This window comes from Pongo pygmaeus, chromosome 18, assembly GCF_028885625.2.
Source record: "Pongo pygmaeus isolate AG05252 chromosome 18, NHGRI_mPonPyg2-v2.0_pri, whole genome shotgun sequence".
Taxonomy (NCBI): Eukaryota; Metazoa; Chordata; class Mammalia; order Primates; family Hominidae; genus Pongo; species Pongo pygmaeus.
The window spans coordinates 13344967-13606944 of NC_072391.2; the positions used below are offsets into that span (position 1 = coordinate 13344967).

Genomic DNA, 261978 nt, shown 5'->3' on the forward strand with positions numbered 1-261978 from the left:
AAAACAACCAGTACATAAATAGATTTTTAAGGTCAAGATCATTACCACATCACCCTGTGGCTGATGATTACCAACCCACCTGGTTAACAGATCTTCCCTTCAAAGAAGAGGCTGCGAACACAGGGAGTGGCACACAGCAGGAATTCATGTGCATTTGCTAAATTGCACCCAGGTATTTGATTCCAAAGCAACTGAGGTGAGTTGCTTCGCTTCCTAGGGAGGTAGACATTTGGGATGAAGGAGCTAACAAGCTTCTAAAAATGGCCTTGAAAGAGAAATTACTTTGGCCCCTGGGGGGATTGGAATCAGGCATCTAGATTTACAGTATTTACTCTGCTGCCATTTCTATTATCTAAAAATAAAGCAAAGCAGCTTGGAGTTGGCTAGTGAGTCTAAACCCCTTGGTGTTCGATTATTTACTAGCTTGGCATACGCTGTTCTCTGTATAAAGATCTGGTGACTCCACTTACCAGAGGCAGGATTTAAAGATAGAAATCCCAAGTAGCAATTTGCCTTTTTGCCACATTTATAAAATCAGCCATCTGGGTGCTCATTGTCCAAATAAAATGATTTCTCTCATGACTGTGGGCTTTTTCTCGAAGGCAGCATTTTCTAAACTATGTTTGGAGGCATAGCAGCTGTTATTAGGTTTTCTAAGAAAAAGAGGCAAGAGTGTGTGGTCAACAAGTTTGGAAATTGCTGGGTGAAATTGAGTGATGTAGGTTTCTTGGTTGTTGGAATCTTTAATAGGCTGAGCATAGCGTGACACTCCCATGAAACCTATATAGGATGCCTCCTGCCTTCAGCTCTGTTGACCAGTATTTTTTTTTTTTTTTTTGGGGGGGACGGAGTCTTGCTCTGTCACCCAGGCTGGAGTGCAGCGGTGCGATCTTGGCTCATTGCAAGCTCTGCCTCCCGGGTTCACACCATTCTCCTGCCTCAGCCTCCCAAGTAGCTGGGACTACAGGCGGCTGCCACCACGCCCGGCTAATTTTTTTTTGTAGTTTTAGTAGAGACAGGGTTTCACCATGTTAGCCAGGATGGCCTTGATCTCCTGACATCGTGATCCACCTGCCTCAGCCTCCCAAAGTGCTTGGATTACAGACATGAGCCACGGCGCTTGGCCTGACCAGTATTTTAATGACTCTTATTTCAGCCCATGTTCCTCTGGCTCAAAAGCTTCCTTTTGCCTCTGATGCCAATCCCAAGCTCTTCTACCGTATTATCTTATTTTTACTTTTTTTTGAGACAAGGTCTTGCTCTGTTGTCCAGGCCAGAGTGCAATGGTGCAGTCATAGCTCACTGCAGCTTTGAACTCAGCTCAAGCAATCCTCCTGCCTCAGCCTCCTGAGTACCTGGAACTACAGGTGCGCCACCATGCCTGGCTTGTTTTTACTTTTTAATTGGATTAAAGACACTGCCTGGACTTCCCCATCTTCTGTAATCCGCATCTTTCCTCTCTCCCACCCTAACCTTATTTCCTGCTGCTCTAAAATACATCTCTGATCCTGTTAGACTGATCTCCTCTTCTTTGTACACAGTGCCCTCACGTACTCACCTGTAAAATGGAGATAATGTGTAGCTACCTTGCAACAGTTATGGAGACCATTCAACACGATGATGTATGTAGGGCTTTGATCACAGTGCCCAGCACATGAGAAGGACCTGATAAATGTTAGCTGCTTTTATTATTGGTGTTGTTATTGTCATCATTCCCTGCTTTGTGCTGTTCTGCCTTCCTTTTTTCTTCCTTTCTGCTTAAACTGGATACTACCTTTTTTTTTTCTTTTTGAGACAGTGCCTTGCTCTGTCACCTAGGCTGGAGTGCGGTGGCGCAGTCACAGGTCACTGCAGCCTTGACCTCCTGAGCTCGAGCATCCTTCACCTCCTGAGCTCAAGCATCCTTCCTCCTCAGCCTCCCAAGTAGCTGGGGCTGCAGGCATGTACCACCATGCTCAGTTAATTTTTTTTTGTATTTTTGGTAGAGATGGGGTCTCACCATGTTGGTCTCAAACAGCTGGTCTCAAACTCCTGGGATCAAATGATCCTCCTGCCTCGACCTCCCACAGTGCTGGGATTACAGGAGTGAGCCACCACACCTGGCCTGGATACTATATTCTCTTTGTGGCAGTTCCATTTGTCTCCATTTCCCCCACTTCTTTTATTTGATATGCACAGTTGATTCCATCAGTCCTCTTAAGTAAAGGGAAATGAAAATCCCCATTCAAATTACTGTTTCTGAGCCCCTTTCATGTAGAAATTCAGGAATCAACAAAGATTCCAGCCTCAGCTCCTCCAGAAGCCCTCACCCCTTCCACGTCACCTTTTCCTTTGAGGGATTTCTTCCATTTCTGGCTTTCTGACACAACCTCTCCATCACATAGAGTTAAATGCTTAGTTGTTCTTGATTTGCTTCAGTTGCTTTGGGACTATTTCACCCATTTGGATTATAAGCTCCTTTAGAGCAGGGACCAAGCTTTAACATTATTTTTATTTTTTATTTTTATTTTTTTGAGACGGAGTCTCGCTCTGTCACCCAGGCTGGAGTGCAGTGGCGTGATATTGGCTCACAGCAACCTCCGCCTCCCAAGTTCAAGCGATTCTCCTCCCTCAGCCTCCTGAGTAGCTGGGATTACAGGCACCCACCACCGCACCCAGCTAATTTTTTGTATTTTTAGTAGAGACGAGGTTTCACCATATTGTCGCCATACTGGCCAGGCTGGTTTCGAACTCCTGACCTCAGGTGATCCACTCGCCTCGGCCTCCCAAATTGCTGGGATTACAGGCATGAACCACTGCGCCCGGCCTACTTTATTTTTAATCTCCATCTAGTATTTAGACCAGAGATGGGCAAATTTTTCTTTTTTGTTGTTTTCTTTAAATTTTTTTTTTTTTTTGGTAGAGATGGGGTCTCACTATGTTGCCCAGGCTGGTCTTGAACTCCTGGCCTCAAGTGATCTTCTTGCCTTGGCCTCCCAAAGGGCTGGGATTACAGGTGTTTGTCATCACACCCAGCCCTGATACACTTTTTCTGTACAAGGCTAGATACTATTTTAGGGTGTGCAGGTCTTATGGCCCCTGTTGCAACCACTCAGCTCTACCACCATACTCCAAAGCTGTAGCCTAAAGCTGCCATAGACAGGCACCTAAATGAATGGATGTGGCTATGTTTTATTTCAACTTGATTGGTGAGCACTGAAATTTGAATTTTATATAAGTTTCCCATGTCATAAAATATCATTATTCTTTTGATGTTTTCCCATAGCCATTTGAAAATGTAGAGGTAGTCTCAAAAAAAAAAAAAAAAAAAAAAAAGGAAAGAAAAGAAAATGCAGAGGTCATCCTTAGCTCAGGGGCCATAGAGAAACTGGCATTGGTCTGGGTTTGGTCTGAAGGCTCATGGATCCCTAGCCTAGACAAATAATAGGCATGTAAAAGGTAGTCACATCACAGCTGGGGCTTTTTTTTTTTTTTAAAAACAGAGTCTTGCTCTATTGTCCAGGCTGGAGTGCAGTGGCGTGATCTTGGCTCACTGCAGCCTCCACCTCCTGGGCTCAAGCAATCCTCCTGCCTCAGCCTCCCGAGTAGCTGGCATTACAGGCACAAGCCACCATGCTTGGCTAATTGTTGTATTTTTAGTAGAGACGCGGTTTCACCGTGTTGTTGAGGCTGATCTCGAACTCCTGGGTTCAAGGGATTCATCTGCCTCAGCCTCCCAAAGTGCTAGGATTACAGGCATGACCCACCACGCCCAACCACAGCTGGCTTTTTGCTTGCTGTGGGAGGAGAAAGTTCTGGCTGCTTGGCTTCAATGCTATGCTTGGCTCTTCCCAGCCAACATTTGTGGCTTTTTGTTGCCAGAGCTTATCCTGCTGCTGCATTGCCCAAGAGAAAAAGTTTGTGAGGTTCCATGTTCCATTACATCAATGATCATTTTGGGGTTTTCACACACAAGAGACAGGATTATTGCAAGCAACAGCAATGAACTTTGGAAAACTCAGAGGTTTTCCAAGTGTGAGATTTAAAGCCTCATGCATGAAACTTTAAATTAGTTTAAGGGGGTGTAACCAGCATAAAAAAAAATGAAATGGAAATAGGAAATAGAAAGCTGTATCTATGCTGCTAAAGGTAAGTCTTATTTCGTGCAACCTTTTGTTTGTTTGTTTTGTTTGTTTTCTGAGACAGAGTCTCCCTCTCTGGAGCAAGTCTCACCCAGGCTGGAGTACAGTGGTGTGATCTCGGCTCACTGCAGTCCCTACCTCCCGTGTTCAAATGATTCTCCTGCCTCAGCCTCTTGAGTAGCTGGGACCACAGGCGCATGCCACTATGCCCAGCTAATTTTTAGTAGAGATGGGGTTTCACTGTACTGACCAAGCTGGTCTCAAACTCCTCACCTCAAGTGATCCACCCATCTCAGCCTCCCAAAGTGCTGGGATGACAGGCATGAGCCACCATGCCCGGCCTATTTTGTCCAACTTTTGTTTTACTTATGCCTATGCCTATGTGTGTATGTACATACTGGGTCACTCTTAGTATTTCTTTTTTTTTTTTTGAGACACGAGCTCACTCTGTTACCAAGGCCAAAGTGCAGTGGTGCAATCATGGCTCACTGAAGCCTTGAATTCCTGGGCTTAAGTGATTCTCCCACCTCAGTCTCCTGAGAAGCTGGGGCTACAGGTGGGTGCCACCACACCCAGCTAACTAATTAATTAATTTTTTTTTTTTTTGTAGAGACAGGGTCTTGCTTTATTGCCCAGACTGGTCTTGGACTCCTGGGCTCAAGTGAGCCTCCTGCCTCAGCCTACCAAAGTGCTGGGATTAGAGGCATAAGCCACTCCATCTGGCTCTCTGAGTATTTCTTACTGTGATCCGCAGTAAGTAAACTTATTTAAATAAGTTTGCAAAGTACAGGAACTTAAGGAAAAAGAATGTATCTGGAAATCCTTCCAGAATTTAAAACAAAAAATAGCTCTAGGCACAATGGCTTACGCCTGAAATCCTAGCACTTTGGGAGGCTGAGGTGGGAGGATTGCTAGAGGCAAGAGTTTGAGACCAGCCTGGGCAACACAGGGAGATCGCATCTCTACAAAACAGTTCTAAAAATTATTCAGTCATGGGGCGTGCACCTGTAGTCCTAGCTACTTGAGAGGCTGAGGCAGGAGGATTGCTTGAACCCAGGAGTTTGAGGTTACAATGAGCCATGATTGGGCCACTGCACTCCAGCCTGGGAGACAGAGTGAGACCCTGCCTCTTAAAAAAAAAAAAGAAAGAAAGAAAAAAAGAAAAAGCTAAACAGCCAGACCTTAGAGAGAAGAGGAACCTTGGTGACTAGGAAGTTCCAGATGGCAGAAAATTCCGGGTACTGTCATCTGGCTGAATCAGTCCTGCTCTTTTGCATCTCTGAGCCACTGTCCCCAAGATTCAAGTACCTGCGGGAGAACACAGAGAAGATCTCTGTATTAACCAGAGTCCATTTCTGTTGCTTGCAAATCATCCCATCTTCTGTGTGTGCAAACTCCTAAAATAAGCACTTTTAGAAGGAACGCTGACTCTTGCAAACTTTCCCTGTGTCCTAAGGCCTCCTGCCAGCTTTGCAACTGCTGCTCGCAGGCAAGGAAACCTCTCCAGTCTCAGGACAATGGTGGTTGGAAGAAGCTAAGCTAAGGTCAAAGCCAAACACAGCAAGAACTTAGCCTAAGTGTATCGGCCCAGCTAGGATCAAGACCCAACCCTTGGCTAGGAAGGAGAGCATCTTGAATGCCAGTTCCCTAAGACAGCATTTCACAGGTGAGGTGCATTCTCCCATGGCAAGACATTGGAGGTGCTGTCATGAGAAAAAGAACAATGGATGCTTGCAGAACAGAACCCACAGATGACCACTAAGGAATGACACTGGTTTTCCTCCTCTAATAAAAATAACAACAACAACAACAACAAAAATAGCTGGGCGTGGTGACAGGTGCCTGGAATCCCAGCTACTAGGGAGGCTGGGGCAGGAGAATCACTTGAATCCAGGAGGCAGAGGTTGCAGTGAGCTGAGATCGCACCACTGCACAACATCCTGGGCAACAGCGCGAGACTCCGTCTCAAAAACAACAACAACAACAAAAAACCCAAAACACCATTGCTTTTATTCTGATAATAAAACAGGGTTAATGCTCGAAATTTTAAAACTAAAAAAATACCAAAAGTTATAAAAGAGGGCACATGTCATTTAAAAGAATGCTGCAGTGAGGTAGTGTCTCACACCTGTAATCTGAGGCAGAAGGCAGGAGCTTGAGCCCAGGAGTTCAAGGCCAGCTTGGCTAACACAGCAAGACCCTGTCTCTACAAAAATAAAAATAATTACCTGGGTGCGGTAGTGTGCCTCTAATTCTATTATTAGCTACTTGGGAGGCCGAGGCAGGAGGATCGCCTGACTCCAGGAGTATGAGGCTGCAGTGAGCCAAGATTGTGCCACTGCACTCCAGCCTGGGCAATAGAGTGAGACCCTGTTTCTAAAGCTAACCAGCTGGGCGAGGTGGCTCACCTGTAATCCTAGCATTTTGGGAGGCCAAGGCGGGTGGATCACTTGAGGTCAGGAGTTCGAGACCAGCCTGGCCAACGTGGTGAAACCCTGTCTCTACTAAAAATACAAAAAAATTAGCTAGGTATGGTGGTACGTGCCTGTACACCCAGCTACACGGGAGGCTGAAGAATCGCTTGAACCTGGGAGGTGGAGGTTGCAGTGAGTCGAGATTTCGCCACTGCACTCCAGCTTGGGCAACAGAGCTACTCTGTCTCAAAAATAAAATAAAATAAATAAAATAATAAAATAAAATAAAATAAAATAAAATAAAAAAAATATATATAAAATCAGAACGCTGCCAACCTCGGATAACCACTGACAGCATCCCTTCAGATGTCCCTTCCTCCCTTCCCCTTTCCTTTCTCTCCTCTTCTTCCTGTTCTGAATCATGCGTCTCAAAGAGAGACAAATTGCACTTTGGGATCTGGTCTCTTTTCTCACACATCTCTGCTCTCTAGGGGGGCACCTCCCTCCCTATGGATATCAGAGGGAGTTTTTTTCCTTTTAGAGTTTGAATGGAGGAAGACTTCAGACAGAACTGTACACAGCACAGAGCTGGAGAGAAGTGGAAGATTAAGAGAAAATAATGTTGGACAAATTAGATGTAGCTTGTATAATCTGGAGCTACAGTCACGAGAATAGGATGTAACATAAAGTCTAATGTGATTCAGCAAACACACGTTTTCATTCCTTTTGTGCAGATGGCTCTGCTAGGTGACTTGGAAGGGAAGGAAACCGAGGCAGGGTTGCTTCCTTCAAGGAAGACAGAGTTGCTTCCTTTCCCCCCATCCACTGGGGACAGAATTTCAAAGAGATTACAGCACAGACCAGCCTGTGGCAAATGCCTGAGCCAAGTGCGATGGGGACACAGAGGCGATTAAAATGCAAACATTAGGGCTGGGCATGGTGGCTCATGACTGTAATCGCAGCACTTTGGGAGGCCAAGGCGGGTGGATCACTTGAGGTCAGTAGTTCGAGACCAGCCTGGCCAACATGGTGAAACCCCGTCTCTACTAAAAATACAAAAAGTAGCCGGTGTGATGGCACATGCTTTTAGTCACAGCTACTCAGGAGGCTGAGGCAGGAGAATCGCTTGAACCCATAAGGTGGAGGTTGCAGTGAGCCAAGATTGTGCCACTGCACTCCAGCCTGGATGACAGAGTGAGACTCAGTCTAAAAAAAAAAAAAGATTGCTGTTCTATTTATGCTGTGAACATTGCTGAAAGATTGAGCAGGAAAAATGGAGATCAATGCTCAGTAAGTTCCACCTGAAAGACCTCCTTTGAACATAGCAAGTGTTCACTTGGTGGAATTTGGCTATACAGGTAATGAGTACTTTGTGAGAAATCACACTCCGTGGTCTCCGAGTAGCAATAACAATCTCTTCCAACAGAGAAAGCTGAAATGAAGAGGGGAAGTGTAAAAAATGTCATCTGAGGGCGCGCGTGGTGGCTCATGCCTGTAATCCCAGCACTTTGGAAGGCAGAGGCAGGTGGATCACCTGAGGTCAGGAGTTTGAGACCAGCCTGGCTAACATGGTGAAACCGTCTCTACTAAAGATACAGACATTAGCCGGGCGTGGTGGCGTGCGCCTATAATCCCAGCTACTCAGGAGGCTGAGGCAGGAGAATCACTTGAACCCGGGAGATGGAGGTTGCAGTGAGTCGAGATGGCGCAACTGCACTCCAGCCTGGGCAACAAATGGAGACTCTGTCTCAAAAAAAAAAGAAAGACAAGAAAATGCCATACCCAACAGTGGCCACTATTAGTGTGTTCAGCCATACTGGTTTGCCTGGGACTATCCTATTTTTAGCTCTGAAAAGTCTTTTTTAAATTTTATTTATTTATTTATTTTTGAGACGGAGCCTCGCTCTGTTGCCCAGGCTGGAGTGCAGTGGTGCAATCTCGGCTCGCTGCAAGCTCCGCCTCCCGGGTTCACGCCATTCTCCTGCCTCAGCCTCCCAAGTAGCTGGGACTACAGGCGCCCGCCACCACGCCCGGATAATTTTTTTTTAATTTTTAGTAGAGACGGGTTTTTACCGTGTTAGCCAGGATGGCCTCGATATCCTGACCTTGTGATCCGCCTGCCTAAGCCTCCCAAAGTGCTGGGATTACAGGTGTGAGCCACCACGCCTGGCAGCACTGAAAAGTCTTGCATCCCAGGAGACCATTGGTCCTGGGCAAAAAGGTGTTTTTTGTTTTGTTTTTACCTTGCCACTACCTTGCTTTATGGAGAGTGCAAGGTTTGAGAGGGCATTTGCTGTTCAGTGGTAAACAATAGAACTGGTCTCTCCTTATCTGTAGTGTTAAAAGCCAGATACTGAAGAGTGACGGTACAAGAACATGACCCACTTGGAGAAAAATATCTGTATAGAGTAAGCTGGTGTATTGGATGCATAATTACCAAATCAACAAAGCAATGCTAATGTTAACTGTATATGTATGTGTGTATATATATATATATACACACACACACACATATATATATATATTTTTTTTTGAGATAAAGTTTCACTCTTGTTGCCTAGGCTGGAGTGCAATGGCATAATCTCGGCTCATCACAACCTCCACCTCCCAGGTTCAAGGGATTCTCCTGCCTCAGCCTCCCAAGTAGATGGGATTACAGGCATGTGCCACCACACCTGTCTAATTTTGTATTTTTTTAGTAGAGACAGGGTTTCTCCATGTTGGTCAGGCTGATCTCAAACTCCCAACCTCAGGCAATCCACCTGCCTTGGCCTCCCAAAGTGCTGGGATTACTGGCATGAGCCACCGCGCCTGGCCATGTTAACTATATATTAAGATAGGAAACAGCTTTCTTTCAAGGAGTGTAGCTTTAAAACAGTCTTCAGCAGCAAGGCATTTAACCTGTACTCTGAAGCCAGGAAACCTTGGCCTGACCTGCCACTGTGTTCTTTGGAAGGTTCGTCGTTAATGTTTGACTATTCTTAATGACAATTTGTGGCTTATCAAGTTGACGTTTTCCTTTCTTTTCAGGTGGCTGAGACTTAAGGGAGTGAAGTAATTTGTTGGTATTCATTGCAGGGGCCGCATAGATACTGTCAGTATGCTTTAAAAAATCTTTTTAAAGTAATAGATGCTCATTATAAAAATCCAAACAATACAAAAGTATAGAAAGTAGAAAGTACTTTCTACTTTAGGAAGAAAATTTCCCACCCTCAAATTGTCATTCCATCACAAGTTTGATGTGTATCTTCTCAGTGTTTTATTGGACATATGTTAACACATAGATTTTAAAAAATAACTTGGATGATATGTGTACTAATCATAGTCTTCTTTTTTTCATTCAAACCATATATCATGACCATCTTTCTAAGTCAGTAATACAGCATTATCTTTTACTTTTTTTTTTTTTTTTTTGAGACAAAGTCTTGTTCTGTCACCCAGGCTGGAGTGCAGTGGTATAATCATAGCTCACTGCAACCTCTGCCTCCCAGGTTCAAGTGATTCTCATGCCTCAGCCACAGGAGTAGCTGGTACTACAGGCACATGCCACCACACCCGGCTACTTTTTGTATTTTTTAGTAGAGACTGGGTTTTGCCATGTTATCCAGGCTGGTTTCAAACTACTGGCCTCAAGTGATCTGCCTGCCTCAGCCTCCCAAAATGCTGGGAAGACACTGCATCCGGCCAAAAAAAGTATCTTGTGTTTAATTTGGCCTGTCTCTTCCTTTTCTGATCACTGCATAATTTTTCAGTGTCTGGTTATACCTTATTTTTTCTTAATTAATTCTTTATTGATGGACAGCTAGGTGATTTAACAATTTTATAAAGGATGCTGCAATAAATATCTTTTGTCATTTTGCACATTGTCCAATTATTTCTTCTATATAAATTCACTTTTTTTTTTTATATGGAATCTCACTCTTTTGCCCAGGTTGGAGTGCAATGGCGCAATCTCGGCTCACTACAACCTCCACCTCCTGGGTTCAAGCAATTCTCGTGTCTCAGCCTCCCGAGTACCTGGGATTACAGGCACGCGCCACTATGCCTGGCTAATTTTTGTATTTTTAGTAGAGACAGGGTTTCACCATGTTGGCCAGGCTGGTCTCAAACTCCTGACCTCAAGTTATCCACCCACCTTGGCCTCCCAAAATGCTGGGATTATAGGTGTGAGGCACTGCACCCAGCCTCCTCTATATAAATAATGAAAAGTAGAATTGCTGAGTTAAAAACTTTCAACTAGGTTTAGAATGTGGAAGATACACAAATCTGAATTCACTTTACGGGGTACATATTTGAGACTAAATTAAAACTAATTAACTTGAGGAAGAAAGAAAATATCATAATTCAAATGATACTGTGGAAAAAGTAGCAGAGTAGAATACTTTGGTTCTAGAGCTTGTTCACCTCCCAGCTAACTGGTTGACCTTTGACAAGCTTCTTAACATTTTTGCACGTCTGACTCTTGCCTCCAGTTGTATCTGGTCTCATGGATCTTCCAAATAATTGACAGAGTCATTTTCTACAATGCGAATAGGACCTCTGCTTAAGTCCATCAGGAGCTCAGCATTGCCTTCGGGATGAAGCTAAAACTCCTAGCTAACCATGCAGCAGTCTGTGTTTGTAGCTTCCTCTCCCTCCACGTGACCAGCCAGGACCTTTGATCCAGCTGTTCTCACCTTCTTTCATTGCCTTCAATGCTCACAGTTTGCTAAGCCTCCAGATGTTGGTTCAGGTTGTTCCCTCCTTCTGGAATGCCTGGTCCCTTCTCTGACCAGCTGACTTCTACTCATTCTTCAAGAAATAGCTTGGACTTTGTATTAGTCCATTCTCACACTGCTTATAAAGAAATACCCAAGACTGGGTAATTTATAAAGGAAAGAGGTTTAATTGAGGTCACAGTTCCGCATGGCTGGAGAGGCCTCAGGAAACTTACAATCATGGTGGAAGGGAAAGCAAACATATCCTTCTTCACAGGGCAGTAGAAGAGAAAGAATGAGCAAGAACAGGGAAAACTGCCTTAATTAACCATCAGATCTCTTGAGAATTCACTCACTATCACAAGAACAGCATAGGGAAAACCACCTCCATGATCCAATCACTTCCCACCAGGTCTCTCTCTCAACACCTGGGGATTACAATTCAAGATGAGATTTGAGTGGGGACACAAAGCCTAACCATATCAGACTTCTTACCTTCTCAGAAGACTTTCCTGACACCTACAGGTTGAACTGATGCCTCTTCTCTTGGCTCTTGTGAATGCAGCATATTGCTTCACACATCCTCTGTAAATAGCACATACTGTATTACAATGGCTGACTTTCTTATCTGGGACACTTCATTCTTTTGAGGGCAGAAACCATGTCCTGTTCATCTTTGAATTTACAGCATCTACCACAGTATCTGACACATATAGATGTTTGCTGAATCTTTGTGGAATAAAACAACTGATCTATAAAATAAGTGATTGGATTCAGTAATACAAAATTGTAGCCAAGTATGGTGGTTCACACCTGTAATCCCAGCACTTTGGGAGGCTGAGGTGGGTGGATCACCTGAGCTCAGGAGTTTGAGACCAGCCTGGGCAACACGGTGAAACCCCATCTCTATAAACAATACGAAAAAATTAGCTGAGTATGGTGATGCACACCCGTAGTTCCAGCTACTTGGGGGGGCTGATGCAGGAGGATTGTTTGAGCCCAAAACGTCAAGACTGCAGTGAGCTGTGTTGGCACCACTGCACTCCAGCCTGGGCGACAAAGTGAGACCCTGTGTCCAAAAAAAAAAAAAAAAAGTAGAAGTTTATGAGAATTAAAAGTTGAAGGAAACCTCAGAACAGCTACTAAGGAAACATCTCAAAATAATACAGTTAAAAAAAACAAAACACAAACAAGGCCAGGCACGGTGTCTCACACCTGTAATCCCAGCACTTTGGGAGGCTGAGGCGGGTGGATCACGAGGTCAAGAGTTCGAGACCAGCCTGGCCAGCGTAGTGAAACCCCATCTCTACTAAAAATACAAAAAAATTAGCCTGGCGTGGTGGCGGGTGCCTATAATCCCAGCTACTCGGGAGGCTGAGGCAAGGAGAATCACTTGAACCTGGGAGGTGGAGGTTGTAGTGAGCTGAGATCACGCCACTGCACTCCAGCCCAGGTAACAGTGAGAGATTCTGTCTCAAAAAACAAACAAACAAAACACACACACACACACACACACACACACACACACACACAAAGGAATTAAAATGGCACACTGGAAAATAACATAAAAGAAAGCCATTAAAAAGGAACAGAGTAACAAAAAAGACACGAGGGATATGAAAAACAAATAGCAAAATGTCAGGTGTAAATCCAACCACATCAATAATTACATAGATGCAAATGGGTTAAATACTCCAATCAACAGGCAAAGATTGTCAGACTGGATTAAAAAAAAAACACCAGGATCCAACTATATGTTGTCTATAAGAGACACACTTCAGATTCAAAGACACAAATAGGTTGAAAAGAAAAGGATGGAAAAATGTATAGTTTGCAAGCATAAGAGAGCAAGAGTGGCTATATTAATATCAGACAGAAGAGAATTTAGACAAAAAATGTTACTAGAGACAAAGAGGGACATTTTATAGTGATAAAAACATCAATACAACAATTATATATGTGTCCAATAACAAAAGTAGAAGGGAATTGTAGAATGAATTGTAGAACCTTTACAGTGTGGATATTGTAACTTACAGTGTGTAAATTACAGTGTGTTTTCAGAACCATCCCTTGGAACCTCTCCAGATTCTTTACCTTGCGGCCTCCTGTCCACTCCATTCTAAGGTGTTATCATACTCAAGTGCACCATAGTGGTGATCTTGATGGGGAAAAGAAATCACAGTAGCACTAACAGGAAACATCCTGAGGGAAGAGGCACTGTCATTTTAGGTGGAGGGAAGATGTTTAAGAGCCCGTTTTAAACATCTGAGCTTCTGGTCTTTGGAAATTTGTCAGCCCAGAGTCAGTTTCTTCTCTTCTCAATTCTCTTTTCCTTTAATTGGTCTTCTTGCCACACCTCATTTCTCAGTCATCCTGGTCTTGATCTCAGAAATCTCACATTCTCCTCATTGATTTAGCATGGTTTTCTACTCTAGTGCCAATTCTACTGTTGGATGGAAAGAACCATCTTCTGATGTGACAGGAAGCCTTAATTATTAATTTAAAATTCCCATACCCTTCTCCAACTCAACTTCTATGGAAGTTAACTCAAGAATTATTGGAGTAGGTTGAAGATTCTCTGAGTGGGAGGATGGGTGAAATTCAAATTAGAGAAGTACTACGAGGACTAAATGACCCTACCTAAGAAAGACAGTTTCCAAACTAAAGGTATGGGAGTTGGGTATGTAGGTAGGGACTCTGGAACTATCTTGGCTAGAGAAGGGTCAGAGCTAAAATACAGAGACAATTCATGGGAGAGAATATCAGGGTGGATATATATGGAACAGATGCACACTTCAAGAGGTCATTTAGACATTTTGCTCTGACACATAGAGATGTTTGCTGAATCTTTGTGGAATGAAACAATTGATCTATAAAATAAGTGATTGGATTCAGTAATACAAAATTGTAGCCAAGTATGGTAGCTCACACCTGTAACCCCAACACTTTGAGAGATTGAGGTGGGTGGATCACTTGAGCTCAGGAGTTTGAGACCAGCCTGGGCAACATGGTGAAACCCCATCTCTATAAACAATATGAAAAAATTAGCTGAGTATGGTGGTGCACACCTGTAGTTCCAGCTACTTGGGGGGCTGATGCAGGAGGATTGTTTGAGCCCAGAAGGTCGAGACTGCAGAGAGCTGTGTCTCTGTGATGAGACACAGAGCTGTGAGCTCTGGGATGAGCAAAATGTCTAAATGTCCTCTTGAAGTGTGCATCTGTTCATCTCTCTCTCTTTCATCTCCCAACAAACCGTTTAATAAAAAGTAAGACATTACTCATTACTGGAGCAGGATCTGTTGATTTCGTGTTTTAATTTTTTTAATTCACTTGTGTTTGATGTGATGATGTGCCAAGACCAGGCTGAAGGTGGCCAAGGGCAAAAGCAGAGGTTGTTACTTGCAGGCTACATTAACACTAGGCAGTCAACTTCACAGCTCAACACATCCACACATATTGGCTGAACGTTAATTAGTTCTGCCTAGTTACAGGGTTTCCAAAATGGATGAGACATTGTGCCTCCCCTCAAGGAATTTGTGGGCTGGAAAGGAGACAGACGCAGTAACAGATAATTATGTAATATGCTAAGTGCTTTATCAGAGGAAAAAAGCTGGGTGCAGGCTGGGTGCAGTGGCTCATGCCTGTAATCCCAGCACTTTGGGAGGCCAAGGAGGGCACCTGAGGTCAGGAATTTGACAACAGCCTGGCCAACATGGTGAAGCCCCTTCTCTACTAAAAATACAAAAAATTAACCAGGAGTTGTGGCACACACTGGTAGTCCCAGCTACTCAGGAGGCTAAGGCAGGAGGATCGCTTGAACCTGGGAGGCGGAGGTTGCAGTGAGCCAAGATTGTGCCAGGGCACTCCAGCCTGGGCGATACAGCAAGACTCTGTCTCAAAAAAAAAGCTAGGTGCGTCAGGGGCTTTGAGCCTTCTGACCCAGCCCAGGAACAGGGAGAAGCACAATTCAAGGGGACATTTAGACATTTTGCTCTGGGAGGAGTAAAATCACTCTCTGGCAGGAGTGACCCCTGGGTTTAGTTCACCAGGTGAAAGGAACAGGCAAAGTCACGTAAGTACGAAGCAGTGTGGTGCTTCCTGGGACCAAAAAGCAATTCGTTATCAATAAAACATACCCTGCGTTGGTTCCCATCTTATCTAACCTTCTTTCGTTTCTTCTTTCTTCCCTGCTTCCTTCTCACAAGCCCTCCACTCACCTCTCAGAATTCATTCTATGTCATCTCTGCCCAAAGTACAGTGCTAAGAGCCAGGAATAAAATGGGCAAAACCAACCTAGCCATTGTCCTCAAGGAATTAATCACAAAAATAAAAACATAATTTTAACCTGTGGCAAGTGCTCAGACAGAAAAAATCCAGTTAGGGCTGCCAGTAAAAATACTAGATGTGGCCAGATATGGTGGCTCATGCCTGTAATCCCAGCACTTTGGGAGGACAAGGCAGGTGGATTGCTTGAGCCCAGGAGTTTGAGACCAGCCTGGGCAACACGGCAAACCCCATCTCTATTAAAAAAAAAAATTAGCCAGGTGTGGTTGTGTGCACCTGTAGTCCCAGCTACTTGGGAGGTTGAGGCAGGAGGATCACCTGAGCCCAGGAGATTGAGGCTATAGTGAGCTGTGATTGGGCCACTGCACTCCAGCCTGGATAAGAGAGGAAGACCCTGTCTCACCAAAAACAACAACAACAACAACAGCAACAACAAACAAAAACTCCCCCAAACAGGTGCCCAGTTAACTTTGAATGTCAGATAAACAACATATACAATTTTTTAGCATAAGCATGTCCCATGCAATATTTGGGACATACTTATCCTACAAAAAAAAATTTTTTTATGTGAAATTCAAAGTTAACTGGGTGTCCTGCATTTTTTTTTCTTTCTTTTTTTTTTTTTGAGATGGAGTGTCGCACTGTTGCCCCGGCTGGAGTGCAATGGCACCATCTTGGCTCATTGCAACCTCCGCCTCCCAGATTCACTAGATTCTCCTGCCTCAGCCTCCCGAGTATCTGGGATTACAGGCACACACCACCACGCCCGGCTCATTTTTTTGTATTTTTAGTAGAGCGAGGGTTTCACTATGTTGGCCAGGCTGTTCTCAAACTCCTGATCTCGTGATCTGCCCCCCTTGGCCTCTCAAAGTGCTGGGATTACAGGTGTGAGCCATCACACCCGGCCTGCATTTTTATTTGTAAACCTGGCAGCCTTAAGTCCAAGATCCCATGAGCTCACATGACTAGGGGACCTGGGCTGCAATGGGAGAAGGTGATTGGAGAAAGCCCGACATCTGCAGAACAGGGAGCTGCACCTGGGAGAGGAGGCCAGAGAGGGGAGTGACCTGGAGGAGGGAACAGCCTGAATGCAAACAGAAATCGGCCCCAACAGAGCATTCGAGAGTCTGAGAGAAGGCTCCTGGGGCTTGAACACAGACATTTAGTTTACTGGGATATGGAGAGAGGAGAAGCAATTGGAAAATGAATAAATATATCATGCTTTTAAGGAGGCATGCTGTACAAGTAAATGTCAGGTACAGTGACTCAGGTTATTGATTTGAAAGATTAGTCAGTGGAGACATGTGCTGGACTTACTCAGTCCTTCTGTTGTCAAGGAAGTCCAACGTGACCAGCACTAGATCCTTCAACAATGCAGAGTCCTCCCCCAAATGAATCTGACTTTGCCTGTAAACCGCGGAGAGTTTCAAAAACTGGAAAGCATTACAGGTGGCCAGTTTGTTTCAGTTTATGTAAAATGCAGCATAAATGATCTGTCAGGGAGAAAACACTGGGATAAATTTCTTTTTTTTTTTTCTTCTGGAGACAAGGTCTTGCTCTGTTGCCCAGGCTGGAGTGCAGTGGTGCGACCATGACTCCCTGCAGCCTTCAACTCCTCATCTTAAGGGATCCTCTCACCTCAGCCTTCTGAGTAGCTAGAGCCACAGGTGTGCATCAGTATGCCGACTAAATCAATTAAATATATATATATATATATATATATATATATATATATATATATATTTTTTTTTTTTTTTTTTGTAGAGGCGGGGATCTCACTATGTTACTCAGGTTGGTCTTGAACTCCTGGTCCCAAGCAATCCTCCTGCTCTGGCCTCCCAAAGCCCTGGGATTGCAGGTGTAAGCTACATCACCTGGCCTGAAGTACCCTTGAAGGCATCCTTTGAACCACCGTTACCACAGAAGTGTGGCCAGGTTCAGGGTGGAGAGAGAATGAGAAGCTGGGCAGGAGCCTGTGTGAGTTGGGGTTTGTGGAGACACACAGAAAGATGGTCCCTCACTTTAACCACCTTCCCTTGCCTCGTCCTTTGACCAATGAGGTCTTATTCACACTCTGAGACTTTAGCTTTCACATGGCTTCCTCTAATATATTTTCAGTGTCGCCTTAACAATGAATCATAGTAACTTCTCACCTTACATGCTCCCTAAAAGATGTCACTTTGGGAGAACATATTCAAGGAACCCTCCCCAATCCTGACCCCTATCCCTACCCCAGCTCCTGCTGCTGTTGACACAACTGCCTCAGCTATGAGGCCGTGCCATCCATTGGAAACTGGGACTTTCCAATGTTGGGATGCCTCAGCATCATCAAGCAAAATTGGGGTTCTTTTTGTGTGTGCTTTTTTAAAAAAAAAAAACTTGAAGCATAAAACTGTTACCGGAAAGGGGTCCTGATCCAGACCACAAGAGAGGACTCTCGGATCTTGTACAAGAAGAAATTTGGGGCGACTCCATAGAGTAAAGTGAAAGTAGTTTATTAAAGAAGTAAAGAATCAAGGCCGGGCACGGTGGCTCACACCTGTAATCTCAGCAGTTTGGGAGGCCGAGGCAGGCAGATCACCTGAGGTCAGGAGTTTAAGACCAGCCTAGCCAACATGGCAAAACCCCATCTCTACTAAAAATACAAAAATTAGCCAGGTGTGGTGGTGGGCAACTGTAATCTCAGCTACTCAGGAGACTGAGGCAGGAGAATCACTTGAACCTAGGAGGCTGAGTTTGCAGTGAGCTGAGATTGGGCCACTGCACTTCAGTCTGGGCGACAGAGTGAGACTTCATCTCAAAAAAAAAAAAAAAAGATTCCAAAGAATGCCAGGCATGATGGCTCATACCTCCCAGCACTTTGGGAGGCCAAGGCGGGAGGATTGGTTGAGGCCAGGAGTTCAAGGCTACGCGGGCCAACCTAGAGAGACCCTGTCTCTAATTTTTTAAAAAAGAAGAAACAAAAAAAAATGACTTCTTTGTAGGCGGAGCAGTCCTGAGGGCTGCTGGTTGATAATTCTTGTGGTTATATCTTGATTGTATGGTAAACAAGGGGTGGATTATTCATGAATTTTCCAGAAATGGCACAGGGAATTCCTGAAACTGAGGATTCCTCTTCCTTTTAGACTATATTGGGTAACTTCCAGAAGTTGCCATGGCACTTGTAAACTGTCATAGTGCTGGTGGGAGTGTCTTTTAGCATGCTAATGCATTATAATTAGCGTATAATGAGCAGTGAGGATGACCACTGGTCACTTTTGGCACCATCTTGGATTGGGAAGGTTTTGGCCAGCTTCTTTATTGCACCCTGTTTTATCAGTGGGGTCTTTGTGACCTGTATCTTGTGACCTCCTGTCTCATCCTGGGACTAAGAATGCCTAACTTCCTGGGGATGCAGCCTAGTAGGTCTCAGCCTTATTTTACCCTTATTCAAGATGGAGTCACTCTGGTTCAAATGCCTCTGACAAAGTCAGCATAGATGAAGACGTAACACCCTTGAGCAAATGAGAGATCTGTGTGATGGAACAGTTACGTGTCTTGACTGGGGTGGTTGGTTACCTGAATCTGTACATGTGATAAAATTGCACAGAACTACACACACACACACACACACACACACACACCAATGAATTGGATGTAAAACTGGTGAAATCTGAATAAGGTCAGTTATGCAAAATGTCATCACTGGGGAACATTGGGTGAAGGTTTTTTAGGACCTCTCTGAATTATTTCATACAAACGGATATAAATCAGCAATTCTCTCCAAATAAAAAGCTAAAAGCTAAACAACAAAACCAATCCCAAACACTAACACCTTGTATCCACCATCCAAATTTGGTCAATGCTAAGATCTCTTTTTTTTTTTTTTTTGAGCCAGGGTCGGTCTCAATATGTCACCCAGGCTGGAGTGCAGTGGTATGAGCTCGGCTTACTGCAAACTCTGACTCCTGGGTTCAAGCGATTCTCATGCCTCAGCCTCCCGAGTAGCTGCGATTACAGGCGCCCGCCACCATGCCGGGCTAATTTTTGTATTTTTAGTAGAGACAGGGTTTCACCACTTTGGCCAGGCTGGTCTCAAACTCCTGACCTCAGGTGATCCACCTGCCTCGGCCTCCCAAAGTGTTGGTATTACAGCTGAGACCCACCGCACCCAGCCCTAAGATCTTTGTGTTAGTCCTTTTTAGAAAAATAAAACAAAACCTTTAAGATTCAGCTGGAGACTCCTACTCAGTCTTTCTTTCCAGAAGTGACCCTTGTTATGGAATTACTATGTATTTATCTTTTCCACATTTGCTTTTACTGTATTATGTGCATATTAATAAACAGTCTGTGATATCCTGTTATACATTGCCTTTGATAGCTTATTTTGCCACTAAACATTATGTTTTCAGGATTTATACATGTTGAAACATGTAGACCAATTCTTTTAATTTTTTAACAGCTCAAAGTATTTCTAATAGGTGAATATACCACAAATTCTTCAACCAATCTTCCACTGATAATAGGTTGTTTTCCATTTTTCACTATTACCAGACATTGCTATCTTGGCCATCCAGGTATAAATGCCTTTTTGGGTCAAGAGTTTCTGCAGGGTTTTTATCTAGAATTGGAAGTGCTAAGCAGACAGTATGCACATACTCTATTTCAGTAAACATTGAGAAATTGCTATCCAGCTGTGACTCTATAAATTTATGGCTGTCCCAGCAGGTGGTAATAATCACCATTTCCTTATATTTTCACCCACCAACCCCGATCTTTCCAGACTGTTAAAAGTTTGCCAGTCTGATGGATGTAAAATAGTATTTCATTGTTATTTTATTATTGTGTTTTCCTGATTTCCAATGAGGTTAGACATCTCTTCATAGATTTATTAGCTGGAGTTTCCTCTTCTGTGAATCCTGAGGTCATACCCATTTGCCCTTTTTTTCTATTGTGTTGTCATTGTCATAGGTATTTTTTGTATTTTGTTCCCGATTGTTTTGTATGTTTGTCTATTATAAATTTCAGCTTGTGGCCTTTTAAAAAAAGACTTTTTATTTTGAGATTATTGTAGTTTGCATGCAGTTGCAAGAAATAATACAGAGATCTATGTATGCCTTTCACCCATTTTACCCCAATGGTGACATTTTGGACAACTAAGTACAGTATCAAAGACAGGAAATTGACATTGATACAATCCGTTCATCCTATTCAGATTTCACCAGATTTATGTGTGTGTGTGTGTGTGTGTGTGTATTTAGTTCTATACAATTTTATCATATATTTAGATTTGTGTGACTATCAACGAAGTCAAGATACAGAACAGTTCCATCACAAAGGTTCCTCCTGCTACTTTTGTGTAGTTACAGTTACCTTGCCCCATTCAACCCCTAGCAACAACAATTAGTTTTCTATTTCCATAATTTTGTCATTTCAAGAATATTAAAGAAATGGAATCATGCAGTATATAACCTTTTTGAGACTGGCTTTTTCACTCACCATAATTCTCTCAAGATCCATCCAAGTTGCTGTGTGTATCAGCCATTCATTCCTTTTCATTGCCAAGTAATATTCCATTGTATGGATGTAGCATGGTTTGTTTTACCCATTGAAGGACATCTGGATTATTTCCAGTTACAGGCTATTATGCTATTAATGCTGCTATGAATACTCTTATACAAATTGTTTTGTGAACATAAGTTTTCATTTCTCTGAGATAAATGCTCAGGAGTACAGTTACTGAGTTGCATCAAATGCATATTTAGCCTTATAAGAAATTGCCAAACTATTTTCTAGAGTGGTTGTACCATTTTACATTCCCATTGGCAATGCACAAGGGATTCAGTTTCTTCCCATCCTCACCAGCATTTAGTGTTATCATTATTTTTTATTTTAGCTAGTCTGATAGGTGTGTAGTGACATCTTGTGGTTTTAATTTGCATTTTCTTTATAGCTAATGCTGTTGCACAGCTTTTTATGGGCTTATTTGTATGTCCATCTGTATATTCTCTTCAGTGAAATGCCTGTTCATGTTTTTTGTCCACTTACTAATTGGTTTATTTGGGGTTTTTCTGCTGTTGACTTTTAAGAGTTCTTTATGTATTCTAAATACAGGTCCTTGTTGGATATGTTGTTTGCAAATATTTCCTCCTGGTCTGTAGCTTGTTTTTTCACTCTCTTGTCAATGAAGAGTCAAACTCTGTAAAATATTTGAAGAGACTTATTCTGAGCCAAATGGGAGTGACTAATGGCCTGTGACACAGCCCTCAGGAGATCCTGAGAACATATGCTCAAGGTGGCTGGGCCACAACTTGGTTTTAAACATTTTAGGTAGATACAAGGCATCAACCTATATATGTAAGATGTATATTGGTTTGGTCCAGAAAGGCAGGACAACTGGAAGCAGAAACTTTCAAGTCGTAGGTGGATTCAAAGATTTTCTGACTGGCAATTGATTGAAAGAGTTAAGTTATTGTCTAAAGACTGAGAATCAATAGAAAGGAATGTCTGGGTTAAGATAAGGTTTTGTGGGTACCAAGGTTTCATTCTGCAGTCAAAGCCTCTGTGTAGCAGGATTCAGAGATAACAGATTGTAAATGTTTCTTTTCTTTTTTTTACTTTTTCTTTGCTTTCTTTCTTTTCTTTTTTTTTTTTTTTTTTTTTTTGAGGCAGGGTCTCAGTCTGTCACCCAGTCTGGAGTGCAGTGGCATGATCACAGCTCACTACAACCTTTGTCTCTTGGGCTCAAGTGATCCTCCCACCTCAACCTTCCAAGTAACTGGGACTATAGGTGTGCACCTCCCCACCTGGCTAATTTTTGTATTTTTTGTAGAGATGGGGTTTGGTTATGCTGGCCAGACTGGTCTCAAACTCCTGGCCTCAAGTGATCCACCTGCTTGGCCTCCCAAAGTGCTGGGATTACAGGCATGAGCCACCACACCTGGCCTGATTGTAAATGTTTCAATCAGACTTAAATAGTCTTTTTATTAATAACTCCAAAAGGAAGGCAGGTATAATGAGGCATGTCTGCTCTCCCTTCCAATCATGGTCTGAATGACTTTTTCAGGTTAACTTTGACATGCCCTTGGCAGAGAGGAGGGCTCCATTCAGATGGTTGGGGGGCCTTAGAATTTTATTTTTGGTTTATACTCTTCACAGACTCTTTTGCAGAGCAAAGGTTTTTAATTTTGATGAGGTCTAATTTATCAATTTTCCATTCTATAGAGTATGCTTTGGTGTCAAATCTGGGAACTCTTTGCCCCCTTTTAGGTTCTAAAGATTTTCCCCTGTTTCGTTCTGAAAGTATTATAGTTTTACATTTTACACTAAGTCTGTGAATCATTTTATTTTTTGTGTAAAGCATGATAATTAGGTAGAGATTTATTTTTTTGGCCTGTGGATATCCAATTTGTCCAGCATTGTTTGTTGAAAAGGCTTACCTTCCTCCAATAAATTGTCTTCACACTTTTTTTTTTTTTTTCAGACAGATCCTTGTTCTGTTGCCCAGGCTGGAGTCCAGTGGTGCAATCACAGCTCACTGCAAACTCCACCTCCTGGGTTCAAGTGATTCTTGTGTCTCAGCTAAGTAGCTGGGACTACAAGTGCGTGCCACCACACCTGGCTAATTTTTGTATTTTTTTGGTAGAGACAGGATTTCACCACGTTGGCCAGGCTGGTCTTGAACTCCTGGACTCAAGCAATCCTCCCACTTCAGCATCCCAAAGTGCTGGGATTACAGGCGTTAGCCACCGCACCCAGCCTTCACACCTTTGTGAAAAATAATATGGGCATATTTGTTTGGGGCTATTTCTGGATTCTCTATTCTGTTCCCTTGATCTGTATGTGTATTCTTCCACCAGTAACACAGTCTTGTTATAGTAAGCTGTAGGTATATGTAATCATTTGTGATTCCTTCCAGTTTATTCACATTTTTCAAATTATTTTAGCTCTTATACGTCCTATGCCTTTATATATAAAATTTAGAGTAACATCGTTTCTGTCTTCAAAAATTACCTTGCAGGGGTATTGATAGGAATAGCATTAAACCTGCAGGTCATTTTGAGGGTAACTGACATCTTTACTATGTGGAGTTTGCCAATCCATGAACACAATATGTCTCCCGATTTATTGAGATATTCTTAATTCTTTCTTCAGAATTTTGTAAATTTCAGCATACATATCCTCTACATATTTGATACATTTATATTTAAGTATTTCATTTTCTTTGGAGTAATTATAAATGGTAATATGTGTTTAATTTTGGTTTCCACATGTTAATTATTAGTATATATAGATGCAGTTCATATTTGTCTCTTGACATCGGATCTTGCAAACTTTCTAAACTCTTTTATTAGCTCTAATAGTTTTTTGGTAAGTTATTGGAGATCTATGTAGACACTTATGTCATCTGCAAATAGGGACAGTTTTATTTCTTCCTTCCTAATCTGTATGCCTTTTATTTCTTTTTCTTGTTTTATTGCACTGGCTAGAACTTCAGTACTATATTGAATGACAGTAGTGAGAGCAGACATTCTTGCCTTGTTCCCAGTTTTAGGGAGAAAAAATTCAGGTTCTCACCATTAGGATGTTAGCTGTAGTTTTGTGTAGATGCCCTTTATTATGTTGAGGATGTTCTCCCTTATTCCTACTTTCTGAGACTTTTTGTACTACATGAGTGTTGGATTTTATCAAATGCTTTTTCTGCATCAATTGATACGATTGTATGATTTTTTTATCTTTACCTTGTTAATATAGTGGATCACACATTGATTGATTTTCAGACTAGCTTTGCATACCTGGATTGTCCCACTTAGTTGTGGTGTATAATTCTTTTCATCCATCATTGGGTTTGATTTGCTAGCATTTTTAGTATTTTGTTGAAAATTTTTGCTCTAAGTTCATGAGGAATATATTGGTCTGTAGTTTTCCTCTTTTGTACTGTCTGTCTCTGGTTGTGGTATGACGGTAATACGAGATTCATAAAATGAGTGATGGAGTGTTTCTTTTCCTTTCTTTCTTTTTTTTTTTTTTTTAGACAGAGTCTTTCTCTGTCACAAGCCTGGAGTGCAGTGGCGCAATCTCGGCTCACTGCAACCTCCACCTCTTGGGTTCAATCGATTCCCCTGCCTCAGCCTCCCAGGTAGCTGGGATTACAGGCACATGCCACCACACCCAGCTAATTTTTTGTATTTTAGTAGAGACCGGGTTTCACCATGTTGGCCAAGATGGTCTCAATCTCTTGACCTCATGATCTGGCCACCTTGGCCTCCCAAAGCGCTGGGATTATAGACGTGAGCCACCGCACCCAGCCTCTTTTTTTTTTTTGGAGAGGGAGTCTTGCTTTGTCACTTAGGCTGGAGTGCAGTGGTGCAATCTCGGCTCACTGCAACCTCTGCCTCCCACGTTCAAGTGATTCTCCTGCCTCAGCCTCCCGAGAAGCTGGGACTACAGGCTCCTGCTGCCACGCCCAGCTAATTTTTTGTACTTTAGCAGAGATGGGGTTTCACGATATTGCCCAAGCCAGTCTTGAACTCCTGACCTCAAGTCATCCTCCTGCCTCGGCCTCCCAAAGTGCTAGGATTACAAGCGTGAGCCACCGTGGCTGGCCAAGTGTTCCCTTTTCTATTTTCCACAAAAGATTGTGTAAAATATGTGTTAATTCTTTAAAGATTTGATAGAATTCTTCAATGAAGAATTGATAGAGATTCATTTTTTTTTCGCCTATGGATGTCCAATTTGTCCAGCGTTGTTTGTTAAAAAGGCATAATTTGAAAGCTCACAAAAGAGAAATATCCAGGCAATTTCTTGAGATTTCTCCTGGAGATTTCTCTTTTGGGAGCTTTTAAATTATGCACTCATTTTCCTTAATGGTTTTAGAACTATGCAGATTTTCTAATTCGTCTTGGTTGAGTTTGGTAGGGTGTTGTTTTTGAGGAATTGGTCCGTTTCTATTAAGTTGTCAAGTTTCTGAGTAAAAAGTTGTTTGCAGTATTCCCTTATTATCTGTTCAGTGGCTATAAAATCTGTAGAGATTATCACCTGTTTCATTTCTGATATTAGTGCTTTGTGTCATCTCTCTCTCTCTGTCTCTTTTTAGAGATAGGGGTCTTGCTGCATTATGTAGGTGAGACTTGACCTCCTGGGCTCAACAGATCCTCCTGTCTCAGCCTCCAAAGTAGCTGGAACTACAAGCATACACCACCACGCCTGGCTAATTTTTTGCAGAGATGGGGTCTTGCTATGTTGCCCTGGCTGGTCTCAAACTTCTGGACTCAAGCAATTCTCCCACCTCAGCCTCTCAAAGTGCTAGGATTAAAGTCATGAGCTGCTGCACCCAGCCCTCTTTCTTAATATAAGCATTTAGTGCTATTAATTTTACACTGAGTACAGTCTCTGTATCACATATGTTTTGATATGTTGTATTTTTATTTTCATTTGGTTCTATTCTTTAAGTTTCCTTTCAGACTTCTTCTTTGACCTAGAGATTATTTAGAAGTATGTTGTTTAATTTCCAAGTGTCAGGAGATTTTCAGTTATATTTCTGTTATTGATTTCTGGTTTGGTTCCATTATGGTCAGGGAATATAACACATGATTTTAATTCTTTTGAATTTGTTAGGGATTGTTTTTTGGCCCGGGCATGGTCTATCTTGGTAAATGCTCTGTGAACACTTGGAAAAAAATATGTATTCCACTGTTGTTGGGTGAAGCGTTCCCAACTTAAATATCAATTAAGTTGAATTCATTGACAGTGTTATGCAGTTATTCTATATCCTTGCTGATTTTCTGTCTAGTAAGTCTACCAGTTGCTCACAGTGGAATGTTGAAGTGATCAATTGTAATTGTAGATTTGTGTACTTCTCCTTTCGGCTCTATGAATCTTTGTTTCATGCATCTTCAAACTCTCTGTTATTTGGTGCATACACAGGATTGCTATGTCTTCTTGATAGGCTGACCTTTTTATCATGATGTAATGTCTCTCTGGTAATTTTCTTTGCTTTAAAGTCTACTTTATCTGGAATTAGTAGAGCCATCCTGGCTTTCTTTTGATTAACATTTGTGTATCTTTTTCTATAATTTTACTTTGAATCTGCCTATATCATTATATTTGAAGTGAGTTTCTTGTGGATAACATATTGCTGGATAATGTTTTCATGTTCATTTTGCCAATCTGTCTTTTAACTGATATATTTAGACCATTTACATTTAAGGCAATTATTGATGTGTTACTGTTTAAGTCTGCCATTTTATTGTTTGTTTCTCCTGTTTTTCCTTCTCTGTTTCTCTTTTCCTGCTTTCCTATAGGTTACTTGACATTTTTTTAGGATTCCATCTTTTTTTCTTTTTGACATGGTCTCGCTCTGTTGCCCAGGCTGGAGTGCAGTGGCACGATGGCTTGGCTCACTGCAGCCTTCACTTTCCGGGTTCAAGCAATTCTCATGCCTCAGCCTCCCAAGTAGCTGAGATCACGGGCATGCACCACTATGCCCAGCTAATTTTTGTATTTTCAGTAGAGATGAGGTTTCACCATGTTGGCCAGACTGGTCTCAAACTCCTGACCTCAGGTGATCCACCTGCCTCAGCCTCCCAAAGTGTTGGGATTACAAAGTGTTGGGAGCCACTGAGGCCAGCCAGATTTCATCTTTAAAAAGAAATTATTATTGATTTTTGTGGGTACATAAGTACCCAAATAAGATAAAACTAAAGTTCCAAGCCTTCTTCTGTTATCATTTCTTTTCTGTTTGGAGAACTTCCTTTAGCCACTTTTGTTGTTGTTGTTGTTGTTGAGTTGGAGCTTTGCTCTTGTTGCCCAGGCTGGAGTGGAGTGCAGTGGCGCCACCTCAGCTCACTGCAGCCTCGACCTCCCAGGTTCAAGTGTTTCTCATGCCTCAGCCTCCTTAGTAGCTGGGATTATAGGCGCCTGCCACCATGCCCAGCTAATTTTTGTATTTTTAGTAGCGAAGGGGTTTCATTATGTTGGCCAGGCTGGTCTCGAATGCCCGACCTCAGGTGATCCACCCGCCTTGGCCTCACAAAGTGCTGGGATTACAGGTGTGAGCCACCATGCCTGGCCCCTTTAGCCATTCTTTAAGGGCAGGTTTACTAACAACAAATTCTCTTAGTGTTTTCTCACCTGAGAATGTCTTTGTTTCCTCTTCATTCCTGACATCTATTTTTGCCAGATATAGAATTCACAATTCGTAATTCTTTTCTTTTAGTTCTTGAAAAATATTGAGTCACTTCCTTCTAGTTGCCATGGTTTCAAAGGAGAACTCCACTGTCATTTAAATTGATGTTCCCTTTCAAATAATGTTTTATGGCCGGGTGCGGTGGCTCACACCTGTAATCCCAGCACTTTGGGAGGCTGAGGCAGGTGGATCATGAGGTCAGGAGATTGAGACCATCCTGGCTAACATGGTGAAACCCCGTCTCTACTGAAAATACAAAAAAATTAGCCAGACGTGGTGGCAGGCACCTGTAGTCCCAGCTCCTCGGGAGGCTGAGGCAGGAGAATGGCGTGAACCCGGGAGGTGGAGCTTGCAGTGAGCAGAGATGGCACCACTGCATTCCAGCCTGGGCGACAGAGCGAGACTCTGTCTCAAAAAAAAAAAAAGTTTTATTTCTTTCTAAATCCATTCAAGATTTTTCTTTTTTTTGTCAGAGTTGAAGGACATGTCTTGGTATGGATTTCTTTAGTTTTATCTTATTTGGGATTTTCTCAGCTTCTTGAATCCATAGGTTATCTTTCTTCAAATTTGGGAAGTTTTCAGCTATTGATTCTTCAAATAACTTTTCAGTACCATATTCATTCTCTTCTCCTTCTAGGAATACAAATTTATTTTTATTTTTATTTATTTATTTTGAGACAGGGTCTCACTCTGTTGCCCAGGGTGGAGTGCAGTGGCACAATCATAGCTCACTGCAGCCTCAACCTCCTGGGCTCAAGTGATCTGCCTGCCTCAGCCTCCTGAATTGAGTTGCTAGAACTACAGGCATGTGCCACCACACTCTGCTAAATTTTTGTGTGTGTGTGTGCTTTTTGTAGAGACAGGGTCTCACTATGTTGCTGTGCTGATCTTGAACTCCTGGCCTCAAAATTTCCTCCTGCCTCAGCCTCCTAAGGCACTGGGATTTCAGGCATGAGCCACTATGCCTGGCCTTTCTCTTTTTTATTTTTATTTTTTTTGAGATGGAGTCTTGCTCTATTGCCCAGGCTGGAGTGCAATGGTGTGATCTCGGCTCACTGCAACCTCTGCCTCCTGGGTTCAAGCGATTCTCCTGCCTCAGCCTCCCTAGTAGCTGGGATACAGGCATGAACCACCACGTCCAGCTAATTTTTGGGTTTTAAGTAGAGATGGGGTTTCAACATGTTGGCCAGCCTGGTCTTGAACTCCTGACCTCAAGTGATCCATCCGCTTGGCCTCCCAAGCACTGGGATTTCAGGTGTGAGCCACCGCACCCAGCCTTTTTCTTTTCTTTTCAAGCAGGTAGCCTTCCGGTTGAGCTATAGTATGAGGGGTGGTTGGGATGTATATTCACTTTCCCCCTTGGTGCTGGGGCCACTTTCTTAGAAAATATGAGGAACAAACCTAACAGTGCTGCATTGCTTCCTGGTAGGGGGTGTACGTTTAGTTCCTTACTGGGCTCTACTGCTGCTGGGGAGTGAGAAATGATGAGTTGACTCATACCACTTTGTTGATGTAGGGTGAGGGCAGAAGCTTAGCTCCCCAATGGGTCCCACTGACACCAGCAGGTGGGGGAGTGAGACAGGAGTACAGACTAACCTTGCACAAAGTCAGAGGACAGTACAAAAAACCACTCTCACTTCTGACACCAGCTACGAGTTTGGGGGTCCCCAAAACTATCCTCAACTTTCATGATTTGCTAGAGGGACTCACAGAACTCCCTGAAAGCTGTTGTACTCACAGTTACAGTTTATTACAGGGAAAGAGTACAGATTAAAATCAGGCAAAGGAAGAAGCCTGGGGGGCAGAGTACAGGTAAGTTCCAAACACAGAGATGACAGTGGAGTAATGGGCAGCTTTAATGACCTGGCAATAACATGTGACAGAATGAATGGAGTATGCCAACCAGGGAAGCTCACTCAAGCCTTGGTGTCACTGCTAGACTTTCCTGATACTTCTATGGTAAAGAAATCAGAGTGCCACCTCCTTCTACTGGGTGGGGGATGGAGAATCAGCTCTCAATTTGTTCCCACCCACGCTACCCCAGCAGGGGAATCAGACTGTTACCACCTGCTTCTGCCACGTGGGAGTTGGAAAATCAACTTTAATCTCCTGTCAGTGATGTGTGAAAATACACACAAAGTATTGCCAAGCAGGGAAGCTCTCCCAAGCCTTGGTGTCCAGAGTTTTTATTGGGGCTCAGTCATGTAGACCTGGTTGGCTGCCCACATTGCTGACCTCATTCTCCAGCCCCTCTGAAGGTGGAGCTGATGCCATGTGACCCAAAGCTCCCATCCTAAATCACATCACTTGACTTTCTGATGTGGCCTAAAGCCCCCCCTCCCCCCGTGAACAAACACACTTTTATTAAGCAGGACATTCCAAAGGCTGAGAGATGACCTCCCAGGAGCTGAAGTTTAAATTCATTACTGCATACCCTACTTCGTAACATCTCATTCACTTTTTTTTTTTTTTTGAGATGGAGTCTCGCTCTGTTGCCCAAGCTGGAGTGCAGTGGCGTGATCTTGGCTTATTGCAGCCTCCACCTCCTGGGTTCAAGCGATTCTCCTGCCTCAGCCTTCTGAGTAGCTGGTATTACTGGTGCCCACCACCATGCCCGGCTAATTTTTGTAGTTTTAGTAGAGACAGGGTTTCACCATGTTGGCCAGGCTGGTCTCGAACTCCTGATCTCAGGCAATTCACCCGCCTCAGCCTCCCAAAGTGCTGGGATTACAGGCGTGAGCCCCTGTGCCCAGCCCACATCTCATTCACTTTTATTGCTGCCAGGTGGGTGTGGAGGTTCAGCTTCACAATGAGCTTTGTTGACAGCAGTGTAGGTGGAAAATGCAGGGCTGGCTGGCCATGACTTGCGCCACTTGTCCAATCTTGGTGATGCTGATTGGGGTGGAGACTCAGGCTCTGCCGGGCTCTGCCAACACCAGGGTGAGAAGGAAAGAAGAGTCATGGTGAGTAGGCTCACCTTGCACCAGCTCATTAAGTCTGCTGAAGGGGAGGGGAGAGAGACAGGGGAGCACATCACCAGACCCTGATGACAGGGCTGTGGCAGGAAAATCAGGGTACCACCTTCTTCCACTGGGTGGGGGATAGAGGATAAGCTTCCCACTCATTCCCATCTATGTACCCCAGCAGGGGAATCAGAGCATCACCACCTGCTTCTGCCATGTGGAAGCTACAAGACTAGATCCCCAGTTGGCCCTGCTGAAATGACAGGGAAGGGGCTGCAGTTTTTCTATCAGTCTTTGGCTGGCAGGACAGACATGGTTAAAAAAAATTTCTCTATAATCTCAGCATTTTGAGAGTCCAGCATGGGAGGATTGCTTGAGGCTAGTAGTTCAAGACCAGCCTGGGCAACTGTATTAGTCTGTTCTCATGCTGCTATGAAGAAATACCTGAGACTGGGTAATTTATAAAGAAAAGAGGTTCAATTGAGTCACACTTCTGCATGTCTGGGGAGGCTTCGGGAAACTTAGAATTGTGGTGGAAGTCACCTCTTCATAGGGTGGCAGGAGAGAGAATGAGTGCAAGCAGGGGAAATGCCAGACGTTTATAAAACCATCAGATCTCATGATACTCACTCATTATCACGAGAACAGCATGGGGGAAACCACCTCCATGATTCAGTTACCTCCACCTGGTCCTGCCCTTGACACATGCGGATTATGGGAATTACAATTCAAGGTGAGATTTGGGTGGGGACACAGAGCCAAACCATATCAGCAACATAGTGAGACCTCCTGCTCTACAGAAAATACAATAATTAGCCAGTTGTGTTGATGCACACCTGTAGTCCCAGCTGCTCAGGAGGCTGAGGCAAGAGGATTACTTGAGCCTGGGAGGTTGAGGCTGCAGTGAGCCATGATTGTGTCACTCCCCTCCAGCCTAGGCAACAGAGTGAGACCATGGCTTAAAAATAAAAATGAATAAAAAATCCTGTTGTTGGTTTTCTTTCTTTTCTTTTGATTCAGGGGAACTGGCTTTTCTTAGAGCGTTTTTTTTTTTTTCTGAGGTTGGTAGTGGTTCCAGGTCAGAGGCTTTTCCTATACTGTGCCTGGGATGTTGGGGTATATGGAAGACAATAAGAAAACTCAGGCTGCTCACTGCCACAAGTGACTAAAGTTCCAGGATTCAGAGGTAGTATGTCTTCTCCTTTTTACCTTTGAGAATCTCCTTATGCTTGTCTGCTGTGTTATGTCTGTGAGTTATCAGTTGTAAGGGAGAGGACCTGGGAAGAATGACACTACTGCATCTTGGCCGGAACCAGAAGTCCTGTAGCTTGACTTTCACTTTGCTTATGATACTGTATTTAGTTTTGACTTTTAATGAGTCAAATGCATTGACCTTTTCCTCTAAGGTTTGTGTGTGTGTGTCTGTTTAAGAAATCCTTCTGTACATTCAAATAATAAAGATAGCTCAGACTTTTTCTCTAGTTTTTTTTTTTTTTTTTTGGATGGTGTCTCACTCTGTTGCCCAGGCTGGAGTGCAGTGGCTCGATCTCAGCTCACTGCAACCTCTGCCTCTCCCAGGTTCAAGCACTTCTCCTGCCTCAGCCACCCACATAGCTGGGATTACAGGGGTGCATCATTACGCCTGGCTGATTTTTGTGTATTTATTAGAGCCGGATTTCACCATGTTGTCTAGGCTGGTCTTGAACTCCTGACCTCCAGTGATCCACCCACCTCAGCCTCCCAAAATGCTGGGATTACAGGCGTGAGCCACCGTGCCTGGCCTGGAACTACCCTCTTGACATCTTTCCATAGCTGGAACCAGAACTGGAGTGGATGCTGGCCCAAACAAGGGGTCTCTTCCGCTGAGTGATGATTCTAGCAGTGCCATAAACTTGCACCAAGGAGAAAAAATGAACCAACCAGTCTTGAGGTTTGGAGACTGTGGCAGTTCTTCTTTCTGACTTCATTTTGTCCATGTGCACACGCCCCCACACTTCCCTTTCAACCTCTGTCCACCCATGTTTTTGTTGTTGTTGTTGTTTTGTTTTGTTTTGTTTTTTTCAAGCCTGTTGCCCAGGCTGGAGTGCAGTGGCACGATCTCAGCTCACTGCAATCTCCGTCTCCTGGGCTCAAGCAGTTTTCCTGCCTCAGCCTCCTGAGTAGCTAGGATTACAGGCGTGTGCCACCACGTCCGGCTAATTTTTGTACTTTTAGTAGAGACGAGGTTTTGCCATGTTGGCCAGGCTGGTCTCAAACTCCTGACCTCAGGTAATCCGCCTGCCTCAGCCTCCCAAAGTGCTGGGATTACAGGCATGAGCCACTGCGCCCAGCCTGTCCACCCCTGTTTTATCCCGACTTGGTCTCCTCCTGCCTGGACATCCTAGGGTGCCCTGTTGAGAAACAATACACTGCCCCCAGGAATCCTGGAGGAAATGAAGGACTCCAGGCTCAATTCAGGGATTCCAGTTCTTGAGCATATTTGGTGATGTGCTGGCATCTGCATCGTAAATCCTCATGTTACCTTGAGCTGAACTGTGAGACCATGTATATGGAGGCTTGTCATTACATAAACATCTTCCTTTACAAACGTCGTTTTCTCAGATTCTATGTTAGGGCTATTGGAGTAAGCCCTTCCTGCTTTTTCATGTCTACTCCTAAATCTTTTTTTTTTTTTTTTAACCCAAGGTAGAGTCTTCCTCTGTCCATGCCCCCCTCCACCAGGCTGAATTGCAGTGGCACTATTGTAGCTTACTGCAGCCTCAACCTCCTGGGCTCAAGTGATCGAGGGATCCTCCTATCTCAGCTTCCTGAGTAGCTGGGACTATAGACATGTGCCATCATGCCCAGCTAATTTGTTTGATTGTTAGTAGAGATGGGGTCTCACTATGTTGCCCGGGCCTGTCTCGAACTTCTAAGCTCAAGCGATCCTTCTGCCTTGGCCTCCCAAAGTGTTGGGATTTCAGGCATGAGCCACCACGTCTGGCCTGCTCCCAAATCATCATGCCTTTCCAGATGGATCTTGGTGTCCTTTTTTCATACCTAGGTATTGCTTTCTACAAACTGTTGAAGTACCAGAGTGACCAACTTGTCCCAGTTTGCCTGAGACTTTCCTAGATTTAGCACCAAAAGTCCTGCATCCAGGGAAAAACCCCTCTGTCCAGGGGAGACTGGGACAGTGGGTCACCCTATGAAGCACCCATAACGTTTTGGCCCTCTTTCTAGGTGCTGGGATGCAGATTTTAGTGCCAGTTCCTGCTCTTATGGGGTCTATGAGCAGATACGAAGACAGACAAGTGAAGAAAACTGCCTTATGACAAATACAGCAAACAAACATGAGTTAATAACAGCTGACGCGTACCGAGTGCTTGTGTATTCCACGTTGCTCTGGGTCCTTTTTGCAAGTGCATTCATTTCATCCTCTCAAGAGCCTTATGAGGAAGAAACTATCAGCGTGCCCATTTTACAGATGGGAAACCTGAGGCACTAAAGTCATGCCCTGGGGCATGGGGGCGCCTGGAGTAACCCAGGGGGTCTAGCTCCAGAGTCTGTGCCCTTGACCTCTGCACCATATAGAGAGGCTCCAGGAGTAATGAATTCTCCCGGGGGCAAGCCAGAGAGGGCTTCTTGGAGGAGGTGACACGCAAGCTGGGATATGATAAGCGGAATTTGCCAGACCCATCAGGAAGGAGGCAGACGGAAGAAAGAGCATGCCCGTGACGTGTTTGGGAACATCCAAGCAAGGCAGGTGTGGCGGGAGATGCCACGAGAGACTGTGCAGTTGGTAGGGGCACCAGTGCATCCTGGGAATCTTCTCAGTCCCCACAAACCGGGAGCAGGGAGTTGCGCTAGTCAAGAGCACAATGAGGGATGTCAGAAAGACCCACGTGGCTTGATTTTAGACAAACAGGGGCCCAGGATGGACTGAACCAAGACCAGCGGCCAACTTAGAGGCTCAGTTTTAAGGCCTTGGCTTGGGATAGTAAGATTAGGGATTTCCAGCAATGTCTCCTCCCTGCCCCCCCCCCCCCCGCTTTTTATTGAAGAGAAAGTCACATAAAGATAAACATTTAAAAGTGAGTAATTCAAGGCCAGGCGCGGTGGCCCATGCCTGTAATCCCAGCACTTTGGGAGGCTGAGGCAGGTGGATCACTTGAGGTTAGGAGTTCGAGCCCAGCCTGGTCAACATGGTGAAACCCTGTCTCTACTAAAAATATAAAAATCAGCTGGGTGTGGTGGCAGGCACCTATAATCCCAGCTATTAGGGAGGCTGAGGCAGGAGAATTGCTTGAGCCTGGGAGGCAGAGGTTGCAGCGAGCCAAGATTGTGCCACTGTACTCCAGCCTGAGCGACGGAGCGAGAATCTGTCTCAAAAAAAAAAAAAGATAATTCAGTGGCATTTAGTAAGTTCTGTACTCCAGCCTGGGCAACAGAGTGAGACTCTGTCTCAAAAAAAAAAAAAAAATGATAATTCAGTGCATTTAGTAAGTTCATAGCATTGTGCAACCATTAACTTCCATCTGGTTCCAGAACATTTTCATCATCCCCAAAAGAACCCCATACCCATTTCCTCCCACTGCTGTACACCCATCCCTGGCCACCACTGATGTGCTTTGTATCTCTGTGAATTCACCTATTCTGGGCATTTCATCTCAGTGGAATCATTTGATCTGTAGCCTTTTGTGCTTTCGATGTTCGTTCCAGGGCTGTCTGGGAGCCCGAATGATCAGTGATAAAACTGCTAGGCTGGCCACCCCGGGCTTCCTGAAGTCTGATCTTTTCCTTTGCATTTAGGATTCAAGGTCATACTTAGCTAGCAGGAGCGATACCACAGTCATGAACGTGGTTTTCCCAGGATGAGGCTTATCCATTGCACTCCCCTGCAATCTCCCCATTAAAAAAGAAAAAAAAATTCAAGATTCGAGGCAGAACACTGTACCTTTTGACCTGCAGGTTTGATTCTGCAAACATTGAATGAACCCGTGTTTTGGGCGCACAAGAAGTAAGATGACACCCAGGACCTTGTGAGCGCCTGAAGTAGCAGCTTGCACTGGCCTATTCCAGAGAATTCTGAGGCTGTTGAGGCTGAATTGTTTAGAAGCTGATCTGTTGCTGAAAGTGAGGTCCCTCGTGGAGTTTATTTCCATGTCCCGAGGATTCCAGATCAGTGCATTAATATCAGTTCAGGGCATGGATGATCGCTGGGTCTGACACTGTGGCTTCTCCCTGCGGGTTCCGGGGTTTTTGCCTCCACTTTTAACAGAACCGAGGCCGGGCGTGGTGGCTCACACCTGTAACCGTAGCATTTTGGGAGGCTGAGGTGAGTGGATCACTTGAGGTCAGGAGTTCGAGAGCAGCCTGGCCAACATGGTGAAACCCCTGTCTGTAGTAAAAATACAAAAAATTAGCTGGGTGTAGTGGCGCATGCCTGTAATCCCAGCTTCTCTGGAGGCTGAGGCAGGAGAATCGTTTGAACCTGGGAGGCAGAGGCTGCAGTGAGCTGAAATCATGCCACTGCATTCCAGCCTGGGTAACAGAGTGAGACTCTGTCTCAAACAAAAACACAAACAAAAATGAGATGGAGATGCTTTCTGGGTTGACAAGCATGCCCCCCACCCCAACCCTTTGTCTTTTGCTAAGGGCTTGAAGCAGTAAATATGCAGCTTGGGGCACCCTGCCTCCAAATTCTGAGCTCTCTCAGAATTTCATTGTTTTTCTTCCCAATATGAGAGGGCTGAGCTTTGTGACTTTCCACCCTCGGCTGATCATTAACGTTCTGTTGCCTGTTTACTAAGAAGCAGGACACTTTGAATTGCAAAGTGCCCAGTGACAAAATGAGTTGGAACCCATCATTGGCAGGTATTTTTTGCATGGCATCAAGTGTGTGGTGTGAAAGTGCACAGTAAACGCACTTTCATGTATTAGGGAGGCAGAAAGAGAGGTGATCCCTCCAGAGTTCACATGTGTTGCTTCCACTGAGGGTGTATTTTCTTTTCATGATTTTTCTGTTTTTTAAAAATTTCTGGCCAGGCGTGGTGACTCACGCTTGTAATCCCAGCACTCTGGGAGGCCAAGGTGGGCTGATCACCTGAGGTCGGCAGTTTGAGACCAGCCTGGCCAACATGGTGAAACCCTGTCTCCACTAAAAAATACAAAAATTAGCTGGGCGTGTTGGCAGGCGCCTGTCATCCCAGCTTCTCGGCAGGCTGAGGCATGAGAATTGCTTGAGCCTGGGAAGTGGAGGTTGCCATGAGCCGAGATCACGCCACTGCGTTCCAGCCTAGGCGACAGAGTGAGACTCTGACTCAAAAAAAAAATTATTATTATTATAATTTTTTGTGTAGAGATATGGTCTCACTCTGTCAGCCAGGCTGGAGTGCAGTGGTGTGATCACAGCTCACTGTAACCTCGAGCTCCCAGGCTCGAGCAAATCCTCCCACCTCATGTTCCTGAATAGCTGGGACCACAAGTTTGTGCAACCATGTCTGGCTAATATATATTTTTTAATTAAAAAAAAATTTTTAAAGATTATCTTTATATATGATTTTGTGACCCTACTTTTTTTTTTCTTCTTTTTGTTTTGAGACAAGGTCTTGCTCTGTCACCCAGGCTGGAGAGCAGTGGCGTGATCCTAGCTTATTGCAGTCTCGAACTCCTGGGCTCAAGTGATCCTCCTACCTTAGCCTCCAGAGCAGCCAGGACCACAGGCACCTGCCACAACGCCTGGCTAATTTTTGTACCATTTGTAGAGACATGGTCTGAATTTGTTTCCCAGACTGGTCTCAAACTCTTGGGCTCAAGTGATCTGCCCATCTCGGCTCCCAAAGTGCTGGGATTACAGACGTGATCTAACATGCCTGGGCAAGAATACCTTTCGTTGAGCAAATTGTTGAGAGTTAGAATGAGGAAAACTTTTGGCTAAAAGGGACCCCAAGATATCCCAAGTGGCATATTTATAGATGTGAAAGTGATTCCACAGCTGGGCATGTCAGATCCAAATTCTCCATGGATCAGGAATGCCTCCTTTTCCTTTTCTGTCACCACCGGTCACATTTGGCTACTTAATTTCTGAGCTCCAGTGCAGCATGGAAACGCGAGGCCCTTTGTTCCAAAAGTGTTCGAATTTCTTTTCTTTCTTCTTTTTTTTTTTTTTGAGATGGAGTCTCGCTCAGTCGCCCATGCTAGAGCACAGTGACACGATCTCGGCTCACTGCAGCCTCCATCTCTCAGGTTCACAGTGTGGAGAGGCTGGGCACGGTGGCTCATGCCTATAATCCCAGCACTTTGAGAGGCTGAGGCAGGAGGATCACTTGAGCGCAGGAGTTTGTGACCATCCTGGGCAGCATAGCAAGACCCTGTCTCTAAGAAAAATTAAAAAGTTATAGCCAAGCATGGTGACACACACCTGTAGTCCCAGCTACTCCAGAGGCTGAGTCAGGAGGATTGTTTGAGTCTATGAGTTTCAGGCTGTGGTGAGCTATGATCGTGCCACTGTACTCCAGCCTGGGCAATAGAGCGAGACCCTGTTTCTCCCTTTCTTTCTCTCTTTCTCTCTCTCTTTTTTAAAAAAAGACATTGTGCAGAGTGTGTGTGTGAGTTTAGGGTGAGGGGGACTAATTGCTGTTCTAAGAGTTTCGTAGTTGGGGAGGTGATAAGGAGGGGATGGGGGGTGATGAGGAGAGGGATGGTTGGTGGGTGGGCCTCTTATCCCAGGAGATAAGCCAAATTGAAATGAAGGCGCAAAACAAGGAAAACAAAATGGGACTAACCGTGGTGGCATTTCCTGGCCTGGGGCCTGAGGGAGGGAAGACTGTGGAATTTATTTAGAAAACTTCCAAACCAGCGGTTATGAGTCTTTTTTACTATTCTGGCCTGTTGCTCTTGTTCTTTTCAGAATTATAAATGTGTTTGTGTGGCTGTTTGATCTCAAAGCAATGCTCAAAAGAGGCAGTGTCTCGAAATCCCGGAAGATAAGATGTGACCACATGAAAGATGGTCTCAATAAGGGGGGAGAGGTGGTGGCCAAGGCCTCAATTTCCAGAACGAGAAACTGGGGTCCACCCATGTTTTAAAGGTCATCAGAAGAAAGCTCCCGTCCTCCCATCCCCCACACCTGTATGTTGACTCTGTAAAGATGCAGTTTCCTCACTTTGGGAGGAGATGCCGTGGTTTTTGCAGAAATTGCTCTGCTGCTGTATTCAGCCATTGCCTCTTGGAGGTTTAGGATGCCCCAGGCCTTGTTTTCCCTCAAAGCATTCCATTGGCAGTCACGACCAACCATGCTCCTTGAGGATTTCTGTACACACTGGCTTTTTCTGGTCTTGTAAGTTTTTATACGAGTCAGTTTTCACCATAAATTTTGGAGGTGGGTCCAGGGCTGTGATGGCGAGTCCTCGACGTTCAACCCGGATGTAGGTCTCTCCAGACCCCCAGGGTGCCCTGTCGTTCCCTTTGCTGGAAGTTTCAACAAGGCCAGAAGCAGATGTCAGGGTTTCCTGGGGTCATCTGGGAGGGATGTCAGCGGACTTTAGGGGCAAGCTGGGACTTCTGCCATTTCTGTTCCTGTATGTCAGAGGAAACTAGCAACACGCCTCAAACCACTTTACACCGTCAGTCTCAGTGTTAAACCCAAGCCTGTTTTCACAAACACCTCCTGTGATCTCATTACACCCTCACCCTGCCCTCCTGCTTCTGGTGGCCTTCTCTACTTTGCTTCTTGCTCCTCTTACAGACCTTCTGTCTCATCTGTCTTTTCTGGGGTTGGGCCTTTCCGCTTCTCTGTAACCTTCTGTGACTCCGATGGCTCATAGCTTTGCTGTGTATTAGGAGCAGAAAGCAAGCTTCATTATATCATTTACAATTTTTTAGTAGCTACATTTTTTTTTTTTTTTTTTGTGATGGAATCTCCCTCTGTGGCCCAGGCTGGACTGCAGTGGCGTGATCTCAGCTCGCTGCAACCTCTGCCTCCCAGGTTAAGCACTGGGATTACAGGCGCACGCTACCATACCTGGCTAATTTTTGTATTTTTAGTAGAGATGGGGTTTCACCATGTTGGCCAGGCTGGTCTCGAACTCCTTACCTCAAACGATCCACCCGTCTCAGCCTCCCAAAGTGCTGGGATTACAGGCATGAGCCACCGTGCCTGGCCACCACATTTTATTTATTTATTTATTTATTTTTGAGACAGAGTCTCACTCTGTTGCCCAGGCTAGAGTGCAATGGCACAATCTTAGCTCCCTGCAACCTCCACCTCCCGCGTTCAAGTGATTATCCTGTCTCAGCCTCCTGAGTAGCTGGGATTACAGGCGCCAAATACCACACCTGGCTAATTTTTGTATTTTTAGTAGAGACGGGGTTTCACCGTGTTGGCCAGGCTGGTCTCAAACTCCTGACCTCAGGCGATCCGCCTGCCTTGGCCTCCCAAAGTACTGGGATTATAGTCGTGAGCCACCATGTCTGGCCTCTTTTTTATTTATTTTGTTTTTATTTATTTATTTTTGAGACAGTCTCGCCAAAGCTGGAGTGCAGTGGCGCAGTCATGGCTTACTTGAACTCCTGGGTTTAAGTGATTCTCCCACCTCAGCCTCCCAATAGCTGGGACCACAGGGGTGCACCACCATGTCTGGCTAATTCTTAATTTTTTTGTAGAGACAGTGTCTCCCTATGTTGCTCAGGCTGATCTAGAATGCCTGGGCTCAAGCCATCCTCCTGCCTCAGCCTCTCAAAGTGCTGGGATGACAGGTGTAAGCCACCATACCCGGCCTAGTGGCCACATTTTGAAAGGTACAAAGAAACAGGTGAAATTAACAATACATTTTACTTAACTTCATATATCTAAGCTGTGGTCATTTTAATATATCAATATAAGAAATTATTAATGAGATATTTTACGTTCATTTTTTCCTGCTAAGTTTTGAAATTCAGGGTGTATTTTTACATTGACATTCTATCCCAAATTGAATGCTAAATTTTTATCAAAAAACATTTTGATCTATATTCAGTGTTCATCAAATTTACCATTGAAAAAGTGATTCACATACTCAAGTTGTCCCAGACTTACATGAAAGCTTCCCAATAATTGATTTGTTAGTTTTCACATTTAAATTGCTTAAACTTAAATACAAGTAAAAATTCATTGGCAAGTAAAAAGATGAAAAAAAGCTAAAAAAAAAAAAAAATTCAGTTCTTCACTCACACTAACTAATTTCTTTTTTTCTTTTAGAGATAGAGTGTTGCTCTGTCGCCCAGGCTAGAGTGCAGTGGCATGATCATGGCTCACTGTAGCCTCCACCTCCTAGGCTCAAGTGATCCTCCTACCTCAGCCTCCTGGGTAGCTGGGACCACAATTGTGCACCACCATGCCTGGCTAATTTTTTTAATTTTTAAAATTTTGTAGAGACAGGGTCTCACTATGTTGTCTAGGCTGGTCTTGAACTCCTGGGCTCAAGTAATCCAATTGCCTCGACCTCCCAAAGTGCTGGGATTGCCGTCATGAGCCCCTGTGCCTGGCCAGAAGCCACATTTTAGATGTCCAACAGCCTTACGTGACTGGTGGCTGCTATATTGGGCAGCAGATACAGAGCATTTCCATCATCACAGAAGGTTCTGTTAGACAGCACTCTGATAGAATGAAGTCTTGAACATGTGTTCTCCAAGGGACTTTCAAAGTTTTCTAGAATGCAGCCCCAACCTGTCTTTACTTACTGACTTTCTTTTTATCATGTTCATTCCCCCACCTCTATTCCACTTTGTTTTGTTTGTTTGTCTTTGAGACAGAGTCTCGCTCTGTTGCCCAGGCTGGAGTGCAGTGGCACGATCATGGCTCACTGTGGCCTCAACCTCCCAGGATTAAGCAATCCTCCTGCCTCAGCCTCCTAAGTAGCTGGGATTACAGGTGTGTGCCACTACATCTGATGACTTTTTTTTCATTGTAGAGACAGGGTCTCACTATGTTGCCCAGGCCGGTCGTGAATTCCTGGGCTCAAGTGATCCTCCTGCCTCAACCTCCCAAAGTACTGGGATTACAGGCATGAGCCACTGCACCCAGCCCTTTTGTTTTGTTTTGTTTTGGAGATGGGAGTCTCACCATGTTGCCCAGGTTAGTCTTGAGATCCTGGGCTCAGGCTATCCTGCCACCTCGGCTCCACAGAGTGCTGGGATTACAGGTGTGAGCCACCGCATCTGGTCTCTGTTTCCACTTTGAGGTGAATACCCTTTCTTTGGTTCCTCCAGAGAAGTCTCCTCTTTGGGGCTTGGTTTAGAGGCAGGGCTTCCGAGAAGGACTCTACCCTTCTCCCTGCAGTGGGATTAATTGCTGCCTTGGCTTCCCACGAGTTCTAGAAAATGAGGCAGACAGTGTCGGGAGAGGGGAGCGGTGGCTGTGGCTCGCTGCCCCGGAGCCTCGTTTCCCATTTCTCCCGAGACAGGTTTGAATGGCTCTTCTAAGGCAGCCTGAACCCTGCCCAGTTAGAAAAACAGCCACACAAAGAACAGCACTGTGTCTGCTTCCAGCTGCCCCATGGCTGCTGGATCATGGAACATCAGACAGGAGCACACTCTGGGTGCAGGGTGTAATTCTAGGCGAGCAGCAGCTCTGCCAGGGCTGGAGGGAAATCCTTTCTTTGCCCTCACAAAAGAAAATGTGTGCCTGGCTGCTCTGGTGCTCATTTTTCAAAATGAGAACTGAAGTCTATGTGTATTTCCTTCTTAAAAAGCTATAACACACAGGCTGGGCACGGTGGCTCATGCCTTTAATCCCAGCACATTGGGAAGCCAAGGCGGGAGGTTCACTTGCCCCCAGGAGTACAAGACCAGCCTAGACAGCAAAGTGAGACCCCCATCTCTACAAAAAATGAAAACATTAGCCGGGCGTGGGGGCACATGCCTGTAGTCCCAGCTACCTGGGAGGCTGAGGCAGGAAGATCACCTGGGCCTGGGTGGTGGAGGCTGCAGTGAGCTGAGATCGCACCACTGCAGTCTAGCCTGGGTGACAGATCTTGTCTCAAAAAAATAAAACAAAACAAAAAACAAAACTATAACACATATACAAAAAAGTATATACGTTTTAATTGTACAACTCAGATTTTTACAGACTGAACATACCTCTGTAACCAGCCCCCAGGTGAAGAAAGAGAACAGGACCCGCCCCCTGCAAAGGCCCCCTCATACCCCTTTCCAGATTCTTCTTCCTCTCCCAAGAGTAACCGCTCCATGGATTCATTTTGCCTATTTCTGACCTTTATTTAAATAGCATCATACAGTGTGCATTTTGTGGCATCTGGCCCCTTTGCTATTTGTGATAATTTGTGGTTGGTTTTTGAATGCCTTTATCTTTTCCGTTACCTGAAACAGTTAGTGAAAACCACAGTGGTTTAAAAACCAAAAAACAAAAAAACAAAAAAACAAACAAAAAAAAAACAAAGAAGAAACACCAGATATGGAAGGTACAGAGGTCATTGTCCGGTAATGGTTTATGATGTGAAGAAGAAATGACTCGTATTTGGTTGATGTTTCCACTTTGGATTTTCCAGGTTTTGGTGATTTTTGGTAGTAATTATTTACTTTTTGATTAATTCTGGGGTCTTGAAGGGACATTAACCCTCTTCCTAGCTTTTGCACAAAGCTGGATGGAAGTCATTTTCTCAGAATTTCTGTTTGCCAGAAAGAAAATTGAAGCCTTAGGTAAAAAAGAGAGGGAGAGATAACTGAATTTCTTATCTGGTATGTTCTGTTTCTGTTTTAGGTAAAATGTCGGTTCCAGGACCTTACCAGGCGGCCACCGGGCCTTCCTCAGCACCATCCGCCCCTCCATCCTAGGAAGAGACAGTGGCTGTTAACAGTTATTACCCCACACCTCCAGCTCCCATGCCTGGGCCAACTACGGGGCTTGTGACAGGGCCTGATGGGAAGGGCATGAATCCTCCTTCGTATTATACCCAGCCAGTGCCCATCCCCAATAACAATCCAAGTACGTGTGGCCTCCCAGGCCCCCCTTACCATTTCCTTGGCCCTCCACACTGGGAATCAGGAGAGTGACCAAAGTGACTCTACCAAAGAGTCTAAGTAAAGTGCCAGTACGTTCCAGTTTTACCCCCTTACCTTGAAATTCCACACACGGTCTTTTAGATTCCATGTTGGTGAGGCTCACAGCTTTTCCATAATAAAGTATGGTTTAGGATCTTTCCCATGATCATCATATATGAATCTTTTGGCACATCTCATGGAGGCACAACCAACTTTCTTCTGAGAATGGGAGTTTGTGTCTTAAGGGCCCGCACCCTTCCTCCTGAGGGCTGATGCAGAACTTCTGCCCTGAGGCCAGGGCCGAGGTAGGAATAGGGAGGAGAAGAAACCATCCTGAGCAATGTGTGATTGTGTTTTCATACCAGCTCACCCTCAATGCAAGTTGCTCTTCTGCTTTTGAGCAACTAGATGGTCCCTGTCCTTTGGTGCTTCCTTCCGCCTGAGGGTGACCTGGTATGTCACTGCTTCAGTATCACAGGTAGTTCTGAAAGAAATCTTTAGCTCAGAGAGGGGGCCCGTGAATCAGACTGCCTGGGTTCACATAACCTCCTTGTGCCTCAGCTTCCCCATTTGTAAAACAGGTTTCATCAAGTACCTATTTACAAATATCAGTGAGTTGTTAACATGAGAGGAAGTACTGTGTGCCAAATACAGAGTACTCATTTGATAAAAGTGAACTCTTATTGTTGTGTTCAAGTTATTTTGAGCTGGAAGAGGATGAGATAATGACTTTAGATTCTTAGACCATCCTGTGATCAATAAATAGTTTCTTCTTCTTCTTTGGTTTTTTTTTTTTTTTTTTTTTTTGAGACAGGGGTCTCACCGTGTTGCCCAGGCTGGAGTGCAGTGGTGCAGTCATGGCTCGCTACAGCCTGAACCTCCTGGGCTCAAGTGATCCTACCATCTCAGTCTCTGGAATAGCTGAGACTATAGGCATCCACCACCTCACCTGGCTAATTTTTAAATTTTTGTAGAAATGCAGTCTCACTATTTTTCCAGGCTGATCTTTAACTCCTGAGCTCAAACGATCTTCCCACCTCCCTTGGTCTCCCAAAGTGTTAGAATTACCAGCATAAGTCACAGAGCCTGGCCCAAATAACTTATTCTTGAACCCCAAAAACACTTAATAAAATGTATGAACTGGGTATGGTGGCTTGCGCCTGTAATCCTAGCTACTGAGGAGGCTGAGGCAGGAGGATCACCTGAGGCCAGGAGTTCCAAACCAGCCTGAGTGACATAGTGAGATATTGTCTCTATGGAAATAAAATTAGCCGAGTGTGATGGCTTGCACCTGTAGTCCCAGCTACTTGGGAGGCTGAGGTGGGAGGATTGCTTAAGCCCAAGAGGTTGAGGCTGCAGTGAGCTATGATTGTACCCCTGAGCTCCAGCCTGGGCAACACAAGACCCTGTCCCCCCTGCCAAAAAAAAATTACACATAAGTGCTAAAGTATGATTCAATACTACTTTTCTGGAAGGAAGGTCTTTCTATGAGTATTACTAAGTTCAGTTAACTCTAGGCAGTAATTTTCCCCTAATTCATTTGTTATATAAATGGCATTCTAACAACGTAAAAAGGAACAGAAGGAAGTTGCTTTGACAGAAATATGAGCTTAACAACTGAAGTGCTTGATGATTTTCATCACCCCGGATTCTCTCTTTTTTTTTTCTTTTTTTTTTTTTTTTTTGAGGTAGAGTCTTGTTCTGTTGCCCAAGCTGGAGTGCAGTGGCACGATCTTGGCTCACTGCAACCTCTGCCTCCCGAGTTCAAGCGATTCTCCTGCCTCAGCCTCCCAAGTAGCTGGGACTACAGGCACGCGCCACCATGCCCGGCTAATTTTTGTCTTTTGAAACAGGGTTTCACCATGTTGGCCAGGCTGGTCTTGAACTCCTGACCTCTGGTGATCCACCCACCTCGGCCTCCCAGAGCCAAGGGATTTGCTGGGATTACAGATGTGAGCCACCGTGCCCGGCCTGGAATCTTTTCTGATTCTTGCGAATGTTCAAACATGTTTTCACATAGCTTTTTCTTCCTAGCATTATTTTATATTTTCATTTCTTGTATCAACACAGTTCACGAGCTTGTTGTCTTACAGAGTTGGCCTGCATTTCCTGGCTTGGTAAACTCTACCCTTATCATTGGCTGTCAGAGTTTATCAAAGGGTCTGTGTAAAGAGAGTGGATTGTTTATCAAGAGCTGCTGGGCACGGTGTGAGGCTGTTTAAAATTTATTTATTTGTTTTTGGGACTGAGCGTTGCTCTGTTGTCCAGGCTGGAGAGCAGTGGCGCAATCATAATTCACTGCATCCTCAATCTCTCAGACTCAAGTGATCCTCCCACCTCAGCCTCCTGAGTAGCTGGGTCTACAGGCATGTACCACCACGCTGGGCTAATTTTTATAGTTTTTTGTAGAGATGAGGTCTTGTCATGTTGCCTAGGCTGATCTCAAACTCCTAGGCTCAAGCAATCCTCCCACCTCGGCCTCCCAAAGTGTTGGGATCAGAGGCATGAGCTACCGCGCCCGGTCCTCCTTTCTTTTTGAGGCTGAATCATATTCTGGTGGATGGATAAACTTTGCTGTGTTAATTTATTGGTCCATCGATGGACACATGTGTTCCTTCCCCTTTTGGCTCTCATAGATAGCCAAACGATGAACGCGTGCTATGAACATGGATGTACAAATATAATATTTGCTCGCATCCCTGCGTTCCTCTCTTTGTCCTGTAGTGAATGCTATTGGCCTTGTTTCCTGAGCAGCCTGTGTTTGTCCCTCTCCCTTTCATCAGTTACCGTGCAGACGGTCTATGTGCAGCACCCCATCACCTTTTTGGACCGCCCTGTCCAAATGTGTTGTCCTTCCTGCAACAAGATGATCGTGAGTCAGCTGTCCTATAACGCTGGTGCTCTGACCTGGCTGTCCTGCGGGAGCCTGTGCCTGCTGGGGTGAGTCTACCTCCCACTTGGCCCCAAGCCCTCCTGCCCTTCTCTCTGGGTGCTGGCAAGGGTGGGTTTGCAACTGCACCATGCTTGACATTCAGGGCCAGACGTTTGTGTTGTTTTTTTTTGAGATGGAATCTGGTTCTGTCGCCCAGGCTGGAGTACAGTGGGGCGATCTCGGCTCACTGTAATCCCCACTGCTCAGGTTCAAACGATTCTCCTGCCTCAGCGTCCTGTGTAGCTGGGATTATAGGGGTGCACAACCACGCCCAGCTTATTTTTAGTAGAGTTGGCATTTCACCATCTTGGCCAGGCTGGTCTCAAACTCCTGACCTCAGGTGATCTGCCCGCCTCGGCCTCCCAAACTGCTGGGATTACAGGTGTGAGCCACTGTGCCTGGCCTAAGACATTTCTTTCTTTTTTTGTGATGGATTCTCACTCTGTTGCCCAGGCTGGAGTGCAGTAGCACGATCCTGGCTCACTGCAACCTCCACCTCCCAGGTTCAAGCTATTCTCCTGCCTGAGCCTCCTGAGTAGCTGGGATTACAGGTGTGCACCGCCAGGCCCGGCTAATATTTTGTACTTTTAGTAGAGATAGGGTCTCACCATGTTGGCCAGGCTGGTCTCGAACTCCTGACCTCAGGTGGCCCGCCCGCCTCAGCCTCCCAAAGTGCTGGGATTACAGGTGTGGGCCATCATGCCTGGCCCAAGACATTTCTTTATTGTAGGAGGTGTCCTGTGCATTGTAGGATATTGAATAGCATCCCTGGCCCCCACCCGCTTGATGCTAGGAGCACCACACTCCCCAGTGTTCTGAACAAAAATGCCCCCTGGGAGGCCAAGTCATCCCTGCTGGTCTAAAGCATATCAGTCCCCAGAAATTGGTCTTCCGTCTTTTCTTCTTGCTTATCTGCTGAAACCACGCCCTGTGTGTAGGGACAAGCTTCACAGCTGCTTCCAGCTGTGTACAGGGCAATACCCTTAGGGATTCCTTTTTCTTCTAGAATTTCATGACCTAAATAATAATGTTTTGCTCGAGCCCGAGGGAAGCTTTAAACAATCTGTACATTAAAATTCTTCATAGGAATCGCTTCAAAACTTCTTATCCTTTTATGACCCGAAGTATTTTTCCCATTACTCATGCAGGGAAATTATATAAATATTTATGTCTGCACCAAGGGTATTATGTTTAAAGAGATAATAGTTTCTGTCCTGGGAGAAAAATCTGAGGAAACACAATCAATTTTTTGTTTCCCACCAAGCAGGTAAAAGTAGCTTCCTTATTCCTGGCCATGTGAGCCACTCAGAAAACCCCAAGGGGCTCCATTCTTTTCCTTGAAGGAAACAATGTTTGTGAGTTTCAGGAGCCTCATGCAACCGGCACATTCCTCTACATTGTCCTTTGGTGACTTGAGGTTGAGAAGGAACAATATTTCTCTTCCTAAGTTCAATAAGAGGCTCAGAGTCCCGGAGAGTTTAGTTAACTTCCTTGAGGTCATGTGTTAAATAAGGAAGGAAGGAGACAAAACAGCTTTCTGGGCACCTGATTCCCCCTCTTGCCCATAGGACTCTGCTGTTGTCTTCATTCCGTGGGCAGAAAATGCTTAAAAAAAAAAAAAGTCCATTGCCTCTGGATATTTGTATTAAAACAAATTTTTATCTTTGAAATCGGGGAAAGACGGAATAGAAACTTACTTGTTTTGTTTTGTTTGAGACTGAGTCTTGCTCTATTGTCCAGGCAGGAGCGCAGTGGTACGATCGTAGCTCTCTGCAGCTTTGATCTCCTGGGCTCCTGCAATGCTCCCAGCTCAACCTCCTGAGTACCTGGGACCACAGGTGTGTGCCACCATACCTAGCTAATTTTTAAATTTTTTTTTTTTGTGGAAGCAGAGGTTTTACTCTGTTGCCCAGGCTGGTCTTGAACTCCTGGACTCAAGCAGTCCTCCTGCCTTGACCTCCCAAAGTGCTGGGATTATAGAGGAATAGAAACTTACATTGAGAATCGGCCTATGCCAGTCTGGCTTTAGAAATTGAGGCAACCTTTCTTTTCCTCCCTTTGTTCCTTCCTTAAACATGGTAGAGTGGGTTCAAATCCTGCTTCTCACTAGCTATGTGGCCATGGGCAAGTGACTTTACCTCTCTGTGCTTCAGTTTCCCCATCTATAGATGGGGGTATGGGGCAATAACACCCACCTCAGGGGCTGCTGAGGATAAAATATGTGTGTATGCTGCCTGGAGCCGCGCCTGTACCTATAAGCCGTAGGTTAAGATTCCTGCTGAATGGACTGACTGTCCTTATTTGAGCTCTGGAAAGCTTAGGCAATAGGAGGAAATTTCTTTCATGAGATAATTTCCTCATCAGAATATTTCCAAATTCTGCTTTATGTAAACTAGCGTCTTTCTGTAAAAGGTTGAGTTTTAACTCCGTTTTTGGCAAACATTGGTTGTCAGGCTGTCTGAGATTCCTGCCTGTGTGTGCCAATGGTGGATTATGTAGGTTAAGAGGCGTTATTTGGGGAACTCTACTTGGTTGCTGTAAGAAGCAGCCTGTCTATATGGAAAAGAGATCAGTAAGACGGGGGTTGGCAAAACAACCCTGGAGCCAGGCGCCTGTTTTAAGTTTTACGGGAACACAGCCACGCCTGTTGGTTTTTGGATTCTCTGTGGCTGTCTTCTCATTCCTAGGGCAGAGTTGAGCAGCGGCAACAGAGACTCGATGGCTCATCAGGATGAAAGTATGTGGCCGGGTGTGTGGTGGCTTCCACCTGTAATCCCAGCACTTTGGGAGGCGGAGGTGGAAGGATCACTTGAGGTCAGCAGTTCAAGACCAGCCTGTGCAACATAGCAAGACCCCATCTCTACAAAAACAAACAAAACACAGCAACAAAAAGACTAAAAGATCTACTATCTGTACCTTTGCAAAAAAAGTTCACCAAGCCCATCTAACACTTTGAAAGACTCCCAAATGACCCCAGATTTGAAAATAATGCTCGAAGAAGGGGCTCTGTCCGTAGGAGGAGCCTTAGCATTGGCTGGCATGTTGATTTCCTAGGGGTGTCATCACAAATTACAACACACCTAGTGTTTAAAACAACAGATATTAACTCTCACAATTCTAGAGGCCAGAAGTGCAAAATCAAAATGTCAGCAGGGGCCGGGTGTGGTGGCTCTCACCTGTAATCCCAGCACTTGGGGAGGCCAAGGCAGGTGGATCACTTGAGGTCAGGAGTTTGAGACCAGCCTGGCCAACACGGTGAACCCCCATCTCTCCTAAAAATACAAAAATTAGCTGGGCCTGGTGGCATGCACCTGCAATCCCAGCTACTCAGGAGGCTGAGGCAGGAGAATTGCTTGAACCCAGGAGGAGGGAGAACTGCTTGAACCCTGGGCGACAGAGTGAGACTCCATCTCAAAAAAAAACAAAAACAAAAAACAAACCAAAAACTAAAATGTCAGCAGGGCTCAGCAGGGCCACACTCCCTCCTAAGGCTTTAGGGTGAATCATTTTTTGCCTTCTCCAGCTTCTGGTAGCTGCAGGTGTTCCTTGGCTTATGGCCTCATCACTCCAGCCTCTGCCTCTGTCTTCACATACCCTTCTGCCCACTCTGTATCTCTGTGTGTCTTCTCCTCTTCTTCTGAGGTCATTGGGTTTTAGGGGTCCACCTGGATAATCCAAGATGATCCCATCTCAAAATTCCTAATTATACTGGCAAAGACCCTTTTTACAAAGAAGGACACGAACATGTTTTTGGCAGCCAGTGTCCATCCTGTTGTGGTCAGTAATGTGCTCCGTGTGTCTCTCTCTCCTCCCAGGTGCATAGCGGGCTGCTGCTTCATCCCCTTCTGCGTGGATGCCCTGCAGGACGTGGACCATTACTGTCCCAACTGCAGAGCTCTCCTGGGCACCTACAAGCGTTTGTAGGACTCAGCCAGACGTGGAGGGAGCCGGGTGCCACAGGAAGTCCTTTCCACCTCTCATCCAGCTTCACGCCTGGTGGAGGTTCTGCCCTGGTGGTCTCACCTCTCCAGGGGGCCCACCTTCATGTCTTCTTTTGGGGGGAATACGTCGCTAAACTAACAAATCTCCAAACCCCAGAAATCGCTGCTTGGAGTCGTGCATAGGACTTGCAAAGACATTCCCCTTGAGTGTCAGTTCCACGGTTTCCTGCCTCCCTGTGACCCTGAGTCCTGCCATCTAACTGTGATCATTGCCCTATCTGAATATCTTCCTGTGATCTGCCGTCCGTGGCTCTTTTTTCCTGCTCCGTGGGCCTTTCTGGTGGCAGTCTCAAACTGAGAAGCCACAGTTGCCTTATTTTTGTGGTTGTTCTGCCCAGAGCTCGGCTGAACCAGCCTTTAGTGCCTACCATTATCTGATCCGTCTCTTTCCGTCCCTTATGACAAAGATCTTGCCTTACAGACTTTACAGGCTTGGCTTTGAGATTCTGTAACTGCAGACTTCATTAGCACACAGATTCACTTTAATTTCTTAATTTTTTTTTTTAAGTACAAAGAGGGGCTATTAACACCCAGTACAGACATATCCACGAGGACATAAATGCATGCTAGAAAAATAGGGCTGGATCTTATCACTGCCCTGTCTCCCCTTGTTTCTCTGTGCCCGATCTTCAGCGCCCCTTTCCATACAGGGATTTTTTTCTCATAGACTAATTATATGAACAGTTTTTATGACCTCCTTTTGGTCTGAAATACTTTTGAACAGAATTTCTTTTTTTTTTTTTTTTTAAACAGAGGTGAGGTCTTACTATGTTGCCCAGGCTGGTCTTGAACTCCTGGGCTCAAGAGATCCTTCTGCCTTGGCCTCCCGAAGTGCTGGGATTGCAGGCATGAGCTACCGTGCTGGGCCTGAACATAATTTCAAGAGGAGGATTTATAAAACCGTTTTCTGTAATCATATGATTGGTGTCATTTTTCCATTTGCCAATGTAGTCTCACTTTAAAAAAAAAGGAAGAAAAAGAAATGGATAATTTCATCTACTGCCTTTACTTGGGGTTGATGTGGTTCTTAAACACCTTCATCATGGAACTCTCAAAGTGGGGTCCATTTTGGGTTCCTGGTGGTGGGTTTTGAAAGATAAGGGAAAGCACATTTTGAGCATGTCTGGGTACCATGGTGCGGATGCTTGGGAACCAGAACTGTTTCAGAGGAATCTAAAGTCTGATTTTAGTTTTCAGAGACACGGCTTGTTGTAAAACATGAGAAGACATGATTTCTAGGACTCAGGCAGCAAGCCAGGATTCTAGGTTGGCTGCTGTGTCATCTTTGAAGTCAAGACAAAGCTGGGCTCGACCTTCAAGAGTCCTCGTTTTGATAATAATTCAGCATAGGGAACTCATGGGAATATTACTATGTAGAAATAAAACCTAGACCTTGAGCGAACGTCTGTATATTGGTTGAAAACGATAGTGGTAACCATTGATCCCCCTTCATTTGATGTTTGGAAAATTCCAGTAATTATCATTTTTGCAACGAATATGGATACCACATAGTACTTTGGTGTTACCTGCTTTTGAGAAATAAAGTCTTTGGTTCACCCGGTGAACTATTTATGAGTTCTTTTGGTGTGATGAAAGGGCTCATGTTGCATTTCCAGCCATTGCTACAAAGAACCTTTATTTGCTCAGTAACGGTAGAAAATCCTTCCCGATTAAAAACTTCAGACTTGCTGAATATCCTGCGATGTCAAGATGACCGATGTTGAGTTGGGTGGATTTGCTAACGAGTCAGATTTGAACATGAGGCTATTGGAACCCAATAGGCGTCATTGATGGTGGCGAGCCACAGCTTTCAAGTTTTAATAAAATGCACAGAAGAGAACTGTCCCCATTCATTCTCTGAACAAAACATGCTTTGTGAGATGCTAAAAGGAGAGTATTGTAACATGTCAGGAATATGGATGCCGCCTTCCCCCATCCTTTGCTACCTGATGATACAGCTTCATTTTGCTAGATGCAAGGAAATAATGTCATCTTGGTGTGGCTTACATTGTCATTTAAACCCTAAATTACAGTCTTGAAAAATTGCTGCTTTCCAGATCTTGATTGTGTAGTTTCGGGGCCATGCATATTTAGCAGTTTGGCTCAGATGGTGGCATATACATGATCTCAAGCTATTATTAATTACATATGCAAAGTCTTCAAAACAAGAGCCTATTTCAGGATCGTAAAAACATGTATTACGCGGAACTTTCATGTCAGATGCCTGGAGTACGAAGCGTTCATTGGACATTCCATTTTACTGTTCGAAGTATGGACTTACATATCAAATTAAAAGGCTCTTTTGTTCTGCCACTGTTTGGTGGGGACTTGAGAGTCTCTTGCAAACACTGGTTCACATTCAATTAATGAAAGGGCTTTATACCTACCTACTTGGACCGCAAAGAGGAATTTTACCAATCTGAAACCAAAAGTGGCTATATATCTTATATTCTGTTATGTCCATCTAGGCGAGTTGGCCTTCTAAGAAGTGTTGGTTTGTGGCTTAACAAAATCATTCAGCTACTGCATCTCTTGAAGCCAGACTTAAGCATATGATGGATTCTTTGCTGACCACAGCGTTACCCGTGAAAATGTTTTCTCTGGGACAACTGGCTTCCCAGTTGCTAACGAGAACCCTTCTGTTGAATACTGAACTATTTATAAACGTGGCTTCATATACTCACACCATTTGGCCTCAGTTTTCTCCCCAGTGAGAGCCTGTCGTGTTTGGGATGGTAAAAATCCTCCTCTGACTTTCTGGGCTCAAGATTTCTGTTAGGAGTAAATCTAGACGTTGGAATTTTACGCAGAATTCTGATTTGCCTTTTGGTTCCTTGGTCCTCTCCTCCCTGTATGACTCAAATGTTTACAATGAGTCGCCTGTTTTTTTGCAGGCACTTGAGTGAATTGGAAGTAGATCTAGCAAGGGCCATGAAAAAGACATCAAGAATAGTTTCGCTTTTTATTTTTTTGAGAGGGAGCCTCGCTATGTTGCCCAGACTAGAGTGCAATGGCATGATCTCAGCTCACTGCAGCTTCCACCTCCTGGGTTCAAGCGATTCTCCTGCCTCAGCCTCCCGAACAGCTGGGATTACAGGCACCTGCCACCGTGCCCAGCTAATTTTTGTACATTTAGTAGAGTTGGGGTTTCGCCATGTTAACCAGGCTGGTCTCGAACTCCTGACCTGCCCACTTCGGCCTCCCAAAGTCCTGGGATTACTACAGGCATGAGCCACTGTGCCCGGCCTTTTTTTTTTTTTTTTTTTTTTTTAATCTAAGAATTTTAAATAAGATTCTGGAGCTCAGATTAAAATGAATAAATAAATAAATAAATAGCTCACCACCAAGTATAGAGTCTAGTGCATGTAACTAACCACCTTGTAACTGCTCTCTGCAGTATTAAAAAGATGTTCTCCCAATTAAATACCTTTTCTCCTTTTCTTTCCCTTTCTGTTCCTTTTTTTTTTTTTTTTTTTTTTGAGATGGAGTCTCGCTCTGTTGCCCAGGCTGGAGTGCAGTGGCACAATCTCGGCTCACTACAACCTCCTCCTCCAGGGCTCAAGTGATTCTCCTGCCTCAGCCTCCTGAGTAGCTGGGAGTACAGGTGCGCTCCCTCACGCCAGGCTAATTTTTGTATTTTTAGTAGAGACAGGGTTTCGCCATGTTGGCCAGGCTGGTCTCAAGCCTCTGACCTCAAGTGATCCGCCTGCCTCAGCCTCCCAAAGTGCTAGGATTACAGGCGTGAGTCACTGTGCCTGGCCTCAGCATTTAAGTATTCTTAAAGCTCTTAGTACTGCAGTGCCTCTTAAGTGATCTTGGCCGGTTTCCCAAATGGGCAAAATCAATTTAATGGGTTCATCAAAAGTCACAGTGCATTACTCATAATAGATCTGACTATTATTTGTAAAACTTGGATATATAGATGTGTGTGTTTGGGGGAGGGGTCACGGTGTAAAGTTAAGTGTGAAGGGTAACATCTGGAAGCCTCTGGTTGGTGTCTGTGGATTTCACATTGTATATCATTGATTAACTCCTGCTCTTTTGCAGGCATTGTACAATCGGTGTAGAAAACACGACCCTGCCTAGGAAGAGTGAACAGTGGGCTTAGCGCTGCCCTGCCAACATTTCTGCCCCCTTCCTCTTCCCTCCTTCCTTCTTTCCATCTAAAATTCACCTAATGTTAAAGTACATAATTAGGTGGCTTTTAGTACATTCACAATGCTATGTAACCATCACTTCTGCCTAGTTCCGAAACATTTTCATCAGCCCAAAATAATACCCCAAACCCATTAGCAGTCACTCCCCATTCCCTTCTCTCCACAACCCCTGGCACCCATCAGTCTGCATTCTGTCTATGGATTTACCTATAGTGGGTATACTATATCAATGGAATCATAGAGTATGTGATCTTTGCGTCTGGCATCTTTTGCTGAGCATCACATTTTCAAGATTCATCCACATGGTAGCGTGGACCAGTGGTTCATTCCTTTTTGTAGGTGAATGATACTCCATCGTGTGGATAGACCACAGCTGGTTAATCCACTCATCCTTTGATGAATGTCTGTGTTATTTCTACCTTTTGGCTGTTGTTAATAATGCCACTGAGAACATTTGTTTACAGGCTTCTGTGTGGACATATGTTTTCAGTTCCCTTGGGTGTATACCTAGGAATGCAATTGCTGGGTAATTCTACCTGTACGGTCCATTCATTCATTCATTCATTCATTCATTCATTTATTGAGACCAAGTCTCACTCTGTCACTCAGGCTGGAGCGCAGTGGCGTGATCTCGGCTCACTACAACCTCCACCTCTCGGGTTCAAGCGATTCTCCTGCCACAGCCTCCTGAGTAGCTGGGACTACAAGTGCATGTCACCACGCCTGGCTTATTTTTTGTAGAGACGATGTCTTACTGTGTTGCCCAGGCTGGTCTCGGAAGTCCTGGGTTCAAGTCATCTGCTTGCCTCAGCCTCCTGAGTAGCTGCGATTACAGGCACATGCCACTACACTCAGCTAATTTTTAAAATTTTTGTAGAGTTGGGGTCTTCTATATTGCCCAGACTGGTTTCAAACTCCTGGGCTTAAGTGATCCTCCTGCCTTGGCCTCCCAAAGTGCTGGGATTACAGGCGTGAGCCACTGTGCTTGGCCTTCCCATTTTCACTGAAGGTCTTTCTTTGTGGTTGCATTGGTTTGCCTTTCCCTGCATTAGTTGTTTGTCTAACTTAATGGCCTCCTCATTTTATGTTCTGCCTGCCTTCTGTCTTAAAGTCTTAAATTCGTTCAGGCCTTTATCAGTGACCAGATAGTGTCCACATGTGTATATGTGCGAGGGGGTGGTCTGGGTGTCTATAGGTGTGTGTGTGCATTGGGGGCTTTGTATGGGGGAATATGTAGGAGTGTGTCTGTGTATGTGTGGGTGTGTCTGTGGGTGTTTGTTGGAGGGCCTAGGTGTCTGTCATGTGTGTGAGCTGGGCTCCGGGTGTCTCCGTAGCTGTCTATGAGTGTCTGGCCCCGTGTGAGTGTGCATCCATACATGTATGTGTCTCTGGGTGCATGGAGCATAAGGGGAAGGGGCCAAGCTGCCCGGAGCTGCACTGGCCTGGAAGCCTTCAGTCCTCCAGGAGCCCTGCAAGGACTGTCAGGCCAACCACCCCCAGGGGGAAGATAAATGAATGTTGCCTCACTGATCTCAGGGACTAAAGGGCAGGAATGATTGTTCTTTCCATTGTTATGCAGTGTGGAGGGGACCATGCCTGGCCTCCCGACTTTGTCAATCATGGCTGTGTCCGGCTGCTGGTGGATGATTCCAGATGGGAAAGATTCTTACTGAATCCTGTACGACAGGGCCAGGGCCACTGTCCTCAGACTCCATGCTGTACATTAGAATCCCCTGGAGGAGGCTGGGTGCAGTGGCTCATTCCTGTAATCCCAGCACTTTGGGGAGGCTAAGGCAGGAGGATTGCTGGAGCCTAGGAATTAAAGACCAGCCTGGGCAACACAGTGAGACCTCGTCTCTATAAAAATAAAAATTAAGTTTGAGCGTGGTGGCTCACGCCTGTAATCCCAACATTTTGGGAGGCCAAGGCAGGCAGATCACCTGCGGTCGGGAGTTCGAGATCAGCCTGAGCAACATGGAGAAACCCCGTCTCTACTAAAAGACAAAATTAACCGGGCATGGTGGCGCATGCCTGTAATCCCAGCTACTTGGGAGGCTGAGGCAGGAGAATCGCTTGAACCCAGGAGGCGGAGGTTGCGGTAAGCTACGATCATGACATTGCACTCCAGCCTGGGCAACGAGAGCAAAACTCTGTCTCAAAATAAATAAATAAATAAATAAATAAATAAATAAATAAAATTAGTTGGGCGTGGTGGTGTGTGCCTGTGGTCCCAGCTGCTCTGGAGGCTGAGGCAGGGGCATGGCTTGAGCCCAGGAGTTCAAGGCTGCACTGAGCCGTGATCGCACCACTGCACTCTAGTCTGAGCAACAGAGTGAGGCCCTTGCTCTAAAAAAAAGCAACGAAAAACAATTCCCCGGGGGAGCATTTAAAAGGTTCCATGCCCAGGCCATGCACCAGATCAATTGGATTAGGAACTCTCAAGATGCCACCAGGCATCATTGCTGACCTATCCCTGGGCACAGCCATACTGGGGCCACAGAAAGTCTTTAGTTGTATCATTTTTTTCCATAAGAGGGAAAAATGCCTGCATATAATAATGAATCCAGCCTGGATTATATTTCTCTTTATACCAACACAGTCATAAAATACATGTTTAAATATATTTTTATGGAGGAAGTGGCCCACTGAAGTGCTAAGGCTGCCCCGATCAGCCTGCAGCTGCACCGTGGCCCCGGGTCGCTGGCCTGGCCTGGGGGTTGGTGTGAGTGTGTGAGGCTCCATCACTGATGCTGTGGTCCCCAGGGCCTCTGTTCATTCAGTAAGTGCGTATTGGGTGTGTAACATGTTCCCAGGATACAGCAGCAAATGGGAGAGTCAGGCTCCTTGCTCTTGGGAATCTAAACTAGAACATCATTATGTTATGCTTGCTTTGCATATTATGATAACGTGATCTTGCATATAAACGCTTCCTCAAATATTGTCTCCACCAATCCTGCCAAGAACTCTTCCAGATAAAAAGGAAAAACATGATCATTTTACAAGTAAAAGAAAGGAGGCATGGAATAAGTGTGATTTACACAGTTGCCAAGCAATTCATAACAGAGTAACTTCTGGTCCTAAAATTCACCTTGGGCTTGTTAAAAATACAGATTCCCAAGCTACATGCCTGGAGATTCAGATTCGAAAGGCTTGGGAGGGGGCCCAGAAATCTTCATTTTTAAGAAAAGGCAGGGTGTGGTGGTGCCCGTTGTAGTCCCAACTACTTGGGAGGCTGAGGTGGGAGGATTGTTTGAGCCTAGGAGTTAGAGGCTGTAGTGAGCTATTACTGTGCCACTGTACTCCTGCATGGGCAACATAGGGAGACCCCATCTCTTCAAAAAGAGTGACAGAAAGAGCAAGAAAGAGAATGAGAAAGAAGGAGTGCCTGGGTGTTTCCTAAGGGCTGGCAATGTTGAGAAATGTTGTTCCATGTGGCCTGGGGATCAGATCGGCCAGACAGAAGGAACTGAAATCAGGGTTCTTGACCTTGGCACTGTTGACACCTTGGGCTAGATCATTCCTTGTTCTGAGTCCATCCTGGGCATTGGAGGATGTTTAGCAGCATCCCTGGCCACTACCCAGAGATAGATGCCAGTAGCAGTCGCCAGTTGTGACAATCAAAAATATTAATACTCTAGGCCAGGCAGAGTGGCTCACACCTGTAATCCTAGCACTCTGGGAGGCCAAGACAGGTGGATCACCTGAGGTCAGGAGTTCGAGACTAGCCTGGGCAACATGGTGAAATCCCATCTCTACTAAAAATACAAAAATTAGCTGGGTGTAGTGGCAGGCGCCTGTAATCCCAGCTACTCGGGAGGCTGAGCCAAGGAGAATCGCTTGGACCCAGGGGCAGAGGTTGCAATGAGCCGAGATCTCACCACTGCACTCCAGCCTGGGCGAAAGAGTGGAATTCTGTCTCAAAAAAAAAAAAAAAAAAAAAAAATACTCCAGACATCACTAAACGTCTCTGAGGAACAAAATCAAATCACCCCATTGAGAACACCTGGGCAAAGTGCATGGTTCAAAGGAAACATTTCCCAAGTTTGGGGATCGGGTGTCTGTCACTGACTGAAACATGGTTAAAATACACCAATTTCCATAACAAGGAATGCAGCACTAACACATACTACAGTATGGATGAGCCTTGGAAACGTTATGCCACGTGAAAGAAGCCAGACAGCAAAGGTCACCTGTTGTATGATTCCATTTATGTGAAATATGCAGAATAGGTGATCCATAGATAAAGATGACAAATTGGTGGTTGTCAGGGGCTGGGAAGAGGGGAGAATGGGAAGTGACTGCTTCACAGATCTGGGGTCTCCTTTGGGGGTGAGGAAAATGTTTTGCAGGCCAGGCGTGGTGACTCATGCCTGTAATCCCAACACTTTGGGAGGTCGAGGCAGGAGGGTCGCTTGAGCCCAGGAGTTTGAGACCAGCCCGGGCCACATGGTGAAACTCTATCTCTACAAAGACATGCAAAAAAAAAAAAAAAATAGATTGGTGTAATGGCAGGCACCTGTAGTCCCCGCTACTAGGGAGGCTGAGGTGGGAGGATCACTTGAGCCTGGGAAGTCAAGGCTGCAGTGAGCCATGATTGCACCCCTGCACTCCAGCCTGGACGACAGAGTGACACCCTGTCTCAAAAAAAAAAAAAAAAGAAAAGAAAAGAAAAAGAAAATGTTTTGCAACTAGATAGAGGTGGCAGTTGTACAACAATCTGGATGTACTGATGCCACTGAATTGGTCACTGTAAAATTGTTTAATTGTACTAGGGGAATCTTACCTCAATCAAAGAAAATACACCAATTTGTATAGTTTCATGTGACAATTGGTAAAATGAGGATGGAGTGAACTGTGAATACAGCATAAATCAGAATGGAGGTTTCAATGAGATAGTAACCACTAACAAGTGTGTTAAGACTATAATATAATACGGGTGCGGTGGCTCACACCTGTAATCCCAGCACTTTGGGAGGCCAAGGCAGGCGGATCAACTGAGGTTGAGAGATCTGCGAGGCCAAGGCAGGTGGATCAACTGAGGTCGGGAGATCGAGACCAGCCTGGCCAGCATGGAGAAACTCCATCTCTACTAAAAATACAAAATTAGCCAGGCATGGTGGCACATGCTTGTAATCCCAGCTACTTGGGAGGCTGAGGCAGGAGAATCGCTTGAACCCGGGAGGTGGAGGTTGCGGTGAGCTGAGATCACACCATTGCATTCCAGCCTAGGCAACAAGAGCGAGACTCCTTCTCAAAAAAAAAAAGACTATAATATATAATTAAATAATACTTATAAAGCAAATGGTAGAATCTGAGGACAGGACCTCAGTATCGACATCTTTGGAACCAGTACAATGTTGGGTTAAAATGTACAGTACATGCTTGTTGAATTAGGGAAGACAGTAAAGTGAAAGCATTTGATTCATCAAGAACCATGACTGAGCCACTTGCAACCTGCTGCGGGGCTGGGACAAGTCATTTGAGCTTCCCACGCCGAGTTCCTCTCCTTTCGAAGAAGAGGTACGCTGATTCTTCCAGCGCTAAATGTCTGTGTTGGGAAATGGACAGGTCTAGGGGAGATGACAGTACCTGCTGGAACATTCCAGAACATGCTGGAATATGCTAGGGGCTTGCTGTTTTGGCCTATGTTGTGCTGAAACCCTGTTAGTTTCACTAGGGAGGTAACAAATTCAAGAGGCTGAAGAAGAAATGCAGAGCCAGCAAAGGAGACATTGGGTTTGATTAGGGACTTAGACACAGGGGAGAGAGTGCAGGTGGTGGTGGGCTGGAGAGGAAAACTGCAGCCACTTGCAAACATCATGCAGTTTATTCAGCATTTTCACTTAGTACCCTCCCCTTAACGACCTCCACCTGGCAACCTTCATGTACCCTAAAACTCAGAGCCTGCATCCCTTGGAGGGCCTGTGTTTCATGGGACAGGCCAGGGGCTCAGATGTTTGTCATAGACAAGAAACAAATCTCCAGGTTGGCCATTCCTGGATTCCGTAGCTGGGACACACATTCAGGTGAGTCTGCCATCCAGGTCATCCTAAGGATGTGTGCAGGTTATTGCGTTCAGGTGCATTTGCCCTACAGCCCACCGGAGCAAACTCGTGGGTAAACTAGGAAACCCTTGAGACACAGGTCTCAATGAGCACCAGGCTGTGGTCAGCTTTGATATGCAGGAGCAGAACAAGCCAAGAAGCGACACTCAACTTTGCAATAATCAGCCCCTGTGTCTCCTTCCCACCGTCTGCTGCCAGGGGTGGGCGTCTGTATTCACACATCTGGCTCAGGTGAGGATGGGGCCGGGAGCCACCTTTGCAGGTCATTCGAAAGCCCCCAGATTCCTTCCATCTGTGGGCCCTGGGGGCTGCCTCCCTCCCTCCTTGAGCTGAGAATCCCATTTTTGGAGTGAGTCTTGCGTCTACAGATCTAGGGCTGCACGTGTGTCCTGCTCAGGGCATGGCTAACAGGGCCCATTCCCTGGAAACAAGGGCAGGAAGGGGACTGGGCATGAGGCTGTCATCTTCAAATAAGGGCTCATTACCACGGAGGCCCTAGCAGCTGGGGCACCTGTGATCCTGGGCAGGTGTTTTTCTGTTTGGAGGACGTGGGGATTGGAAGCAGGGGTCGATTATAGAGCTGAGCCCCAGCTGAGCACCAGCTGAAGTGGCTGGTGTATCTCTGAGTAGACAAGAAATGGGGGGAAAAGTGCCGGGAGAGGCAGGCCTCCTAACGCAGGGAGAAGGTTTCAGACCCCACCGTAGACTGCTGTATAACAGCCACTCACACAGGGCTTTGCGGTAAGAACTTTTTGGCTTCTTCGGCAGTAGCTTTATTGAGATGTTATCTACATATCACATGTAGATGTTATCTACATATCACACAATTCACCCATTTAAAGTGTACAATTCAGCTGGGTGTGGTGGCTCATACCTGTAATCCAGCACTTTGGGAGTCCAAGATGGGAGGGTTGGTGTAGGCCAGAAGTTGAAGACCAACCTGGACAACAAGGTGAGACCCGGTCTCTTAAAAAAAAAAAAAAAAAAAAAAAAAAAAAAAAAAAAAAAAAAAGGGCTGGGCACGGTGGCTCACGCCTGTAATCCCAGCACTTTGGGAGGTCGAGGCAGGCAGATCACGAGGTCAGGAGATCCAGACCATCCTGGCTAACACGATGAAACCCCATCTCTACTAAAAATACAAAAAATTAGCCGGGCGTGGTGGCGGGAGCCTGTAGTCCCAGCTACTCGGGAGGCTGAGGCAGGAGAATGGTGTGAACCTGGGAGGTGGAGCTTGCAGTGAGCCGAGATCGCGCCACTGCACTCCAGCCTGGGTGACAGAGCGAGATTCCGTCTTAAAAATGTTGTTGGGCATGGTGGTGCATGCCTGCAGTCCCAGCTGCTGAGGAAGCTGAGGCAGGAGGATTGTTTGAGCCGTGCCGAGGTCAAGGCTGCGGTGAGCTGTGATTGCACTGCTGCACTCCAGCCTGGGCAACAGGAGCAAGACCCTGTCTCTAAAACATAAAGTTTTAAAGCATATGATTTAATCGGTTTTAAGTATATTCACAAAGTTGTGAAACCATTACCACAATCAACTTTAGCATTTTCATCAGCTCAAAAAGAAACCCCGGGCCAAGTGTGGCGGTTCACGCCTATAATCCCAGCACTTTGGGAGGCTGAGCTGGGCGGATCACCTGAGATCAGGAGTTCTAGACCAGCCTGGCCAACATGGTGACTTGTCTCTACAAAAATACAAAAATTGGCCAGGCATGATGGCAGGTGCCTGTAATCCCAGCTACTCAGGAGGTTGAGGCAGGAGAATTGCTTGAACCTGGGAGGCAGAGATTGCAGTGAGCTGAGATCATACCACTGCTCGCCAGCCTGGGTGACAGAGTGAGATATGGTCTCAAAACAAAACCAAAAATCCTGTACCCTTTAGTTGTCGACTCTCAATCTCCCCTCCCTGCCACTCCCAGCCCCTGGCAATCAACTGATTTACTCTCCAGCTCTATAGATTTGCCCATTCTGTACATATCATATAAATGGAGTCATAGTATATGTGGTCTTTTGTGCCTGGCTTTTTTTTTTTTTTTTTGAGATGGAATCTTGCTCTGTTGCCCAGGCTGGAGTGCACTGGGGTAGTCTTGGCTCACTGCAACCTCCGCCTCCCAGGTTCAAGCAATACTCCTACCTCAGTCTTCCGAGTAGCTGGGATTATAGGTGTGCACCACCACGGCCAGCTAATTTTTTTTGTACTTTTAGTAGAGACAGGGTTTCACCATGTTGGCCAGGCTGGTCTCAAACTCCCGAACTCGTTATCTGCCTGCCTCAGCCTCCCAAAGTGCTGGGATTACAGGTGTGAGCCACGGGGTCCGGCCGATGCCTGGCTTCTTTTACATGGCATAGTGTTTTCAAGGGCCACCCACGCTGTGGCAGGTGTCATTGCTCCATTGCTTTTTATAGCCAGATTGTAGTCCATTGTATGCATAGACCACATTTTATCTGTTGAAGGTTATCTTTTTATCTTTAAAAAGTCTGTGGCTCTATCATTGCTACTCATTGTGCCAGCTATTAAAAAAAAAAAAGAAAAACCACTGTGCCATTTTTCAGTAAAATGATTTAGACAATCTTCTTCTATATTAAAAATTATAAGGGTAAGCCTAGATAGGACATGTCAAAGACAAAAGGGCAGCTGTTAATGAGTAGGCCAGGCAGCAGAATTGGGGCTGTCCTGGGCACGCCCAATGTGTGGACGCCCCATTCCTGGGCCAGGTAATAGCAACGCACTGTCTCAATGCTTCAGGCCCTGGATAACACAGCAGAGGAGCGTGGCCCCTGGTTAAAAACCCACATGTGGCCAGGTGTGGTGGCTCACACCTGTAATTCCAGCACTTTGGGAGGCTGAGGCGGGTGAATCACAAGGTCAGGAGTTCGAAACCCCATCTCCACTAAAAAGTACAAAAATTAGCTGGGCGTGGTGTCACGCACCTGTAGTCCCAGCTACTTGGGAGGCTGAGGCAGGAGAATCGCTGGAACCTGAGAGGCGGAGGTTGTGGTGAGCCGAGATCAAGCCACTGCACTCTAGCCTGAGTGACAGAGTGAGACTCCATCTCAAAAAACCAAAAAACCCACATGTGATTTTTTTTTTTTTTTAAGGCCTGACCATAGGCAATTCCAAAAGCTTTACCTGGCAGGCCTTAGGGGAAGCTGCCCTCCCCACACCAGACTTGGGGTGCAGCCAGTGCCCTGTCATCTCCAGAGGGGGTTGCATCGTGGTCTCAGGCCCCGCAGCTCTTCTCTGATGCATGTCTGCATTTTTAGCCCTGCTGCCTGCCTTCCTACGTCTCCTTATCTGAGGCCTTGGGCAGGAATCTTCTTCAGGGGCCTCTTAGGACCAGAAGGAGGAAAAAGACCCTTTTCCCCACCCTGGCTTGTTACTCAGTACTTTTCTACTCCTAGCCCCCTCTCTTGCCCCCTACCCAGGTCCATAAAACTGCCAGGAGCCTTTTGCCCGGTTCCCCCACATCTGGATGATATACCAGATCCTCAACTGATGCCCTGTTCCGTGGGGAAATGGGAGAAGGTCAGTTGGCACTTTCTCCAGTTTTAGCTTCCTGCTTGTACCATCACGGTGAGTGATCATGGGCGTACTGCTGTCATTTTTGGCTTGTTGCTTTGACATCTGACAGCTCAGCCCGCCCTCTTCCAGCTCAGCTGAGCTCCTGACAGCTATAGGAATTGGGACTCGATCTTTGACTGCGAAACGATGTCAACCTGTAAACAGTAAAGGTAAATTAGTGAGTAGGTTTCTGGATGCCAGGAAGATAATGACCAATGACTGTAGATCACCCCATCACGGAGCAGCAGTGAGTATCTGTTGAGTGCCTGCCATGGGCGGGGAACATTCTGTCATTGAATTTCACAACAGTTCTGTAAGATGAACATCCCCTCTCCATTTTACAGACAAACTGAAATTCTGACAGGTGAAGTTACCGGTCCCAGGTTCCAAGCTGGGATTCCTCAGCTAACATGTCAACCCTCCCAGAGGCATTTTGTATTGTTTTTGTGCTTGAACTTTTTCCTTGTTTGCACTCATAAACTACATGTTTTATTTCCTGGGCGGGAGGCAGCCCCTATGGTCTGCCTGTGAAAGAAACGTGGGGGCTTTCAAATGACAAAGAGGTGGCCACCAGCTCATCCTCACCCAAGCCAGGTGTGCTGATGCTGATGCCCACACCTGGCAGTCCATGATGAGAAGGGGACACAGGTGGCTGCTGCTTGCAAAATTGAGTGTCACTTGCTTGGCTTGTTCCACTCTTGCTTATCAAAGCTGAACATGACCTGGTCCTAATGGAGACTGGCTCATAGGTGCCAAGCCTGTGTCTCGAGGCGTTTCCTGGCCCCCTATAAGTCTGCTCCTGAAAGACAAGCTTATTTGTCATCTTTTCTTTTTTCTTATTCATAGAGACGGGGTCTCACTGCGTTGCCCAGGCTGGTCTCAAACTCTTCATCCTCTCACCTCGGCCTCTCAAATTGCTGAGCTACCACACTCAGCCTATTTGTCTTGCTTCTGATCTGTCTCCCTGCACTAGAAAGTCAGCTCCTTGAGGGCAGGGGCTTTCATCTGCCTGGTGCTGTATCCCCAGTGAACAGTGACTGGCACACAGTAGATGTTTGCATTTCGGGAGGGGCCCGAGATCACTCTCGGCCTCTATGGTTTTCTAGAAGGACTCACAGAGCTCAGAAAAGCCATTGCACTCATGGCTGCTGTTGATTACAGGGAAAGATAGAGAGTAAAATCAGTAAAGGGAAAAGGTGCATAAGGCAGGGAAGCCAGGCACAAGCTCCCAGATGTCCTCTCCCTGTGGACTCGTGGACAGTACTTATTTCTCCCAGTCACAGTGTGTGGCAATGTGCATAGGGCATTGCCAATCAATGAAGCTCACCAGAGCCTTGTGTGCAAAGTTTTTATTGGCAACCAGTCATGGCCAATGGCCCATAGTTGACCTCAGTCTCCAGCCCCTCCAGAGGTCATGCTGGTATCACCTGGCCCAAACCCCCCACCCGAAATCATGTCATTAGCAGAGACTGGCTGGCGTGGTCCCAGGCCCCCACGTAAACAAAGACACTGACGTTACTATCAGGCAGCACATTCCAAGGGCCTGGAGTTTCATTCCAGGAGCAGGACAAGGTTAACTTTTTTTTTTTGAGACGGAGTCTCCCTCTGTCGCCCAGGCTAGAGTACAGTGGTGCAATCTCGGCTCTTTGCAACCTCCGCCTCCCAGGTTCAGGCAATTCTCCTGCCTCAGCCTCCGGAGCAGCTGGGATTACAGGTGCATGCCACCACGCCCGGCTAATTTTTGTATTTTTAGTAGAGACACGGTTTCACCATGTTAGCCAGGCTGGTCTGGAACTCGAGACCTTGGGTGTTCTGCCTGCCTTCGCCTCCTAAAGTGCTGGGATTACAGGTGGGAGCCACTGTGCCCGGCCTGGGTTAATTTCTAGAAGGGGAATTGCTAGGACAGAGAAAATGTGCCTCCCCTTCCCCACCCAGCCAGCGTTTTTATGGCCACAATGTGAAGGTGTTATGAGCAATACAAAAGGGAGGATAGTCTTTGTCCTTGAAAAGATTAAATTGCTTGAGTTTCACGTACTCCAAATATGAAGTGATCTGCCATTCACCTTTAACCTGCAAAACGTCAACATGCTGTTTCCTCTTTCTTTTCCCTGAGAGCCCATGTCCTCTTTTTCCACTAGTCGCCAATTATTTCATCCAGGCTTCATGGCCTTTTCACTTAATTTTTAAAATTTCTTCTTCTTCTTTTTTTGAGATGGGGTCTTGCTCTGTCTCCAGGTTTAAGTGCTGTGGTGCGATCTCAGCTCACTGCAACCTCCGCCTCCCAGGTTCAAGCAATTCTCCTGCCTCAATCTCCCAAGTAGTGATCCGCCTGCCACGGCCTCCCAAAGTGCTGGGATTACAGGTGTGAGCCACTGCACCCAGCCTGAGTTTTGTAGCTTTAATTTGCATTTCTTTTTTAGTGGCGTGATCTTGGCTCATGGCAAGCTCCACCTCCTGGGTTCAAGTGATTCTTCTGCCTCAGCCTCCTGAGTAGCTGGGATTACAGGCATGTGCCAACATACCCGGCTAATTTTTGTATTTTTAGCAGAGACAGGGTTTCACCATGTTGGCCAGGCTGGTGTCGAACTCCGGACCTCAGATGATCTGCCCGCCTCAGCCTCCCAAAGTGCTGGGGCTACAGGCGCCAGCCAATGCACCCAGCCTAATTTGCATTTCTTTTAGGTCTAAGGTTGAACCTCTTTGCTGAAACTCTATTTGTGTCTTTTTTGTGTGTCCTTTTCTGTGAACGGGGTGCTCGTATACTTTGTCCATCTTTGAATCTGTTGTTCTCCCCAACTAGATGCAGTGCTATTTTTATCATGTGCGTGCTCCTGCGTGTACTTAGTTTCTTTCTGAACTCTGTTCTTCACTTGAACACGACATGGAGCCAGAAGATACTGTGCCAGGAATTTCTAGCCCCTTTATTTTGCTAATGAGTAAAGGAGTCCAGAGAGGTTAAGTAACTTTTCTAAGTAAGAAGCAAAGGGATGAACCATCCCTCCCTCCTCTCTCCCATCCACTCCCCACCTTCTTCCATCCACCTGACTTTTCCAACCTTACTAGTAATCAACAGGGAGCTAATTTCTCTGTTAATCTTTTTTGTTTGTTTGTTTGTTTGTTCGTTTTTTTGTTACAGGGTCTCACTCTGTTGCCCACGCTGGAGTACAGTGGCGTGATCTTGGCTCATTGCAACCTCCCCTTCCTGGGTTCCAGCAATTCTCTTGCCTCAGCCTCCCGAGTAGCTGGGACTATACAGGTGTACGCCACCATGCCTGGCTAATTTTTGTATTTTCTGGTAAAGGCAGGGTTTCACATGTTGGCCAGGCTAGTCTCGAACTCTTGACTTCAAGTGATCCGCTTGCCTCAGCCTCCCAAAGTGCTGGGATTACATGCGTGAGCCACCTAGCCCAGCCTCTTGTTCATCTTTTATCTTGAAGATAAGGTGGCAGTAGTGAGTGCTTCACGAAGGCCAGGCGAGAGGAGCTCACTGCCCCCTGCTGGTTACTTCTTCTCTATCATGGGGTATCTGTGGCTCTCTCACCCGCTTACCCTAGCTCTGCAAAATATCTTTTGGTGGTTTAAAAAGAAAGCTTCTTCAGGCCAGGTGTAGTGGCTCACACCTGTAATCCCAGCACTTTGGGAGGCTGAGGCAGGTAGGTCACTTGAGATCAGGAGTTCGAGACCAGCCTGGCCAACATGGTGAAACCCCTATCTCTACTAAAAATACAAAAATTAGCCATGCATGGTGGTGGGCACTTGTAATCCCAGGTATTTGGGAGGCTGAGGCAGGAGAATTGCTTGAACCTGGGAGGCGGAAGTTGCAGTGAGCTGAGATGGCGCCGTTGCACTCCAGCCTGGGTGACAGAGTGAGACCCTGTCTCAAAAAAAACAAAAAAACCAAAAAAACCCTGCTTCATTCTGAAAAGAATTGAAGAAACACTGTAGGATTCCAACTCTGTGACATTCTGGAAAAGGCAAAACTGGAGACAGTAAAAAGATCAGTGGTTTTGGGGTTGGCGGTGGGGGGTGGTAAGGGAAAGGGAAGGATTTATAGGCAGAGCAGAGGGATCTGGTTGTTTAAGAGTGTGGTGCCTCTGCCATGCCTCTCTCTTGGTCCCGCGCCTGCCATGTAAGACGCATGTTCCCGCTTTGCCCTCTGCCATGAGTGAAAGCTCCCTGAGGCCTCCCCAGAGGCAGATGCTACCATGTTTCCTGTACACCTTCCAGAACCGTGAACCAATTAACCCACTTTCCTTTATAAATTACCCAGTCTCAGGTCTTTCTTTATAGCAGTATGAGAACAAGCTAATACACAAATGAAAAGGGTGCCTTTTTTTTTTTTTTAAACAGATTCTTGCTCTGTCACCCAGGCTGCAGTGCAGTGGCATGATCACAGCTCACTGCAGCTTCAACCTCCTGGGCTCAAGAAATCCTCCTGCCTCAGCCTCCTGAGTAGCTGGGACTACAGGTGTGCACTACCACACCTGGCTTTTATTTTTGTAGAGACGAGGTCTCCTTGTGTTCCTCAGGCTGGTCTCAAACTCCTGAGCTCAAACAATCCTTCTGCCTCAGCCTCCCAAAGTGCTGAGAGTAAAGGCGTGAGCCACTGCACCCACCAAAAGGGCTTCTGAACTCTGGTGACTCTGACCTGAGCCTGATGGGCTTCAATCTATACTCCGGCTGAACTCACACTGACTGGAAGCTCGATCCCCAGTCACTGGCAAACCCAACCCCAACCCTGTAAATTTCCTCCAGGTAGAAGCAGGACTTTTTTTGGTGGGAGAAAGAGGAGGTGGGAGGCTGGATCTATGGTGGATGGCTTGTACAGGAGGCTCTGAGTCTTTGTGAATCGAATCCTGTGTCCCCATGCTCTATCAAACCAGCTTACTGGGTTTTGGGCCTGTGACAACGTAGATACAAAGTGAGGCCAGAGGTACAGAGACCCTTCCCAGGCAGACTTGGGTAGGCTGGCGCAGTGCAAACACAGCTGGTCATCAGAATGGCCTGGAGGGAGGGCCCAACCCTAGGGAGTCTGATTGTCCTGGTCTGGAATGGGCCTGGGAATCTGCATTTGTAGCCAGTACCCGCTGTGATTGATGTTGCTGCATTGATGAGAAACCATCGCATTGAGGACTGCAAGGTTTCTGCTCAGGCTCCTGGCTTTGAATGGGGGAGGAATTCAGGCCTGTGGTCAGAGACTTGAGTCTCCTGGGGGAGAAGATGGAGAAAGAAAGTGATGGACCAAAGCTGCCAGAGCTAACAGAGCAGGGACTCTGGAGCCAGATGGGGTTAAAATCCTCCTGAGCTGTGTGACTTAGGGCAAGTGTCTTAACCTGTCTGTATCAGTTTTCTCATCTGTACCATGGGATGATCTAGTTCACCTTGCAGGGGTTTTGCAGGAGGAGTTGATTGAATGAGTTAATATACAAGGAATGCTTTGCCTAGTCTGATAGTTTCCTAACAACAATGCCATCTATTCTTTGAGATCCAGGGAAATGTCTCCTTTGTAAACTGCTTCCACGATTTCCTGCCGCAATAACTGTTCCTTTCTCTGAGTGAGGTCTCTCCGTGGTGTGCTGAAAATCTTCTGCCTGGGTATCTCATTTCCCCACTGGCCTCCAAGCCAGCACCCGCCCCTGCCTGCCGGGATGCTTTTCCTCACAGCATTTAGCAGCCACACCAGAACTCATCGTAGTTCCCAAGCAGCTGTGAGCTGAAGGGTCTTTTAGGTCTCTATCCTTGTGGGTCAGGGGCTCCTGAACCCTGCTAGAGAAAATGCTTGAGCTGGGGGCCAGGCACTGTGGCTCATGCCTGTAACCCCAGCACTTTGGGAGGCCGAGGCGGGTGGATCACCTGAGGCCAGGAGTTCGAGACCAGCCTGGTCAACACAGTGAAACCCCGTCTCTACTAAAAATACAAAAAATTAGCCAGACGTGGTGGCACATGCCTGTAGTCCCAGCTACTTGGGAGGCTGAGGCAGGAAAATCGCTTTGAACTTGAGAGGTGGTGGTTGCAGTGAGCCGAGGTTGCACCATTGCACTCTAGCCTGGGCAACAAGAGTGAAACTCCGTCTCAAAAAAAGAAAATAAAGGAAAATGCTTGAGCTTGGGAAAAGGGAGGTGGAATCATTGATTTCAAAATATGAAAAGAAAATGGGCCAAGTCTAAAAGCATACATGATTAAGTTTTCATAAAACACGGTGTGCCAACCAGTCAACTGTGTCTTAATTTGACTCTAAGAAAATTCCATTAAAAGTACATTTAACTGTCCATCAAGAGATAAATGGCCACACAGAAAGTGGTCTGTCCTTTCAGTGCATTATTCAGCCACAGAAAGGAATGACATACTATTTCACGTTACGTGGCTAAGCCCCAAAACTGTCATGCTGAGTGAAAGAAGCCAGACAAAGGCCACCTACTAAACCATTCCATTTATGTGAAATATCCAGAATAGACAAATCCATAAGGACAGAAAGCAGATCAGTGGTGGCCAAGGACTGGGGTCAGAGGCACCAGAAGTGATTGTTTACTAGGTATGGGATTTCTTTTTGCAGTGAGGACATTATGAAATTGGTTGTGGTAATGATTGCCAAACTGCCTGACTATCTTAAAAACCATTATTTTTTTTGAAATGGAGTCTCACTCTGTTGCCCAGGCTGGAGTGCAATGGCACAATCTCGGCTCACTGCAACCTCTGCCTCCCGGGTTCAAGCAATTCTCCCGCCTCAGCTTCCCAAGTAGCTGGGATTACAGATGCCCGCCACCATGCCCAGCTAATTTTTTGTACTTTTAGTAGAGACGGGTTTTCACCACGTTGGCCAGGCTGGTCTCGAACTCCTGGCCTCAAGTGATCCACTCGCCTCACCCTCCCAAAGTGCTGGGATTATAGGCACATGCCACCATGCCCGGCTAATTTTTGTATTTTTAGTAGAGACAAGGTTTCACCATGTTGGCCAGGCTGGTCTTAAACTCCTGGTCTTGTGATCCACCCACCTCGGCCTCCCAAAGTGCTGGGATTACAGGCGTGAGCCACCGCGCCAGTTGAGTTTTGTGCTTTAAATGGGAGAATTGAGCCAAGTAGACCCAGCTACTTGGGAGGCTGAGGTGGGAGGATCACTTAGAGCCCAGGAGGTTGAGGCTGCAGTGAGCTATGATCACACCACTGCACTCTAGCGTGGGCAACAGAGTGAGATCCTGTCTTTAAAAACAAAACAAAACAAAAACAAAAACAAAAACACACCTTGAAAACCAAAAGTTGTGGGTGGAGGTGAGTTTGAGGGAGAGAGGCAGAGATGTGGGAACTAGAATGAACGCTGAGCAGGTGTGAGCAGACCCCTGGCCTCCCGAATTACTTCCTTGTCTTCTTGGGAGGCCTTGAACCTGGAGCTTTGAAAAACCCACTGCTGCTGGGATAAGAGCCATTTCCAAAGGTCTTGCTAAGCCAGGCCTCCCACTGGCTTTTCCTAACCTGAGTACTGGGAAAGACAAATTCAATGTCAGACTACACAACTAGGCAGTAGTGATGGTTGTACAATGTCATGAGTGGACACGACGCCACTCAACCGAATACTTTAAAGTGGTTAAAATGGGCCGGGTGCCATGGCTCATGCCTATAATTTTAGCACTTTGGGAGGCTGAGGTGGGTGAATCGCTCGAGCCCAGGAGTTTGAGACCAGCCTGGGTAACATAGTGAAACTCCGTCTCTACAAAAAATACAAGAATTAGGTGGGCGTGGTGGCACAGTGCCTGTAGTCCCAGCTACTTGGGAGGCTGAGGCGAGAGGATTGCTTGAGTCCGGGAGGTGGAGGCTGCAGTGAGCCACGACCACACCACTGTACTCCAGCCTTGGTGATAGATTGAGACCTTGTTGTTGTTGTTATTGTCTGTTGAGACGGAATCTAGCTCTGTTGCCCAGGCTGGAGTGCAGTGGCGTGATCTTGGCTCACTGCGACCTCTGCCTCCCGGGTTCAAGTGATTCTCCTGCCTCAGCCTCCTGAGTAGCTGGGATTATAGGTGCTCGCCACCATGCCCAGATAATTTTTAAATTTTTAGTAGAGATGGGGTCTCACTGTGTTGGCCAGGCTGGTCTCAAACTCCTGACCTCGTGATCTGCCCGCCTCGACCTCCCAAAGTGCTGGGATTACAAGCGTGAGCCACCGTGCCCAACTGAGACCCTGTCTTTTAAAGTAAATGAAATGGTTAAAATGGTCAATTTTATGTTTTTAAAATATAATTATACTGCAATTAAAAAGCAACAACCACTACACCGTCTTGCATTCTGCCCTGAGATCTCTGTTTACAAGGCTAGAAGAGTAGTCAAGCTCCTTTTTTTTTCCCTTCTAGGCCTTTTTTCCCCTCATTGGTCAGGAGCCCCCTCCCCTCCTCTCTGTCGGGTGGGGTGCTAATAACTTTATTGGAGGTTTCTGATTGGCTGGATCTCTGTTCTGAATGCCCCCCCACCTCCCCTTCTACCCTCCTTGGCTGGGAGAGTGGGTTAAAGCTGAGCCCTCCTCTTTGGGGAAAAAGATTCCTTTCAGGACCACGCTGAGCTGCTCTGGAGCCTGAGGCTGGTGGCACGGGGCTGGCCCAGGAAGTGATGCCGGCCCCCGTGGGACTCCTCGGTCTGGTCCTGCTCTGGCCGCTGATGGCAGTGACTGCGGAGAGTAAGTAAAACTGCTGCGCATTCCTGGTCCTGTCTGCAGTGAAGCAAGGGGCAGCCCAGATGCACCTGGGACTGCACTTTTGTAGCCAGATGCCTGTTGACCTGCCTTTCCACTGCCACCTTTTGTTTTGCTTTTCATGGGGAAGAGGAGGGAGAGGTGACAGGTGAATCCTCATCTCTCACTCACATGCTCCACTAGCATCCTCTGGAAACTCAGACAAGGCAGGGGTTGGGGAGCTGCAGAGACCAGATCTGAAGCCCTGAGTGAGAAAATGCTGCCTTCTGGACCCACTGAGCTTGAGCCCAGGAGGTCGAGGCTACAGTGAGCCGAGATCACGCCACTGCGCTCCAACCTGGGCGACAGAGTGAGATCTTGTCTCAGCAACCAAAAAAAGCAAGTAATCTTAATTTTCCTAGTACCCACACATACAAATTTTTAAAAAGGCAGGTGAAATTAATAACATTTTGCTTAACCCAATATATCCAATATATAATTAGAAAATGTAATCAATAGGAAGTATTAATGAGATTTATTTCCCATTCAACATTCAACGTGTATTTTATACTTATGACATATTTCATTTCGGATGCTAAATTTTCATTGCAAATACTTGATCTGTCTAGAGTTCTTAAAACATAGAGATGAGAAAGTAGGTTTATTTACTGTGCTAAGTTGTTTCAAACATATTTGAAACTTTTCTTTCTTTAAAAAATATTTTTTGTAGAGACGGGGTTTTACCATATTGCCCAGGCTCGTCTCAAACTCAAGTGATCCTCCCAAAGTGCTGGGATTACAGGCATGAGCAACTGCACCCTGCTGAAAGTCTTCTAATAAGTGAATTGAGTATTGGTTTTTTGTTTAATTAAAATTAAATGAAAAGTTTCTCTGTAACCAGTAACATTTCAGATGCTTCATAGCCACATACTGGACAGCACAGGCCAGATTGTGGGGTCTTCTATTTGTTGTAAATGATGTAATTGTTCTGATATTTGGACTTTTTTTCAGCATATAACACTGCCTGGCATGCTATAGGTACTTGGTAAATTGTGTTGGTTTCGTGAAAGAATGCACACTGATCAGAACTGACAGCTGAGAAAGCTGAAATGGGACTTGATTTCATTTGCTGGCTAGAGATGACACTCATTTCAGTCCAATTTCAGATCTCTTCCTAGAAGTGAGTAGGATCTGATTGAAGAATTTATTACTTCCAGTGTGCAGCATTTTCCCATCCTTGGTTAATCTGTTATGAATTTATCATGACATGAACTTGATTTTTCTGAAATTTAAAAAATATTTTAAATGTGTTTAAGCGTTCAGGAAATGGAAGGGGTACAGGCTTAATTCAAGCACAATGCTCTCAGAGCTCAGCTCACTTCTGCAGGTCATGGTGGATGGAGGCTGGTGGGCCAGGCTGCTTTGTAGCCTAGCTGAGCAGTAAAGCAGATGCAGGGATTGTCTGTTGAGCAAACAAGCAGGATGCTGGGCTTGTGCACAATCGAGAATGTAATGATTATGCACACATATGTTTAATTTGGCGCCCAGTGTCCAAGTGATCAAAGAGTTGAAGGAAAGTTGGAAGGGAAATTGATTGGGTTGAATGTCTTTGAAATGTGGTTTTATCTGTTGATATTCTACTTGAATGCTAAGAGGGTTTTGTTAGATGTGCCAAAATATTTAGGGGAGAAAAACCCTGCCAGATATCCTACCATGTCCCATTGTTTTAAAGGGTGTAAACAAAATAGTATATAATGCACCCTGCCCCCACCCCTCCCCATTTTGGGGAAATGATTTGTTTTTCTTTTTCTTTTTTCTTTTTTTTTTTTTTTTTGAGACAAGGTCTTACTCTGCTACCCAGGCTGGAGTACAGTGGTGCGATCTCGGCTCACTGCAATCTCCACCTGTTGGCTCAAGCAATTCTCCCACCTCCCACGAGTAGCTGGGACCACAGGTGTGCACCACCACGCCCGGCTAATTTTTGTATTTTTTATAGAAAGGGGGTTTCGCCATACTGGCCAGGCTGGTCTCGAACTCCTGAGCTCAAGTCATCTACCCACCTCAGCTTCCCAAAGTACTGGGATTACAGGCATGAGCCACTGCACCCAGGCACAGTGTGTTTTTTGAGGGATTAAACAGGTCAGCAAGTGTAGCAATGACCAGTCGAGGTGCAGCAGGGTGGTTTTGAGGATGGAAGTGGTATTATTGAAATGCCATCCTATGGAAATGGCTGCAGATGAATGTCTGCTTAATGCACCGGAGGGCACGAGTGATGCCTGGGAAAGATCCTGCAAGTGGCTGGCAGGAAGGGGAAACAAGGCTTGAAAGTAGGTGGCAGTGGAAGGGCTGGGTGGCTGGAGGGAGGGAGGGAGGGGTGCCGGCCTTCCCAGGGAGGGAGCTCCGGGAATCCCTGGCAGTTTCCTTAGCAGCCTGAGCTGGGGGCCGAGGGGCCACCTCACCACATCGGCTCATGCCCTGGTTGTCCTCTGCCCCTTTGATGGTGGGAGAAGGGAGACACTCAACAGGGAGCGGCACCAGCTCCTGCTATTTCCTGCAGCAGACTCTTGGTCTTGCTGGTGTTCCATTCATTACTCATTTGCTCACTTACTCTCTGATTCATTCAGGATGAGGGTATGGCTGGGGACTCTGCAGCCAGAGTGCCTGGGTTCAAACCCTGAGTGTCTACCGTTAACCAGCTGTGTGCACCTGGGCAAGTCACTTGGATGGATAGGAGACAGGAGAGGGTGGGTGGGTGGATGGATGGATAGGAGGGAGAGTGGGTGAGTGGGTGGATGGATGGATAACAGCGGGGAGTGGGTGGGTGGGTGGATGGATGGATAGGAGGGGGAGAGAGTGAGTGGGTAGATGGATAGGAGGGGGAATGGGTGAGTAGGTGGATGGATGGATAGGAGAGGGTAGTGGGTGGGTGGATGGATGGATTGGGGGGTTAGGGGGTGGATGGATGGATAGGAGGTGGGAGTGATGGGTGAATGGATGGATAGGAGGGGGGCTGGGGGTGGGTGGATGGATGGATAGGAGGGGGAGTGGGTGAATGGATGCGTAGGAGGGGGGTTGGGGGTGGGTGTATGGGAGGGGTGTGGGCAGTGGGTAGATAGATGGATAGGAGAGGGGAGCGGGTGGGTGGATGGATAGGAGGGGAATTGGGGGTGGGTGGATAGGAGTGGGGGTGGGGGTGGTTGGATGGATGGATGGATGGATAGGAGCAGGGAGCAGGTGGATGGATGGATGGATAGGAGCAGGGAGCAGGTGGGTGGAAGGATGGGAGTGGGGATGGGTAGATGGATTGATGGATGGGAGGAATGGAGACCTGCATTTGTTGATGGAATTGGCAGAGCTTGCTGACATATTGGACTCAGGTAGTGATGAGGGATGTGGAAGCACGAATGATTGGCAGCTTGAGCTATCAGGGATGATGGTACCAGTACCCAAGATGGACAAGAGCAAATTGGACAAAGGGTAGGGCAATCACTTCCAGTCTTTGTGGCTCTCCCTCCCCTGAGGACATTTTGCAAAGTCTGGGGAGAGCTGGCATTATCATTTCTCATCTTCTTCCTGGAGTAAGGTCAGTGGCCCATAGCGTGGGGCTATCGTATGCCTCTTTCTGGCCTCACCCTGGTTCCATCTGATTTGCGATTTCAGAAATTCCAGATTCGCAGGTGGGGCAGGCGGCCTCCTGCATGACTGCGTGCACAGGTGAGTGATTCTCTCAGGACGCCTGATCACACCTCTGGTGACCAGGAGCCTGAGCCCAGTACAGGGCCTGATGGTGGTGAAGCTGTAAGATGGGATTAGAGACAGCCCCAGAGGGCCCTGGCTATGCTCCCAAAGATACCAGTTGGGAGGACCAAGGCCAGTTCTGCAAAGGTCACCCACAGAGTTAGAGAAACGAATAGCAAGCTCAGAGTAAAATGCCTTAAGCCATCCCAGCCCCCAAGGCTTCCTCCTCATACCTGTGGGCCCCAGGTGGAATAAATGTCTTTGGCCAGGTGATGCCATTTGCATTTTGGAGGGGAGCAGATGAAAGAGCCTTGGGAACAAATTCTTTGGAAAGAGAGAAGGATCTTAGGAATATGAGGTGTGGTTCTGTCTCAAGGAAATTGACGTGAAAATGTCAGTTCAATCACAAGCCATGGGGAGGGGTGAGATGTTATAATTAGGTTTCATGCTTGATTCCCTGGCCTCAATAGAAGGTTAGAGATTTGGCTCGATAATTATAGACCTCTCTGTTCCCTAAATTGGCTCTTCCCCAGAGCAGTTACTCTCCTCACCCCCAGATTCCCCAAGGCTGGCCAGCTTTACAGCTTTGTCTTCTATAAAGATCAGAATAACAACACACCCTACCCGCCCCACCCCCCCACCCCACTGCCAGCCCCACTTGATATCCATCAAGGTGATAGGTGAGTAGTCAGACTCCCAAGGGTGGAATCCCAGCTGGGGATTGCCTAAGTTAGTTAACCTCTCTGAGCCTCAGTTTCTTCCTCTGTAAAATGGAGAAAAAAGAGTACTCACCTCAAAGTTGGTTATGAAGCTTAACTGAGTTACTGTAGATGAATGCTTCTCAACTGGGGTGATTGTGGCCCTCCCTCCCCTGGGGACATTTTGCAAAGTCTGGGGATATTTTTGGTTGTCACAACTGGGCTGTGTTACTGGCATCTTGTGGGTAAAGGTCAGGGATGCTGCTAAATTTCCTGACAACACACAGGACAGCCCTCACAGACAGAATTCTCTGGCCCCAACTATTAATAGCACCCAGGCAGAGAAACCTTGATATTAGAAGAAGGCCTGGCCCATGATGACACTGGCTAGCACTTATTGAGCACTTACTGTTATTATCTTTATTTTCTTTTTCACCCTTATGAAGGTATGCAGCTACCCAACCTTTCCCCAAGCTGGGGACAGGCAGCTCAGGGCCCAGATGGGGAGAGAGAGGTGTGAGCAAGGATGCCTGGAGGTGGAGTTGGGATCCCAGAGGGCTGCAGGTTCAAGGTGACATCGCTCTCTCTCTCTGCCCTCCAGGGTCAGCTGGGCCCCACCTCCCTGTGGGCACCAGATACACCTATCACTTTTCCACCAACACCAGCACCAGTCTGCAGGACATCCCGGTGGAGGGGAGTGGTCTTGGCTTCCAAGGCTTGGCTGTCCTTGATGTGCTTGGCCCCTGCCAGATGGCTTTATGGGTGAGTGTCTTTGGGTAACCGGGAGATCACGTTGATGCTGGGAAGGACTATGAGGAAGCCACAGCCCCTCACCTCCATTTTCCAATTTGTTTAATCAACAGAGGAGCTTTCTGAGGAATCTTATATTTGGCAAGTGAGGACCCTTGAGAGGAATGTGGGAAAATGGTGCAATTTTGGTTGTAAGAGGTGCCACAGAGGGCCCAATGGAGGAATAGCAGAGGTTAAGGAAGGAATATTTTTAGGGCAGGTTGGGGGAGTTCCTTGGAGTGAGAAGAGCCATAGAACGGAGACATACTGTGCCCTAGGGGTGGACTGAGAGCCTAGGTCTCAGTCTGCAAGTCCAAGGGTGTGTGCAAAGTCAAACCAAGTCAAGTCTTTAGACAAAGGAATAGACTGGGTGGAAGTCTATTCCCAGGAAGGCCTGCCCTGTGGACACTGGCCTTGCAGTGCCTGGGTCCACAGGCTCAGGTTATAGGCAAACACTAAGGGTCAGTGGTGTTAGTCCTGGGTTAAGGCAGAATTATGAGCTAGGCCCACTTGGTGGTTGCAGATTTCTTTTCATTGAGATTTTCTGGAAACTCCTCAATGTTCTTGCAAGCAGAAGTGCTTGCTCATTTGCCTCTGTCCCATTTCTGATAACCCTCATATTTTTCCTGGATAAACCCTCTCAACCCACATAAAAGGCCTTTTAGTTTCTGTTGGAGTCTCATCTCATATTGGGATGCATTTTTGTACTGGCTGGAGCGCTTGCTAACAAGAGTTTCTCAAAACTGTTTTGTTGTATTTTCATGTAGACCACAGGATGAGGTCTTTCATGGAGTGGCCCTGAGGTGCCTCTGAATTCTTAAAGTGTCCAATATGTCAGAGCTGCTGCTTTATTAGTCTTCGTCATCCTTTCACACCCTTCAAAACACTTGTGGTTGTTTTTATCTGCAGGGTCAGTTTTCATAAAGCAAATTGTGTTCTGTTGCAGTTTTATTTATTTGTTTGCTTTAAGCACTTAAGAAAAGCTGCCAATGTCAAATGTTGGCTAGGATATAAAGAACTGGTGTATTTCAAAGATTCTAGGTGAAAATGGAAATTTTCTCGCCCCTTGGGAGGTTAATTAATATATTTTTAGAGAAAAAAGTGTAAAAATCACAAGTCTTCAGAACAAGGAATTTTCATAAACCAAACACCTATGTAGTGATCACCAGAGCCTCCTTCATACTTCCTCTTGGTCACTTCTCCCAAGGGTACAACTTTTTTTTTTTTGAGATGGAATCTCACTCTGTCGTCCAGGCTGGAGTTGCAATAGCACAATCTCAGCTCACTGGAACCTCCGCCTCCCCAGTTTAAGCAATTCTCCTGCGTGAGCCTCCTGAGTAGCTGAGATTACTGGTGGTGCGTGGTGTGCTCCATCACGCCTGGCTAATTTTTGTACTTTTAGTAGAGGTGGGATTTTACCATGTTGGCCAGGCTGGACTTGAACTCCTGACTTCAAGTGATTTGCCCACCTCGGCCTACCAAAGTGCTGGGATTACAGGCGTGAACCACTGTGCCCAGCCTTCCTTTTTCATTTCTACCACCATAGATGAGTTTTGCCTGTCTTTCAACTTCTCTCTAATGGAATTGTACAGGATGTTTTCCTTTGTGTCTGGTTTATTTTTATTTTTATTTTTTTACTGTGATTAAAATATAATATGGAATACACCATTTCAACCATCTTAAGTTTATAATTCAGTGGCATTAAGTACTTTCACATCGTTGCACAACCATCACCACCCTCCATCTCTAGAACTTTTTCATCATCCTAAACAGAAGCTCTGTGTACATTGAATAGTAACTTCCAATTCCCACCCTGCAGACTCTGGTCACCTCTCTTCTGCTTTCTGTCTCTATGAACTTGCTGTTTTTAGGTACCTCATATAAGTGGAGTCACATAGGCTGGGCGCAGTGGCTCACGCCTGTAATCCCAGCACATTCGGAGGCCAAGGCGGGCGGATCACCTGAGGTCTGGAGTTCGAGACCAGCCTGACCAACATGGAGAAACCCTGTCTCTACTAAATATACAAAATTAGCCAGGCGTGGTAGTGCATGCCTGTAATCCCAGCTACTCAGGAGGCTGAGGCAGGAGAATGGCTTGAACCCGGGAGGTGGAGGTTGCTGTGAGCCGAGATCGCGCCATTGCACTTCAGCCCGGGCAATAAGAGCGAAACTCCGTCTCAAAAAAAAAAATAAATAAAAATAAGTGGCGTCACATAATATGTGACCTTTTGTGTCTGGCTTCTTTCACTTAACATTTTCAAGGTTCCTCTCTATTGTAGGATGTAGCAGAACTTCGTCCTTTAAAAAATTATTTTTTATTTATTTTAAAAAATGGAGATGGGGTTCCACCATGTTAGCCAGGCTGGTCTCAAAGTCCTGACCTTAAGTGATCCGCCTGCCTTGCCCTCCCAAAGTGCTGGGATTACAAGTGTGAGCCACCGTGCCCGGCCATAATCTATCAAAATTTTTTTTGTTTTTTTTTTTTTGGAGTGCAGTGGCATGATTTTGGCTCACTGCACCCACCACCTCCCCAGCTCAAGCGATTCTCCTGCCTTGGCCTCCTGAGTTGTTGGGATCACAGGTGCCCGCCACCACACCCAGCTAATTTTTGTATTTTTAGTAGAGATGGCATTTCACCATGTCGGCCAGTCTGGTCTCAAACTCCTGACCCCAAGTGATCCACCTGCCTCAGCCTCCCGAAGTGCTGGGATTACAGGTGTGAGCCACCGTGACTGGCTCTATTAAATTTAAACAGTGAAATCAGTTATTTTAGGGAGGATATTTTCCATTTTTAGAAAGTCTGCCTTCTTTTGCAACCCCCGCCGCCCCCCCCCCCCACCCTCCACTCACCCTGCCACACACACCCCATGGTGACACTGGGATATCCCAAGTCTTCATCATAGGCAAAGCCTTTGTCTGCTCTACGATGTAGCATATTCATGTTGGTACTGCATAGTCCTATGAATCCCTCAACCAAACTTCCAGTGTCTTTTTGGGCAAAATGAGAACTTTCCAGACATTTAGCAGGGAGCTGTAGGTACTTGACTATTTCAGTGAGACATTCAGCCTTCACCACCCAGGCTTTATACCTGGTCAAGGGAGGGGTCTCTCTGCCTTGCCCCCAACATGGATTCATGTATCCTGCTGGGCCCTAGAACTGCTTTGTGGGTGGGATGCTGGCGAGGTCCTGGGGTATCCCAGGAGAGGTCACCAACTCACGGTGCTTTGTGCTTCAGCTGCAAGACTTCCAGGTGACATCCATCCTGGGGGCCAAGGTGGAGCTTCTGAAGGATTCGGAGAGCCTGAGGTAAGACACTTGGCCATGGGGCTGGGACCTGCTCACGATAGGGCTGGAGGTGTGAGTCCTCTGCTGTCTTTCAAGAGCTGTCGGGCTCTGGGTGCACTGAATTAGATTAGGACAATTGGTTAGGGTGACCTCTCTGTAGCAAAGAGATGCCATCTTGGACTGAAGTTCAAAGAAGTTTCCATATTTGTTTTGACCTCGTCAAGCACCGATGAAGACCGCTGGGGGGCTGCCTTCATGTAGAAGCCTTGGGTGACTCCAGATAGCCGCAGGTGCTCTTCTCTTACCTGGTGGGAGGAACTCATCCCGTAGTTCTGGCTGTCACCCCCAGCATGTCCAGATTTCACATCTGCCGATCACCCCTTGGGCATCGTTGTTGAGTGTGTTCTGGAAGACTCCAGCTAATGGGACTGTCGGGGCCACGGAGGTCTGCCTTTTCCCCTCCCCCACTCTGCCGAGACCCCATCCTCTCCCACCCCAAGCTAAGCCCCTCTTTTGTGACCCAGCCAAGCCTGGGATTCTCCCTGTGGCTTGTTTCCCAGGCCTCCCTGACAGCGGCCTCGGTGGCCTCAAAGCTCAGAGTGACCGCCAGCCTGAAGACAACCCCTTCTCTGCAGATTCCTCTTCCATTTTTATTGCAAATTCATTTGTTAAGAAATAAAGCCTTTGTCTAGGGATACCAGGATGGGGGATGCTGCTGAGAGACAGACAGATCCTCACTGAAAGGCAAGGGGAGGGTCTCCTCCAAGGGGACTATTGTCCCCCAGCTCCTCATCAGAAATGCTAAGTCGGTGGGGCCAGGGGTTGTCACTTCCTGGAGGCCAGACTGACAATTGCTATTCTGGGAGTGGTGGGCGCCTTTAGCATTACTCTCCATCAAGGTCTGAGACCCAAGGGACTGCCTTAGGAAGACCCCCAGGCTTTAGTTGGAGCTGGAGAGTGACTGCTGCCCCCTTGGAAGGTAGAAGTGGTGACATATCTGTTCCCCAGGGTTTTGTCTTGCTAGCCTGTAGGGTCTGGGGACTTGGCGGTTTCCCCTTCGTCTTGAAGGATCTCTGCCTTCCAACTCCACGCGGGGAAGGAGGACTTCATCACCTCTCACTTCCTACCTTCCCCATCCCTTCACTCTGCAGATACCAGACCCAGGCACCTTTCTGCCAGGGGAAGGGCAGGTGGGAGGAGCACTGGGCTGAATTCTGGTGCCAGCTCCTTCCCTGACTTGCTGTGTAATATCCCCCAAGAAGGCCCCCGTCTCGGGACTTCATTTCCTTGTCTCAACAATAACAGTCTCAAGTCACTCCCAGTTCAGGGTTTCTGCAGCCTGTGACTCCAGAGCCAGCCTGCTTGGGTTCAAATCCCAGCTGGAGCCCTGAGCAAGACGCTGCATTGCTCTGAGCCTGTTTCCTCATCTGGAATGTGGGTGGAGGGATGATAATTACCTCCCTGGTGGGATCTGTAGGGAGGGAAAGACTCCCTCTACCTTCCTGGGTTCAATAGCTGTGTCTAGAAATAAACTGACATTAGGAGAAGAGGTAGATAGATTTTTTTATACACACAGGGGCATCGTGGAATGAAAGAGTGAAGGCTCCCCAGAGTGGTGAGACTTGGGAGCTTATACACCATTTTCATGGGGAAAGGGGAGGAGGGAGGGAGGCAAGTTAGAGGGGAGTAGATGGTTTCTAGGAAAGAGGAAGGGACCCTTGGAAGAAGAGATAGGAGATGTGCTAGTGTGGGATAAAGTTTGTCTGGGTGTGGTGTCGACTTGCACCATCCTCTCTTAGGATGAGAGCTGCTCTCCCCAGGTGGATGAAACTCCCTGGAGGGCATTGATGACAATTACGTTCCTTTTGGAGGATCTGTCTTTAGGCAGAAGAGGGGAGTTCAGAGAAAGCCTCTCCCCATATTTGCTGTTTCTCAACAAATACAGTCTGGTTCAAAATAGACAAGAGGCTGGGGTGTGGTGGCTTACGCCTGTAATCCCAGTGCTTTGGAGGCTGAGGCTGGAGGATTGCTTGAGCCCAGGAGTTTGAGATCAGCCTGGGCAACGTAGCAGGAATCTATCTCTACAAAAAGTTTAAAAATTAGCTGGGCATGGTGGCCGCATGTCTGTGGTCCCAGCCACTCAGGAGGCTGAGGCAGAAGGATCATTTCAGCCTACAGGGTTGAGGCTGCAGTGAGCTATGATCGCACCACCGTACTCCAGCCTGGGCAACAGAGTGAGACTGGTCCACAAAAAAGCCAGTATTCCCAAGAGGCATATTTTGGGGTGGCACATCCAGAACGCCTTCAGCTCCTTGGGATTAAGTGAGGCGTTTTGGAATGCAGGCAGCTCTTGTCATCCTTTTATTCTTTGACACTTGTCTCACACACCTGTCCATTTGTCCCAGGAGTGAAAAGGCTGGGGTGGCTCAGAGCAGAGTTGGCTGCCCCATAGCCCAGCTGCAGAGGGAAGAAAGGCTATCTGGTAGGGGGATGTGGGGTTCCCTGGGAGCTTCCCATGGGGGCTGGCCTGCAAGAAGGCAGGGATGCTGTGGCCTCTGGCAGTCTGCAAGTGGCCTGGGGCACTGGAGGGTCCCGCTTGACCCCTGTCCACCCTCCTGCAGTGCCATCCTGGGCCGTAACCCACTCCGCTTCATCCTGCACTCTGGGCGTGTGGCCCACCTGTGTCCCCATCCCACTGAGCCACGCTGGGTGCTGAACGTGAAGCGTGCTGTGCTGAGCCTCCTGCAGGGCCACCCAGGGGCCCACAGCCCCAAGACCCTTGATGAGGTGAGGCCAGGAGACGGGAAGGGGGTGGGGGGTAGAGGTGGCCAGAAGGCTGACCTGTCCCCCACCCTGTCTGCCCAGGTGGACATCCTGGGCCGATGTCCCACCACATACCAGCGCCATGGGGACTGGCTACACAAGACAAAGGACCTGGCACGGTGCTCCCTGCGCAGGGGACGCTCATCGCTGCATTCTCAGGCTCTGCCTGGAGTGGCTGTAAGTGCTGGACTGGGCTGGGCTGGGCCTAGCCCCTGACTGCTACTCTCCCAGACCCTCCTCCTCTTCTTCCTCTTCCTCCTCCCTTTTCCTCCTCCCTCCTCCTCCCTTTTCCTCCTCCCTCCTCCTCCCTCCTCCTCCCTCCTCCTCCCTTTTCCTCCTCCCTCCTCCTCCCTTTTCCTCTTCCTCCCTCCTCCCTCCTCAGCTCTTCCTTTCCTCTCCTCCAATTCCTTCTCTTCTTGGTCCTCCTTCCTTTACCTCCTCTCCTCCAATTCCTTCTCTTCTTGGTCCTTCTTCCTTTACCTCCTCTCCTCCCTTCCCCTTCCCCTTCCCCTCCCTTCTCCTCTGTCCTTCAAGAAATTTTATTTTCTGTATGTATGTATGTATGTATGTATCTATTTCCTTAGAGACAGAGTCCCACTCTGTCACCCAGGCTGGAGTGCAGTGGTGTGATCAGGGCTCAGTGCAGCCTTCAACTCCTGGCCTCAAGCGATCCTCCCGTCTCAGCCTCTTGAGAGTAGCTGGGACTACAGGCACAAGGCACCATTCCTGGTTAATTATTTTTTTTCTGGATTTTTAGTAGAGATGATGTCTTGCTATGGTGTCCAGGCTGATCTTGAACTCCTGAGCTCAAGTGATCCTCCTGCCTCAGCCTCCCAAGTAGCTGGGACTACAGGCACACGCCACTATGCCTGGTTAATTTTTAAAAAAATTTTTAGTAGAGATGATGTCTTGCTATGTTGCCCAGGCTGATCTTGAACTTCTGAGCTCAAGCGTTCCTGCCACCTTGGCTTCCCCAAGTGCTGGAACTGCGGGAGTGAGCCACCACGCCCGCCCCTCTGTCCTTTTCCCCAAGCCCTCCTCCCCACCTCTGTCTCCAGCTCCCTGAAGAGGCAAGTGCTTTGTAAATACCAAACATCTGCAGGAGGATGAGAAGTGATCATTGTTCGTGTTGACTTATTATCAAAAGTCTCAGCATCTGAGAGGTGGAGGTGGGCCTCTGCTGATTCGAATGTTTTCATACTGAGGCTTTATCATTCCTCTCCTGGGGGTCTCTCTCTGCTAGACTTTCTTGTTTCCCCTCGTCCTTGTGATCTCTGGTATGCCTTTGCCTGGGCTGATGTTGCCACAATCCAGGCGAGCCAGGGGTGGGTGACGCTGGGATGCACCCCTCAGGGTCTCCTCCCCAGACTCGCTGAGTGAGGGGTGGGGGTCTACAGCTCTGATGTGTCCCTCGTCCCTCCTCCCCTTGGTCCCAGCTGGGTCCTGTGGATGGCTAGATCCTGGCCTGAGCTGTCTCTTCCCCTCTTGGTCCACAGCCCAGCCTGGCCTCCCGCCTGACCTGCATCCAGAGCTTCCGGGCCGGAGTGCTGAGGGAGGCCTCCTGCACAGAGCTGGACACCGCAGGGCCACTGTCTGCAAAGGCAAGCGCTGTGCAGATGCGGACCCTCTCCTCACTCAGCCTGCTGCATGAGGTGCCCCAAGATCCAGCGGGCACAGGTGACCTCAGCCTTCCCTGGTGGCCGCCCCCTGGCCGTGGTGTGAGGGGGTCTGGCCAGAGGGGCCCAAGCAGGCCCAGGCTCCATTCCTCTGTCCCGGCCTGGACACCTCTGACCTATTTCTGAAAATGGTCATCATCAGGAGAGTTAGCCACTTCTAGAAGGTTCTCCAGGCTCTTTCTGCAGGCTCAGATCAGAAGGCCCTGGCTTGATTGAGTCCCTTTTCCCTGGGATGTCCTTGGTGAAGATGGAATCTTCTGTTTCTCAATCTTAAATTCAGTGACCCCTCAGTCTGCCCATTTTAGGGGCAAACTGACTCAGGTTTCCTGATTTTCCAGAAAGTTCCTGCTAACACATAGCATTGCCTGGGACTTGGTGCCGTCCTACAATTTTGCACAGAAAGAAACAAGCGAGGCCTGTATCTGGGGGGAGGATTGCTTTTCCATGTTTGGAAACCAGTTGTCTTCCTGAATAATGAAATAAGAATGGTTATTCTTACTGCTGGGACTTTGGAAGGATTTACTGTGGGCCAGTTGCTGTGCTGAGCACTTTATGTGTATTTAATTTAATTTAATTCTCATCAAAACCCCATTAGGAAGGTAGTGTTATTAGTTAAATTTAAATAAAAATTTTGGCCGGATGTAGTGGCTCACGCCTATAATCCCAGCGGTTTGGGAGGCCGAGGTGGGTGGATAACTTGAGGTCAGGAGTTCGAGACCGGCCTGGCCAACATGGAGAAACCCCGTCTCTACTAAAAATGCAAAAAATAGCTGGAAATAGTGGTGGGCACCTGTGATCCCAGCTGCTCGGGAGGCTGAGGCCAGAGAATCGTTTGAACCCGAGAGGGGAAGATTGCAGTGAGCCAAGATCACGCCACTGCCCTTCAGCCGGGGCGATAGAGTAAGACTCCATCTCAATAAATAAATAAATAAATAAATAAATAAACATTTATTTTTTATTTTTTATTTTTTTGGAGACACAGTCTCGTTCTGTTGCCCAGGCTGGAGAGCAGTGGTCTGATCATGGCTCACTGTAGTCTCAACCTCCCCAGGCACACACAGGTGATCCTCCCACCTAAGCCTGCCAGATAACTGGGGCTACAAGCGCACAGCACCATGCCTGGCTAATTTATTTTTATTTTTATTTTTTATTTTTTGTAGAGACGGGGTTTCACTACGTTGCCCAGGCTGGTCTCGAACTCCTGGGCTCAAATGATCCTTCCACCTCAGCCTCCCAAAGTGCTGGGATTACAGATGTGAACTGTTGTGTCCCGCCAATTAAATTTTTCGGATAAGTGACCTGTGGCTCAAAGAGGTCAAATGACTTGTCCAAGGTCACACAGTGAGTGAGAGGCAGGGCTGGGACCTGAACCCCTGCCGTGTGTTCTGCAGCTCTGGCTGGTAATAGTGTTTGCCTTGGAAGGCAGGCTCCCAGCACCCCCTGGGGGAGAACCCACTAGATGGGACCTTGGGATTTCTCCTACTTCGCTCTGTACCATGGAATGCCTTCTAGGATCCCAGCTTGGTCTGCCCTCCCCTCAGCTACAGAAACTAGCTGTGCCTGGGGGCATCCAGGCTTGCCAGGACCCAGTGGTGTCCCACTGAGTTGGATATTTCATTTTTCTTCCTCGTTTTTAACAGCTTTATTAAGAGAGAATTCACATACTATACAATTCACCATTTAAAGTGTACAGTTCAATGGTTTTTAGTATATTTAGAGTTGCACATCCATCATCACCACAATCAACTTTATTATTATTTTATTTTATATTTTGAGATGGAGGCTTGCTTTGTCGCCCAGGCTGGAGTGCAGTGGTATGATCTTGGCTCACTGCAACCTCCTCTCCCAGGTTCACGCAGTGCTCCTGCCTCAGCCTCCGAGTAGCTGGGATTATAGGTGCGCACCACCATGCCTGGCTAATTTTTGTATTTTTAGTAGAGACGGGGTTTCCCCATGTCGGCCAGGCTGGTCTCAAACTCCTGACCTCAGGTGTCCGATCTGCCTGCCTTGGCCTCCCAAAGTGCTGGGATTACAGGCGTGAGCCACCATGCCAGGCCCTTTTATTATTATTATTTTATTTATTATTTTTTGAGATGGAGTCTGGCTCTGTCGCCCAGGCTGGAGTGCGGTAGCGTGATCTCAGCTCACTGCAACCTCCTCCTTCCGGGCTCAAGCAATTCTCCTGCCTCAGCCTCCTGAATAGCTGGGATTACAGGCATGTGCCACCATGCACAGCTAATTTTGTGTTTTTAGTAGTGATGGGGTTTTACAACAGAGTGGTCTCGAACTCCTGACTTCACGTGATCCACCCACCTCGGCCTCCCAAAGTGCTGGGATTACAAACATGAGCCACCGTGCCCAGCCTTCAACTTAATTTAAGAGACAGTCTTGCTCTATCACCCAGGCTGGAATGTAATGGTGCCTTGACCTCCTGGGATCAAGGGATTCCCCCGACGTTAGCCTCCCCAGTACAGCTGTGCGCCACCATGCCTGGCTGTTTTTAAAAATTTTTTTGTAGGAACAGGGTCTTGCTATGTTGCCCAGGCTGGTCTCAAACTCCTGGTTTCAAGTGATCCTCCTGCTGCAGCCTCCCAAAGTGCCGGGATTACAGGTGTGAACCACTGTGCTCCACTTTAATCAACTTTAGAACATTGTCATCACCCTAGAAAGAAACCTTGTGCTCATTAGCCATCATTTTCCCAGACCCTGACAGCCACTCAACTACTTTCTGCCTCTAATTTTCCTGTTCTGGAATTTCATATAAATGGGGTCATAAAGTGTGCCCTTTTGTGTCTAGCTTCTTCACTCAGCACAGTGTTTAAGGTTCATCCATGTTGTGGCATGAATTGGAATTTTTTCTTTTTCATTGCTGAATAATATTCCATTGTACGGAGGAGTTTTTTCATATTTTCACTGTCATTCCCAGGAGGCTTTTGGAGTCGGAACTGGATTCAAGTTCTGACTCTATGTTTTATGACTTGGGCCAATAGCCTCTCTCTGTGCCTCAGTTTTCTTAGCTGTAAATATATGGGTAGGTCACCCCTTACCCCATAGGTTATGGTGAAAGTTACAGAAAATGGTCAGCTGGGCACGGTGGCTCAAGCCTCTAATCCCAGCACCTTGGGAGGCCAAAGTGAGCAGATTGCTTGAGCCCAGGAGTTTGAGACCAGTCTGGCAACAAGATGAAACCCCGTCACTGTGAAAAATACAAAAAATTAGCCAGGCATGGTGGTGTGTGTCTGTAATTCCAGCTGCTTGAGAGTCTGAAGTGGGATGATCACCTGAGCCCAGAAGGTCGAGGCTGCAGTGAGCTGTGATCATGTCACTGCACTCCAGCCTGGGCGACAGAGTGAGACCCCTTCTGAAAAAAAAAAAAAAGAAAGAAAGAAAATCGTCATTGCCTTTAGCTAAGCACCTGGCACGTGGCCTCTGTGAGCAGTGGTTCACATCATCCTGACCCCGTTCTTTAGGGCCTGATCCCAAAGGCATACTCAGAAATGAGCCTTTATCCCTCCTTGTAATTCCGCGCTGGGCTCAGATGGCCCTGGCTTGGCCATGTCCTCCTCCCTGGGTTGGAGTCATCTGGTTCCCAACTGTCGTGGGAGAATTCTCCTTAGGTTTGCAGATTCTTGGCAGGTCATCAGGAGTGTGTTTTCATTCATGCTTACCCGAAATGCTTGTCTGAGCACCTGTTGTGTGCTAAGCACTGCCAGGGCTCTGGGGACAGGCCTGTGATCATGGTCAACTCCATTCCTGTCACCCTGAGGCTGACACCCTCCTGGGAGGGGGAAACCATTGATGGGGAAAAAACCTAGTCAAGGTGGCTTGAGACTGTGATCCATGTCAGGAAAGAAATTAAACAGCTGCATGACAGCCAGTGACTTAGACAGGAGCGACAAAAGGGCCTCCTTGAGAAAGTAATGAAGGATAAGACAAGGTCAGCTTTGGGAAGATGCAGAAAAGAGCATTCAGGGAGGAAACAGGAAGTGCAAAGGCCCTGGGGCAGGCACGACCTCTGTGTGTCCCAGGCACCTGGGGGGCTAAGGAGAGGTCTGAGGATTCGATGGATGAATGTGTGCACCTGTGTGGAGCCAGACACACTGTGAGGGCGGGTGTCCAGGCCTGCAGGCAGCCAGATAGTGTTGGACAGCATCTAGAAGGCAAACGCCTTTGCTAAGCAGCGTTGAAGCTGAGGGAGGTGTGGACTGTGGATTCGAGGGTAGGTCTTTGGCTGAGGTTTGGGGGTCCGAGTGGGGCTCAGGAAAGGTTAACACCATGGCTGTGTGCAGAACAGAGGGCAGTTTCTGCCATCACCCATCTTTATTAGGAAGCAGTCACAGGACCGAATGCATGAGAGAGATTAATATTTATTGTTTTGACAAGGTGATGTGTGACATGGTACAAAAGGACACGGTTAAAATGAGTCCCCCCTCTCCAGAGACTGACTCCATTCCTGGCTTCCAGTAGACTTTTCCAGACAAATTCTGTGTACCTACAGATACATAGGCAACTATGTCTGTTTGGGTGGTCTTGTTGTTTTGTTGTGTTTTGTTTTGTTGTGTTTTGTTTTTTTGAGACAGAGTCTCTCTCTTGTCACCCAGGCTGGAGTGCAGTGGAGCGATCTCAGCTCACTGCAACCTTATAGCCTCCCAGGTTCAAGCAATTCTCCTGCCGCAGCCTCCCGTGTAGCTGGGATTACAGGCGCCTGCCACCACGCCCAGCTAAGTTGTGGTATTTTTAATAGAGACAGATTTCACCATGCTGGCCAGGCTGGTCTTGAACTCCTGACCTTGGCCTCCCAAAGTGCTGGGATTACAGCCTCTGTGCCATGCACAGAGTGGTCTATTTTTATTTTTGCACCATACATTGTTGTGCATCTTGCCTTGGTCACTCGATGGCTTGGAGATCTTTACAAGGCAGGGCGTGTCCTGCTGACTTGTTTCTGTTAAAAGATACACAGGGTTGGCCCGGCGTGGTGGCTCACACCTGTAATCCCACCACTTTGGGAGGCCGAGGTGGGTGGATCACAAGGTCAGGAGATTGAGACCATTCTGGCTAACATGGTGAAACCCCGTCTCTACTAAAAATACAAAAAAAATTAGCCGGGCGTGGTGGCAGGTGCCTGTAGTCCCAGCTACTCGTGAACCCGGGAGGCAGAGCTTGCAGTGAGCCGAGATCGTGCCACTGCACTGCAGCCTGGGCACAGAGTGAGACTCCATCTCAAAAAAAAAAAAAGGATACTCAGTGTTCCCTGGTGTGAGTGGGCCACAGTTTGTTTGCCCAGCCGCCGCTGGTGGGTACATAGGTGCTTCCCATCTTAGGCTGTTTGCAATGATGCTGCCATGATTTCCCTTGTAGACACCCCTCTTAACCTGTTGCCTGAAACATGCTGAAGGAAGCACTGGCGGGGGTGGGGGCGACTCCCAGAGGGCTTTCTAGCTCACTCTGGCCTTTCCCCATATGGTCATCCCATCCACCTCTTACCATCTCAGATCCAGATGATAGAGACGATGAAGACATGACCCCAAGCAGCCTGCTGTATGAGTGGGAGGAGCTACCATCCCAGGCCATGGTGGCCACTGCGGCCACATTAGTAAGGAGGCTGTGCCTGGCTCAGACCACTAGCTTGGAGGTAAGTGGCTTCTCCAGCCCCAGGCCAGAGACTTTCTTGGCCCTGAGTCTCTAGGACACCTTCCTCTTCCTGCCCATATCCTGGCCCATCCTCTCAGATATTTAATATCAGGGTTGTCAAGTATGGGTGGGTAGGTTGTGCACTGCACAACTGTGCCTGATTGCAGAAGAAAGGAAATCTAGATGGTGTATGCCAAGCCAGTGCCCCAGTCCAGGTTGGATGTGAGCACAGGGGAACCCTTTTCTCTTCTGTCTGTCTAGGAGCACACAACAGTCCTGTTGACTCATAGTCTAACCTCCCAGGCCTAGCCACATCTGAGCCTCAGCATTGAGGACTTCCCACAACAAAGTTAGAGACACATGGCCAAGGCCTCCTCTGAAACTCCTGGCTGTTTCAAGTCAAGAGGTGGATGTGGCTTTGAGACTTATGGCCAGTTCGTTCCTTGGTGATCCTCAAGTATCTGAGGCCCTGAGGCTGCGCTGTGATGACGAGATTCTCCTCGCCACTTGTCTTGTTCTGAGAGAGGGCCCTGAACCCACATGTAAGATGGAAAGCACGAGAGAGATGGTTTAGCGTGGCATAGTCCCTGGGGAAGGAAAAAGATGTGTCATTGGATTGAAGACTCGTCCAGATAATCTAGAATGATCATATCTCAAGATCCTTAACTTAATTACATCTGCAAAGACCCTTTTTCCAAATAAGGGAAATTTACAAGTCCTAGGGCTTAGGACATGGACATATCTTTTTGGGGGCCTCCATTCAATGCTCTACAATTTTTTTTTTTTTAAGACAGGGTCTCATTCTGTTGCCCAGGCTGGAGTATAGTGGTGAAATCATGGCTCACTGAAGCCTTGACCTCCCCAGCTCAAGTGATCCTCCCACCTCTGCCTCCAGAGTACCTAGGACTGCAGGTGCATGCCACCACACCTAATTCTTGTGTTTTTTGTAGAGACGGGGTTTCGCAACGTTGCCCAGGCTGGTCTTGAACTTCTGGACACAAACAATCCTCCCACCTCAGCTTGCTAAGGTGTTGGGATTACAGGAGTGAGCCACTGCACCCTGCCAAGGCTTTACAGTTTAATTGAGCACTTAGTGTACGCTCATACAATAAGCTCCAGGGCCTCACTTGCGTTATCTAATTCAATCATCTCAGTGAAATTCATATCATTGTGCCCATTTTATAGATGAGGAAACTGAAGCTTGAAGAGTTTAGGAAATGTTCTTAAAGCCACGCTGCTATTAAGTGATAGAGCTGGGCTGTTAACCCAGGCAGCCTGGCCCAAAGCCGGGTAACTTCCTTTTCAATGCTGTAAGTAATTTTCAGTGCTGTTAAGTTTCTCACCCTGGGTGCTGTGGACACTGAGGGCTGGGTCATTCTTTGTGGAATGTGTGGGGGAGGCTGTCACGTGCAATGTGGGATGTTTAGCAGCATCTCTGGCCTCTCCTCACTAGATACCACCATCATCCCCACCTGCAGTCCGTGGCAACCAGATGGCCCTGGGGAGCACAGTTGTCACCAGTAGGGGACCGCTGCTCTGTGGCCTGTGCTCTAACCGTTGCACTGCTGAACCTCATGGCTTGATGGGAAGACAGGACTGCATTCTTTGTCTGGCCCCAAGAGCACCCCGACCACCTAACTGGACATTTCCCCTGGCAGGGGTGGCTCAGGGCAAGGGCTGCGGGCCTGGGTCTCCACTTGTGGATGCTGGCGGTGCTAGCCCCAGAGGGCACTGTGCGGCTGTCTTTTACTTACAGCATTGAAAAGGAAGTTACTGTCACCGTGGAGGTCCCCTGGGCTGAGGGGTGAAATGCTGAGGACCCTGTTGCTAGGAATGGCTTTGCAGGGACACATCAGTGCACACCAAGCAGCTCCTGGGCCCCCGGGAGGGCTGAGGGCCTGCCTGGGTTGCCAGGGGGATAGACCTCATGAGCTCCGGCTTGAAATTCCCCTGCCCCTCCCCATTGATGGTGGGCAGGTGACAAGGTTTGTTTTTCAGTCTGGAAACAAAACCAGGACTCAGCACTCAATAGAAAGTAAACCCCCGAGTCGGACCCTCCATAGAGAGGCCCCGGAGTTTCGATGTGGGGGGCAGAGAGTGGGATGGCCAAGGGCGTCCCTAAGGAACAAAGGAGGAGGAAGCAAGGGTGCACTGGGGATGGGAGGGGACAGACAGAGGGAGCCAGCAAGGCCAACTTCTCCAGGCTGCCAGGAAGGATGCCTGGGAGAAGGCATGGCTCATCACCAATCTTGGGTGTTCTGAGAACAAGGAGCTCGAGTTACAGGTGTTCATTAAGGGCTGACTGTGTACACTCACGAAATGGCATAGACAGTGGCAGAACAGGACTGGCTCATACTGGCTCAGAAGAGTGGGTGAGTAGATTTCCAGGTGTCCCGTAGGCTGCTTGTTAAACACTGCTGTTTTAAACATTAAGTTGTGGCCAGGCACAGTGGCTCATGCCTGTAATCCCAACACTTTGGGAGGCTGAGGTGGGCAGATCACTTGAGGTCAGGAGTTCGAGACCAGCCTGGCCAACATGGTGAAACCCCGTCTCCACTAAAAATACAAAAATTAGCCAGGAGCCTGTAATCCCAGCTACTTCGGAGGCTGAGACAGAAGAATCGCTTGAACCTGGGAGGCGGAGGTTGCAGTGAGCCGAGATCGCTCCACTGCACTCCAGCCTGGGCAACAAGAGTGAGACTCCATCTCAAGATAAATAAATAAAATAAAATAAAATAAATAAAGTTGTGTTAACATAGCTGACTAATGGGTACAAATACACTTCAGTAGAAGAAATCAGACTCTAATCCTCAACAGATTCCTATGATGGCTATAATTAACATTAATCCTACATTTAAAAATAGCTGGAAGAGAATAATTTGAACGTTTCTAATATAAAAAAAGATAGTTAAGGTGATGGATATCGTAATTATCCTGATTTGATTAGATGAATGTATCAAATTATTCCACGGGTACCCTGAAAATATGTGCATCTAATGTGTATCAACAAGTAAATAGGCAGGGCGTGGTGGCTCACGCCTGTCATCCCAGCACTTTGGGAGGCTGAGGTGGGTGGATCACTTAAGCCCAGGGGTTTGAGAGCAGCCTGGGCAACACAGGGAGAGAGTCCATCTCTACAAAAAATAAGCCAAGCATGGTGGTACATGCCTGTGGTTCTGGCTACTTGGGAAGCTGAGGCAGGAGGTTGGCTTGAGCCTGGGAGGTTAAGGCTACAGGGAGCTGTGATCAAACCACTGCACTCCAGCCTAGGTGACAGAGTGAGACTGTTCTCCAAAAAAAAAGAAAAATTAAAAAATCAAATAAAATGAATTATATTAGAAACAAAGGTATTAAGTACTCCCAACCATGACCACCTGGTTATTTTACTACATTTTACTATTGTCTTTCCATTAGAGGTTAGTCATGTTTCTTGTAACCGTATGGTGGAAATATGACATGATGTGCTAAGGTGCATTTCTTCCCAGGTCTGTCCTTAGGAATTGCATGTTGGTAGCTTGAAATCGACCATGGTGGATGTATTTACACCATGGGAATCGGCAAATGCTACAAATCAGGACTTTTTTTTTTTTTAAGCCATTGCATATAGGATGCTGGTTAAGAGTGGGGGTTTGGGAACTGGTGCCCTGGGTTCAAGTCTCTGCTCTGCTACTGAGTAGCATGCAGCCACCGGAACCTGACTCAAACACTTTGAGTGTCAATTTCCTTCTCTGTCAGCTTAGACCAGTGCCTGGTACATAGTAAAGGCTCCTTACTAAGTAACTGGTGGTGTAGTTATTACTACTTTTTTTTTTTCCTTTTTTTTCTTCGAGACAGAGTCTTGCTCTGTCGCCCAGGCTGCAGTGCAGTGGTGCGATCCTGGCTCACTGTAACCTCTGCCTCCCAAGTTAAAGTGATTCTCCTGTCTCAGCCTCTTGAATACCTGGAATTACAGGCTCGCACCACCATACCCAGCTAAGTTTTGTATTTTTGGCAGAGATGAGGTTTCACCATGTTGGCCAGGCTGGTCTCGAACTCCTGACCGCAAGTGATCCACCTGCCTCGACCTCCCAAAGTGCTGGGATTACAGGTGTGAGCCACTGCACCCAGCCTTATCACTATTATCATGTGTTATTGGTGGTGATGGGGGTGGCAGATTTCTTATCGACCTACATATCTGTCTTTTTTTTTCTCTTGAGACGGAATCTCACTCTGTTGCTCAGGCTGGAGAGTGCAGTGGTGTGATCTCGGCTCACTGCAAACTCCACCTCCTGGTTCAAGTGATCTCTTGCCTCAGCCTCCTGAATAGCTGGGATTACAGGCATGCAACACTACGCCTGGCTAATTTTTGTATTTTTAGTAGAGACAGAGTTTCACCATATTGGCCATGCTGGCCTCAAACTCCTGACTTCCAGTGATCCACCCGGCTTGGCCTCCCGAAGTGCTGGGATTATAAGCGTGAACTACTGCGCCAGGCCCCGGACTTGATTTCTAGGCAGGAGACTTGGACCCTTTGCCTCCATCCGTAGCCTGCCTAGATCTGGCCTATCTTCTCCTTTTGAATTTCTTCTTCCTCCAGTGGAGGAAAACCAGGATGAGCCACTGATGATCCCTCCTTTCGTGCCTGGATCTGAAAGGCCTATTCTCAGGGTAACACTTGTGGTCAGAGGCTTACCCAGAGCAGGAGGAGTGGTCCTGGGCAGGCACCATCCCCAGGTGCCCGTCTGCACACGTGTTCTGAACCCAGAGTGCCAAGGGCAGTCGGGGAAACACAGCCACCAGCCAGAGGGAAATGTGGCCGAGTCCATTAGGAAGGAAGGAAGCAGGCCTGGAACTGAAATTTTTTGGATAGCCACCCCAAACTGGGCAATAGAGTCTTTTAGGCTACCAGTGGTCAGGGCCAGCTGCGATGGTGGCAGTTAGCCTGCAGCAGGGGCTGGCTCGTGGGTCCTGCCGGAGGAAGAAAAGATAGAGCTGAGCGTTGCCACTGGCTCTGCCCACAGAAGGCACATTCTGGGAAGGCTGCCGGGACTCTGGTGGGCAGACACGTTGGCAGGTGGGTCGAGTGACCAGTGAGGGCCTGTTTTGCAGGCTGCGTCTTGCTGAGATCGAGCTGCGTGTGCAGGGATTCTGTCACAGCCACACACGGCAGGGAGGCCCAGGGTCAGGGAAGCAGGTCCCAGCCTCGGAGGACCCCTGGGTGGGTGGGGGATTCAGGCCTGGCCCTGGCCAAGCCTGGGGGAAGTATGGGGGCTTCTCTGCAGGAAGCTGGGACCTGGCTTGGCTTGGCTCCTACTTTTTGCTCTTTGTGTGGTTTTGGGTTCAGGCCAATGCAGGGAGCCTGAGACGACACGGGTACCAGGACGGAAGGTTTTCCAAACTAAACATCTCCTAAGCACAGGGGCTGTTCTCTGAGTAGAGTCCTTTATTTCTTGTGAGTTCTGGGCCCTCTGCATCCCCTGTAATGCCCTTTATTAGCCATCACTGTGAATAATTGTATAAAACAATTTTTTTATTAGAAATATTGGAAAAGAGTGGGCACGATGGCTCACACCTGTAATCCCAGCACTTGGGGAGGCCGAGGTGGGAGGATCACTTGAGCCCAGAAGTTTGAGACCAGCCTGGGCAACATGGTGAGACCTCATCTCTACGAAAAATACAAAAAAATTAGCCGAGCGTGGTGATGCACACCAGTGTTCCCAGCTACACGGGAGGCTGAGGTGGGAGGATCGCTTGAGCCCAGGAGGTTGAGGCTGCAGTGAGAAGTGACTGTGCTGCAGCACTCCATCCCGGCAGACAGAGGGAGACCCTGTCTCTTTAAAAAAAAAAAAAAAAAAAAAAAGTCCAGGTGTGGTGGCTCATGCCTGTAATCCCAGCACTTTGGGAGGCCGAGGCGGGCAGATCACAAGGTCAGGAGATCGAGACCATCCTGGCTAACACGGTGAAACCTCGTCTCTAGTAAAAATACAAAAAATAAGGCAGACGTGGTCACAGGTGCCTGTAATCCCAGCTACTCAGGAGGCTGAGGCAGGAGAATCGCTTGAACCCAGGAGGTGGAGGTTGCAGTGAGCTGAGATTGCACCACTGTACTCTAGCCTGGGCAACAGAGTGAGACTCTGTATCAAAAAAAAAAAAAAAAAAAAAAAAAAAAAAAGAGTATATATATTATATAGGAAAAGATTGCCACCTCACTAAATATTTGAAATATGCTAAGACTCATTAGAATGATTATATTACAATCATAGTGAACATTTATTGGGCTTTTATTAGATGCCACAGATTCAGACACTATGCCTGTTCTTTCACTGCCATATCCTGAATGCAATGCAAGGCACATAGTAGGTTCTCAATAAATACCTGCTAAATTAGAGAAAAATGAGCCAGCCTGTGTGCTTGTAGGGGCTGGGGGTGCAGGGAGGGAGAAGCCAGACCTGGAGCTTCATCTCACTGGGTCTCAGGACACCTTGGGAGAAGGTGGCAGGTCCTTCCCACTTTCCCCACGGTTGTGCTTGCAGGCAGGAGACGGGTGAGGTGACCTTCGGGGATCCCCCGCACTTCTGGGTGTCTCATGCTGCCCCCTCTGAATCCCAGGCCATGGACTTGTTCCTGACACTGGTGTCCCAGCTCCAGGGCCTTTCTGGGGGTGAGCTGATGGAACTGTGGCGACATTCTTCCTTCAAATGCGGAGACAATGGGTAAGGTCCCTCTCCGGGTGGGGGATGGACTAGGAGCTGGCTGGGGGCATCCCTGGGTTAAGGGAGTCTTCGTGCTGTCCTGGGTTCCCAGTGAGGGATGGATGCTGATGCCTCATCCCATCCCCGTGACACTGACTTGTCCTTCAGTCCGAGACTGTGTGCCAAGAAGGAGATTAAGTGGGGAGGCTGGAGGTTCCCACGGGGCCCAAGCTCGATCCCGCCTGAGACCAGAAGCTGAAGGGGCTGGTGAATAAAGACAGCCATTGTTCCCTTCCCCAGACAGGACCCTCTTGCTGGAATTAGCATTCCAATGCACCTAGGGTACCCTCCTGCCGGGGGCGTGGAGAGTCTGGGCTGCGGGGTGCTGGGCAGGGCTGGCACTCCACCACCCAGACCTTGCTGATCTGGGGCTGGTAAGGTGGGTAAAGTGACTCCCAATCTCAGAGGGGAGTCTCTGAGGCACTAACTCAGTCAGCTTAGGGCTATGCTTAGGAGTTTGAGACCAGCCTGGGCAACATAGCAATGCCCCCATATCTACAAAAAATTTAAAAGTTAGCTCGACGTGGTAGAGAACACCTGTGGTCCCAGCTACTTGGGAGGCTGAGTGGGAGGATCACCTGAGCTCAGGAGGTGGAGGCTACAGTGAGGTGTGATCGCACCACTGCACTGCAGCCTGGGTGACAGAGTGAGACGCTGTCTCACAAAAAAAGAAAAAATAAATGTCCTGATGTTGTGCTGAGTATTCGAGGTTTAAATTAGAGACTGTTTGCTGATTGCTGGTTCCTGTTCCGCTAGGGATTTTTACCCCTACTCGGTGACATTTGCTTGGGTGGGTTTCAGCAGAGCACTGGGTGCGGACTTGTGTGTTCCCAAACCAGTGTTTCTTGGGTGGGTAGAGCTGCCAGGGTCTGGGCTGGGTGCTGCTGTGCTAAGAGCACGGGCCTCAGCCAGGCTGTGGGGTCCCAGACCCGGGTCAGCCCCTCCCAAGGTGTGAGGGTGGGCATGTCTGCACCGTACCTCTCTGAGCCTCAGTTTACCCCTGGGTGACTTCGGTGAGATGAGCTTTGCAGGCACTCAGCACGTGTGGATCTCCTTGATGATCTCAGGCAGCCATTGTTGGATGCCCTGCCTTCCTGTGGGACAGAGCACTGTGTGAGCCTCATGAAGGAACTCATCGAATCAGCAGAGGTGGAGGCAGACGAGGTGGAGGCATGGCTCTCATCACTGGCCTTCCTCCCACAGCCCACAGATGCTATGGTCCACATGCTGCTGGTGAGTCCCTGCACCCCACCCGGGGCCCCGGTGTCCTCCCTCCATGGCTTGGCTGCTGGTTAGATGCAGCAGAGGTGATCAGTTCTTTTGTGCCAGCCCTCGTAGGATCAGCAGAGGGGGCCAGACCACCCATCCTCCTGGGCTTCTGTGGCAGGTTCAAGGGAACCTTTGGTATCAGAGAATTCCGGGTTCAAGGGTCAGCAATGTGTCTCCCACTTGTGTGATCCCAGGCAAGTGATTTAACCTTCCTGAGCCTCTTTTCTGATTATTATTATTATTATTATTATTATTATTATTATTATTATTTGAGACAGAGTCTTGCTCTGTCACCCAAGCTGAAGTGCAGTGGTGCGATCTCAGCTCACTGCAACTTCCACCTCCTGGGTTCAAGCAATTCTTCTGCCTCAGCCTCCCAAGTAGCTGGGACTACAGGAATGCACCACCACACCCGGCTAAGTTTTGTATTTTCTTTTTAGTTGAGACGGGGTTTCGCCATGTTGGCCAGGCTGGTCTCAAACTCCTGACCTCAAGTGATCCAGCTGCCTCAGCCTCCCACAGTGCTGGGATTACAGGTGTGAGCCACCACACCCGACTGTTTTCTGATCTCTAAAAGGAGGATGGAAGTGGTACCTCTATCCTGGGCTTATAGTGAGGAATGAAATGCTGTGTGTGAAGTGGTTCTCCTGGTGTCTGGCACGAAATCTGAGCACTTGAAATCAGAGCTATTATATTTATAAACGCACATATTTTATGAGTCTGGAGATTAGGAAATCTGTGTGAGATGAGGTCTATAATTTCTACCAATATGTGGAGGTCTCATTTAACCCTTGAGGTGTCTCTATGAAGTAGGTGCTCTTATCAACCCCATTTTGCAGGTGAGAAAACCGAGGCCCAAAAAGGTAGTGCACCTTGCCCAAGGGATTGCAGCTGCTCTGCCCTTCACCTCAAGTCTGACCTGAGACCTTGGGGTGTGTCCTCACTTTCCTGGGTGGGGGGTGTCACCTGTCACTCCCCATCTTGTCCCGGCTAATAGTGAGTGCCAAGTCAGATGGCATCGGTAGGCAGTGGGAGTGAAGACACAGCTGGTGCCGGGCAGCTGGGGTCCCTGGGGGCATCAGAGACCCCTGCATTGGTTGAATGGACCCTACCAGGATCTGAGAGCCCCTGGAGCTTGTCCAGCCCTGGCTGTCCCTCCAGGTGGAATATAGGGAGCCCTTGCCTTCTGGCCCCTGACCCCAGGGTTTGAGGTGGGGCTGTTCCAGGCAGACTGCGTTGTTGGCTCTGCTCGGCAGACAAGAATCAGGCACTGACTCAGAGCCAGGCCCAGATTGGGTCCCAAGAGGCATCACCCACAGTTCACAGCCTAGCAGGTGACACGCTGGCCACCAGGGATGCCAGAACCACCCAAGACCTGCCCTGGGCTTAGCCCATCTCCCTGGAAATGTCTGTCCCCTTCCCCTTCCCCCATTCCCCTCTTCCTCCCTTCCCCACTCCCCTCTACCTCCCTTCCCCACTCCCCTCTACCTCCCTTCCCCCGCTTCCTTCTTCCTCCCTTCCCTCCCTCCCCTCTGCCTCCCTTCCCCCCTCCCCTCTGCCTCCCTTCCCCTCTGCCTCCCTTCTGCCCCTCCCCTCTGCCTCCCTTCTGCCCCTCCCCTCTGCCTCCCTTCTGCCCCTCCCCTCTGCCTCCCTTCTGCCCCTCCCCTCTGCCTCCCTTCTGCCCCTCCCGTCTGCCTCCCTTCCCCCCCTCCCCTCTGCCTCCCTTCCCCCCTCCCCTCTGTCTCCCTTCCCCCGCTCTGCCTCCCTTCCCCCCGCCCTGCCTCCCTTCCCTCCGCCCTGCCTCCCTTCCCTTCCCCGCCTCCCTTCCCCCCTCCCCTCTTCCTCCCTTCCCCCTCCCCTCTTCCTCCCTTCCCCCTCCCCTCTTCCTCCCTTCCCCCCTCCCCTCTTCCTCCCTTCCCCCTCCCCTCTTCCTCCCTTCCCCCCTCCCCTCTTCCTCCCTTCCCCCCTCCCGTCTTCCGCCCTTCCCCCCCTCCCCTCCTTCCGCCCTTCCCCCCTCCCCTCCTTCCTCCCTTCCCCCCCTCCCCTCCTTCCTCCCTTCCCCCCCTCCCCTCCTTCCTCCCTTCACTCGTTTATTTGTACATATGTTTGATTCATGTGCAGTAACTAAGAGCACAAACCCATCTGGACTTCCTCATTTCAGATCCCAGTCCCATTCCTCACCAGCAGGACCTTGGGCAAGGCACTTTACTTTCCCAGGCCTCAATTTTCCCCATCTGGACAATGGGACTATATTGTAGAGTGACCTTGCAGACCAGGTGAATTGCTTGGTGTGTGCGGAGGGAAGTGGTTGTTGCCATTAGTCTGGGACACAGCACTGAGCCAAGCAGGTGGCATCCATCGGCTCGTGGAGCCCAGAAGCTTCCTCTACCTGCCTAACATGCGATGTTCCATATGCAGGCCAGAGCTCATGCCTCTCTGGGCCGTATTTTCTTGTTCTGTCATTGAGTCAGCAAGGCCCTGCATGAGCCCTGGCAGGTTCTGGGAATGCACTGGCTTCGTGAAGCCTGGGGAGAGGAGGGGGGTGGGGAGTGAGGGGCAAGCAGGGAGAGAGTATTTTAATGAACTGTTTATTTTAGAATAATTTTATTTATTTATTTATTTAATGATTATTATTTTTTGAGACTGAGTCTTGCTCTGTTGCCCAGGCTGGAGTGCAGTGGCACAATCTCGGCTCACTGCAACCTCCGCCTCCCGGGTTCAAGTGATTCTCGTGCCTCAGCCTCCTGAGTAACTGGGATTATGATGCACACCACCAGGCCCAGCTAATTTTTTTGAATTTTTAGTTGAAATGGGGTTTCACCATGTTGGCCAGGCTGATCTCGAACTCCTGAGCTCATGTGATTTGCCTGCCTCGGCCTCCCAAAGTGCTGGGATTACAGGCATGAGCCACTGCGCCCAGCCTTCTTAATGGTGTCTTTCGATGAACAAAAGTTCTTCATGTTGATGAAGTGCAGCTTCTTGATGCTTTCTAGCTGGCGTTTGATCTCCCCCCGGTCCTAACGCTTCCTGTCTTGTCTTCTCCCAGTTCTGTTTTCTTACCTTTTCAGGGAGGGTTGGTTTGAGCATGATGACTGAGCTTTAGAATCATGTTGGAAAAGTGAAATCAGCTTAATAAGGGTTCCAGGTTTGAGAATAATTTTATTTTTCCATCTTTAAAAATGAAAAAGAGTGAATATTTTAAATAGACTTTTAACTGAAGTGTAAGTAAGCTTTCGTTACAGAGTTTTGCATTAAGATTTTTTTTCTCCTCCCATTTTTTTTTTTTTCAATTTATTTTTCTTTCAAAATTCTTTGTTCTTCTCTTTGCGATGTGGTTTCTGATTTTTGTGAAAACGGGGAAGGCTGGCCCTTCTGGGCGCATCCCCAGGGCAGCCGTACACAGAACCCACTGGGTCATTACTGTCTGGACTGCTCAGCACCCAGGCCTCATGCTGGCCCAGTTGTCCTGGCGGGGCCACCTGAAGTGGCTCACAGATCTGGGCTCTCTGCCAGCCAAGTGGCACCAGCCTGCCCCACAGTCCTGCAGGCCGTGACCAGGCTTCTGGCTCCAGCTTTGGTCTGGGTCAGGCCCGAGCCTGCCCTGTGCCCCCGCCGCCTTTCTTGGACACAGTAGTCAGAGGCGGGAACCTCCAGCAGGCGGCCCCTCCCATGTGTCGGAGAGCTTCTTAGTCTTTTTATAACCCCTGCCTGCCCGGCCAAGCCCGCTTGCCCTGCTCTGTGTTAACAAAACAGACAGTTTTGTTTTCTTTGCTCAAATACAGGAAAACATTGAATGTGCTTTTTCCAGGCTCCACACACCCCTGTCCTTTCACAAAGAAAACATGCAGTGAGATGCACACGCCAAGACCCACAGACATGCATCCTGAGTGCACGTGTACACACGTGGGACACAACCCACACACACTGAAGCAGGCACCCATTGCACTGGGACGTGCACATGCACACTGGATCACGTGTACATGCACAGACCTGCACGTACACTGACACAGGCTCACACCAAGGCACAGGGACACACAGACACACAGGGATATGCACACACATGCTGGATCATGTGTACACACACAGACCTACACACACTGATGCAGGCTCACACTGAGGCAGGCTTTCCCAGGACACCCACATGGGGAAATGCAGGGACACACACCCACACCGTAGACCTGTCAAGACACACAGACACGCACACACACACAGACACATTGAGGCATACACGCCAAGACTCACATACCTGGAGACGCAGATATACACCGCAGTGTATGCACATGTGAAGACATGGCACAACATGCACATACACGCAGTAGGACACTCACACAGTGGGACATGTGGAGACAGCCACCCACACCTGGACACATGCAGAGGCACACCCAGATACACTGGGCTGTGCGTGGGCACACAAGGGACACACAGTACACACACACGCACCTGGACGCATAGGCACGTGCACACACCCACTGGGACACACGAGATGCCCACATGGGAACACGTGTGGACAGGCATCCACCAGGAAATACATGCATACTAGGGTACTCGAGTGCACTGAGACACCTGCACACCCACGTGGGAACGTACACACCCACAAGTACTAGGATTCTACAGCACACACCAATATGCACACACACAGATGCTCATGTTCACACCTTCACACAGTGTGCTCACATCCTAGCATAGTAACACAGATCTGGTGAAGAGTCACGAATCCAAAGAAAGAACAGAGCTGGGCAGGTTGGGCGTGATGGCTCACTCCTGTAATCCCAGCACTTTGGGAGGCTGAGGTGGGCAGATCACCTGAGATCAGGAGTTCGAGACCAGCCTGGCCAATATGGTGAAACGCCATCTCTGCTAAAAATACAAAAATTAGCCAGGCGTGGTGGCTCACATCTGTAATCCCAGCTACTCAGGAAGCTGAGGCAGGAGAATCACTTGATCCCAGGAGTCGGAGGTTGCAGTGAGCTGAGATTGTGCCACTGGACTCCAGCCTAGGTGACAAGAGCAAGACTCCATCTCAAGGAAAAAAAAAAAAAAAAAAAAGGGACAGAGCTAGGCAGAGATTTTATATCCCCACAGCTGCCAAGCAGTCCCTGTTCTGGAGTGGCATGGGTCTAGCACAGAAACCCCTGTTCACACCCAGTGCCCCAGTGCCCCAGGGCTGGATTTTAGAGTGAGTCCAGAATTTGCATTTTGAGAAGCAGTGAGTGTTGGGATCATGCCTGGCCTGGGAGCCAGACCCTCCTGGGTTAAATCTCAGTTCTATTTACAGCTGGGCTACCTGAGGCAAGTTCCTTACCCTTTCTGTGTCTCAGCTTCCTCATCTGCAAAATGGGAATGATAAGAAAGGCAATGTGTGTGACATGTTATCAGCAGTCTGGCTTGTAGTGAACACGGTTTGTTTATTAAGATTTGTAGGTCTAGACCGGGCATGGTGGCTAATGCCTGTAATCCCAGCACTTTGGGAGACCGAGGCGGGCAGATCACTTGAGGTTAGGAGTTCACCACCAGCCTGGCCAACATGGTGAAACCCGGCTTTACTAAAAATACAAAAATGAGCCAAGCGTGGTGGCACGTGTCTGTAATCTCAGCTACGTGGGAGGCTGAGGCAGGGGAATCACGTGAACCTGGGAGGCGGAGGTTGCAGTGAGCCTAGATGGGACCACTGCACTCCAGGCTGGATGAGAGAGCAAGACTCCATCTTAAAAAAAAAAAAGATTTGTTGGTCTGATTTCTCCGAGGTGCCTGGGGCGGGGAGAAGCTCTGTCCTGAACCCACTCCTGTTTGCCTTCCTTTCACTGAAGCCCTGGAGTGAGGGTAGCTGGGCGTCTGAGTGGTGGGCTACATGGAGTGCCTTTTTTCTTTTCTTTTTTTTTTTTTGAGACAGAGTCTCGCTCTGCCACCCAGGCTGCAGTGCAGTGGTGTGATCTCAGCTCACTGCAGTCTCTGCTTCCTGGATTCAAGGGATTCTTGTGCCTTAGCCTCCCAAGTAGCTGGGATTACAGGCACACACCACCATGCTCGGCTAATTTTTGTATTTTTAGTATGGACGGGGTTTTGCCATGTTGGCCAGGCTGGTCTCCAACTCCTGACCTCAGGTGATCCACCTGCCTTGGCCTCCCAAAGTGCTGGGATTACAGGCATGAGCCACCATGTCTGGCCTCTGGGGTGCTTTTAAAATGTTCCCTGAACAGAGCAATTTGTTCAGACTCTGGGGGACTCAGCTCTGTATTATGAAGTGCCCCAGGTGAGTCGGTGTGTGGCCAGGGTGAGGCCTGTGAAGGGCATTTACCCACCACCTCGGGTGGGGGCCGATTTCTGTCCCCAGCCACTGCTCCAGACCCCGCGGGCCAGCCCTGGTGCCTTCCTGGGCATCTCAGCCCTGGTGCACAACCTCTGTGCTTCTCTGGATGAGCCCTGCGGGCAGCTGCCTGGAGTCGGCTCCCTAGTGAGGATCCTGGGAGATGCCTTAGGTGAGAACTGTACCATCCAGGAGCCCTCGGATGATGACAAGGTGAGGACATCCAGTGTCCTGAGTACCAGCTTCAGTGCCCCCAGTGGGGCCCAAGCCAATCAGGCAAGCTCCAGGTAGAGAGGGTGGGGGTGGGTTACCCCCTTTCCCCCTTCCTCCTATCCTTCATTCCCCCTTCCCCCTTCAACCCATCCCCTCACCCTCCTGACTGCCCCCCCCACACCACTGCCCCTTCTATACAACTGCCCCCCCCACACCACTGCCCCCCCAATGCCACTGAGTGGGGATGGGGTGAAGCGGGGAAGGGGGAATGGGCTGAGATGCCCAGGAAGGCACCAGGGCTGGCCCGAGGGGTCTGGAGCAGTGGCTGGGGACAGAAATTGGCCCCTACCCCGAGAAGGTGGGTAAATGCCCTTCACAGGCACCCCCCACGCCACTGCCCGTCCCACGCCACTGCCCGTCCCACGCCACTGCCCCTCCCCACGCCACTGCCCCTCCCCACGCCACTGCCCCTCCCCCATGCCACTGCCCCTCCCCCATGCCACTGCCCCTCCCCCCATGCCACTGCCCCTCCCCACGCCACTGCCCTCCCCACGCCACTGCCCCTCATGGTCTTGCCTCCATCTCGATTTAGCTCCAGCTTGTGCTGAAGGCAATCGGCAATGCGGGCTTGGCAGCCATGGCTCTCACCCCCACACTGAGTACCTGTGCATCTCTGAGAAGCAGCGCCCCCGAGATCCGGCTGGAGGCCATCCAGGCCTTCCGAAGGGTCCCCTGCTCTGCAGACGTGAGCCCTTGTGTGCTGTTTCACTGGGTTGGGGTTGGGTGGTGGTGGGTCTCGAACCACAGTTTGCTAATTCACTTCTTCAATTGTTCATTCATCATGTATTTAATGAGCACCTACTTTGGGCTGGGTGCTAGTGTGAACAGATATCCAGGTCTAAGCCTGTGTGTGGTGTGGGAAACAGATTATTTATCAAAAACACAACCATATGATTACCGGTGCCATCTGTGCCCCCTCTAGTACAGGGTTTGGCAGACTATGGGCCATGGGCCACTACCTGGCCCTTTGTCTGTTTTTCTCAATAAAGTTTTATTGAAACACAGCCATGCCCACTCACTTATGTGCTATCTATGGCTGCTTTTCTGCTCCACCTGCAGAGTCAAGTCATTGCAAGGGACCGCATGGCCTGCAGAGTCTAAAAGAGTTCTCTGTCCCTTTACAGAAAAAGTTTGCTAATCCCTGGACCGGTACCTCCCTTCTTACTCAGAGTCAAAGTCACAGTCCCTTCATTGACCTCCCAGGCCCTGAGGGATCTGACCTCTGGGCCTCACCTGTTCCTGTCACCTCCCATCCCTCCTCCCCAGCACATTGCCCTTTCTGTTCTTCCTCAAACACTTGTGACCCTCTCTTGCCCCAGGCACTTTGCACATGCTGTCCTCGTTCCTGGCACACTTTTCCCCCAGATGTCCCCAGGCCTTTCTTTTTCATGTCCTGTACGTCTTAGCTTAAAAGGCACTTTCAATGTGAGGTCTCCCTTGACAATTTCACCTGAAATTGAACCTCCCAGGTCCCCCTGGCTCTGGTCCTGTTTCACCATTTCATTTTTCCCTCCATAGTGTTTATTACCACCTAACTTTTTTTTTTTTTTTTTTTTTTGAGACGGAGTCTCGCTCTGTCACCCAGGCTGGAGTGCAGTGTCGCCATCTCCGCTCACTGCAAGCTCCGCCTCCTGGGTTCACGCCATTCTCCTGCCTCAGCCTCCCAAGTAGCTGGGACTACAGGCGCCCGCCACCATGCCCAGCTAATTTTTTTGTAATTTTAGTAGAGACGGGGTTTCACCGTGTTAGCCAGGGTGGTCTCGATCTCCTGACCTCGTGATCCGCCTGGCTCTGCCTCCCAAAAGTGCTGGGATTACAGGCATGAGCTACTGCACTTGGCCATCACCTAACTTTTTATGTATTTCACATGCTAATCTCATTGACTGTCTCCCTGCTCTAGGATATCAGCTTCAGGTGGACAGGGGCTGGGTTGCTCTTGTTTATGGCTGTCACCTAGCACAGTGCTGGGTGCATAGTTGCTGCTTAGTTAATATTTGTTGCATGGATGGATGGGTGGGTGGATGGGTGAATGGATGGTGGGTGGGTGGATGGATGGGTGGGTGGGTGGCTGGCTGGCTGTGGAGGAAGCCAGTAGGTACTGAGGGAGTCACAATGTGGGGAGGTGGCTTGCTTTGGAAGGGCTTAGGAAGGCCAAGACATTTAAAGACCTCCTGTGTGGTGAGACATTATGCTGTTTTTGTAAATAGTTTTATCGGAATGTAGCCATGCCCATTTGTTGGTGAATGGATGAGGCTCTAGGCTGAGGCTGGTAGAGACTGGGAATTAGGCACGGTCAGTGAACCCCCTGCTACCTCCCACAACTGCACCACAGGTGAGTGTGTGTCGGGGAAGCCTCCCGCAGTAGGGACATCAGGACAACCGGGGCTAGGCAGCAGGTCCACCTGCTGGAGCCAGGGACATCATATTCCTGGGTGGAGGCAGGTGGGCCTTGGGTGATGGCCTTCCTTCTGCCCAAGCCAGCGATCAGTGCTCTCCCGTCTGTACCAATCACTGGAGGAGGATGCTGAGATCCGTATCAATGCCTACCTGGCCCTGATGAGATGCCCCAGTGAGGAGGTGTTTGCCCAGGTGCGGCGCACCCAGGCAGGCGAGCTCTCCACCCAGGGTGAGCCATGGGTATGTGTGTGGGAGGGGTGTGAGCAGGGATGGGGCTGGGAGGGCACCTCCTGAAGAGTGCAGGGGGTTTGAGAGCATCCTCTCCCTCCACCCCTTTGGTATCCTCCTGTCTTCTTGTTCCCCTGTTTCTCTACCACACTGTCTAGATAAGGGGCTGTGTGTTCTTCCCTTCCCCACATAGCAAGTCCAGTCCCCATTCCGCCATTGGATGACTTTGGAGAAGTTGCTTCTCCTCTCTGGTCCTCAGTTCCGTCATCTGTAAAATGGGATGGGAATCAGTGAGGCCTCTTTTAGCTCTGGCCAGATCACGACGCAGTATCCTAGAGAGACCTAAGATAGAAGAGGGATGGTGTCGGCAAATCTCAGATCCCTGCTAGAGTGAGACAGTTCCCTTTATACAGGCAGCTAAACCCAAAGATGTAAATTCAAAAAAATAAGTTCAACTGATTGTTGAAAAATTTTCCATAATGCACAGTGGGGTGAGAGCCTGGAGCCTGAGAGCCCAGGTTGAAATCTCAGCTTCACCTCTTCCTTCGTGTATGCCTTTAGACAAGTAAGTAAACCTTTGTGAGCCTCCATTTCTGTACCTGTAAAATTGGGATAATGCTAGTACCTCCCTCACAGAGTGTTGCGAGCATAAAATGAGTTAATACACAAAGACATTTAGAAAGCATAGTAACTGCCATATATGTGACTGTTGCTTTTAATGTTGTTATCACTACTGCTATTATTATTAATGCAGTGTAGCTATATAGTCAAAATTTTAAATCATAGGCAAGGGACAAATGGAAAATTAGTCTTCCTTCCTCTTCCCCCCAATATTTTCCTGTGTCCTGAAGATACACACTGTGAAGAGTTCTCCTGTGTATTACATCAGAACTTGTAATACATAGATAAACATACACATGTATCTCCTTAACAATAGCATCTCAGGATCATGTTCTACTTGCTGTTGTGCTCTTGGCTTTTTTGTTTTGTTTTGTTTTTTGAGACAGAGTCTCGCTCTGTCGCCCAGCCTGGAGTGCAGTGGTGTGATCTCTGCTCACTGTGAGCTCTGCCTCCCGGGTTCATGCCATTCTCCTTCCTCAACCTCCCAAATAGCTAGGACTACAGGCGCCCACCACCTCACCTGGCTAATTTTTTGTATTCTTTTAGTAGAGACAGGGTTTCACCATGTTAGCCAGGATGATCTCGATCACCTGACCTCATGATCTGCCCACCTCAGCTTCCCAAAGTGCTAAAGTGCTGGGATTACAGGCATGAGCCACTGTGCCCAGCCTTTTTTTTTTTTTTTTTTTTTTTTTGAGACAGAGTCTCACTCTGTCACCCAGGCTGCAGTGCAATGGCACGGTCGTGGCTCACTGCAACCTCTGCCTCCTGGGTTCAAGCAATTCCCCTGCCTCAGCCTCTTGAGTAGCTAGGATTACAGATGCGCACCACCATGCCTGGCTAATTTTTGTATTCTTTCAGTAGAGATGGTTTTGCCATGTGGGCCAGGCTGGTCTCAAACTCCTGACCTCAGGTGATCTGTCCACCTCAGCCTCCCAAAGTGCTTGGGATGACAGGGGTGAGCCACTGGGTCCAGCCTGCTCCTTGCTGTTTGTCTTTAGCATGTCTAGGAGCTCATCTCTCATCTATAGCTCTTATAGACTCTCATCTGTGGCTGTTTCGCCAGAAGTTTGTGCTATAACCCATTTTACCAGTCTCCACTGATAGGCCTTTAGGCTGTTTCTGGTCTTTTGCCGTTGGAAGCAACAACCACAAACCTACCAACCTTTGGCCCTTGAATTAATCTCAGTTTAGGATAATTTCCCAGAAGATAAGTTGCCATGGTAAAGGGTATGTACATTTAAAAGTCTGATGTGATGTTGCTGAATTACATTCTGAAGAGATGGCACTATTGGAAGATACAGCTCTCTGCCTTGGCAGTTTCAGGCATGGGGTGTGATGTGTGCTAAACCCCTTCTCAGGGGATCAGCTGAGGGGCTCAGCCTCCACAGTGGCCCTGGGGTACCACCTGATGTATTGTCCAGTGGGAATAAGTGGGCACCTTACCCCTAAAAACCCACATTCTGCTCTATTCTGTGATAGATTGTTCCGGAAGCCCCTGACTGGACTTTCTAAGAGCCTGGGACAATGCAGAGAGGGTTGGGGGCTCCCTGTAGGACTCTAATATTCCCCACTGGACTCAGTCCCATGAGGCTTTCATTTGATCTTTATTCCTCCAGGGACCCTCATGGGTCACACGTCACCTTTTGTTGATCCTGAAATGTGCTTAGTCTTTTTAGGTCCAGGCTCTGCTTTTAACTGATCTTCCCAAAAAGCCCTGCAGGGTACTTTGTTAGTTCCTTTTTCAGATGAGAAAACTAAGGTTCCAAGAGCTGGAGTGACCATCTCAGGCCACACTGGTACATGGTAGAACTAGGATTTGAAATCAGGTCTGACTTCCCATTTTCACTGATGAGGAAACTGAGACTCAGAGAGGTAGAGGGACCACCCCGAGGTCACACAGCTTTTGAGCTTTGGGACTGGGTTCAGACTCAGGTCTGACTTTTGAGCCCATGACACCTTCCTTTCTCTTCTGGGAAGTGTGTCAGAATTCCATACACGGGCTAGATTTCCAAGTTCTGTTCAGGCACGACTTGTTGGCTGCTGTTTCTTGAGAGAAGATGTAGGTCTCTGTAGCCAGACTCCTGAGAAGCCCCCGTGTGTGGGAATTGCAGGACTGAGATGGGGGTCGGGAGAGTCTTTTCTCTGGACAGCGCCAGCTCCTGGCCATTTCCTCACGGCCCCTCCCTGCTGCCCATGACTCTATTCCAGTGGGTTCTTTTGTGTGGAGTCACCTCCTGCAGCTGCTGGAGACGCACGACCCCCTGAAACGGGCCCTCCGGGACACCCTCCCCAAGGACATCCTCAGCCGGGAGTTCCACCCAGAAATGTGGAAACACTCGTCCTATTCTGATGCCACCTTCCGATCAGGTATGGCCATCCTGGGCAGCCCCTGTCCTGCTCTGGGACCACAAAGGCTGGGGGACCCTGGAGCTTCAGCTGTTGAGAGCATGTGGATTAGACGTTGTGTCAAGTGGTCAAATATTTACATGCCAGTTGGGTGTGGTGGCTCAAACCTGTAATCCCAGCACTTTGGGAGGCTGAGGCAGGAGGATTGCTTGAGCCCAGGAGGTTGAGCCTGCAGTGAGTCATGATTGCACCACTGCACTCCAGCATGGGTGACAGAGTGAGACCCAGTCTCAAAACAAAACAAAACAAAACAAAATGAAAAAAAAAAAACTTACATGCTGCTTGTTCAAAAATATATTTGCAATATTTCCATAGCACCTGCTGCTTTTTTTGGAAGACATAAGTCATATCAGTTATTTTATGGCATTCAACTGAATACCTATATCTTTTCTCTAAATTGGCTCTTTGTACCTTATATTTGTGTTAAAAAGGAAATTATCTATCACTACCATTAATAGAAAGTCAACTTAACTCTCTGTAAAGAGAAGGTAGTCCTAAAAAGTGCTGTACACCCAGAGGTGGGTAATGAAACACTGAAGTTTATTTATTTATTTATTTATTTATTTTGACACGGACTCTTGCCCTGTTGCCCAGGCTGGAGTACAGTTGCACAATCTCATCTCACCGCAACCTCTGCCTCCAGGGTTCAAGTGATTCTTCTGTGTCAGCCTCCCGAGTAGCTGGGACTACAGGCACGCACCACAATGCCCGGCTAATTTTTGTATTTTTATTAGTAGAGATAGGGTTTCACCATGCTGGCCAGGCTGGTCTCAAATCCCTGGCCTCAAGTGATTTGCCTACCTTGGCCTCCCAAAGCTGAGATTACAGGCATGAGCCACTGTGCCTGGCCGAAACTGTTTTATTAAATTCTCCTGGATTCTGTGGCTTGTTGAGGGCTGTGAATTGTGAGAAGTGTTTTTTCCTGTGTTAAGAGATTAGCCCCACACTGAGACTGCCTCTTTGTTGTAATTAAACAGAAAATAAAAAAGGGGATCTCTTTCAACCTAAGGCTCCAAAACTACCTCAGCCATTCTGGGAAGCCTGGAGTTGGGGGTTGGGTGCTCTGGGCACCTCCTCTCTGCCTGTCAGCAGAAGTGGGTGTGTGTGACTCTCTGTCCTGGACTCCCTCTGCTCTTGAAAAGGCTTAAGGCTGTTTCCCATCCTGGCCAGGGAGGGGTGGGAAGACACACCATGTGTCTGGCCCTGTCTCAGGGTATGGTCCTGTGGTAATAGCCAGACCCCACTCTGTGAGTGTACAGAATGTACTGATGTTTTTTTCTTACTCCTAGTGTCTGGCAGCCTGGGAGCCAACCTGGAGGGGACCCTTCTCTTCTCTCCTGCCTCTTTTCTTCCCCGTTCTGCCACAGTCAACCTGACCATCCACACCATGGGCCGTGCCTTCAACCTTCTGGAGGTTAGAGGGGAGCCTTGCTGTAGCCTCTGCAGGGCCTCTCCTAGACTTCGGGCCAAAAATATCCCAGTGACTTACCTGTCTGTCCATCCATCCCTTGCCTCTATTGTTCAATCTCTTCCCCTAATATCTAGTCACCCACCCGCCCATAGATATGTCCATACGTCTATCAGTTCACCTACATGCCTCCATCCCTCCATCCCTCCATCCCTCCCTTCCTGCTTCCATCTATCCACTTACCTGCTCATCTGTCCATCCGTCCATCCACCCACATCCCTCTCATTCATCTCGTCCATACACCCACCCATTATCCATTCATCCACCCACCCATCATCCATTCATCCAACTACCTACCCACCCACCCATCATCCATCCACCCACCCACCCACTCATCACCCACCCACCCATCATCCATTCACCCAACCACCCACTCACCCATCATCCATTCATCCAACCACCCACCCACCCATCATCCATTCATCCAACCACCCACCCACCCATCATCCATCCATCCAACTACCCACCCACCCACCCATCATCCATCCATCCATCCACCCACCCACCCACCCATCATTCATTTGCCCACCGACCCACCCACCCGCCATCCATCCACCCACCCATCATCTATCCAGCCATCATTCATCCATCTACCCATCCATCATCCATCCACCTATCTACCCACCCATCATCCATCTACCCACCTAACATCCATCCTTCCATCCATCCATCTATTCACTCAATCCATTTACCAAACCACCCACCCACCCATCCATCCATTCACTTATTCATCTCTCCACCCGCCTACCCATCCATGGACATACCCACCCTCCCATCTGTCCATCTGTGTGTCCATCCAGCCGTGTAATTTCCCATCCATCTCTGTCTACTGTCTCACCTACCCATCTATTCATCTGTTCTCCCACTCATCCATCTTTCATCCTCTGAGTCACACATCCATCTATTATCCATCCATCCACTCACCAGTCATTGCCAACGGCTGGTCTCTGGTCTTCTCTGAAAATGCTATCAGAGATGTCTGGATGGAAAGAAGGAGGAAAGAATGAATAGATGGAAGGAGAGTGGTCTATAAGAAAGGAAAAGCAGATGGACGGATAGGACTAAGGATGGATAGAACAAAGGAAAGAAAAGATGGAAGGTGGAGAGGCAGATGGATGGATGGATGGGAAGGACAAAAGGATAGGTGAACAGAGGGGTGCGTGGAGGGGCAGATGAAGACAGTGGGGACAGAAGGAAGGATCCGTTTATTTACCTATCAAATTTTGAGAACCCCCCCCTCCAGGGTAGGTCGTGCAGGTGCCTAGTGATTGATACATGAGCCCTTGCCCTCATCCTGGGTCTTTCGAGGAAGACACATATTCCAGTCTGAGTATATTGTGTGGGGCAGAGGAGGTGGGAAGAGAGTGACATGGGAATTCAGGGAGGGCTTCCCAGAGGTGATGACATTTGACCCAAGCCTTAAAGAATTGGCAAGAATTCTGCCGTGTGGCAGCTACCAAGCAGATACAGAGAGAGTGGTGGATTTCCCAAGGTTGTGTCCCTGAACCTAAGCCCAGGTGGACACCAGGGAGCCTGGAGTACCCTGCTCAAGCCTTCTGGGTCCCCCATTCATATCCCCAGCCTAACAGCTCATCATCACCCCTGTGACTGAATTGTTTCTCCCTGAGCCCCTGGCTTCCCTTCCCAGCTTGGGCTCCGGCTGGAAAATGCTGAGGAAATTGCTCACAGGCTGTTTGGCAGGAAGTCATTTTGGGGTCAGGAAGCCGGGAGAGAGCCCGAGCCAGAGAAGCCCCCAGGGCCAGAACCAGGGCCTGCACCACAGCCAGCCAGCCCCGAGTGTCCAGGAGACAGAGACAGAAGGATGAGAGACCTACAGCAGAAGGTAAGGGAGGTGGCAACACCCACTGTACTCCCCCAGGCAGGCCCACCCTGCTTCATGCTTGGACTTTTGAACCTGAGACTTGGGTGTCTGTGAACTCTGACTCTGCCTCCTCCTTACAGAATTAAGTGGCTGGTTCAAATCTGAGTAGTCAACTGGTAGCTGGCTTTATTTGGAAAAACTGTTGCTTGAAATAGATCCTATGCATGGAAAAGTCCCTAAGTTGTAAGTGTACAGCCTGCCTGTCCACCACCTCAACACACCCATGTCACCAGCAGCCAGACCATCTTCAGCTCCCAGCCTCCCTTTTGTCCTCCTGTTCTTGTTAATACCCATCCTTTACCAGGGGTAACCACTCTTCCGACTTCTGGCAGCATTAATTTGTTCTACTTTTTAAAAAGGAACTTTGTTGAGGTCTAATTGACACACGGTGAACACTAGTACATGGTTAAGGTGTACAATTTGATACATTGTCACCCATGTACACACTCATGAGATCATCACCATGATAAAGCTAATGAACATACCCATCATCCCCAAAAGTCTCTTCCAGATCCTTGATAATCCCTTCCTCCGGCCGGGCGCGGTGGCTCATGCCTGTAATCCCAGCACTTTGGGAGGCTGAGGCGGGCGGATCACAAGGTCATGAGATCAACACCATCCTGGCTTACATGGTGAAACCTCGTCTCTACTAAAAATACAAAAAATTAACTGGGTGTGGTGGTGGGTGCCTGTAGTCCCAGCTGCTCGGGAGGCTGAGGCAGGAGAATGGTGTGAATCCAGGAGGCGGAGCTTGCAGTGAGCCGAAATCACGCCACTGCATTCCAGCCTGGGCGACAGAGCAAGACTCTGTCTCAAAAAAAAAAAAATCCCTTCCTCCTGCTTCTCCTCTGTCCCCAGAAACTAGTGAGAGGCTTTCTGTCACCATAGACTTGTTTGCATTTTCTAGAATATTATGTAGATCACACAACATGTCTTTTTTTTTTTTTTTTTTGGGAGACGGTCTCACTCTGTCACCCAAGCTGGAGTGCAGTGGCATGATCTTGGCTCATTGCAACCTTTGCCCCCCAGGCTCAAACAATCCTTCCACCTCAGCTTCCAGAGTAGCTGGGACTATAGGCATGTGCCATCATGCCTATCTAGTTTTTTTTTAAAAAAATGTTGTAGAGACAGGGTCTCACTATGTTGCCCAGGCTGGTATCAACCTCTTGGGCTCAAGCAGTCCTCCTGCCTTGGCCTCCCCAAGTGCTGGGATTACAGGTGTGAGCCACTGCGCTTGCCAACATGTCCTTTTTTAAAAAAAGCATGTACTCTTTTTTTGTTTGGCTTCTTTTATTCAGCATAATTATTCTGAGACTCACCCATGCTATAGGTTATAACATAGTTTCTTTCTTTTTATTGCTAAATGGTATTCCATTGTATAGATATACCACAGTTTGTTTCTCCATTCACCTGTTGATCGACATTTGAGTTGTTTCCAGGGTTTGGCTATTAAAAATAAAGCTGCTATGAATATTTGTGTACAAGTCTTTAGGCATATGCTTTTGTTTCTCTTGAATAATTAGTAGGTGTGGCTGGATCATATGGTAGGTGTATGTTTAAATTTTTCTAAAGCTGCTAAACCATTCTCCCAAGTGGTTGTACTATTTTTGCATTCCCACCAGCAGTGTGTGAGAGTTCCAGTTTCTCCACATCCTCACCAACACTTGATATGGTTAGACTTTTTAATTTTAGCCATTCCAATAATGCGTTGTAGTATCTCGTGGCTTTAATTTGCATTTCCGTAATGACTAATGGCACTGATAATCTTTTCACGTGCTCATTTGCTATTGTACGTCTTCTTTGGTCAAATGTACATTCAAATCTGTTGCTCATCTTATTTTGTTGGCTTGTTTTCTTATTACTGAGTTTTGAGACTTCTTTCTATATTCCAGAAACAAGTTGTTGATTTTTTCTTTTTTTTTTTTTTTGAGTTGAGGTCTGGTTCTGTCATGCAGGCTGGAGTGCAGTGGTGTGATCATAGCTCACTGCAACCTTGACCTGCTGGGCTCAAGTGATCTTCCAGCCTCAGCCTCCTGAGTAGCTGGGACTATAGGCAGTACTGCCACACCTGGCTAAGTTTTATTGTCTTTTTGTTGAGATGGGGTCTCACTGTGTTGCCCAGGCTGATCTTGAAGTCCTGACCTCAAGTGATCCTCCTGCCTCAGCCTCCCAAAGTGCTGGGATTACGGGTGTGACCCACCACACCTGACCAGAAACAAGTTCTTCATCAGATGTGTAACTCAGAAATATTTTCTCCCAGTCTGTGGTGTTTCTTTTTGTTCTTACAATGGTGTCTTCCAAAAAATAGGAGGAAGTCTTAGTTTTCATGAAGTCAAGTTTATTAGTTTCTTTGGCTGATAGAGCTTTGACTGTTACAGCTCAGAAATTTTTGCCTGATGGGATGTTACAGAGATTCTCACAGGACCTTCTGGAGACCTCCGAGCACGCTCTCTGTTCAGCTCTCTCATCTCTGGCATCCTGTCCTGCAAAGTCCAGCTGCCAGGGTCTCCCCATACCCCTAGCTCCTCAGTTCAGGGAGTCCCCCGGCTCAGCCTCCATTCCCCCTCCTTGCACCACAGCCTGGACACTGTCTCCAGGCGGGAAGCTGGGCTCATCTTGCTTGTTTACATCTCTTGGGGTTCATCGTCTTTGGTTGCCTGATGTCTGTGTCTTGGGAACCATTGTTGAGCCTGTGTCATCTGGGTTACTAGCTGCTCCACGTGGGAGGTTGAACCCAGTCTTCATTATTCCAGTTTGGTTGGCAGTAGAGGTCACACCCAGTTCATTTTGTAAACTTTTTATAAATGGAATCATTCACCGTATACTCCTTTTTTTTTTTTTAAGAGATGAAATTCTCATATGTAAAAATAACCATTTTAAAGTGAGCAATTGGCCGGGCATGGTGGCTCATGTCTGTAATCCCAGCACTTTGGGAGGCCAAGGTGGGTGGATAACTTGAGCTCAAGAGTTCGAGACCAGCCAGGTCAACATAGTGATACCCTGTCTCTACTAAAGACACAAAACAATTTGCTGGGCATGGTGGTGTGCGCCTGTAATCTCAGATATTCTGGAGGCTGAGGCAGGAGAATCACTTAAAACCGGGAGGCAGAGGTTGCCGAGAGCCAAGATAGCACCACTGCACTCCAGCCTGGGTGACAGAGCGAGGCTCTTCTCAAAAAAATAAAAATGAAAAATCGAATAGGGCTGGGTGCCGTGGCTCATGCCTGCAATCCCAGCACTTTGGGAGGCTGAGGTGGGCGGATTGCCTGAGATGAGGTGTTCTAGACCAGCCTGGCCAACATGGTGAAACCTCATCTCTACTAAAAATACAAAAATTAGCCAGGTGTGGTGGCAGGCGTTTATAGTCCCACCTACTCAAGAGACTGAGGCAGGAGAATCGCTTGAACCCAAGAGGCAGAGGTTGCAGTGAACCAAGATTACACCATTGCACTCCAGTTTGGGCGGCAAGAGTGAGACTTCATCTCAAAAAAAAAAGAGTGAACAATTCAATGGTATTTAGTACATTCACCATGTTTGCCACCACCACTTCTGTCTGGTTCCAGAACATTTTTATCACCCCCAAAAGAGACACTGCACCCATGAAAGAGTCACTCCCCAGCAGCCCCTCCTCCTAGCGTCCAACAGCCACCGGCTTGCTTCCTTTCTCTATGGATTTACCTCTTCTGGATATTTCATGTAAATGGAACCATATAATATGTGACCTTTGTGTCTGGCTTCTTCCTCTTAGCCTAGTGTTTTTGAAGTTCACCCACATTGTAGCATAGCTCAGTACTCCATTCCTATCTAAGGTCAAGTCATATTTCATTGTATGAATGTACCACATGTGTTTATCCATTCATTCACTGATGGACATTTGGGTTGTTTCTGCCTTTTTGTGACTGAATAGTGCTGCTCCTGTACTTCTTTTTGTGTCTGACTTTGGTTTAAAATTGGTGAGATTTCTCTATACTGTGGTGTGTACTTATAATTTGTTCCTTTTCATAGCTGCATAGTATATTCCATTGTGTGAACAAACAACAATTTCTGTATCCATCAGTTGCTGGCTGATACATACAGTGCTATGAAGACTCCTGGGCCTGCCTTCTTAGGGAACATGTGTATTCATACCTGTCGGGCGTACACCTAGGAGTGAAATTGCTTAGTCTTAGGGTGTATATATCTTTAGCCTACGTTTTCTCTTCTTACTGTCACTTGAGTGTTTTCTTACTAGAAGCTCACCATTCGTAGGTATTTTAATATTCATCCTATGGGTAGGGACCACAGTTTACATAACCATTTTGTCATTGATGGAGTTTTAGATTATTGACAACATTTTGCTCCTATAAAATGTCATTGCCATGTACATCTGATAGTGACCAAGGTGGATGGTTGGGGCGTTGGTTCACTTGGTTACATGTTTCCTAACCACCAAGTGTAAACCTGGGGCTTGGGAACAGCAGGGCAATAATCCTTGCTGTTAAAAGCATCTTGGACTAGAGCTGGGGGCAGCAAGAGACTTGAAAGAGGGAGGTCGGCTAGATATAAACAGTTTTTCTTAGAATGCACAATTCCCTTTGTCTGTTATTTTCTCGCTTTTCCTAGAGACTCACATCCCGAGAAACATTGTGCATGAGCGCAATGATGAGTGGCAGCAGATACTTGGCCTCAGTGTTGGAGAGACAATAGGGAGTGGTGGGGACTGTGGCAGACAGAGGAAGCCCATGGCCCAGCTAAAGTGGCAGCCACTGCTCAGCTCTGGTTCCTTGTTGCCCCTTGTTGTGGGGAGGGTGGGCAGCCCAATGTTTCTCTTTATAGAGAAGCTGGAGAGCTGGGTTTTATATAAAATCTCCCAATTTCCAAATTCAATTTATAAAGAACATACGTGGCATGAAAAACAATCAAAGACTAAAAAACTGCCATGAACCAGAGACCAGGGAGATACGGCAACGAGATGCAGTGGGGTTTGCTGGATTGGATCTCAGGACGGAAAGAGGATATTAATGGAAAAACTGGTGAAATGTAAATGAACTCTGGAGTTGAGTTGATAGAAACATACCAATGTTGGTTTGTTAGTTTGCACCATGCATCCTGGTGATGTAAGATGTTAACAATGGGGAAATCAGTTGAAGGATACATGGAGTTTGAACTCTCTGTACTGTCTTTGCAAATTTTCTTTTCTTTTCTTTTTTTCAGAGACAGGGTCTTGCTCTGTCTGTTGTCCAGGCTGGAGTGTAGTGGCATGATCATAGCTCACTGCAGCCTTGAACTCCTGGGCTCAAGTGATCCTCCCACCTCAGCTTCCCAAGTAGCTGAAACTACAGGCGGGTGCCACCATACCCGGCTTTTTTTTTTTTTTTTTTAATTTTTTAGATACAGGGTCTCGATATGCTGTCCAGGCCGGTCTTAAACTCCTGGCCTCAAGCGATCCTCTTTTCTTGGCCTCCCAAGTGCTGGGACTAGAGGCATGAGCTACCATTCCAAGCCAGTTTTCAACTTTTCCGTAAATCTAAAATTATCCTAAAATAAAACCTTCATGAAAACATACACACACTCTCAGCATTGGGCACTACTGTGCAAGTCAGAGAAAACACATCTGGGGTTGGGATTTGGTTCATGCTCTAGGAGTTTTGCAAGCCTCATCTGGACCCCACAAGTTCTTGACCTTTCTCTTCAGACCCTTCCGCCTCCCAAAGTACAGGCACTTTGCCCTGTGTATTAGTTCGTTTTCATGCTCCTGATAAAGATATACCAGAGACTGGGCAATTTATGAAAGAAAGAAATTTAATAGATTTATAGTTCCAAGTGGCTAGGGAGGCCTCAAAATCATGGTGAAAGGCAGGGAGAGGAAGTCACGTCTTACATGGGTGACAGCAGGCAAAGAAAGAGCTTGTGCAGAGAAACTCCCATTTTTAAAATCATAGGATCTCCTGAGCCCCATTCACTATCACGCTAACAGCACGGGAAGGACCCGCCCCCGTGATTCAGTCGTCTCACATAGGGTCCTTCCCACAGCATGTGGGAATTATGGGAGCTACAAGATGAGATTTGGGTGGGGACACAGCCAAACCATATCACTCTGCTAACCCTGACTCCATTCTTTGTGACCTCCCCCAGGTGACCCAGAGGCATGGGGCCCGGCAGGCTCTGCGATGCAAGCTGAGCATGAAGGTGCTGGGGCAGGAGCTGAGCTTTGTGAACTGCGGAGCCACGGGGAGTCACGTGAACCACTGGTCCCTGAACCTGGCTGAGCTCGCCATCAAGCTCATGAAGGTAGCTCCTGCCTGCCCCTGTCCATGCCATCTGCCCCGTGACACTTTGGCAAAACACTTAAGGGCATGAAATTTGGAGCCAGGCTGCCCAGGGTCAAATCCCAGCTCTTTCGTTTACCTCCTCGAAGCTGTTGATTCACTTACCACGGCCTTAGTTTCTGCATCTGTGAAATGGGATAATAAATAAAAAATAACAAAATATCTGGCTGGGCGAAGTGGCTCACGCCTGTAATCCCAGCACTTTAGGAGCCTGGGGCAGGTGGATCACCTGAGATCAGCAGTTTGAGACCAGCCTGGCCAACATGGTGAAACCCTGTCTTTACTGCAAACACAAAAATTAGCCGGGCATGGTGGCAGGCGTCTGTAGTCCCAGCTCCTCGGGAGGCAGAGGCGGGAGTATCGCTTGAACTCGGGAGGCAGATGTTGCAGCAAGCCAAGACTGCACCACTGCACTCCAGCCTGGGTGACAGAGCGAGACACCGTCTCAAAACAAAAAACCAAAATATCCATTCATAGAACAATTGTATTAAAGGAACTAATGTGGTGAAAATGCAGCAGGGTGCTTTCAGCTTGCCCGGTGCATACTAACTGCCTAGAATCTTAGGGAGGATCCACGTTCCTCCCCACCTGACTGAACCTGACCCCTGACCTTTTCTCATAAGCAAACTGCCTGGGTTCATACCTAGCTCCATCCCTTTCTAGTTACCGGGACTTGGTGGGACATTTATCTTTGTGGCCTCAGTTTTCTCATCTAGAAAGTGGGATCATGTGCCCTCTGAGGACAAATGAAATCTCTTGTGCTCAGTACTCAGAGGGCTCCTGGCCCACAGCACGGGTGGCCACGTGTCCCCTTATGGTTTATTTGTTTCTTTTTTTGAGATGGAGTCTTGCTGTGTTGCCCAGGCTGGAGTGCAGTGGCGCAATCTCAGCTCACTGTAACTTCTGCCCCCCCGGTTCAAGCAACTCTCCTGCCTCAGCCTCCCAAGTGGCTGGGATTACAGTCATGCATCACCACACCTGGATAATTTTTGTATTTTTAGTAGTGACGGGGTTTCCCCATGTTGGCCAGGCTGATCTCGAACTCTTGGGCTCAAGTGATCCACCCGCCTCGGCCTCCCAAAGTGCTGGGATTACAGGCATGAGCCACCGCGCCCGGCCACCCCTTATTGTTTCTTGGCTGCAGAGGCAGGAGGTGCAGATGAACCGGAGGCTGAGCCTGGCCGCAGAGGAGCTGGTCTTTCCCACGGTGTCTGGCCTTCCTGCCCGGCTGACCCTAAACGCCTTGGCTGCCATCAGCATCCGGGTCCGAGGAACCGCTGACTTCCAGCAGCGCTCGGATTTCTCTGTGAATGGTTATGTCAAGCCCAGGTATCTAGCTCCTGGGAGCTGGCAGAGGTTAGGTGGTGGGATCCCATCCCTACAGAGGGCTGCAGAGGCCTGGGTGACATCCATATGGGCAAGAGATGATCCCTATTCTGCAGAACACCTGTGCCAAGAGACTGTGTGCAGAGATACTGGGTGGTTAGGTCCACTTTACAGGTGGGAAGGCTGAGGCTCAGAGAGGTCCGGTCACGTGTTCAAGGTCACACCGCAGTGCGAGGTGGCTGGCAACAACCCTATGCCCTTCCATCCACCCCACCCAGAAGGGAGGAGAGGAGCTAGCCTTGAGCTCACTGAACTCGTGGGACCCCCTCCCGACCAACGAAGCCTGGTGCTTCTTATTCCCACTGACAGATGAAGAAACCAAGGTTCAAGGCGAGGACACTGACAGCCTGGGGCCACATAGCACCAGAGCAGAATGTGTGCAATATCTTGTCCGATTTTGGAACCTGTCATGGTGCTGCTGAGCATCTGTCCCCAGCCCCTCAGCTGAGCTGTCCTTGGGCCCTGGGTTTGACATGGGGAATGTGGATGCCCTAGGCTGGGTGCTCTCTGGCATGAAGAGCCTGGGCTGGGACTTAGACACCCAGGGTTCACGTGTCCCAGCCGCATGCTTTGTCCCAGTCATGGAACCTAGGCAGGTCCTTTCACCTCTCTGAGCCTCAGTTTCCCTATCCGTAAGAGGGATTAGTGCAGGTGAGGACTGGAAAGTGCTTGGTGCATGTACAGCCTCTGGGTGGCTGTGGTGGCAGTGGTGGAGGGGCTGCTGTGGCTCAGGAGTGCAGGGGGCTGCTGGGGGTGGCAGGTGGGGTCTGTGGCCCCAGGGCCCTTGGGATGCAGCTGGTACATGCCTGTCCCTCAGTGCCCTGCTCCAGATCTCGGCTCAGATGGGCACAGCGGGTGCCCTGGGGCAGGCCGGGCTGAGATGGGTGACCAGCGTCCGCGGTGCCGCCAGCCTGGATGGCGGGATCCAGGTGCAGAAAGGCCGGGACCTTAAGGTGCATCTCAACGCGCCCAAGGAGACCGTGGAGCTGCTCAGCTTCAGGTGGGTGCCCAGTGCCGGCAGGAAGGGAACCATGAGTGCGAGGGTGCAGGTGAGCAGGTGTGTGGTGTGTGTGCGTGCATGCATGCATGTGAGTGTGTGATCACATGTCTGCGTGTGTGCATGGGGATGTGCATGGGTGTGGATGTGACATTAGTATGCATGTGTGTTAGTATGTGCACCCATGAGCCTGTGTCTGAGTACACATGATCAGACATATGAGAGTGCATGTGAGCTGCTGTGTGCATGAGGGTGTGTCCGTGAGTGTGTCAGTGAGGAGTGAGTGTGTTGTGGGAATGCGTGTGTGTCCACGAGCATGTGTGTCTGTTGACTGTGAAGGGTGGGTGTGTCTGACAGGGACCGTGGGCAGCTGAGAGGTGAGAGTTGGAGAACTTTCAGACCCCTCAGCTCTTTCCTGGAGTCCCTCTGGGGCATGCTTGTCTGTGACCCCTAGGGAGGTGACTCTTGGAGAGGGGCAATTTTAGAGGGAGTGAGAGTCCAGGCTGCCCCACCTACCTGCATTCTTTCCCTTGTCCTGCCCCATGGGGGCTCTGCCCATCTCCCTCCTCCCTCCTCACATCTGCCCCTGTTCCCTGCCCCTCACTCACTGTCCCCCTCTATCCTGAGCCCCTCCCACCAGCCTTCTTTCCATGTTCCTAAAGCAGCCAACTTGTTCCTACCCCAGGGCCTTTGCACCTGCTGTGTCCTCTGTCTGGAACAATAGCTCCTTCTCATCCTTTGGATTTCTGCTCAAAAGTTACCTCTGCAGAGAACTCCCCCTGCCCCAGCTAGAGGAGGCCCTGCTCTATCCCCGAGACAGCCCTGTGCCATGCTGTCCTCCGTGTGGGTTTCTCACAGCACTTGTCACTGTCTGTGGTCCTCAGCATCTGTCCCTGTGTCCATGGAGTGTCACCCCACCAGCGTGTGCACTGCCCAAAGGCTGGCCCCGCTCAGGGTAGAATTTGCCCCTGTGCCAAGCTCTGGCAGCTCAAGGTGTTACTTGTCTAATGAATGAATGAAAATGACACGTCTGACACTGTCCTCTTTCCCTACCCAGCTCTCAGCTGTACCTCATCACCAGGGATGGCGTGAGGAGCCTCAGACATGTCCCTGGCCCTTCTGAGGTCCAGTCCTGTACTGGTGAGGAAGGTAGGCAGCAGGGCCTCCATGCCATCGTACCAAGGTGGGCATCCCAGGGTTGAAGGGAAAAATGCCGGCTCCAGATCCCAGAGTTGCTCTTCTGCCCTAAAAGTATTCATATTCTGCAAACCAAGAAGTATCTGAGACAGGTTTCAATCAATTTAAACGTTTACTTTGCCAAGGTTAAGGACATGCTTGGAAATAAAGGAACACAAATCCACAGAGCAATCTGTTGTCTATGCCTTTTTCCAGAGATGATTCTGAAAGCTTCAATATTTATTTATTTATTTATTATTTTTATTTTGCTTTAAGTTCTGGGATACATGTGCAGAACATGCAGGTTTGTTACATAGGTATACATGTGCCATGGTGGTTTGCTGCACCCATCAACCCATCATCTAGGTTATAAGCCCCGCATGCATTAGGTATTTGTCCTAATGCTCTCCCTCCCTTTGTTTAAAGGGGAAAAGCGCGCTGGAGGGGAAAGAGGGAGGGTATGGTCACATGACTGAATCCACAGGCTGCAAGGGAAAAGGAACAGGGAAGGGAATAGTCACTTACATGCTCGTACTTGCTCAATAAATCAACACTTTACATAAGATAAGGTGAACATAGAATAGCTGCGCAAATATTTAACCTTTTATCTGTAGCTACCTGCTTAGGAACAAAAGAAAAGGCAGCTTCTTGCATGACTCAGCTTCCAGATTAATTTTTTCCTTTTGGCATAGCAAATTGGGATCCCGAGATGGTACTTTTATTATTATTATTGAGACAGGGTCTCTGTCGCCCAGACCGGAGTGCAATGGTGCAATCATGGCTCACTGCAGCCTCCATCTGCCCAGGCTCAAGTGATCCTCCCATCTCAGCCTCCTGAGTAGCTGGGACTACAGGCACTCGCCGCCCTGCCCAGCTAATTTTTTTTTTTTTTTTTGTATTTTGTAGAGACAGGGTTCCACCATGTTATCCAGGCTGGTCTCAAACTCCTGGGCTTAAGTGATCCACCTGCCTGGGCTTCTCAAAATAATGGGATTACAGGCATGAGCCGCTGCACCCAACTTCATTTTCCTTTACCAACCACTTCAGTCAATGATAATGCTTCTAGAATTCTACCCTATAAAAGCAAACCAAAATCACTTAAAAATGCTCTGTGCACAAAGATGTTCGTTGCATCATTATTTAGAACAAAAAATAGGAAGCAACTCAAATATTCCAGAGTAGGCAAAATAGCTAATTATAAAGGCCAGTGAGCTAAGGGCAGGTTCTTATATTAAGTGGCTAAAAAGAGTCAAAAGAAGAATATCTCATATCATGAAAACTCCATGAAATTGAAATTTCAGTGTCCAGAAATAAAGTGGTATGGGAACGCAGCACACCCCCTTCATTTGCATATCACCTGTAGCCACTTTGTCCCACAACAGCACAGCTGAGTAGTTGCAAGCTAGACTCTATGACTGCAAAGCATAAAATATTGACTATCTGGCCGGCGGATAGCTCACGCCTGTAATCCCCGCACTTCGGGAGGCCGAGGTGAGAGGATTCCTTGAGTCCAGGAGTTCAAGACTAGCCTGGGTAACACAGTGGGACCTTGTCTCTACAAAAATAAAAATTAACAAATTAGCCAGGCATGGTGGCATGCACCAGTGGTCCCAGCTACTTGGAAGGCTGACAGGAAGATCGCTTGAGCCCAGGAGGTCGAGGCAGCAGTGAGCTGTGTTTATGCCACTGTACTCAAGCCGGGGTGACCAAGGAGGATTCTGTCTCTAGCTAGCTATCTAGGTAACTAACTAAACAAACAAACAATCTGGCCCTTTACAAAGAATGTTTGCTGGCTCCTGGGTTGGTAAGTTATTGACATATCGCATAACTTTTTTTTTTTTTGAGACAGAGTTTCACTCTCGTCGCCCAGGCTGGAGTGCAATGGTGCAGTCTCGGCTCACTGCAACCTCTCTCTCCTGGGTTCAAGCAATTCTTCTGCCTCAGCCTCCCAAGTAGTTGGGGCTACAGGTACCTGCCACCAAGCCCGGCTAATTTTTGTATTTTTAGTAGAGACAGGGTTTCACCACATTGGCCAGGCTGGTCTTGAACTCCTGACCTCGCGTGATCCACCTGCTTTGGCTTCCCAAACTTTTCAACTCCATTATGAGAGAGCTGTTTTAATGAGAAACTTCTTTAATAATAATGTCAGGTGTAAGCCAGCAACACTGAATATGATCGCAAGTGGGTGGAAAGACAGGAAGTAAATGTGCCAAATAATAGCAGATCTCGAAATTTTTTTTTTTTTTTTTGGAGTAAGGTTGGGGAGGGCTCTATTTAATGAAGATATACAAATTTTGCTTCTTGATAATTTTTCTTTTTTGCATTTAAGTTGCATTTGGAATTGTAAATAAACTTATGAAACTATAACATATATAATACAGAAAAAATTTTTAGAAATCTTTCTGAGCTTTCTAATTTTTTTTCTAATTTCCTGCAACAAGTACATTTTTATTTTATTTTAATTAATTAATTAATTTATTTATTTATTTTGAGACAGAGTGTCCCTCTGTCACCCAGGCTGGAGTGCAGTGGCGCAATCTCGGTTCTCTGCAACCTCTGCTTCCCGGGTTTAAGCGATTCTCCTGAGTCGTTGAGATTACAGGTGCCTGCCACCACGCCCGGCTAATTTTTTTTAATTTTAGTAGAGCCAGGCTTTTACTATGTTGGCCAGGCTGGTCCTGTACTCTTGACCTCAGGTGATCCACCCGCCTTGGCCTCCCAAAGTGCTGAGATTACAGGTGTGAGTGACCACATCCAGCCAACAAATATATTTTTATAATTGGGATAAGTGTTACTACCAAAGACATCACTGTAGGCCCGGTGCTGCTCTCAACACTTACTGACCTGTTAATCCTCACAGCTACGCGGTGAGGCAGGAACTATTGTCATTAGCAGTTTAAGATGAGGAACACTGAGGCCCTTACAGTGAGTCAGAGGAGTAGTAACAATGATAATGAAAAAGAAACATTGAGACCCAGAGAGGTTAAGTAATTTGTCCAAGGTCACATAGCTGGGAAGCGGCTGAGCTAGAATTTGAACCAGGCATTCTTGCTCCAGAGCCTGTGTTCTACACAGTATTGCCTGACACTCTTTTTAAAAAGTCTACCAGGGGCTGGGCACGGTAGCTCACGCCTGTAATCCCAGCGCTTTGGGAGGCTGAGGCAGACAGATCACCTGAGATCAGGAGTTCAAGACCAGCCTGGCCAATATGGTAAAACCCCATCTTTACTAAAAATACAAAAATTAGCCAGGCGTGGTGGCATGCGCCTGTAATCCCAGCTACTCGGGAGGCTGAGGCAAGAGAATCACTTGAACCTGGGAGGCAGAGGTTGCAGTGAGCCGAGATTGTGCCACTGTACTCCAGCCTGGGTGACAGAGCGAGACTCTGTCTGGAAAAAAAAAAAAAAAAAGTCTACCAGGGGTTCTCAGCTGGGGCAGTTTTGACCCCCTAGGAGACATTTGGTAATATGTGCAGAAATACTTGATTGTTGATAGGGGTTACTGGCATCTAGTGGATGGGGATCCAGGATTCAGCGAAACATCCCACAGTGCACAGGACAGCCCCCACCTAAGATGATCTGACCCCAAATGTCAGTAATGCTGAGGCAGAGAAACCCTGGTTTACACACCACTGCCTCACGGGATTCCTGTCTACATCGTGCCTTTCCTCAGAAGAAATTAGAGAAGAGCTTTCTTTGCTGATGTGGCAGCGGCGGGCACCCATGCCCAGAGCCCTCTGAGTCTCCACTGACCAGTGCTGCCTGCTTACCTCTCTCTGCAGTGTCCTACACCTGGGGCTGGCGGCTGTGCAGTGGAGTGACCTGGCCGGTGCCTGGCCAGCCCTACCTGCTCTCATTGCCTGTGTTTGCGGCCGTGACACTGCAGAAACAGGACCCAGGGCTCCGACAGTACCTGCTGGAAGCTGCCTATACCCTGCAGCCCCAGGTGGGCCCTAGACAACAGCCCCGTGTTTCTCAGCCATGTTGTGGGTCTCCTTAGGTCAGCACTGGGCTCACCCTAAAGGACGTGGGGCTCCTCTCTGGGGCTATTGGGCTGTGCTGGTCTTGCTGTAGGTTTCTTCTGGACCTTTGCACATACTGATTCTCCATCTGGGGCTGTATGATGCATTAACTCGAAATCAGTCTTCAGATCTCAGTTCAGGAGTCACTTCCTCAGGGAAGCCTGCCTAGGTTACCCCAGAGCACATCATATTCTTTTGTGACTTGCCTTAAGACAACCACGTTTCTTCCCTTTTGATCACTTCTGTTTCTTAGTGAAGCTAGTTGGTTAATGTCTGTCTTCTCCGCTGGTGACTCAGTTTCTGGGAGCAGATTGAGGGTTTTTTTTGTTTGTTTTTTGATACAGAGACTCTTGTTGCCCAGGCTGGAGTGCAATCGCATGATCTTGGCTCGCTGCAACCTCTGCCTCCCAGGTTCAAGCGATTATCCTGCCTCAGCCTCCCTAGTAGCTGGGATTGTAGGGATGCACCACCACGCCCAGCTAATTTTTTTGTAATTTATTAGAGATGGGGTTTCTCCATGTCGGTCAGGCTGGTCTCTAACTTATGACCTCAGGTGATCCGCCTGCCTCGGCCTCTCAAAAATGCTGGGATTGCAGGTGTGAGCCAATGCGCCTGACAAGCATTTGTTTTACTTACCCCTGTGTCATCAGCACCTGGTCCAGAGGAGGCACTCGGCGGCCTCCTGTCTGATCCTCCACCTCCCACTCTGATTTCCTTACCATCTTCACCAGCAGCCACATGGGCCCTCTGCAATCCCAGCTGGATCGTGTCCCTCCTCTACGTAGACTGCCCCGCCATGGTGCCTGTTACCCTTAGAGTAGAAGCCAGACACCATGACCCACAGGCCCTTGGCAGTCCCGCCCCTGCTGGCCTCCTTGCCTGACTCTCCTCCAGACTCGCTGCCCTGAAGACACACTGGCCCCTTTTTCAAGGCCACGCACATGCCCGCCCCAGGGCCTTTGCACTGGGTGTTTCCCCTGCCAGGAACACTCTTGTCCGGGATATCCACCTAACTCTCTCCCTAGCTCCTTTCAAGTGTCCCTCAATGGGACCCCTCAGAGGCAGCCTTCCTGGGCCTCCCTGTCTAGACCAGTGCCCCGGTCAGGGCCCCTAAACCACTGACTTTGCCAGCACACTCACCGGCGGCTGCCGTCTTACGCGTTATTGTGTCTGGTGGTCCTGTGCCTCTTCTCTAGGACGTAGGCTCCACGCGGTCAGGGACTGCGTGTCTCATGCTCAGTCATCTTCCACGCAGCAGCACGCATCTCTGTTGGTGTTGAACAAATGTACGTTGACGTGGGATTTCAGAACGGGGCTTGTGGCTGAGGCTGCACTTCCCCAAAAAGAGACCCAAGCCTTGGACTGGGGTACAAGTGATTTGTTACGAAAAGGCTCCAGGGGACCCAGAAAGAGTGGAGAAATTAGGAAAGGCCGGGGGAAGATGCTGAGAGGTGTGCAATTTCAGGTGAAGTTGCAGCCTCAGCCTGGTCCCACAGGGAGCCCCAGAGCACGAGGTACTTGCAGAGTGTGTTCCCCTTTGGGCTAGGGTGCTGGGAGTTTTGGCGGCAGTGCTGGAGGGCAATGTTCTGGAGCCCTCAGGTGACAGCGAGGAAGTGCAGAGCTTGCAGAAGCAGCTGCTTCTCCCTGGCCGTTTGCTGAATAAATTGCGACCCTGTGGACATGGTCCTGGGCTGTTCTGCAGAGCTTTACACTTCTGCAGGTGATTTTCAAGCCTGAGAAATTCCTGGTTGGGGAATTGTGAGGAGAACAGTGTGAGTGTCTGAAGGGTAGAGGTGGAGGCTCTCAATCTTGAAGACTCTGCTATTTCCAGAAGGACAGCTGGTTCCCCCAAGAAGCCACAGCCCACGTCTTCATGGGCACGCCCGGGTCAGAAGTGCCGAGGGACGTCGGGGTGGACATCAGCTACAGCTTGCCCCAGAGCAAGTTCCGGCTCAAACTTCTCCATCCCAAGAAGAAAATCGAGCTGGATGGTAATGTCAACGTCCCTCCCTGTTCACTGCGCCCCTTGCTCGGTGCCACACCCAGGGCAGGGCCCCTGCAGTGAGCTGGCTCATAGAATTGTCTGTGACCTCCTGAGGTCAGCACTAAATCCAGCCCCATTTTACAGGTGCTGCATCTTAGGCACAGAGATTAAAAAAAGGGCAGGCAGTACTCCCAGGGGGATGGAGGGGCCAGATCCAGATGTTGAACCCTTGTCTCTAAACTCTTGTTTTGCACCCCCAGGAAAGATGGAGGCTCTTGGGAGTGCCCACACGGGTCACTTGGAGCTGGTACTGGATGACAGGGACGTCTACTACATCAAGGTTTGCTCCACACCCTTGGCCCACCTGTTTCTGCACCTGCCACCTCCCCAGGGATTTCCTGCCCCCGTCCCAGAGCCCTGTTAACTATTGCCACCACCTCTGGGATCTTCCCTTTCTATCTGCCAGTTAACAAGTGTTAGTTCTGTTACCCAGAAATGTAAAAACAAGAAAAAAATGGGCTCAAATCCCACCGTCATTGATGTTAAAAATGGATATTAATAACACAAAAACATGCTTTTAAGAATTCAGGTGGGATGCGGTGGCTCACACTTGTAATCCCAGCATTTTGGGAGGTCGAAGCAGGTGGATCACCTGAAGTCAGGAGTTCGAGACCAGCCTGGCCAAATGGTGAAACCCTGACTCTGATAAAAATACAAAAATTAGCTGGGTGTGGTGGCGGGTGCCTATAATCCGAGCTACTTGGGAGACTGAGGCAGAAGAATCACTTGAACCCAGGAGGTAGAGGTTTCAGTGAGCTGAGATCATGCCACTGCATTCCAGCCTGGGCAACAGAGCGAGAGACTGTCTCAAAAAAAGAAAGAAAAAAAAAGCCAGGTGTGATGGCTTATACCTGTAATTACAGAAAGTTAGGAGGCTAACTTGGGAGGATCACTTGAGGCTAGGAGTTCGAGATAAACCTGGGCAACATAGCAAGACCTGGTCTCTACAAAACGTTAAAAAGAGTTACCTAGGCACAGTGGCATCTGCCTGTAGTCTCAGCTACTCAGGAGACTGAGGCAAGAAGATTGCTGGAGCCCAGAAGGTCGAGGCTGCAGTGAGCCATGCTTCTGCCACTGCACTCCATCCTGGGTGACAAAATAAGACCCTGTCTCTCAAAAAAAGAATTCAGAATAGAGAAAGGTATAAATTGTAAGTCAGAGCATGCCACGTCCCAAATTTCCTACAGAAGTACTGATGCACGCCCTGAGAAATCTGTATTCATTTCCCAGAGCTGCCTTAACAAAGTACGCTAACTGTGTGCCTTCAACTACAGGAATTTATTCTCACAGTTCTGGAGGCCAGGAGTCTGAAATCGAGGTGTTGTTTTTTTTTTTTTTCTCCGCCCCCGTGAAGGCTGTCAGGGAGACACAGTACAACCTGTAACCCTATAGATTTACAAATATTTGTAGTTTGGGTTTCTCGGTTTTATTTTGTCTTTTTCACATCAGGTGAGTGATGTGATGATGTAACAAGTTTTGAGGGACACACATATCATACAATAGCATGAAAACCCAATTGTCATGCTTAAGTTTTGTTTTTTTATTTTTATTTTCTTTTTTTGAGGCAGGGTCTTGCTGTGTCACTCAGGCTGGAGTGCAGAGGTGCAAACATGGCTCACTGCAGCCTTGACCTCCTGGGCTCCAGCGATCCTCCCACCTCAGCCTCCCAAGTAGCTGGAACTACAGGCATGTGCCACCATGCTTGGCTATTTTTTTATATTTCTGTAGAAATGGGGTCTCACTATGTTGCCCAGGCTGTCTCAGACTCTTGGGCTCACACAATCTGCCCACCTTGGCCTCCCAGAGTGCTAGGATTACAGGTGTGAGCCTCCACTCCCAGTTTCCCAGTTTTTGTGATTTTTTTTTTCTTCTTTAACCTGTAAAGACTTTTTTTTTCTTTTTTTTAACTCAAAAATATACCTTGGCAGCCAGGTGCCGTGGCTCACGCCTGTAATCCCAGCGCTTGGGGAGGCCAAGGCAGATGCATCACTTGGGGCCAGGAGTTGGAGACCAGCCTGGCCAACATGGTGAAACCCCAGCTCTATTAAAAATACAAAAATTAGCTGGGTGTGGTGGTGTGTGCCTGTAATCCCAGCCACTCGGGAGGCTGAGGCAGGAGAATCCTTTGAACCCAGGAGGCAGAGGTTGCAGTGAGACGATTTTGTACTATTGCACTCCAGTCTGGGCGGCAGAGTGAGACTCCGTCTCAAAAACGTGTGTTTGTGTGTGTGTGTGTGTGTGTGTGCGTGCGTGAGCTCGCTTGTATATACACACACACACGTAATACACATATACGTATATATACCTTGGCAATCTTTTTAGACCAGCATGCGCTGATACAATTTAAATTCTGTTGTAGATTTCATTGAGATTAATTCAATCTAAATACTATTAAATTCTACAATTAAATAGGCAATGCATTTAAATGATTCAAATTTCAAAAGTTATGAAAGGGGATAGAACTGACTCTCCCATATGGTAGCCAGTGGCACACATGTTTATTGAAATCTAAGTGAGGCCGGGTGCGGTGGCTCACGCCTATAATCCCAGCACTTTGGGAGGCCGAGAGAGGTGGCTCACCTGAGGTCAGGAGTTCAAGACCAGCCTGACCAACATTGCAAAACCCCATCTCTACCAAAAATACAACAAGTAGCCGGGTTTGTTGGCAGGCTCCCGTAATCCCAGCTGCTTGGGAAGCTGAGGCAGGAGAATTGCTTGAACGGGGGGTGGAGGTTGCAGTGAACCAAGATCATGCCACTTTAGTCCAGCCTGGGCAACAGAGCGAGACTCCATCTCAAAAAAAAAAAAAAAACTAAATGAATTAAAATTAAAGAAAATTAAAGATTTGGTTCTTTGGCTGCATGGGCCACATTTCAGGTGTTCCACAGCTTCATGTGGCCCTGAAACACTGTCCTCATTGCAGAAACTTCTATTGGTTGGTGCTGGTATAGACTTAAAACCTCTCTTCCACCCCTCCTAAAAGCCAACCACTGTTAGGGTTTTTTTGGTGATTGCTTTCTGAGATGATCTATGCACACAGTCAGCACATGGAGTTAATATATCCACTTTAAAGAAAATAAGTGCCTCGTGTGTAGCGCAAATTACTGTGTAATAGTCCGTGGAATGGAATTTATTCGGCTAGTTTAATAATGAAGGACTCTTGAGTCTTTTCCAGGTTTCTGCTCTTACAAATATTCTGGCGTGAACACCGTTCTCTCTGCAGAGTAAATTCTTAACAATGGAATTCCCTGGCCACAAGGTTTATATGTTTTTTCTCTTTTCTTTTCTCTTTTCTTCCCTTCTTCCTTTTCTTTCCTTTCTCTCCCTCTGTTTCCCTCCCTCTAGTCCCTCTCTTTTCCTCTTCCCACCTCTTCGCCCACTTTCTCCCATGTCTTCTCCCAGTCTCTTTACCCCTCTCTCCTTTCCCTGTCTGCCCACCTCCCGCCTTCTCTTTCTTTTACAAGGTCTTATTCTGTGCAGTGATCCTAGATCACTGCAGCCTCAAACCCCTGGGCTCAAGTGATCCTCTTGCCTCAGCCTCCCAAGTAGCTGGGACTACGGCCTGTGCCACCATGCCCTTCTATTTTTCTTTTTCTTTTTCTTTTTTTTTTTTGTGAAGATGAGGTCTTACTATGTTGTCTAGGCTCGTTTTCATCTTAGTAGGTGCTTTTCTAGTGTTCTTACCCAAGGGTACCTGGACAGAACTTAGTCGTTTGAAGCCCCTGTCATTGTGTTGAAGTTTTGTGTCTGCCCTCCATCCTGCGAAGAAGGTTGAAAACTTCCATCCACTTTTCAGGCAGATCGGTGACTTCAAAAAGTATACAAATGTTGGGAGGCTGAGGCGGGAGGATCGCTTGAGGTGAGGAATTTGGGACGAGCCTGACCAAGATGGTGAAACCCTGTCTCTACTAAAAATACAAAAATTAGCTGGGCGTGGTGGTGCATGTCTGTAGTCCCAGCTTCTTGGGAGGCTGAGGCAGGAGAATTGCTTGAATCTGGGAGGTGGAGGTTCCAGTGAGTCGAGATCATGCCACTGCACTCCAGCCAGGGTACAAATAGCAGCTTTAGACTTGATCCCACCAGGCATGATCGCTGGGCACCTTCGGCAGTGGATCTCCTGATTCTGCCTCAGTTTCCAGTGTCTTCTCAGAGAGGTCTGGAGTGGAGCGTCTGAAGCCGGAGCTGGATGTCTTGCTGCAAAAATACGTTCTCCACTTCCAGCTCTGCCGTCAGCCTGGGTGGGGGGAAGACCTATGTCAGGGGAGAGCTGTCTTCCTCCTAAAGCCCCACCTGCCTAATGGGTGAGACTTATGCCTCATTTTCAGAATTCCCAGGGGCCCTCGAACTTCTAGTCGTTTGCTAAATATATAAGCACGGATTGCCTCTACCTCCCCGTGGACCTTCCTGCTGGTCCCTATAGAGCTGCCTGCAGCCTGGAAATGTTTGCCTTTGGAGAAATTCTAGTTCCACCTGCCCCAGACTTATCACAATTACAGTAAGAGCCGGAACTCCGGAACTTGCTGGAGCCTGTTTCAGCAGACAGGAGGTCCCCCCTTCAAGTCCTCTCTGTAACCCCATACAAGATGAAGAAACTGAGGCAGATGAGCTCACGAATATGAAGTCCCAGAGCTTGGGTTCAACTTGTCTCAAAGCTTATGGGATTTAAGGTTGGTTTAGGCAAGAGTGTTCTGTTCAGTGCCCCCTCGTGCTAGTGTGTAGGGGTTGGGTCCTGGGTTGCCTGGAGACCCCAGTTTACGCCTGGTGACCTGACACATTTACAACTAGCGTTCTCTTTAACTGCAAAGTGTTCTGGTTTGGGTGAGAAATTCTGTGTTCACCCTGTTCACGTGAACCTTGAGGAAGCTCTGACGAGCACTGCACAGCCTCTGATACAGACTGGAGAAAGCCATCGCTAGAATGTGCCTGTCAGCAGGAAAAGCTGGGAGCAGAGTGGAGAGCGAGCATCTGTTTCTGTAAAAAGGGAGGGATAAGGATGTGTCTGTATATTCACGTGTGCACACACGTACATCCATACACATATGACATACCCATACACATGTCCATACACATCCACATCATATACACGTCCATATTTACACACACGAACATCCACATGTAGACACATCTGTACATACATTCGTATATACACACATGCATATATAGACATATCTGTACACATATCTGTACAGAGTCCATACACTTCCATATTCACACACATCCAAATGTAGACATATCTGTATGCACATTCATATACACACATCCACATATATACATATCTTTTCACATGTCCGTGGGGTACACACGTCCATATACATCCATATTCACACAATCCACATGTGGACATATCTGTACACATTCATATGCACGCATCCGTATATATGCATCTCTTTACAGACATACATGTCCATACACACACACGTGCATACACACGTATTCACACACACAAACATCCATATATAGACATATCTGTATATACGTTCATATATACACACATTCATATGTATACATATCTGTACATATATCCACACACACATCCATATATACATATCTGTTCACATGTCCATACGCACACATCCATACACATCCATATTCACACAATCCACATGTAGACATATCTGTATGCATACGTTCATATACACACATCCATATATATACACCTCTTTACACATCCGTATACATACGTTCACGCACATGTCCATACACACGTCTACATACAGACACATCCGTGTATATACAGATTCATACATACAACTGTATTCACCCACGTCTGTATACACACACCCCTGTATACACACACCCCTGTATACACACACCCCTGTATACACACACATCCATTTACAGATACATCTGTACACACATCCACACATTCATACATACATATCTGCACACACATCTGTGGAGATCGGGGACAGACAGCATTAAGTAGTGGCAGTGTGGTAATAGTGGGTCTTGTTTTGACGTCTACTGGTGGCCATCGGGGCTGTGGGGGTGGGGAGCCTGCAGGTCGGCGGGGCCATCAAAGATGATATTTGCAGTTGCTCAAGGCTTTTCCAGAGAATCTTCTTTGTGGGGCCGTGGAGTGTGTAGTGAGCTGTCCCCGTGGCCCATCTGCCGGTGTCTTCCCGTGGCCAGGTCTGCACCACTGACCAGCAGAGAAAGTTCTGGCCTCGCTGGCCTTCACGAGGACTTTGGGTTGTACTGTAAGAAAGGCTAGCGTGCCAGCATTCGACGTGTCTGGTCGCTGTGTGGAGATCAATTGCCAGCAGCGGGATGGGAGCCGGGAGAGCCAGGAGGATGTTGCAGTGAGACAGGCCGATGACCGGGGCTCCGGCTGGTGAGGCAGTGGAGGTGGCAAAACTGGTTGATTCTAGACACATTCCATAGGGACAGTTGACTTGAGTTCTTGATGGATTGAATGACGGGGATGTCAAGGAGAGAAGAGGAGTCCCTTATATTTATGTCTGAGTTTGTAACACAGGTTTCTAATTTTGAGAAATCCAGAGTTTAAAAAATTGGGGAAGGGCTGGGCACAGTGGTTCATGCCTGTAATCCTAACACTTTGGAAGGCCAGGGCGGGTGGATCACTTGTGCTCAGGACCTTGAGACCAGCCTAGCCGACGTAGTGAAACCCCATCTCTACTAAAAATAAAAAAATTAGCCTGGTGTGGTGGCACGTGACTGTAATCCCAGGGAGGCTAAGGCAGGAGAATCACTTGAACCCAGGAGGTGGAGGTTGCAGTGAGCCAGGATCCCACCACTGCACTCCAGCTTGGGAGACAAAGTGAGACTCTGTCTCAAGGAAAAACAAAAATTGGGTAAGGATCGGTGTGGAAGGTCGTTAGCTAGGTTGTCTCCTGCCCTGTCTGGTCCCAGCTTGTGTGGTCAGGGCTGGGCCTGCTGGCCAAGCCTGTCCGCCCAGGTGACACTGAGGCCGTTTCAGGGCTGGAGTGACCTGCAGCCAGCCATGGGTGGCGAGGCCGAGCGGTTCCAGGCGCAGCTGGAGGTGAAACTGGTGACGGGGGGCAGCCCCGTCATCTTCACCGGGAACCTCACACGGCAGGCGGGCAGCAAGCTGGCCTTCTCCGCATCGCTGAGCAATCTGCTGAGTGACCAGGCCCACATGACAGGTAGGAGATGAGACCCCTTCTGTCCCCTCTGCTCTGTGGCCAGGTTAGGGTGTGGTGGCCCAAGTGCCTCCTTACGGTCCTCATCACTGCAGCTTCTCTTAATATCAACATCCGATCTAAGGGCAGATCCAGGCTCCCTGTGAGCCCCCAGAACCTCCCCCAATCTCCAACTGCACCCGCAAACCTTAAAATAGCAACTTTTGGACTGTTTTTATTCTGACCCACGATAAGAAACACTTGTAACATTTTGATGTAAAATACACTGGGCGTTTACAACACACACAGACTGAGCAGGTGCTGGCCCTGGTGCTGGAGCTGGGGTGGTGGCGGCTGGGTGTGCCGCTCATGGGTGTTCCGGAAGATTCCAAGGTAAGGACAGGAGCTGGGGCTAGGGGTACTTCGAGCTGTGGCTGTTGATCCCCTGATGTGGGCGTTTGGGAGTCATAACAGCTGGCCGTTTCACCTGTGTGTTCTGGCTGGCCTTCTGTGTCTCAGAAGCTTCAGAAGGTGAAATTTACCCAACAACCCATGATGTGCTGTTCTTTCTTTTCTGTTCTGTCCTGTTGGATTTTGTTTTATTCTACTTTATTTTTGGGCCAGGCACAGTGTCTCACGCCTGTAATCCTAGCACTTCGGGAAGCTAAGGCGAGAGGATTACTTGAGCCCAGGAGTTCCAGACCAGCCTGGGCAACATAGTGAGATCCCTGCTTCTACAAAAAATACAAAAATTAGCCAAGTGTGGTGGCACACGTCTGTAGTTCCAGCTACTCGGGAGGCTAAGGTGGGAAGATCGATTGAGTCTGGGAGGTCAAGGCTACAGTGAGCCGTGATCAGGCCTGTCTGTGGCCCGTTGTGCAGGGCGCACATGTCGGCTCTTCAAGGAGCCCCCAACCCCAAGGCCCTTCGGTGATTCCTGAGTCCCTTCTTTGCCTGGGGATGGGGGTGCTGGTCCCTGGGGGCTGACCCTCTCATCTGCCTGCTCTCTGTCCCTGCAGCACTGCTGGAGAGGAAGGAGGAGAATGGACGGTGGGTGGCCGCCCTGGGTGCCGAGCTGTTCGTGCCAGGGCTGGTGGGGCTTCGTGCCCTTGGCCTGCTGCAGCTACGGAGCCAGCTCTGGACCAACTCCCTGAGGATCCAGTACAGCCTCCTGGGTAAGGCACTGCGTGCCTGGTTGTGGGCCAGGTGGAGGTGGCAGGGCCTGCCCTGTTTCTTAGGGCTGTGGTTCCGTGAGCTAAGATACGCTGTCACCACGGAGTTTTCCATTAGTTATTCTGTTGGCTCTGAGTAGGAGTGAGTACCTGCCCATTAAAAAGTGTGTCTGCTGAGGGGACATTCCCCCATCTCTTAAGACCTCCCCATCGACAGGTTCTAATGGAGTGACAGGTGGAGCAGAGCATGGGGGGTGTGGCTGAGGCCAGGCTGGGCTGGGCCCTCCTTCTCTTGGAGCCCTGGTGGAGGGCTGCCTGGCAGAGAAGGGCAGGGGTCTCTGGGTCGATCCACACAGGTCAGGCAAAGCAGGCGGCACACGAGTGCAGCACCAGCCAGAAGCTGTGGGCAGACAGCGGCTCAGACGGTGCCTACAGGCTGGAGCTGCGCCACGAGCTCCACTGCACACAGATCCCAGCCTTCAGCCACAAGGTGGGTACCCAGGCCAGGTGCGACATCCGGAGAGAGTACCAGAGTCAGGCAAGTGGTGATCTGAGTACCCTGAGCTCATCCCCAAAGAGATGGACTTGCTCACTATTACATAGCCATATGGGAATGGATCCGGGGCCGGAACTTTAGCCTCAGTCTTACATCTATTCATCCAGGAACACTTCAGCCCAGGAGGCAGAGGTTGCAGTGAGACAAGATGGCACCACTGTACTCCAGCCTGGGTGGGAGAGTGAGGTCTTGTCTCTAAAATAAATAAATAATAAATTTTAAAAAAATAGTGCTTTCTACAGAACCATCTCTTCTGAAAACCAGGCTGACATCCCTGGAGTGGGTGGCTATGAGGAGGCCCACGGACAGGGTGGGCAGGGCCTCCATGGGCAGTTCACCACCCATGTGTGTCCCACGTCCAGCTCTGGCATGAGGAAGACTCGGGCCACCTGCACTCACAGCTGGAGGTGAGCTACGGGAAGCACTGGGACAAGAACAGCAACAAGAGGCATTTCCGTGTCAGCCAGACCTTCAAGAATGACTCAGGGCCCGCCCTGAGCAATCACTTCATGGAGGTGAGCCCGGCCACTGTGGCAGAGCCGTGCCCCATGAGTCCAGCATGGACGGTGGGAGCTGGGGAACCCCCACATAGTCCTCTGGTCCTGGCTGCAAGGATGCAACCAGCTGAAACTCAGCCTTGGTGACTTTCCCTTTTGCACCTCCAGCCCCATGTCCCCATGTCCCCAGGGGTGAGAAATGCTTGTCAGAGTGCCAAGGGCTGGCAGGAGGGCTTGGGAAACACAGATGTCCAACTGTAAAAATGCATTTTGGAAAGAGCGGTTCGCTTTTAGGTTTTCCCGGAGGGTGGGTTCTTTTGCTGAGTTAGGACTGATGGAGTGCTCAGCAGCTGAATAGGTGGTGGTTCTTACACAGCACACATTTAACCTTGTATGTTTATTTAAAAATTGGTTTAGAGGCCGGGTGCGGTGGCTCATGTCTGTAATCCCAGCACTTTGGGAGGCTGAGGCGGGCGGATCACGAGGTCAGGAGATCGAGACCATCCTGGCTAACACGGTGAAACCCCGTCTCTACTAAAAATACAAAAAAATTAGTTGGGCATGGTGTTGGGTGCCTGTAGTCCCAGCTACTCGGGAGGCTGAGGCAGGAGAATGGCGTGAACCCGAGAGGCAGAGCTTGCAGTGAGCCAAGATTGCACCACTGCAGTCCGTCCTGGGGGAAAGAGTGAGACTCCGTTTCAAAAAAAAAAAAAAAAAAAAAATTGGCTTAGAATATTTTTCCCTTTTCACATCCAGTCCTGCAAATGGTCTTTTAAATAGTAACTTTTAATTTTAATTGTGGTTAAATATACGTCATGTAAAATTTACTGTTATTTTTTTTTAAATTTTATTTATTTATTTATTTTGGAGATGGAGTCTCTCTCTGTTGCCCAGGCTGGAGTGCAATGGCACGATCTTGGCTCACTGCAACCTCCACCTCCTGGGTTCAAGCGATTCTCCAGCCTCAGCCTCCTGTGTAGCTGGGACTACAGGTGCCTGCCACCTCGTCTGGCTAATTTTTTTGTATTTTTAGTAGAGACGGGGTTTCTCCATGTTGGCCAGGCTGGTCTCGAACTCCTGACCTCAGGTGATCCGCCCACCTCAGCCTCCCAAAGTGCTGGGTTACAGGCATGAGCCACCACACCCGGCCATATTTACTATTTTAACCATTTTGGAGTTTAGTGGCATTACACACTTTTACATTCTTGTGCAACCATCACCACTACTTATCTCCAGAACTTGCAAAACTGCAAGTCTGTACCCAGGAAATGCTGACTCCCCATTCTCTCCTGCTCCCAGTCCCTGGAAACCACCATTCTACTTTCTGTTTCAGACTTTTGACTACTCTCTAGCCACCACAGAGAAGTGGAATCATACAGTATTTGTCTTTTTTTTTTTTTTTGAGACAGAGTTTCGCTTTTGTTGCCCACACTGGAGTGCGATCTTGGCTCACTGCAACCTTCGCCTCCCGGGTTCAAGCGATTCTCCTGCCTCAGCCTCCCAAGTAGCTGGGATTACAGTCACCTGCCACCACACACGGCTAATTGTTTTTTTTTTGAGATAGAGTCTCGGCCTGTTGCCCAGGTTGGAGTGCAGTGGCATGACCTTGGCTTACTACAACCTCTGCCTCTGGGTTCAAGCAATTCTCCCTGCTTCAGCCTCCTGAGTACGTGGGATTACAGGCGCCCACGACCACGCCCGGCTAATTTTTGTATTTTTTAGTAGAGATGGGGCTTCGCCATGTTGGCCAGGCTGGTCTTAAACTCCTGACCTCAGGTGATCCGCCTGCCTCGGCCTCCCAAAGTACCGGGATTACAGGCGTGAGCCACCATGCCCAGCCCTGGCTAATTTTCTTGTATTTTTAGTAGAGACGGGGGTTTTACCATGTTGGCCAGGCTGGTCTGGAACTCCTGACCCCAGGTAATCCACCTGCCTTGGCCTCCCATAGTGCTGGGATTACAGGTGTGAGCCACCATGCCTGTCCTGTCCATTTTTTGACTGGCTTATTTTACTTAGCATGTCCTCAAGGTTCATCCATATCGTAGCATGTGTCAAATTTCCTTCCTTTTTAAGGCTGAATACTCTATTGTCTGTATAGACAGCATTTTGTTTATCCATTCATCTGTTGATGGACATGTGGGTTGCTTCCATCTTTTGGCTATTGTGAATAAATGCTGTTATGAACGTGAGTGTGCAAATATCTGATGCTTTCAATTGTTTCAATTGCTTTCAGTTCTTTTGTATATATACCTGGGAGTGTCATTTCTGGGTCATATGGTAATTCAATCTTTAATTTTTTTTTTTTTTTTTTTTTTTTTGAGATGGAGTCTGGCTCTGTCCCCAGGCTGGAGTGCAGTGGCGCGATCTCGGCTCACTACAAGCTCCGCTTCCCGGGTTCACACCATTCTCCTGCCTCAGCCTACCGAGTAGCTGGGACTACAGGTGCCTGCCACCATGCCCGGCTAATTTTTTGTATTTTTAGTAGAGACGGGATTTCACCGTGTTAGCCAGGATGGTCTCGCTCTCCTGACCTCGTGATCCGCCCGCCTCGGCCTCCCAAAGTGCTGGGATTACAGGCGTGAGCCACCTTGCCCGGCCCAATCTTTAATTTTTTGAAAAACTGCCACACTGTTTTCCACAGTAGCTGCACTATTTTATATTCCCACCATCAGCGTATGAGAATTCAGATTTCTCCATATCCTTACCAACGCTCCTTGTTTTTTGTTTTTTTGGACTGCGTTCCACTCCCGTTGCCCGTGTGGAGTGCAGTAGTGCAGTCTTGGCTCACTGCTGCCTCAACTTCCCGGGCACATTCTAGGCCAGGGGTGGCATGATCCCATTGGCATCTTGGGGGGGGGTGGGCATTCTCCAGTTTGTGCTGCAGGTGGCTGAGGGGCAGGTGGATTGCCGCATGCAGCTGCACCACTTGAGCCTCCGCCTGCCCTACGTGGAGAGCAGCAGTCACCTGAAGGTGCGGTACAATGGGCGGCCGCTGTTTGTGGCAGGCGGGCAGTGGAAGGACACATCTCGGGCCACCCTGTGGAAGTGGGAAGGTGAGTGTTGGCTGTGGGGCCTCCTTGGCTAGCAGCTCAGATTTCTGACCTCCAGGCCTTTGCTCAAGCTATACGTCCTTCCTGGAACACCTTTTCCTTTTGTTGGCTAGGCTAACTCAGGAGTCAAACTGGGTCAGGCACAGTGGCTCACGCCTGTCATCCCAGCACTGTGGGAGGCCAAGGCAGGAGGACTTCTCGAGGCCAGGAGTCTGAGATCAGCCTGGGCAACATAGTAGGAACCTGTCTTAATTTTAAAAACAAACGAAAACCTTATCTTTAATGAGTCCCATGATGCTTATAATTACATCCTAACTTCTTACCTTTGCCAGTCAAGTGTCAGGCCCTTCCTCCTTCTCCAGCCTTGTTCCACCCCACTCTCCCCCTTGCTCGTTATCTTGCAGGCTTGGAGGCCTGTTTTTGTTCCCCAGGCACACTCGAGGGCCTTTGCATTTGCGGATCTTTGTGTCTCGAAAACACTGTCTCTTACTTTTAAAAAATGGATCCACCGGCTGGGAATGGTGGCTCACGCCTGTAATCTCAGTACTTTAGGAGGCTGGGTGGGGTGGGGGTGGGGGAGTGGATTACTTGAGGTCAGGAGTTCAAGATCAGCCTGGCCAACATGGTGAAACCCCATCTCTGCTAAAAATACAAAAATTAGCCATGTATGGTGGCAGGCACCTGTAATCCCAGCTACTTGGGACGCTGAGGCAGGAGGATCGCTTGAACCCAGGACATGGAGGTTTTGGTGAGCACAGATCATACCACTGCACTCCAGCCTGGGCAACAAGAGTGAAACTCCACCTCAGAAAACAACAACAACAACAAAAAGGATTCACCATAGTTTATCTACAAATTTTTTTTTCAATTTTTTCAATTTTTATTTTTATTGAAGCAATACCTTGTTTAAAAGTGAATTCGGCTGTGAGTTGCTCATTGTTGAAGCTGGGTCCCATGGGGGCTCATCATATTATGCTCTCTGCTCTTGTATAGACTTGAACTACGTTTTCTAAAAGTTGATTAAAGTTTATAAAGTTTAATCTAAAAGATTAAAGTTTATAAAAGTTGATTAAAGTTTATACATCCTCTGTGTCACATCTGCCTACCTTGTTTGTTTTTCTTTCTCTTTTCTTTTTTTTTTTTTTTTTTCTTTTTTGAGACAGAGTCTTACTCTGTCACCCAGGCTGGAGTGCAGTGGCACGATCTCGGCTCACTGCAACCTCTGCATCCAAGACTCAAGCTATTCTCGTGCCTCAGCCTCCTGAGTAGCTGGAATTACAGGTGTGTGCCACCACATCTGTCTAATTTTTGTATTTTTAGTAGAGACGGGGTTTCACTACGTTGGCCAGGCTGGTCTTGAACTCCTGAGCTCAAGTGATCCACCTTTTTGGCCTCCCAAAGTGCTGGTATTATAGGTGTGAGCCACTGTGCCTGGCCCCTACCCCAAGTCTTGCTTAAAACAGTAAGCATGCTAAATTCTTTTAGCCATTTTTTCTGTTTATATTCTCCATATTTTAAAATAATATAATCATGCTGTTATTTCTTGATTTTTCAGCTTTAGGCATTCTCCATAGGTTTCTTACTAGAGAGGATAAGAATTTAACGCTTAGATTGGTGCCCCTTTCAAATACATATTTCCCTCCATTTTCTTAAAAGAGTTACCTTTTGTTAACATCTGATGCTTACCCAATTATAACTATAAATGTCTTACATAGCTGAGATATATGGTGTCCTATCATGGTGACTTATTGTTTTTTTCTGGAGTTTTGTAATTGCCTTTATTTTTCTACTTGATTAGTTTTCTATAATTTTTGCCTACTAATTACAGAATTTTCAGCAGCATTGCAAAACTTTTTTCCAGGTGGTCAGACACATCAGATTGTTCATTGACTTCAATTCGTTCTGATATTTTTCTGGGGGACCCTCTTCCTGGAGCCTGAGTCCTGCTCCAAAGTAGACCAGTTGCACAGCTATGGTTCTGCAGCCTCCCTTTTCCATCAACCTGGGAATTCCTTTCACTTCTTCTCTGGGTCACAACCCCTTTTTCTTAAACCTGTGTCATCTCTCTTGGTTTATTCCTTTGTTCTGATGGAGTATGTGTTTCAGTAGGTTCCAGAGAAAGCAGAGATGGGAGGTGTATTCATTTCCAAGGGCTTCTGTAACTAATTACTAAACTGGGCAGCTTAAAACAACAGAAATTTGTTCTTGCACAGTTCTGAAGGCTAGAAGTTTGAGTCAAGGAGCCACCAGGGCCATGTTCCCTCTGAGGCTCTGGGGAGAACTCTCCCTTTCCTTTTCCAAGCATTTGGTGATGGGTGTTGAAGCTTGGTATTCCTTGGCTTATAACCGCATCCTCTCTAATCTCTGCCTCTTTTGTCATATGGCATTCTCCCTGTGTGTGTGTCTCTGTGTCCAGATTTTTCTTTTCTAATAGAGACATCAGTTCTATTGGGTTAAGGGCCTGTCCTATTCTAGTATGACTTGATCTTGACTTGATGATATCTGCAATGATCTCATTTTCAGTTAAGGTCACATTGGGAGGTATTAGGGATTAAGACTTCAATTAATCTTTTGGGCAAACACAATTTAACCCATCACAGAATACAAACATTTTGAGACCCTAAATGTTGAAAATGTCTTCATTCTACTGGGACAGTTTGAGTGGAGAATTTTAGGTTGGAAATAATTTTCTCTTGGGATTTTGAAGGCATTGCTCCATTGTTTTGAATTAATTGGGAGATCTGATGCTTTTTCTGATTTATCATGTTTTGTATGTGACCCTTTTCTCACTGTCTCAGAAGCTTTTAGGAGCTTGTCTTAGTCCTGGTGGTGGTAAATCTCATTACAAGGTACCTTGGTATGGATCTGTGTTCCTCCGTTGTACTGGGTCCTTAGCATAGGGCTTTTCAATTTGGAAACATGTCATTTTGGTCTGGGTAATTTTCTGTTACAGTTTCTTTGATAATTTCCTTTCTTTGTTCTGAAATTCCTATTGATTAGATGTTGGTCCTCAGAAAACTGAGCTTCTAATGTTTTCTCTGTTTCTCTTTTCAAACTTGTTTTTATTTTTGTCTTTTTTTCTTTTTATTTTTTGGAGAATGGGGTCTCAGTATATTGCCCAGGCAGGTCTCAAACTCCTGGGTTCAAGTGATCCTCCTGCCTCTGCCTCCCAAAGTGCTAGGATTAGTGGTGTGGGGCCACCGCACCTGGCCTCCTTGTTTCTCTTTTGTTCTATTTCTTTGTCCTTTGGTTCTGTTCAAGAGCCAATTTCCTTGACTTCATATGCCAGCCCTTCTACTAGCATTTTTATTTTGGATTATCTTATATTTTCAAGAGCTCTTTTTTTGTTGTTCCTTTCTTAGAGCCTCCTGTTCCATGAATGCAGTTGTCTTCTCTTAGAGTATAAGTTACAGAATTTCGGGGAGTTTTATCTGTTTCCTCTGAGTTTCTTTTTTCTTTTTATTTCTGTATTTCCTGTTGAAGGCTTTCCCCCAAATGCTAAGCCAGCCTTGGATATGTGCTTATGTTTGAGTCGGCTGCTCAAAATATTGGTTACCCTGTTTTCAAACAGGATAATTATGTTTTGAGTGTACTCAGAAGCTGCCTGAGGACTTAATTAAAACCAGCAGTTTAGCAAAGTTAGGGATCTCATATTCTGGAGCAGAGATTTAAAAGTTTGTTTAAAAAAATCTATTCTCCTTAAAATCCTTTTATAAAACTTACAGTTAGAGACCTGCTGAAACAGAGAGGAGAGAACACATTCCCACACTTGGCCACCTCTTGATTCTCCTGGATACCATTAGGGGATAGTGAGTGCTAGTTCTCTGCCAACCCAGGATTAGGCCCTAAGGCTGCCGTAAAAAGGATCCCGGGAGAAAACTCAGGAATAAAAGTGGAGAAAGTGAGACATCTGACTAAAATGACTAGAAGCCCCCAGGAAGTAAAAAAGGAAAAAGAAACCGAGAAACCAGAAAAACCATCAGACCAGTTAATTCATCTTTGGAGTAACTGGAGATCCAAAGCTTCCTAAAAGATTAGAAATCTTCTGAATTTGAAGAGTTGAGGAAGAAGAATCATGAATGGCCTAAAGCAGTTGCCTAGTGTCTCACGCAGAAGGGCATGGAGAAGAACTGGCAGGAATGTCCCCAGATGGTGACAAGTTTGCAGGACTTTTACTGGACGACCCATGAGGCCACCCAGAGGCCCAGGAGCCAGCCCTGGCCCTGTCCTCATGGAAAGACTGTACGCAGGATTTTGGGATACAAATGGAAGGACAACATGTTTTCAGGTCCTGCCTGGGCAGATGCAGTTGTCCTTCCAGCTCTGCAGTTCCAAACCCAGGCCTGTGCCATCCCCATTCACTTTGAGGGGCCTCTGTGGGCTCCCCCACCCATGAGCTGTGTGCAGGATCCTTGGGTACCCAGAGGGTCGCCCTTGATCATGAACCCTGTGTGTGGTCAGCTCTAGGTCTGTTTCGTGCCTTTCCTCCAGCAGCCCCTAGCCTCTGGCAGCAGTGGCCGCTCTCTTCTGGTTCTGATCCAGGTCTTGAACTTGGGAGACAATTAGAACATGGATCGCAATTCTGTGTGAAAGCAACAGAATAATATAATCTATACACTGGCACATGACTCTTGGCCCAGCCCAATGTAATGAGAAATAAATGAATGACCATGACTTCAAAAGCAAAAAAAAAAAAAAAACTGAGCAACCAGACAGATGTTCTGGAGGGCCCGAGTTTGCCAGATCACAACTGTGATCTATAAAGTGAAATAAGATCTTTATCACCATGAAAGAACATGAATGAAATAGAAAACTAATTGGAGACTCAAAACTTGTTTGAAAAGAGGCGCTATGTATAGGTGGGGGCATGTGCGGACTGGTGGGTTTCCCTGTCAATCAAGCAACTGGGTGGGGACCTGGCTCTCCAGGGATCCGTGCGTTCCTTCTGTTCTTTTGTGGTGCCATATTCCCACTTCCCGTGGGAAGGGAGCAACTGGGCAGGGACCAGACTGCCCACTCTTCAATGTCTCCCTGTTCTCTACTCTGCGGCTCCTCCCTCCCCTCACTGTGTCTTTGTCCCTGCATCTGAGCCTGTGTGCCTCAGTTTCCCCAGACAGTAAATCTCCTGTCTCTGGCAGGGGTGGGTTGCCTGCCCCTTTGATCATCTCCCCCTTGTCTTTCATTTAGGTATCAGGTAAATTGTCACTTCCTCCTAGAAGCCTTTGCTGACCTACCCAGTTTTTATCAAATTCCTTCTTTATTGTTTTTCTTCACAGCCCTCACCATTTCTAGCTGTGTTTTTTTTTTTTTTTTGAGACAGGGTCTCCCTCTGTTGTCCACGCCAGAGCGCATTGGCACCATCACAGCCACTGCAGCCTCCACCTCAGCCTCCCAAGTAGCTGGGATATAGGTGAGCACCACCGTGCCTGGCTAATTTTTGTATTTTTTGTAGAGATGGGGTCTCACTTTGTTGCCCAGGCTAGACTCAAACTCCTAGACTCAAGTGATCCTCCTGCCTTGGCCTCCCAAAGTGCTGGGATTACAGACATGAGCCACTGCGCCTGACCTTCCAATGTTTTGTTATGAAAAAATTGCATTCTGAAGAGTTGGATGAATGGTACAGTGATTACCAGCATCCTCTCATAATAGGTTCTGCTATTAACAGTTGACCCCACTTGCCTCATCACCTCTCTCTCCGCATATCCAGCCCTCTTATTTTTTCCGTGCAGTTCAAAGTAAATTGTAGACGTTGATACATCTCACTCCTAAACGTTTCAGCATGTGTTTCATTAAGCAGAGTGAAATGTATAAATCTCCACGGTACGATTGGATGAGTTTTGACAGGTGTATACATCTGGGTGATCCAAACACCTGTCATGAGTCACAACATTACCAGTGTCCTAAAAAGTTCCCTCATGTCTAGTTATTCCCAGTTTTCAGATTTGTCCATTGCGGCTGTGATGAGACTCTGGGGACCTCTCGCTGCCTGCTAGAAGCTTCCTCTCTACCCCGCGTACCAGATTCTCCTTCTTTGTCCCTTGCAGGAGCCTTGAACCTGGATAGTCCATGGCTGATGGTCTCTGTAGCTCACAGGCTATACTGGCCACACCGAGCTGTGTTCCAAGCTGTCCTGGAGCTAACGCTGGGCAAGGCCTGGACCCTAAAGGACCTGGTGGTCAGCGTGGCCTGCAGGAGTCAGGGCCCCAACAGGGAAGGCAAGATCCAGGTTTACACCCCAGCTACCACCTACCTCCGGGTGAGCAGTGCTCGGCCCCCAACATATGTCTGGTCCCCTGCCACTGAGATCTTTTTCTGGTGCAGAGGCGGATAAAAGCTGAGGCCTGTGGGCAGATAGCAGCTCACAGATGTGTGAAGTCTGGCCCTCCCAGTGCCTACAACTATCAGAGTTTAGTTCCTAAGTGATGTAGAAGAATTAGACCTAAAAAAAGAAAATCTAGATTTCCCATATCTCTGCTTGGCAGCTGACGGGGAGAGAAATATAAAATAGGAAAGCAAGTCAAACAGGACTTTGGAAACAGATGGACATCCGGCTTTTGCCAAAAAAACAGAGTGAAAATTTCTAGGACGTAAGTCGGTTTGATGCCAACTACTGACTGTCATGATGTTGCTTCTCTGCACACGTTTGGTGCAGAAGCAAGAACAGGTTTGGGAGAAAAGCCATGAGTGTCATCTGCAGGGCTGAGGGAGGCTGGCGGGTGGACTGTTTCCCCTGCACTGGGTGATGCGTGGATGTGAGGAAGGTCCGGGCCTTGATTGGGCTCATCCGAGGGCAGCACAGTCCCCTCTGAGGCAGGACTGGGTGGCACCAGGTTGGAGTCAAGGGCGGTGGTAATCTTAGGGACCATGAGGAGGCCTCTGTGTAGCAGAGGATGCCAAGACAGGAGAGCGAGGTGCGGTCGACTAGCCAGCCCCTGCCCTTCACCCAACCAGAGGGCCTGGCGGCCTGGCCCATGGTGGTGGCAGTGGAGGTGCCGGCAAGTGTCCACATCCTGGAGATGCCAGATTTGCTGATGGACTAGTGGTGAGGAAGGAGTGAAGGAAAGGAAATAAATGGCTCTGAGGTCTTGGCCCAAGCATCTGGCGGGATGGAAATGCCATCCTAGGAAATGGGGAAGTTGATGGTGGGGAACTGAGGATCAGTGACATGGGACAAAGTGTTATGAAGTTCTGGTGTTGGGTTGGAGGCTCAGCCACGCCCAAACCCTGTCTTGTCCTTGTCACTTCTCCTTGTGAGACCCCTGAGTTGTGTGAACAAAGGATGGTGGCCAACAGGGAACCATCCCATGCAGGGCTTGTGCCAGGGTGGTGGCTGCAAATGGCCTACCTCCCCCAGCTCCAAAACGAGCCAGATCACACCCAGCTCTTCCTAGGACTCCCGAAGACCATGGTGATGGTGCAGGGAGAGAAGGCCACCTGCCAGCATGTGCCCTTCAGGGTAGAGACACCCTGGCTACTAGTAATCGCGGCCCAGCGAGATCAGATTCCCTCCCCAAACTGAAGAGGAGGAAAGGAAATTATTTCTGCTCAGGGTTGGGGCAACAGAGAGGAGTTTTTCTTCTTGTCTCAAGGCCCTGTAGAGAAAACTAGCCTACCTGCACCAGTCAGGTTAGGCCTCAGAGAAATGGCATTGAAGGGGTTTTGAGGGATGAAGAGGAGTTCACCAAGCAGGAAAGAGATGAAAGGGTATCCCAGGGGGAGGAAATAGGGTGTGCAAAGGCCTTGGTCCCCCTCCTCACCTCATTGCAGGTTTCCACAGTGACAGTCTTGGCACAGAGCCTCTTCCACAGCTGGAGCGAACTCGAGTCAGCCTGGAACGCGGCAGTGCAGGGAGAGATCCGTGCTGAGAACAGCCAGGACCGTAAGATCCTGAACTGCTGGTTGAAAGGCCCCCAGCAGGAGCTGAACCTAACAGCGGCCTACAGGCACCTGGAGGGGGTAAGAGCCCAGGAGGCCCGTGCAGCCAAGAGACCACCGATTCCCTCACCTGGGTCTCCTACCTCTCTCCCTGCTTGGGATGGAAAAGGGCTTTGTGCTACTGGCTTGGCCTGTGACATTGGGCCTCTTGGAGCCTCTGTTTCTCTCTCTCTTTCCTTTTTCTTTTTCCTTTTCCTTCTTTTCTTATATATTCTTTGACAGTTTCATTCTGTTGCCCAGGCTGGAGTTCAGTGATGCTGTCATAGCTCACTGCAGCCTCGAACGTCTGGACTTAAAGGATCCTCCCCGCTCAGTCTCCCAAGTAGTTAGAACTATAGGCACATGCCACCCATGCCACCATGCATCACTGACTTTTGTTTGTTTGTTTGTTTGTTTTGTTTTAGCAGACACGAGGTATTGCTGTTTCCCAGGCTGGTCTTAAAGCCCTGGGCTCAAGTTACCCTCCCATCTCAGCCTCCCAAAGTGCTGGGATTACAGGCATGAGCCACCATGCCCAGACAGGCTTTAGTTTCTTGGCCTGTGAAATGGACCCTGGTCACTTTAGCACAGATCCAGGAGCAAAGCTTGGCATCCTTTAGCTGAGAAGTCCAAGTTCTTTGTTCCCCCTAGGTACCTAGGGAGGTCTAGCCGTGGTGGTACGCCGGTGGGATCCTGTGGTCTGATCAGGGTGGAGGCTATGGCCCAGTTCAGTAGCTGTTCTCGGATAGTCATTTCTGGGGGTGATGGGCAGGTTGTGGGGGGCTACCCTTTGCTTTCCTGCAAGGCAGGTCTGCAGCTTGGTCCTGCTGGCCCGTCCCTCTCTTCAGCCTGGATCTTGTTGCAGCCCCGGAAGACCCAGGTGTCGCTCACGGCTCTGCGGACTGGTGCCCAGGGCCAGCCTCTGGGCCTGCAGTTGGAGGGAGAGCTGGAGGAGCTGAGGCAAGACAGGATGTTGTACCAGAAACGGGGGACCTTGCTCCTTAGGTGCGTGCGCCCCTTCTCCTCAGCTGACACCCCTGCACATTTCTCCTTCTCCAGCATGGAGGGTCCCCAGGGGGAAAAGGATGGGCAGAGCTACCTGGAGAATCCCTGCTGACTTGCTGGGGCCCAGATGGAACCCAAATCCCAGAGAAGAGCCACCTCCCCTGAAAGCTCCCACATTCCTCGCCCCCTCCATTAGTTGCTGAGGTGGGAGCAGAAGTTAGAGTCTCATCATCCTAGCCTGGAGCTTGCTTGGGGAGTCTTCTCATTTCCTAGAGACAGAGCTCATTAAAAAGCAGTTCCCTGTGTGCAGGGAACAGCACGAGGTTGGGACGAGCAGAACCATCTTGGACTCCAGGCTATGCATTGAGCAGCTGTGTGGCCTTAGTTAAGTCACCTACAGCCTAAACAGCAGCAGTGATGACAAAGGAACAGCAGCATCGTTTGTAGAGTGTTCGTTCTTGTTTTTATCCTGTTTACACTCATTGAGCACATGCTATGGACCAAGTGCTCTTCTGGGCATGTGGAAAATGGCAGAGAACTGGAGCGTCAGAAACCTTTGCCCTTGGGGAGCTTGCGTTCATTTCATGTATGTTATTTTTAATCCCAACCACTGTGTCCGATCAGTATTATTTTAGCCTCCGTTTTACAGATGGGGAAAGTGAGGCACAGAGCAGTCAAGTCCTTTTCCCAAGGTCACACAGCTAGTGAAAGACCGTGCCTGGATTCTAGTCCCAGTCTGTGTGACACCAGATGCTGTGTGTCGTCTATCCCCTTGGGTCTTTGCTGTCAAATGGCGACGGGGACCCCAGCCATGCCCACTTCGCTGACGCAGTGAGGTAGTGAAGGGTTCTGGATGCCAAATTGTAAAGCACAGGGCTGCCAGGTGTCCTGATGTTCTCTTCTCTGTGGCAGAGTCTTAACTCTGCAAGCTCGTGACAGGCCCAGGCTGAGACCGTGGGGCACAATTGTCCCCCGACACTGCCAGCTGCTTTAATGGCTTTGACCTGTTTTTCCCTCTGCACACCAGGCACCCCTTGCACCTGCCCATCCCGCAGAGCCTCCTCCTGCAGGAGACCTTCACGGCTGATAGGCGACACCAGAGCTATTCCCTGGAGACTAGGGTTGTCCTGAATGGCCGAGAGGAAACCCTGCAAACCGTGGTCCTGGGCTGCCAGGCCGGACACCCCTATGTGAGTGGGTCCAGGGCATAGCCGGGAAGGGGCCTGAGAGCCAGAGGAAGGCCCCAGCTGCCTCCTCACTCCTTGCATGCGTGTGTACATGTATGTGGTTGTCCCTCCCAGGTCTGTGCAGGTCTGACACATCCATATGATGGCAAAGTCATCCCCAGGAACACAGAGGGGTGCCTGGTTACTTGGAATCAGACGGTAAGAGTGGAGACCCCAGAGACCTTTGCACCCCACTCAGCCCTGGTTCAAGTTGCTATCATCTCTTGGTAGGATTAAAAACATGTTATCTGGGCTGAGTGCAGTGGCTCACACCTGTAATCTTAGCTACTCAGGAGGCTGAGGTGGGAAGATCGCTTAAGACCAGGAGTTTGAGATCCGTCTGGGCAACGTATGGAAACCCCGTTTCTACAAAAGAAAAAAAAAATTTGTTTCATTAGCCAGGCATGGTGGCATGTGCTTGTAGTCCCAGCTACTGGGGAGGCTGAGGCAGGAGGATCTGATTAAGCCCAAGAAGTTGAGGCTTCAGTGAGCCATGATTGCACCATTGCATTCCAGCCTGGGCAACAGAGCAAGACTCAGACACCACTCCCCGGCCCCCGAACCACACACACACACAAAGTTCTCCTGGACAGGTGTGGTGGCTCATACCTGTAATCCTAGCACTTTGGGAGGCCAAGGCGGGAGGGCAGATCACCTGAGGTCAGGAGTTCGAGACCACCCTGGCTAACATGGTGAAACCCCGTGTCTACTAAAAATATAAAAACTAGCTGGGCGTGGTGGTGGGTACCTGCAGTCCCAGCTACTCCGGAGGCCGAGGCAGGAGACCCCAGGAGGTAGAGGTTGCAGTGAGCCGAGATCGCGCCACTGCACTCCAGCCCGGGCCACAGAGTGAGACACTGCCTCAAAAAAAAAAAAAAAAAAAGGTTTACCTGCCTGGGTTCTGTTTCATTTGGTCCTCCCTAGTACAGTCTATGTGACAGTCAGAGGGAGATTTTCTAAAGGCCAGCACAACCCTGCCACCCACATGCTCTCAAACTCTGACAGCCCCTCTCGGGATAAAGCCCCAGTCCTGTCCCCTCAGCCCTGCTTCGTGGCCTGCATCTGCCTCATCCAGCCTCTTTGCATTTCCTCGCCTGGCTCTTTCCTGCCTTGAGACCTCTGCATGTCCTGTGTGCCTGGAGCCGTCACCCTCTCCTTCAGCTTTGCCTCCTCCCTTCTACTCATCTTTTAGGATTGAGCTCAAGCATCCTCTCGCCTGACCCCCAGACCACCTCACACACACCCCTGCTTACCCTAGCGATGCCTTATATCTTTTTCTTTCCTTTTTTTTTTTTTTAGAGAAAGAGTCTCACTTTGTCACCCAAGCCGTAGTGTAGTGGTGCAGTCTCAGCTCACTGCAACCTCTGCCTCCTAGGTTCAAGTGATTCTCCTGCCTCAGCCTCCCAGGTAGCTGGGATTACAGACGTGCATTCCCACTCCTGGCTAATTTGTGTATTTTTAGTAGAGACTGGGTTTTACCATGTTGGCCAGGCTGGGATCAAACTTCTGACTTCAAGTGATCTGCCCGCCTTGACCTCCCAAAGTGCTGGGATTACCGCTGCACCCAGCTTGCCCTTTATCTTTTGCCTTTAGTACCTATTACAAATCCCAGTTCTTTTTTTTTTTTTTTTAAGACAAAGTCTCGCTCTGTCACCCAGGCTGGAGTGCAGTGGCACAATCTCGGCTCACTGTAGCCTTGTCCTCCTAGGCTTAAGTGATCCTCCCACCTCAGCCTACCAAGTAGCTGGGACTACAGGCACACACTACCCCCACACCTGGTTATTTTTTATTTTTATTTTTAGTAGAGACAGAGTCTTGCTATATTGCCCAGGCTGGTCTTGAACTCCTGGACTCTAAGCGATCCTCCCATCTTGGCCTCCAAAATGCTGAGATTATAGGTGTGAACCACCGTACCTGGCCCCAGTTCTATTTTTGTGTGATTCATCAATCCCTGGCTCCTCTGCTAATCTGGAAAGCTCATGATCTCCATGAGTACTTTACCACCGTAGCCACAGGGCTTGGTATATAGTAGGTGCTCAATGAATACTTGCTGCCGTGATGCTGTTTAACACCCGTTGCATGCCAGGATCCAGAGCAGAGGTCAACAAACTTTTCTGGAAAGAACCAGATAGTAACTAGTTTAGGCTTCATGGCCACATGGTTCAGATCTTGTTGACTCATAACTGCCGTTACAGTTCAAGAGCACGGTGAATAATACGTAATGAATGGGCATGGCTGTGTCCCAACAGGGCTTCACTTGCAAAAACAGGCCACATTTAGACCAGGGGCTGTAGTTGCTGGCCCCTGACTTAGAGGGTCTTTTTTGAGGCAGGGTCTTGCTCTGTCACCCAGGCTGGAGTGCAGGGGCACGATCATGGCTCACTCACTGCAGCATTGACCTCCCAAGCTCAAGTGATCCTCACACCTCAGCCTCCTAAGTAGCTGAGACCACAAGTGTGCACCACCACACCCAGCTCATTTTAAAATTTGTTGTAGAGATGGAGGTCTCACTATGTTTCCCAGGCTGGTCTTGATCTGTTGGATTCAGGGGATCCTCCTGCCTCACCTTCCAAAGTGCTGGGATTAGGCCAGGTGTCGTGGCTCACACATGTAATCCCAGCATTTTAGGAAGCCAAGGTGGGTGGATCACTTGAGGTCAGGCATTCGAGACCAGCCTGGCCAACATGGTAAAACCCCATCTCTACTTAGAAAATTATAAAAATTGGCTGGGCATAGTGGTGGGTGACTGTAATCCCAGCTACTCGGGAGGCTGAGGCTCAAGAATCACTTGAACCTGGGAGGCGGAGGTGGCAGTGAGCCAAGATCCCACCACTACACTCCAGCCTGGGTGACAGAGAGAGACTTGGTGTCAAAAAAAGTGTTGGGATTACAGATAAGAGTCGCCACACCTGGCTGAGGGTCTTGACATGTGGCTCCCTAGGGGTGAAACTTGTTTTCGCCTGTGTGTCCTTGGCAAATTATTTCATGTCTCTGGACCTGAGTTTCATTGTGTGCAGAATGGGAGCAGCAGTGCTTATCTCTACACAGTGGCTGTGAGGATTACAGTGTAGTGTTGTAAAATGCCTACTAGAACCCTATCCAGGTCTTCTTCCTGACACCTCTAGGAGGAGTTGATATTCTGGGAAAGCACCGTATTTTTCAGCAAGCATTTATGGAGCATCTACTGTGTACAAGGAAGATAGTCATTGTTTCTCTCTCTCTCTTTTTTTTTTTTTTTTTTTAGACAGAGTCTCACTCTGTTGTCTAGGCTGGAGTTTGGAGTGCAGTGACTTGATCTCAGCTCACCGCAACTTCCATGTGCCAGATTCATGCACAGACCCCTCCCATCATTTTTTTTTTTTTTTTTTTTTTTTTTGAGACTGAGGATCAAGTCTCGCTCTGTTGCCCAGGCTAGGGTGCAGCTGCGCGATGTTGGCTCATTGCACCCTCTGCCTCCTGGGTTCAAGTGATTCTCCTGCCTCAGCCTCCCGAGTAGCTGGGATTACAGGTGCCCACGATCACACCCGGCTAATTTTTGTACTTTTAGTAGAGATGGGGTTTCTGCATGTTGGCCAGGCTGGTCTCGAGCTCCTGACCTCAGGTGATACCCCCCACCTCAGCCTCCCAAAGTGCTGGGATTACAGCTATGAACCACCTCGCCCGGCCGTTTCTCTTTGGAAGATACACAACAGCCCCTGGGAAGGAGGGTGAACCAGGCAGCTGTTGAGCATTGAGACCCACCCTTCTTGGGGGCTCCCTTCATCATTAGTTAAACGAGGCTGCGTGTGGCTCCCTGGGGATAAGGTAGTACAGTTATTGGAGCTTCTAGGGAGAAACAAACGGCAGGATGACAGCCTCAGACACCTGCAGAAGTGGCTCCCGATGGTGTTTGCTGTTTCTTAAACCGGAGATTGCAGAGCTGGCGCCATGGGCCAAATTCAACCTGCAGATGGGTTTTGTTTGGTCTGCTTAGCATTTAACTTTTTTAAGGAAATTAATTGCTACCATTGAAAATCAGAAGATTTTGAGTAAAATCCAGATTTCCAGGGTTTATAAGAAGAAAATCAGACGGTGTGACCACACCAGGCCTCAAATCCCAGCTGACAACAACAGGCTCTGACTGAGTAAATGGCAGTCGTTTAGTTTCATATAATTTGGCTGTCTGCTCTTTTTAAAACCGTGTCTAGGCTGGGCGAGATGGCTTACGCCTGTAATACTAGTACTTTGGGAGGCCGAGGCAAGGCGGATCATTTGAGGTCAGGAGTTCGAGACCAGCCTGACCAACGTGATGAAACCCCCATCCCTACTAAATACAAAAAAAATCAGCCAGGCATGGTGGCGGGCGCCTGTAATCCCAGTTACTCAGGAGGCTGAGGCAGGAGAATCGCTTGAACCTGGGAGGTGCAGGTTGCAGTGAGCCGAGATCACGCCACTGCACTCCAGCCTGGGCGACAGAGCGAGACTGTCTCTAAAATAAAATAAAATATAAAATAAAATAAAATAAGCTGTTTAATGACATACATTTTTCTCCCCTCTTGGACCCTTATTTCCCTTCCTCCATCTTGGTTCTAAAGTAAAGCCGAGCACCCTTTAAAGATGCACTGCAATGATAAAGCTCCTTGGCAGGCATTTTTAACTTCTCAGTCAACACGGGTAGGAAAAGATGGCAACGTGCTACTGTGTACTTGGCCTGTGGCAGAAGCTAAATGGTTGTTGAGTGAATAAATGATGGAGTAATTGTATATTAGTTTGCTGTGGCTGCCATAACAAATCGCTGCAATCTTAGTGGTTTAAAACGCCACAGATTTTACAGTTTTGGAATTCAGAAGCCGAAAATGGATCTCACATGGCTAAAATCAAGGTGTTAGCAGGGCTGTGTTCCTTCTGGAGGCTCCAGAGGAGAGTCCATTTCCTTTCCTTTTCCAGCTTGTGGAAGCTGCCTGCATGCCTTGGCTCATGGCCCCTTCTTCCACCTTCAAAGCCAACAGCGTGGCATCTTCCAGGCTCTGTGTGACTCTGACCCTCCTGCCTCCCTCTCATAGGATCCCTGTGATTACTTTAGGGCCACCCGGATAACCTCCTCCTGTCAAGATCTTCAATCCAGTCACACTGCAAAGTCTCTTTTGCCATGAAAGGTCCCATATTGACAGGTTCCAGTGATGAGGACATGGATGTCATTGTGGGATGAGTGTTCTTCTGCCAGCTCCACTATGAATTACTCATTCGTTCACTCTAGCACAGCTTTGACCTTGGGGTTTCAGGTTGTAACTAGTGATTCTGCATTTGTCCAAATATTTATTGAGCACCTGCTACATGCTAAAACCTGTGCTAAGTATTAGGAATACGGCAATGAACAAATAGACTACTCCCAAGGCACTTTCTTTGAACAAGACACATTCACATTTGTTCCATCAAGCCCACCCTGCTAATCTTACCTTTAGGCACTGGAGTTTACCATTCCTGTGTACCCAACCCCACTTCCTGTCCTATAAGTGGAAGAGTGTAGACTGCTCCATAACCCATCAATTTTTGGACCACTTTTTTCTGACCACTGGATTCCCAGGGTGGCTTCTGCAGGCACGTAGAGATGGGACGAGACCTCTCTCAGTGCCTCTGGTTCTCACACACCCAGGCTAAGAACAGGGAGGTCGAGGCCACTTTGAAAGTCAACCGGAAAGTTGTCCTGCACTTGAAGGGTTTGCTTCATGACAGATCTCAGCGTGGGGAAATCCGGCACAGCGTGGCCCTGGACTTGGCCCATTCCTACCAGGTACGGGTCCCCAGGTTGGGCAGACCCTGGTTTGTGCCCTCCACACACAGCTTGGCTGTTAGCAGAAGTCAAGGGTGTTGTCTGTTTCTTCCCAGCTGAGCTTCCCCCAGGCCCTGAGCTTGGATGGGGGCATCATCTTTAGACAGAGTCCCCAAGGAACATTCAACTTTGGCATGGATGCACGAGCTGCCGTCAACCACAACGTCACATCCCAGGTCAGGAGACTGAGTCCTGCTCCCTTGCCGAGGGAGGCTGGGTCTTAATAACCTTTAATGAAGGTGCCCTGTATGAGATGTCTGAGGAGGTGGCAGGAGACATGACCCTGGGGAGCCAACAGCACAGCCCTTATTTTGGCAGTGTGTGTGTGATTAGTCAGGATGCATGGACTGTTGTTGTAAACAAATGTTTGGCTCTTTGTGAAAGGCCAGTGTTCATGTGCAGTTCAGCCTGGCTCTGCTCCATGCAGTCTCTCAGGATCCAGGCCTCCCCACCTTGTGGCTCTGCCCTGGCAGGCAGATGGAGGGACAGAGAGTGGAGAATTAGGCAGGAGGCTTTTATGGGCCAGACCCATAAGTAGAAAGGTCATTCCTGCCTGGGTTCTCATCACATGATCCCACCTAGCTGCAAGGGAGGCTGGGAAATGTAGTTTTAGCTATATGTCCAGGAAGAAAAGGAAATGCAGTTTGGTGAATATATAGCAGCCATTGTAGGTATATTTACTCACTCAGGGCTGTTCATTTGTTCATCCATGGACGTGTTCATTCATGTGCATTCATTCAGCATGGATGGGTTGTATCTCTGCTGGGTGACTCTGTCCCCATCTCTGTTCCCGTCTCTGAGGAGCTTTCAATCTAGTGGGCTTTTAGTGTTATATAAGTTCAAGTTCAATTCCCAGTTCCACTGTTAACGAGCTGTGTAACCTTGGGTGAATTACTGAATCCCACTGAGCCTCAGTTTTGCTAGCTGAGAAATGGGATGGTAACAGCAACCCAGCAAAGCAGTGTTGAGGATTAAATGAGGCGGTCATTGTGAACCTGGTAGCACAGTGCCTGGTTCACGGTCACGGTCAAGTAGAAGGTCAAGTAGAAGGTCAAGTAGAAGGTGGCTGTGGGAGGCATGAGCAGGCACCATGGCAGGGAGTAGGGGGTCCCAGAGTGGTCTTCCCAGCCCCCCATCCAGGACGTCACTTCCTAAGCAACCTTTTACTATAGCACAGCCTGAGTAAGACTGAGGGCTGAAGAACATTGAGGGAGGACAGAAGTTTCTGGTTTGAGCTTTGGGAATATTCTGGGATGCGTTTGCCCAGTAGCCACCTCCTAGGGTTCTGCATCTCTCTCTCTGTTCCCTCTGACCGCTCTTCAACTTTCCCTGCAACAGGCCTCGGTCCAGCTGAATGGATCTGACTCCGACTTTGCATTTCTCTTCTGGCTCACGCATCCCCACGGACCAACACTTCCTCCAAACTTCCAGGTATGGACGTTGCTCCCTTGGAGATGACCTTGACTCGCCTGCCAAGGGTTGTCTCTGAGCAGCTGGCCTACTGGGAGATGGGCGGAAGGAAGGCAGGATGGGGGACCGAGGGAGGGAGGCCACACTTGCAATGTTGTGCTTAGCCAGACAGCCCCTGCAGAATCAAGAACAGATGGCCGGGAGGTTTCCACATCCATCATTTGGAAGTGATGGTCTAGGCTGAAGCGGGTGAAGGATCGTATTTCACTCTTGAAAATGGACAGAAACAGAGTTTTCCTTCAAACTCTGCCCTGTATTGGGGCTTGGGAGAAGCCGTGTAATCCTTCAAGAGGGCTTTGTTGACCCGGGTATTTTGGAGGTAGAGAAAGACATCCAGGTGGGAGCCCTGTCCCCCCACCAAATTTGTGGCTTCATTGAGCAGGCTGTGCATGGTGTGTGCACAGGAATTAGGGGGTGGCTAATTCAAGGATGTGGAGGTGTAAATAGGAAATCCTGACAGGGATGAGGCCCTCAGAAGACGTGGGGCAGACCTTTAATTTGATAGCAATAAAAAAAATTAGAGGTGGGGTCTCACTATGTTGCCCAGGCTGGTTTTAAACTCTTGGCCCCAAGCTGTCTTTCTGCTTCAACCTTCCAAAGTGCTAAGATTACAGGCATGAGCCACTGCACCTAGCCTGATAGCATTTTAAAATTTCTTTTGAGACAGGATCTCACTCTGTTGGCTGGGCTGAAGTGCAGTGGCATAATCACGGCTCACTTCAGCCTTGACTACCTGGGGTCAAGCGGTCCTCCCACCTCAGCCTCCTGAGTAGCTGGTACCACAGGCACGTGCCACAACACCCAGCTAATTTTTGTACTTTTTTTTTTTTTTTTGGCAGAGACAGGGTCTCGCTATGTTGCCCAGCCTGGCCTTGAGCTCCTGGGCTCAAGCGGCCCTCTTCCCTTGGCCTCCCAAGGTGCTGGGATTATAGGCATAAGCCACTGCCCCTAGCCCTGATAGCATTTTTTTAAACACCTGCTGTTCATTCCCTGTGTATTGGGTTTTAGAAAGTTGAATGGAGCCCGAGAATGGCTCTGAATGGCTGAATGGAGGGAACTGCTTATTCTTAGAGGCATGAGCTTTCACAGGTTGATGTCCCTGAAGTCAGTCTGTAGCTTCACATTGACACAGGTCACCGTTTCACTAGCAACCTTTTGATTTTGTGGAGTTCCCTGAGATCACGGCCCATTTGAGAGCCGCTGGCATCTTAGATTGGAGGAAATGTCATCATATTAACCATTTGTTCCAGGAGCTGATGTCTGTGGAATGATTGCGTGGCAGGCTCTGTTCTAAACCCTCTTTGTGGATTAACTCATGGTTGCCTCATGATGCTGTTGTTGGGGGTGTGGAGCACTGTTGTACCATTTTGTGGGTGAGGCTCTGAGATTTAGAGAGGTGGTATGACTTGCCCAAGATCATGGAGCTTACCAGTGGAACATCTTGGGTGGGAACCCAGGCATTCTGGTTTCAGAACCCATGTGATCGATCCCCCGAACTCATCGGGGAGTGGGGGTGGGTTACCCTGGAAGCTTGGATGCTGGGTCATCTAATGAGTGCAAACATTATTATCATTAGTATTTTTTGAGACCGAGTCTCGCTCTGTCATCCAAGCTGGCGTGCCGTGGCATGATCTCGGCTCACTGCAACCTCTGCCTCCCGGGTTCAAGCGATTCTAGTGCCTCCGCCTCCCAAGTAGCTGGGATTACAGGCATGTGCCACCACACCCAGCTAATTTTTTGTATTTTTAGTAGAGATGGGATTTTGCTATGTTGGCCAGGCCGGTCTTGAGCTGCTGACCTCAAATGATCCGCCTGCCCCCGGCCTTCCAAAGTGCTCGGATTACTGGTGTGAGCTCCTGTGCCCAGCTCAAACATTAAAGTTAAGTTTAATTTTTAAGACACGGTCTTACTCTGTCACCCAGGCTGGAGAGCAGTGACATGATCATGGCTCACTGCAGCCTTCCCCTCCCAGGCTCCAGCCATCCTTTCACCAGAGCCTTCTGAGTAGCTGGGACTACAGGTGCACGCCACCACGCTCAGCTAATGTTTTAATTTTTTGTGGAGATGCGGGTATTGCTCTGTTGCTCAGGCTGGTCTCAACTCTTGGCCTTCAGCAATCCTCCTGCCTTGGTCTCCAAAGTGCTGGGGTTACAGGTGTGAGTCATCATGCCCTGCCAGTCTATGGATTTTGACAGATTCATATAATGTCATGGATCTGCCGTTACGGCATCATTCAGAACAGTTTCCTTGCCCTAAAAAATCCTCTGGGTTCTACCTTTTCATCCCTCCTCCTACACTCCACCCCCTGGCAACCACTGATCTTCTTAGTGTCTGTGGTTTTGCCTTTTTCCAGAATGTCATAGAGTTGGAATACAGTATGCAGCCTTTTCAGATGGACTTCTTTCACTTAGTAACATACATTTAAGTTTCCTCCATGTCTTTTTCAGCTTAATAGCTCATTTTATATTAGCACTAAATAATATTCCATTGTCTGGGTGTATCGTGTTTTATTCAGCAGTTCATCTATGGAGGCACCAGGCATTCTTTTGAAACCTTTCCAGGCCAGGCATGGTGGCTCACACCTGTAATCCCAGCACTTTGGGAGGTCGAGGCAGACAGATCACCTGAGGTCAGGAGTTCGAGACCAACCTGGGAAACATGGTGAAACACCATCTCTACTAAAAATACAAAAAAAAAAAAAAAATTAGCTGGGCATGGTGGTGGGCGCTTGTAATCCCAGCTACTTGGGAGGCTGAGGCAGGAGAATCGCTTGAACCTGGGAGACAGAGGTTGCAGTGAGCCGAGATCGCGCCACTGCACTCCATCCTGGGTGACACAGCGAGACTCTGTCTCAGAAAAGAAAAGACAAAAAACAAAAACAAAACTTTTCCTGTGATTGTAATGCACAGGCTGGATTGAGAACCATGGGGCTAAAACTGCTTTGCAGATGAGGAAACTGAGGCCCAGATCAGTAAAGGGAGAGGCTCAGGTCCCTTCGAGCTGGTGGAGTCTTGGGCCTCTCTGCTCCCACCCTCCACTGCTCCCCTCCACTGCTCCCTTCAGTACCCTTGTTGGGGCTAGCTGCATGTTCACCCCAGCCTGACCACTTGGGTACCCAGATACCATCCTCTTTGAACCCCAGAAGTTCTGGGTCCTCTGGTTCCCGTGGGGCACTCTATGGGGCCTCCTTTTCTGTGGAGGAGTTGCAAAGATGTCCTCTGCTTCCCCTACCAGCCCTCTTCAGGCACCAGCACGAGTTTTAGAGCTAGGCAGACTCAGGTGGCATATGTGACGCTTTCAGTGCCTCAGTTTCCCCATTTGTACAATAAGAACTCCCGTTTCACATGTGGTGGAAAGAACAAGATGGGACTGTACCCCTGGGCCAGGAGCTGGAGCCAGGGTAGGCTATCTCCTCCATTCCTCCCTCTGTCTCGTTTTGCCTACTAATTGTGTGCTGTCTACCATGATTGGTGAGTGCTCAAAGTTGGAGTGGCTCAGGAGGGCTTCCTGGAGAAGGAGGCAGCCCTCCCCCACACCCAGGATCCCATAGACCCTTCCTGTCCCTCCCCTGCCTCCCTGCAGGTGCAGGCAGTTGCCGGGCGCTACAGAGTGCGCAGCCTCAATGGGTGTCTATCTGTGCATATGTCTGGCCGGGAGCTGGTTCTGCTGGAGGTCAACGCCAGCCAGGACACTCGGAGGAGCAGCCGGGGCTGGGGTGTGAGTGTCCTTCTCCACCAGGCTGTCCTCAGTGCCCCCAGGGCTGTTCGGCTGCAGCTGTATGGAAAGATCACCCCAGCAAGGTAATGGTCCCCAGGTGGCCTGCAAGGAGGCAGGGACACCACAGAGGCCAAAAGGTTGGTGTCCTGGGACATGGGAAATCCTCACTCAGCGGCCCCTCTTCTGTCCCTCTGAGACCACACCCAAGTCAGCCCCATCGGTGCCACTGAGGACATGAAAAGCAGGTGGCATTCAGTTTTTCACTTTTACCCTTTATTTCTTTTTTGAATTGTTATGAGAGTGTTCATTGTAGATGGCTTAAAGGATAATGTATAAAGGGCTGGGCACCTTGAGTCACACCCCAGGGCTTTGGGAGGCCGAGGCAGGAGGATTGCTTGAGTTCAGGAGTTCAAGAGCAGCTTGCACAACATAGCAAGACCCCATCTCTCCAAAAAATAAAAAAAAATTAGCCAGGTGTGGTGGGGGGTGTACCTGTAGTCCTAGCTACTCAGGAGGCTGAGGTGGAAGGATTGCTTGAGCTCAGGAATTCAAGACCAGTCTGGACAACATAGACCCTATCTGTACAAAATTTTTTTAAAAAAATAGCCAGGTGTGGTGGCATGCACCTGTAGTCCCAGCTACTCGGGAAGCTAAGGTGAGAGGATTGCTTGAGCTTGGAAGTTGGAGGCTGCAGCAAGCTATGATTGCAGCATTGCAGCCCAGCCTGGGTGACAGTGAAACGAGCCTGACTCTAAAATAGTAATAATAATAATCACATAAAAAGGAATGAAACAAAAATCACTAGTGATCCCAAGGAACGTGCATCTCCATCTGGTCTCATGTCTGAGTATATATTTACCTACTCATGTGTCCATTATGGTGGGGTGCTCAGGAGCCTAGGGTCCAGGGGTGACCACTTGGGTTTAAGTCCCAACTCGGCCACTGCTGCCTCTGGGACCACTCTCCCTTCTGTGCCTCAGTTTCTCCACCTGCCTCTTAGGGTTGTCCTAAGGATGAACTGAGCCCTGCATGTGAGTTCCTAAAGCCAGGGCCAGTGAGCATGCTCAATAGCTGGCTACCATCTTTGCTGCAGGTGTAATCAGAAAAATCAAACTCTTTTCTGCTCCTATCCTCTTAATGCTCAGTACAGGATAATTCTGTGGCCAGGAGCAAGGGGGTCTTTTTCCCCATCAAGCAATTCTCTGGTGGACACTAACTCGGTGTCCTACAAATTATCTCAGTTCTGACTCTATATACCTGGAGGTAGCATCAGACCCCACAGGTTAAGTGTGCAAGACTGCCCCCAACTTTAGACACCATTCCCCTCAGCCTCTCTAGTAGCTGGAACTACAGGCTTACCACCACACCTGGCTAATTTTTGTACTTTTTTTGTAGGAACAGGGTCTTGCTATGTTGCTCAGGCTGGTCTTGAACTCCTGGCCTGAAGCAATTTTCCAGCCTTAGCGTCCCAACGTGCCAGGACTACAGGCATGAGCCACCCTTTATACATTATTATACATTATTACTTATAGACTATTATAATTCTTTGTGTTATGTACCATGAATGCTCTCATAACAATGGAAGAACCTAGGTTCTGCTGCCCACTGTGCTTGGTGAGCGCTCAAGAGCTGGAGTGGCTCGGGAGGGCTTCCTGGAGGAGGGATCCTCCCCCTCACTGAGGTTCCTATAGACTCTTCCTGTCCTCCCTCTGCTTCTGAGCCTTCCACTGCCTCCTGACCAACTGGCTGTAACTTGGAGTTCCCCATAACCTCCTCCCATCTTGTGTCTGATCATTCGTGAAAATGGCTCACAGAACTCAGGGAAACATTTTACGTATATTTATTCATTGATTATAGAGGATATGATTTGAGAACAGCCAGATGGAAGAGACGCTTAGGGCAAGGTATGGGGCAAGGGGTGCTGGGCTTCCCTGCCCTCTCCGGGCTCACCACCCTCTGTGTGTTCAGCCCAGAAGCTCTCTGTGAACCCCATGGTTCAGGGATTTCTATGGTGGCTTCATCATGCAGGCATGACCGCTTATTAACTCAATCTCCAGCCCCTCTCCCCTTCTCAGAGGATGGGATGTGGGGCTGAAAGTTCCAACCTCTAATCATGGCTTGATCTTTCTGTTGACCAGTTCCTGTCCAGGAACCCACCAAGAGTCACCTCATTAGAACCAAAGATGCTCCTATCAAGAAAAGAGACTCCCTAGTTCCAAGGGATTAGGAGCTCTGTGTCAAGGATTAGGGGCAGAGACCAAATATATATTTCCTATTACATCACAATATTCTGCTATTTTGAGTACTGCACATTCTGGTACAAACTGGGTCTCCACTAAATATTTCCTCTGCAATCCCATGTTTGTTGCAGCCTTGGCATGGATTTAAGGAGACCTGGGCTGTGGGCATGGTCCTAGATAACCTTGTCCTCAGAATTGTCACCACAGCTGTCTGTCCATTCACCTGTCCACCTGCCCATCCTTATCCCCAGTCTGAAAAGGATTTGAGGCAAATTTTTAAAATGTACCTTGTTCTAGGTCAGGAGTTGGCAAACTCTCAGTAAAAGGCCAGATGGTAAATATTTTCAGCTTTGTGGGCCATATGGTCTCTGTTGGAACTACTCAACCCTGCCACTGCGACACAAGAGCGTCATAGACAATTCATAAATAATGGGCATGATTGTGCTCCAATAAAACTTTATTTATAAAAACAAGGGGTGGGCCAGCTTTGGCCCACAAGCTGTAGTTTTCCAACCCTTGTTCTAGATTTTAAAAAGATACACGAGGAAGCTAGGGGGAAGGGAAAAGAAAAATAGGAAAAATGGGAAGCTGCTCAAAGTAGTTTCAGTAAACAAAATTCATGCCATGAGTTCCTCTGTGTTATTTAGAGCTCAGCTGAAGATTTGGCTCTGAGCTTCCTAGCAGCCAATGCAAAGAGAGAAACCAACAAGTAGTAGTATTTGCAGTGGCCCTCAGGAAGTGCACACACACAGTCCACAGCTGTGTACCATGAAATGCATGGCTGATCTTGTTCCTGGTGGTGAAGGTCAAGGGAAATCTCTCCAATGGTGTCATGTAGGAACTCACTGTGTGATGACAGGAACTGTGTCCCCTGCCCCAATTTTCCAGCAAGTTTACCAGCAAGCTTCTTGGGGCTGTTCCTTTTCTCACATTTGTCAATCACTCATTATGACCCTGGAGCAGGAACCTTATTCCAAAGTTCGTTTAATTCTAAACAACCCTATGCTTTAGGTACTGCTAACTGCTTATTTGAGCTTTGGGCATATTACTCTCTCTCTCTACCTGTTTCCTCATCTGTGTATTAGGGATCATAATATTCTCAAAACTCACAGGGCTTTTGTAAGGAGTCAGACAATGTGTCTAAAGTGCACAGTGCATGGCAGAGTGTGTTGGTTAGATGTTGCTGTATAACAAGCTACTCCAAAGCACAGAGATTAAAGAACAGCCATTTTGTTTGCTCATGATTCTGTGAGTCAGGAACTTACACAAGGCTTAGGCAGTTCTGTTCTGTGTGGCTTTGGCAGTGGTCATTCTCTGGGACTCTTGGCTGACATCAGCCTTCAGCTGAGTCAGTTCCCAGCCAGATGTGTGCATGGGCTGAGGACGGGGGTGGACTGGGAAGTCCAGGAAGTCTTCCTTTGCATGTCTGGCACCTCGGTGCTCTTCCATGTGCACCCCCCTCTCTCTTTTCAAGTGGCTGCTTGGGCCTCCTCACATCATGGCGGTCTCAGGCTGGTCAGACTTCTTACCAGGTGGCTGGGTTCCAAGAGGCAGCATTCACGTGAGAAGGTGAAAGTTGCAGATCTTAGGGCCCAATCTTGAAAGTTCTGCAGCGTCATTTCTGCCACATTCTACTGACCAAAACGTAGGTCACAAGGCCAGCCCTGATTCAAAGGGAGAGGACATAGATCTCACATGTTAATGCAGGAGTGGCAAAGTCACCTTGCAGGAGAGTATGGGAAGAGCTGGCCATAGGAGCAAACACACTGTTTCATACCTGGTTGAGTACCTGTCAGTATCAATATCAATATCAGTTCAAGGCCAGGCACAGCAGCTCATGCCTGTAATCTCAGCACTTTGGGAGACCAAGGCGGGCAGATCACCTGAGGTCAGGAGTTCGAGACCAGCCTGGGCAATGTGGTGAAACCCCATCTCTACTAAAAATACAAAAACTAGCCAGCTGTTGTGGCGGGTCCCTGCAATCCCAGCTACTCAGGAGGCTGAGACAGGAGAATCGCTTGAACCCAGGAGGCGGAGGTTGCAGTGAGCTGAGATCGTGCCACTGTATTCCAGCCTGGGTGACAGAGTCACTCTGTCTCCTAGGAAAAAAATAAAAATAGAAAAAAAAGCTCGATATCAGTATGTCCACTTTATTCTCCGCTTTGCAGAAGGAGAAACTGATGCTCAGAGAGGTTATGTCCTTGTCCCAGGTCATCCTGTTAGTGGGCAGCATCATTGAGATTGGAACCCAGGTTTGCCTGACTGCAAAGCCCATGATCTTAACCCCCTTACTTCACTGCCTAGGATTTGGCTGTTTTCCAAGGCACTGCTGGACCAGAACACAGCACAGCTGCTCCTCAGGGCATCAGAGGAATGGAGGGGAGGCCGGATTCTGACCTTCCAGAGCCAAACCCGGCACACGGTGGCTGGCTGGGCAACGATGCCCCGCCTCCTGACACTCACAGGAAGGCTGAAGCAGAAGGAGACGCTTCAAGAGGGTGAGGGCCTGGGGAACGCCATGCGGGCAGCGGCAAGCACTTTCTATGAAACTGCAAGGTAGATTCAGTTCCACCCAAGTCCAGTGATGCTCCAACTCCAGCATCTCACACTGGCATGTCCACAGGTTTAGATAAAGGGATATGGATGATTCCCCTTTGTGTGAAATGAACATGCATTCTGACAAAGAAAATCTGCTCACTAAAAACTGAATAGGGTCCCTTATGCAGGACTTGTCAGAGCCTTTAACACGCTAATGGACATTGTATATCTCCAGGAGGGGGAGTTGGGTGCAGGGTTTCCCAAGCGTATTTTTTTGGAATACCTTTTATTTTGACGTAACACTAGACTTGTAGAAAAGTTGCAAGAATAGTGCAAAGAATCGCACAGGCCCTTTGCCCAGATTAATCAGTTACTAACATTTTACATTTCCTTTATCATTCTCATATTCATATTCTCTCTATGTGTACGTATATTTAACATATTATTTTATTCCTGAATTGTGTTTTCCTAGATTGCAGACATGATAATTCTTTTTTTTCATTTTCTTTTTTGAGACTGAGTTTTGCTCTTGTCCCCCAGGCTGGAGTGCAATGGAGCAATCTCAGCTCACTGCAACCTCCGCCTCCCAGGTTCAAGCGATTCTGCTGCCTCAGCCTCCGGAGTAGCTGGGATTGCAGGAACACAGCATCACACCTGGCTAATTTTTTTTGTATTTTTAATAGAGACGGGGTTTCACCATGTTGACCAGGCTGGTCTCAAACTCCTGGCCTCAAGTGATCGATCTGCCTCCGCTCCCAAAGTGCTGGGATTACAGGTGTGAGCCACCGCGCCTGACAGTTATTTACATTTTGAAGGGTACAGGGCAGTCATGTTGTGAAACAGCCCTCTGTCTGTTGGTAGAAAGCCTGTTGGTAGGACACCACAGAAATGAGGCAGCCTCCTGTCAGGTGGCACCTTCTGTCTGTTTGTCCAACGTTGGTGACATTAGCTTTGATCTCTTGATTAAGCTGGGGTTGCCAGGTTCCTTGCCTGTAAAGCTTTTAGTTATTTCCTTTGTAATTAATAAGTAATTGGGGGAAGATACTTAGAAGTCATGTAAGTATTCTATGTTCTCATCGAATTGTGACCCTCGTAGTTTTAGCATCCACTGATGATGCTTGTCTGAGTCTGTTACTGTTATGGTTGCCAAATGGGGATTTTTCTAATTTTTTTTTTAATTTATTGCTTACAGGCCAGGCATGGTGGCTCACGCCTATAATCCCAGCACTTTGGGAGGCTGAGGCAGGCAGATCACTTGAGGCCAGGAGTTCAAGACCAGCCTGGCCAACATGGTGAAACCCCGTCGCTACTGAAAATACAAAAATTAGCCAGGGTGGCGGTGCACGCCTTTAGTCCCAGCTCCTCAGGAGGCTGAGGCATGAGAATCACTCGAACACAGGAGGCAGAGGTTGCAGTGAGCCAAGATCACACCACTGCACTCCATCCTGGGTGATAGAGTGAGACTCTGTCTCAAAAAATAATAATAATTCATTGCTTAGGGAGAATGCTCTCCCTGCTTACTCCCTTTGCCCTTCCCTTCCCTTCTGTATTAGTCTGTCCTTGCAATGCTATCACATCCTGAGAGTAGGTAATTTATAAAGACGTTGGCTCGTAGTTCTGCAGGCTGTACTGGAAGCATGGTACATCTTCTTCTCTGCCAGCACCTCACAGGGCCAGAGCAGGATTAAGAGAAAGAGGGGGGAGCTGCTACACAAGTTTAAACAACCAGATCTCACTATCGAAAGGACAGTACAAGGGGATGCTGCTAAATTGTTTATGAGAAATCCGCTCCCAGGTCACCCAGTCACCTCCCACCAGGCCCCACCCCTGACGTTGGGGATTACAATTCAACATGAGAGTTGCTGGGGACACAGGTGCAAACCATATCACCCTCCTTCTTCCTTTCTTAACCTCAGTAGGGACTCATGGATTCTTATTTTATTCAGTAATCTGTCATAATCATTATTATTTCAGTGCCCGATTTTTCTTGGTTTCCCCCCCGGGAGTCCCTACAAGACAGCTCCTCCCCCTCCCCTCCCCTCCCCATTTCCCAAACAAGGTTTCACGAATATAGAAAAGTTGAATTGCACGTGAATTATAACCTAAATGTTATAATTGTTTGCATTTTGTGTTATTTTCTTTATCCCCTATCCACTGTCCATCTGTCAGAGGTGTGTAAACCACAGCAACCCCATCTTGAATAGGAGCTGGGTAAAATGAGGCTGAGACCTACTGGGCTGCATTCCCAGGAGGTTAAGGCACTCAGTCACAGGGTGAGACAGGAGGTCGGCACAAGAAGCGGGTCATAAAGACCTTGCTGATAAAACAGGTTTCCGTAAAGAAGCTGGCTGAATCCCACCAAAACCAAGATGGTGACATCCCACCAGAACCAAGATGGCGACGAGAGCGTCCTCTGTTCGTTCTCATTACTACATTCCCACCAGCGCCATGATCGTTCACAAATGCCATGGCAACATCAGGAAGTTACCCCATATGGTCTAAAAAGGGGAGGGTTGTGCCGGCCGCGGTGGCTTACGCCTGTAATCTCAGCACTTTGGGAGGTTGAGGCAGGTGGATCACCTGAGATCAGGAATTCGAGACTAGCCTGGCCAACATGGTGCAACCCCATCTCTACTAAAAATACAAAAAAAAAATTAGCCAGGTGTGGTGGCACATGCCTGTAATCACAGCTACTCAGGAAGCTGAAGCAGGTGAATCACTTGAACCTGGAAGGTGGAGGTTGCAGTGAGAGATGACGCCCCTGCACTCCAGCCTGGGCAACAAGAGCGAAACTCAGTCTCAAAATAAACACAAAGGGGAGGCATGAATAATCCACCCCTAGTTTAGCATATAATCAAGAAATAACCATAGTAATGGGCAACCAGTAGCCCTTAGGGCTGCTCTGTCTGGAGTAGCCATTCTTTATTCCTTTCCTTTCTTAATAAACTTGCTTTTGCTTTGCACCATGGACTTGCCCTGAATTCTTTCTTGTGGGAGATCCAAGAAGCCTCTCTTGGGGTCTGGATCCAGACCGCTTTCCTGTAACACATCCATCTATGTTATTTTTGATGCTTTTCAGAGTGAGTTGTAGACATCAGAATGCCTTACACCCAAATGGATTATCACACACGTCATGAACTAAAGCTCAAAATTTGCTTACAATTCTCCCTGCTCTTAGTCTCCTTCCCTTTCTTCCTTCCTCTGATGTAAAATTTACATAAAAAGAAATGTGTACATCTCAGCTGGGAGCAGTGGCTCACACCTATAATCCCAGCATTTTGGGAGTCTGAGGAGGGCAGGTTACTTGAGGCTGGGAGTTTCAGACTAGCCTAGGCAACATAGGGAGACTCTGTCACTACAAAAATTTTTTAAAAATTAGCTGGGCATGGTGATGCATGCCTATAGTCCCAGCTACATGGAGGCTGGGGTGGGAGGATCGCTTGAGCCTGGGAGGTTGACATTACAGTGAGCCATGGTTATGCCACTGCATTCCAGCCTGGGCAACAGAATGAGACCCTGTCTCAAAAAAATAATCAAATTAGTGTCTAGTGGTCTCTCCTTGTGGCTTTAATTTGCATTTCCCTGTTGATGAATGATGTTGAGCACTTTTTTTTTTTTTTTTTTTTTTTTTTTTTGAGATGGAGTTTTGCTTTTGTTGCCCAGGCTGGAGTGCAATGGTGCCATCTCAGCTCACTGCAACCTCTGCAATTCTCGTGCCTCAGCCTCCTGAGTAGCTGGGATTACAGGCCTGCATCACCATGTCCGGCTAATTTTTTTTTTTATTATTAGTAGAGATAGGGTTTCTCCATGTTGGTCAGGCTGGTCTTGAACTCCTGACCTCAGGTGACCTGCCCACCTAGGCCTCTGAAAGTGCTGGGATTATAGGTGTGAGCCACCGTGCCTGGCCAAGCACTTCTTCATGTGTGTTATTTGTTCATGTAGCTTCCTTTGAGACAGGTCACATCAATTTTTTTTTTTACCCATTTATTAAATTGTCTTTTATTGAGTTGTAGACACTCTTTATATATTCTGGAATAGAATATTTTCTTCCATTTTGATTTTTATACCTTTTTTTTTTTTTGAGTTGAAGTCTTGTTCTGTCGCTCAAACTGAAGTGCAGTGGGATGATCGTGGCTCACTGCAGCCTCAAACTCCTGGGCTCAAGCAATCCTCCTGCCTTAGCCTCCCAAGTAGCTGGGACTCCAGGTACATGCCACCATGCCCAGATAATTTTTTTTTTTAGAGGCAGGGTCTCCCGTTGTTGCCCAGGCTGGTCTGGAATGCCTGAGCTTAAACAATCCTCCTACCTCAACTTCCCAAAGTACTGGGATTACAGGTATGAGCCACTGCACCCAGCCTGGCCTGATATTTTTATGCCATTTAGGTTTTTTTTTTCTTATTGCAGTGGCTAAGAAATAACAGTATATGATGTTGAATAAATATGCTAAGAGCAAAAACTCTTACCTTGTTCTCAATCTTACAAAGAAAATGTTCAAAATTTCCACGAATAATTTTAATGTTTGCTATTGGTTTTGCAGAGTTTTTTTTTGTTTTTTAGAGACAGAGTCTTGCCCTGTCTCCCAGACTGGAGTACAGTGGTACAATCTCTGCTCACTGCAACCTGCAACCTCCGCCTCTCAGTTTCAAGCGATTCTCCTGCTTTAGCCTCCCAAGTAGCTGGGATTACAGGCATGCGCCATCACACCTGGCTAATTTTTATATTCTTAGTAGACACAGGGTTTCACCATGTTGGCCAGGCTGGTCTCAAACTCCTGACCTCAAGTGATCTGCCTGCCTCAGCTTCCCAAAGTGCTGGGATTACAGGCATGAGCCACCGCGCCTGGCCAGTTTTTATTCTTAAGAATGGGTGTTGAATGTAGTCAAATGCCTTTTCTGAATCTAGTACATATTCATAGGGGTTTTCACTTTAATTTTGTTAATAGAGTGAATTAAATTGGTCTTCAGTGTGAAACCAACGTTGCTTTAGTGGGATTCCCTGCATTTTTTCATGTATTTTTCTTTCCTTCTATATGTAATTGAATTTGGTTTTCTAATACTTTGTTAAGAAAGTTGGTGTCTGTTCATAGCACTATTGGGTTGTAATTTTCCTTTTTTGCAAAGCTCTTGTCAGGTTTGGTATGAGGTTTATGCCAATTTCATAAACCAAGTCGAGTATTCTCTTTTCTTTTCTGAACGACTTTGTATGAGATTGGTGGTGATGTTCCCTAAACGTCTGATCGACTTTACCAGCGAAGACGTCTGGAGCGTTCTTTGTGGGAGTTTTTTGGAAAATGTATAGAGGTATATAAATATATAGCTCTATATTTATATAGAGCTATTCAAATTTTCTGAATTATTTTGTGAATTAGCTCCCTTGATTTTCAGAGTATCCTGGGAGGGAGCTGGTGTACTTTGATGGATTTCACAAATGTGCCATTTCTGACATGAGTTACAAGTGCGACATCATGAATCTAGCAACTTCCTACCCCCAAATTCTTTTCCCTCCTCTCCAAAGCAGCTCATTTCCCTGAGCCGCCCCTGCTCTGTTCTTCTCTACCATCCTCTGCAGGCACCCTCAGGGTCACTGCTGACTCAGCTGAGCTGGGCTTCCTCCTGCGGGACAAGCATGAGAAGGCAGGGAGCGACACCAGCGTGCGCAGTGTGACCTGTGTCCTCGTCCAGAACAGCAGCCAGGCCTTGCCTGGAGAGCTCCATCTGAAGGGCCGGCTGCAGGTCCAGACGAGGAACCTGAGGGCCCAGGCCAGCATCCAGGCCCACGCGGCCAGCCTGGCTCTGGGTGGCGCCTGCTCCTGGGGCCCCGGGCACAGCCAGCTTGCGGGTGGCCTGACACACAATAACAGCACGCTGAGTGATGCAGGTAGTATGAGTGGTCCAGGCAGAACAGCTTCTTCCTCCAAGACTTTTAAGTCCTGGAGCCAAGGCAGGGGGGATAAATGAGCCTCCAACCCCCAGATTCACATTCCAGCTTCATTTCTTTCCCCTGCTGGCTTCCCTGGCACACCTGCGTCTCCTTCCCGGGGCCGTGATTCAGCCAGAACATGCAGGTTCGGGACACCAGTTGTTACCGTATTGACGTGCTTCAAATCAGATGGTGACAGCCCCTGCCACCAGCCCCTTCCAGGCCTCCCACCCCCCATTCCCTGGGACAGCTCGTGCAGCGTGGACACCTGGCCTAGCCAGGACCCCAAGGATGCCCTCTGGGACCAGAGCTATGAAATAATCCCAACAGCCCCTGCTCAAGCTTCTCAGATGTTCCCTCCAGGCCTGGAGGGGCCCCCAGGTGCAGCAGCAAGGGAGGACACATGATCAGATCCCTGTTTCCCTCTGAGATTTGGGTCCTTTCCTCGGGGAGCTGGAAATCCTAAGGGGACATGGGTCTTAACACCGACTGCGTGTGGCAATTGTGCTGTGAGGTTGGGTCACGTGAAATCACCATTTCTGTGAAATGTTGACAGTTTCAGATAGTTTAACCTGGTATATTGGGGGCAGTAGGACCTGGAGCTGTGGGGCTTAGGGGATTCTCTAGAGAGCAGGTGTGCTGGCCAGGCTCCTGTCATGTTCCCATCCTGACTAAATGCAGTGGACTGGGCTGAGTGGTCTCTGGGGCTCTGCCCACTCCTGCCCACTGGCCTCTTCCCCCAGGACTCTCCTCCAATGCAGGGATGCTCCTGTTTCTCACCCACGTGGCTTCCAGCTGCTCAGCACGCCTGGCACTGCGGAATGCGGGGGGTCAGCTAGACGCTGCCCTTGGCCTGGAGGACCTGACCCTCAAGTCCCCGGGCCTCCAGCTCCATGCCAGCCTCCGTCACACCCACACCATGCCCAGCCTCAAGCACTGGGGCCTCCCCTTCTCCTTAGACAGCCATGGGCACTTCCAGGTGAGTGAAGAGGGGGCTGCACCTGGGCCCTCTCGGGGGACAGTGGGTCCCAGGGACACCCAACAGCTTTGCTTCTGCCCAGAGTGTGGGACGCAGTCTGGCGGCCGGGCTGTCTGTGAACATGGATGGCGAGCAGCTCCGCGCAGCCTTGGAGAGGAAGGCAGAGGGTGGCCGCCAGGGGCTGGTGCTGGGGCTGCACCACGGCATCTCAGGGCTGCAGGGCACCCTGCCCTCCCAGCTGGAGGTGAGTGGGTTGGGTGCCCACGTGGGCCAGGTGCAGCCTGCACAAGGCCCTGCCTGGTAGAATGAAGATGGTGGAGGGCCTGGTCCCTCAGTTCCTCCCTGGGGCCCCTACCCTGGAGAAGCCCCACACCCGCAGCCGTCTTCTTCATTGTTCTCAGAAATGAAAAGCAGGAAACCACCTCGGTGCCTGTCCCTGAGGGTGGCTAAACCGTCCATGGTGGGAGAGGGAATGTGAGTGAGCAGCGCTCCTGGCCTGAAGCCAGGCTGCACCATCGCTGACTGTGTGACCACACGCAAGGTGCTTCCTCTTTCCCTGACTTGCGTGACTCAGTTTCCTCATCTGCCACCTCCCCCCATGGTTACTCTGTGGTTCAGTTAGCACCGTGCCTGGCGTGGAGGCCCCGCATGCTGGGAGCTCCGTTTACCTTCATTTGATGATGATGATGTGGCTTCGCCCTCAAGTCTCTGTGCAAACCTCTCTTTGGGGTTATTTGCCCACGGTGGCTTCTCCAAAGGGCGGCGGGGTCAAGTGGGATCTTGGCACCCATGACAGTTCACTCTGGGGTCAGGGAAGAAGCCAGCCCCTTCCCACCCACTGGTCTCTGTAGGTCAACTGCAGTGGAGACGCCTCGCCCACCCAGCTGTTCGGACGGTGCCGAGGGGACATCGCTGGGCAGCCTCTTGAGGTATGGGGTCTCTGTCCTGGGCTGGATGGTTGTGGGGGGCTGGCACAGCCTGTTCACAGGGGCTGCCTGTGGTGTGGCCCGGGGCTGAGGTCGCTGCCAGGAGATACTCACATGGTCCCACTCCTTCAAGACCCCCCACATCCCTGGTGACATGCACCTGGACTCCCAGTTCCCAGGGGCATCAGCTCAACCTGACGGTCATCGAGTGGTCCCATCTGCAAACACAGGTAGACATCAACCGGGACCCAAGGGTTGCAAGCCCACCTCTGTCATGGGCAGCTGGGTCAGTGGGCAGCTGGACTGGTGGTCGGCATGTCCTGGCATCGTGAGACAAGTGGACCGTGGAACTCAGGGCTGGGGTGCAGTTCAGCTCAGGTGGCTTCAAGCTCTCTCTGCCGAGGGTGCAGGCAGGAAGCACAGTGCCTTTCTCCTTGTCCTGTCTGCCGCCCACCACTGCCACCTAAGTGTCACGGGCTCAGGCATTTCTGTTTTGTGCAGGGTAGTATCCCCAGGTTTAAGACGGGGCCTGGCATGTAGCAGGTGCTCAGTCAACTTTGTTGACCCATGAGTAGCCGTTTCTGCCTCATAAAACAGGTGACATAAAACAGTGAGGGGCCTCACCACCTGCTGCGTGCTCAGGCAATGATCGCAGCTGCTGCCGCTGTTGCTGCTGTTTCTTTTCCTTTCCTTTCCTTTTTTCCTTTCCTTTCCTTTCCTTCCCTTTCCTTTCCGTTCTGTTCCGTTCCATTCCATCCTTTTCTGAGACGGAGTCTTGCTCAGTTGCCCAGGCTTGAGTGTAGCGGCATGACCTCAGCTCACTGCAACCTCTGCCTACCAGGTTCAATTGTCTCCTGCCTCAGCCTGCCAGGTAGGTGGGATTACAGGTGCCCGCCACCACGCCCAGCTAAATTTTTGTATTTTTAGTATAGACAGCGTTTCACCATGTTGGCCAGGCTTGTCTTGAACTCCTGACCTCAAGTGATCGGGCTGTTTCGGCCTCCCAAAGTGCTGGGATTACAGGCGTCGGCCATGTACCCAGCCTGTTCCTGCTGTTTCAATGATAAACCTGCATGCGTTGGGTACAGGGGTTGCAAACTCGAAGACTTTGGGGGCAGGTGGAGAACTGAAATGTGTCACTGGGCTGTGTGGGGGACTACAGAGTGTGTGCCACGTCTCAAATCCTCCACATCATATGCATCTTTTCACATTTCTTGTTGAAAAATATGTGTAATAATGTAAAACCATTTTAAAGTGTACAACTCGGGGATGCTACGTTCGTTCACACTATTCTACAATCATCGGTGCTTGCAAGTTCCAGAACTTTTCAACACCCCAGTGGAAACCCCATACCCATCAGCTGTCCCTCCAATCCCCTCCTCCCTGGTCCCCAACAACCACGAATCTGCCTTCCGTCCCTATGCGTTTGTCTGTTCTGGAAATTTCACACAAACAGAATTATACAAGATGTCGTATATCCCAACACATTGGGAGGCCAAGGTGGGCAGATCACTTGAGGTCAGGAGTTTGAGACCAGCCTGGCCAACATGGTGAAACCCTGTCTCTACTAAAAATACAAAAAATTAGCTGGGCATGGTGGCGCATGCCTGTAATCCCAGCTACTTGGGAGGCGGAGGCAGGAGAATCGTTTGAACCCAGGAGGCGAAGGTTGCAGTGAGCCAAGATTGTGCCATTGCACTCCGGCCTGGGTGGCAGAGCAAGACTCAGTCTCAAAAAAAAAAAAAAACACAAAAAATACCAGCGTGAATGACCACATAAAACTTATCAGCTAAAGGGCCACCAGTTTGCAACCCCTGGTCTAGGGTTGACTGGACCCTGGGAATGCCTACTCCTGGGGGGAAAGTCCAGGGAGCCAGCTGTGTGGTGACGAGGGCTCAGGCCTCAGTTTCCCCAGCTCTGCCCACTGCGGCTGGGGTCAGGGAAGCGCTCCGTGGATAGTGACAGAGAGCTCAGCCCTAGCCTCTCTGCTGTCACACTGAGTGTCTGGATCTGCCCTGAGCCTGAGTGCCTGGGGCCCGTCTGATCTTGGCGCCATCAAGGTCAGCAGTGACACCAGGAGAGGCCTAGCAGGCAGGCATGGGTGTGGCCCAGTGTGGATGGGGACAGTTTGGCAGAGCTGGCCAGCAGTATAGAGCCCCCTGAAACTCAGGACAAGTCCAGCCTTGGGTCCTGTGCTGTCATCCCAGAGGGTGGGTGGCATATGATCAGAGCCTAGCAGACCTGGACCTCCTGTGGGGTCCCACGGCAGAGGCGGCCGTCTTCTGCCTAGAGTGGGGCTTCCCGCACACCCAGTACACAGGCATAATCGGGGAGGGCGTTAAAATGCAGGTTTGATTCAGCAGGTCTGGGGTGGGGCCTGAGACGTTGCATTTCTCAGCCCGGGTGATGCAGTCACGGCTGGGCTGCTGCTCATTCTTTGGGTTGTAGGGGACCAGGGTGTCCTCTCCCCCTCTCTCATTCCTGCTCCTTTATGCCTGGGTAGCTCCTTCAATAATGGTGGTAGAGGTGGTGGAGATTTCACTGAAAGTTTTTTTTGTTTTGTTTTGTTTTTTTTTGTTTTGTTTTGTTTTGTTTTGTTTTTTGAGACGGAGTTTCACCCTTTCGCCCAGGCTGGAGTACAGTAGCCTGATCTCAGCTCACTGCAACCTCCGCCCCCCGGGTTCAAGAGATTCCCCCGCCTCAGCCTCCTGAGTAACTGGGATTATAGACACCCACTACCATGCCTGGCTAATTTTTGTATGTTTAGTAGAGATGGGGTTTTGCCACGTTGGCCAGGATGGTCTCAAACTCCTGACCTCAAGTGATCTGTCTGCCTTTGCCTCCCAAAGTGCCGGGATTACAGGCATGAGCCACTGTGCCTGGCCTCACTGGAGGTTTTACTGAGACAGTTGTGGGGTGGCGTGGGAGGGAATTACATCTCACAGCAGCCTCACTGGAGGTTTTACTGAGACAGTTGTGGGGTGGCGTGGGAGGGAATTACATCTCACAGCAGCCTCACTGGAGGTTTTACTGAGACAGTTGTGGGGTGGTGTGGGAGGGAATTACATCTCACAGCAGAGTTTGAGAAACTTTTCCCATCAAGGGCCAGATAGTAAATGTCTTAGGCTCTGTGGCCCTGCAGTCTCTGCCACAACGCCTCCATCCTGCTGCTATTGTGTTGTGAAAGCAGCCACGGGAATGGGACGTGAACATGTTACCGGAACGGGATCTCGATCCAGACCCCAAGGGAGGGTTCTTGGATCTTGTGCAAGAAAGAATTCAGGGCTGCTGGTTGCCCATTTTTATGGCTATTTCTTGATGATATGGTAAACAAGGGGTGACTTATTCACGCCTCCCCTTTTTAGACAATATAGGGTGACTTCCAGACGTTGCCATGACATCTGTAAACTGTCATGGTGCTGGTGGGAGTGTAGCAGTGAGGACGACCAGAGGTCACTCTTGTCACCGTCTTGGTTTGGTGGGATTTAGCTGGCTTCTTTACTGCAACCTGTTTTATCAGCAAGGTCTTTATGACCTGTATCCTGTGCTGACCTCCTATGTCATCTTGTGTCTTAGGATGCCTAACCTCCTGGGAATGCAGCCCAGTAGGTCTCAGCCTCATTTTACCCAGCCCCTATTCAAGATGGAGTTGCTCTGGTTCAAATGCCTCTGACAAACAGGCAGGGCTGTGTTCCAATAACTTTATTGACAACAACAGATGTATGCTGTGGTTTGCAACCTGTTTCGCACCAGCCAGGACATCTTGGTCTTCCCAAAGTCTTTCTCCAGCCGTCCTCCCCGGGCTCACTATCCCCTGCCTGTCCCGCTTCCTGATTGCTTTCTCCGTGTTTTCTCTGTGGTCTCCTGGGTGCATGTGTAATTAGCTGCAGTAACCACGTTGGTTATCAAACCTGCTCCTTCAAGAGGGTTTGAGTTCCTCCCACCGCAGCGACGTGGGTGGCACTGATAACCCCAGGGTTTGTGGGAGCCAGTGCCAGCTTGACCCGGGCTGGCTCTCTCTGCACAGGGCGGTCCGGTATCTCCTTGGTGTCATTCCAGGTCTCTGTGGACATTCACAATGGCAGCTCCGGCTTCGAGCATTCTGGACGCATCCTGATGGGGCCCACATTCCTCAACTACTCTGTGAGCTGCTGTTACCATGATGGGCACCTGGGGCTCTCCGGCTGGAGCTGGCACAACAGTGAGGCTTTGTTGTGGGCGGGGTTCCCAGGCGAGGCCTGCCTCAGCGCTGAGCTGCAGATACACGGTAAGGCACTCAGCGCACAGCCCCGGGACTGGCGAGCTGGCTTCCTCCATGCCTGGGCCAGCCCAGCAGCCCCAGGCCTGGACCCAGGTGGCATACCCATCAAGCCCAGTGTGGCTCTGGGCTCCAGGACAACCAGGACAGCCTTGCCTGTCAATGACCTAACTCCCGAGGCAGGTGGATTAGTTTTCTAGGACTTCCACAACAAAGTCCCACACACTGGATGGCTTAAAACATAGAAATCTTAGCTAGGTGTGGTGGCGCACGTGTATGGTCCTAGCTACTCGGGAGGCTGAGGCAGGGGATCGCTTGAGACAGAAGGTTGAGGCTGCAATGAGCTATGATTGCAACACTGCCCTCCAGCCTGGGTGACAGAATGAAACCCTGTCTCAAAATAAAAACAAAAACAATCAACAGTGGATTGAGGGCCTGTCTGACTTGAATATGACCTTATTTTTACTTAATTACATCTGTAAAGACCTTATTTTTAAATAAAGTCATATTCACAGGACAGAGGGTGAGGGGGTTGGGACTTCAATATCTCTTTTGGGGGACACGGTTCAACCCATTATGGTGGGAAGATAAAAGCAACAAGAGGAGCCAGCACTGGCTGAGCACTTATTGCATACATGCCAGGCAAGCTGTGTACACACGAGAGCTCAATACAGTACAGCCGTCCCGATCACACAGGGGGAAAGTCAAAGCTCTTAGAGGGGCCTATGAGCCATCAGAATCCACACCCTTCCCCCATCTGACCTCGTCTCCCAGCCCCCAGCCCTACTCGTTCCACTCCTTGCTATTCTTCAACACGCCAGGCTTGCTGCGGCCCCAGGACCTTGGCACGGGCTGATCCTGCTGCCTGGAATGTGTCTCTCCCACACGCCTGCCTGGCTCCCTCACCTCCCTTAGGTATTTTTCCATTGGCATCTCAGGGAGGCCTCTCTTTTCCACCTCCCCATCTCCTCCCATCCCCTCCCATCTCTCTCCCCAGCTCTGTCATTTGAACACACTGTGTAGCATACAAATACCTTTGTTTCTCATTCTTTCTATGCTAGAATCACCAGAATGTGTGCTCCGTGAGGGCAGGGAGGATTTTTGTCTGCTTCGCCGTAGGGTACATAGTAGGTATTGAATGGGTGCGTAAACGAGCCTATGAGGTAGGGTTAGGAACACCATTCCCATTCTGCAGATGAGGAATGGAGGCTCAGAGAGGTTGAGTCACCTGGTCCAGGCCACACAGCTGGTAATGACGGAGTGAGGATTGAACCCAGAGCCATCCTCTGACCCCCATATAGATTATGGAGACTTGGCTTTTGGCCATTCAGGACCCCGGGAACTCCCCAGTCCCCTAGGGGAGTCCTTCTGTTGGCCTCAAATTTTTTTATTTTGGGGGCCGGGTGCAATGGCTCATGCCTGTAATCCTAGCACTTTGGGAGGCCTAGGCGGGTGGATCATTTGAGGTCAGGAGTTTGAGACTAGCCTGGCCAACATGGTGAAAGCCTGTCTCTACAAAAAAAATTAGCTGAGCATGGTGGTGCATGCCTGTAGTCCCAGCTATTCAGGAGCCTGAGGCACAAGAATCACTTGAACCCGGGAGGCGGAGGTTGCAGTGAGCCGAGATCACACCACTGCACTCCAGCCTGGGTGACAGAGTGAAACTCTGTCTCAAAAAAATAAACAACACTTTGGGAGGCCAAGGCAGGCGGATCAGGAGGTCAGGAGATCGAGACCATCCTGGCTAACATGGTGAAACCCCGTCTCTACTAAAAATACAAAAAATTAGCCGGGCGTGGTGGCACACGCCTGTAGTCCCAGCTACTCAGGAGGCTGAGGCAGGAGAATGACGTGAACCTGGAAGGCGGAGCTTGCAGTGAGTGGAGATCGCGCCACTGCATTCCAGCGTGGGTGACAGAGTGAGACTCCGTCACAAAAAAAAAAAAAAAAAAAACACTTTATTTTTGGCCCTCAGCCTCCTGAGGGGTGAACAGAGGACAGGATCACATGGGGAAATTGTCCCCAGTCTGAGTTGACCTCAGGGTTTGTTAGGGACATGACAGCCGAGTGAGGGGAGGCCATTCTGGATGACCACCTCCACGCCGCTCTAGTTCTGGACCCAGGATGCCTGATATGGCTGCCCCCAGCCAAGAGTGACCTCTCCCTTCTCCCACTGCTGTCCACAGTCTGCTGTCCCCACCTCCCAGGGACGCTCTCTGCCTGTCATTAACATTCTTGGTGTGTCTGACAGCCGGGTGCTCCCAGGTGTGGGGATTGTGTCCCCTGTCTCCTCGTGCCCTGCACATAGTAGGTACATGTGGTTGAATGTTGAACGAGGAAGGAAGGAAGCATTTCCTGAGGCCTCCTGCATGTCCCACAAGTGGTCCTCTCCCGTGTGTTACCCCATTCACTCTGGACGCTGTCCCTTGAGGCGGGCGGGCTGTGCCCACCTCATAGATAAGGAAGTCGAGGCTCAGAGCTGCAGAGCTCGTCCACCCTGCTGGCCAGATGGGAGGTGCTGGAGCCTGGCTGAGTGTCACCTGGGCCTGAGCCATGAGCTGCACCCCACGGGAACCTGGCATCTGACATAGAGTCGGCGCCATCTGTTTGCTCTAGGGCTCCCGGACCCGATGAGTTTCTCTGTATAGCAAAGGGAGTTTAAGTCAAAGAAGAAACTCCTAACTGCGAGCCAAAATCTCCTGTTCTGCAGCGGGTGATGGGAAGGACGGGACCCTCCAGCCAGGGCCAGGTGGCTGCAGGTAGATGTCAGTGGCCACAGTGGCCATTTGTGGAGAGCAGACCTCATGCTGATTCCTCGGCAGGCTACCCCTCCATAATCCTCAGGAATCCCTGCAGAGAAGCCTTTCATCCCGCAGTCATTCAGAAAGCACTCACTGCACCCCCGCTGTGTGTCAGGAGCTGTCCTAAGGGAAATCCCGCCCCCAGGCACTGACCTTCTGGTGGGGTGAGAGTTTCAGGAGCAGGAACCTAGTAAGTAAGTGAGCGAGATCATTTCAGGTTGTGCTGGAAACCACACTCCAGGGAGATGGGATGGAGGATGTCTGGCAGCAAAGGACTGGGAGGGACTTCAGATGGGCAGTCAAGGGAGGCTTCTTGGAGGAGGTGTCATTTCAGCAACTTCAACTTCAATGACAGAAGGAGCCACCCAGGCCTAGATCCTTAGGGACAAATTATGACAGATGATGTCAAGGAGGCTCAAAGGGGTTGACCCCACCCAGCACCCACGCTGTGGCAGCCTTGCCCTTTCCTGCTGGTGCTGTGTTTGAGGGCCACAGGGCATGTCCTCTCCTGTAGTCTGGTGTGTTCCTGGGCTGGGAAGGGAGGTGGACCTGTCTTCAGTAGCCCATGCCATTCTCTGTCTCTAGAGACCCAGACCCAGGCCAGGCTGGCCCTCCATGGTGGGGACAGTGGAGTCAGCGTGGACCTGGCAGCCCTGGTGGCTCGGCCACGGCGTGGCCCACTGCAGCTGGTGGCCAATGCCAGCCACGCGGTGCCTGCTCTCCAGAGGCTGGGCCTGCCCTTCACCAGCCAGGTAAGGAGTGGATGGGGCAGGACCTCCCTCCAAATTCTGTCCCCTCTGTCCAATTCCTGGTGTGCAGAGGACCCGCTGTGTGCAGGGTGGGTGGGGACGACCAGGCCTTGGGTCTCCCCAGTACTTGACAATTTACAAAGACTTCATTCATAATCGCTATAACCAGGTCTGCTGAGCAGTCTTTGCATTTCCAATCACACGGCTGGTGTGGAGGGGTGCCCTGGAGCCTTGTCTGGCTCCTGCCCTGCATCCTTCTGCCCTGCGGTCTTGGGTCAGAATTAAAGCTCCTGCTTGTCAAGCACCTGTACCATGCACAGCCCCCTTCAGAGGGTTTATGGGAGTTCATTAGTCTCATCCTCCTCACACCCCAGAGAGAGGCAGGATGGCACCATCCTTACCAAGGCCCTCTCCAGTGTTCAGATCCCAGCTCTGCTGCTTGCCAGCTGTGTGGCCTTGGGCAAATTCCTTCACCTGTCTGTGGCCTCATCTCTTCATCTGCAAAACGGGGATGATATTACCTATAATATGCAGGTTGTGAGGATCGAGTGAGTTCATTCCATTAATGCCTGAGTAGATGCTTAAGCACCTGCTGTGATGAAGGCGAAGATGAAGATGCTGATGGTGTGACAATGATTATTATCATCGTCCATCATCATCATCTCTGGGTCACACGTGAGAGTGTGGGTGACTCGCCCAAGGTCACCTAGCAAGTTAGCAGCAAAATAGGGACTCAGACTTGGCACCCAGGCCCTTCCTCACGGTGTCCTCCTGCCTCGGTGAAGAGGAACCCACATGGGGTCATGCCCTGATCACTGTCACTTGGCATGAACTCGTCCTGCTTGGCTGGGCCCTCTTTCTCCAAGAGCCACAGAGCATATTCCAGAGCCAGGCGCCAGTGCTTCTTTCACACCCTCCTGTTTCAGGTTACCCAGCAACCCCTGCCCTAGTCCACTCTGCTGTGGGAGGAGGGAGCAGCTCCCCGGGGGTCAGGGGGCCAGGATGTCACCGCTCCTGCAAAGGATCTCAGCCCTGTACCCCACAACTGAGTAGACTGGATACCCCGTGCCCTTGACTTCATCTAAACCCTTTGCTGGCCTCGAGGTCAAGTGACAGGGAGCCCTCCCGGGAGCACAGTCTTTGCTGACATCTGGGCTGCAGCTGTCCTTTGGGGTCCCTCGGTGGGTACTGCCAACCTGAGCTGCAATAGGGGCTGACCCCGGCCCTGCATCCTCAGCACCTGGGAGAGTGTTGGATGAGCCAGGCCATGCTGGGCTTGGGGACAGGGATGTGCTGGGCTGTAGAGCTTGGCTGGGGTCCCCACCTGGCCTGTGAGGCTCCTCAGGCTGTCTACACCCGCACGTCTCACAGCCTGCTTCCTCCTCAGCTCATGTTCCAAGGACTCTGGGAGGCAGAAGAGATGAGCTCCTCACTGCAGCTGACCTGTGATTCTCAGGCCACCTTGGTCTTTGACGTCCGTAGCCAGAACCAGGCAGTCAGGTGAGGGGGGCCCCCAGGAGGAGAAGAGTCAGGGGGAGGAACCATTGACTGGGCACCTACTGCGCACCATCGCTGGACACAGCACCTCTCAATCCTCTGCTCAGCACTGCTGCATAAATACGGGCGGGGAGGCTCAGAGAGGCCACGCGACTTTTCCAAGGTCACACAGCTATAAAAATCCCTCAGCCTCTCCAGGCAGGGCACTGATGAGTTCTCAGTCTCAGAAACTAAGTGCATCCCAGGCCCCAAACACTTATTAATAACTATTACTGCCCTTAGGCCTGGGGGCCTGATGAGGTGCTTGGTGCTCTTACGTGTGTACTAAGTCAGGGGCCACCAGCCAGGCTCTAGCGCTCAGGTCTCAGCAGTGAGGGAGGGGGTGAGTAAGCCACTTGTTGAAGGGGTAGACCAGTGGTTGTCACCTAGGGGCGAGTTTCCCCCCAGGGACTTTCAGCAAAGTCTGGGGAATTTCTGGTTGCTACACTGGGGAGGGGGACACTGAGATCAGTGTATAGAGGCCACGGATGCTGCTAAACATCTTACAGTGCCCAGGACACACCCACGACTGTGAAGTCCATGAGCCACGATGTCAAGGCTGAGACATGGAGGTGGAGAGGAACCTGACAGGAGGGTGTGGCACCCTGGAGTTAGCAACAGGGGAGACAGGCCTGGCACAGCGGCTCCCACCTGTAATCCCAGTGCTTTGGGAGGTCGAGGTGGGTGGATTGCTTAAGCCCAGAAGCTTGAGGCCAACCTGGGCAACATAGTGAGATCCCCATTGCTACAAAAAATCTTAAAAATGAGCCTGGTATGGTGACGCACGCTTGTAGTCCCAACTGCTTAGGAGTTCTGAGGCAGGAGGATCACTTGGGTCTGGGAGATCGAGGCTGCAGTGAGCAGAGATGGCACCACTGCACTCCAGCCTGGGTGACGGAGAAAGACCCTGTCTCTAGTGAAGAAGGAAAAAAAAAGAGAAAAACGTGGAGACTCTAACCACCCTGGCCTGGAGGAGTGAGGGGAGGGGTGCTATGTGAGGAGGATCCCTGGGAGGGAGTCAGGGGGTTAAAATTCTGCTGTCCAGGCCCTGCTGCGGCTCCCATGGGACCAACCCAAGAAAACTCATTGATGGACTCATGGAAGGCTTGAAGCCCAGAGGCATGTTTAACCCTTGATACCAATGGGGAAACTGAGGCTCAGGGGAAACTGAGGCTCAGAGAGGGGCAACCAAGAAGCTTGCCCCTGGTGCCAGAGCTAGGCAGAGGCCAAGCCTGACTCAAATCCAGGTAACTTGGCTCCAGAGTACAGCCCTAACCAGGGCACCGTATGGCCCTTGGGCCTCAGGGTGTGTGAATAGGCCTGCGGTGGGCCACTGATGTGATCCTGGCTCTCTGACTCTCTCTCGGGGAAGTCACCTTGGTCTCGACCTGGCCCTGGGGGCACTGGACAAGGTGCTGTCTCGCCAGCTTCAGGCCTTCTCTTTCCTTCCTTGTAGCAAAGAGCTGCTGTTCTCAGGCCGGCATCGCCTCCCCTCCCTCCTGGGTCTCTGCCCCAGCTCAGCCTCGGCCTCAGCTAAGGTAACTGTGCCCCAGCTGCCTGGCTCCTAACTGGTTCCAGATGCCCAGCCCGAGGCAGGAGGGGGCCAGGCCCCTCTGGGGAGTGTTAACGCATGCACATCTGTTCCCCAGCCTGCAGCAGGCTCCAGTGGGCAACCCTCGGAAACCCCTGGCTCCTGCTTTCCCACACATACCCACGTTTACATTCCTGGGCCAGCCCCCGTGGCCCCCATTCAGGCCCACAAGCCCTTCAGGAGATGGGGGAGGCCTCCTCACCCAGTGCCTGGCGTCTGACATTGCCTCACCAGCCTGGCACACTTGTAGAAGTTGGAGCAGATGACACAGCCCTTTGGAGCTGAGCCAGCGTCACCCCCATCTCTGCCCTGCAATGCAGGACTTGGGGGTCGTAGGAGTGGACAGAGGGCCCAGTAGTCTTAGGCCAGGTTCCTCTGTCCCTCTGAGCTGTTATTGTCTGTGCCCAAATCCGGAGCTCCTGGAGGGCATGCCTAGTGCCTGGCACAGGGCCCAGCACACAGTAGTTGTTCAGTAAAAAAATAGGGCATGAATAGGTGAGTGCATGCATGAATGGTCACATGTGCAACTGGTCACTTCATTTTCCTACCAGCCACCATGTTTTGGTAGGCATTCTCCCAGCCCTGGCCCAGGCCACCTTTGTCTACAGAGCGTGCGCTATGTGCTGGGTCCCCTACCGCATTTACACATGATTTTGGAGTTCCTCAAACTTCGCTACAACTGCACAGTCATTCAGGGAACTTCTTTATTTATCTGTTTATTTTATTTATTTATTTTTTGAGACAGAGTCTCTCTCTGTCGCCCAGGCTGGAGTGCAGTGGCACAATTTCAGCTCACTGCAACCTCCGCCTCCCCGGTTCAAGCGATTCTCCCGCCCCAGCCTCCTGAGTAGCTGGAATTACAGGCGTGCACCACCACGCCTGGCTAATTTTTGTATTTTTGGTAGAGACGGGGTTTCACCGTGATATCCAGGCTGGTCGCAAACTCCTGACCTCAAATGATCCACCCACCTCGGCCTCCCAAAGTGTTGAGATTACAGGCGTGAGCCACCGCGCCCAGCCTTATTTTTTATTTTTAATTTTTAAAATTTCTTTTTGAGACAGGGTCTTGCTCTGTCACCCAGGCTGGAGTGTGGTGATGTGATCATAGCTCACTGCAGCCTCAAACTCCTGGGTGCAAGTGATCCTCCTGCCTCAGCCTCTGGGGTAGCTGGGACTACAGGTGGTACCACCACACCTGGCTCCATTCCGGGAGCTTCTTAGTTTTTTCCCAAGTTTTATTTTGAGTCATTTCAAACTATATAAAAGCTACTGTAGGACAGTGAACATTGACCATTTGTTAATATCTTTCCATCTTTCTTATCTATGTTACATAAATTTGTATCATCAGACACACATTTTTTCTGTATCATTAAGAATTAATATAGAGATGTTTCTGAAGACATCAGCTTTTTACTCTGAAATACTTCAACTATTTCCTGTAACACAGGAAATACTGTGTGATTTAACACAGTAATTACAACATTCAGGAAACTGAATGTTGAAGTAATACCTTCATTTAATGTACAGCCCATATACAATTTCCCAGCTTTCCCACTAATGTTCTTTCAAAAAACTGTTTTGTTTTGTTTTAAATCCGGGATGCAGGCCAAGATCACACAGCATGCGTAGTTGCCATGTCTTTTTAATTTTCTTAATCTAGAACAGAGGTCTACAAACTTTTATTGTAAAGTAAAATGTTATGGGGGTTGCAAGCCTTATGGTCCCTGTTACAACTCATCAGAATTGTCACTGTAACACAAAAGCAGCTATAGACGATATGTAAGTGAATAGACATGGCTGTTACAATAAAACTTTTTATAAAATCAGGTTGTGGGCCAAATTTGACCCAAAAGCCAATTCCTGATCTAGAATATTCTCCTTCTACACCCTACCTTTCCTTACCCAATGTTTTATTTATTTATTTATTTATTTATTTATTTTTGCTTTTTTTGAGATGAAATTTCACTCTGTCACCCAGGCTGGAGTGCAGTGGTGCGATCTTGACTCACTGCAACCTCCGCCCCCTGGGTTTATGCAATTCTCCTGCCTCAGCCTCCTGAGTAGCTGGGATTACAGGCATGCAGTACCATGCCTGGCTAATTTTTGTATTTTTAGTGGAGATGGGGTTTCGCCATATTGGCCAGGCTGGTCTCGAACTCCTGACCTCAAATGATCCACCCACCTCAGCCTCCCAAAGTGCTGGGATTACAGGCATGAGTCACTGCATCTGGCCCCCCAACATTTTATTATACAATTTTTTAGACACTAAAAAATTGAAGTAGTTTTACAATGAATACCCACATTTATTTTATTTCACATAATCACATAGCTCTCTATCCATCCATCTTATTTTTGGATATATTTCAAAGTAAGTTGCAGATATAATTCCTCCTAAACATTTTATTATCATTAACCACCTTAAAGAAAAGTCCCAACTGGATGCAGTGGTTCACACTTATAATCCCAACACTTTGGGAGGCCGAGGAAGGAGAACTGTTAGAGTTCAGGAGTTCAAGACAGCCTGCAACCTAGGGAGACCCCATCTCTACAAAAAATTTAAAAATTAGCCAGGCACGGTGGTGTGTACTTGTATCTCAGCTACCAGGGAGGCTGAGGTATGGAAGAATTGCTTGAGCCCAGGAGGTTGAGGCTGCAGTGAGCTGTGGTCACACCTCTGCACACTCTAGCCTGGATGACAGAGCAGACAGATCCTGTCCCTGTCTTTAAAAAAAAGAAAAAAAAATTCCTGCCCTGACAATTTTGAAGTGTCCAGGAAGTTATTTTGCAAAACATCCTCCTAATGTGGATTTGTCTGATTGTTTGTTGAAGATAAAATTCAGGTTGAATATTTTTGACAAGGGGTATCACTAACGTAATGACGCATCTAGTGAGCTCCTTAAAAATACCAGCTCTTGGCTGGGTATGGTGGCTCACACCCGTAATCCAGCACTTTGGGAGGCCAAGGTGGGCAGGTCACCTGAGGTCAGGAGCTTGAGACTGGCCTGGCCAACATGGTGGCCATCTCTACTAAAAATACAAAAATTAGCTGGGCATGGTGGCACATGCCTGTAATCTTAGCTACTCAGGAGGCTGAGGCAGAAAAATCATTTGAACCCGGGAGGCAGAAGTTGCAGTGAGCCGAGATCGTGCCACTGCACTTCAGCCTGGGCAACAGAGCAAGACTCCTTCTCAAAAAACAAACAAACAAACAAACAAAAAAAAAACGGCCCTTGAACATCTTCCCAGAGACTCCATTTTTGTAGGTTTTAAGTGGGAGCCCAGAATCTATATTTTTGGTAAGTTCCCCCTCCAGTGATTCTGCTTTTCAGCCAACCTGGAAGTTAGCACATTATTTCATACAATTTTCACAACAACTCATAATAAAATAGGTGTCCTTATCCCTGTTTTTGGATTAGAAGGCTTGGATGGTTAAGGAACTAGCTGGAGATCACTCACCTCTCAGTGGTAGGTCCACACTTGGAATTCTGTTGTGTTTGATGCTGAGACGCCCCCCAGCATAGTTCTTTCTGCTAGACTGCCCCCTGCTGTCTGCAACAGTACTACAACTAGAATTCTTGGCTGCTGGTGCCAGGCTGGTAGATATTTTCAAGTTAATGTTATAGCAGGGAGGGCATGAGGAGGTAGTTGCCATGGCCACACTTGATGGCCTAACCTGAGGCTCCAAACGCTCGCATCATCAAAGTTCATCCAGCCCAGGGAGGTGTGGGTCTCTTGGGCCTGGGACTTTGGGAGGCAGAGTCCTCGGCCTAGGGCCAGCATCTCCTGGAATGTTCCATCAGAGCCCTGATGATGAGCTTTATCATGTGTGTTTTTTTTTTTTTTCTCTGACTCAGCTACACTACCCCAAGGGTGAGGTTCAGAGCATGTTCACCTTGGGCGTGGAGGAGCGTCATTTTCACATCAGCACCCAGCAGGTAGCTGCTAAGGCTGGTCTCACCAACTTCATCAAACTGGAACAGACCTTTCTGCAGGTGTGTGGAGGTCAGCCCAGGGCCGGAGCATGCTGGGGTGGGGGGCCTCTGGGACAGCCCTTTGAGAAAAGAAAAATTGTCCTAGTGTCCTGGTTCCTGGGAGGAAGGACAGACAAGGCTGTGAAATGGACAAAATGTGCTGGATTTATTGAGCTGGATTTATTGCATGGTTTATGGAGCATCTACTAGGTGCCAGGCACTATTTCAGAAGCTGGGGTGTGACCTAAAACAGAACTGATCAATCCTTCCTCTCATCAAGTGTCCACTCTAGCGGGGGAGATTGACTCCCCAAAATCACACAAATGAAATATGCCATATGGTGCTATGATATGGAGAAAACATACTGAAGTGACTGAGAGTGACCAGGGAGCTTATTTAGATTAGGTGGCCAGGAAAGGCCCCACTGAAGAGATGACACATGAGCTAGTGGTGGATGATAAGCACCAGCCGTTTGAAAATCCGGGGGAAGGCCAGGCATGGTGGCTCGCGCCTGTAATCCCAGCACTTTGGGAGGCCGAGGCGGGTGGATGACCTGAGGTCAGGAGTTCGAGACCAGCATGGCCAACATGGGGAAACTCCATCTCTACTAAAAATACAGAGTTAGCCAGGCGTGGTGGCACATGCCTATAATCCCAGCTACTTTGGAGGCTGAGGCAGGAGAATTGCTTGAACCCAGGATGTGGAGGTTGCAGTGAGCCGAGATTGCACTGTGGCACTCCGGCCTGGGCAACAAGAGTGAAACTCCATCTCAAAAAGAAGAAAAGAAAAAAGAAATCTCTGGGGGAGGGGCATTCGAGGCAGGTAAAGAGACTGTGGTATATATACACCGTGGAATACTACATAGTCATAAAAAAGAATGAAATTCTGTCCTTTGCAGCAGTAGGGATGCAATTATCCTAAGTGAACTAGCTCAGAAACGGAAAACCCAACATGGCATGTTCTCACTTGTAAGCGGGAGCTAAACATTGAATACACATGGACATAAAGATGGAAACAGTAAACACTAAGGGATCCAAAAGGGAGGAGGGTGAGAGGGAGCCGAGGGTTGAAAAATTACCTGCTGGGTATGATGTTCAATATTTGGGTGACAGGGACGCTAGAAGCCCAGTCCCCACCATTACACAATATACCTAGGTAACAAACATGCACACTGACCCCCTGAATCTAAAATACATTTTTTAAAAAGAGTATTCCAGGCAAAGGGAACAAGACATGCAAAGGGCCTGGGGCAGGGATGGGTTTGCGTGTTTTAGGAATGGCCAAGGAGCCACTGGGCTGGAGCTGGGTGGGTGGGGTATGGTAGGAGGTGGTCTGATCACACAGGGTGTGTCAGGCCATAGGGAGGTGTTTGTATTGTGTTCTGTCTGCTACTAGAAGCCTTTGAGGCTGTGATCAAATAAATGATGATTTCAGATCCCTCTGGCTGCTGTGTGGGGAGGGACCTACAGGTGGCAGAAGTGAGCAGTGAGGAAGCCCCATAATGGACAGGGGCAGGGCAATAATACTGTGTGGACGAAGCTGGGGGCAGTAGTGCTAGGTTTTAGAGATGTTTAAGAGCAAACTTCCTACCCCACCCCAGCAGTCCCCCTGCAGTGCCCTCAAGTCACCCCCGGCCTGTGGTACCCACCAGCAGGGATGGCGTCCCTCTCCAAACCTTTGCACAGGCTCTTCCATCTGCCTAGAGTGCTCCTCCCCACCTCCTCCCCAAGCTTGCTTCTCTGCATTCCTTTCTCCCTTGAATGTCTCTTGTGACCATCCTTGTCACCTTATCCCATCATTTTTTTGTCCTGTGACTATCTCCCTGGGAGCCCCTTAAGGGCCAGGACCAGGTCTTGGCTAGGTTTGTAGCCAGGCACTCAGCACTGGCTTGGGAGATGATACCTGCTCGCTACATGATTGAGAAACCGCAATACCAACTGCGTGGCTCCTACAAGCTCCTCTCCACCGTGTAGCCCTGGGCTGAGTGCACCACTTGTATCATCTTGTAAAGGCTGACACTTTCTGGCCTCTATTTTCTAGGAAACTGAGGCTCAGAGAGGTTGAAAAACGCCCAGAGCCACACAGCTTGGCCATGGAATTTGAGAAGTGGCTGTTCTGTGCTGTCTCCTGTTGGCCATACTCCCCTCACCCACTCCTCTCCTTTAAATTAGCTGCTCATCCTTAGGAAGCATTTGGGTTTTTGATCCCCTGCATATGTAACCACGCAGGAAACTGTAAATGATCCGCAAATATTCCCTTTTACCTCCTCTGCAAGCTTCTCTTCTTTCCCATCCCAGGCAGAAGCGTGGGTCGGGTTCCCCCGTGACACCATCATTCTCTTCCAGCTCAGCGCTCTTCCCGGGGAGCTGGTCCTGCAGACCACATACGAGCGAGCTCATGGGACCCGTGTCCTGCGCCAAGTGGTGCTGTGGGATGGCCAGGAGGTGGCCCTCACCGGGAGCCTCTCTGGGCCTTTCCCCAAGCCCGCCAGGAACCTCAGCCTGCAGGGTGAGTGTGTGAGGGGCTGCAGGCAGGGATGGCCCAGTCACTCAAGAAATCATCCCTGGCCAGGCGCGGTGGCTCATGCCTGTAATCCAAGCACTTTGGGAGGCTGAGGTGGGTGGATCACTTGAGGTCAGGAGTTTGAGACCAGCCTGGCCAACATGGTGATACCCCGTCTCTACTAAAAATACAAAAATTAGCCGGGCATGGTGGTGGGTGCCTGTAATCCCAGCTACTTGGGAGGCTGAGACAGAAGAATCACTTGAACCTGGGAGGCAGAGGTTGCAGAGAGCCAGGATTGAGCCACTGCACTCCAGCCTGGGTGACAGAGCGAGACTCAGTCTCAAAAAAGCCATGACTGAGCACCTGCATATCCCAGGTGTGATTCTAGGCACCAGGGGTCCATCAGGAAGCAAGATGGCCCAGGTGTCACCCCTCGGGGAGACAGGCATTGAGCAACAAGACGCACATAAGCAAAATAACATCAAACATGACCATTTCCACGAGTGGGAAAGGCTGTGAGAGCAAGCAGGGTCTTTGTGGGGTGTGGGCCTCCTTTAGGTGGGGTGGTCTGGGAAGGCGTCTTGGAGGAGGTGACTTCTGAACTGAGATCTGAAGGATGAGAAGGAGCTGACTGAGGGGCAGATCTGAGCAGAGGCACTTCAGGCGGAAGGCCCCGCGTGGAAATGAGCCTTGTGTGTGGAGCAGCAGTAGTGAGGCTAGCATGGCTGGAATGGGGAGAAGGGATGAGGTGAGGCAGGAGGGCTGGGAGACCCAGGTCGTGCAGGGTCTCAGCTCACAGAGTGGAGCTGGGGCTTATCCTGAGTGCAGCCGGGCAAGGAGAAGGGGCCAGGGCATGGAAGGGGTGGCATCCCTGGGCAGTTCTGGTGCCAGGGGAGGTGAGTGCTGATGTAGTGCCAATGACAGCAGCCATGAGCCCTGGGGTCCTCCAGAAACAGGCATCCCTGGAAGGGGCTGTAATTCGTGGCCTGTGCAGCCACAAGACTCAGTTTCTGTGTGAGGAACCCCCTGAGCACAGAGCAGAGCCCGACCCACGACCTGCCAGGTGTGGAGACAGAGTGCAGACCCCAGCCTGGAAGCACGGCTTGCCAGGTGGCCTGATGGAATCCTCCCAGCATCACGTTTGCCACATGTGTGCCCTGGAAGACAGAAGAAGTGAGCAGGTCCCCAGCAAGCCAAGGCAGTGTGCATGCATGTATGTGTGTGCTCATGTGTGCATGTGTGTGTATACATGCACGTGTGTGTTTATTCTGTGTGCTCATGTGTGTATGTGTGCGTGTGTGTATGTGTGTGTATACATGCACGTGTGTGCATGCCTCTGTGTGTGTGTTTATTCGTGCCACCCTTGGTGAGCTACACAGCCTGCAGCCCCACACAGTGGTGACAGTGTTGCAGGTGGGGTCAGCAGGTGGCAGGAACAAAGGGTTCTAGCCCTGCGTGTGGTCAGCCTCCCCAGAACCAATGACTGGGTGATGCCCTGAGAACCAGCCAGTGCCAGTGTCTCTGGGCACAGCTCCTGCAGACCCTCCGAACAGGTGGGTGCCCTTTGTGCAGAGCTCACAGGTCACCAACATGCAAAGGGGCCTCGGGCAGCCTCCTGCTGTGGGGTCTGGGAAAGCAGGGCTGCTCAGGGGCCTCAGGAGATGGGGTCAAGTGATGCTGGAGGTCAGGGCAGCTTGACTCACCTGGGGGACAAAGGAAGAAAACCCGGGGTGCGGAGGCCGTCTGTTGCGAGGACTCAGCTATGGGGTGCCACTCGTCACACCCAAGATGGAAGGAGAGCACAGGACAGCAGACGGTGGCATGGGGTGTGGGGCTTCCGAGGGGGCACGGGGCACCTGTGCATGCGAGGCCCCCCGAGAAGGATGTCGAGGCTGTGGCTGCCCCCATCAGCTCCTGATTCAGGACGGTAACAAAGTATTCCGAAACTCAGTGGCATAGAGCAAGCGTGGCGCCTTGCTCACGAGGCTGTGGGTCACCTGGGCAGCTTTTTTGGTCTTCCTCATGTTCCAGATCAGCTGTAGGGTGAGTGGGCGGCTCTGCTGGCCTTGGCTGGGCTCTCCAGCCTGCCCAGGGGCTGGCTAGTTGTCAGCTGCGCTAGGACATCCTGAGCTGAAACCAGGCTCTCCCCAACCCCAGGTGGCACCAGCCCACAGGCTAGCAGGGTTTGTTCTCATGTGGCTGGACAGGGCTTCAAGGGAGGAAGCGGGGTGAGGCCTCCTAAGGCCTGGGCTTCGAACTGGCGCTCAGTCAACTTCGCTGAATTTTATTAGCACATCACGAGGCCAGCCCAGCTTCAAGGGCTGGGGAGGCAGACGCCACCTCTTGGAGGAGCCTCAGAGTCTCATTGTAACGGGGCTCCCACAGGGACAGTGCAGGGTGTCGAGTGGTAATGGTGACAAAGTGAGTGTGTAGCTTCTGAGTTTTGTGAAAATTATCTGGCTGTGTGGCCCCCGAGTGGCCACTTGCGTGAGCTGGCAGTGGCGTCAGCTGAGTCCCCTGAACCCCGTTGGGCCTGGAGCTGCTGACCTCAGCTCACATGCCCTACCTTTTCTGTGTGTCCTCACCCACTCAGTGGAGCTCACCCACCCGCTGCTCCTCCCCCTGCCGCGACACTGCAGCCTCCGCCTGTCCTCAGAGCATTCGGGAGGCAGCCACCGGGATGGCCTGGTTGTCGGCTGGGATGGCAGGGACCAGGTAGGTGTCAGGGCCGGAAGGTGACCCTGGGGCAGAGCTGAACTCCATCCTGCAGGCTGAGTGGGGTCTTTGGGGCCCTCCCCTGCCTGAGGAGCCTTATCTGGGGCCGATGAGGCTGTACCACATCCCCAAGGGACTGTGGGAGGGCAGCAGGAGACCTGGGTCCCCACAACACCTTGACAGCCACGGCAATGACGGTGGCTAACAGGCCCCGAATGCTTATCCCGTGATAGGTTCTGTGCGTGAACCCACACATCAGCCTCCCATCTGCTCGGCGCTATTAATAGCCCCGTGTTCAGATGATGAAATTGAAGATCTTAGAGGTGCAGCGACCTGCCTGGGGCCACAGAGCTAAGGGAAGACAGTGGAGGAGGAGCGCGATCTCCAGTCCCATCTCTGTCCTGTGTTTGTTCCATCTGCTCCTCTCTAAGCCTTGATTTCCTCCTCTGTGAAATGCGCTGAGCTCTCTGAGGGCTTTGCACAGGGATGGGGTTTTTTGCTCAAAGCCACCTGCCCTTTTGCAGCCTTGACCTCGATGGAGAAAGGTGGTCTGTGAGGGTGGGAAACAAGTGCGGCCTGTCTGGGCAAGGCCACTGGCTGAGTCTGTCTCCCTCCCTAGGTGCTGGTCTCTTCGTCCCTGTGGCTGGGGAAGAGTGAGCTGGCCGCCCGCCTGGCCCTGGCTCACCCATTCAACCTCTCTTGGCGGCAAGCCGAGGCCAGTGGCCTTGCTGAGAGCAGGGGTGGCAGGCAGAGCCGGCAGGTGAGTGAGGATGTCCCAGGCTCCCTTGGCCGGGGCTGGAGGTGGGAGCCACTTGGCTGAGCCTGTGGGGCTGGGCACCTCCGGTAGGAGAAGGAGAGTGTGTTCATCAGTGACAAGGACTTCTCCAGAATCACAGCTTCCTGAAGCCTGGGGATCTCTGGGATCCTTCATTCAATCATTCCTTTATCAATACCTCATTAAGCATCTACTGTATACCACGCAGTGTTTGAGGATAGCTCACATTTTAATGTGGGAAACAGGTACAGGCGTCTCTGATTGATCATTTATAGTTGCTTGTTTAGTGGTAGCTTCAGGGAGTGACTGAGGCAGCTGGGCTCCCAGTCTGGCTGGGGGGCGTTGTGTGTCTCCTATCACCTCTCTGAGACTCAGGTTTTTCCATCTGTGAAAGGAAGGACAATAGGCCAGCTGTGTGCAGGCAAAAGACGCTCTCCAGAATTCAAGCCAAAGAATGAATTAAAAAATCAGAAGGTGTGATAAGCACCGTAAAGTAGTAAAGAGGGGCCGGGCGCAATGGCTCACGCCTGTAATCCCAGCACTGAGGGAGGCCGAGGCCGGTGGATTACTTGAGGCCAAGAATTCAAGATCGGCCTGGCCAACATGGCAAAATCCTGTCTCTACTAAAAATATAAAAATTAGCTGGGTGTGGTGGTGTGTGCCTGCAATCCCAGCTGCTTGGGAGGCTGAGGCGGGAGGATTGTTTGAGCCCGGGAGGTGAAGGTCGCAGTGAGCCAAGATCATGCCACTGCACTCCAGCCTGGGTGACAGAGTGAGACTCGGTCGCAGAAGAAAAAAAAAGATTTGAGATTGAGAGTGACTGGGCAGGTGGGTGGGGCAGCTACTGTAAGGTGGGTGGTCAGTGAGGGCCTCATGGGGGAGGCGGCCCCGGGATGGGAAGGAGCTGGGCTTGCGAGAAGCTGGAGGAGCAGCACTGTAGGCAGCAGGAAAAGCCCGTGCAAAGGCCCTGTGGTGGGAACGAGCCGGGTGCTTCAGGGAGGGCTGGAAGGGAAATAAGATGGGAACAGAGTGACTGGGAGGGATGGGTGACAGGGAGATGAGGTCAGATGGACAGGGACAGATCATGCTGGCCCTGGAGGCCCCAGTGAGGAGCACGATTGCTTTCTGTCTTTGGAAATGCTGAGTCTGGGTGTTGGGGATGAGGCATTTTTTTTTTTTTCATTTAAATGCTTTCAATCTCCAGCCCGGGAATGGCTCTGGGCTCTTCCAGAGATGGGGGCGGGCAGGGCAGTCTCTCCACCCTCCATCCTAGTTCCTCTAGGGATATCTGGGGGAGGGGCACCAGCTTCTCCATCCTCCCTAGCATCTCATTTCCCAACAGAGATGGGGTGTGCGGGCGCCGTTAGCCTCTCCTCTCTCCAACGTGTCCCCCTTTCCCCACCACTGCCCTCCCATCCCAATGCAGGTGCAGCTCACCTGGAACAGAGGACAACCTGCGGCCCTGCAGCTCACCTGGGCTGGCGGGTCCTCAGCACACAGCACCGCCTGGGACGGCTGCCTGGCCGCCTCCCCGGGGCAGGTATGTGGGGCCTGACCGCTGCACCGACTGTGGGGCTCCCCCTCGCTCCAGGCTTCTCAGCTGGCCCCCCAGGTCATGTACCCTATTCTCTTCCCTATCAGCTCCAGGAAACCTGGGGCCTGAACACCCTCCAGGCCTGCGGGAACTTCACGCAGACCCCAGCTGTGTTCGTTGAACAGCTCGACCTGTCCTGGGGCCAACACCGCATGCGGCAGAACGTGACATACGAGGTGAGGTCGGGGTAGCAGCATCTGGGCAGGGAACCCCCAGGCGGCTCCACCTGCCATAGGAGTGTCCGGCTCTGGGACCACATGGTCCTGGGTTCCAGTGCTTGCGGGATACTGGGCAACTCACTTCTCTGCTGTGAGCCTTAGTGTTCTCATCTGTGAAATGGTTCCCTTCCTAACTGGGATGTGGTGAGGGCTCTGGAAGACAAGAAAAGCAAGGGGACCGGCCCGAGATGCTGGGAACAGACGGGGAAGGAGGTGGGATGCTAGGGGCCTTCTCAGGACGGGGCGGAGGGAGATTGGGAGCTCAGGTTCCCGGAGGTATCAGGTCTGGTCTCCTCCAGCATCACTACCTGATAGGGCTCCTCATGGGGCCGAGCACTGTTCTGCAGAGCCTGGGGCAGGAACCAGGCCATGGAGAAATGGGGAGAGCTGGCTCTGGAAGCCCCTTCCTCCGCTGGGCCTCCCACTTTGGTTCCCGGGGCTCTTAGGCATGGCCCCCTAAGTGCTCACAGCAGAAATCCTGCCACGGGCGGGGCATGGTGAATCACACCTGTAATCCCAGCACTTTGGGAGGCTGAGGTGGGGGGATCACCTGAAGTCAGGAGTTCGAGAACAGCCTGGCCAACATGGCAAAACCCCATCTCTACTAAAGAATTAAAAAAAAAAAAAAAAAGAAAAAAGTCAGTCATGGTGGCATGTACCTGTAATCCTAGCTATTTGGGAGGCTGAGGTGGGAGAATCGCTTGAACCTGGGAGGTAGAGGTTGCAGTGAGTCAAGATCGTGCCACTGCACTCCAGCCTGGGCTACAGAGTGAGACTCTGTCTCAAAAAAAAAAAAAAAAAATCCTGCCCCAGAGTGTAAGGGGGTGCTGTGGCTGATGAGAGCTCTGACGGCACATTCCTGGCACATGCTCTTGCCTAGGTGAGGGTCTCCAGCTGCAGCTGGCCATGGGCATTCTCTTAGGTGATGAGCCCCTGACCCATGGGCCCTCTCATTCCAGAGGCATTGGCCACCTCAGCCAGACAAAATCATCGTGGAGGCCACGCTGGAGCACGTCCTCGGGGCCTCTTGTACCCGTCAGAGCTTCTGGGGAGAAGTACAGACTGACTATGCACGCTGGCTGCGGCACTCCTTCCACGTGGGGCTCTGTGACCTGCCCAGGGTGAGTCTGCCCTGCAGAAGGGGGCAGCTGGAGGACCAGGGACCCATGGTGAGGGGGCAGCAGGGAGGGTGGTGCCCGCAGAATGCAGGGGTGTGAGCGAGGCAGCCAGACGCCAGCATGATGGCTCTGCCATTTGCCCGCTGGGTGACTGGGCAGGGCGCATCTTCTCTCTGAGCCTCTGGTGTTTCATCTGAGGAAGGAGCAGCAGGTTCCAGCATGTAGAGTGATGGTGAGACTTAAGAGAGACGTGATGCAGGAATGCTCAGCCTTGGTGCCAGGCACATAAGTTAGAGCTGCTGTAGTCATCACTGCCCCAGGGGAGAGGTGTTGGGACCCCTTTTCCTCAACCCCTTTCCCCTCCTGGGATTGGTAGCTGGTTGATTGGTTCTTCCATCCACCAACCCATCCATCCATTCCTTCATGCATCCTTCCATCCTCCTTCCTATCTTCCATCCATCCCCCTATATCTGCCCTCCCACGTACCCTCTCTCTCCATCCATTCATCCTCCAACCCTCCCTCCCTCACATCCATTCATCTGTCCGTCCATCCATCCATCCCTCCCTCCCTCCCTCCCTCCATCCCAAGGACTCATACTCTTCTGTAAAGAGACAGATAGTAAATATTTTAGGCTTTATGAACCATTCAGTCTCTGTTCCAACAACCAACTGTACCACTGTCTTGTGAAAGCAGCTATAGACAATATGTAAATGAATCCTTATGGCTGTATTCCAGTAAAAGTATTTACAAGCTGGGCACGGTGGCGCACCCCTGTAATCCCACCACTTTGGGAGGCCGAGGCAGGTGGATCACGAGGTCAGGAGATCGAGACCATCCTGGCTAACATGGTGAAACCTCATCTCTACTAAAAATAGAAAAAATGAACTGGGCATGGTGGCACGTGCATGTAGTCCTAGCTACTCAGGAGGCTGAGGTAGGAGAATCGCTTGAACCTGGGAGGGGGAGGTTGCAGTGAGCTGAGATCGCGCCATTGCACTCCAGCCTGGTGACAGAGCACATCTCTGTCTCAAAAAAAAAAAAAAAGTATTTACAAGAGTGGGCAGTGAGCAGATTCGGCCCCAAACCAGTTTCCCACCCCTTATCTTTTCCTCTGTTCATTCAGAAAACATTTGTGTGTTTCACCTATGCCAGGCTGTGCTCTAGGTGCAGGGACTGGATGTGAAAGAGACAGCCTAGGTGCCGGCCTCCTGGGTGGTGCACTCCAGTGGCGCCAGGAAGATACAACAAACTAGAGATGCATGGTCTATGGTCAGGGTGTGGTAAACGCTGTGCAGGAATGAGGCAGAGAGAGGGGCCAGGGGGTTGCAAAAGGGGCCTCACTGGTGAGTGTGAGCCCTGCAGAGGGAAGGGGCCTAAGGCACGACTCTGCCTTGAGGAACACGGGGCAGCCCTTACAGAGGGAGCAAGGGAAGTGAGGTTGGGACAACAAAGCAGCCCACAGGCCATGCCAGAGCCTGGTTTGCCTTAGGGGACGGCGTCTGATTTGCGTTTCTTAGAGGTCAGCTGTGAGCTGGGACAGGTGTGGAGGCTGGGAGGTGGCAGCTGCTGCATTCTCGGTGCAGGGGACTGGGGAGAGAGGAAGCTGCCGTCCCCTGTGCCTGCCTGACACCTAGACTCTCTCGTCCCAGGCCCTCTTGGTCGTCGGGGAACACACCCTGGGCCAGGGTGGACTCCTGCTGCGTTCCCGCTGCCACCTGGGCCTCGCACCAGACCCAGACCATGGCCTGCATCTCAGCTTGACCCTCCAAAACCACAGCAGGCCTCATTCAGCTGACTTCTCCGGGGCACTGGAGGTCGGTGGCCAGGATGGGGCTGACAGTCCCTGGGAAAGATGCCCTGGCTTCCCTCCAGTTCCTCCCTGGCCAGCAGGCCCCCAACTGCTTGGGCGGCCCTGCCATCTAGTGGCCATCTGAGGAACCGCAAACCAGCATTCCCTCTGGGTCGGAGGAACACCTGCTGAACCCCAGGCCTAAAGCAGCTCCTCCACAGTCCCAACACCCGGCCCTTCCTATAACGGAGAGGCAGTGGCTGGGCTGCCCAAGTTTGAATCCCAGCCCTGCTGCCTCCTGGTACCTGACCTCCCCTGTAAAATGGGTATAATAATTGTACTGGCCCTATCTCCCATGGGGTTAATATTGCAAGGATTAAATATATTCATAGGCACAGACAGCTTAGAGCAGTGCCTGAGAGAAAACAGCCACTACGTAAGTATTTACTATTAGCCATTATTGGCACCATCTCCTCCCCCTCCTTCCTCCCAGCAGCCCTGGGAAGTAGGAAGGGGCAGAGTTGGCCTCCAATACCTACTCTGCCCTGACCTGGCCAGGTGATCCCAGGAAGGAACCTCTCTGAGCATCTGTTTCCTCATCTGTAGGAGGGGATCAGATATTTCACAGGGTGGTTTTTGGGAGTCTGGATACCGGTTCCCGCTGCCTGCATAGCCAAGGCACGTGACGTAGCAGGTGCTCTCTCGGCGTTTCCATCCACCTCCTCTGTCTCCCTGGCCAGGTGAACTTGACCTTGTGACTTGCCTTTGCTGAGCCTCAGTCTTCCCCTCTGTCAAATGGGAACAAATACCATCTCTCTTGCAGAATCGTTAGGAGGAAACACATTTGTACAACATCTGCATGTAGCAGGTGCTTGTGAGAGGGGGAGTTCCCTCCCTTCCTGGCATCCGAGCTGGATGAGGATGCCGTTTCTGGGTTGAGAGTTCAGCAGCCGTGGCCATTTCAAAGGAGTTTCTCCTTCCAACGTTCTTGTTCTCCGGGACCAACTGTCACTTCCCCATTTCCAGCCAGGCCCCTGCCTGCCCCCTGCCTGCCCCTGGCTCTGTAAGCCCCGTGCCTGATGGAACTGGAGCCCTGGGAGTGAACCCATGGCGGATGCTCGGCAAGAGGCCGGTCCTCTTGCTTCCCTGTCCCCGATTTATTTGGGACAGCTGTTCTGGCCCCTTCTCACTTGCTCCATTCTGGGGTCTGTGGAGTGGTCAGAAGGCTTCCCCAGCCTTGTTTGTTCCTCACCCCAACCCAGTGGCCCCAGGACAGATGAAGGACAGATTCAGGGAGGTCAGGCACTCACCCAGGCTGCACAGAGGCAGGCATGGCCCTTGCTTTTCAATGACACCAAGCGGGGCTGAGCTCAGATGCTGGAAGCCGTCCTGGGCCAACTCCGTGTGGTCTGCTGCAGACTGTCCCCTGCCCCCACCTGCCTGGCAGGATCACATTGTGCTCACTTACATTCCATAGGAGTCCTGGGCTGTAGCCCTATTACCAACTTGGTCTCCTCAGAGATCGACATGCTTCTGCATGTTTAGTAAGCATCCTGTATTTGATTCCTAGGACTACTGTATTAAATTGCCACCAACTGGAAGCCTTAATGCAAAAGACAGGTATGGTGTCACAGTTCTAGAGGCCAGAAGTCCAAAAGCAAGCTGTCAGCAGGGCCACACTCCTCTCAAAGTCCTAGGGAAGATTCTTCCATAGGACCTCTAGCTTCTGGTGGTTGCCAGCAACCCATAGCTGTGGTGGCATCATGCCTCTGTCCCACATGGTAGCCTTCTGCCTTCTGGGTGGCATCTTCACGTGGTCTTCTCACAGGGACAGCATTCATTGGGTGCGTGACCTGCCTCCATCCACTATGGCCTCAACTGGATTACTTTTGCCAAAAACCTATTTCCAAATAACACCACGTTCACGGGTATAGAGGGTTAGGGCTTCAGCCTATCTGAGGAATGAAATTCAACCCTTAACACGCACGCGCACACACATTCTTAAGTCCTGCTAAGTTTTGTGAAACATTGTTCTGTATCATTTTACAGATCTTGGAGCTAAGGTCCAGAGAGGGTGACACCCTTACTGAAGGGTGCACAGCTTGTTAGCTGCAGTGTCTGGACTAGAATACAGGGTAGCTGAGGCCCCCTCCCCTGCATGGCCTCCTCCAGGCTTGTGTTCTCTTGGGGGCCTCGGAGCCTCTCTCCCACCCCATTCTAGACTCACCTGTTCTGGTCCCTGCCATGCCCCCAAGGCTGGGCACCTGCAGGGATTTAGGTAAACTGCCCAGTGCTTGGGGTGTTATGCCAGGTGTGCCCATGTCTCCTTGAACTTGCTTAGACCTTTGCAGTGGTTCCCATGCAAACTCGGAAAGCCTGGGCTATAGCAGAAACACCAGGGCACTGGGAATGTTAGAAATGCCAGGGCCTGGGGCCCCCAAAACCAATTAAGTCAGTGTCTGGGTGGGGCCTGGGCAGCAGCCATCTCTAAGCCACCCTGTGGGTGGCTGCTGCTGGGATGGACTCCTAGATGGGTATTTTTAAAAATTAAAAAAATTATTTGTCATGAGACTGGCTAGGTTTTGTATTTTTGGTAGAGACAGGGTTTTTGCCACATGGCCCAGGCTGGTCTGAAACTCCTGGGCCCAAGCGATCCACCCAACTTGGCCTCCTAAAGTGCTGGGATTACAGGAGTGAGCCCTTGAGCCTGGCCCGGAGTATTTTCATAAGTGCTTTCTGTAATGGGGCACTGGGGGCCTTAGATAGGGGTATGGCGTGGGGAACCTGGTGCCCCGGAGATCGGGCGTGGGTATTGTGCCTTCCCTTGGTTCCCTACAGGTCCAACAGCAGCCTCCCCAGCCAGCCCCTTCCTGAGCCTGGGGCAGGGAGGGGAGAGACCAGGGACAGGGCATGGGCCAGGCTCCACTCAGGCCTCTGCCCTCCCCCTCCCAGCTTCGTGGCTCCAAGGCTCAGCGGGTTGGCCTGCTGGGCCGTGTCTCCACCTCAACTTCTCAAAGCCTGGTCCGGTTGGAGGGAAATGTGGACAACAGAGAGAGGGTGTGGCTGTCTGTGTTCCGGGCCCCAAGCTGTCTCCAGGCCTCTGTGGCCCATGAGGAGGGTGAGTGGCAGCTGGGTCCCAGCTCAGCTAGCTGGGCACGGCCCCTGTTGGCTTAAGAAAGGACGGGGGTCTGGGCGTTAAGATCTCAGAAGTCAGGGCTGGGTGCAGGGGCTCATACTTGTAATCCTAGCACTTTGGGAGTCCGAGATGGGTGAATTGCTTGAGCTCAGGAGTTGGGGACCAGCCTGGGCAACATAGTGAGACCCTGTCTCTACTTAAAAAAAAAAAAAGGGGGGGGGCCAGGCGCGGTGACTCACGCCTGTAATCCCAGCACTTTGGGAGGCCGAGGCGGGCAGATCACGAGGTCAGGAGATCGAGACCATCCTGGCTAACACAGTGAAACCCCATCTCTACTAAAAATACAAAAAATTAGCCGGGTTCAGTAGCGGGCTCCTGTAGTCCCAGCTACTCAGGAGGCTGAGGCAGGAGAATGGCGTGAACCCGGGAGGCAGAGCTTGCAGTGAGCCGAGATCGTGTCACCGCACTCCAGCCTAGGCGACAGAGCGAGAATCTGTCTCAAAAAATGAACAAACTTGGTGGGGTGGGGGTGATTTGTTCCTATGGTCCCAGCTGCTGGGAGTGAGCTGTGATCCTGCCACTGTACTCCCGCCTTGGTGTCTCAAAAAAAACCTCAGGAAACCCCATTAAGACTTCACGGCATCCCTAACAGACTGCTGTGTCAGGGGAGGGGACAGAAGAGGGGGCTTCAGGTGGCTCAGGAAGTTGCTTTAGGTGGTGCAGCTCAAGGTTCTCAAATCCTAGGGCCTTGAGGCTTGGCCTGGGGCAGTGGGGAGCTACAGAAAGCGATGGAGGAGGAGTGGGCAGCTAGAGACAAGGTGGGGGCACCAGCAGGTCCCTTTCTGGCTTCAGGGGGCAGAGAGGAGAGTGTGGTGCTGCGGGCATGTGCCCACGGGTGGACAGCCGAGGCAGAGGTCCTGTTCCGGGATGGCAGGCAGCCCTCCCAGCCGCTGGGACGCCTGACCCTGCAGGCTGCCAACCAGGGCCTCCTGCTGGCCGCGCGCGGCTGCCAGGGGGTCCTGCTGGGCCGTGTGGAGGTGAGAGGGCCTGGGCTGGGACACAGGGAAGGGGTTACCGTTCTCTCACTGGGTAGAGGCCCCCGTGCCAGGAGCCCCGAGCCCTTGGGGTCCAGCTGTGCCCAGAAACCAGGGCAGACGACCCCATGGTGAGGCCCACACCTGCCGTTGGCACCGAGAACCTTGTGTCCACTTCATTCCTACGACGCCCCAGCCTCTTCCTCTGTCCTCACAGTCCAGGATTGCAGCAGTTGGCTCCCAGGTGCAAGCCCGGCTGGAAGAGAAGTTTCAAGGCTTGGGTGCCTCTGTGAGAAGGTTCCAGCAATTGGTGGGTAGCACAGGAGGGGAGGGTGGGGCTCAGGGTGGAGAGGTCCCCCTCTGGCCTGGCTTGTAGCCCCCACTCACCAGGCAGGAGGGTCTGGGGCTCTCTCTGCCCTGGACCTCACCCTGATTCTGCCTCGGTTTCCCTGCCCAGGTGCAGCCGGCCGGCACCCTGGACGGCATGGCAGGCCTCCTGCTGCAGCTGTCCCAGGCGGGGCAGGAGGCCATGCAGGCGAGTGGTTGGGCAGTAGCCACTTTGTGGGCCCGGAGCCAGGCACTGACCCAGCACCTGCCTCTTTACCTGGAGTGGCTGCAGGTGGGGCTGGAGCAGCTGCGGGAGGAGCTGGAATGTAAGTGCGGGAGGGAGGGCTCAATCCCGTGCAGAAATCAATGCCCCCCGTCCCCACCGGGGCCCTAAGCGCTCACATTGGCCTGTGGCACTGCTTCGATCAGAAATGTGGCCTCGCTTCCCATGGGCCTGCAGCCCAGCTGTGTTTAGCGCCCCGCCTTATTTCTCACAGATCTACAGCCTTCGTTTTTTCTTGGTCTGCTGTGTCATTCTTACAGTCTCCAAGCTCATCTCCCTTATGCCTGCTGCCTAGGTTTTTTCAGTCTCCCGCCTGCTTTCTTTTGAGTATACAGCCTTGTTTCTGTGAAGCTCACTGCCACAGCATCTCTTTCTGGTTCCACAACGAGCTCAGTGTGGCCATGTGGTCGTTAAAGGCTCACACCTGCTGCCCCAACTGGCCTCGCGGCAGGACTGGGAACCTCTGGCCTCTCCGCCATCCAGGGCTAATGCCCAGCGCAGCACAGAGCCCCCAAGGCCCTGCCCAGCGCCAGGGTGGGCATCCCTCTGACTGGCTGTTGAATGTTACCTCCCCATCCTCCCTGCTGTGCCGGAGTGTTCCTGTTGCCACCCCCAGGGCAGTGAATTGGGAGGAATGCCCCAGGATGCCTCACAGCGCTATTCACGGCTGTGATTTATTATAGTGAGGGGATGCAGGAGTGTCAGCACAGGCAAGGAGGCTGGGGCGGAGTCTAGGGAGAACCAGGGCCAGTGCCCACTGTCCTCTCCCAGTCCCAGCGCTTTCACACAGGATGCACTCAGCTGTCCCAGCTGTCACCAGAGCAGCTACTGGGAGACTCAGCACACAGGGTTTTTATCGGGGGCTGCCACACTGGCAGGTGCTGTTTGGCACAGACTACACTGTCAGACTCCTAGGAGGCAAGCAGGGGTCCGGCATCAACCATGTTTGTACAAACAGTTCAGATGCAAGGAGCCTCATATCAATTCTAGGACTGGTGGGAACCCTCCCCCAATCCAAGTTCCCAGACAAACTTATAAGCAGGCCTTGCAGAGACGGCTCAGGCCTGCTGTGACAACTCCCCTGCAATCTCCAGTGCTGCTGCTCTGTTCCTGTTCCCCCAGCTCCCCACAGCTTAATCCCAGGAACAGGCCCTATCTCCTTGAGGCCTGGGCTGTCTGGGCAGGGCTGGTTCTCTGATCTGCCCTGAGGTCTCACGGTGGGTGGTGGCTGCCTGTTGCAGGGCCCCTGGCCACACTGAAGGATGCCTACCTGGAGGTGACACTGCGGCCCCTGGAGGAGGTGTGGCGGGAGCGGGCAGAGGAGGCCATGCGGCGGCTGCAGGCCTGGGTGCCCGGGATGCCAGGCAATGGGGGTCCAAGGCCCATCAGGGTGGCCCTGGGGGCTGTGAAAGGAGCCCTGGAGCTGGTGAGTGAGAGCAAGGATGGGGCGTGGCTGGCAGGTGAGGATGACTGAGCCAGCTCTCACTGTCCCCTCCCTCTCCAGGCCGCCCACCAGATGCTGTCCTGGGCTGAGGCCACGTTCTCACGGGCACTGAAGAGGTTCTGCAAACCGCTGCTGGACCTGTACAGCCTGTCGGCCAGGTAACTTGGGGTTTGAGAGTAGCGCATCCTGCATGCCTGCCACATACCAGGTGCAGTGCTGAATGCTTTGACACCCTCCCACATACTGACTCGTGTGACCGCCCTGCCCAGAGGCTTCTTCTCTCCTGTTTCACAGATGAGGAAGCTGGGCTTTCTTCCTCGCTCCATAGATACCTCGTGAGCACTGGCCCAGGGCAGGCCGGATTTTAGGAGCTGCAGAGAGCGCAGTGGCTGAGGCTGACCCTGCCTTCAGGAAGCTCACTTTAACTCAGACACGAAGCACAAGGAAGGGCTTGTCATCTACACCAGGGCTTGCACAGCTCCCTGCAGAGGGCCTGAGAGTCACATCTTAAGCAGGCTATTCGGCTCTGTCACATTTCCTTGCTTTTGTTTTGTAATCTTTCTTTATTTTTTGAGATGGAGTTTTGCTCTTGTTGCCCAGGCTAGAGTACAGTGGTGCAATCTTGGCTCACTGCAACCTCCACTTCCTGAGTTCAAGCCATTCTCCTGCCTCAGCCTCCCTAGTAGCTGGGACTACAGGTGCTCATGCCATCACACCCAGCTAATTTTTTGTATTTTTAGTAGAGAAAGGGTTTTGCCATGTTGGCCAGGCCGGTCTCAAACTCCTGACCTTAGGTGATCTACCTGCCTTGGCCTCCCAAAGTGTTGGGGTTACAGGCATGAGCCACCGCACCTGGCCTCTTTTGTAATAATCTTTTAAACACACAAAAACCCTTCTTACTTGCAGGCTGTGCAGAAGCTGGCCACAGGCTGGGGCCCACTGGTCACCATTTACCACCCCTGAGCTATACGTTAGGTTGCAAATGCTAGAGAAGGAACATCGGTGAGATGGGGGTGGGGGGTGGATCCTATGAAACGGTGGGGCCGTGACTGGCTTTGAGGAGAAGGTAGAGTTTCAGCAAGAGCCACGGGGCCAGCGTGGGAAGAGCGCTCCAGGTGGGGGTCACCACTGCACAAAGGCCTGGGAGAGGGATGTGCCTGGCCTGTTTTTGAGATGGAGTCTTATTCTCTGTTGCCCAGGCTGGAGTACAATGGTGTGATCTCAGCTCACTGCAACCTCTGCCTCCCACGTTCAAGCGATTCTCCTGCCTTAGCCTCTCAAGTAGCTGGGATTACAAGCATTTGCCACCAAGCCCAGCTAATTTTTGTATTTTTAGTAGAGACAGGGTTTCACCATATTAGCCAGGCTGGTCTCAGACTCCTAAGCTCAAGCAACTCGGCCTCTCAAAGTGCTGGGATTATAGGCATGAGCCACCGAGCCCAGCCCCGTCTATTTGAATATCAAGCTGGCGGGGCTGGAGCAGAATGTCTGCAAGGGAGAGTGAATGTGACTGGGAGTTCCCAAGACTCGGGAGGCAGGTGGGGGGGGCGGGGCTCAGGTGGTCTCTGGCTTATGCTGTGACCTAGGAAGGACGTGATCGCCCTTTTACTTTAAAAGACGTCTTTGGCCCCTGTGTTGAGAACACGGGGGTGGTGGATAGAAGGGGGGAGCCCAGTTCACAGCAGGGACCGGGGGACCCAGTATCCTTTCCCCTCACAGGCACGAGGCCCACCAGGAACCAGGCTCCAGGCAGGGAGGCAGCTGCTCCTTCCATGCTGGTGGCCTCGCAGAGCATCTGGAATCCGGCTCTCCCTCTAACTAGGATTCCTCTGCTTCAGTGCTCTGTGCCTCAGTTTCCCCAGCCATAAAATAGGGACTAAACCCACATCATGGGGAAAAGGCTCCCTGTGATACAAGTTCCTGCTCTTGCCTTCCTGCGGTCAGAATGGAGGCTGATGAAGGGAGGAGCTCCCAGGGCGGGGTCTGGCTTGGCTGAAGAATGACCTGCCTGGTTACTCACCTACCTGGTGAGTGGGATCCGGTCACTGCTAGGTGGAGGTGCCAAAACATGGATTCAGGTGGCAGGGAGGGAGTTGAGGCTGCTTCCTGCTCCCAGCTGCAGGGCCTCTGGGTTCCTAGAAGTAAGCAAGTGAGGCCACCTACCCCTGCTCCCTCTCTACTGGCCCATCAACAGCAGGATATGAGATGTTTGTCTTCCCACTACACCCCCACGTGAGCTGAGATCCCCCTGATCATTCAAAATCTCACAGGCTTGACCCCTACTCTAGATCCCGAGAAAGTTCCAGTCCTTCCCTAAACTGTAGAAATTTCCTAGACCTGTTGGCTGGGCACAGTGGCTCACACCTGTAATCCCAGCACTTTGGGAGACCGAGGTGTGCAGATCAGTTGAAGTCGGGAGTTTGAGACTAGCCTGGCCAATGTGGTGAAACTCCAACTCTACTAAAAACACAAAAATTAGCCGGGTGTTGTGGTGGGCACTGGTAGTCCCAGCTACTCGGGAGGCTGAGGCAGGAGAATCACTTAAACCCGGGAGGCAGAGGTTGCAGTGAGTTGAGATTGTGTCACTACACTCCAGCCTGGCTGACAGAATGAGATTCTTAAAAAACAAAATCTCCTAGACCTTCCAGCTCCTGTCCTCGGCATCCCCACACATAAGCCCATGCTGCCCAAGACCCGGGGAGCAGAGTAGGCATGACATCGGACGTCTGTGTCCTCAAAATGGGGCCACTTGTTTTTGTCACCAGCCATCATCTACCACCTCTGCTGTCATGCCGGCCTCTGTCCTCCTCATGACGGGATTTCCCAAAACAAGGACAGCCCTTCTCTGAAAGGCACCCTCATGCTCTCCCCTGCAGAGCTCTTCTTGCGGACCTAGAAGCTCCCCTCTGCAGCCAAGGGAAGCAAGGCTCGGGCAGGCACAGTGACTTGTCCTCTGCATTCCCTCCAGGAACCGCTCAGTGGTGGTGACGCTGCCACTGTTGCCTGCAGGGGACGAGCCCCTGGACGTGGCCCGGGTGACCAGCTACCTCATGGAGAAGCTGCTGCGGCCGCTCCGAGAGCTGTCTGGGGCCAACGTGCTGGCAGAGTACTACTGGCTCAGATGCCGCCTGCTGGCGGGCACCTGCGAATGTGAGTCCTGCCCCGGGCTGTGCCGCCCTCCTCTCTGGGAGCCCCCTGCCCCGTGGGCACAGGGCAGCCTCCATAGGCTAATGGCATCACAGTGCCAGGCCCAGAGCTTACTGGACTTCCCAAGGTCCTATGGGACTAGGGCTGAGGCTACATGTCCTGCTTTTGTCCAGAATATAAGTCCTGGCCCCGTAGAGGGGTGAGGAGGGCGGTTTAGGGCTTCAGGCCAGCTCCCTCCCTGCGGGCACTGCTGGAGAAGACGGCAGCCCTCCAGTTCCAGCTGGAAGAGAACTGACTTCAGACTCGCCGGTCAGAGGTGACCTGCAGCCAAGGGCTGGGGAGCTTGCGTGTGGCTCAGGCTTGCTGTGTGGCCAGGCCAGTCTAACCTCTATGGGACTCGGTTTCCTCTACCATGAAATGCTGTGTGGCCAGGTGAATCTAACCTGTGGGACTCTGTTTGCTCCACCGTGAAATGCAGGTAACAACGTGGCTCGCTCATATGGGTAATGGGCATATACTGTTCTTGATGCAGGGGGAGCCCCTCATGTCTGTGGGGGAACCCCGGTACCCAGGCTTGGCAAGGAGTGCTTTGTGTGTGGGGTGGGACTCACACCCAGGCCCAGGGCTCCCTAGAAGCGTGGGCACAGTCGTCTAAGCAGCACGTTGGTGTTGTAGAAAACGGCCTGGTCTTCAAGTTCCGTGTGTGTGACCGTGGGCTTCTCTGTGCCTCTCAGTTCTGACAGCTGCCCCTGGGGCTGGTAGTGCCTCCCTCAGGATCTGGGACTGGCCAACAGGTGCCTGGCTGTGCACCATAGATGGTGCTTCCTGGCCACGGGCAAGGGCACCCCCACCCCCAAGCCACAGCTCAGGGGCCGCACTGGCTAGACTTGTCAGACCTCCTTCTCAGGCCATCTGTTCCCTACCCTGAAGAGGGTAGGTCTGCAGGACACCAGTGTTGTGTTTGAGGGACCCTTGGGCCATCCACTTACATAGTGAATGTTTCCCCGCTCCCCGCCAGCAGCTTCATTGAGATTAAATGGATGACCTGTATGATGTGTGACATTTTTTTTTGGAGACTAGGTCTCACTCTGTTGTCCTGGCTGGAGTGCAGTGGCGCGATCTCGGCTCACCGTAGCTTTCACCTTCTGGGCTCAAGTGATCCTCCTGCCTCAGTCCCCCAAAGTGCTGGGATGGCTTAGCGCCACCGTGCCTGGCCGATGTGTGAATTTTAAGTGTCCGATTCAGTGGCTTCTAGTTTATTCAGAGTTGTGCATCCATCACCACAGTCGATTTTAAAACGTTTTCATCACCCTAAACTGAAACCCTGCAGCTACCAATCTGCCTTCTGTCCATAGCTGTGCCTGTTCTGGACATTTTATGTAAACAGAAGCATAGCCCATGTGGCATTTGAGCCAGGCTTTTTTACTTAGCACAGTATTTTTGTAGCAGGTCTCAGGACTCCTTTCCTTGTTAGAGCTGAATTGCCGGTAGACCTTCAGCTCATGTCGTCTTGAAGCCGGTGAGGGATTCCTGGGCCTCTGGCTGCTGCGCCAGGGGAGGGGGAATCCAGGCCTCAGGGCAGGCTAAGCCAAAGCTCTAGGCATCGGGGCACCCAGCAGGCATTGGGCTCCTACTGCGGTGGGTGGAGCTGGCCCCACTTACCCTGCCTTTGGGCTGCTTCTCCCCAGACCATGCCCTGGTGGCCGGGGCCCAGCACGTGGTGACCTTCGATGGCCGGGTATGGGACCTCAGCGCCCAGTGCGGCAGCATCCTTCTGGCCCAGGACTTTGCTCACAACACATTCTCGCTGACGCTGAGTCGGACAGGCTCGGGGCTCACGGCCCTGTTCGTGGAGCTTAACCACAAGACCCTCATCTTCTACCCCAGTCTGCAGGTGAGCAGGAGAGGCGTGGCAGCCTGCAGGACTGAGCCTCCCCTGGAGACTTGTGCCCATGGCAGGTCGCCTGGGGGGATGGCACTTTCAAGCTTGTCACCTGGCTGTGGGTCAGACCTCGTGCCCAGCCCCCTCTGGCCCACAGGCCTACAGGCTGTACAACTCCTCCCTGCCGGGGGACAGCTGTCCGGACCTCAAGCTGCATCCTGCCACAAGGAAGGACGTCTCCAGGATTGAGATGGCCAGTGGGGATGGGGTCTCTGTCTCCTGTGACGTGCCCACCGGCCTCTGCAGCCTGACTCTGGGCCTCTGGCAGCATGGTGGGTCTGGGCCCCAGGAGGGTTGGCCCCACCTATAGAGGACTCTTTGGGATGCACCCCTTTAAGCTTCCAGGGCAGCAGGGGGCTACCGTGCATGCAGAGCCTCTGCCGGCCTCGTCTCTAGCATGGCAGTGCGTGTGCCCTCAGCTCCTCGTCTAGCCTCATGCCATTGACCCCGTGTCCAGATGACCGCACAGAGGCCCAGGGCTTTCTGTCCCATCCCTGGGACACACGGCTCCAGTGTGGAGTTGGCCCTTCTGTGGTCCCTCTGCCAAGGAACACAAAGGAAGGGCCTGGATTCCAGCCACTCGAGCTGAGGACATGGGGAGGCGATGGGGGACACACATGCTGTCCTGAGCCCCTGTGCTTTCTCTTCCTCCTCTGATGAGGGTTTAGAGCCAGGGCCTGGACTCCAGGAGTCCGGGGTGGAGGTGGCGGGACTCTACTGCTCCTCTGTGTGCCTCAGGCTCATCTCACACACAGGTCCTGAGGCAGCAGGGCTAGGGCTGGGGGAGGATCACAGGCTCTTACGGCCACCTCAGTTTCCCTCCTCCCCACAGGCATATCCGCTGGCCTTCTGGGCACCAACGACAATGAAGTAGGCAATGAGCTGATGTTGCCGGACGGCTCTATGGCACGCAGCCTGGAGGAGCTCAGCCTGGCCTGGCAGGTGAGCAGGTACACCTGCCTGTCCTTCCGGCTGAGGTTCTTGAGGGCTGCTCACTGCAGAGTCCCAGGAGAGGCAGGCGACCTGATGGCTCTGTCCTGGGAGTTCCTAGGCCCAGGGTTTGGGGGAAGTCTCCTGCTGAGGCCAATATATGTGGGGAGCCACAAGGTCCAGCAGGAGGCCTGAGTCTTGCGTCCATCCTGCCAGGTGGGTGGTGACTGCAGGGCCACCAGGAAGACTCAGCAGGCCTGCCCAGGACAGATCCCCACCTGCCGGGCCTTCTTCGAGGACCCCCACTCCAGCTTGAGGAACTGCTTCCAGGTGGTGAGTGTGAGCCTGGCCCATGGGGTGCAGAAGGCCGTTTCCCTGATCAAGCCTAGGCCCCTCCTCCTTGCCATTCCTCAGGGTGTGGACAGTGACTGGGTGTCCCTGATTTCAGGTAGACCCTACACCATTCCTCAGCCTGTGTGTGCAGGACCCCTGTAGCACCCAGCAGCTCCAGCCTGCCTGCAACTTGGCAGCTGCCTACATCCACCTGTGTGCCCGGGGCTTCGTACCCCTGGCCCCTCCTCCACAGTGTGGTAAGCTGCCCCAGCCATCTGGCACTCTGCCCCCTGTCTGGCATCTGCCTTCCAGCCCAGAGGGAAAACCAGTCCCTTTCTCTCACCCGGGACGACAAATAATTGTCATTCAAGGAGCTAAGAGTCACAACATTTATTAAGAAAGGGAGTCCCAGTGACTGTCACATACTGCCAGTTTGGATGTGTGTCCCCTCGAGGGGGTACATGCCTCATGGATGGCCTAGTGCCCTCCGTTTGGTGAAATTAGTTCACATGAGAGCAGGTTGTTTAAAAAGACGCTGGCAAGGCTGGGCACGGTGGCTCACGCCTGTAATCCCAGCACTTTGGGAGGCCGAGGTGGGTGCATCACGAGGTCAGGAGATCGAGACCATCCTGGCTAACACGGTGAAACCCTGTCTCTTCTAAAAATACAAAAAAATTAGCCGGGCATGGTTGCCGGCACCTGTAGTCCCAGATACTCAGGAGGCTGAGGCAGGAGAATGGCGTGAACCCAGGAGGCAGAACTTGCAGTGAGCTGAGGCTGCACCACGGCACTCTAGCCCGGGCAACAGAGTGAGACTCCGTCTCAAAAAAAACAAAAAAGACCCTGGCACCTCTTTCCTCCTGCCATGATTGTAAGCTTCCTGAGGCCTCCCAGAAGCCAAGCAAATGCTAGAGCCATGCTTGTACAGCCTGTAGAACTGTGAGCCAATCATCTCTATCATTTATGAACTACCCAGCCTCAGGTGCTCCTTTATATCACTGTAAATGGATTCCCTACCGCCTACTAAGCTAAGTGTCCGGAGAGCCACATTAAGTCACCTCTTGAAAATTTGCTATTAGGTTTTTTCTTTTTTGGGACAGGCTCACTCTGTCACCCAGGCTGGAGTGCAGTGGCACAATCTCGGCTCACTGCAACTTCCACCTCCTAAGTTCAAGCAGTTCTCCTGCCTCAGCCTCCCAAAGTGCTGAAATGACAGGTGGGAGCCACTACGCCCAGCCTTATCAATGTACACCACTGTTTAGGGAAAATACTCAGCCCTGTTTTCTCTCTGTTCTCACATCACAACAATCATCAACACAGCAGATGACTTCTGTGACCAAATGTGTGTTATCCCCACTACCAGGGTGTCCCTCTAATTCAGTTCTAACGCTAGCTACCTTGAGACAGCATCAGATCCCATGTGGTGACAGCTCCTTCATCCAGTGCTGTGTATGATTCCCACAGCCAAAGCCTCCACTAAATGGGCATAGAAGTCAGTGGCAACAACAGGAGTAAACTTCCAAGAGCTTCAGATGCCAGAATTAGTGGCTGCCATTCAGACATTTAAAACCTTAACAGAAGAGAAAATTAATGAATTGGAAAATATGACAATGAAAGGGAGGATGAAATAAGAGGATCCAACATGTCTAAAAGAAATGCTAGGTGCCGTGGCTCATGCCTGTAACCCCAGCACTATGGGCAGATCGCCTGAGGTCAGGATTTTGAGACCAGCCTGGTCAACAGGGCAAAACCCCCGTCTCTACTACAAATACAAAAATGAGCCAGGTGTGGTGGCGTGCTCCTGTAATCCCAGCAACTATGAAGGCTGAGGCAGGAGAATCACTTGAACCCAGGAGGTGGAGGTTGCAGTGAGCCGAGATTGCGCCACTGCACTCCAGCCTGAACAACAGAGTAAGACTCCGTCTCAAAAAAAAAAAAAAAAAAATTTCCAGAATGAAAATAGACACAGGACCCTTTAGAGTCAGGAGGCACGATCCCCAATACAATAAATCCATCCATACCAAGACCCATCATAACAAAACTGCAGAAAAAACAAAGAAAAGGTCCTAAAAGCTACTGAAGAGGGTAGAAAGAAGGAAGAATATGTTGATAATTGATCTCCCACCAGCAATAGCAGAAGACTGTGGAGTAAGAGAAAATAAGCATTAGGTTAGCGTGTGTACCCAGCTCAACTATTATTTAAGAATGAAATAGCCTCTCAGCACTGATCTGTCTAGAGATATCTTTACTGTCTAGACATATCTTTACCACGAATGACACTTACTCAAGGGATCCACCAACGTTCATTTACATAGTCTATGGCTGCTTTCCTGCTACAGAGGCAGAGTATTTGCAAGAGAGATCTTATTTCTGCTGTCTGAAAGACTCTATTAAGAAGATGGAAAGATAAGCTACAGATTGGGAAGAATGTTTACAGACCACCTATCAGACTGAGTACTCATCTCTAGAATATATAAAGAACTCAAAGCTCAAAAGTAGGCCAGGTGGGGTGGCTCACACTTGTACTCCCAGCACTTTGGGAGGCTGAGGCGAGATTGCTTGAACCCAGGAGGTCAAGGCTGCACTGAGCCATGATCACACTCCTGCCTGCATGACAGACTGAGACCCTGTCTCACAAAACAAAAACTCAAAAGTAAACAGTGGGAAATAAATGCATGAAAAATGTGTGCAATACCAGCCGCAGAGAAACAAGGTAGCGCCACACACCTCAGCTCCAGTGAGTTCTGGCACGGGTGGTGAGTTCCAAGGACTCAGCAGCATAAAGCATTGGTTGAACATCCAAATGGCCAGGTTGTGATTTCAGCGTCCACTTATGAGTGCACCATAAAACGCGCCGTTCTAGTACCAAAAATGTGACTGGTGAGAATATAGGACAACTGCTTGCAAAGCTAGGCTTAAGGCAGGAATCAACTTCACGGTGTACCAACCAGACCCTTGGGAGGCAGCCTTGGACTCGATGAGACGACTACGAAGTGCCAAGACAGGAGGTGGTGTGGCTCCACGGGAACCTCGGAGAACCTGTGAATCAAGCAGAAGTGCTCGTTGTTTTGACCATGTAAATACAAAACTGTCTGCTACTTCAGCCATCAACAAAACATCTGGGAGGACAACAGAGAAGACTTACAGCCACAGTCTCACAATGGAATGGTATCTGCAGTTAAGGTCCTCTCCCTCCCTTAGGGTTTATTTTTTTAAATCAAGGGCTAAGTTATTCCCCTCTTGGACACCAGAGAAGTATCTAAGAAAAGCAGTCACCAATTATAATTAACTTTTGAAGGACAAATTAAAAGGTGGTTATAAGTTACAAAATAAAGGCATATTATGAACTCTAAGAAATTAAGACACTATTCTTATTAATTTTTTGAGACAGGGTCTCTGCTCTGTCCTTCAGGCTGGAGTGCAGTGGTGCAGCCTCCCGAGTAGCTGGGATTACAGGCATGCGCCACCACCCCCGGTGAATTTTTGTATTTTTAGTACAGACGAGGTTTCACCATGTTGGCCAGGCTGCTCTCGAACTCCTGACTTCGTGGTCTGCCCACCTCGTGTCCGACCAGAGAAATTAAGACATTCTCAAATAAACAAAAGCTGAGAGAGTTCATTATGCATGAAATGCTAAAGGGAGTCCTTCAAGTCAAAAAAAAAAAAAAAAAGATGCTAGGTGGAAATTTGAGGCCACATATAAAGACCTGTATTGTAATTTTGATTCATCTCTATAATTATTTTATTGGATTTAAAAGATGTATAACTATACATCTATGTTAAATATATAATTTGTGAAAAAAAAATAGGCATGGTGGTGGCATGCACTTGTAGTCTCAGCTACTCAGGAGGATTGCTTGAGTCCAGGGGCTTGAGGTTACACTGAGCTATGATAATGCCACTGCACTCCAGCCTGGGTGACAGAGTGAGACCCTGTCTCTAAAAACAGATATACTTTGTGATATCAACAACATAGGAGGGGGGCAGAGCTGTCAAAGAGTAGGGTATTTGTATGTGATCGAACTTACCAGTTTAAAATGGTTTGCTATAAATTCAGGATGTTTCATGTAATCCCCATGGTAATGACAACATATCTATAGAATGTACACAAAAGGAAATGAGATCCTAAGTGTGTCACAATAAAAACATCAATTAAACACAAAGGGACGAAATGAGAGAGAAAGCAAACCATAAGCCATGCAGAAAACAATCACCAGCGTGGCACCAGGAAGTCCTTCCCCATTGGGAAGTCCCATCAGTAGTGTGCTGGAGTCTTCCCACAGCAACTGCTCACCGCAGTCCTTGGCTGTGGGCCTCATGACACAGTCACCAGGTTAGCGAGTTGCGTCAGAATGGTAATCTTTAAAAATACAAATGAATTCCACAATCAAAAGACTAAGAGACTTATACAGGTTGAAAGTGAAAGGATGAAATAAGATAGAGAAGGAGTAGCTATACTAATAGCAGACAAAATTGACCTAAGGTCAAAAGCTGTTATAAGAGATAATGATAATAGTCAATTCACCAAAAAGATGTAACAGTTATAAATGTACATGCAATGTACCTCAGAGCTCCTAAATATATGAAGCAAACACTGTAGAATGAAAGGAGAAATAGATAGTTCTATGATAATGGTAGGAGATTTCACCTCACTTTTTTTTATTTTTTTGAGATGGAATCTCACTCTGTTGCCCAGGCTGGAGTGCAGTGGCGTGATAACAGCTCACTGCAACCTCCACCTCCTGGGTTCAAGTGATTCTTATGCCTCAGAGTAGCTGGGATTACAGGCGTATGCCACCACGACCGGCTATTTTCAGTAGAGACAGGGTTTCACCATGGTGACCAGGCTGGTCTTGAACTCCTGACCTCAGGTGATCCACCCATCTTGGCCTCCTAAAGTGCTGGGGTTACAGGCCTGAGCCACTGCACCCGGCCCAATACCTCACTTTCAATAATGGATACAACACCCAGACAGATAACTACCACACACATAACTTCACCCAACAGCAGAAAACACATTCTTCAAAAGTACACGTGGAATGTTCTCCAGGAAAGTTTGTATGTTAGGCTTCAAAGCAAGATTTAATACATTTTAAATGACTGAAATCATAATAGAAGGAAAACTGAAATATCCACAAATATGTGGGAACTAAACAACATACTACAAAACCAGTGGATCAAAGAAAAAAAATAAGGAAAATTAGAAAGTATCTTGAGACAAAACATATGAAATCTTATGGGATGCAGCAAAAGCAGTGCTATGAGGGAAATTTGTAGCTGTACACACTTAAATTAAAAAAGAAGCTGGCTGGGTGCAGTGGCTCCACCTGTAATCCCAGCACTTTGGGAGGCCGAGGTGGGCAAATCGTCTGAGGTGAGGAGTTTGAGACCAGCTTGGCTAACATGGCAAAACCCCAGCTCTACTAAAATTATAAAATTTAGCCAGGTGTGGTGGCAGGCACCTGTACTCCCAGCTACTTGGGAGGCTGAGGCAGGAGAATCAGCGTATAGAGAAATAGACAAACTGGATTGCATTGAAGGATACTGTATATCTGATAAGGAGTTCCCATCTAGAATACATAAAGCACTCTCACAATGTAACAACAAAAACCTGACCCGGTTCAACAATGTACAAAGGGCCCGGTGCGGTGGCTCACACCTGTGATTCCAGCACTTTGGGAGGCTGAGGCGGGTGGATCACCTGAGGTCAGAAGTTCGAGACCAGCCTCAACATGTTATCCACGGGGTTTCTCACCCCGTCTCTACTAAAAATACAAAATTAGCTGGGCATGGTGGGCGCCTGTAATCCCAGCTACTTGGGAGGCTGAGGCAGGAGAATTGCTTGAACCTGGGAGGCAAAGGTTGCGGTGAGCCGAGATTGCGCCATTGCACTCCAGCCTGGGCAACAAGAGTGAAGTCCGTCTCAAAAAAAAAGATATGTAAATGGCCAATAAGCACATAAAAAGATGCTCAACATCACTAATTATTAGGGGAACTCAAATCAAAACCACATGGAGAGGCCAGGCACAGTGGCTCACGCCTGTAATCCCAGCACTTTGGGAGGCCAAGATGGGTGGATCACTTGAGGTCAGGAGTTCGAGACCAGCCTGGCCAACGTGGTGACACCACGTCTCTACTAAAAATAAAAAATTAGCTGGGAGTGGTGGTGTATGCCTGTAGTCCCAGCTGCTCAAGAGGCTGAGGCAGGAGAATTGCTTGAACCCGGGAGGCAGAGGTTGCAGTGAGCTGAGATCCCGCCACTGCACTCCAGCCTCGGTGACAGAGCAAGACTCTGTCTCAAAAAAAAAAAAAAAAAAGTACATGGAGGTGCCACCTCAGACCTATTAGGATGGCTGTAATCAATACAGAAAATAACAAGTGTTAGGACATTGAGTTGTTTGAACCTTTGTGTGTTCTTACTGGGAATATAAAATGGTGCTGCAGCTATGGAAGACAGTATGGCAATTCATCAAAAAGTTAATAGGCCAGGTGCAGTGGCCCACACCTGTAATCCTAGCACTTTGGGAAGCTGGGGTGGGCGAATCACTTGAGGCCAGGAGTTCAAGACCAGCCTGGCCAACATGGTGAAACCCCATCTCTACTACAATACAAAAATTAGCTGGGTGTGGTGGTGCGGGCCTGTAATCCCAGCTACTTGGGAGGCTGAGGCATGAGGATCACTTGAACCCGGGAGGCAGAGGTTGCAGTGAGCTAAGATCACACCACTGCATTCCAGCCTGGGTGAGAGAGCCAGACTCTGTCTCAAAACAAAGAGTTACCATACAATCCAGCAATTCTACTTCTGGGTATGTATCCCCTAAAATTCAAAGGGTCTCACACATTTATACACCGATGTTCATAGCAGCATTATTCACAACGGCCAGAAGACAGCAGCAACCCAAGTGTCCACTGACAGATAAATGTGGTCTCTCCACACAATCAACCGTGATGCAGCCTTCAAAACGAAGGAAATTCTGACACACGCTACCACATGGATGACCCTTGAGGACATTATACAAAGTGAAATAAGCCAGTCACGAAAACATAAGTACTGTATGACTCCACCTATTTGAAGCACCTAGAGTAATCAGTTTCACAGAGACAGAAAGTACAGTGGTGGCTGCCGGGAGCTGGGAGAGAGCAGTAATGGGTTATTTAATGGGGATACAGTTTCAGTTTGGTGGGATTTACTGAGTTCCAGAGATTGGTTGCACAAAAATATGAATGTACTTACACTGAATTGTGTACTTTAAAATGGTTATGGTAAATTTTACATGTCTTTAACTACATTTAAAATTTTTTACACTAGAAATGTATATTGAGCATCTCTGTGCTAGGTGTGGTGATACAATGATAAACATTTTACCTATGAACACCGTAGTTATAAAACCAAACACTCTTAGAATTTCATCTCCTTAAGCGTAAAAACTAGCACAGACAGGCAATAGACACAGACCCACAGGACTCAGATAGTAGGCTTATTAGACACAGATTATAGATTTTAGCAGGGAACTAGAAATTATTAAAATTACTAATTACTAAATTTGTAGTTTAGTAATTAATTTAGCAAATCAGCTAATTTACTAATTACTGAAAATTATATATCTGAAAAAGAACCAGAATGTAGTAGAAAGAGATGGCAGAAAAGGCCACCTAAACCCCATATTTTAAACAGTTCTCTTAGCAGATGAGGAATAGAAGGGTACTTCCCGGCCAGGCAACGTCACTCATGCCTGTAATGCCAGCACTTTGGGAGGCCGAGGCGGGCAGATCACCTGAGGTCAGGAGTTTGAGACCAGCCTGACCAACATGGTGAAGCCCTGTCTCTACTAAAAATATAAAAATTAGCCGGGCATAGTGGCATGTACCTGTAATCCCAGCTACTTGGGAGGCTGAGGCAGGAGAATCACTTGAACCCGGGACGCAGAGGTTGCAGTGAGCTGAGATTGCACCACTGCACTCCAGCCTGGGCGACAGAGCAAGACTCCATCTCCAAAAAAATAAATAGCTGGGCACGGTGGCTCGCTCCTGTAACCCCAGCACTTTGGGAGGCCAAGGCAGGTGGATCACTTGAGGTCAAAAGTTCGAGATCAGCCTGGCCCAACCCCGTCTCTACTAAAAATATAAAAATTAGCCAGGTGTGATGGCAGGCGCATGTAATCCCAGCTACTCAGGAAGCTGACGCAGGAGAATTGCTTGAACCCGGGAGGCAGAGGTTGCCGTGAGCCACTGTACTCCAGCCTGGGTGATAGAGCGAGACTCCATCTCAAAAAAATTGAAGCCCATCTTTTAAACAGTTCTCCTAGCAGATGAGGGATAGAAGGACACTTCCTTTGCCTGGTAGCTCTGAGTGTCCATCTGTGCCCTTGTCCACCCCACTTGATGGTGAAACAGCAGAGCAGTCCCTCTAGGGCCAGGAGCGCCGTGTCATGGCCTCCACCACATGCTATACTGAAGATCTCACCCACACAGTGAGCTCCCTTTAGCCCACACTTTGGGTTGGATGCATCCTGAGCTCTCAAAGCATCGTGTGCTAAGGTTCCGACCTCCCCTTGGCTAGGAACTATGTCTTGGTCTTCTTTGTGTCCAGGGTGCTGGCAGCAGAGCCCGACACTCCACAGATGCTTGTTCAATTTCCAAGGAATGCAGCAGGCTGGGCCTAGCACCACTGCCTGCAAAGGCCCTGCAGGTGTAGGGACTCATTGACCCATGCCGGCTGCTGTTACAAAAAGGCAGGAGGGAGATGAGTGGGAGTGGAGGGGGAGTTGTCGTTTTAATAATGAGGGCCAGGGGCCCCAGCATAATTTATTTCAAGAAACAGCAGGGGCCTCCTCTGGGGCCGATAGCCTAGTCTTACTTCTCTTCTCTCTCCTTTACAGTTTGAGATTTTGTCTATGCCAGCACTAGGCTGCCAGACTTCAAACTCCTTCACCTTCTACTGCAATTCCAGCTCCCTGGCAATGGCAAGATTCATGGCTGGGACAGAATAACTAGCATGGAATGCCAGGAAACTCAGAACCGCACGTGCTGCAAACGCAGGGAAGAAGGGCTCCTTGCCACTGGGCTCAAAATACTTGCGGGGGACATGAAACTCTCCCACTGGTCTGGGTAATTCTCCCCCTTCCTCCACACCTCCACTGTAAACCAGGAGACAGTGCGGCCAGCGAGTGCCAGCTCTGCAGAGAAAACTCCACCTGGCCCCTGTTCGTGCCCAAGATATTTATTCACTTATTCAACAGCCATTTGGGAAGCCACTGCTTCAGAATGCTGACTGCGTGCTGGGGGACACGAAGCCAGCTCAGCTGCTTGGTGCTGGCTTTCCCTGCCTGACCCAGGGGTCTTTTGAGACAGGAGATTCCTTGAGGGGAACTGATGGCCCCAAGCCCATTAATCAGAAACCCAGGTAGGGAGCTTCTCTCTTTGGGGTAGACACACTGGGACTGAATGCTTTAGGGGGCCCTGGGGAGGACCTCTGTTTTGGTAGGGGCACCTGTGAACTCAGGCCCCCAGGCTGTATCATTGGAAGTTTTTTACTTTCTTTTGGGAATATAACTTTTTCCTTTGAGTTTTCAACTGAAAAATAAAGCTGGCAGAATCCAAGAACATGTCTCTGGATTGCTGGGGTTGATTATCCACTCAAGAGAGGGGGAGGTGTGGGTGGCTATGGAATCTGCTCACCGATAGGGGGTGGCCTAGAGCCCTCTCTGCACTGAGCCTGGTAGGAGCTTGTAGGGTCCAGATTCCAGAGCAAAGGGCAAGGCATCAGCCACGGGGACTGAGGCAAGCTGAAGGCCAGACTTGACCGTCCTTGACCTCTGCCCCATCATCCCCCCCAATGAATCCCTGGTGCACAGCAGGTGCTAGATGAAGTTCCGAAGAAAGAACTCCAGGGTGAATGGGAATGAGAAGGTTGGTCCTCCATACCCCCACACTGGAGGGAAGACAGAAGGAGAGTGGCTGTGATTTGAGTGTTTTGCTATGGTTACAGCCTAAAGACCCTGGAGACCAGGCACTGCTCCAAGTGCCTTGAAAGATGTTTGATCTGGGGGCTGGGTGTGGTGACTCACGCTTGTAATCCCAGCACTTTGGGAGGCCGAGGTGGGTGGCTCATAAGGTCAGGAATTCAAGACCAGCCTGGCCAACATGGTGAAACCTCATCTCTACTGGGGGAAAAAAAAAGAAAAAAATCCGGGCGTGGTGGCTGGCGCCTGTAAATCCCAGCTACCCAGGAGGCTGAGGCAGAGAACTGCTTGAACTCAGGAGGCGGAGACTGCAATGAGCCAAGATCACACCACTGCACTCCAGCCTGGCAACAGAGACTCCGTCTCAAAAAAAAAAAAAAAAAAAAGTTTGGGTCGGGCACAGTGGCTCACTCCTGTAATCCCAGCACTTTGGGAGGCCAAGGTGGGTGGATCATGAGGTCAGGAGATCAAGACCATCTTGGTTAACACGGTGAAACCCCATCTCTACTAAAAATACAAAAAATTAGCCGGGCGAGGTGGCGGGCTCCTGTAGTCCCAGCTACTCAGGAGGCTGGGGCAGGAGAATGGTGTGAACCTGGGAGGCGGAGCTTGCAGTGAGCCGAGATCGCGCCACTGCACTACAGCCTGGGCGACAGAGCGAAGACTCCACCTCAAAAAAAAAAAAGAAAAAAAAGATGTTTGATCTTAAACCTTACAATAGTCCAATGAGGAATGGATGATCCCCACTTAATGAGAGAAGAAACAAAGGCTCAGAGAGTTGAGGGGATTTCCCCAAGGTCATACAACCTACAAACAGCCAGGATGGTGCTGACGCGTGCCTGCCTGCCTCCCAAGGCTGCCCAGCCTCAGTCAGCCCCCACTTCTGCTTTTGCAATAAAAGAAAAGCAAATCACTGGTGCGCAGGGGACCCTGAGCAATTCAGAGTCAGATGCAACTAGAGTGTGCAGCCACCTAACCTGTTGGTTTCTCAATATGCTTAACGGATCCATGATTTCTAGTCGAGAAAGGAAATGCAGAAGCCTTTCCTTCCTGCCTCCCACACTCTGTGGGTCAAGTATTTACCAAAAACACAGCAGTGGACTGGACACCAGCAGAGATACAAAGAGGGAAACATAGTTCTCCCTTCTCAAGGCAGGTTGGACAACATCAATACTTTGCAACTGGGGAGCGTGAGTGGAGTACTTGTGCATGAATTCGAAACAGATAGGAGAGGGAATGATTCCAGCGGAAAGACCAATTCACGTCTACAATATACACTGAACTCCAGCCTGGACAACATAGCAAGACTGTCTCTAAAAAAGTTTAATCATTAGCCAGGCATGGTGGCACATGCCTGTAGCCACCTAGGAGGCTGAGGCAGGAGGATCACTTGAGCCCAGGAGTTCGAAATCACAATAAACTATGATCACACCACTGCACTCCAGCCTGGGCATCAGAGCAAGGCCCTATCTCCAAAACAAAACAAGGTAACACGTTTACATACAAATCAATGTAAGAAAATCCAAAATAAAATATTACCAAACAAACCCCACTGGGGCCTAAAAAAAATGACCTAAACCAAGTGAGACTTCTACAGTGTGACAAGGATGGCTCAAAATTAGAACATCTTTTAATTTCATATATATATATATATTTCTTTTTTCTTTTTTTTTCTTTTTTGAGATGGAGTCTCGCTCTGTTACCCAGGCTGGAGTGCAATGGTGCGATCTAGGCTCACTGCAAGCTCCGCTTCCTGGGTTCACTCAGTTCTCCTGCCTCACCCTCCTGAGACTACAGGCGCCCACCACCACACCCGACTAGTTTTTTTGTATTTTTAGAAGAGATGGGGTTTCACCATGTTAGCCAGGATGCTCTCGATCTCCTGACCTTGTGATCTGCCTGCCTTGGCCTCCCAAAGTGCTGGGATTACAGGTGTGAGCCACTGCGCCCAGCCTAATTTCATTCATATTAATATGTTAAAAATCATAATCGTCATAGATGTTGAAAAGGCATTTGACAAAATTTACTACAAAATTTAGAAAAAAAAACCCCATCAAATTAGAAAGAGGGATACTTCCTTAAATTACACACAATAAAGGAAATTACATCCAGACACATACCCATCAAGCCAGAGCCCAGCATCATTTGTAGGGGATGGAAGCAACACAAGCTTCCATTAACCTTCGCAACAAAAGAATGGCCTCTGTTACCACTATTATTTTGGAGGCCCTAGCTGATGAAACTAGGCAAGGAGGAAAGTAAGACATTTAAGAAAAAAGCAGGAGGTAAAATAATTATATTTACTCTGAAAAATGAGGCAGACAGATTTTGCTAAGGAGTTAGGTACAAAAGTAACATATTAAGCAGCCTTCCTTTTTCTTAATTTTTAAAATATGGAGATGGGGCCGGGCACAGCTCATGCCTGTAATCCCAGCACGTCGGGAGGCCGAGAGAGGCGGATTGCTCAAGGCCAGGAGTTCGATACCAGCCTGGCCAACGTGGCAAAACTCCATCTCTACTAATAATACAAAAATTAGCCGGGTGTGATAGCACACACCCGTAATACCAGGTACTCAGAAGGCTGAGGCACGAGAATTGCTTGAACCCAGGACGTGGAGGTTGCAGTGAACCGGGACTGCATTACTGCACTTAGCCTGGGTGACAAAGAAAGACCCTGTCTCAAAAAAAAAAAACAAGTAAAATAAAATAAAGATGCGGTCTTACTATGATGCCCAGGCTGGTCTCAAACTCCTGGGCTCGAGCAATCCTTCTGCCTCAGTCTCCCAAAGTGCTAGGATTATAGGCGTGAGCCACCAAGCCTGGCCTCAGTCTTCCTATGTACAAACAAGCAGTTAGAAAAGTTAACAGAAGAAAACATCCCATTTGCAACAGCACACTCCCAAAAAACAAAACTCTCAGAAATAAATGCGCAAAAATATACACACACAATCTATATGAAGAAATCTTTCGAATGCTGCCGAGGAATATGAAACACTTTGAATGCAAAGAAGGCCATGCTGCATGTGTTATTGAGAAAGGTTCAACATTAAAAAGATGTCACATCAATATCAAGCGGGGGTGTGTGGAAATGGAGCCTTCACACATGCTGGGGGGAACGTGGCAGTATGGCCACTCCAAAACACAGTTTGGCAGTTTCTTAAAAAGTGAATATAAATCCACCTTATGGGGCCAGACACGGTGGCTCATGCCTGTAATCCCAGCACTTTGGTAGGCCAAGGCAGGTGGATCACCTGAGGTCAGGAGTTAGAGATGAGCCTAGCCAACATGGTGAAACCCCATCTCTACTAAAAGTACAAAAAAAATTAGCTGGGTGTTACAGGTAGTGGGCACCTGTAATCCCAGCTACTCGGGAGGCTGAGGCAGGAGAATCACTTGAACCCAGGAGGCAGAGGTTGCAGTGAGCCAAGATCGTGCCACTGCACTCCAGCCTGGGCGACAGAGCAAGACTCCATCTGAAACAAACAAAAATTAGCCAGGTGTGGTCACACACACCTGTAATCCCAGCTACTCAAGAGGCTGAGCCAGGAGAATAGCTTGAACCCGGGAGGCAGAAGTTGCAGTGAGCCAAGATCATGCCACTGCACTCCAGCCTGGACAACAGAGACTGTCTCCTAGATAGATAGATAGAAAGAGATAAAAAATAAAGTGTCAAAATCAGTGGCTTTTTGTATACTTACCGAACGGTGCATCCATCACTACAATTCAATTGATTTTACAACATTTTCATTTCCCCAACAAGGAACCCTGTTATCCTTAGTCATCACCCCTCCCAATTCTTCCTTCCTCCCCAGCACTGGGTGACCAGTAATCTGCTCCCTCTCTCTCTGGATTTTCCCATTCTGGACATTTCACATAAATGGAATCATACAATATGTGGCCCTTTGTCATTGGCTGCTTGGACTTGGCATGAAGTTCGAGGCTCACCCATGTGTGGACATTTCACATAAATGCAATCATACAATACGTGGCCCTTTGTCATTGGCTGCTTAGACTTGGCATAAAGTTCGAGGCTCACCCATGTGTGGCCCATGTCTGTGCTTCATTTCTTTTTACTGCCTTCTTGCCCAAGTGGTTTCATAAGCCCCGTAGGGTGTGTGTTGTAATCCCTAGAACAATCGCTAAAGAAAACATATATAGCTAAAAACACAGAGCAAAAAGATATAGCCAAAAGCCAACAGAGATGAAAGGAAATGTGAAGAATCACTCCATTAATCCAAAAGAAGGCAAGAAAGGAGGAACAAGAGACAAAGAGAAATAGGCTGGGCACGCTGGCTCCCTACGAAAAATACAAAAAAAAAAAAAAATTAGCTGGGTGCACTGGCGCGCACCTGTGATCCCAGCTACTCGGGAGGCTAAGGCAGGAGAATGGCTTGAACCCAGGGCGGGGGGAGGGGTGCGGAGGTTGCAGGGAGCCGAGATCATGCCACTGCACACTCCAGCCTGGGCGACAAAGCAAGACTGTGTCTAAAAACAACAACAACAACAAAAAACACAAATAGCATACATTAGAAATTCCATTGGGCTGGGCGCAGTGGCTCACACCTGTAATCCCAGCACTCTGGGAGGCCGAGGCAGGCGGATCACGAGGTCAAGAGACAGAGAACATCCTGGCTAACACGGTGAAACCCTGTCTACTAAAAAATACGAAAAATTAGCCAGGCGTGGTGGCAGGTGCCTGTAGTCCTGGCTACTTGGGAGATTGAGGCAGGAGAATGGCGTGAACCTGGGAGGCGGAGCTTGCAGTGAGCCGAGATTGCACCACTGCACTCCAGCCTGGGCGACAGAGTGAGACTCCGTCTCTTTAAAAAAAAAAAAAAAAAAGGAGAGAAATTCCATTGAACGAAAGTGAACTAAACACTCCAAGTGAAAGTGAGATAGACTAAATTTAAAAAAACACAAACAAAAACATGACTCACCTACATAACGTGTAGAAGAGGCACACTTTACATAGAAAAACAGATAAGATGAAAATACAGGATGAAAAAAGATATCTATGTAAACATTAATTATAAAAAAGCTCTATTAACATCAGATAAACAGATAACATGTGGGCTTCCTACTTTTTTGATGGAACAATTAAAAACGCAGAAAATGGGGTTGGTACAGTGGCTCACCACTTTGGGAGGCCAAGGTGGGCAGATCACTTGAGCTCAGGAGCGTGAGACCATCCTGGACAACATAGTGAGACCTCATCTCTATCAATAACAACTGCCACCTAAGAAAATGGCATTTTTCATGAGGAACATCAAATACTGTGCTATCCTTTGCCCAACTTCTGGTTAAGTCTTTCCTAAAACCAAGGCCCAGCTTTGGGACTCCTGCAGTTCCATTAGGTGTCAATAAGTCCCTTTTGCCAAAAATTAAGAAAAACAACCAAAAGCCCATCCACCAATGAGTGGATAAACCAAATGTGGTCTATCCATATGATGGAATATTATGTCATAAAAAGGAATCAGTCATAAAAAGGGATGAAGTACTGATACAGGCCACAACATGAATGGATATTGAAAACACCATGCTGAGCCAGGCATGGTGGCTCACACCTGTAATCCCAGCACTTTGGAAGGCTGAGGCGGGTGGATCACTGGAGGCCAGGAGTTCAAGACCAGCCTGGCCAACATGGTGTAACCCCATTTCTACTAAAAATACAAAAATTAGCTGGGCATGGTGGCAGGTGGTTGTAATCCTAGCTACTTGGGAGGCTGAGGCAGGAGAATCACTTGAACCAGGGCGGCAGAGGTTGCAGTGAGCCGAGATCGTGCCACTGCCCTCCAGCCTGGGCGACTGAGTGAGACTCTGTCTCAAAACACCAACAACAATTTTAAAAACCCACCATGCTGAGTGCCAGAAGCCAGACACAAAATGCTATATATTGTGTGATTACATTGGAAAGAAATGTCCAAAACAGACCAATTCATATAGACAGAAAGTACATTCATGATGGCAAGAGCTGAGGGGGATGGGAGGATTGTGGGATTGACTGTTAATGGGTATGGCGTTTCTTTTAGGGTGATGAAGTGTTCTCGAATTAGTAGTGGTGATGGTTGCACCACCGTGTGAATACGCTAAACACCAGAGAAAGGCGAGGCACGGTAGTTCACGCCTGTAATCCCAGCACTTTGGGAGGCCGAAGCAGGCAGATCACCTGAAGTTAGGAGTTCAAGACCAGCCTGCCCAAGATGGTGAAACCTCATCTCTACAAAAAATACAAAACGTAGCCAGGAATGATGGCGGGTGCCTGTAACCCCAGCTACTCGGGAGCCTGAGGCAGAAGAATGGCTTGAATCCAGGAGGCGCAGGTTGCAGTGAGCCGAGATCGTGCCATTGCACTCCAGTCTGGGTGACAGAGCGAGACTCCATCTCAAAAACAAACAAAAAACGTCAGAGAATGGTACACTTTAAAGTGCTGCATTTCGTGGTATGTGAATTACTTATCAATTCCTTAAGACTACTAGGAGAAGGAAGGCATTGCAAATGATATTTGGTTTTGTAATTAAACAAGAAATTTCTCCCTCTCCCCCCAAAAAAGTTCTCTTTCAGTTTCTGCAAACTTCCTCCTTCCCTCCCCTACCCATCCACCCAGAGGAATTTTATCTGTTCCTGCCTAAACAGATTAGAGGGCTTTGTTTGTCTTTTGAGGCCTGGTAGGTAAATTAGAAAGGGGTCCCAAGTAAATAGAGAGAGAGGCATCCCAGAGCCCTGCTCCATCTGAGCCTCCCACGGCCCATGACTCACTTTACCCAGTAACACGCTTCCCTTCCAGTTTACCATCTGGAAGAAAGAATAAACTTATTTTTCTTATTCACCAATAATTTATATAAACCAAACATTGCAAACAAGGGTTTCCTTAGCAACCTCTATCTCATTCTCTTCAGATACCAATTGCTCTCCAGTAAAGGGAGTGTCCTGTTCCACACAACTTAAATTCACTTGGAAATCTCACTTAAAACAGAAAAGTTAAGGTCTTCATAAGGTTTACTAGGGACAAAGCGTTTGCAGGAATGCACGGGGCTGAAGGTCAAAGGCAAAAAAAACAAGGCACAAATTATTTCACCCTGATTTGGTTTGTCCTTGTACACTCATGGTTAACAGGTCACCTTGCAATGACAAATCTGCTTTTGAAGTGTTTTTTTTTTTTTTTTTTCTGGAGGCAGAGTCTTTTTCTGTCGCCGAGGCTGGAGTGCAGTGGGGCAATCTCGGCTCACTGCAATCTCTGTCTCGCAGGGTCAAGCGATTCTTCTGCCTCAGCCTCTGAGTAGCTGGGATTACAGGCACCCACCACCACGCCTGGCTAATTTTTGATTTTTAGTATAGACGGGGTTTCACCATGTTGGCCAGGATGGTCTAAAACTCCTGATTCTCAAGTGATCCACCCGCCTTGTCCTCCCAAAGTGCTGGGATTATAGGCATGAGCCACCGCGCCCGGCCAGGTCAGTTTTCTCTAACAGAAGTAACAAAACAGATATAATCCAAAATCACAGATATATCAAAATTTTAAAAATGGTGTTGGAGGCCAGGTGCAGTGGCTCATGACTGTAATCCCAACACCTTGGGAGGCCGAGGCAGGAGGATCACTTGAGACCAAGAATTCAAGACCAGCCTGGACAACACACCAAGACCTCGTATCTATAAAAAAGTTTGTTTTGTGTTTTTTTTTTTTTTTTTTTGAGATGGAGTCTCGCTCTGTTGCCCAGGCTGGAGTGCAGTGGGGCCATCTCGGCTCACTGCAAGCTCCGCCTCCTGGGTTCATGCCATTCTCCTGCCTCAGCCTCCCCAGTAGCTGGGACTACAGGCCCCACCACACGCCCGGCTAATTTTTTGTATTTTTAGTATTCACTGTGTTAACCAGGATGGTCTCGGTCTCCTGACCTCATAATCTGCCCGCCTCAGCCTCCCAAAGTGCTGGGATTACAGGCGTGAGCCACCGCACCCGGCCAAAAGTGTTTCATGGTATTGGAAAATGCTGACTTGGGTAGTGACAGTTTCAATGCATCATTGCCTGGCCTTCTGGGTTTCACCTTGAACCTTGTGACAGGTGATCAAGTCATGTGTCCAAGCTCAGGGACTTCCTGTTGTACAGAGATGATGCTGCCTGGGGCACCCTACTCCAATCCCCCTCCCTTCAACTTGTCACGGTGTATCATATTCAGCCCAGACCAGGGCAAGCCCCACTCATGTCATCAGCCCTGCCCTGGCCAACAGCCTAGAAAAGATGCAGGTCAACTCCCACAAAGGGCAGGGTGACTCAGTTCACTCACATGCTACAAGCCAGCTGCCTGCCTTGCACTCTCTCCAGACCTGGGCTGTATGCAAACTGCACAGACAGGGCCCCATGCTCAGAAGGGTCCCCAGTGCTTGCTTGGATGCTCTGTTACCATCTTGAATCTTAATTTCTGAAAATTATTGATTTTCATTTTATGCTGATCTCTGCAAATTAAGTAGCCATTCCTACTTCAGAGCCACTTAACGAAGGTTCTTGGGTGGCTGGAATAGGCTGGGGTTTCCATAAAATAAGGGACTGGCTGGCCGGGCACGGTGGCTCACGCCTGTAATCCCAGCATTTTGGGAGGCCAAGGTGGGCGGATCACGAGGTCAAGAGATTGAGATCATCCTGGCTAACACAGTGAAACCTCGTCGCCACTAAAAATACAAAAAGTTAGCCAAGAATGGTGGCACACACCTGTGGTCCCAGCTACTTGGGAGGCTGAGGCAGGAGAATCGCTTGAACCTGGGAGGCAAAGGTTGCAGTAAGCTGAGACTGCACCACTGCACTCCAGCCTGGGCAACAGAGCGAGACTCCATCTCAAAAACAAAACAAAACAAAACAAAAAAAGGCGGGGGAGGTGGTGCTGGCCAGGCACAGAGCCCCTGCAACAGGAAGACCCTTCCCTTGCTCTAAAGTAACCCTCTCATAGCCATTTCTTAATGGAGCCTTAAACAGCCTGGTGACCTGCCCTCAACTGTTTTAATCATTGGCTGTCCCCTTCTTCAAGAGCAGGTGCATTTCACATAAGTGCATAATTAATACTAACAAGAGGGGCCGGTGCCCGTGTGCTGGGGCCCTGTCATGTGTATTCTGTGCTCAGGGTCCCTGGGAGGCACAGGACCCAGATCTATCCTTACAATATGACTATAGATCACTCTAGAGTGGCCTGTCCTGAGCAGGACAAGACCTGGCAACCCTTTTGGTCAATGCTGGAGCGTCTCCCAGGGATGAGCAATGGTGGCATTTGCAGGATGGCTGGCAGCACTCGGCAGTGGGCCAGCTGTGCCTCAGTGATTCTGGTGGTTCAAACCCACAACCCAGCCAACTCACCCTGGGCTCCAACCAGCCTGGCTAACCAGGGACAGCCATTCCCAGCTGCACTCAGGCATCTGAAAGACCCTTCCTTTCCTGCGAAGCCTCTTTCAGGGTTTCAGGAAGGAAGTGAAGACAGTAAGGGGAAACCACAAACCCATATAACTCTAAGAGTATCACCTCTTGGTCCATGGGGGTGGGGGGAGGGTGCTTCCCATGTTGAATTTCATCCTGAAGCCACCCTGGTGGGGGGAGGGGCAATGCCATTCTGTCCATCTCACAAACAACATCGCATTGGCCCTGAGAGATGAAGCCGGGGACTGAGACTGGCTAGCAAAGCCAGGATCGCAACTGACCGGGTCTCTCCGACTTGGGAGCTTTAAGGGCAGGCTGTTGGTTTCTGCAGATACTGGCCTAGCACAGCCCATGTGATCAGCCAGGGCTCAGGTCCCTCTGCTGACAGGTTTCCCTCCTAAGGACACTGGTGGGGCTGTAGCCCCGTCAGATCATCTGTCCCTGGGAACACTCTTTTCCAGGGAACTCCAATGAGGAAGAGAAAGTGGGGACCCATCAACTTCCGTGTCTCTGAAAACAACTTTGTCAAAGTGTGTAAGGACCCAACACTCTGCTTATAATCAAACGGCTCGGGACCCCTCCGCTCTGAGTGCTTCAACATTGGGCATTTCCTTTTCCTGTTTGGGTCTCAAACTCTGCCTCTGGAATCTTGTTTTGAAGGCTAAGTTTCCAGCCAGAACAAGTGCCCACATTCTATTATCCCAAACCCATCCTCTTGCCTTAGCCAAGAAGGCTGATGACAGACAGGGTCTTTGCTCCGCTAGACAGAGCTGGCTATGACTGAAGGACCCTCAGATGCAGGCAGAGCCCTTTGTCCTTTTGTGTCACTGTGCAGACCACCTTGGGAGCTGATTATGCTCCTTAAACCTTCTGGGAACGCTTATGGCCCCCAGCACTGCAAAAAGGATTAAGTCAACTGAGAAGAGACATGTTTTTCCAATTAGTTATAAATCACCCATGTTGGAATTTTTGCAAAACTGGCTGGTTGCTTTCCCATTACCCAAGATTCCTCATTCTTTCTGTATAATTTCACAAAGTTTTCAAGTAAATTTGGTACTAAGGCCCATGACCATTGAATAAACAGGACACTCACAGCAAAGTGCTAAAGCCAAAATCTCATCTTCCATGCGCCATGCAATGAGAAAGGAGATGGAAAGTAACTTCCACCTACCAAACTTCCCTACCCCAGGTTTCCGAAGACACATCAACACGCGCAACGACATTTGTGTTTGGATATTCATTTTACTACATACGTACATCTTTAAAAAGATTTTTCCCACTGACATTTATTTCTCATGCCAAGTTGGGGCCAGCCGCCAAACTGGGGAGACTAAGATCCTGGAGTCAATGCGCTCATTCTCCTTAAAGGATTGTGACACCACCCAGAGAGGCGGAGAATGTGGTAAAGGCAGGGAAAACACGACTCTCCCACCTAGGAAGACAGAAGAGCTCTCACAATGGGCAGGGCAGCTCTGGGAGCAAGTGACTAATAGCAGGAATATTACAGCCAGTGCATCAACACACGGGATGAATTTAACAAGGCTGTTTTTTTTTTGTTTTTGTTTTTTGTATGATGGAGTCTTGCTTTGTCACCCAGGCTGCAGTGCAATGGTGTGATCTTGGCTCACTGCAAGCTTCGCCTCCTGGGTTCAAGTGATTCCCCTGCCTCTGCCTCCCGAGTAGCTGGGACTACAGGGCGGCGAACAAGGCTGTTGTTCTTACTCCAATTTTGCAAAGTGAGGAAACGGAAGCCCAAAGAGGCTGTGTGTCCCAAATCATTTATTGAGTGGTTGTAAAGCTGGGATTGGAACCATGCTGTCTGGATCTGAAGCCCTCTTGTGCTGTTCCATCTGGCAGGTCCTTGTGGACAGAATTCTAAAATACCCCTTCCCCTTCACAGACACGATTCCCACCCCTGTTGGATACACCTTCCCCCAGGCATTCAATTGAACACAAATCTAGGTGTTGCTGTGCAGTGATTTTGCAGAGGTAAAGTCCCAAGTCACCTGACCTTAAGGTAGGGGGCCTGAGCCAATCACATGAGCCCTCTCTAAACCTGGGCCCAGGAAATCAGAGGCTGGAGAGCAGGAGGCAGATTCAAGGCTCATTCCTGAAGATGGAGGGGACCTCTAGGAGCCTCCAGTTTACAGCTGGCAAGGAAATGGGAACTCAGCCCTACAACTGCAAGGAACTGAATTCTGCCAACAGCCTGATGAGCCTGGATGCCCATTCTGGATTCTTCTCAAAGCCTCCTGAAGAGAGCTCAGCTGGCCGACACCTTGATTTTGGCCTAACGAGGCCCTGAGCAGAGAACCCAACAACACCCTACCAGACCCCGACCAACAGAAACTGTGAGATATTAATACATTTGTTTTTTTAAGCTGCTAAGTTTGTGGCAATTCATGACATGGCATTACAGGCTCTGACCAGAGGCCTCAAGCACCAAGCCCGGCTGTCATACCTATGGAAGACGCCATGTCCGCAAATGCCTCTCCAGGCCTTCGAGACCTCGTGTAGTCACATGAGGCTCCCAAATGCCCCTTAGGGCACTGTCCCTATCCTCTGCAGGAGCCATGTGAGGGTGGTGAGGACTGGCTGTGGAATTTGAGGCTTCTAAGTCCTGGCCTCCCAGGGCCTCAGGTGTCTTACCCATGTGTGCTATTAACATGATGTATCACTTGATGTTAACCTTGGCCAGCTGGCTGAGGCAGTTTGTCAGGGTTTTGCCACCGTAAAGTTACTCTTTTATCCCCCTTTCCATTCTGGAATGAAGTCACTGTGCGCAGCCCACACTGGTGGAGTGGGAGGCACCCTACACTTTTATTTACTAAGTTTGGCAACTCTGCCTGTCATACCAGCACACTCCAAGTACTCCACAGCTCCATGAGGCTGGTGACAATCACATTAGACAGTGCAGCTCTATTTTAGAACATCAGGAAAAAGTACCCAAACATCAGTCACTCAAGTACCACTGTACTATTGTTTACTTAGTAGTTTTCTGTAAAAGGGCTCACTTTTTTTTCCCCCTGAGATGGAGTCTCATTCTGTCACACAGGCTGGAGTGCAGTGGCGCCATTTCGGCTCACTGCAAGCTCCGCCTCCCGGGTTCAAGCGACTCTCCTGCCTCAGCCTCCGAAGTAGCTGGGACTACAGGCACCCGCCGCCACACCCAGCTTATTTTTGTATTTTTAGTGGAGACAGGATTTTACCATGTTGGCCAGGCTGGTCTGGAACTCCTGACCTCAGGTGATTTGCCCGCTTTGGCCTCCCACAGTGCTGGGATTACAGGCATGAGCCACTGCATCCAGCCACAGGGCTTTTTAAAAAGGGAACTTGGTATCACTACCTTGCAACGGCACAGCATAAAGATGGCCCTGGACGTCCAAGAGGTGGAGCAGCCCTGTTCCTCCGCATGGGCTTTTTCCATCCTTCCTTTCTTCTCCTCCTCAGAAGCCTGGGGCATATGCATGGTCCTGGTACTCAGGACTCCAGGGTCCCCACCCGAGAAAGCCTTCGCCAGTTCACAACCAGTGCCACAGGCAGCTCTGACCCCTCCTGTGACCCAGGTATCTCTGGGTCAGGAAGCTGTAGATCTGTGGCTGCCAAGCCTAGTTGATGACGAGACTCACTGGAGAGCTTTCTAAAAGCTTAGACTTCCCTGAGCCTCCAGCACGTGGATCCTAATTAAAGATATGGGTAGGGACCAGGTTAAAAAGAGCCCAGGTGGAGCTGATAATCAACTACTTTTGACAACACTGAGTCCTACATGCAGGACGACCAGGCTCAGCTGTGCTCTGGGAAAACCTTCACCTGAAGTAATGCACAGCTGTCTGATGGACAACCCCAGGGCATGCACTGACTCTCTTTTTTTTCTCTTGAAACGGAGTCTCAGTCTCACTCTGTCACCCAGGCTGGAGTGTAGTGGAACGATCTCAGCTCACCGCAACCTCCGCTTCCTGGGTTCAAGTGATTCTCCTGCCTCAGCCTCCCGAGTAGCTGGTACCACAGGCGTGCACCACCATGCCCGGCTAATTTTTGTATTTTTGGTAGAGACAGGGTTTTGCCATGTTGGCCAGGCTGGTCACGAATTCCTGGCTTCAGGTGATCCACCCGCCTCAGCCACCCAAAGTGCTGGGACTACAGCTGTGAGCCACCACGCCCAGACTGACTCACTTTCTAAAATGAGCAGTACCCGCTGGAGGAAAGCGTGTAGCTCGGCATCTTCCCAAGCTCACAGGACGTGGAATTCGGTGCTGACAGGCCCTTTGGAGAAACTCCTTTCCCTGTCCTGTGTGAGCAGGAGGAAGGGAGGCTTGGCAGTTTGGTCTTTCTGGGTGTACAGCCTCATTGTTTCTTCCTTATCTGTCTTGCCCATATTACATCTCAGGTCCCTTGGATCAGGGACAGAACTAGATTGTGCTCCTCTGGGTGGCCACCCACTGCACTTTAGGGCCTGATAACTGGTTTAGTGAGTTCCAGGTTCACAGAGGGAGACGAACTGCTCAGGATGGGTCATACCCAAAGCCTCCCCAGCACCAGATTGAGGTGATTAGGTGACGAGATTGAGAGCAGATTTGGGACTCTTGAGTTGATGTTATAATGGGATGAGACCTTGGAGCAGGGTGAATGTATTTTGTATTTGGTATGAACACACATCTTCGGGGTCTAGTAGGCAGAATGTCCCTCCCCACACAACGATGTCCACGCCCTAATCCCCAGAACCTCTGAATATGTTACCTTACGTAGCAAAAGGGACTTTGTAGATGGGATTAGTCAGGGCATTGGGATGGGGAGATTAGCTTGGATACCCAGCTGAGCCCAACCTAACCACACAAGTTCTTAAAAGCACAGGACTTTCTCAGGCTTAAAACAGGAACGATAAGGAGGAATGGGAGGTCCAAGAAGATACCATGCGCACAGGGGGCAGCCACGTGTCTCGTTCACCTCAAGTATCTGGAGTCTGGAACCCATCAGGTGCTTGGCGACAGAAAGGCCACTAAAGTGAACTTTGAAGCACCAGATTCCAGTTAACAGTCATGCAGACGAATTATTTAACCTCTCTGACCCCACATCATCCCTTCTCTATGGATATCAGAAGGGCAGTGAAATAACCCACCCAAGGTCATCCACTGAATGAACAGTGGGGCTGGCCCCACTGCAAGCCCCTCAGAACCCATCTGGTTGCCAAATCCAGCACTCTCCCCACCCCCACCTCGGCTTGGCCATAATGGGCAGAACTCCTGGGTAGACAGGGGTGAAGTTCCTCATGGCCCCATTTTGATCCTTTGCTCCATTCCGTGCCCTTGTTTTCTGGTGACGGGTTGTCAAATCATTTTCTGTGCATAGACCAGCAGGGGGAGCCAGCGCCCGTGTAGAGACCATCAGCTCGCAGAGCTGCCCTGGGGAAGAGCTGCCCTAGGGAAGGGCCTGGTCCTGGCCACCCACAACAGTGTCCTTAATGACAAGGGGCACCTATTGGTTCACCACCTGGCTCTTCGGCTGCCAGGTAGATGCCCCTGGAAAAAGGACTTCATCTCCGTGGCTGCAGTTTTCACAGCTGTGAAAGGGGATGGGAAACGGACCTTCCAGGTGTACTGGGACAGTAAAATGAAGCAACTCATGAGACGGCTTCCAGCACAGGCCCTGGCACTTAACTCTTAGTTGAATTTGCATTCTTTTATTTTTATTTTATTTTATTGAGACAGAGTTTTGCTCTGTCACCCAAGCTGGAGTGCAGTGGCGTGATCTCTACTCACTGCAACCTCCATCTCCCAGGTTCAACTGATTCTCCTATCTCAGCCTCTCAAGTAGCTGGGATTACAGACACACATCACCACACCTAGCTAATTTTTTGTATCTTTAGTAGAGACGGGGTTTCACCATGTTGGCCAGGCTGGTCTTGAACTTCTGACCCCAGGTGATCTGCCCACCTCCGCCTCCCAAAGTGCTGGGATTTCAGGTATGAGCCACCGTGCCCAGCTGAACTTGCATTCTTTACCAAGAGACGTTCAGTCAATCTCAAAGGACTCATTTCAGATTCTGCCCAAACCACATGAATCGTTTTTTGGACTTGGCTGTCTCGCTCCTTTTCCTCCACCCTTTTATGTCTTTACCAAGTCTTTCCTCTGTACTTAAAGAGCACTCCCCAACAGTCTAGCCAGCACCCTCAGGCCCGCTATAAACTACACAGGGGGCCCAATTCAAAAGGCCCTACTAAGCAGGGGGCTCCTTTCATCTGAAAACTGCTGCAGGCAAAGTGTAAATTTAAGACACTGTGCCTTTGCTTGTATATTTCCTCTGTCTTCCAGCCTAAAACCCAGCCAGTCCTAACACTGACTGACTGCCCATGTATGTTACATAAGACCCCATGCTGGGCAGGGATACTGAGATAAGCAAGACACAATCACGACATCACTGGAAGCACCTCCAACAGGGACAGAGATAGCAACAGATGATTTCAGAACAACGTATGTGCCTGTCTACAAAGATCCACTGGATCTTGGGATTCCGTTCCCAAGAACTTACCCGGTACCACCCTTTGAAGGATGAATTGTCTCCACTTCACAGACTGACTTCCAAGGCCAAAGTCAGACAGGAACGGGCAGGACCAGGACTGAACCCCAGGTTTGACTAACATCACTGTCTCCCTTATCGCAAGGAGACAGAGGCCCCTTGAAGATGTCCTTTCGCAGGGGCTCCAAAATATCTACTAAATGAAGGTCATTATGACTGAAAATGCATTTTTCCCCTTATCCTTGCAGCAGGCAGCTGCTCTGTAAGTTTCGGCTGTAGCCTGATGTTTAGCAACAGCAGCCCTAGCCCATCTGCTGGCCAGCAGATCGCAGGGTTGTCACCCTTGGAATTGGAAGGCATTCTACACACAGTGTGTCTTCCAGGTGCTTTTTCTCCTCAACCATGAAACCACACACCCACAGGCCAGACAACAAAGCGCTCAGTTACTTCACATGGTCATTCTTTCCTCTTCCTGCTTCACCTGATGCAGAATTTGTCAGTAAAACTTGAGCATTACAAGAATATGCAACAGAAAGAATTAGAGAACTTGGCAATCCAAAAGCTGCTAAATGAAGGTTTTCTCCATTTGGGGCGTAATGTAAAGCAGTTCCAAGAAAAGTGAAGTCACAGCCACGGTTGCTTATTTTCGGTTTTAGAAAAAAGCCAATGTCAAAGGGGAAGCAGCTCTGCCCCAGCACACAGCCTCCATTGTCTGGTGGGGGGCGCTTGCTGATAAACCAACTTGGATTTGGCACCAGAAACCCAAAACCTCTGACATGTTTTCATTTGGTGATGTCAGGGAGGAAACTCAAGCCGAAACAGTGAAAGTTATTAATATTCAAAGAAACCACACAGCTCAGCTAACATGCTGAGGCAACACTCTTCCAGCACCAAGCCACCAGCATTTCTGAGGGGACTGTCAGAAAAAACACACAGTGCCCTCCTTTTCCTACCTCCACCCCCCAACACACTCCTGAGATGCATTATTGCTCAGGCCACCATGTCAGCCCAACTAGCATTTTTCAATGGACATTACTTACCCGAAGTTGGGTGAGGACAAATGGGGTGGGATATGGTACAGGTGGTTTTCGGCAGCTTGGGTCTGTTTTCTAGCACACAAGCAGGTTTCGCCACAGTAGGGCAGACTTCAGGTTAACATCTTGGGAGTCTACCACACATCCAGCTCAGGGGCTACTACTGGGTGCCCCATAATAATTTTGTGAACAAGGTTTGCTTTTTTTGTTTTTTGTTTTTGAGACAGAGTCTGGCTCTGTCGTCCAGGCTGGAGTGCAGTGGCACGATCTTGGCTCACTGAAACCTGCGCCTCCCAGGTTCAAGAGATTCTCATGCTTCAGCCTCCAGAGTAGCTGGGATTACAGGTGCGTGCCACCATGCCTGGCTAATTTTTTTGTGTTTTTAGTAGAGACAGGGGACTGTGTTGCCCAAGCTGGTCTTGAACACCTGGCCTCCAGTGATCAGCCTGCCTCCACCTCTCAAAGTGTTGCAATTACAGGCATGAGAAACTACACCCAGCCATTGTGACTAAGTTTTAACCTAAGAATCCTGTAACAGAGATCTCATTGTCTGCACCAAAATTAAATTTAAGTGCAATTAAAAGCAACTGATTGAATGACCCAGCCAGGGAGAGCACCTAGGCAGACATGATGACGAAATGGAATGTGGTGTCCTGGATGGGACCCTGGAACAGGAAAGAACATTAGGAAAAACCCAGAGAAATCTGAATGAAGTACAGACTTGGGTTAATAACATCTCAATATTGGTTCATGAATTTTAACAAATGCACTGTACTAACATGTTAATAATAGGGGAAGCTGGGTACAGGTATATGGGAACTCTTTGTACTATATTTGCAATTTCTCTGTGTGTGTGTGTGTGTGTGTGTGTGTGTGTAGACAAGAACATACTGATCCTCCCAGCAATAATGATTTGGTGCCTACTAAGTGTCACATACCATGTAAAAGTGATCTACACATATCTTCATTTATTCCTCACACCAGTGCTACGAGCTGGGCATAATCTGCATTTTACAGATAAAGAAACTGAAGAATGGAGAGGTTAGGTACCTTGCTCATAGTCACACGGCAAGGTTAGTTGCAGATGAAGTGCTCAAATTCAGGTTGACAGGATGGCAAAGTTCCTGTTAAAGCTCAGCAATATTGCCTGAAAAATCCCAAACTGTGAACATAAAACAGTTCAAAACAAGCTTCTTGTGGGCAACAAAAATGATGCACACTTTCCAATCTGCCTGGCTTTAAAAAGAAAGTAGTTTAAAAGCACAGCACACCCAAGACACTGACAACACTCAGAGCTGGAGACGATGTGGAACAGTGACTCCCCTTCATTGCTGGTGAGAATGCAAAAGCAGACTGGCAGTTTCTACAAGGCTAACCATAGGTTTACCATATGGCCCAGCAATTGCACTCCTAGGCATTTACCCCAATGAGCTGAAAACTTAGGCCCACACAAAACCTGGGCATGAATGTTTACAGCAGCTCTATTCATAGTTATCAAAGACTGGAGTCAAGATGTCCTTCAATAGGTGGATTAGATAAAACTATGGTACATCCATACAATGGAATATTATTCAGTGATAAAAAGAAATGAGCTGGCTGGGCGTAGTGGCTCATACCTGTAATCCCAGCACTTTGGGAGGCCAAGGTGGGAGGACTGCTTGAGCCCAGGAATTTGTGCCTGTAGTACCAGCTACTCAGGAGGCTGACATGGGAGGATTTCTTGAGTTTGGGAGGTTGAGGCTGCAGTAAGCTACGTTCGTGCCACTGTACGCCAGCCTGGGTGACAGGGCAAGGCCGCATCTTAAACAAACAAACAAAAATAAAAAGCTCAAAATAAATAAATAAATAAATTAGCTGGGCATGGTGGCACACATCTGTAATCCCAGCTACTCAGGAGGCTGAGGCAGGAGAATCGCTTGAATCTGGGAGGCAGAGGTTGCAGTGAGCAGAGATCACACCACTGCACTCCAGCCTGGGTGACAGGGTTAGACTCTGTCTCAAAAAAAAAAAAAAAAGTCCCTAAGGAATTCTTCATGTTTCTATCTTGTAATAAGCACGGGCATTTATTGAAAAAAAAAAAAAAAAAAAGCTAACAAGCTGCAAAAAGACCTGGAGGAGTCCAGACACAATGGCTCACACCTGTAATCCCAGCACTTTGGGAGGCTGAGATGGGAAGATTGCTTGAGCCCAGGAGTTTGAGACCAGCCTGGGCAACATGGCAAAACCTTGTCTCTACAAAAAATACAAAAAAATCAACCAGGCATGGTGATGCGCACCTGTAGTCCTGCTACCTGAGAGGCAGAGATGGGAGAATCACCTGAGACTGAGAGGTTGAGGCTGTGGTGAGCTGTGATTGTGCTCTTGCACTCCAGCCTGGGCAAGAGTGAGATTGTCTTAAAAAAGAAAAAAAAAAAAAAAAGATATGGAGGAATCTTATATGCATAGTAAATGAAAGAAGCCAGTCTGAAAAAAATTACTTACTGTATGATCCAACTATGTGATATTCTGGAAAAGGCAAAACTGAAAAGAAAGATCAGTGATTGTCAGGGTTGGTGGGGAGGGGTGAATAAGGGGAACCCAGAGGATTTTTAGGGCAGTGAAACTATTCTGGATGATATTGTAGTGGTGGATACACGTTATTATGCATTTGGCAAAATCCACAGAATGTATAAGAGAAGGAATGAAGCCTAATGTAAACTAAACTTTAGTTCATAAGAATGTAATGTTGGTTTATCAAATGTACCATCCTAATAAAAGATGTTCACAGCTGCAAAAACTGGGAGTGGGGTGTGAGTGTGGAGTATATGGGAACACTGTAGTTTCTCCTCTATTTTCCTGAACACCTAACACTGTTTTCTTAAAAGTCTATTAAAAAAAAACAAACCATACAGCCTATTAAAAAATTTATTAGAGGTAGAATATCAATAATCCAGGTGAAAGTCTACAACCATGTCAGAACATAATCTAACTCCTTTGATATTTACAATCTCAAAAAATTCAGGCATGGGTACTAAGCAGACAGCAGAAACCCAACATTCAAAACAATCACTGCAAAAAGTCATTCCATACAAAGACAAAAGAACTCTTAGAACACCAGGAGGCTCACCATGTCTCGCCCAAAGTTATGAAGCAGAAGTTTAGCTAATGCCTGAAAGGCATCCTTTATCTTGATGCTTTTCATTTCAACAAGAAATTCTGAAAACGTCTCAATATCTCTGAGTAATGGAAGAAGGTATCACCTTCTCTAGCTAGGAAAAGGGATAGAGCTGCATCTAAATGTTTGAGTGGTCTTCCGAAGCAGAAAGGGAGCTGTTGTCTTTCAGGGGCCGCCATGCCTGCCGTTAGGAAATGCCATTTGACTTGCACACTGGTTATGGTAGTTGCTGATGAAGAAGATGAGGAGCCAGGATGTCATTCCTTTTTTACACAGTCTGTCTTCCTGCCCATAACCACACTTTAATCACCATGGGCAATGACCGTACTTAAATTTTGCATTGTAAAACAGGGACGCAGCAGTAATGGAAAAAGTATCATCACTCATAAAATTTGGAAAATGCAACATGAGACTTCTGTGCCTCAGAGAGAGAGAGAGAGAGAGAGAGAGAGAATTAACACACACACACCAGGAAGGAAAAAGAAACACAAGCATCTGCTTTTCACAGCAAACACAGGCAAATCAAGGGGCAGCAGAGGCTGTGTCACTGAAGTATCCCAGGATTTAAACATTCCTACATCCGGACTCCTTGGTCAACCAAAGCAAGGCTCTCTGAAAAACTTTTGAAAAATACGCATTGAAAAATGTCCATGAAATCCACATCATTATAAGCCTCTAAATAGATTCAGGATTTTGGTTGTTTTTAACGACAGTTCCAACATTATCTAAGGAATATTCCTGTGTAAATCTTCTACCTCCAGCTCCCACATACTTTCATGGATGGGATTATCAGAAAGGTCTGTCATCTTCACAGCCTGCAGGCAGGGCTCAGGGCTGCAGGCCTGAACCACTCCCATCACCATCACATACTTTCCTAGAAAAAGAAGAAAAGCCCATAGTAATGTTCTTTTTTTCTTTTGAGACAGAGCCTCGCTCTGTCGCCCAGGCTGGAGTGCAGTGGTGCAATCTCGGCTCACTACAACCTCCGCATCCTGAGTTTAAGCGATTCTTGTGCCTCAGCCTCCTGAGTAGCTGGGATTACAGGTGCCTGCCACAATGCCTGGCTAATTTTTGTATTTTTAGTACAGATAGGTTTTCACATGTTGGCCAGGCTGGTCTTGAACTCCTGACCTCAGGTGATCCACCCACCTTGGTCTCCCAAAGTGTTGGGATTACAGGTGTGAGCCACTGTACCCGGCCATCTTCTTTGGTTTCTGATTTTACTAGACCAAACAAAACTGTCATGTAAAATGTAACCATGCCCAAGGAATGGAGGAGATGCTCCCATCAGAGCCAGTTATAATTAAGTGGCTCTGAGGCAGGGGCAGAAAACCTCAGCTTTCCTCTAATCCCGTTCCTTGCTCAATGCTAGGGTATGTGACTGGTTTCTGTGCACAGGACACATCCTCTTTCTGCAGACACCCTCTGACAGTTACTAAGCAATCCAATTTTCCCTCCACATTGCCGAAAAGGCTGGGCAGGCAGCCCCCCGCCCCATTGTTCCAACTGCTGGGACCTATCCCTGCCACCTCCTCCAGCACATACAAGTAAATCCACATAAGGGCCTGCTGCCACCAGGATGATCTAATGACATATTAACTGTGACTCTCTACCCATTCCCTTGAGGAAGTGACTCTCCTTGAAAGCAAAACTTGAAACTTGGCCAGTCTCAACCACACAAAACCTGATTGTGTAAAAGAAAACTCCAAACGCTGCATGAAGGACAGGCCTGGTGCCAGCCCCGCTGCCTGCCTCGTGAGGCTTTCATTGCACTGCACGTGGGGCCTGGGGCTTTGACTGAAGGAAGCCAGGCAAGCTGACCCCTGATCCTGCTGTTCAACCCCAGGCAGGATGTGTTCAAGTATCTCAGAACTCCCCCCCACGTTCCAACTGGGTCCCTCTGTGACAGAGGCTAGTTCTGAAAATGCACTTGCCATCCCCTCTGAATGGGCTTAAAGTGCTGGTAAGGTTGGAACACACAGAAGTAGAACGACTGAAGGCCCAGGAAGAGAAGAACAAGCCCAAGGGCATTCCAACCAGGAGAGGGGAGGGGAACAGGAGCTCTACTGGGAAGGCACACACAGCCAGCCGGATGAACTCAAAGGCATGCGATGGGACAAATTGGCCCTGTAGGTTCTACCCATACCCTCTCCCACTCCAAAGCAGCTCTCCACTGTCTCTCCCTCTCCTTCCCGCATCCCCACCCCGCGGTTGCCATGACCATTCCAATGGCTCCAGCCCATCTCCTGCCAGCTTCCTCCCCTTAGAAACCATCCCCACCCCACTGCTGCAGTCAACATTCTCGAATCCTCCTCCTGCCTCCAGAACTCAGTTGATCCAAGCGCGATCTAGGTAAGCATGGTTTCTCTGATTCTCCTGCAGACAGAAAGCAGCTTGAGGGCAGGAAGAGCTTCTCCTTCAACTCTGCCTCTTCAGCACCTTAGGTTTATGGAAACAAACTCCTGGATGTTCCAGAGGAAGAGGCGGTGGAGGAACAGCACTAGAGCAGCAGTGCAGTGAGCAGAGTTCAAGGCCATCTTGAAGCAGGCAGGTCCTTCCAGACAGCCACTGAGGCTCATCAGGATAGAGCCCTCCTACCTTCCACCACTGCCCCAGGCTCCCCAAAGGCATGCGGCTCTATCGCCTTCAAGCCTTTGCACAGGCTGTTCCATGGAGCTGCACAATCTCCTGCCACTGCACACAGACAGAGAGTGCCCAAGTGTCCCAGTTTTAACACTGAAAGTCCCGTGTCCCAGGACCCTCTCAGTCCCAGGCAACCCAGGAGGGTTGGTCCTTACAGATAATTCCAATGCATCCTTCAGGGCTGCTTCTTCCAGGAAGCCTTCCCTGAGCCCTCAAACCTAGATCAGCTGTCCCTCCTCTGCGCCACCTCACTCTTGCCTGCAATGTTACTTTGTGTTTTAGTGGACTGCTTACCTCCCTGCCTCCCTGATGGCAGTGACTCAATTTTGTCAAGCTGGACTCAGTATTAATTAACAAGAGGAAATGACACGGCCCCTGCCAGCTGGCATTCAGGCCAGTGGGTATGTCAGACAGATTCACCAATGCCCATGGGTTCAAACACTGAAGTATTTACTAGATGCCAGGCTTATGCCAGGGCTGAGACCAGATAGGAGACTGCCCCAGCCTGCCTGCAAGGTGCTTTGCCTGCAAACCAACACACCAAGCAGCACGGGTTACTTGCTGGGCCAAGGCTAAGGCCAAGGGTTGGCAAACTTTTTCTGTAAAGGGCGAGATAAATATTTTGGGCTTTTCCCGCCATAGGGTCCCTGTCCCAAATAAAATTCTAGCTGTGGTTGGGACAGCGGCCCGAGACATTCTGTAAATTACCAATGTATTCCAATAAAACTTAACTTATGAACACTGATGCTTGAATTTCATATACTTTTCACATGTCGTGATTTTTTTTTCAACCATTTAAAAATGTGAAATCCTGCCAGGTGCAACGACTCATGCCTGCAGTCCCAGCACTTTGGGAGGCCAAGGTGGCCAGGAGCTCAAGACCAACCAGTCTGGCCAACACGATGAAACCCCATCTCTACTAGAACTACAAAAATTAGCCGGGTGTGGTGGTGCACGCCTGTAATCCCAGCTACTCGGGAGGCTGAGGCATGAGAATTGCTTGAACCCAGGAGGTGGAGATTGCAGTGAGCCATGACTGCGTCACTGTACTCCAGCCTGAGAGACAGAGCGAGATTCTGTCTCAAAAATAATAATAGTAATAAATAAACATCTTAAAAGCATTTTTAGTTCGCAGGACACATGAAAAGAGGAGGCCTGTAGTTTGCTGACCCTGTCCTAGACCAACGCTGGGGCTGAGGGCAGGCATACATAGAGGGAAGGCTGAAGGGTAAGGCTGTCGGGAGGGAACAGGAGCATGTGGCAGTAAATGAGTCCCCATATTTTGCACTCTCACTGTGAGCCAGGCGCAGTACTAAGGCAGTTGTTTACTTATTGAATCCACACAACAGGCAGGAATGATTAGCTCCTTTTTACAAAACAGTACAAGTCCAGAAAAGTTAACAAAAGTGCTCCAGGTAGCTCAGCTGGGAAGGGGTGGAACCAGAAATTCGACCTAAGCCTGTCCAAGTCCAAAGCAGCTCAGGCCAGACCACTGACCTATCTGCCTCTAGTTAGACTCCAAGACTGAACAGGAAGGGCCCTTAGGAATGAAGTGATCTTGGCCTGATTTCCCAGGGGAGGGAGCCTCAGACCTCCTCAGCTTAGACCGCACATCCTCTAGAAGCCTCCCTGGGCCACTCAGCACCTTGCACATCCTCATGGGTCCCCAGGGATCAGCAATCCTCTGGGACATTTGCTCACCGCCTGTCTCCCAGCAGACTTTATCTGGGTCTGGGCTGCAGCCCAACACTGCACATGGGGGGCTGATGTACAACACGTGCTCAATTGACATCCCAGGGAACAAGTGAGATGGATGCCCACTGCCTGTCACTCAAGACAATTGGTTCTTGGAGCACTTACGTGTCAGACACTGGGCCAAATGCTGAGGATACAGTTGTCAGGACCACACAGCTCTGGACCTCCAGTAGCTTGGTCTGGCCCAGTGGTTCTCAAAGTATGGCCCCCAAACACCACGTGTGGTGGGTGGTGCAGGCCTGTAGTCCCAGCTACCCAAGGAGGCTGAAGCAGGAGGATTGCTTGAGCTCAGGGCCAGCCTGGGCAACATAGTGAGTCCCTTATCTCAAATAAATAAAACATTTAACAAGTCGAAATTATGGTCCCCAGACCAGCAGCATCAGCATCACCTGGGAGCTGGTTAGAAATACAAATTTCCAGCTCCAACTAGACTTCCTGACTCAGAAACCCTGAGGGTGGAGCCCCAGCCATCCCAGCTTTAGCAAGCCCTCCAGGAGAGACTGATGCTGGCTCAAGTGAGAGCATCGGTGGTTTAAGAGAGGAAGCAGGCAGGGCGCAGCGGCTTACGTCTGTAATCCCAGCATTTTGGGAGGCTGAGGTGGGCAGATCACTTGAGGCCAGGAGTTTGAGACCAGCCTGGCCAACATGGCCAGTCTCTGCTAAAAAATACAAAAATTAGCCGAGTGTGATGGCACATGCCTGTAATCCCAGCTACCCGGGAGGCTGAAGCATGAGACTCGCTTGAATCCAGAAGGTGGAGGCTGCAGTAAGCTGAGGTCGCGCCACTGCACCCCATCCTGGGCGACAGAGTGAGACTCCGTCTCAAAAAAAAAAAAAAGAGAGAAGAGGCAAACATGAGTGAGCTACAGCCCAAGACAGTTCAATTAAGCAGAGGTACAGGAGGGTCTCCCGTTCCTAGGGGCCAGGGAGGACTTCCCTGAGAAAGGTACATTTGAGTTGAGACGTTAAGGATGAGCAGAAGTTTCCCAGGAAAGTATTTCCCAAAACTTGATGGAGAACAAGGATATCAATTGGGAGAGGGGGCTTGTGACAAATGCAGGTGCCCGAGTCCCTCCCGGAAGATTCCCACTAGGGGTGGGAGAGTCCCAGGAATCTGTATTTGTTAAAGGGACGGCAGGTGGTGCTTATCATCAGATCAACTTCACCAAGGAGGGACCGGAGCAAGGGTACCCAAGCGGGGACCCGCAGGGGCAGAGGCCCGGAGGAGGGCTAGACCCGCCCCGCCCCGCCCCGCTTCGAGTGTCAAGAACGAGATCGAATCTGGCCTCGGCAACTTCTCGGCGGACAGCAGGGAAGAGGGCGCCCAGTGAGGCCCGGGCATTACCTGGGACTAGACAGGGCCGCCCGCGCGGCACCCGCTCCAGGCCGCGGACCGAGAAGTCCCCGCTCGGGTCCCGCAGCCGCGCCTCGCCGCGGTCCGCCATTACTACCCTGCCCTGCATCCACACGGCCGCCAGGTCCAGCGGCCCGCGGCCCGCCGCCGCCCGCGACAGCCGCCACGCGCCCGGGCCGCCCTCCGCGTCGCGCCGCAGCTGCTCCGCCAGCACCTTGAGTGGCGGCGACCTAGGCAGCCGCACCCCCGCGGGGCCGCCTGAGAAGGAGTCCGCAGCCGCCGCCATTCCGCCTAGCTACCGCTTTCCCGCCAACTTTGAGAAACAGTGGGGCCCGGCCCGCAGCCACCAATCAGGAGCGCGCTGGCAGAGCCGGCCAATGGTCGACGTCAGAAGGCGGGACCGCCGGGCGAAGCGGCCCTCTCTAGCAGCCAGGAGTGCGCATGCGTAGATAAAAGTAAATAAACGCCCTCAGGAATGAACGGAGGAAATGGGTTAAACGAGAATAAATAATTGAAGGCAGAGAGGTAAAGAACTTCCTCTTTCAACGCATCTCAAAATTTGGCGTGCATGCAGATCACCTGCAGAGTATGATTATTCATCTTTACATTGCCTTGTTTTGAGGTTAGTAAATACTGAAACGAATTAAGAGTCCGTCTTTATTGGGAGTGATCAGGAATCCAGTCAGGAGATAAGGCTCCAGTCAGGAGATAAGAGGGGCGACGGGAAGAGCTGGCAAACCTGCCCTTTCTTTTATTATTATTTTTATTTATATTTTAATAGCATCACATAATTTTAAGGTTAATAAAATATATTGCTATTTTTCAGAAAAGAAATGCACATTTATTGTAAAAAAAAATAGAAAGGGAAAAAATGTAGAATAAGAAAATAATTGTAAAAGCCGCTTATAGATATCCACTGTTAATTTTGGGGTATATTAGCTTTTAGGCTTTAAAATGTGTGTGTGTGTGTGTTGTGTGTGTGTTTGTGTGTGTGTGTATTTTTTTTGAGACAGGGTCTCTGTTGCCCAGGATGGAGTGCAGTGGCACAGTGACGGCTCAATACAGCGTTCACCTCCCGGGCATAGGTGATTCTTCCACCTCAGCCTCCGGAGTATCTGGGACTACAGGCGTGCACCACCACGTCCAGCTAATTTTTGTATTTTTTGTAGAGACAGGGACTTACCATGTTGCCCAAAGTAGTCTGGAACTCCCGGGATCACGAAATCCTCCCTCCTTGTCCTCCCAAAGTGCTGGGATTACAGGTGTGAGCCACCACACCTGACCTATTACTGATATACAAATAGTGTTTTGTATATTGTTTTCACTTAATAATGAACATTTTTCTGTATCAGCAAATATCCGTCTGCTTCCACTTGAATAACTGCATAATACTCGATTTATCTTATCACATATTAAACCAATATCCTGTAGTTCGACATTAAGGCTATTTCCAATTTTTCACTTTATAAATATAGCCACTGTGGACCTACTTAAAAGATAAATCTTTTTTTTTTTTTTTTTTTTTGAGACAGAGTCTCGCTCTGTCACCCAGGCTGGAGTGCAGTGGCGCGATCTCGGCTCACTGCAAGCTTCGCCTCCCGGGTTCACGCCATTCTCCTGCCTCAGCCTCCCAAGTACCTGGGACTACAGGCACCCGCCACCATGCCCGGCTAATTTTTTTTTTAGTAGAGACGGGGTGTCACCATGTTAGCCAGGATGGTCTCGATCTCCTGACCTCGTGATCCACCCGTAAAAGCTAAATCTTTGTGCACATCTTTCAAATAAAATTCCCAGGAATCTCTCCCTAAAAGTTGGATGTCCCCAGTCAGCAAAGTCCACAAATCCTAAATCAGGCAATCCTTAAAGTCAAGGTCAGTTCTTAAGAGAGACTTTGAGTTCCCAGGGCCTCCTGCAGTACCAGGCATTCAGAGAGTATTCAGCAAGAGCTTGATTTTTTTTTTTTTTTTTTTTGAGACAGAGTCTCTCTGTGTCACCCAGGCAGGAGTGCAGTGGCGCGATCTCAGCTCACTGCAACCTCCGCCTCCCGGGTTCAAGTGATTCTCCTGCCTCAGCATCCTGAGTAGCTGAGACTACAGGTGGGTGCCACCCGCCTGGCTAATTTTTGTATTTTTTAGTAGAGACGGGGTTTCATCATACTGGCCAGGCTAGTTAGTCTCAAACTCCTGACCTCGTGATCTGCCCGCCTCAGCCTCCCAAAGTGCTGGGATTACAGGCATGAGCCACCGCACCCAGCCAAGAGCTTCATTTTTATAAAATTGAACCAGGTCCTATTGTAAGAACTTTGTAGAAAGTACCCCATGTACCCCCACAGACCCTGAAAAGTCTGTTCTACACAGGTGAGGAAACTGAGGCTTAAGGAAGCTAGAGGGCTGGCCCATAGACTCTCAGTAGCCTCTATGAGGTTTTGGCCTCTACACCTAATATGGTTTGGCTGTGTCCCCACCCAAATCTCATGTTGAATTGTACTTCCCATAATCCCCACATATCGTGGGAAGGACCCTGTGGGAGGTAATTGAATCATGGGGGCGGATACTCCCATGCTGTTCTAGTGATAGTGAGTGAGTTCTCACAAGATCTGATGGTTTTATAAGGTGCTTTTCCCCCTTTGCTCAGCACTACTACTTCCTGCTGCCACATAAAGAAGGACATGTTTGCTTCCCTTTCTGCCATGATTGTAAGTTTCCTGAGGCCTCCCCGCCCTGCGGAACTGGAGTCAATTAAACCTCTTTCCTTTATAAATTACCCAGTCTTGGACAGTTCTTTAGAGCAGTGTGAGAACAGACTAATACAACACCTCAACCCTGACCTATAAAGTAACCAGGCTCCTAGGCTGAGAAGGGAGCAGGAACATTAACCAAGAGAGAATCCAACCCGTTCATGCCTGGTGGGTCCTCACTGACCTTCCCCCACGGTACCTTAAGGACAGAGAAGTGATGGGGAAGGGAGTTAGGGTGAAGGCAGAAGCTCCCAGGCTTCTTGTATGAGCCTGGGAATTCCCCATCATTCCCTTGGCCTCCAGATTCCCTGCACCCGCTCCCACAAGCCCAACACCATGTTGCTGGCAGAGTGATCTTTTCAAAACACAAGTCTTAGCATGTCAGCACCGGGTTTATAACACCTTGATGATGTAATCCACACATCTGGAATGTGAGCATTCCAGGCAGAGGGAACTGCACATGGAGGGGCCAGACAGGGGAGAGAAAGCAAGAAGCATGTAGCAAACTGTCAGTAGTTAAGAATGGCTGGGACACAGAGTAGAAATGGAGGACTGGGGATAGATGAGTCTGGCCCTACATAACCTGCATTATCCCCATTTTACAGATGATGAAACTGAGGTTCAAGCCAATGACAAGCCTGAAGCCACATGGCTAGTGAATGGTAGAGTCAGAACTCAAACCCAAATCCATCTGACCCCAAACTTCATGTATCTTGAACTACAGGCTCCATCTCACTGTTCACACTCTCACCCACCTCCACCCATCAGAGGTGCCTCTAGACCTTTGCTTGTGTTGTTTGTTCTCTGCCTGACATGCCTCCCCCTCAATCACTCTCAGTTGAAACCTGGCTTAGTCATCAAGTGCCTGCTCACCAGCAAGACTTCTTCTGTTCAGGGAGCCTTTCTTGAGCCCCACCACTGGAATTAACCTCTTCCTTCCAGACCAGTTTGCTGGTGCTCCTAATCCACGGTTTCCCAACCTCAGCCCTACCGACACTGGGGCTGGATAATCTTTGTCGTGGGGGCTGTTGTTTGCACTGCAGGATATTGAGCAGTACCCCTGCTTTCCACCCACTAGATGCCATGGCACCCTCCTCAAGTTGCAACAACCAAAATATGTCTTCAGACATTGCCACTGTCCCCTAGGGTACTAAATCACCTCTGTGGAGAACCACTGTCCTAAGCTACAATACTCACTGCCCTCTGTTTTGAACCATAAATAGTTGTGTCTGTGTCTGTCTTACCAGTAAAGCCTGGGTTCTCAAACTAAGTTGTCAGCAGCAGACAGACAGGTAACCCTGGTGTAGCAGGGGCAAACCGGCCTGCTGATGTCCTGGCAACAGGGGTCCATCACACTCAGCCAGTGGTTGTCACGCAGGACTGTGGGCTCATTGTTGCTAGATCTGATTTTTCAAGACATTTTCTTTTTTTCGTTTGTTTTTGTTTTGTTTTAGATGGAGTCTCACTATGTTGCCTAGGCTGTAGTGCAATGGCACAATCTCAACTCACTACAACTTCTGCCTCCCAGGTTTAAGTGATTCTCCTGCCTCAGCCTTACAAGTAGCTGGGATTACAGGTGCCTGCCACCACGCCCGGCCAATTTTGTGTATTTTTAGTAGAGATGGGGTTTCACCATGTTGGCCAGGCTGGTCTTGAACTCCCTGCCTCAGACGATCCACCTGCCTTGGCCTCCCAAATTGCTGGGATTACAGGCGTAAGCCACCGCGCCCGGCTCAAGACATTTTCGTGTATAATTTCCATGTTTAAAAAAAAAATGCTGGCAACCAATTCAATTCTGAAACAAAGGAACAAAAACAAACCATGTGCCCCTGAAAGTCATCCATGGACTGACTCTGGCCTGTGGGCTTCCAATCTGCAAACTCTCTTCAGAACGTGACCTCTGCTCCAGGCACCAAGGCAGCCTGCATGTTCACTAATGTGCAGCTCCTTAAATTTCCTGCAAAATAGCCAAGGGGCTGTAGTGTTTCACCAGCTCCAGGAGTTGCAAAATCGGCATTTTAAATTACAGTCATGAGCAGACAACTGGGGTCTGTTGACACATGTTGGGTAAGCCTCCCCTCTAGGGAGGATTATCCCCCCTCCCCCACACCACAATCCATCACCCTCACACTCAGGCCTGAAGCAACCCCCTGTGCCAGCCTCCCCGAACTCCAGCTTCCCAGTGAGATAAAAGATCCTTGGAAGGGGGTTTCCTACCACCTGCACCAGTGAGGACAAAGGTAAGGTGAGAGGAATTGTAGGCCTTGGCTTTATCCTCAATCTGCCCATTCACCAGTTCCCAGGCCAATCAGGCCAAAAATGCTTCTGGTTTCCAGAAACAACCCTACTGCACTAAGAAAAGGGGTTGTTCTGGGTGGGGCGTGGTGGCTCACACCTGTAATCCCAGCACTTTAGGAGGCCAAGGTGCGTGGATCATCTGAGGTCAGAAGTTCGAGACCAGGCTGGCCAACATGGTGAAACCCTGTCTCCAGTAAAAATACAAAGATTAGCTGGGCATGATGGCACACGCCCCTAATTCCAGCTACTTGGGAGGCTGAGGCAGGAGAATCACTTGAACCCAGGAGGCAGAGGTTGCAGTGAAATACAAAGTAAAATACAAAGATTAGCTGGGCATGACGGCACGTGCCTGTAATTCCAGCTACTTGGGAGGCTGAGGCAGGAGAATCACTTGAACCCAGGAGGCAGAGGTTGCAGTGAGCTGAGATCATGCCACTGCACTCCAGCCTGGGTGACAAGAATGAAACTCAGTCTTGAAGGAAAAAATAAAATAAAATAAAATGGGTTGTTCTGGAAGGGTATCCATACAGTGACATCTTCAAAATAGCAAAAGCTGTTATTAGTTGAGCCCTTACTATGTGCCAAGCACCATGCCAGGCACTTCATGTGCAGAGACTCAGTTATTCCTCATGACAACCCTAAGAAGTAGATACTTTACTTCAGCCCAATTTAGAGATGAGGACATTGAGGCTTGGACAGGTGATGTGACCTACCCCAGACCACACAGCTAGGAGGAGGTAGAGCCAGGAACCCATCCCCACCCTGGAGCCTGGCCTGGTGAGCTAATTTTTAAATTTGTTATAGAGACAAGAGAGACAAGAGTCTCCTTATGTTGCCCAGGCTGGTCTCGACCCCCTGGCCTCAAGTGATCATCCCACCTCAGCCTCCCAAAGTGCTGGGATTACAGATGGGTGCCACCGCACCTGGCCTCTAAGGAGGGTTTCATTATAAACCTACCCTGAAGGGAGGGAATCTGATTTTATGAGAGGGTATAGCCTGGTGAGGCCTGGATGACCTCTGGAGGTAGGGGCTTGTGCCTGGGCTGAGACCTAAGGGACAAAGGGCAGACATGAAGTTGCCCCAGGCAGAGGGCACAGTGTGGGCAAAGTCAGGAAGTGACAGGGCTTGGATCACTCCAGGAAGAGAGAGGAGTCGTGTCACAGGAGCTCGAGATCCAGACAGTGAGGCAGGCAGGCAGGGACCAAGTTTGGGCACAGCCAGGGAGGCAGGACAGGGCATGGTGGGGCCAATGGAATCATTACCCAAGACGGGGATTTTCAGGGAAACAGCTTAGATAAGGCCAGGCGTACAGTAGCTCCCACCTGTAATCCCAGCATTTGGGGAGGCTGAGGTAGGAGGACTGCTTGGGCCTGGGAGTTCGAGACCAGCCTAGGCAACATAGTGAGACCCCATATCTACAAAAACTTTAAAAAAGGACTTTGTGTTCCTGTAGTAGCATACTTTGGAGGTTGAGGTGGCAGTATCATTTGAGCCCGGGAGTTCAAGGCTAAAGTGAGATGATTGAGCCATTGCACTCCAGCCTGAGCGGCAGAGAGATATGCTGTCTCAAAGGAAATACAAATTAAAAAATCCAGCTGAGCATGCTGGCGTGTGCCTGTAGTCTCAGCTACTTGGGACACTGAGGTGGGAGGATCGCTTGAGCCCAGGAGTTCAAGGCTGCCGTGAGCTATGATTGTGCCACTGCACTCCAGCCTCGGTGACAGAGAAAGACCCTGTCTCTTAAGAAAAAAAAAAAAGAAAGAAAGAAAACTTAGATAAGAGGATGCTGTGCCTCCCTGGGGGTCTTCAGTCACCCATGGTCCTGGCAAGAGAGGAGGGCCAGGAGAGAGCTTCACCCACCTGCTGTCCTGCCCATGTGACATCCGCAGGTGCTGCCATGGCCACGACTGTTGTTACACTCGAGCTGAGGAGGCCGGCTGCAGCCCCAAGACAGAGCGCTACTCCTGGCAGTGCGTCAGTCAGAGCGTCCTGTGCGGTGAGTCCCCAGCACCACCATGCCACACACCCCAAGTATCCCCTGGGCATCCTGGCATAGCCAGATGACTTCCGTGCCCCTGTTGCAATAACTACTGCTTCCAACTCTCTATAGACAACCCCTTGGGTATATCTAATGTAAGTGACATTTATTTTATTTATTTTTTGAGTCAGAGTCTCGCTCTGTCACCCAGGTTAGAGTGTGGTGGTGTGATCTTGGCTCACTACAACCTCTGCCTCCTGGGTTCAAGCGATTCTCATGCCTCAGCCTCCCAAGTGGCTGGGACTACAGGCATGCACCACCACGCCCAGATAATTTTTGTATTTTTTTCAGTAGAGGTGGGGTTTCACCAAGTTGGCCAGGCTGGTCTCAAACTCCCCACCTCAAGTGGTCTGCCCGCCTCGGCCTCCCAAAGTGCTGGGATTACAGGCGTGAGGCATAGTGTCCGGCCCTAATGTGAGTGATCTTTAACACTGAGCACTTGAAAAAGAAAACCCTGAAGAAACCTAATTCTTTGATGTCCGGACGACAAGGAAGAAGACAGAAATGGCATCAGATAATAAACAATGTAAATGTTTATCAGAAAGGGGCTGGGGGTAGGGACCAGAAGGAGGATCGCTTGAGGCCAGGAGTGCATCTCTACAAAAAAGTTAAAGGATTTTTTAACATTGGCCAGGCGTGGTGGCACACATCTGTGATCCCAGCTACTTGGGAGGCTGAGGTGGGAGGATCGCTTGAAGCTCAGGAGGTTGAGGCTGCAGTGAGCTGTGATCGAGCCACAGCACTCCAGCCTGTGTAACAGGGCAAAACCAGTCTCAAAAAAAAAAAAAAAAATTTTACTTAACCAACCACTTCTAAAGATATTAAAAAAAAACCCTGCAATTAAAAACCTCAGGTCCCTCAGGGCAATCTTACCAGATTTTGAAACAAAGCAATAACATAAGGACTGTAGTGTTTTATTTTTATATTATTTATTTATTGTTTGTTTGTTTTTGGAGTGTGGGTTTGTTTGTTTTTTGATATTTTTGTTTTTTTTTTTTGAGACAGAGTTTTACTCCTATTGCCTAGGCTGGAGTGCAATGGCGTGTTCTTGGCTTACTGCAACCTCCACCTCGGGTTCAAGTAATTCTCCTGCCTCAGCCTCCTGAGTAGCTGAGATTACAGGTGCCCGCCACTACACCTGGCTAATATTTCTGTATTTTTAGTAGAGATGAGGTTTCGCCATGTTGGCCAGGCTGGTCTTGTACTCCTGACCGCAAGCAATCCACCCGCCTCAGCCTCTCAAAGTGCTGGAATTAAAGGCGTGAGTCACTGCATCTGGCCGTGGTATTTATTTTTAAGATTCCATTTTGGGCCGGGTGCTGTGGCTCACACCTACAGTTCCAGCACTTTGGGAGGCCAAGGCAGGTGGATCACTTGAGGCCAGGAGTTTGAGAGCATCCTCAATGGTGAAACCCCATCTCTACTAAAAATACAAAATTACCCTGGTATGTTGGTGCATGCTTGTAATCCCAGCTACTCGAGAGTCTGATGCAGGAGAATCACTTGAATCCAGGAGGCACAGGTTGCAGTGAGCCGAGATCGCACCACTGTACTCCAGCCTGGGCAACAGAGTGAGACTCGATATCTCAAACAAAAACAAAAAGAAATAGATTCCATTCTGATGTATGGCATTTTCCATTTATAGTTTCCCTTCAAATAAATAAGAAAGCTAAAACAATGAAAACAACTAGGAAGTGAGTAATGGTACAGGGAGAATGTAGATAAGGCTTGAGTTTCAGCAGCGAGACTCAAAGTTATCTGAAGAGCTAGTCATGATCCAGACCACTAGTTCCATCCCTTTTTTTCTATTTTCTGTTACTTGAAAATAGACATAACAGGCTCCGTGCTGTGGCTCACTCCTGTAATCTCAAGACGGACAGATGGCTTGAGCCTAGGAATTCAAGACCAGCCTGGGCAACATGGTGAAACCCTATCTCTACAAATAATACGAAAACTAGCACGGTGTGGTGGTTTGCACCTGTAGTCTCAGCTACTTGGAAGGCTGAGGTAGGAGGATCACCTGAGCCCAGGGAGGCTGAGGCTGTAGTGAGCCAAGATTGCACCACTGCACTTCAGCCTGGGCAACAGAGTGAGATCCCGTCTCAAAAAAAAAAAAGAGTAAAGACAAAAAGAGGCTGGGCGTGGTGGCTCACACCAGTAATCCCAACAGTTTGGGAGGCTGAGGTGGGCGGATTACGAGGTCAGGAGTTCCAGACCAGCCTGGCCAACATGGTGAAACCATGTCTCTACTAAAATACAGGTGGGTGCTTTTAATCCCAGCTACTCAGAAGGCTGAGGCAGGAGAACTGCTTGAATCCAGGAGGTGGAGGTTGCAGGGAGCTGAGACTGCACCAATGCACTCCAGCCTGGGCAACAGAGTGGGACTCTGTCTCAAAAACAACAACAACAAAAAAGAAAATAGACATAACATAAAATTAACTATGTTAAAGTGTATAATTCAGTGATACTTAGTATATTCACAATGTCATCCAACCACCACCTAAACATTTTCATCACTCCACCTCGAAAAATCCCTTTCCCCTTAAGCAATCTGTTCCCATTCCTCCCTACCACCAAAACCTCTGCCCGGCTGCCCCGTCTGGGAGGTGAGGAGCGCCTCTACCCGGCCGCCACCCTGTCTGGGAGGAAGTGAGTAGCACCTCTGCCTGGCCGCCCCGTCTGGGAAGTGAGGAGCGCCTCTACCTGGCCACCCTGTCTGGAAAGTGAGGAGCGCTTCTGCCCGGCTGCCTCGTCTGGGAAGTGAGGAGCACCTCTGCCCGGCCGCACCGTCGGGGAGAAGAGGAGAGCCTCTGCCTGGCCACCCAACATCTGGGAAGTGAGGAGCGCCTCTGTCCGGCCGCCCCGTCTGGGAGATGAGGAGCACCTCTGTCCGGCCGCCCCATCTGGGAGGTGAGGAGCGCCTCTGCCAGGCTGCCACCCCGTCTGGGAGGAAGTGAGGAGCGCCTCTGCCCGGCAGCCCCATCTGGGAGGCGAGGAGCGCCTCTGCCCGGCCTCCCCGTCTGGGAGGGGAGGAGAGCCTCTACTCGGCCACCCATCATCTGGGATGTGAGGAGCGCCTCTGCCCGTCCACCCTGTCTGGGATGTGAGGAGCACCTCTACCCGGCCACCCATCATCTGGGAAGTGAGGAGCGCCTCTGCCCGGCCTCCCCATCTGGGAAGTGAGGAACGCCTCTGCCCAGCCGCCCTGTCTGGGAGGTGTACCCAACAGCTCCAAAGAGACAGCGACCATTGGGAGTGGCCCATGAGGATGATGGCAGTTTTGTTGAAGAGAAGAGGGGGAAGTGTGGGGAAAGGAAGGAGAGATCAGATTATTGCTGGGTCTGTGTAGCAAGAGGTGGGCATAGGAGACTCCATTTTGTTCTGACTAGGGCAATTCTTCTGCCTTGGGATGCTGTTGATCTATGGCCTTTCCCCCAGCCCCCTGCTCTCTGAAACATGTGCTGTGTCAACTCAGGGTTAAATGGATTAAGGGCGGTGCAAGATGTGCTTTGTTAAACAGATGCTTGAAGGCAGGATGCTCTTTAAGAGTCATCACCACTCCCTAATCTCAAGTACCCAGGGACACAAAC

The 261978-nt window shown here is 49.2% G+C and overlaps 2 protein-coding genes, 1 long non-coding RNA gene and 2 pseudogenes across 4 annotated transcripts; 2 read left to right on the forward strand and 3 right to left on the reverse strand.

The window, feature by feature from the left end:
* The first annotated feature begins 43388 nt into the window (after positions 1–43388).
* On the forward strand, positions 43389–52163 carry LOC129016229 (lipopolysaccharide-induced tumor necrosis factor-alpha factor-like; annotated as a pseudogene).
* Positions 52164–72971: 20808 nt separating this feature from the next.
* On the forward strand, positions 72972–224461 carry LOC129016230 (uncharacterized). The gene is made up of 67 exons (XM_054455393.2): positions 72972–73038; positions 76693–76746; positions 78070–78230; positions 81494–81564; positions 84165–84330; positions 84409–84543; positions 85863–86043; positions 91535–91674; positions 98262–98365; positions 99472–99637; positions 106005–106190; positions 106783–106935; positions 108732–108876; positions 111708–111866; positions 113195–113319; positions 115022–115216; positions 121370–121525; positions 122708–122892; positions 123767–123949; positions 125004–125095; positions 128904–129067; positions 130975–131134; positions 131388–131467; positions 138128–138314; positions 139310–139465; positions 139819–139964; positions 140381–140533; positions 143388–143568; positions 149610–149821; positions 151333–151521; positions 152345–152484; positions 153512–153674; positions 153786–153869; positions 159343–159480; positions 159576–159695; positions 160858–160950; positions 164572–164789; positions 169251–169444; positions 175054–175362; positions 176148–176383; positions 176466–176627; positions 177235–177312; positions 181369–181576; positions 184954–185120; positions 186505–186617; positions 188110–188191; positions 192099–192236; positions 194561–194723; positions 197314–197435; positions 198055–198195; positions 199637–199750; positions 199852–199980; positions 200982–201143; positions 202791–202955; positions 205883–206048; positions 206919–207103; positions 207318–207410; positions 207558–207753; positions 208952–209136; positions 209215–209312; positions 212123–212304; positions 213990–214195; positions 214341–214515; positions 215076–215185; positions 215390–215506; positions 215622–215763; positions 224386–224461. Exons 1-67 carry the CDS (start codon positions 72972–72974, stop codon positions 224388–224390), a joined length of 9951 nt encoding a protein of 3316 aa, XP_054311368.2. The 3' UTR covers positions 224391–224461.
* Positions 132631–132724, reverse strand: LOC129016428 (small nucleolar RNA U13; annotated as a pseudogene).
* On the reverse strand, positions 217459–229242 carry LOC134738532 (uncharacterized). 2 transcript variants are annotated; one of them, XR_010124289.1, is made up of 4 exons: positions 229167–229242; positions 219535–219600; positions 218234–218545; positions 217459–217647 (listed from the first exon to the last, which is right to left on the reverse strand). It is a non-coding gene; the product is annotated as an uncharacterized LOC134738532 (long non-coding RNA). The 2 variants fall into 2 exon arrangements; XR_010124288.1 differs by lacking the exon at positions 217459–217647 and having other exon boundaries at positions 218122–218545.
* Positions 229243–245299: 16057 nt separating this feature from the next.
* LOC129016231 (recQ-mediated genome instability protein 2) lies at positions 245300–251621 on the reverse strand. The gene is made up of 2 exons (XM_054455394.2): positions 251307–251621; positions 245300–246437 (listed from the first exon to the last, which is right to left on the reverse strand). The coding sequence occupies exons 1-2, from the start codon at positions 251599–251601 to the stop codon at positions 246289–246291; spliced, it is 444 nt and encodes a 147-aa protein (XP_054311369.1). The 5' UTR covers positions 251602–251621; the 3' UTR covers positions 245300–246288.
* Positions 251622–261978: the final 10357 nt, after the last annotated feature.

Bases quoted from the DNA above. Each gene is read 5' to 3' on its own strand.
- LOC129016230 (XM_054455393.2), top strand. From the start codon at position 72,972: ATGCCGGCCCCCGTGGGACTCCTCGGTCTGGTCCTGCTCTGGCCGCTG. The intron at 84,331-84,408 runs GTGAGGCCAGGA...CTGTCTGCCCAG, and splicing joins GCCCCAAGACCCTTGATGAG to GTGGACATCCTGGGCCGATG. The intron at 177,313-181,368 runs GTATGGGGTCTC...GTGTCATTCCAG, and splicing joins TCGCTGGGCAGCCTCTTGAG to GTCTCTGTGGACATTCACAA.
- LOC129016231 (XM_054455394.2), bottom strand. From the start codon at position 251,601: ATGGCGGCGGCTGCGGACTCCTTCTCAGGCGGCCCCGCGGGGGTGCGG. The intron at 246,438-251,306 runs GTAATGCCCGGG...TTCTTTTTCTAG, and splicing joins GCGGCCCTGTCTAGTCCCAG to GAAAGTATGTGATGGTGATG.